The sequence below is a fragment of the Aythya fuligula genome, chromosome 1, assembly GCF_009819795.1.
Source record: "Aythya fuligula isolate bAytFul2 chromosome 1, bAytFul2.pri, whole genome shotgun sequence".
Lineage (NCBI taxonomy): Eukaryota > Metazoa > Chordata > Aves > Anseriformes > Anatidae > Aythya > Aythya fuligula.
In genome coordinates this window covers 61,444,259-61,732,616 of record NC_045559.1, presented here as the reverse complement: position 1 = coordinate 61,732,616, position 288,358 = coordinate 61,444,259, and the positions used below count along the sequence as shown (strand labels likewise).

The 288,358-nt window shown below is 37.7% G+C and overlaps 1 protein-coding gene across 3 annotated transcripts; it reads left to right on the top strand.

Moving 5' to 3' along the window:
- The first annotated feature begins 168,306 nt into the window (after positions 1–168,306).
- On the top strand, positions 168,307–274,931 carry CHRM2 (cholinergic receptor muscarinic 2). Of its 3 annotated transcripts, XM_032207373.1 has the most exons (3): positions 168,307–168,400; positions 168,699–168,904; positions 269,993–274,931. In XM_032207373.1, the coding sequence occupies exon 3, from the start codon at positions 270,032–270,034 to the stop codon at positions 271,430–271,432; it is 1,401 nt and encodes a 466-aa protein (XP_032063264.1). In that variant the 5' UTR covers positions 168,307–168,400; positions 168,699–168,904; positions 269,993–270,031; the 3' UTR covers positions 271,433–274,931. The 3 variants fall into 3 exon arrangements, with proteins under 3 accessions (XP_032063264.1, XP_032063262.1, XP_032063265.1); XM_032207371.1 differs by lacking the exon at positions 168,307–168,400 and having other exon boundaries at positions 168,600–168,904; XM_032207374.1 differs by lacking the exons at positions 168,307–168,400; positions 168,699–168,904 and adding an exon at positions 267,334–267,403.
- The last annotated feature ends 13,427 nt before the right edge of the window (positions 274,932–288,358 follow it).

Sequence of the window (288,358 nt, the reverse complement as noted above, 5' to 3'; positions counted from 1 at the left end):
GATTATTGAGCAGAATGCTTGAAGTTCAGTAGACAAATATTCTGTTTTACTCTATGAAACAAGCAAAACAAACACTAATCTCAAGGCTTTCAATAATCCACACCTTCAGTCAAAGGTATTTTGTCTAGAAACAAAAGGCAAGAATCACGTGAAATGCAGCAATTCAATGAACAAATTCTGGCTGTCATCTACCTTTGAAATGCATCTTTTTGGCCTCTGGACATGGGTCTCTTTTCACTCTCATTTATTATATATATGTGTGTGTATACATGTACATCCATATATTCATTATCTAGATGATAAGTCACTGTTTAATGGCTCTTAGTCTGCAGTAAATATTACAGCTGTGTGGAGAGAGAAAGAATGTAAAGAGGTGTATGGTCAAGGTACAGCAAAAAAGGTAGCAGAAACAGATCTGATGTCTCTGTCCAAGAATCTTGTTAGGCCACCCTGACCTATGAGGCATCATACTCTGAGCAGGGAAATATCAGAAAGAAACATGTAGGGAAAGTATCCCTGTGATGACCAAAGAAAAATGGATTAGAAAGAGGATTGCAAACATTTTCAAGGTCTGGAGGACCTGAGCTGGGGACAGTGTTAGGGACCCAGCTAGATATAGTATGAACACCTGGGGTGCATGAAGTGTAAAGAGAGAAACAAGAAGTGAACACTGAATTTTGGAGAAATTTAAGTTTCACTGATGGTGGTGAACTCTGGCACCAGCACAAGCAATTATCACACAGAAGAATATTTGTCAGCCAGTGAAAAGAGGAGCAAATTTCTACTAATGGATGACTGACTGCAGTTGCTAACTGGTGGACAGGTTGGATAATGTGGCTTCCAAGCCATGATTCAATGCAGGCTGCTGCTGCAGAGTGCTGTGTGTTAGTTCTGCTCTCAGCTCTCAGTTAACTTTCAGTTGCTGTCGTAGTTAGATTAATTTTGACGCTATTCTTCCATATATGATTTTCTGTTCATTTTAGAGTGAACAGCTCCCAAAATAGAGCTTTTGTGAAGAGCTTAAGATATTTTGTATACTAAAATATTTCTCCAATTTTCACTGTTCATAAATTACTTAATCCTTATAAATGAATTACTGTTAGTGTAATAACAGTTTAGATATTTTTAGAGAAAAAACATTTGTAAAATATTTATGCACTAGAAATGACCAGAATCAGGAAAACATGTCATGAATAGTTTTGTTTGTTTGTTTGTTTGTTTGTTTTTTCCTTCCATAATAAAGAAAACATTTTTATTTGCTCATTTGAACTTTCCATGGAACACTGAAATATGTTGTAAATTTCACAATATTTGCATTATACTTGGAAACAATTTCTCCTTTTTTTTTTTTTTTTTTTTTTATGAAAAGCATATGAACATCAATTTTCATCCTTGAAATTGATTTATTAACTCTAAGAAATTTTCTATATATATAAAGCTATGAGCTAAATTTTAAAGGTAATTCAGAATTTTTATTTCTCTGCTGCATGTTTATTTAAGGACATTTATTATACTTAAATGCTTAAAGCTTATAATTAAAACAAAACAAAACAAATCAAAAACCACTACAAACTCAATTAAACAAAATAGAAAACAACATACAGTCTTCTGAAGAAATGTTGAACACCTCTACGGATAAGACATTTTGCTACACAAGCTCAAAGGTTGGTGAAAGAATAGCAACCGTATGGAACAAGGATTCAATTATGGCAACAGCTGCAAATTATCTGTTGTAGAAACAGTAAATCCACCCCATTTTCAAAAGTTTTTGTTGCAATTTAAACAAAGCTTTCACAGGAGACAGTGAAAATATGAAATATGGTCTCATTTTATGAGAAACTGATGATCTCTGCACACAAGTCAAGATATATCTTCAAACTGCATTTTGACTGTTTTGTTGGGTTTTGTTTTATCACCATTTTTTATGCTTTACTTTAAATTAAAATTTACTAAATAAAATTTACTAAAAGTTCATCTCTAAGGGTACAGATTAATTTATTTAAGTGGTTTACACTTAAATAGCAGCTCTCAAGCTGCAAGTTTGCTTTTTGCTAAGAACAGGATGGATGCAAACAAGGTCTGAAGTGAAATGGAAAGAAGTGGATACAAGGAGTGTGTACATGTATCCAGGGGCCCATGGGATCCCAGGGGAATACACAGGTGAATGAGAACAAGGCTGTCAGGCCTAAGGTCAACTCAGAACCACACCTGGTGGGAAGAGGTGGAGAATTAATCTAGCAGGATGGAGAAGTGATGGAAGGAAACATAAATTGTTTGCCTTATTGTGTAATTTAATTAAGGGGCTGATAAGATAGCAAAATCATGTTTTCTAGACTCCATATACATCATGGTGGAATTCTGATGGAAAAAGTTATGTAGAAATAAAGGTTACTGATTGCATCTAGGGAAATGGTGCGTTCACACTAACTGGTAGCTGAGTTTTTCTTTCTGGCTAGCAAAAAGCTTATTTAGAAAATCTCTGCAAAAACTACCTATAATTCTGTTGAGCCATTTCCATGCATTGATCATGCACTTCCGTCTGGGAGGGGTGAAACCATAGCTCAAAGCACTCACACCATCACCAAGATGCTGGCCAGGACTTTGATGTCTGGTGTGTCCTCCCTGCTGGGGCTGTTGGTCTAGAAAGGCAGTCAAACATCCCGAACAATTATTTTCTTTATCAATGATTCAAAATATTTTTCTTTATCCCCACTTACATTACTGCCAAACAAAATATTCATTCAGTATGTTCAGCAACTTAACACTGTGAAGGAGTCAGGAGTGTTTTCAGGTGCCTCTAATTCTGAGGCATAGTTTGAACTCACTTAAAAAATATATTGCAGTTTTTCAAAAAGGGATAACAATCATCCTGCTTTAAAATTTCTCATGCTAAGCATTCAGAATCATACTGTATCTTTTCAGGAAAGCAAAGGTAAAACTAATATATTTTGCTTTGTATATAGGTACTTTGCACATTATTCTGAGCTCATAGACTGCATCACCATGAATGGAAAATCCTCCAACATTTGTTTGTGCAAAAATAGATCTGCAAAAATCTTTCAAGGAAAGAGGAAACAATGCTCGAATTCTTTTTGTGCTAATAACAATTTTGTTGCACAGCCTGCTGTAATAATGAACATGCTTTTTTCAGTCTTGACACAAATCATTCCCATTATCTTTAATATCTTCTGTTTCAGCATGATTGATATCCACATTTCAGCTGCTGAAAAGCTCATGTATGATAAACAACTTTTCTTCTGGATAGTTACAGATTATTAGACTTTAGCTGTAGCTCCTGTGCAGCTGGGATCTTGCTTTTACAATACTTCTACATTTCAGTAAACTGTATGTGCAGAAGTGTCTTTTAAGAAAATACTAGTAACATTTCCAAAACACCACCCTTCATGTGGAGTATAAAATCAAACCTTGCTTTCTTAGAAGTGCCAAATGAAACAATGGGAGATTCAGTAGGACAGGGGTGGACATAGTTGAGAGTGGAATTTTTGCAACAGCTCAAGGTGGACATAAATGCTACATCCCCTGAAAGAGATAGGTAAATACATCTGCAGAGGTGAGCCACAATGTGAAAGACTTTCACCTCCCACAGCCACTTTAGTTTCTGCAGTGTGGGAAGTAACACAAATGGACCTGTCTGATGAGCTGTCAGGAATGGCTGTGGTAAAAGCCATTCTTACAACGAGCAGTAAGCATTCACATTTCATTGATTTCCTTATTTTTATCTTCAGTCTCCATCTCCTTCTAACAGTAAACTACTCAAGGCAGTGAGTCAGGATGATTTCTCAGTGGTTAAAACCATTTGTATTTTAGCCTTGTGTCCTACAGCTTTTCCAGGTGTCCATAATTTGTTGTCAATGCCCAGGCTGTCATCCTGTGTTAATTAAATGGGATTATGAACACAATATTTCAAATAGCAAAGGAATGATGAGGGATAACTGGCTGTGATTATGTCATTGGGTCTAGTAACAGAGATCAGGGTATTGTCACTCAGTGCACAACATTGCTATACTGTGGGAGCTGCAGGCTTTGGACAATGTTGTCTAGTTGAAATGACTGATGCCTCCAGACAGAGGGATGCAGAGGGTCTGTTATAAATGTCTGTCTGAATGTCACACACAATTCTCATTCTGTCAAGTTGCCTAGCGGGAACCAAGCAAATCTATGCTAAGCCATAGGATTCTGCTGTTAAATAGCACCTTGCCCAGGCAGGTCCAGAGAAGGGCCATGAAAATAATCAGAGTGCTGGAACACCCACTGAGAGAGATGGACTTTTATAGCCAGGAGGAGAGGAGGCTCCAGGGAGGTCATATTGCAACCATTCAGCTTACAAAGTGTGGGTTATAAGATGAAGACTGTTTACCAGGGCCTGCCATGACAGAACAAGGGGCAATGATTTAGATATGAAAGGGAGGAAAATTATTTCAGGAAAATTTATTTATTTATTTACTTATCTATCTGTCTATCTATCTAGCTATTTATTTATTACAATGAGGGTAGTGAGACACTGGAATGGGTTGCCCACAGATGTTGTGGGTGTTCTGCCACTGGAAGTCATTGGAACTTGTTTTGGACCAGGCTTTGAACAACATGATCTAGTGAAAGAAGTCCCTGCCCATAACAGGAGAGTTTGACTAAATGACTTTTAATGCCTTCCAACAAAAATTATTCTATTCCATGATGGCTTGATTCTATCATAATCGTAATCTCATATGGTCTGACATGCCTTTGAATTGCCTCTGTGGCATGAGCTACAAATTAACAGAGAAAGAGAAATTGAGCAGCTGTGCTTAAATGTATATTTCCCAGGTATGGACTGCATAAAAGGAGGTGATTTTCCATTCAGAAGAATCAGTTTCTCAGTTGTAAAGTCAACAGCTTCACACTATGCCCATGCAGTTGTCCGTAAGTCCTTTAAGAGATGATTTTATTTCCCTATTCACTAACCAGATCAACAAGATAGAACATGTATATAGGTAAAGGAAGTTTGTCTTCAAGGTTAACATTAAGCTTTGGGGCACTGACATGGGATGGACCTCTAAATGTCGGGTCTTACACATGCAGTGTAACCTGCCATCCTAAATCCAGGCAGTAACTGCAGTGAAAGAGAAGCACAATTGAAGAAGTAGAAGATAATAAGGCATATACATAGTGGTATACATGGAAGAGCTGATGGAGTTTAAAATGGAAAACATTAATAATCTTTTTGGCTTTTGGATGCTGCTCAGAGAAAAAGCACCAAGATAGTGTGTATTAACTTTCCTATAATGTGAATGGCAGATTGCAACCAAAAGAAGTAAAGACATAAGTTAGTCGCTAGACAGGAAAAAGCTGTGGCTCCAGCAGGGACAGCAATGCAGGAGGTTTGAAATAAGTGCAACTGTACAAGAAACATTTTACTGTTCACTTCTCAAACTCAACCTGTTTCCCCATAGTGAAGAGGTGCTATTGCTCTTCTTCATGTTTTCCCACAGTCTTCATCTGTCACATCCACAAAGGTAGCCTGGTTTTCAGCTGAAAAAAAAAAAAAGCATCTTAGAAACATCATTTTGGCCAGTTGAGACATTATCTTCAGCAATTGCAGATGTTAGGAGAGGCATACCATCCAGGTCTGAGAATGATTTACTCCTTTTCTTATGAGTGTGAAGATTCACTTCACAGAGAAGACTTTCAGTTCTAAGTGGCAAATTTCTGAGGCAGGATGTCACCTGAGTAGGTGGGATATTAAAATATCCCCAGTTGAAAAGGGCCCACAAGAATCATTAAGTCCAACTCTTGGCTTCACACAGGACCACCCGAAAATAAAACTATATGACTGAGAGCACAGTGCAAATACTTGAACATGCAAGCTCGGTGCCATGACCTCTATCCTGGGGAGCTTGTTCCAGTGCCCTACCAGCTGCTTGGTGAAGAACTTTTCCTTATATACAATCTGAAATATATTGTTCATATTAAGGAAGTAAGATTGTAGATGCAGGAATTGTACCACTGTAACTTGTTACATGCCTTCACCACTCTCTTGGAGATGTATTTTGCCTTGCTGATAGGAATACTTGAGCTAGTATGTGTCCTGGTGCATGGTACATGGTGGTATCCCCTATGAACCAAAGCTAGTGCTGAACTCCAGATTTCATCACCCCCATACTCTCCCCTCCAAAAACAAATTCCAGTGTTAGAAAGCTACACAGGTCCTGGACTGTTTGCATAGCACACCCAATACAACCCTCCTTCCCTCCTACGCATACAGCCCCTTATATTTGTGATGTGTGTAAAATGTTGCTGGGTCAGAACAGTAGAAGCGCACTACCTATGCTGCATTATTGTTTCTAGAGAGTGAAAAATCACATTAGATGTGATGTGCATTCAACATTGTTTCTGTTATCCGATCAGATCAGATTCCATAAATGTTCATATAGTCAAGGAACAGGAGGATCATGTCTATCTTTCTCCTATAGAAAATGTGGTAGTTTCCTTAGCTATAAATTAGAACAGCAAATAAGAAAGGCAAGCTTCCACCCTCAAAATAGACAGGAGGGTCTCACTCTATACAAGAGAACAGATTTACAAGCATGTAATCATTTTATTAATTGATATATAAAGTGAGTGATAAAATATTTTAAATTAAAAATGAGAGCATTATTTATTTCCAAGCTACATACTAAAATATTAATGCAATATAATCTTGCTTTTTAGCACTTTTTAGCATCAGAAAGAAAAAGCTGGAAATTCTTTTTAACCTAAAAGCTATTCTGATTCACCCTTGTCTTTCTCTTTTCCCCTCCTTTGTGTTCCAGACCATATGGAAACGTTCAGCTAGACAAGGAAAGAAGAGCAATTGCAAGTGCTTTCATCCATGTGAGCAATCTCAATGAACTGAGCACTGAACCTCATAATGCATTGAGCTTTTTTGATGATGATCAATCAGAGCAACAGCAACTTGTGTACAAGTTTTACAGTGTTTTCTCTGATGAAAAGAACTTTGACATGGGTAGTATCAAGACATTGAGGACATCCTACTGCTAAAAGTGTAAATGTCAATTTCTCTCCTTCCACAGATATTCTTTATGGCTTTGCAGTACATAGGCACTTGTCCAGGAATCTGCAACACTATTTTTTTTTTTTATTTCACCAGATATTTCTTGACGTCTCCTAATTCATTCTTTGTCTTCTGTGAGAGATGTTCCCCATAGTGACTCCTGACAGCTGATATAGAAGGACAAGATGGTCACTGACTATGTGACTAGTAAAACTTCCCACTGTACCTGAGTGGATGACAAGGAGAAAACTATATTCAAAATTTGCAGATTTTGCTACAGCCAGAACTTGCAATCATAGATGCAATCAGAAACTGTTGTGGAAATTATTTTAAGTGAGAAGGAAGAAATCATAAGACTTTTGATCATTTGGAATCTTTTTTTTTTTTTTTTTTTTTTTTTTGCCTTTGTGTTTATCTAGCTGTCAAAGCATTTCCTAAGGCAAATACAGCAAGGCTACTTAATAATTTTTTTGGTAATATTATAAATAAGAAAACCACATGTTTCCTAAAAAAGATGAAACAGAGAATAAATTGTGTACCTCTAGAAAAGGGGAAAAAAAAAAAAAAAAAAAAAAAAAAAAAAAAAAAAAAGCAAGCTAGAGAAACTTGGGAAAATAGTGATGAATCACAGAAATTGCTCCAGAAATTGTGAAAAAAATAGGAGAAAAGAATTGTTTTGAATTAATCTCCAAAGTGTTATTTACCTGGAGCCCCATCTCCCCCCAAAAAATAAAATAAAAAATAAAAATAAAAAGAAATACAAAAGCCTTGTATTCATCCTGAAGCTAAAGGGTTCATTCTGATTTTTTACCCTAGTGTTTTCTATATATATATTTATGTTTTTAAATGAAATAATTCTTTTACATAAATACTTATTTATTACTGAATTTGTATTTTATATACCAGTGGGTACATATCTATTTTCTCTGGTCTGTCAGATGTAATTTCAAATAAATGAATGAGGTTATGTTCTGACATTTTTTGTTTATTTAAAACAAACAAACAAAACAAAAGCATAATCAAAACCAAAAATACCAAACAAACTAAAACAAACAAACAGACAGGAGATTTTTTAAACCTCCACAGGACGGTAGCCATAAAGACCTGTATAGTTGTTCTTTTATAGATATGTAGACAGGCATTCAACTGGCCAGCATTTAATTCCATAATTTCATAATTTCCTGGTATTTTGAGATGACCACAAAGGCTATTGCATCTAGAAAAACGGCCTTATCTCTTTATAGGATTGCTATTTGAAAGTGAGAATTTAACCTTCTAAAGAAAAGCTGTACTAATTAGGCTCCATTCCCTCTGGACCAGTCACTAAACTAAGAAATGGTTCAGTAACTTTCCTAGAAGACAACAAAATAAAATCTGGCCTGTGTCACCTCTCAGTCTATAAAGCATTACTTCTCTAGGCAGCTAGGCCATGACCCAATCAGTGTTTGCTGTATTAAGTGTATTCACGCAGACATCAATGGTCTGTGGGCCCTATTCTGAAGGAGTGTCACGGCTGCCCTCTCAAATAAACCTGCAAATGGAGGCAGAAAGTCCTGATCCAGGAGCTCAGCAATATCCTTAACACATTTGTTTTTCTAAATATTAGATATATGTGAAAAGAAAGCAGAATATATGCCTATTAGTTTCATATTACATAGAATAATCTATCTATTAAACATTTCTGAACTACAGACTCATTTGAAGATTGTTTTGTTCGCAATAGATCTTTGCAAGAATTTCTGGCATTAAGGCATGTAACTGTAAAGAAATAAAGGAAGAGAAAGTGTTTGCACTTCAAAGTAAAATCAAAATTTTCCTCCTGTCAAAGTAATGAATATCGTGGAAAGGCTGTCAAAGCAATAATATAAAAAGCATTAACTCGTTAAAAAAAAAAAAAAAAAAAAAAAAAAGAAAGAAAGAAAAGGCAAATGAAAGATGTTGAAAAAGCTGTCTACCAGTGTTAGACATCCAATCAATGCCTTTTCAAGTAGAATATATGAAGTCTGAGGTTACTTATTAAAGACAGTAATTAACTGGACTATCTAAGACATACTTTTAAATGGACTCTTTCCCGTTTGTCTCCCTCAAATAAATTCTTGACTTGACTTGATGCTAAATTGTACTTTCTGATTAGCATAGAGCTCACTAACTGTATACCTGATTGGGGTGCTGTTTGAACTCACCCTCTGAGATATCAATACTTCACTTATCTAGAAACAACATCCAGAAACTGGAGGAGGATCTTGAGGTCAAATGCCTCACAGAGGCTTCTTCCATTGAACAGTGTGACAAGTTAGCATTGTGGCAATCTGTAATACAATGGAAAGCTCTACCTGACATTGTATCTGAAAAAAGCCCTGTGAGACATTAGGTCAGGAATTCTCTCACTGAAGGAGTCTAATTAACTGCCCTTAGGAAGTGACTTAACATTTGAAACTGAAAAGTTTCTGTATTATTTTTATTTATTTATATATTGTTTATGTATGTTTACGGTATTTTGGTCTTTAGATAAAGGACTGTCACCAAAATAGTCTTGTCCCTTACTTCTGTAATTCCACACAGCAGAGGTAATTAAAAATGTTTGAACCCCTATGTATTTGATAGAATGAAATGACATAATAGTTTTTGTAGTTTTATAGTTGTTGTAAGTATACTATTTTTTAATTTAATTTTATTTTATTTTACTTTAAAAAATATTTTATTTTTGCTAAAATAAATGTGTTTTTTCCAAGTTCTGCATGCCATGTATAGTTTTTCATCAGTTTGTCTCAAGGATATTAATTGAAATCAACCTCTTCCTAAGACCATCCTTTCATTCTTGGGTGCTTTTTGGCTCTACCATGCTTTTCCCAGAGCTAAGGAAACAAAGTAAGAATGGTAGTCAAATTCTTTATCCTTTTTTTTTTTTTTTTTTTTTCCCCTCTTACAAGTGCACAGCAGAGATACAGTCACTAAGGACTAAATAACGTATCCATTTGAGATATGCTTTACTATTTCTTCTGAGCTGAAACTTGGTGTATATGCTGAAGGATGAGGGTTATATGTCTTTATTTTTCTAGCCTGCATATATCAATATAAAGATCAATTGCCCTTTATAAACACTGTTAAGTTTATTCTGAGAATTATTTTGTGTCAATAGGTTTCGTGCTTCATTCCTAAACTATGTATTTCCATTGATCAGCTTCAGCTTGTATCTTGTTTTATTGAATGCCTTCTCTTTCATGAATTATCAGTAGGCTGGGTAGCTGATTGATTTACATTTTCTGTATGTTCAGCAGAAGCTTTTTTCTAAGTACCTGAAATGACCACTTTCAGTCATGTCTGCACTAAACTGAACTGACACAATCTTTTACATCTCTACAGTGGAAATCATTGTGTTTCTATTATGTACTATGCATAATATTTTATCAATTCTCTCTCCACCCTTCAGCTTTAGCTACATCTTTTCTGAGATAAGAAAATAAAGTTGAATGAAAAATGTGAAGTGAGACCTCATAAGCAATTTACACAATGATGTTATGCAGTTCCCAGTATTCATTTCCTATTCACCCTTTATGCATCCTAACACTTTCATTTATGTAGTTATTTGCTACTTATGCTGTAGCAGCAGTTGCACTAAGCCATATGAAGTGGTAGTATATTTTATTTTTTTTTTCAGGATTATTACAGATAATTTAGAATCCAATAGTGTGTGAGTTGTTGAAACTGTTTCAATGTGCATTATCAAGTATTTGTCAACAATAAATTTAATGGCTGAAGTATTTACTGAGAATAATTTATCTGATGAATTTAGTGCTTCCTATGACTTATCCATTGTACTATTTTTGATTTTGACAAAGAATTTGTCAGCAGTATTTTTTCAGCCAACAGTTTATGTAAACGCATTTCAGTTTTGATTGTTCACCTTTTGTTTACTTTGACTAGTCATTATTCATGACTTATTATAAGCACTTTCTGATTGACTATATAAGTCAAAAAGTATTGTTTCTTTTTCCTACTGTACTTACGAAATTTTTAAGCAGAAACACAATGCATAATGATCACAGTGAATCAGAGAAGAATGTGAAGAAAATTAAGTTCTTGTTCTTCCTTAGAAACAAGTATCTACATAATGACAAGGAGACTCATATGAAAACCTACCATCTCACATACATTTATAGAGATTAAAAAATATTTTTACAGTACTCATTAACTGTAAAGGGTGAAGTCAAAGCTGTGATCTGAAAACAAATAGTTGAGACAGTGGTAATGTGCCAGGTGCTCTTTTTTCTTTTGGGCAGATCAATTACCTTTTTTTTTTTTTTTTTCTACAGAAAGTCTAGAACTACATTTCCATGAATAGAAGAGACGGTATGCTGTTTGTAGTTGGAAGTATTTGTACAGTATTTGTATAATGAGAGAAGACATAGAAGCTGCTGAAGAGCTGACAGGTGTGTCAGCAGTTGTTTGTGGCTGCAATACTAGAGAAATCTAATACTGGAGAAGGAAAAAATGTCACCAGTAAATTAACAGCAAATCTCAACATGAGTATGGAAGTAAGTAATCTAGATTGACAAAGCTAGAGAACTGAACACAGATCAAAGAACCATATAATCAGGGGTAACGGTGAAAAATAAATAAATAAATAAATAAATAAATATTGCTTTGAAGAACTGGTTTTACTGGAAAATTTCCTGATTAAAATGTTTTTCTCACTAGACATTAAACAGGGGACAGGATTTGATGGAAAGATTGCTGTTCAGTCAGAGCAGTGAGAAAAAAAAATAATGAAATGAACTGGAAAATTTGGAAGTGATTTGGAAGTAGAAAGAGGAACACTTCCATAAGTTTAAGCTTTAGTGTCTGTTCTAAATTCATTTAAAAATCGTTCTCCATGTGAAGCAACTTCCAAGTGAAATGGGTTGATATAGACAGGAGGACAGTCACTATTTAAAGGGCAAGTAGGTAAAGACACTAATGCCAGGACAGACAGCAAAATAACTTCCTTAGAAACCTCTTTTTTGATATTTCATAAAGATTCAAAGGCAAATCTCACTTATGAGGCATAGCAAGGACAAATCATGCTCTCATTTCCTTCCCAGCCCTGAGGTAAATGTGTGATTTTTATTCTGCAATATCCTGGTTGACTAGACATCTGCATTGGGCTTCTCTATAGCCATGTAAGTCTTGAAGTCACTAACAGCCTAGGCATTGAAAAGTAAACATGCAGTGCAGTTATTTGTTCTGAATTGCATTCTTCATTTCTACTCGTGCTTCAGGAGTTAAAATGCATCTATAGACAGTCATCATCTAAATATGTTAGTCAGCTCTCCTGTCTGGATCTATCTTCCCAGAAATTAATCAGCAGCGCCAAGGATTTCACTAGAATTCTTGAGAAAGTCATGTTGCAGTAGGCAGTGGTTCTTTAGAAATGCCTCTCCTTTTGGGTACCTGCCAATTGCTAACTTGCTGCTCTAGGAACAACAGCTGTTCTGACAAAAGCACACAACAAATACGAAATATCTGAATATGAGCTGATACATTTTAAGAGGGGGTAAAAAAAAAAAATCATGGAATCCTGGTATTAAAAACAAAAACAACAACAACAACAACAACAACAAAAAAAGACAAACATAACTTCTTGAATATTTCTTAAAAACAAAAACAAACAAACAAACAAACAAACAACAACAAACAGTTATTTCCTGAAGTTCCACATTAGTCCAGCACTTCTCTGTCTTCAGAAATGAATTGCTTTTCAAGGGTGCCTTGCTCTATAGCTATTCTTGGCAAAGTTTTACAGCAAGATAAGGTCATATTGTGTTACTTGCCCAACTTCCCCTTTGCAGATAGTTCAACTATACTGTCTGACAATTGGATATTAAAGTTAGGGTAAATTTAAGGTCTTCAGAAGAGGGCAAAGATCAATAAACATCACCAAAAACCCATCTGACAGGAAAGTCCAGCTCTGGAGTAGGTAAAAAGTCTCTAAAGTGTACCAGGTACCTTATTATTATTAGCAATAATAATATTAAAAGGTCTTGTGGGAACATCTGAAATGCCTGACCAAGATATTTTCTTTTGTACACCAACACTGACAAATCTTCTAAGTTGTGTTGTCCTGGTTTCAGTTAGAACAGAATTAATTTTCTTCCTAGTAGCTGGTGGAATGCGGTGTTTTGGCTTAGGATGAGAAGAGTGCTGATAACACCCCGATGGTTTAATTGTTGCAGAGCAGTGCTTATACCAAGCCAAGGATGTCTCAGCCTTTTGCTCTGTCCTGCCAACGGGCAGGCTGGGGGTGCAGCAAGAGCTGGGAGGGGACAGACCCAGGACAGCTGACCCAAACTAGCCAAAGGGGTATTCCATACCATCTGACGTCATGCTAAACAATATATAGGGGTGGCTAGCCGGGGGGAGGGGGCCGGACTGCTCGGGGTTAGGCTGGGCATCGGTCAGCGGGTGGTGAGCAATTGCATTGTGCATCACTTGTTTGTACATATTATTATTACTTTCCTATTATCACCATTGTATTATTATTATTATTATTGTTATTATTATTTTTGTTATTATTATTTTCCTGCCTTATTAAACTGTCTTTATCTCAACTCACGGGCTTCACTTTCCATTTCTCTCCCCCGTCCCAGAGAGGGAGGGGGTAGGGTGAGCGAACGGCTGCGTGGTGTTTAGCTGCCAGCCGGGTTAAACCACAACATGTGTTTATGGGGTGCCGGTTTGCAAATGATCAGTGAGGATTCAAGGGTCTCAAAAGTGATTTTTTCATTATCACTGAAGCACAGCAAAAGTAAGATGAACAATAGGAAATGGTATTAATTCACCATAGTAGTCAGATTTCTTCAACAGAAATAATTCCACCAAAACTGATAAATCAAAGACTGAGAATACAGATTTTAGCTACTTAATCAATAGCAGGGGTCAAAGAGGCAAAAGGAGAAAACAAACAAACAAACAAACAAACAAACAAAAACATGATAAATGAGAAAAAGAGAATCAGAGTTATGGTTTGTACAGGTAGGAAAAAAAAATAGCATCTTAAAAGCAGGAGACAAAAGGATTTTGTGATAAAGAAAAATGAAGCACAAAGTAACTACGTGTAATGTTCCTGTAATATGATGAAAAGAGACAGGCTTTGAATGAAGAAGGAACTTACATCACAAACATGGACAGAGAGATGAAAGTGTATCTCTTAGTAGATTTTCTAGAGAACAGTTTCAAGAAATGGAGTTTAAAATTATATTTATTTTTTCTTTAAAAGAGTTTCTGGGATAAGGATATGCTTAAATACACTGTTCTGGTTTACTATTTGAATATACAATTTAAAACATGCAAAAGAAAGAACAACAAAAAGAAACACAGTGTTCTTCTGTACTTCAGGTCCTTTGTAGGAATGACATTGAACTACAACTCTGAACCATAATTTTTACATCAGTTAAAGCAGTAAGAGGATTGCCATTCACATTGTCATGGGTTAAAAATACTCCTGAGCATGGTTTGGTAGTAAAAAACTGACCTTTTTCTTTTAGTATTATCATGTGACTTAATTTTCTCAAAGTACCATGAAAGATCTGGGAGATGCCTCTTTAACCTTCTGTCAGTGCACCACTATGTTTTGATACCTCCAGAAAACCTTCTGCTAGAAATACTCTACCGAAGAAATGTAATTTTACTCATTTAGCGCTAGGAGTGAGGAAAAGTTTGGTAAATCTGTATTTGATGTGGTGGTGCAGAGGCAAAGAAAAACTGCAGAAAATGTCTTAAACCTTCATTATAAAAAGTTTGAATTATATTTTCTGTGGGGCATTTATGTGGCATTATTGTATGATCTAAAATGTATATTCTTGGGATATTCACTTTTGATAATATAGAGATATATTTATATTCCTTGCAGACATTGATTTGGATGGTCAGTTGTGCAGGAAAAAAAGATATTGACATATACAGTGATAAAAAGTGTGTAGAGTCCTTCAAAAACCATGAGACATATAAGTCTGTGAAAAGAGTAATGGAAATAAACAAGCATAAAGCAAGTATTTACATTTTAATTGAAGAAATACTGAAGCTAATTATTTCACAGGGTTTTAAAACTAATATTTCCATTTTGGTAATTTGAATCTTGAAGGCTGAAAAAAAGCAGCATGTCCTTTCTGGCACGTTTTCTTGCCAAGCAATATGAGTAATGAATCTACTTCTAAAAAATACAAGTGAGATTAACATTACATGTTAACAAACAAACAAAAAAGATCATTTATGGTTTGTTTGTTTGTTTGTTTGTTTTTAAAGAAGATATACAACTCTACAAATATTAGAATGCTCCAGAAATGAACACTGTTTACTAAATATTATTCTTCATGTGATTTACAGAATTCTTTGCCATCACTTCTTACTTGAAGTAACTTTGAAAAAACTTTTAATTCTGATTAGATCTGAGTTAAGTAACACTTCAATCTGACACGTACAAATAACTTGAAAAATTCTCAGTAACAAAAATAAATGGTTAAATACCCATCTCCTGCTCCTTTGCTTTAGTTGTATATTTTTAATTTGATTTTACAGATGCTTCAGGATCTCTGACATCCTCACTAAGACTTCTCCACTGTTAAGAGTTACCTGAGAAACAAGCACATGAAAGTGTGAGAGCTTGTTCCATGCACATTAAACACAACTTTAGCGCCCTTGGTTAAAATCAAGTAGAATACAATCCTTAGAAGTGGCAGAAACCCAGAGGAGGAATCTTGACAGAGCACAGACATTTTGAGAAAGAGAAAGGTGGTGATCCTCAGGTGGTGATGAGCATCAGTTCTACTTAGCAGTCTTTGTACTTTCTCTATCCACATTCTGTTAAGAAGAGTAAATCATTTGATACAAAGAAGATGATAGCATGAGACATTCTGGGCAATATAAAAAGATGGATCTGGATACATGGTTTCTGTAGCTCCTAGAGATGTTATTTTTCTGGATTGTTACAGGTTTATTCTCTAACAAATTCTAGTGTAGGCATGAATACTGCTATCAATGCCATTGAGAGCCATGAAACAGTGAACAATCACTACTAGTTGCAGCCAACCCTTTACAGAGTTGAGATTAAGAATTAGAGTTGAAATGGAGCAATGTTTTTCTCCATAACTTTTGAAGCCATGTATTCAGTATTTTATGCTTCTGTGGCCATTCTAGTCACTGGACTAAATAATAGCTTCTCTGATTGTCCTCTGTTACTGACTTTACGTCTTTAAGAAGCTGTAAATATTTAATTTATAGAAAAAGGAAACACCTTATTAAAACAAACAAACAAACAAACAAAACATACTCCAGATAAAAGAGTATGCTAGTTTTCTGGTGTGGCTGACAGGATCACTTATTGTTATATCCTATTGTTTTACTGCAGTATACTGAAGAAAAAAAAAGCATGAATGATGTTTGTTTGTTTGTTTGTTTGTTTTTCCTAAATGAAAGGAGATTTCTTGTGTGGTTTGGCATTTAGGATTTTTTTTTCCTTAATATTTCCTACAGTATGTAAAACGTGAATAGCTTCTGAATATAATCAACATCTCTTGTAGCTAACCTGCTGTGAAAACTCTGTCTTTCTTGTATCTATATTTCTTTTGCTTTTTCAATATTCATCAATGTAGTTCACTCTGGAGTATTACTCTGTGTTCCTTTTTAATCAAGTACAGTGTTGCTGTTAGGAGAAAATTCCTTTCCCTTTGTACTGATAAACACGGATGTGCTTATTTTAAAATCTGAATCAAAGCACTTGAATTCTTTGTCTCTTGAGAGTTTGTGAAGTTACTGAAGTAAAATATTATCCACAGAGAACTTCAAGGAAGTTCAAATAAATGAAAGGTTGAAGAATGCTTTTTTTTTTTTTAATCTTTATATTTCAATGACCCCAGGAAAGATAAGCTAAGGGATTTATTTTATTTTATTTTATTTTATTTTATTTTATTTTATTTTATTTTATTTTATTTTATTTTATTTTATTTTATTTTATTTTATTTTATTTTATTTTATTTTATTTATTTTATTTTATTTTATTTTATTTTATTTTATTTTATTTTATTTTATTTTATTTTATTCTTTTTTTTTTTTGTGAGTTTTGCTACCATTGTTTGACATGAGAAACCTAGATTACACTCTCTTCAAACTAGCTAATATCTGACTTTCAAAGATATTTTGGAAACTTTTTTTTATATTATTATTCTCAAAGACTACTTAGGGGAATGGGTTCTTAATTCAAAGATTTAGACATCATAAGTACTTTCAAAGCCATGCAAACATATTTTTGGTCTGTTTCTGAAACCCTACATATGAACCTTTGCTTCATATCACTCTTTGCTGCTTGGGGTTGTTGTGCCCCAAGTGCAGGACCTGGCACTTGGCCTTGTTGAACCTAGAAACTCCCACAGAATGGGGTGTAAAATCTCCTACAGTATTGTATGTATAATCTCCCGTAGTATCTCCCATAGAATGGGGTGTAGAATATCCCATAGAATTTCCCATAGAGTGGGGTGTAGAATCTCCTGTAGAATCTCTCATAGAATGGTGCATAAAATCTCCCATAGAATGGGTCATGGAGTATCCCATAGAATGGGGCATAGAATCTCTGTTCTGAGAGACAGTGACTATTGCTCATATTCATTTCCATCTAATAGACTGGGGGGCCGTATCCAGATCTGGGCAGATCAACTCACCCACCTTAAAAACAGAGTTCACCATTGCTGAACTCATTGAGATATTTGTCTGCTAGCAACATTTTTTATAAAAGGTTGATGATGTGTTATCTATTTATATGCTTTTAATACGTTAAAAGCCAATATTTAATTCTGACTCTGTGGTTCTGTGTTGCTGTGAAAGTAATAATATATATAATTTCCTTGTATTCTTTAAAGTGATAATTAACAAGGTTCTTATAGGAGAAGAAGAAAACACCTCTCTTTTGGGTTGCCCTGACACCACTGCTGAAAAGAGTTTAACCTGTTTACTCCCTTAGTCTGCTTGACCACTGGGGCAAAGAAAAGGAGAAAGACATCAGCAGAAACCATCCATCATTTCCAGATTCCATGTCCAGATAACTCACATGGGGCTTAATGGCTCTTATTCTTTTCTGTGGATAAATAGTCCAAGCTAACAGATATTCATTATTATTTTTGTTTTATGGTACCATAAAAAAGTAATAAAAAAGTACCAATGTTATGATTTATAAATATATTTCTTGGCACAGCACAGAAGCATATGAGGAGCCACATCTCTTCTCATGCCCACAACCATGGCAAAAGATGAATATGACCAATAGTCATTGTCTCTCACTACCCCGGACACCCATGAGAATAGAAGAGATTTGCCACTTGCTCTGAAAGTCAACAGTTCTGGTTGTTTTCAGATCGTGTTGGCAAGAATTCAAAAGTTGAGAGGCTCTCAGAGAGAATACATTTAGCGAAATAAAGCTCAGCAAAGTGCAAGGTGAAATTTAACTTCAGCTTTTTAATTGTCATAATCAAATAAGTTACGCTCTTGGGCTTTCTTGTAACTGTATGTGAATACAGTAGCAGCCATTTTTTTTTTTTGCAGCTTCTGAATTTTCAAATATATACTAATTGCTTGATTTTTACAGAGGATCTGTGCACTCTGTTCAGATGCATTTGTGGGTACTTTGCTTTTGCAAATCCAGCCAAGAATTTCAAAGGACAGGCTGGCCATGCCTAATGGGGAGTACTGCCAAACAGGTACTTACCATCAAGTTGTTATACATCATCCACTCAACCAAAAGAGCCACTCAACTGAAAGCCTCTTAAATCAAGGGAATATTCATATCTAAGAGTGAACACTACATATTACCCAAAAGATAATAGATATCATTGAGACACTGAAATATTTAAACTGATATTACCTACTCATTTTTTGTAACTTTAGCTTGAAAGACACTTCTAGAAAAATAGTGTAATCCAGTTTGAAATGAAACATGCATTGCATTTATCATCAGTAAGAAATATAATAATAATAAAAAAAAAAAGTTTAGATATTGATTTAGGAAGCTCTAGTGACAAAACACTGAGGCTAGGGGGATACTGTTTTAATTTACACATTGGTCCATTTTCATCACTCTGGCAATGTCAGGTGAATTATATATACATACTCTTTCAAGTTGACCTGTAAAACCAGAGTTCTGCACAAGGGATATAGAAGAGGCCTCAGAGGTACACAGGAACTAAACTTTAAAGAGAAAAAAGTCCTTTTGAATATTTAGAAGAATGTAGGCTCAGATTTGGATGGTTAAGGAGAGTCTGAATTTAGCAGCTTAGTTCATCTGTCATTATCTTAATCATTTTGACCTTCCCAGTGAAGGGGAGTAAGAGTCTGTTTACATATTTTCCATATGACATAGAAAGAGGCAAGGCTACAATAAGCTCTCAAATATGGAGGGCCAATATGAACAAAAAAAAAGTAACCTTTTTCTGCAGCTCTTTGAAACCATTAAGAGGTTTCAAGTGCTAGAGAGTAAATGTGGTTCAGTGAAGAGAACTGAGAGAAGGTGCAAGATCACTGGATTCCATCATGTGGTTCTAAAATTAATGATATTAATAATGTCATCACATTACAACTGCCAGCTACAATGTAACTGAAGATATTAAAAAATAAAAAAATAAAAAAAATACGTGTGTCATCCTAGAGTAGTGTAGAGAAGGAATTTAGGCAAGGGCAACAAGACAAAACTTATTGCAGAAAATTTCAGATGTTCATCAGACAGAGCAATTGGACTTCAGTTATTGAAGGCTTGCTTAAGGGTGTATAAAATCTACTCTTATATTCTGTTTATTTAATCTGGGAGATCTGGGAGAAAAAGTGCCTGAGACAAGCCTGCAATCACAAAAAACTGTGGAGAATTAGCATGCTTTGGCAAAACTGCATGTGTACTTCCAGACTGTGCTTTTGTATATTGGTCTGATTTTTAGCTTTGGGAATAATATCCTAACAAGGATTACTTCATAGTCTGTGTTAAACTGCAGCTTTGCAAGTTTGATACTTTTATTTATTTATTTATTTATTTATTTATTTATTTATTTATTTTCTCCAAATGAAGCATTTTGGGAATGTTTGAGAATGGGATTTCATAGCTGGTTAGTCTGGTGGTTGAAGGTTGGTCTAATGCCCCGTGTGCTCAGTGGAAGTGAAGGAAGTCATGGGCTCCCAAATGCTTAGGAATCTCTGCCTGTTAGATTGGGGTTGTATACCTTATAAGCCACTAGAACATTTTCACTGGCGTATTTCCATTTACATATATTCTTATTGTTCTTCCATGTGAGATTGAACTTGTATATGCTATCATTCTACAACAAAAAGTTTCTAGCTTCTGAAAAGAATATTATTTCCCTTGAAGTAGTGATAGCTAGAATACTGTCATTTGTGCTATTAAGCTATTATATATACATATATATATGTATATGCATATATATACGTGTCATGTTGTGGCAGTTGTTGCAATGTCCAAGATATTAAGACAATCCAAAAGATTGTCTTGCTTTTCATCTTGGCAGGAGGTCATGTGATGAAAGTGTAATAAACTTTTAAGTCACATTAAATATTACTAGACTGTCAACAGTGACAATGAAGTACTGTAAGCTAATTTATATGTAAATTATATCTTTTATACTTAAGTGAGCCTCTCTGGTCAACAGTATGATGGTTACAGAGTAGATGAGAGCAATGATGTAGTTTAAGATTTCCAGGAGAATGGATTAATTGAGGCAGCAGTGAAGTAAGTGAAGGACTAGGTAAAGCAGAAGGCACAGATACAGAAGGAAAATAATTCTTCATTAACGTTTAAAGAAAGCTAAGAAAGCCAGTCAGAAAAGGAGTTTCTCTTAAGGAAAGAGTCATCATGAGGCCAGCTAGACAAATTTATTCATAGAAGAGTGAGCAGATTCAGAGATGCTATCTAATTTTCTTTTTATGACTCATGAGATCATGAGGACAGGTAGTTTTGTTGCACTAGAAATTCATTCTGAATAGTTATCTACTTAATACTGAAACAAGAGAAGTGATTTTTCTTCTTTACTCACAATGTGAACAAAACAATATATTTTAATTATTAAAATTTTAAAATAGTTTTCAATAGTCCTAATAGTTCCTAATGCTTAAATGAAGTTGTAGTGTTGTTTTGTTGTAACTCATATGTGAGGGATATTTCTAACAAAATAATGTAATACAGATTAATTTAATAATAATAATAATAATAATAATAATAATAATAATAATAATAATAATAATAATAATAATAATAATAATAATAATAATAATAATAAATTTGAAAATTTAGCATTGGTTCCTTATAATGTTTAGAGTAAATCTGAAGCTGAAGAGTCTTATCCTTTCTCACTGAGAGTGAGAAAAATGCAAAATTAACCATGTGAAAATAAAAAGGAAACATTTCTGCCAACTGGAATAGAAAGCCTTTAAAAATTGAAAACATCAATAACATTCAGCTGTTATATGCATGAAGCTCACCTTAGGGAAGTTAATAATACACTTAGTGTAGGTGGTGTGTTGAAAATGACTTGTGAAGCTACAGAGTAATACACTACATACTTTACCACATCTCCATTTAAAAAAAAAGAAAAGGAAAAATATTTCAAATGTGTTCATTTTCATGTCACTTTGAAATACATACAAGCTTTCTCTCTTTTTTAACCTCTTGTTTTGCAAGAATCCACATTAATCAATGACTGTGCTATCATTTCCCAATGAAGAAATAAAGCATATCAGAAGATGAGTTTGTACCACACAAAGGGATCATATGAAGAAGTTTATTTTTCATATCTGTCATAAATGTAAAAGGAAACAAAGAATATAAATTCACACTTTCATTGTTGATAGATTTTAGTGAGGTCTGTTTATGCCTGACAAGTAGTTTCTCTGTTGCTGCTGTGTATAAGTTTAAATCATAAAACTGTTTCTGTTGTTGACGATTGTTTTTTTTTTTTTTTTTTTTTTTTTTTTTTTTCCCTCCCTATTATTTCCTGTTTCCTTAAAAAATATAAAAATAAATGAAATTAAATGATGTGGTAAAATGGAAGTAGTAGGAGACCAAATGAGATTGTTTGTTCAGAGAATGGGTCCTTGTTAGAATTAGTACAATTTTCTCCATCTATTTTCCTGGGCACCACCTTGGACAGATTTCCTGGAGGATTAAAGGCTAGAGGCAAAGCCTATTAAGAAAAAGAAGTGTTTTCTGTGTTTGCAGTGTGCTTCATTAAGCCTTCATAAAATAACTTCTGCAGGGTCTGAGCACGTTTCTTCTTTGACTTTATTCTGAAGCCATTCCATGGTGCAGCTGCCAATGTTGGTGACATGGACACATCTGCCTGATGTTTGGAGACTGGTCTGAAAGTGCAGCCTGATTGATCTGGACCACATGCAGCATCACATACTTATGCCAGATACCAAGAGCTTTTGATCTATCTTTCAACAATTAATAGGAAATTAAATGGCCAAATTTATGACAGAGCTACAGCAACTGGAGGGCTCTGCTCTTGACCAAGAGCATCTTCTACAATTACTGAGTCCTGAACCCTACAGACATAGACCAACAAAGCAACATGCAAGGTCCTATATAAGGCATTAAGGTCTGAATTGCAGAAGAACTTCAAAAGTTTGAAGGATGTGTGACAGTTGGTTTACCTTGAACAATATTTGCCTCAGCTACCTGGCCAGCCCCCCCACCCAAATGATACTTAACTGTTCCTATGAAAGTTAAAGAAACATATTTGCCTTTTTGTTTCTTTAGGATAAATGTATATGGTCAATGAAAATTGATTTTTTAAGGAAATGTTTCAAAAGACCAACCACTCTGTAACAAGCCTTTATCATCTCCTGAACATGCAGCTTACTCAGAGACAAGTTCCTAGATGTATCTTATTAATTAACAGGAACACATCCTTGCCAGAATCTTTGAATAATTCATCCATTCTATTTCAACTGTTTTGATCCTACAATTTTTGTAGATATTCATCCTCTCTGAATGATTGGAGGATGAATGTTGATGCTTTAATAGTGGTATTGATCACATTTATGGCATTTGGCTGTGATTCTTAACACAAACTCATAAAACTCCTGGAACAGAGTGATGAATAAGGACCTTGCATATTCAAAGAGCTGCACAGATAATCACTGCAATATCATGGTGGATCACTGAGCTAATATGTTATTATGCTGATGGGAATGTTAATACAGAGTGACTTTCCATATCTGGAAAATCAAAGCTCACAACTTCCCACTTTGTTCTCATTCTTTTCTATAAAATGCTGTCTCTGATTGACATGGTCTAATATTCAATGATAACAACCTAAATCTGCTGAGTACATGCACTATTTTGGGGGGGGGGGGGGGGGGGGCGGGGTGTCCATTTTCTCTGAACTTCCCATGGACTGTGCAGAGTGTTTAAGTTCTCAGGTACCAGTAACTGTGCCCAAGTTGATAAGCTGAAGCAATTGGTAACAGGTTGTATTAACACTCTCAGACACACTCACACGTATGTGCATCACTCCGGTGGTCTCTTCTGTACATGACTCACCTCACTCTCGCTACAGAGAAAGACGATTAGCACTGCACTGTGGCAGCCAAAGCTGGAAATGTGGACATTGAGAGGCAGTAGTGCATCTCCTCATGAAGATGTAGGAAAATCTCTCCCTCTCATGTAGCTGCCTTCACCATGTGTGAAAGATTGGTAGGGTGCTGAGGGTTTCACCACCAACCTGCTGAGGGATCTTGGTGCTGTAGAGCAATGACCTCCAGCCTTGACACAGACTGCTTTTATTTAAAAGAGAGTGCTTTGCTATTTCATTCCTAGAAAGACAACACACAGAAATGAGACTAAAAATATCATTTGGATAATACTCTCACTCATAAAGATGCCTTCTTCATCACTGCTTATATTTTTATTTTTTACCTTTACTTTATGTTTTCATCTCTTTCATGTACCCCTCATATTCAATGTTGAGAAAGATTCTTCATACTGATTCTCCCCAGATGGGACTGGATGTAGCAACATAGAACTTATCATGTATACCACTCTGCAATCTGAAGTAAACAGAGATGTCCCGGAAGGAACTGGCCTTTATAGCAGGGCTGGTAGAAATTTATTTTCAAACAAAAAGATTATAAAAATATATCTTTTTTTTTTTTTTTTTTTTTTTCCTATCAATGTAATTAAAAAAGAATCCACAAGAGAGAGAGGTTGTATTATTAGAGATTAAAAGTCTCAACATTTCCTGAAAAATGATGTAAGGTCCTTTGATACTCCATCTCTGGATTATTTTCACAACAATGCCTTGGACATTGTTCTCTTTACCATAAGTGATATTGCAAATTATCTTGAGTAGACTGAAATCAGAGCTCTAACTGTATGTGATAGTTTGGCATAGAAATGCATCTAGCTGTGGTAAAGACTAACATACAAATTAAAGGTCTGATCCATTGCCTACTTAGGTGACTGGAGACCTTTACACTGGTTTTAGAAGACATTAAATCAAGTCTTATAGGACCAGGCTGTATTGGTAAATCTGAACTGCCCTGGGCTGTGATAGCTCTTGATTTCACAGTCTTTCTTTGAAGGAGATTCAATAATTCAAGGTGTTGTAGCTCTAATGCTAAAAGATTATGAGAGTGGATAGTTTAATTAGCCACTAGACAATGTCATTGTTGATGTGAGATGATAGATGTGAAATGAATTCACAAAGGAACTCACATTTGTAAAGATGTTACTTATAACTCTCTTCTGAAAGTAGATATTTCTGTCCTATGAAAGTTTTCTACTTGAATGGGGACCTAGATTATATGCAATCAGTAGCCATTATAGTGGTGGTCCAGTTCCCCAAAACATACTTTAATGTTAGTTTGTCAGAGGAGGGGAATAGAACTTTATATATATATATATATATTTATTTATGAGAGTTTTTTTCAATGGCTTTCTGCATTATACTTTATTTTAGCTAAGGAGGTCTCTTCATCTAAAGCTATTTTTTAAGAGTTCATACCTGTCCATCTTTAGATGGGAGAACAGCTACTACTGTTCTCTGGGGCGCAATAACCCCAAGCAGAGCTACAGACTGGGAGAGGAATGGTTGGAAAGCTGCCAGGCAGAGAAGGACCTGGGAGTGATGGTTGATAGTCGGCTGAATATGAGCCAGAAGTGTGCTCAGGTGGCCAAGAAGGCCAACGGCATCCTGGCTTGTATTAGGAACAGCGTGACCAGCAGGGCTAGGGAGGTGATCATCCCCCTGTACTCAGCTCTGGTGAGGCCGCACCTCGAGTACTGTGTTCAGTTTTGGGCCCCTCGCTACAAGAAGGACATCGAGGTGCTTGAGCGGGTGCAGAGAAGGGCGACGAAGCTGGTGAGGGGCCTGGAGAACAAGTCCTACGAGGAGCGGCTGAGGGAGCTGGGCTTGTTCAGCCTGGAGAAGAGGAGGCTCAGGGGTGACCTTATCGCTCTTTTTAGGTACCTCAAGGGAGGCTGTAGCGAGGTGGGGGTTGGCCTGTTCTCCCACGTGCCTGGTGACAGGACAAGGGGGAATGGGTTTAAGTTGAGCCAGGGGAGTTTTAGGTTAGATGTTAGGAAGAACTTCTTCACTGAAAGGGTTGTGAGGCACTGGAACAGGCTGCCCAGGGAAGTGGTGGAGTCACCATCCCTGGAAGTCTTCAAAAGACGTTTAGATGTAGAGCTTAGGGATATGGTTTAGTGGAGGGCTGTTAGCGTTAGGTTGGAGGTTGGACTCGATGACCTTGAGGTCTCTTCCAACCTAGGAAATTCTGTGATTCTGTGATTCTGTGATACTCAACAGGTCTGAGCCCTCAAAACCCTATAGACAAAGAACTTGTGTGCAAAAAACAAACAAACAAACAAACAAAAAACAGTCCTGTGGTACACAATGCAGATTTTAATAGTATGAGGTTTAAAATTAATAGAAAATTGGTTAAGGGACGTCACCTAATCTATCTCTTGACCCACACTCAAGCTAGCTTCATTGTTATTAACTGAGGACATTATGCATGAGTAACACAAACCACAGCATCTTTATGCCACTCATGTACTTTCTATGTGATTCTCACTTTTTTGCAGCTACAGTAGCATTTGGGGAACTGCAAAGACAAAATCAAGTTTTATACACTCTTTTAAACAGATAGGAAGCATCTTTCTCCGATGACAATATTTCCTTTATTGTAGTTACAAAAAAAGGATGTAAATTTAAATATGTCCATCCCACATATTTTATCATCCACATATACAAATACAATACATAAAAAGAGGCTTAAAAGGTGCCACTGAAGTAGCAAATTCATTATTCAAAATGTAATTTACATTGTCTTAGCTTGGTCCATTTGTCCCTATGTATTATGCAATAAATTCACTGCCTGCTAACATCCAATTTGTTTCTACATAATGCTTGACTCATTAGCACACAAAACAGAATTTTGTTTTCATTCAACAGTTAGGTTTTGACTAAGGAAGTGTAATAATAAGAACTGTTAAACAACTTTTACTGTAATGAGCACTATCAGTCTGGGCTACCGGAAAAGGTGGCAGTCTGAACAACTTTGGAGGCTGACATGGTAAAAATAAGTGCTATGAAGAAAAATCAATAAGTAGATTGCAGGAGATGTAGGTTAAGAAGCAAGAAAGATATGTTGTTACACCAGGCTTTCTGATTCTCCTGTATCACTATTGTCACTCCACGTATCTATGATTCTTTCAATTGCCATAGCAGTTGCATTAAGCACTGGATACATGAAAAAAGGACTTCTTACAGCATAAAGAACACACTTACACTGCTCCTTTACTTAATATTTTCTTACATCTTTTATATAATATATATATATATAATCTATTTATTAATTTATTTATTTTTTTGTCTCAGTACATCTATTTACTTATTTTATCAGAGTGGAAATGGAAGCTTAATACCTGTCATGCCTCCCAGGGTTCTCATACACAACAAAATATGTCTGCTGATCTTGTTCATTTTTTTTTGTCCTTCAAATAACTTTGCTCTTTGCAGATGATGAGTGGAACACAAAAAATGGGATTACATTGTTCAGCATTCCTTTACATCTCAGAATAATATTCATGACAGAAATGTTACCTTGTCAGCTGCCAGCTTGGTCCATATGCTAAACATATGCAAGTAACCTGAGTTGTTTTCATATCCTCAGGGAGGATCAGGGAAACAAACAAACAAAGAAACAAAAACAAACAAAGAAATAACAACAATAAAAACAACAAAAGAAAGATGCAAAGAAAAGATAATAAAATAAATAATAAAATACATCTTTCAATAGATAGTAATGTAATTTACTGTGAAATTGTTTGTCAGTTCCTATTTTCATGGTCCATCAAATAACACAATTCTAATAATCTGTCAGATCTAATCAGAAAGAGAGTCAGCCTACCAAAATGTTTTGTGCAGCTGGGAGAATTGTGTCAGGACCAATCAGGCACTACTGTCTCTGCCACTGTATTATATATGTATTAAATAAAATGAAATAAAAGACCTAACCCCTTTGGCACAGATTTTATTTATTTATTTATTATAATTATTTAAATGTGTTAGCAGAAAGTTTTGCTTTTCTTCAACAGCTGGAGCAGCTTTATTGAAGTGGAAAAGCAAATTGAGAGAATGAAAGGTATGCTGAGACTATGACCATGTTTCTTAAAGAATAGTGCTTTTTTGTTTATTTATTTTTCCCCAGGGTGACACAACTCATTTACACAGATCTCTTTACACTGTAAACACCTCTACACAGTAAAAATAGATTGAACAGTAAAGTAGTTGCATTGTAGGACACAGCCATTTTCCTGCTGTAGATCTGTCAGACCCAGAGATCAGTTTGTGAAAACAGTGGGTACATTCAACAACATTCAAAAGTGACATTGAATGGGGTAGTTTGACCTAGCCTACAACATTTTTATTTATATTTCTCTAACGGTATCATAAAGTTGGTGGTCTTAGGCTACAGTCAGGTAGAGAAAGCACATAATAATGTTCTTATGACATAAAAGCAAAATTATAAATGAGCACTTGGACCATTATACAAATTGTTTGTTTGTGTGTGTGTGAGTGTCTTTTTAAGGAGAAATTGGCAAACTGTCATGTTTCATGGAAGTCACATTTTAAGTGTATGGTCTAAAAAATTTGTACTTCAGATAAGACTATGAAATATACCCTGATTTATGCTGAAGATAAACTTGAAATGGTAGCTATTTTTAACAAAAGCAAGTATAAGAGTGAAGCATAGAGTTTGGGCCAGGATGATAACATTTTCCCCTCAGTATAAGCGTGTTAAGGCCAGGCTACATGTAGACTTTCTAAGAGGGCATATTGAAGAGCATTAACTTATGCAAGCATTGCATTATTTGTATCCTACACTGCATTGGAGCCTCCTGGATCTGTAACAAACTAGCCAAAGATCAAGTTCATCTCAACTTTCTCCAAAAAGAACAGTTGAGGTATCTCCTTAAAAGTATTATGCAGGTGACCTTTTTTTTTTTTTTTTTTTTTTTGCCACACTCCCCACTGGTAACCAGTATGAGTTCATCTAGACGTCTTTTATAGAAATAAAATTCACTATGTAGCCAAAGAGGCCTCCTTTGGCCCTCCAGGGAACAGGAGCTTCCTAGTGTGCCTAAACAAAACAAAACAAGATCCTAGCCTGGACCAAGGGCTGTGAAAATATATGGAAGCATGATGGTACTAAATTCAGACTGATTTATTTATTTATTATTAATAATAATAATTCTTTTCCTGTGAGTGGATCTGCTTTGCCTTTATCAATTTCTATGCCAGTTCTTCCTGCTCTAACTCAAGACTAATGAAGAGATGACTGACACAAATGTACATTTCTTTAGAGGAACTGCAGGAGACTGTATTCTAAGTAAGAGTAAGAGTAAGAGTAAAAGACTAAGACTAAGACTAAGACTAAGAGTGAACAGAGATGCCATAGGTTGTCATACTACAAAAACTGTTCTTGAGAAGAGGTAAGGTAAGTCTGCAAGCAAGAAGAGAGTGAAGTTCATTTTTCTACTACTTATGGTTTCTATTGCCCCTGTTTTATGCCCTGTTTTATCCAGCCTTTATTTCAAATTATACTTTCTTAGCAGATTATCAGTGTAGTTTCTAATATTTACAGTCCTTTGGGTATCTATAAAAGTCCCTATACGCATTTCACTATCACCCACCATATTTTTCTAGCACAACTCGATTCAGCAAAGACTTTACATATGCACTTCTCTTCAAGCATGTACTTCTGTTATATTTTTAATTGCTGTGCCAAATTGAGATTTGCAAGAGTAGCAACTTTTTTTTTTTTATAGTAAATTGATATCTTTTCTGTATTTGTCTTTTTCAGTATGAAAAACCTATAAATAGATTTCAATTCTTCCTAAAAATAAAAATAAAAACACACAACAAAACAAACAAACCTTGCCCTAAATATCCAAACAATAGATTCTTGAAAACAGAGGACCAGTAACTGTACTGATGTCAGTCTCAAAAGAATATCTGGTAATTAAAGAGATGAAGTTAAAACTGTAGTGGATTTCTGACAATAATAAAACTTGATTGTACCATTGGAGGACATAACCGACCACTTGACAATCTCCCTAGCCCCAGAGCTTTTAAATTTCAGTGGGAATGCTGCCTTGGTATTCACCTCCACTAACCTGTGACATAAAACGGCAGAATAGGGATAAAATAATGAAATTCAAATATAAGCATGGGAGGGTCAAGACTAAAACTAAAAGAATTGTTTTTATTGAGCAACTGTTTTTATTGGCATATGCTCACAACAGCAAACTTGTGCAGATAAAGCTGGACATAACCTCATGTCCTGAAGACCTCAGTTTCAGATCATCATTTTTGTCTGCCAGGGAAAAAAATGTGATTCATTAACATCTCCGGGTCATCCCTCAAAGCTAATGTAAATTTTGTTTGTGTTAAAGAGTAGAACAATAAACCATAAATTTGCATTCAAAAAGCAGTATGTAATAAGTGCTTACACTTATCTTTGATGTGAGCTATGTGCACTTATTGCTTCTCAAGCTCAGGCCACATTTCAGTCCCTTGCTGGCAGACCATAAAATCTAAGAGAATACTTACCTCAACTGTTCTTTTTCCACCTCCCTTAACCAACCTTTCGGAAACTCAGTGTCTTTTCTCTTGGAGTAATGTTAAGAAATTAGTTATTGTCCTCTTACCTTCAACAGCTGAAAAGGTATTTCTCCATGTTCTCTTCTCATCCCTCAGTCTTCCACTAACCCTCCTTCAGGTGCCAGTGAACATTGTTCTTATAGCTAAGAAGTGTATTGCAGTAATTCTTGTCTTCAGAAACTTCTGGACCTGCTACACAGGTAAGCTGAGGCACACACAAATTCAGTCAAATAGCTCATTCTGAGCAGTTATGTCACCAAGTGTTTCTCATACCTCTTAAGAGGACCTTTGCTCAGCTACAGAGTGAAAATGTAAATATTTTATCATTTACAAATATGGCAAATTTTCCTGTTCTTTGCAAAAAAAAATTTGACCTACTCTTCTGTAGGAATAACCTACTTCCAGACTGGAACTGTATATTCCTCTTGACTCCACAAGAAATCCCTTAATATTTTATCAGAGGGACCTTTAACTTCTCCTCTTTGAATTAATATTACAGGTGTTTCTGTTTATCACCTTTCTGCCTTTGTGCAAGGTAAAGATCTTTTGAATGTTTTCTCTGATCACTTGGGGGAGGTAAGATTTTATCTTTCAAATCTTACTTAGAGCCTTTTCTCTTATATTTCTCATATATTTCTAGTATCTTTCTTTAAATCAACACAGAAATTCTTGCCAACTTAAAGCCTACAAAGGCTACAATTCCCCATCTCTCCCTGAAGCTCATCTGAATTCTCTGTTGTAGGATTCCCTCTAACATGACAGCACACAGCAACTGTTCACTGTCCTCAGAAACATAGATGCTCTGTTTCCATGACAGCCTAGTAAAGAGAAAACATCAATCACAGATGGGAAAATAATAATAATAATAATAATAATAATAATAATAATAATAATAATAAGTAAATTAGCATTTAGCATTATAATAGCATTTCCATTCAGAAAATACTGATATGCTTACAAAGCATCAGCTTAATGCAATCAGATAAATTTTCAAAATTCTTATACAGCTTATGATCTTTACCCTCAATTACTTTATTTTCTTTTATATTTAAGTGTTTTTTGATTTTTTTTCTGATTCTTGGAAGAAAATGAGTATTATTGCTTTTATTGCATCTGTGAAAAAAACTCAGATAAGGCAAGGTGATAGTTGGTTCTTTTTTATTTGTTTGTTTGTTTGTTTTTTCCCTTTAATTCAGGCAGATGTAGGATTTCAATGTTCAAAGAACTTTCATAGATGACTGTTAGTTCCAAACTGTTTCAAAAAAGATACTAATCCTCAAAATGGTTTGAAACAGTTGATAGTATCGTGAGGTGCAAGCAGTCTGATGGTAGAGAACACACAGATCTTCTATTCTTCCTCAGTTCCTTCCTTACAAGAATATGTTAATTATATCGAGGATGCCCAAAAATCCTCTTGGTGAGGATTCTTAGTGTGTCAAGACAGTGAACACTAAGATGCTTGTGACTTTAGCTCTGCTAAAATATTGGCCTGGAGAAAATGTTTTAAAATCTTTTCTTCAAAGGCTGGCCTATGCAAGTGCTCAAAAATTAGTTATACCAGACCAGGGTAACAGACAGAGCAGGTGGTGGTGCTCCCATCCCAGCTTGGTTTTGTGTGCTCTGTAGCTATTCTTCAAGACTGTTACATATGCTGTCAGATGATTGCACTTTATGGTGATCTTGCCTGTCAGGTTCATGTAGTTAACTTGCCATCTTTAATAGTTCCAGTGTGGGGATTCCTGAAATAATTACACCAGGCTAACTATCTGAAGTATGAATCACTGCAGATGACACTTGACTGGATGAATTGTAGCACAAACTCTTCTCTCCAGCATCCCATTTATCTGAGATGAGTCAGGAAAGCAGTGATTTCATTTCTATTACAAGCACTATTCTGGGATATGCTTGATATGATTTAGTCATAGGGTTTTTTTTATTATTATTATTATTTTATTTTTTTCCAGAAGGGTTAATATGAACAACAAAGTCATCAGAGAAATAAATGTGGTTTAATTCAGGTCTACACTGTCTGAGGAAAAGTCTCCAGGCAAACTTGGCAAAAAGTGGTGGATAAAAATAAACTTCTGAGTCATGCCAGTGGTTTTAGATTCAGGAGTTTATCTCCACCACATTCCTGAAGACATTACTTTTGGACTTCTTTCTAGATCTGATTAAGAACATGTGAACTATTGATTTTTTAGTTATGTGAATGAACCACACACAAACAAAAAAGCCCTAAAAACATTGAAAACACTGACAGGCAGAGCACTCTTCTAAAAAGTGGAAAAAGAGGGTGTATCCACCAGGAGGCATCCATGTGGAAAAGCATGAAGTAATGTGTCACTTAGCAGACATCTGTGGCATGGCATAAATTCTGCATTACACTAACACAACTCTAGTGGAGCAAGTTGTAGAGAGGGCAGAAAAAAAAACCAACACGTTATTTCTTATTCACATGTGCAGTTGTTACATACAGGTGGTGGAAAGCCTACCTAACTCTTAGAAGTTAAGTCCATGTTGGAAAGGAGGTAAGAGGGAGCAATGTCTAAAGCTAAGGCAGAGTAAGTAGTAGAGAAAGCTATAGTAACAGATTGCTCTTTTCTTTGGCAGCAGTAGCCAGAGACATATTAATGGAGATAACTGGGACAGAGCCCATTCTCTGGTGTGGTTGAAGGTGCTGGTTCTGGAGTTTCTGGCAGTACTGTGGCTCTTCTTATCCCAGTGTTTGAATTTCTGAAAGTTTTCATTCAAGCTAGAGAGGGGTCAAAAGAAGAATGCCTACTCTGTGTGTGTGTGCATGTATTTGTAGGTGTTTGTGAATGTGTGTGGAAGGAGGCCACCCTTTATAAATATGATTTGTGACCACCCTGTTAATGGAATAACCACCAAGTTTTGTGAAAAACATTCATGTCTCTAAACTGTTGCTACCAAGTATACCTCATGTAAACCTCACAGCTAATACTATTGGACTTACTGAAGCTCCAGGTACTGGATAGATTAATTTCTCCTTCCTGAATACTTATCCATATTCTGCAGAATCCTGATATTTTTGCATTCCTTACAAGTTATACAGATTTCCCTTGTTCTCCACCCTCACTTCCTTTGGATCCCAACTCCATATTACCATGTAGAATCAAACAAGCAATCAAACTGTAAAAATGTGAGAGAAGGAATCAGATAAGAAACCCCACTTGGAAACCAGTTGAATTTCTGTATCTAATGAATGGGCTTCTGATAAAGACACTAGTTACATCAGTAGCTGTTCTGACACCGGAAGCCGTGTAGTATTTAAAAAAAAAAAAAAGTGTATGTTGTACACTGTCACAGACATCACACTGGGTAACCTTGGAATAACATAATTTAACTAATAGATTATCTAGGTCAGGATAAACTACAATATAGGTGTACATCATTGTGATTCCTCAACTGCTTTCTCTCTCTTTAAAAATGTTTGGTCCACTACAACTCACTTTCAAAAGTTCTTAGGCTAGCTTAAGAGACATTCCTCCAATTACTTGGTCTTCAGCACTAGCAGAGATTCCCTCTGTGAGATTCCACTGTGGGAAGCCAAAGTGGACATCAGCCACTTCCGGAGTTATGCAGTTCTGCTGCCCCTCAAAATACAAAGATGCAATGTAGCCGTTGGTTTCAGATTCAAATTTAGATAGCAAATATCACTATCTTAAAGATTCTGTTTTGTTTTCAACTAGCTCTGCTTCTGATATATGCTTTGAATTTGTCAGGGTAGACTAAAAATGAGAGACATGGAGAGATTTGAGATTTGAGATTTGAAGGCTCTAGCAAGCAATATCTTAAAGAGGCTAATCTCTGCTTGCTAACCAGTTTTATTAGCTCTCCTGATAACACACCAAGGGCAGCTGTAAACATAAGATTTGCAAAACATCACATCCTTTGAATGGATAACTAAGTAACCATGACACTTGATTTTGAGACAGGGAAAAAAAAAAAAAAAAAAAAAAAGTTGTTGGGTTCTCAAATTTAAGTTTCAAAACAACTGCTATTTTTGGTTTTAATGCTTGGTCTCTATTCTTGCAGACACCAAAACTATCCTTTGTGCTTTTATACAGAGGACATTCAAAGTATATATAAAGGACTGAGATCCTGGTCTCTGTCCTGCAGTTGCACTTCTGTCCCATGCAAATGGCCTTTCAGGCTGTTGTCTGCTCACAGTATCTTTCTACAGAATATTTTCAGTGTGTTTCAAAGTGTCTCATTAATTCACAGCATTCAGTTGGCCATGGAGAGACTTCCTCTGTAGTCTTTTGTTTAGCCATTCATCTGTGATGCAGAAGCATGAAGGCCACATTCCTCCACCCAGGGAATGTTACTGGGCAAGGATGGTAGCTGGAAGGGAAACATATGAGTAAATCCAGGGAGCTGGGGATGTGGATGGCACTTAGTCACTCAGTGGCTCTTTTACATTTGAGTCAAAGTAAACGAATAGTGTGTAAGGGCTCTGTGAGCCCACAGTAAGAAAGAAAAAGACTATCAGATTTCCTCAAATGGGAAGCAAACCTACATCTAAAAGATTATACTGGGGCCATTCCAAAACAACCATTTCACCAACTGATTTTATCCATTCTGCAGGGGCTAACCAGGCTACTGGGGTATCTAATTACAAATGTCTGTTGTAATTCTTACCAGATCATTTCCCATGGCAAGATTTTAAGCGCAAGCAGCTATTCAATGCCTTGAAAGCTCTTCATCATACACCAGCCTTATCTCACATTTCAGTAGCTAAATAGTGTGCATAGACTGATTTATTTTCATCCACCTTGCTGTCAAGCAGATCAGAGCTGCAACTAAGAGTTCTCACCCTTTTTGCACAGACCTTATTCTATGTTGGCTTTGCAGTAGGAAGACGCAGCTCTTTTGCCAATTTCTATTTTTGTCCATGTGTGAGTTCTCTTTGATGGAGTAATGCTTTGCTCTGTGACCTTTCAGTGTTTTCTGAATTTCTGGTAGGTCTTTCCTTTCATAGGAAAGGGGTCTGAAGACAAATGTTAATTTATAGCATCACATTATATGTTTGAAGAACATGTTAAATATTTAAAGAGAGCTGTCCCTGCTCCAAGAATGTCATAATTTAAAGAAGAAATGAGTGTTTTGTTTTGTTTTTATATAATTTATTATTTTGTTTAAAAGATATCAATTCAGATCATGTTTTCTTTATATAGTATATCACATTCTCACTGATGTACAGGAGAGTGCGGTGATACACCATATATTGAGGAGCAAATATTGTTTATTTTCTGTATGAAAGCCATTGTAGGGATTATTTTGAAAATCACTGAATTCCATTAAAAAGACAGTCAGGAACTTGGTAGTTCAAATCATAACTTGTTTCGGGCCATAATGGAGAGAGGGGTCCCTAAAAACAGAGTTGTGGTGATCTGGCTGCTGCAATTCTATTTGTTCACACAACCATTTCTCTCTCTCTCTTGTGTACATGTGGTGGACTGGGATAGCAGCCACGAGAGTATTTGTCTGCATCTCACCTGTATTCAACAGGGCTGTGAAAGGTAAAAATCTGTTGAAATGGCTCTCCTATATAATCTCAGTGACATCAAAAGTAGATGCTGTTCAACAATCAGATTGTCTAAATCTTGTTTACAGTTTACAGGGAGAGACACAGCTTCAGAGAGTGATTTATCCTATTTATCTAAACATCTACCGAACTCAAACTGGGAGTCTCCTGCACATTAGAGATTGCTGTCTCTCCAGGTGTCCCAAACTTCCATTTACACTAGATATTTAGCTTTAAATGACTGAAAAGACTGTGGCAAACCACCTCCTTCCCCTCTTCCCAAAAATCCTGCTGATCACTCTCTCCTGTAGTCTACAGCTGAAATCTCATTCTTAAGAATTTTAAAGCAAATTGGCATTTTATCTGATTTCCATCTTGAGACTTAAAAATCCATCTTGTTTCATAGTTCAACTTACTCTACAGCAAAAAGACATCAATGTGATCAAAGGTGTGACCCAGAGCCAGTAGGCCTCAGGGCTGCAATAACTCACTCTCTTGTTCTATAAATAAGACCAGAAGCAAGACAAGGTAATTTGTCTTTGCATTTGACAAGCAGCGGTATTTTATAACTGTCAGAAGCTAAGGAAAACACCATTTGATTTACATGATGAGAGACAGTGTTACTGGGGCTAGGAAATGCAATTCAATAGAAGTACTCTGAGCTGAACAATACATTCATTAAAAGAGCAGTTTCCTGATTAGACAGTGGAGCAAATAGAGTTTCTTTCCCATTTTGCTATCAGGGCTGCTTTACATAAGCAATAAAACAGAGCAGAGCATACATTTATTTGGCTGCCCCTTATTCTGTGGGTGTATGATGACAGTATTACAGCTTTCCAATGCCACAGGGTGGTTGGAAGAGTTGATGACACTAGATCTGTGCATCCACAAACATACAGTATGAAGGCAGGGTAATATTCCAAGAATCATTAGTGCTTCAGATCCTGCTTCTGGGTTGGAATTTTCACTGTCCAAAATTACTTGACAGAGCAGTTATTTGCAACAAGAACATCACTAGCATCCAAGTGAATACGAGCAAGGTCTGGAAATTTCACCGGTTCATACCCAATATTTGCCATTGCCCTTAAAGCCATGACCTCAGCATTAGGTGATCTGCTCACAGTGCCTGTTGTGAAGAATCATCTGCAAAGAGACTTCTGTGACTTGCAGATTCCTTGCTCCAGATTATATGAATCCTCACTTGATCTGGAGGTTACTTACACAAGATTACATGAGCTCACAGAGTTCCTGAATCTTTCTTCAACTGGATTTGACAAATGTGATCAGTCTATCTTTTAATGTACTCTACTATAAAGAGTGAGCAATCAAATATAGACTTAATCCTCCATATTAATTTCTGCATAACACTAAGCTAATTAAAAGTGAAGTAATATAATAACCACATTAATATATATATATAAAATCATTAAATCAATATGATTCCATTGATTAAATCTCCAAATTCATGCAAGATGTAATGAAACAGAACTGTGATGCTGACATTGCTAAGAGAATTGTTTAAGTTTGACTTGTTTGGGAAAAAAAAAAAAAAAAAAACAGACAGAAGGTTTCTTGTTATCTGAAAAATGAATATCCTTGTGGACACAATTTATTGACTTAATTGATGGAGGATGAAAATATTTATTCAATTTATTCCTTGCAAGACAGAAATATCCATTTTAGTATGTGAACAAAAAAAAAAAATGACCCCAAAAGAACTGTAAAAGAACTACTGTTTCTTTCAAAATTGCCACAGATCACCAGCAGTAGGAGGTGAAACATAATCTCAGTTGCTAACATCTGTTGATTTTTCATTCAATGAACATATATTTTTTTCAAATCAGTCTCTCAGAGAAAGATGCTGTTTAAAAATTTTTGAAAAGGGGTAAATAAAAATAAATAAATAAATAAATAAATAAATCAGAATTCTTGATTAAAAACTTCTTGATAAAACTCTTTGATTAATCAATTGAAATAGTATAAAACCAACATGCTAAACTGTAAATGAATCAAAAACTGCTTAAATAATTTTTTCAAAATATTTTTAGAAAGAGAAATTGTTTCCCAGCTGCTGTGTTTGTACTCCAATCCTGTAGGATTTGGCTCTTTGCTTAGTGTATTTAACATTTTTTTCTTGTATTTAAGTCTTCTGACATAATCTTGAAAGATATCCTTAACTCATATTAATAAAATTTTCAGGTGAGAGAAGATGAATGATAAATAAAACAATGACTAAATATAGTTGACTATAGAAAATATTAAGATGAGATGTTCACTATGAGGTGGCAAAAAAATGAGAAGAAGCAAAATCTGTTAGAATATTTTGAAGTAATTTCAAGCTGTGCAGAAGAAAAGGATCTGGGGTGTTTGTCGATGCTTGCCTGAACATGAGCTGGCAGTGTGCCCAGGTGGCCAAGAAGGCCAATGGAATCCTGTTTTGTATCAGGAAGTGTAGCCAGGAGTTCCCTTGTACTCTGCTCTGGTGAGGCTGCACCTCAAGAACTGTGTTCAGTTTGAGGCCTCTCAGTAAAAGAAGGGCATCGAGGCTCTGCAGTGTGTCCAGAGAAGGGGTACAAAGCTAGTGAAAGGCCTGGAACAAAAGTCCTATGAGGAGCAGTGATGGAAATTTGGGTGGTTTAGTCTGGAGAAGACTAAAGGTTCAGGGGAGACCTTATTGATCTCTACAACTACCCGAAAGGGGGATAGTTGAAAAGAAAAAAGGGGGCCAGCCTCTTCTCACAGATAACTAGCAATAGGACTAGACGAAATGGCCTCAAGTTGTGCTAGGGGAGGTTTAGGTTAGAAATTACGAGACATTTCTTCTCAGAAATGTCATCTGGAGTTAGAATAGGCTGCCCAGGAAGGTGGTGGAGTCACCACCCCAGGGGTGTTTAAGGAAAGGTTGGATGTGGTGCTTAAGGACATGGTTTAGTGGGTGATACTAGTGGGTAGAGGTATGTCTGGACCAGATGATTTTGGAGGTCTTTTCCTACCTCAACAATTTTATTATATGATTCTATGATATCTTTCATAACAGGAAGCTTCAATTCATCATTGCTAAATAGATCTTATCATATGAAACATTCATAAGGAATTGAGTTTTATTATGAAGAATTTTCTGTTCATCTGTTTCCAGTATAACAATAGTGGTCAAAATGGTTGCCATCATTTTGAGATGTGCAATTGGGGAAGTCCTGAACAGGTGAATTTACGTTCTTTCTTGTAATTGGCACCGATGTGTCTGCTATTGGTGTATGATATCTGTTTATGTCCCACAGTTTAAAAAGGGAATTTCAGAAGCTGTGGAGGGTTTAGAGAATATTAATGAGAAGATGAATCAGTTAGAAGCATTAGAAGCATGTCTTCAGAACTTAATCTATTTAGCTCACCAAAAACAAGCTACAAGTAAGTTGGTTATATTAGCAATTTGGGATTCTTATTCTTTTTTTTTTTATTTTTCTTATGTTGTGTAAGATATTTTTATCTTATGCTGCATTGTTTGCAAAAGCAGGACTTTTTTTTTTTTTTTTTTTTTTTTTTTTTTGATGCAGGCAATACATTTGGCATCATTGAAAATGTGTATTAGATTATTTGTTTTCTTGTTTGTTTTCCTCAAAGAGGTATTCTAGTTCAAGGAGAATTCGTGGACATGAAAAGGGAATTAATAAAGGGCAATCCAATAGCTTGTGTTAGGAGGAGGTCAGACTTGCAGATTGTGATGTGCTTTCCTGGACCTGACATCTATTAAACCCGCATAAGCACATACTCTGGTAAAACTTGACATTGCCATTAATGCCTCTCTGCTAAAAAAAGTGAAATAATATAGGTTTGTAACTGTGTAATACATGCATAATTCTATAGATTAAGGAAATTATGTAAACTTTTAATAAAAAAGTAAAAAATCAAAAAGAAGGTACAGTCTTCTTGTCCTTGGAGTAAACACATCATTTTAAAACAAACAAACAAACAAAAAACACAAACAAAGAAACAAATAAAAAGTTTAAAGTAAAAGACATTAATCAGTACTGGAGAGGAAAAGCACTGACAATCAGGACCAGCCCTGGGATGCAGCACAGATCTCATGCCAGACTGGCTCCAAAGGTCCAGAGTATCTTAAAGGTTGTATCTGATTTTGTTAGAGCTTCCACATCCACTCAAAACTCAGAGTAATACCAAAATACGTTTTACATTTGAATTAGTAAATAACTGTTAAAGTCAATGTTCAATGTCAATACTTATGCTACACAGAGAAAAATAGTAGGAAACATATTTATGTATCATAAATAATGATACTCTGAATCACAGGTTCCAAAGCTTTTTCTTTGAGATGTGGGGGTAACATTCAAAACTCTTGCTGATTTTGTTACTAGGGCAAGAGTGAGGTTTCCATATGACTGGTACTCTGTGAGCTTCCTAGATTCTGTCTGTGAGAAGCAAGAACAAAGTATCCCCTGTGTTTATACCTCCAGGTGCCAGTGGTTCTGGGCTATCACTAGATTTGGGTACATGGGAATGAACAGCAACTTTTGTACTTTGATTCATGTTCTCCTTGTTTGTGCATGTATATCTTTCCTCCACTACCACACCTGGGCAACTCCAGTGTTACTGCATTACTATATTGATGGTTGACTTTTCTTTTCAGAGATTATTACAATGAATTTGGACTTTTCACTGAACTACTAGCAGGTTCTCCTGCTTTTCCTGTCTCCTACATCCAGCAAAGGAGGCAATAACAATCTCATCACTGTGCATCTTAGACACCAAATTAGTGTATTTATGAAGGGTAAAGGTTGTTCCAGAGTGACACTCCATCAGAAAAGAGAGGTCTGGCTTCCACTCTTAGATGACCCCTCTTGCACATGGCTTCCCATATTTTCTCCCTTCACAGTTAAGACATGACTATAGACTGCACCAATCATGCTGACTGGCAAGGCAGTCAGATAGCAAGCTTATATTGCACTAATGCATCTTGCAGAGACAAAGTTTTCAGGCAGTGACTGGTGTTACATCAAGTACTGAATGTACTGAACAAAGAAACAAAAACTTTTTTGCAATGCCTTTTTGCAATTCTGCTTTCTGATAATATGGTATAGCAAGACATCTTTTAAATGACTGCAGGAAGAAGAGAGAATGCTATGCAGACATTTCATAGTGGATGTAAAACACTTCATGTCATTATTTAGGCACAGCCATTAGAGCTTATTCACTTGCTCTTATTAACTTCAAGGAAGCCTTAACATGGCATAAAGTTCCTGTAGTCAGCAAAACTGATATCCATATATACTTTACCTTTTGAACTCATAACTGACAGCTGCTGCTATGATTTTGTGGCACTTCTTATTCCCTTTGGATGTCAGACCTTAGCATTTGATACTAGAAATGGTGAAAGTTACCTAATTGAAGAAGAAAATGCAGGAATGTTCTTTATCTCCTAGAAGTCCAGAGATGATCCAAAAAATAAAAATATCCAGCTCTGCTCAGGAACTAAATTAAATTGTGCAGTCATGAAGGAGCAACTCTCTGTCTGTTTTTCTTATATGGGGGACACTCGACTAACACTGTTATGTCATTACTAGGGCTTCATTAACAGTTCCCACCTTTAGTATTCATTAAGCTGCATGGACGCCATTCCTCAGTGATGTCCAGTCAGTGGTGTGTTCACAGACAGAAGGCTAGCAAGGCTTTTCAGCATGAGAAGATCAAAGAAAGCTGGAATTCAAAAAGAAGCCACCACCATCTGCTGCAAGGTACATCAGGGTAGGTAGCCACACACCGCCCCTTGAGTGCAGCTCCCAGAGCTGGTGCTGCAGGGGCAATACAAACACACACAAAGGATGAAGAGACCACTTGACTTGCAGCAACACGTAGAATATTTGACTTCCTTCCTTCCTTCCTTCCTTCCTTCCTTCCTTCCTTCCTTCCTTCCTTCCTTCCTTCCTTCCTTCCTCCCTTTCTCTCCCTATTTCTCTTTCTTTCTCTTTCCCCTTTTCCCTCTTTTTCTCTTTTTTTCTCTTTCTTTTTTTTTTTCCCCTGCATTGAATAAATTTTGTGAAATAAAAAAGAAAAAACTTCTATTCACTGCTGTGAATCAGACAGACCAAGTTCATTAAAACAGATCTCCAGTAGCTCAGTTGAGTGAGTGCCCCCTTCACTCTGATAAAAAATCAGTCTTTCTCCAAACAAATGAATGTTTAATCGTTCATTAAAATGTATCTGCTTTAACAAGAAAGAAAGAAATGGACACTCTGTAGCCTTGTGATTTATCAGTTCCTTGGAGGTAGGAGAATTGCAGATCTTGAAACAGAATCATCAAAACTCAAGTGAACAGTCTATGTAGTACACTGTTGGCAATTATATCTTGAGTCTCTCTGATTTTTTCTAGAAATATTATCTTCCACCAAAACAATTCTTTCCTGAGGACACTTTCATTGAAATAGGTACATTCCTACATAGAATTTTAATTGAATCAAATCAGTGTTTTCTGTCCAAAAACAAAAATAAACAAACAAACAAACAAAAAAATAAATCACTAAACCACACCATCAGGAAATGCCAGCATATCTTTGCTAAAACTATTTATTTCAGGGTTAAGATTAAAGCCTTTTCTGCTAGAGGTAACCTTCTAGAAAACAAACATCTACAAGAAATCAGGTGACTCCAGTATCCAATTAGCTTCAGAGAAACCTGTAAAGGAAGTTTTTTTAAAAGGACCCCACACTTCTGTGACACTGCACTGACTATTTTCTACTCAAGAGTTGACTACTAAGCAAAGCAAATAAATACAGTTTCACTAAACGTTTTTTAAAACTCAATATGGTTGGAAATAATAGTACATACTCTTTTTTAGATGTATTCATTTAAATGTTTCTCTTTAGGACTCCACTGGCTCCTCCTCTGGTACCTGAGGAGCCTGAAGCCAACAGGTTCTTGTATTTATTCTCTTCAGAAATCTTCCCAAGAAGCTGTTGTGAAGCTACTTGCTTTCCATATTTGGTTCTGGTTGTGGGAATAGAAATGTTGTTTTTGCAGAGTTACATTGTTTAGGAGGAGGGAATGTGGTACTGAGATATGCTTACAGTGATAAGAAAGTTTAGCAGGCGACCTTGTAAAATGCAGACAATCAGACTCCTTAGGACAATTAGGTGAAAATCCTGGTGTCAAGTCAAGTCAGATAAGTGAAGAAACATTACCACTTCAAGCAGTAAAAATGTCAAAAGAAATTTGAAATTTAACAGGACGGCGACTGAAGGCCATGCATTGTTTGTGAAGCATCAGATAGATTGTGAATCTGGACTACCCACTCAGTGGGGAAACAGGGGAGGGTCCTGCCATCAAAAGGTATATAAACTGTGTTTTGGAACTAGTAGATGTGCTCTCTCCTGCTTGTGGGGCGCTCACCATTGCAATCGCGAATAAATTACTACTTCACTGAGATCCTCGCCTGAGCCTAAGTTATTGGCTACGGAGTGTTTCTCACATGGTCCTGACAGGATAATTGTCTAGGATTGTTAGCTGAAAAAAGTCACTTTTCAGAATTTGTAGCTGAACAGAAATGGCATTTTTAATAAAACCTTTGAAAAAAATACCAAGTTCTTCACAGTACTGGTGATTTTGTGTAAAGCATCAGGAAAGATTCTATTTAGTGTCTCCTTGCTCTCAAGCACACAACAACGTTACTCCAAGTGAACACAAAAGGGAAATTTTTGATCACCATCTTTCTCTATATTTGCAGGTGCTTATGCAAACCGGAAGATGTTGTGCAAGGGGTATTTCTTGTATGCACTCACTGATCCCTGCTTATTTGTTCTCACACTGTAGTTCAGGGGCTGTCAGAGATAATTTTTCTTAACCATCAAGACAGAACTGGAATTCAGCCCAGATGCTGGAGAAAGCTCTGGGTGTATCTTGCAGTCTATAAATAATTTGTTCAAATACTGCCACATCATCTGTGCACAATAGGATGTGGGAGAGCTTCTCTTTGCCACCTATGTAACAATGATTTCTCACACAATGTGCCAATTGTAAGCTTTTGGAAAGCACTCCCAGGAAATGTCACTTGCTTTGCTTAAATCCAGAAGACAAAGTGCTGGAGTTCCCCATGCTTTTTCTCTCCCCATGCTCTTTCTCTCCTCTAGGATCTCCACTCTTATATCCTGCTTTTCTATGCAGAGGGGATTATAATTTTCAGTGATGCCAGCATTAGTACTCCAGTTATAGATTTTCTATAGCAGAATACTGTACTGAATACTGAGTTTAAATGCTTTCACTAGTGTCACACATGCTGTCTTACTTTGAAGGAGCCCTGCTGCCTAGTGAATTACTCAAAAGACAGTGAAATCTTCAGATGTAATGTTGATTCTTCCACATATTCTCTATGTAGATTTCAACAAGGAACTTATTTCATGTTTTTACTGTCTCTTAAATAGAGCTGACAGTACTTGCTGATCTTCAAGATACATGCTGTGGCTAATTAGCTAATGTTTATAGGGTATTTTTTATTTTATTTTTTTTTTTTTTAAAAAAAAGCTATTTTCATTGGAAAATACAATTTGCTTGATTTTTTATTTTTCCCCTGAGAAGCTATTCTCTTTCTTCTAGAGGATGTAACAAAACAGAAGAATATGGTCCCTTCCATCTAACAGGAAAAAAAAAAAAAAAAAGTGGAGTTCTATAGTTTGAAGTTTAAAACAAGTTTCCTTTCTGCAGATCCTGCCCAGTCTACTGCTGGTAGGAGGATGCAATCCTGCACCACACCCACACCACCCTCATTTGTAGTTACACAAACAAGCCTTTGTATTGTTTAGTGTGGGGAAGGTAGCAGAGCAAAGGCTCCATTACTTGCCTAAATGGGATGGAAGATTAAAGTTCACCTTCCCCAAACCTGCGTGTGACTTGAGATATTTGAAGAATGAGCCAGAAAAATAGATTTCTCTTTCTTATATAACCATATTTGAAAGTCTGAAAAGCCTGATGCTTGTGGTAAGGCCCAACTGGAAAAAAATGGCATATCTCCTAATATGTGGTAATTCATCACAGGTACTCCCACAAATATTTGATTTGATGATGCAGCTGTAGTTCATTGTTTTTTTGTCCTCATGTGGAAATGGAACAGAAATCAAAGTAAGTTGTAAATGGATTTTCCACTGATAAAAAGTTCATTTGAAGTTTGTCTTTGGCTACTTAGAGTAGATAATAATAGAAATGAACTGTTTAACTCATTTATTTTTTAAAACCTAGGGGCAAAGGTTGGATTTCCTTATGATCCCACTACCCTAACAATTTAAATTTTTATCTTCTTCAATGAGGCATAAGGGGAATTATAATTTTTAGTGTGACCACTACATCTGGACAACACTGTAAAGTCTTTTAACTGATGAAAAGTTTGACTTCTGATTATTATTTCTAAATTTTCAGGCAATAAAATGTTGTCTGATTTTACTGTGACATAGCCGTAATATAGATAGTTTGGGTGGTGATGGTGAATTTTTATTTCTTATTTCGATTTTTTAGTGAAAATCATCACTGGAATAAGAGAAAAAATAAAGGTGAAAGTAAATTGAAAACTTTAAGAATGTTTCCCTGATTCCCAAACAGCTCTAACTCAGCTTTTCAGAGCCATAAGCATTCAAGTGAAAAAATAAATTTTCAGCAAGGGTTTGCTTCCAGGTTTTCTTCTCCATAACAAATATGTTTTCAAGTGAAAACAGGGAACAAATCAATCATAGCCAACTTTAGAGTAAGCTTTATGGATTTAATGAATTTTTTCATTACCTCCAGCTGCAGAATTCTGTTTCCTGAGTCAAACACACCTGATCTTCTCTGCCCTCCCCCCTCGCCCCCAGGCTATGGCTCCTGAACTGCTCATGAGATTTGTTGACGGCCTCAGGAGTCTCTCTAGTTTGCCTACAGTTTTCCTGAAATGCTGTCCTAGAACAGGACGTCATATTTTACCTGAAGTCTCTTTACTACTGGTACGGGTCCAACATATTTTTTTACTTATGCATTTCAAAACGATGTTTATTTTCTCTATCATGACATAATTTTTTATTTATTTATTTTTTTGGACTCTGTTTGGGATTATTATAAGCCATGATTTTGCTGTTATTATTGTTTTGTTTGATTGTTTTCTGTGTGGTCAGGCATTTCTCATTTCTACTTGTGCTTTAGTGATTTTTGAATATTTAAAACTTGTGTTGTTCTTTCTTTGTTTCTTAAACTGTACTAAGTTTAAACTAATATCTCAAGATAATTTTGAATTTGAATTCTATCCTTTCAGGGGTTGGGAACCTCTCACAGCTTGCCATTCACCCTCATGTTCATATGCGCCTTGTCCATTCTGTTATGCAATTTACAAAAGTGGAATTTATCCTTTCAGTTCCCAAGTAGTAAGTCTTCCTAGTTTGGCTGTAATTCAGTTCTGATAGTTCTGACATTAATAACAATTTTTGAACTGTTTTGGATCCATCTAAGATATATTACAGCCACACCATTAGGAACATTCTCTAGAATATTTCTGTGAAGAGAGAGAGGTTGATGACTTCATGACTTAATATGTCTTCTTCTGTGAAGTTCTTTTCATAATCTAAAACATCTATTTGAGTTTTCCTTGAGGCTTAATTTCCAGGGAGAGTCTATAATTCAACATAAACAAACATTTTTTTAATATATATATTCTTTTTTATAACTGAAATTATCAATAGTACTCCTATTGCTCTGAGAGTGGGGGGTTAAAAAATGAGGTTTGGAAGAGATTTTGAGTTAAATCCTGTTGTTGGTCAGATTCCAAAAGTCTGTGCTTTCTGTGGGCTTTAAAATTTGGTTTTGAGCTATGTTTAAAACAAGTAAAAACATGACTACAGTAAAATTATTTTGCACTCTGTTTAATCTGTAAGTATGGACAGATAAGCCATATTTAAGCAGTACTTCCAAACATCCTTTTAACTAAGGGTTTATTCTTCACTACTCCTCACCTTGTGCAGTCATCTGCATCTCTGTAAAGACATTGTATGTGCCTATTCTAACCCAGAAACATTTCACTTTCAGCTTGCATATAGTGAGACAAATCCTTAGCTGGGGAATGTAGGTAATGCTTTATAAACTTCACCAAAAATAAGTAAAAGAACAACAGCAACAAAACAACAAACCTCTGATTTAAATCATCCGAGGATGCTTTGGCCCATTTCCTTTAAGTTTTGAAAATAGCACCTATATACATCTCTCCTTGCCAGGTCCAGCACCCACCTATCCCAGAAGGTTATTTCATTTGTAGACTGATTAATAGTGAAAAGGAAGGACTGAGTCATTTCTGAACACTGCTTTGCATAAAAAAAAAAAAAAAAAAAAAAAAAAAAGAGTAAAGGAGAACACTACCTTTTTCAGTCCTAATTGCAGTGCAGATCACCTGGTTTATTGCCTCTAGCTAAATCTCCTAATTACTGAAAATGTTTTAATCATTATGTTCTCTTGAAGTGAATGTAATATTATGACATCTGTTTCCAATACAATGATCAGCAGCTGAACTGCCTAACCACTGCATGGAGCAAATCCCTTCAATGACTTTGTTCCTTTCATCACTCAGCTATGTCCTTTAGACCGTGACTAGCTCAGGAGATTTTCCCCTCTGCCAGCTGCTGTTATTCGGTTCCAAGAGGTGATTACTGGTGGGATTTGCAGACAGGTACGGTCACCTTCCTACACTTTCCTGGCTCATTAATGCTGTTTGCTTGGGCTGCTGGTGGGGGCTGCAGGGAGCTGAGAAAAGCTGAGACTTTCTGTGCTGGAGGGCAAAGTGTTGCTGCTGTTACCCAAAGTGGATCTTGTATATCTTGGAGAACCATGATAAAAGCCACTGGCAAATAAGTGAAAGATATCACTCATGAGAGAGAGAGTACTTGTGAGCACTGTTTTAGCTATTGCTGCTATTCAGAGCAATAGTTGTGCACATATTAAGTGGTTTCTAACTGTTAAAAAAAAAAAAAAAAAATATGAGGGACTGATGCATGTGCCCTTGTGCCAAGATCTACATTTATTCTTGCAGCTCCACTCTTTTGGTTGTTGAACTTATTGGTACCTTTGTGCATTTTTCTCAATCTCACTAAATGCAACTGGGGCATCTCTCCTGACCAGAAAGGTACTGAAGTGTGGCTGTTATTACAGAGCTGTTCATGGTGTGCAACCTGCATGGCTGAGGTAAAAAAAAAAAAAAAAAAAAAAAATTGATTCTTCCCTTAATTAGAAACTGAAACAACCTAGATAAAAAGCAAAACTGTGTCTCTGACAGAAATCTAGTCATTTAATAAATTGGGTAGAGAAAATGGTAAAGCTGGATATAGCATAAAGGACTGAACAAGCTGTATAGGTGCTTGACTTTATACTTGTAAATAGAACTATTGAAATCAATCCCGACATTGACCTGCCTACAGGTAGTCAAAACTGAACGCAGTACTTGAGGTGCAGCCTCACCAGAGCCAAGTACAGGGAGACAATCACTTCCCTAGACCTTCTGGCCACACTGCTTCTTATGCAAACCAGGATGCCGTTGGCCTTCTTGGCCACTTGAGCACACTGCTGGCTCATATTCAGCTGACTATCCACCATCACTCCCAGGTCCTTCTCCGCCAGGCAGCTTTCTAACCGCTCATCTCCTAGCCTATAGCTCTGCTTGGGGTTGTTGCACCCCAGGTGCAGGACCCAGTACTTGGCCTTGTTGAACTTCATACAGTTGGCCTCAGCCCATTGGTCCAGCCTATCCAGATCCTCCTGCAGAGCCTTTCTACCCTGGAGCAGATCAACACACACACCTTACTTGGTGTTGTCTGTGAACTTACTGAGGGTGCACTCTATCCCTTCATCCAGGTCATCGATAAAGATATTAAAGAGGACTGGCCCCAGTACCAAGCCCCGGGGAACACCACTAGTGACTGACCTCCAGCCGGATTTGACTCCATTCACCACGACTCTTTGGGCCCGGCTTTCCAGCTAGTTTCTAACCCAACAAAGCATACGCCAGTCCAAGCCAAGAGCAGCCAGTTTCTCAAGGAGAATGCTATGGGAAATGGTGTCAAAAGCCATACTGAAGTCAAGGTAGACCACATCCACAGCCTTTTCCTCATCCACCAAGCACATCACTTTGTCATAGAAGGAGATCAGGTTTGTCAAGCAGGACCTGCCTTTCATAAACCCATGCTGACTGGGCCTGATCACCTGGTTGCCCTGCAAGTGCCGCGTGATGACACTGAAGATAATTTGCTCCATGAGTTTCCCTGGCACTGAGGTCAAACTGACAGGCCTATAGTTCCCCGGGTCTGCCCTCCGGCCCTTCTCGTAGATGGGCATCACATTTACTAGCCACCAGTTGACTGGGACCTCCCCCGATAGCCAGGACTGTTGATAAATGATGGTAAGTGGCTTGGCCAACTCCTCTGCCAGTTCTCTCAGTACCCTTGGGTGGATCCCATCTGGCCCCATCGACTTGCGTACTTCCCAGTGCCGTAGCAGAACGCCAACCATTTCCTCATGGATAGTAAGGGCCACATTCTGCTCCCCATCCCCTTCCACCAGTTCAGGGTACTGGGTATCCAGAGAGCAACTGGTTTTGCCGCTAAAGACTGAGGCAAAGAAAGCATTAAGCACCTCCACCTTTTCCTCATCTTTCCTAACTAAGTTCCCCCCTGCATCCAGTAAAGGCTGGAGATTCTCCTTAGTCCTCTGTTTTGCATTAATGTATTTGTAAAAACATTTTTTGTTGTCTTTGATGGTAGTGGCCAGATTGAGCTCCAGATGAGCTTTGGCCTTTCTAATTTTGTCCCGGCACTGCCTCGCAACATCCTTATAGTCCTCCCAAGTGGCCCACCCTCTTTTCCAAAGATTGTAAACCCTCTTTTTCCTGCTAAGCTCAAGCCACAATTCTCTGTTCATCCAGGCCAGTCCTCTTCCCCGCTGGCTCGTCTTTGAGCACATGAGGACAGACCGTTCCTGCGTCATTACGATTTCCTTCTGGAAGAGCACCCAGCCTTCCTGGACTCCTCTGCCCTTCAGAACCGCCTCCCAAGGGACTCTATCAACCAGTGTCCTGAACAGTTCAAAGTCGGCCCTCCAGAAGTCCAATACAGCAGTTTTACTGGTCCCTTTCCTGGCTTCTCCAAGAATGGAGAACTCTACCATTTCATGATCACTCTGCCCAAGACAGTTTCCAACCACCACATCTCCCACCAGTCCTTCTCTGTTTGTGCAGAGAAAGTCTAGCAGGGCACCTCCCCTGCAAGGCTCACTAACCAGCTGTGTCAGGAAGCTATCTTCCACACTCTCCAGAAACCTCCTAGACTGCTTTCTCTGGGCTGTGTTGTGCTTCCAGGATATATCTGGGAAGTTGAAGTCCCCACAAGAACAAGCGCTGACGATTTTGCAACTTCTGCCAGCTGCCTGTAGAATTCCTCATCAGTCTCCTCATCCTCGTTTGGCGGTCTATAACAGACCCCCACCAGGATGCTTCCCTTGTTGCCCTTCCCACTGATCCTAACCCATAGGGACTCAACCTTATCATTCCCAGCCTCAAGTTCCGCGACATCAAAACTCTCTGTGATGAGCCACACCACCACCACTTCCATGCTGCCTGTCCCTTCTGAAGAGCCTATAGCCAGACATTGCAGCACTCCAGTCATGAGAGTGGTCCTACCACGTTTCTGTAATGGCAACCAAGTCGTAGCCTGCCTGCTGCATGATGGCTTCCAGCTCCTCCTGTTTGTTACCCATGCTGCGTGCGTTAGTGTAGATGCACTTCAGTTGGCCCATTGCCTTCTCTCCCAGCCTTGAAATTGTTCCCCCAGGCACAGCTCTAACAAGCCTTGTTTCAGCCCCATTCCCCTTCTCACCTAGTTTAAAGCCCTCCCAATGAGCCCCGCCAGCTCCTGGCCCAGGATCCGTTTTCCTCTTAGAGATAGGGACCCGTCAGCAGCCATCAGGTCAGGTGCCAAGTAAAGCGCCCCATGGTCAAAAAAAAAAAATCTGTGTTGGCAAAAGCCACTGAGCCATGTGTTTATCAGGTGGGCTTTCCATGTCCTCTCTGTACCCCTCCCTGCTACTACAGGAATGGACAAAAACACCACCTGTACTCCCACTCCATCCACTAACCATCCCAGTCCCCTAAAGTCCCGTTTGATGGTCTTCAGGCTTCTCTCTTCAATGTCATCACTGCCAGCCTGGACTATTAAAAGAGGATAATAGTCAGAGGGGTGAACCAGGTTGGGAAGCATCCTGGCAACATCCCAGACCTTGGCCCCAGGGAGTCAGTTGACTTCCCTACGGGTAGGGTCAGGCCGACAAATAGGTCCCTCTGTTCCCCTGAGAAGGGAGTCACCCGCAACAATCACCCTTCTTTCTGTCCTGGTGGAGGCAGTCCTGGGCGTGGAGTCGACTTCCTCGCCTTAGGCATCCTCCTGGGTAGACTTTCTACCTCATCCTCACCTACCCGTCTCTCAAGCTCCAGAGCCTCAAACCTGTTGCGTAAGGGCACCTGCGAAGGTGGGGCCGGTGGGGGAGGGCATTGCCTGTGATGTCGAGCAGGGACCTGTTTCCATTCCTCCTCAACTCCTAGGTCCCCTGCCTCTGCCCGACAGCAACAGGGCAGGGGGTCCACCCCCATTTGGGGTGTCTCATCCCAGAGCCTGTTTTTCAGGCCGCACAGGGAGTCACTCCACAAGTCTATCTCGCGCTCACACTCTCTGATATCCCTCAACCTCTCGACCTCCTCCTTGAGTTCTGCCACGAGGCGGGCCAGGTCATCCACCTGCTTGCACCTCACACACACAGTTTCTTTGCCCCCCGCAGGTGGTAGCAACAGGCTCAGGCACTCCCTGCACCCAGAGACCTGAACTGCTGCAGTTTTGAGCAGGCAGTCGGTCTGGGTGTGTACAGACTTCCTGGAGAGCACACTGTGCCTGGTGTACACCATTGCAGATGAGCTAACAGTAGACCGCCATCAGTGGAGGTGTTTGTATGGGCGGCGGGGAACGCTCTGCCCTTCCTGTGCGAACTGCCATGCTAACTGCCACGCCTCTCCCTTCTGACGTGCCACACCCTGTTTGCCCATCCTGGTCACAGCGCTCCTGGTCACTCGCGCTCCCTAGGGGCAGCTTATGAACGGCTGGGGAGGGGGCGCTGCTGGTTCCGCCTACACCTCCTTCTTGCTTCGTTCACCTCCCTCACGAGGGCTGCCGGGTCCTGGTGGCTCCCTCGAGTGGGCTTGGTGCTGGAAAAATTAGCCCTGCCTGTCCGATCCCCTGCTCTATTGCAGAACGCATCTGCCCTGGAGCCAATCGCTTCAGCAAGTCAAATTTGTGTGGCCAAAGCCCAACTAGAGTTGAAACTGGCCAAGCCTGTGGGAGACAATAAAAAAAAGTTTTTTTATATATGTGAACAGAAAAAAGAGAACCAGAGAAAACATAGGCCTGCTACTTGATGGGGAAGGTCTCCTCACAGACAATGACATAGGCAAAGCAGAGACGTTTAATGCCTTCTTCACCTCTGTCTTCAACACTGATGATCGTCTTTGGGACCCAGGGTGCCCTGAGCTGGAGGACCATGATGGTGGGAATGACAAACTCCCAGCAGTCCCTGAATGTGTGCAGGATTTTCTGCTCCACCTGGATCCTTACAAGTCCATGGGTCCAGATGGGATTCATCCCAGGGTGCATAAAGAGCTGGCTGATGTCATCGTGGGAAGTCTCTCAATTATTTTTCAATGATCTTGGGAATCTGGAGAGGTCCCAGTAGACTGGAAGCTGGCAAATATTGTACCAATTTTCAAGAAGGTTAAGAAAGAAGGCCCTAGCAATTACAGGCCTGTCAGTCTCATGTCAGTGCCTGGTAAAATTATGGAGAAGATGATCCTCGAAGTTACTGAAGCACACCTGGGGGACAATGGAGTCATTGGCTAACATGGGTTTATGAGGGATAGGTCCTGCCTAACAAATTTGATTTCCTTTTATGGAAAAAGATCACCCATCTAGTCAATGAAGGGAAACCAGCTGATGTGATCTTTTTGTACTTCAGCAAAGCTTTTGACACGGTTTCCCATAGGATCCTACTGGACAAAATGTCCAACATACAACTAAACAAAAACATCATACGATGGGTGTTACAATTACAATTGGCTGACGGGCAGGGCTCAAAGGGTTGTGGTAAATGGGACAACATCCAGCTTGCGGATGGTCACTAGTGGGGTTCCTCAAGGCTCCGTTTTAGGGCAAGTCCTCTTCAATGTCTTTATAAATGATTTGGATGTAGGACTAGAAGGTGTTTTGAGCAAATTTGCCAACAACACCAAACTTGGAGGAGTTGTGGACTCAGCTGAGAGTAGAAGGGTCTTGCAGAGACATCTGGACAGATTGGAGAGCTGGGTGATCACCAGCCACATGCAGTTTAACAAAAGCAAATGCCAGGTCCTGCACCTGGGATGGGGCAACCCTGGCTATACGTACAGACTGGGTGACAAGAGGGAAGGGAGCAAGAAGCATTAAGATAAATAAAAAGGTTGTACACAGGCTGAGCTGAAATGTGATGTTAGTGAGAATAATTATAAAAATCCCAGACACATATGCAGCTAGGACTTCCTTCTGGGCATTCACAATTAGTAACCCATGATCAAGGGGGATGGACTTCATGTTCATATTTTTATGATGTTTATCTTTTGAAAGTATGGCACTGACTGGATGTGTTGTCATACTGGCTTCCTCCATTGGGCTGATACCTAGACCTGGGTTTAGAGAGGATCTCCTGCAACATGCAAGATCTTTTTTTACACTATTCTAGCATGTCCAGCATTTTGCTGATGTTCACTAAGCCCCACAAGGCATCTCTGAGAGCACTGAGGCTTTGGATTTTCCCTTTAGAATCTGAATAAGTTGAGAAACAGAAGTGTGCCAAGTCAGACAGAAAATAAATCGTCTGCAGAGCCTGGGATAGAAATCAGATCTGTTAATTCTAGCATACCCCCTTCCCCCCATAAATAAATAAATAAATAAATAAATAAATAAATAAATAAAAATCCCAGTCTTGCTAGATTTTCACATACTAAAAAAAATGCATAATTAATCTGCCAGTGTAATTTGGCTCATTTGCACAATCTTCATCATCTGGAAAACTAAAAAGATTTTCCATGGAAGGATAGTAGGGCTATTAGGGGACAGTTAAGTGAAGAAATTTTGTCTAGGAATATGTGTAGGGACCTTATTTATTTATTATTTCTGAAACAGTTTCTTGAAAATTCCCAGATGCTGTGTCTTCCTCCCTCTACCAGATATTCAATAGCTGTTAACCCGGATACAGCACTGCAAGCCCCCAAGGGTAGAGAAGGAAAGTTGTTTCTGTAGCACTTCATTCTGTGACTGCTTAAAATATGTATAATAACTATTCAAGAAAATCAGTGCTTGTTGTCTACTGTTGGCTGAATGAAGCACAAATATAGACTTAAACCCCATGACATATCAACACAGCATCTCGACATCAAGATGTAGTGGTTTTCCTGCTGATCCAGGCCTGTATTTTTGCAGAACTGTTTTGATGGGCACTTTTTAGAAAAAATGACTCTCTTAAAACCAGTCCTAGGAAAGCCAATGTGGTATCACAGTATCACATTTTCAAAATAGCACTTACATGTGAACCTGAGAAAAAAATATAATTAAATATGAGCATTTGATAAGTTCTCACCATTCTTTACAAGAACACAATAATTACATTCTGTGAATTATTCTCTTGCTACAGTGAAATCTGCTTTTATTTTTTGTTTTGTTTTTGTTTTTGTTTTCCACAAATAATATTGTTCTTATACAAAATAATTCCAGTACATCCTCTTCACATTTTTGGGGTGTTGTTTTCTTGGAATAAACCATTAGATTTGAATGAATGAATGACAGGAAAACCCTCCAAACAAGCAAACAAACAGTGAACCCCAGAAGGCAGAGAATGGTGGGGTTGTGTTTACAGGCAGCAGAGAGCTGTAAGGAAATTAAGACCCGATTTTCCCACAGGCATTCCTGCTTTTCAGTTCCTTTTGACTTCAGCTGGGGTCGTAGGTGTTCAGCATTTCTGAAAGCTATCCTCACACATGCACAGGTTGGCGTCTGCAGGACTAGCTCAGCTCAGAATAGATCTCAGGAGGTTTGAGTCATGGTCTCTTGCTCTAATTGCTACACATTGCAGAGTTTGCAGTGAAATTACTATTGTTATTCAGGAAGGGTGTATTTAATTGTATATATAGATCCACACACTAAGCTAGTGTAAATTGCAGTAATCCCATTGACTTCCATCAGCTGAGAACAATGTCTTTACATTTTAGTAACTACCCCCATAAATGACTGAGCATTTTAACAGAAAGTGAACTAGTTCTGATATTGTATAATACTTGGTGGGTTTTTTTTTGTTTGTTTCACAGAATCACAGAATCACAGAATTTCTAGGTTGGAAGAGACCTCAAGATCATCGAGTCTAACCTCTGACCTAACGCTAACAGTCCCCACTAAACCATATCCCTAAGCTCTACATCTAAACGTCTTTTAAAGACTTCCAGGGATGGTGACTCCACCACTTCCCTGGGCAGCCTGTTCCAATGTCTAACAACCCTTTTGGTAAAGAACTTCTTCCTAAGATCCAACCTAAAACTCCCCTGGTGCAACTTAAGTCCATTCCCCCTCGTCCTGTCACCAGGCACATGGGTTATTTGTTTATGATTCTTTCTACCATCATTTCTAACTGTCCAGCCACAATAACCTTGTGAAAATAGACACATCGTCCTGCTTTCTAATTGTTAACCTTCTAAAATGAATTTGCAGTTACTATCACAATCCTATCTTGATACCACAGCTAATAATTACCACCGGGAAGTAATGTGTGTATCAGAAAGCATGTGTTTATTTGTTTTTTCTCCTCATATATGGGTTTGCTGTTTAAAATATAAATCCACAATAAGTAAAAGATTCTAGCTTATAGAAACACATATTATTAGCAGTAGCTCTTCGAGTGTATGAATAACTGTATGATGTATTGATATGCCAATTAAAAAAATGAGAACTAATGCACTGAAAGGCTTTTGTTTGGTCATAATCACTTATATTTCCTGTTGCACTACAGAAATATACACAGTTACTAATGGTTGGGAATAAAACATGTCTTTCCTCCTTTTTCTTGAATGTTTTTTGATGTGGTTCTCCTTTCAAAGTAAAAATGCAACTGCACATTTTCTCTAAGACAGTAACTAGGTTATTTCATGCAATGTGAAAGCAAATGCTTGCTAATGGCATAATGCAGATCAGTGTTCCCTGAAACACTCTCTTTTTGCCCACGTTAGTCCAGGGAACTTGGAATAAAAGACAAATTTTAAAACCAGCTCTCCGCAGCAAATACAAGCATAAGAAATTGCTTTTCAAAGAAATTCTGATTAACAAATTACTGACACTTCTTTCCTTTTCCTAATGCATAGTCCCATACATACATATCTTCAGTATTTAGAGCTTCAGCAATAAGAACAGATAAAGCAGCTGCAGAAGAAATGTCACATTTGCTCCAAAGCTGCCAAATGTTGAACTGAGGCCACTTTCATCCTGGGAGAAAATATGTCTCAACTGAAATGAAACTAGCATTCTTTCCACAGTGCATGGGTTACTGCTGTTGACTTTTCCCTTTTCACCTCAGCCTCAAGTCATTCCTTTTTTCTCCTCTATTTTACAACAAAAAAAATGTGTGCTGTACTGGCAGTTACTCTGAGAACTGCACTTCAGTTTGTTGTAGTCACAGCAAATTTAAACATCTGGAGTGAAAAGATCTGCTTTTTTACTGCAAATGAGAGAACTGGCTTGGGAAAAAAAAAAAAAAAAAAAAAAAAGAGAGAGAGAGAGAAAGAGAAGAAGAATCTGATTTCTATGCCTAAACTCCAACCAAACCTAAATTCTTATGTTGAAGAAAACTAAAATGTATAAGCTTTAAATCTTATTAGACCTGACCAAAATTAAATTCCTGATAATTATATTTTTTTGACAAACAAAACCCATTTCACTGTGTTTGTATGTTTGTTAAGACTAGTCTTTCTCTGACGTTCTGTTAATTATTGTTTTTCTTCATGTTGTTCATGATTCCTGATCATGGAAAGCAAAATTTTGACATTTATCTAGAAAGTCAATAAATTAAAACATTAATTTTAAATCTGGATCCTGGGCTCTCCTACCAATTCATGGGTTGCAAACTTTCCAGCTACTCCAGATTAAAGTTTGCTAGCAGATACCCATGCACACCAGGTTGGGAAATACACTCGGCCTCCCCTAGGAGTCAACACCAAGCACATGGGCTGTGACCTGTGGCCCTACTCTAGCTGCCGGTGCAGAGCCCTACACTCACCTCACTCACGTGGGTACCCCCAGGAGCTGGCTTGGGAACGCACACCAGTTCCACAGCATGGCTGGGAGTAAAAGACCCCACTTCCTCCAGTATATGATGTTAGTGCCCAACTCGCTCTAGTAGCTGGCACCACAGTCCATGGGCCTATGCTCCCATTCTGATTCCAGTAGCTGGCACCAAGTCCTCTCACACACACCCATCCCATCAGTGCCTGGCACCAAGACACACACACTCCTGTAGCTGGCACCATAGACCAGGGTGCCCCTCCCCAACCTGACTCCAAGCCTGGGCCCCAACCTTAATTCACACACTCACTGGTCTTGCCAGTAGCTAGCACATAGTCCTTGCAGCACTCATACACGGGAGAGAGTGCGACTATGCAGAGAGATACCTAAGAAAAGATTTAGTGAGGTTAGGGCAGTCTTTTGTGATCAAGCACAGGGCTCAGATAGACAAATGTACCTACCAGCCTCCTTTTATACAACAAGCCCTTTTATACTTTTATTTTTATTATTATTATTTTTATTTATGTATTTATTTTACCTATCCCCCTCGTTGTTCTTCCCACTCCCCCTTCCCCTGCACACCCTCCAACGAGTATACAGAGATCTGTAGTTTCTGCACCCTCCCTGTCAAGGCCCCTCCCCACTTCCCTGTTTCACAATTGATTCAGCTGCAAAGTCCATGTTGTTTTTCCTGGAACATTCTCATATGATGTTGCTTTACTTATCAATGAGTACAACTGACCAGGTTTAGTTTCCAGCACTTCCTCCCTTTCTTATTAACTCTTTGCTGTCCTTGAAAAGGTCCTTGACCAGATACTATTAAAAAAGCAGATACTCTCCTTTGAGGAGAGTCTGAGGATACTTGGTTTGTCTAGGTTGGAGAAAAGGAGGCTGAGAGGGGACCTCATTGCTTTCTACAACGTTGTGAGGAGGGGAAGTGGAGGGTGAGGTGTCAGTCTCTTCTCCCTGATAACTGATGACAGAATGCAAGGGAGCAGTACAAAGCTGTGTCAGGAGAGGTTCAGACAGGACATCAGGAAAAGATTCTTCACTGAGGGTGGTCAAACACTGAAACAGGCTATCTAGTGAGGTCTTTGATGCTTTATGTTCAAGAGGCATTTTTTCAATGCTCTCAATAACATGCTTTAACTTTTAGTTACCCCTGAAGTGGTCAGGCTGCTGGATTTGTTGATCTTTGTAGGTTTCTTCCAACTGAGCCACTCTGTTCCATTACACTCTATTCTACTCTATTCTACTGTATTCTCTTATATGCACCCTGAAACAGGCAAGGTCTGTGATTAACAAGATTAACATCTGGACTTCCCTAAATTTAATCTTTGTGGTAATAATTGACTCACTCTTTGACCTCGGAGAAGTCACTTGGTTCAACATTTCTGAGAGTTGTGATTGGATTCATAAGCATTTAAGTTATAAGAGACAAGGCTAATGGCCCACATGTGTTTGTAAAGAACAAGTTAAGGAGAGAAATCAAGTTATAACTGACTATGACAAGATACAGATTTTTGTTTAAAGGAGAATTAAATAGATAACTGAGTCTTATATGAAATTCAGGCAGTCAGGCTTGCATGTCTTCTAAGGTAAGTTAGAAAGTTCATGAAGACCTGTACTTGGAGAGTAATTACCAAATAGATTTCTGCAGAAATCTGTCTTGAACCTGATTCTGATCCCTATTTTTATTTGCATACAGAGTGATGGCATAGATCATATAAATTGGAGGACATCAAATTAGGGAGATCTACGGGCACATCAGAAGTCAGGGACAAAATTCATAATGCTTTTGACAAATTAGAGGAAAATTATAGTCCATTCATTAAGGACTGATACAATTATCTATACTTAGGAGTAATTATCTGCCAAAATGTGGAGTGGGGAATGAGATTCTGGAAAGAGCATTTCATTAACTTAAATTCCACTTAATGTTGTAAAAAGGGAGAACTGCAAGAAAATTTTAAGAAAGAGTATCTATTGCAAGCCATCTGAGATAAGCCTTCTTTTGGTATTGGTAAAGTATTATTTTGATTACTGTATACAGTTTGGGGCAAAGGATGTGGAAAAAAAAAAAAAAAAAAAGATATATGGAAATGGTCAGAGTCTAAGTAGCATTGAGTAGTATGATTCATTAAAGTGACCAAAAAATAAAAATAAAAATGTAAGGGATAAATATCTTGAAGCATTTAAGTTTCAACGGGCAGCTAACTCAAATACTTTCAAAAATTAGCACGTCTTGGAAAAAATGACTGGAATTGTCCTCTGAATCTTCCCACACTCTGTAATGGGCCCCCTGGAGTTTACCAAGTTTTCAAAATATATAATTGATACAGTTGTGGAAAAAGGGACACAAATCTATCTTCAATCAAGTTTGGCTCTTTTATTTCTTTTTGGCACATTATTACTGCTATCACTACAACAGCAGTCATAGTGATTATTGTGATTTTTCCATCATGCTTATTTCTTAGTTGCACTGAAAGTTATTCAGTGTTTTGCAAGAAATCCTTTTCTTTGTTCATATTTCATCATGTACAGCTATCTTGACCTCTGTGAGATGTACTGTAGATGACATTAAGATGTACCATTAGGAAAACTTTATGCCAATGCAATATTAAGAGATATCCTGCTGAAGTGAAAAATTCACCTTTTTTGACCAAACATAAATAAATAAACAAATAAATAAATAGTAGGAACAATGTCCCCAGGAGGAATATGTAGAGACGCCCTGGAGAAAGGTAACATTGGACACCTCTGTTACTTTTGCATGAAGATTATACTTGTATCAAAACCCAGAATCCCTAACAATCACAAGGTCTTTTTGTGACTTATGTACAAAGAACAACTACTGGACAAAGAAGAGAAGGGCTGATCTCAGCCATCAGTCTCTTGTGTCATTCAGCATGACACTTCGCTGGCGAGAGCCCTAAGACAGAACAGTAGGAAAACACAGGTTAGGTAAATCTGTGGTCTGGTCTTGCCAAGTGCTAGATACTTTCCATATGTCACTGCCAAACTCAATGTTTTTTGAGGTTACAGAGCTAAAAAAAACAATAGTGCAAAGGAACAGATTTTTTTTTTTTTTTCTTCATCAGTATATGAGGCAAGTTTTAAGGATATTTAGTTGCTTACTTTCCAGTTGCTTAATTACCTCTGAAAGTTTGCTCCAAATCCCTACTGTGCAGCTCCTGAGCAAAATCCCCTGGAACTGAGAAATCGTTCAATTTCTCATGGACTCCCTGAACTCTATACTTAAGAAGCTTACTCTAGACCTGATTCAAAGTAGTATACGACAAAATATCTTGATTCTCTGAAAGGGTATGCAAGGATAAAGTACAAATGCATTTCCAGTTCTCCTGGGCAAATCAGAATCCCTTTCATTCCCATTAGTAGGATTATAAATTTCCTCTTTTATTCAATGAATTCAAATAACTGCTGAATACATATAACCAAAAGTATTAGTAGGTCTCAGATAAAGTGGATCCAGGAATCTCTAGATGAAAGAAATCAAAATGTTGTGTTGAATATTGAGGAAGAGCTCAAAACCATCAGCTCCCAGACAGTGGCTACAAAGTTCTTTTGAGCTGTCATAAGCAACAAATGTTTTGATCTGAAATTCTTTTTTATCTGAAAGTTTGGAAGAGACAGAATTTGTGTTAGCACTAACATAGTGGAGGTGCAGCCAGTAAACTTTGTTATTTCTAGAGCTACCATAGCTTAGTCACTTTTACTCCTGGATGAGACCACATTGGATTCAGTTGATGGTTCTTATCACCAGTGCAGATAGTGCAGTGCAGTGTTGGGGGTGGTGTTGGGGGTGGTAGGGGTAGCTGCTGCACTATAAGATGTCAAGTTCTTCAGAGGAAATATTAAATTAATGATTTGTTTGGTTGCCCATGCAGAAATTAAAGATCCCATGGCAAGTTTTAAAAAGAGTGGAAGATAAGTCAAGCAATGATTTGGCTTCAGAGCCAGTGGACTATTCAAGCATCAAATTCATTACTTTATAAAGCACATGGCAATACTTGCACAAGGTATCAAATGCACTAATCCAGCCTTTTTATTATTATTATTTTATTTTATTACCTGGAAAAATGCAGGTTACACAATCTCTCAGCTGAGTCATGCTGTTTAGTTTAACTTCTTTCTGAGCAGGAAAGAACCCTGCTAGCACAGTCAATTCAGAGTCTCTTTGGAGCATGGAAGAATATTCAGTCTGAGCCAGTAGCTTTGTAGACGTACTGCTCTCATTTATCTTCCTGTGTCTGTGATTTGAGAAGGGTGACATCCTCCATAATCCCAGCCACCCTCTCAAGGCTTTGTTGTACCACATGTTCTGCGGTAGCTGAAATGGTGGCAGGTATTCTAGAGTCACTTGTCACTAGTCTTAATTGTGAGAGCTGTGTGAACTAGGCTGCTGCTCCTTGGCTTAATTTTCTATGGATTTTACTTCAGAACACATACCCAAAGAGAAGTTAAAGTCTCATTACCAAAATAAGAATATCTTGACCCTCCTCTTCCCAAATCCTATTTTTGATCCTTAATTTCTTACTCTAATCCAATTTTCTGGAGCAGTAAAGCTAGTCAATTTTCATGATTTTTTTTCTATCCCTTTTACACTCATCATTTTTCTTTTCTTTTAAAGTGATATTGTTATCAGAGTATTTTTTTCTGGACTGCCAGCATATTTCACTTTTGGAGTCTAATATTTTCTATTGGATGCAGATATTGTGTATGAAAGATACATAAAAAAGTAATTCACAAACAACACTTGTGGTCATAAAGGAAATGGGGATAGCAATTGGTTACAGCTGGGAAATAGGGGCAGGTTGTACCTTGTGGCCCTTTTAAAGCTCTGCTAAGATGAAACAATCCTGCAGGTCCAGAGATAAAATGTGGCAGCCTGCTTGCACTTTCTGATTCATTCATGAAAGCCTAAAAGCAGGACGTGACTGTCTCAGGACATGGATTGAAAGCCAGGCTTGTTTGAGTTTGTGAAGGATCCTGATTTCTGATCCTCATAAAACCCACTCTAGTTGTCTTCATGGATTACTTTTAAGTAGGAATCTTCTGTGTATTCAGAACTTTTTTTTTTTTTTCTTTATCTCCTGAATTATGGAAATAGATCTTGAATATGTACTTTTGGACAAGTTTACATCTTACCATGAACTCCTTGATTTTTTTTACCTACAGAAGGAACTGTTGCCATTCTAAGTCACACAACATTCAAGTACATGACAATTTTCATATTAGAAAAGCATAGAATGGGAATACGTAAAAAGTTAATTAAACCAAGAAAAATATTAAAATGAGAAAAGTTAATGAATAAAATCATCAGGATCAAGGAAGCAGGTTACTCACTATGATGAGGGAAGATTCTTTAGAAGATATAAAAAAAATATTTCATGAGATATGGGGAAAGAGTTTCCTCCTTAGAAAAGATGGGGAAATAACTACTATACACTTTTCTGGGTCAGATCATTTTGAACATAAGAAAGAAAAATTTATTTGGCTACAGCTGAACTATAATGATTTACTACAACTGATAATCTGTTCCTAATACTTTTGAAGTGATCAAAGTATAACTTACAAAACATGGGGAAATGACAGGTTGTGCCTATTTACAGTTTTATGAGTTTGACATTTTTTGGAAGTTTCTTGTCTGAAAGTTACAGCTAAAGGGTCCCCAGCACAAATGTCCTTGGGGTTTTTAGTAGTCCCCATCAAGTAAGAAATGACATGAAACTTTGTTGGACTAACCCAGAAGGGCACATTTGGGTACTTTAGGCTTGAAAACATCAGTCCTAACCACAGTCTTAATGGAATTACATGTGATTTATGTTGCTGGATGGAGACCTGGAGTCACTGTTGGTGTCTGAAGAAATGAAGAGAATAAAACAGCAGTGCCCTTTACACAGAACACAAAATATATTGCAGAGAACTGAAGCCATTGTAGCTCCATGTAAACACTTAGTGGAACGGTTGAAGGGATATGGCAGAAGTGACCTGAATTGCTATAGAAATTTCAAGGGAATCTCCCACTTATATGTCTTCTATGCCCAAAGAAGTTTGAAAGGGCTTGGATCCCACTGTACTTTGTATTAGAAGAATGCCCACAGAGTAACTGTAGGAAAGCAGTTGCTGTTATACTCATTAAAATTACTCATGTTGTAGCATAGTCATAGAAATAATAAGATTTCTTGATGTGTGTTTATTTCCCACTGGAACGGTATGTTGCATTATGATAGCTCTGCAGTCACTGTGTGCTTGTTCTGGTTGAAGAGGCACATTCATTATAAACCTTCTTTTCAGATGCTTATAACTTTCTGGAAAAGACTAATCCTTTGGCCTGACATTTCCTTTGTTCCTATCAAACAAAAGGTACTGATTGTCTTCACTCTTTTTGTTCTGTATTTGTTAAAACAGATTGGTTGCTTTGGAGTTAAAAAGCCAATAAAAAAGTCCTGTTTGCCATTGCATATTCAGATAATATTTTTAAACATAGATATCCTGTACTATTAAAATGTACTGCATTTTAATATGATTTTTTTTTCGGATGTTTCAGTTGGACATAAAATCAAGACAAGCTGTCTGGGAAACTGAAGAAAAAATGAAAATAATTAAAGCAACAACAACAATAAATATAGTGATCAGAAAACTCTCATGCTTTATCAAAGTTTTTTAACTTTTTATATAAACTTGATTCAGGATTCAACCTGTTTCAGTCTTTTCTTCGAGTCATAAGTTTGAAGTGTCTGTTTTTACAGAGGAAAAATTTTGTTGACTTAAAAGAGATGAGCATTTACCTTGAAATCCCTACTAGATGGTTTTCCTGAATAACTGAAGCACAATTTCTGAGACTGAGCATGGCTTTTATGGCTTGGTTCTGTCCAATATTTGTTTGTCTTCACTTGCTACAGTGATGAATTCCTGATATCCAATATATGCTTTTTGTGCCTGCCATCACTGACATGTCTCTGAAACACAATGGCAGTTGTCTAAGAGGTGTCATTTAGTCTGTCCTAATATTAGCCACTCTTGACCTTCTGCACACAGCCATCCAGCCACACAGCCATCCTGCAAAGCCCCACTAGGATGTTTAGATGAAAGCGTGATTATCATAGCTTTCATTTCAATCAACTTTTTTCATGCTTCAAGGCTCTGCATCCTGCAGCACATCACAGCCTACGCTGTACGTATGTGCCTGCCACAGACTTGAGCTGGGCATTCAGCAGTGGAAGAGAAGGAGTAAAAAGCCTGAGATCTATTTGGTCTACCATATCAATTCAAGGTTCATCTGCCAATTTTCCCATGCTGCTTCTACAAATAAAACAACATTTATTAAAGCTGGTTGAAGAAGTGAAAAGACCAAAGAACAGACCTAACAAATCTGGACCCCAGTTTTAAAATGCTCTGTTTCCTCCCTGGAAAAGTGAGGATGTATACAAATCAGGTCCCTGCCCTTGAACTTCTGAATAGAAAATTTATAATGTTTTGTACGTTGTATCTGATCATGAGATGTTAGGGAAAAGGGATGTATTCAAAGACATACAGACTCGTCGGTTTAAAAACATTGTATATTTCTCTTTTAATATGGGTTTCTGAACTACACTTAAATATATATATATATATTTTCATTTTAATAGCATTTTAAAAAATTAAATAACATTTAAACTGCTAGCTCTCTTGTTTCTTGAAATGTGCTGAAGAATAAAGGTTACATTTTCCTCATAAATTCAGGGGTATTTCCTCATTTGACATGAACCATCATAGCAATTTTAAAGTGAAATTGACTATGATATTTTATAGCAACTATTCTACAAATGTCAGTAGTACCTTTCAAAACTATGTTCCCTGGCCCAGATTTACAGTTACCTTGGGAACAATTATTCTGTATTGGGTATGTAGATTCTTTTTGTCACATCTTTTCTGGTACTGAATCCCCACAGTCACTCCCACTGTAAGATCCCCAGTTTGTAACACAACAGCAGACTTGTTCGACAGCATGGTTAATGAGCAGCAGAATAAGGGAAAATTGCACAGTCATTTAGAAAAGGCAGCCAGAATGTTCTGAACCTACACAACTGTAGTAAGCATGTTCTGCTATTAGCTGTAGTGAGAAAAGGAGCATACTACTTACTGTGAAAGATCTGAGTTTAATGACACAACCAACATAAAAGTAAAAAAGGAGGCAGAGACCAGTCAGAATAAAAACAGAGAATGATATGCTGTAGGGAAATAATATCATGGATGCAACACTAAACTTTTCAAGGAAGGAATAAAGGGGTGTTGCCTCAGGAAGATCTCTGATGTCAAAAGGAGGATTTTCAAACCTGGTCTGACCATGGTATATGAAATGATAGTGAGGTAGAATAATCATTTATTTCAAAAAGTATCTCAGAAATCCTCCCAAGTCTGTGAAGTACAGAAATCTGAAAAAAGTGTGTATTTATTTGCAGTGTACACAGAGACTCACGTGGGATTTTGTCAGTTAAAGAGAAAGACTGACCATACAACAAATGCAATGTACAATAGTCCTCTGGTACAGATCCATAATGAAATAAGTACTGTCCCAGGGTGAATGATTGGGAGCTGTGACTTCTGAGCCTATTGAGCTCTTCAAGTGACTAAACCACTGTTTATGCTTTATAGGCATCTAACAGCATTCTGAATTTAACCAATCCACCTGCTCTGTATCACAATGTCCCACTAAGAGATAGATATGCATTAAAATGATGGGGATTGTTGATCTTGAGTCTTCTTTTACTGGAAAATATTCTCACAAAATTGCACCCATGTTTCCTATGTGGAACCTAAATGTTTATGGAGGTCTTTTAACATGTAAATCCTTGTTTCATTACTCTGCATCTTTGCAACTGCACCCTCACAGCCTTCTTACCTGAGTTAGTTTGGTCAAGGATACCTCATGCATATTACTTATACTGCAGATATATTTAATTATTCCACAACAGAAAGAGTCTAAAAACTTGAAGGAATATATTACATTGCCACAGGTATAATATGTTTTTAATGAGGTTAACTATTAGAGTGTATTATTACCATTGCCCAGAGAAGTAGGGGACTTAGAAGATGAACACAGTAAGTCCAGTTAGGAAAATCATGATAAGTTCTGGAAATCATGATGAAGTTCTCTGTATTCCTGGCATATAAACTATGACTGTAGCAGGTATGCCCCAGTATTATCAGATAGAATTTCTATTGTTTGTTTTCCTTTTCTTTTTCTTTTTCTTTTTCTTTTTCTTTTTCTTTTTCTTTTTCTTTTTCTTTTTCTTTTTCTTTTTCTTTTTCTTTTTCTTTTTCTTTTTCTTTTTCTTTTTCTTTTCCTTTTCCTTTTCCTTTTCCTTTTTTTGTTCTTTCTCTTTCTCTTTCTCTTTCTCTTTCTCTTTCTCTTTCTCTTTCTCTTTCTCTTTCTCTTTCTCTCTCTCTCTCTCTCTCTTTCCTTTTCCCAAAATCCAAAAAATCAGACCAAATCATGTCTGGAGAGGTAGCTTATCTATCTACTTACTTTGTAAGTAAATCAGATATCTGTGTTGTTTCAGTTTTGACTCAGGTGTTCAGAGCAGACCTCAATATCATCACTAAACCTGCAGCATCAGTTTTCTTTGTGGGTAGCATAGAAGTGATTATAGTTCCTTGCCAGCTTCTCATTAGGGTGAGTTATGCTTGTAAAGCTTTTTATAGATCAAATGAGCTATACAAGCTTCACAAGGGCTAAGGTAATGTTCCTTGACTGTGGATCCCCTCAGGAACTGAAAGAGCATGACAAAAGCATCTCCTCTTTGTGACTGTAGTAATTTACTGTGCTGAAGAAGAATGAAGCAAAATGAACTTTGCCCTCTCTCCAGATCCTGTTAGACTCTAGAGCTCTGGGACTAAAACTCCAGTCTAGAACTGGCATTTTTCATAAATATTTCCTCTCAGACTCTGTGGTTTTGATTCAATTTACTGTTGTCACCCTCCTCACTCCCCCAGGGAGAGTGACAGGTGTTTTTCTGTACTCAAAAGTGTAGAGTGGTGTTGTTTTTATCATTAAGGAAAACAACCCAAAATCTTTTCAACCATCTTTTTTTGAAGTGACACTGAACAGATCCTCTACAGCTATGATGACCATGGCAAGCAAAGGAGAGACTGGCAGCACCACGCAGTGATTTTTCTGTAATGCAAGAGCTGAGTTACAGTTCCAAACATTGTATTCTACAATATTTCTGCACAAACTTCAGTTGCATGATTGAACAATAAAGCATTCCCTCTCCTTTTTCAATCTCTGAAATTATCTGTGTTACACCATTTCCTGAACAGTTCTTTGGAGCTGCAATATCAGGAATACCAGTCTTTGTTTCCTTACTTTCCATTCTTTGCCCATCAGTAATTTTTTATCTTTATAAGCTTCTTTTCCATCCTTGCTTTTTCAACACCCCTTGAACAAAAAAGCCTTAGCATCCTTCCCATGCAAGCAAAAATCTTGCTTGGTTAATCATTAATCTGCAGACTTCCTCTGCCACAACACTTTTTTGGTTGTTTATACCCTCATAGCACTTTTATGAGATTTTATGTATCTTTCCAAGCATGAAATAAGTACATGCATTTCTAGGAAATATATTTTACAGACCAGTGGGATAGATATTCTCACTGGGAATAAGTGATCTATTCCAGTTTTGACTCACTATTCACATGACATCAGAGACAGATGTTTTTCATTGCCACATTTTGATCTCTTTTGTTGTTATTATTTTTTAATAGCAATAACACATTAATTTTTAAATTCATTTAAAATAGCCTGAGAATAGTAATTTTAATTTAAAATCCTAGCCCTTTTGAATATATCACTCCATGTCCTTGTTTTGAGGGAATGATGCTTGAAGAATTTAGTGAAGCTAAGCACTTTTTAGGAATGTTTTTGTGATAAATGGGTCATATACTCTTATCTCTTCCTTGTAAGAAGGTACTTCTGGGAATTCTTCTTCAAACTGCACTCAAAACTTCTTAAGATTATTTTAATAAACTGTATGTCAGGATTTTCTAATCACTTGCCTTAAAAAAAAAAAAAAAAAAAAAAAAAAGCAAAATACATCATAGATGTCTCCTGCAGTAAAACCAAAGCCATAGGTTGGATCCTTCTCTTTAATATACTGACTTTAATTTTGTCTGTTGAAAATTGCAAATTGTCCTTCTGTAAAACATGGACCTATTCTTCAAAATGTAAAACAGTATGAAAGAGGCACCCCATCACAAAAGAATTTGAAGCTTAGTCTAAAACAATTTTTACCTCCCAGAAAAAAAGTTCAATGCTCCTGAGTGCAAAATCAAATGACCGAGTTACCAAAGAGCAGATGACTTAACAAGTCTATATTCATTTCATCTATTCAAAACAAAAAGCTCTGCAACTTTAGCCTCTATTGTTTGTACCTAAGAAACTGATAGTCTGATAGCTGTTAGACTGTTGGACTGATATCTGTTTGAAGAAGTACTAACTAATGCTTTTGTGACTAACAAAGACAAATATGTAGTTTGAAATCTCTTTGCTTTCTTTTGTCTGTTTTTGCTGTTCTACTGAATGCTTAAATAAATTTGGGCAATTAAATTTATGTAGCATCTGGAAAAGAATGTAAGATATTTCAACCATGTAACTTGGCCAAGAAAGGTGCCTATTAACCTCATGCTACCGAAACAAGTAGTCAGTCAGACATCAAAGTCTATAATGCTTTTTATTTTTAATTATTATTTTTCCAATGCTTAAGTATATATTTAACTTTCAATGGCAGATTAAGCTCTACTGCTATCAATAGGATAACAGCATGTCATCATACAGTTTTCTGAATTCTGAGGTTCGTATCTCAGCTAACTTCATTGTCATAAACACATTTTCAAAAATGGAATGAAATTTTTGATGTAGGATTTCCTTGGTCTTTACTGAAATTAAACTACTGAGCTACACCAGGAAACTCACTCAAGATAAAATAAAATAAAATAAAATAAAATAAAATAAAATAAAATAAAATAAAATAAAATAAAATAAAATAAAATAAAATAAAATAAAATAAAATAAAATAAAATAAAATAAAATAAAAACCCAGTGTTATGTTACATTCATATGTACACAATATTCTATTAAATCAGGGATTATGTCCCACCAGAAGACCAGCTAATGGTCTTTTAATTTTCAATGACCCTTAGAGATACTGAGACAGACCTCAATGGTGTATAAACAAGAATCAATAGAGTTATGCCAGCTGATACCTCTTAGTTTTCCAACCCATGCCAGCAACAGTGTAATTCTTCAAATAAAATAACTTTCAAGTACAACAAAATTTCTTTATTTGCTCATTCAGAATTATTTGCTTGGTCAGTGCCAGACACCTTGGTGTGACCTCATTTGATTCCTTCAGCAGCACACTTGTTCTCTGGGGACATTACAGAACTCAGAGGCAAAAAGGTGCAGCTCTGCACAAAGCAAAATCACATGCATCACATGGTTTGTTCTCTATTGACTTAAATTTCTCTCAGGGCTTGCTGTGATGGCCAGAGCTCATGCTGAACCAGGGCTGGCTGGGCAGTTCTGTTAAGGCTATTGTCAATTATTGTGCAAGTGTTTCTAGATTCCCCATGTTCCTGGCTCCTGTTGACACTGTGAGGCATGTCCAAATATAGATAAATTGATTTCAGCCTTAACCTACATGATACGGGTTTCTGAGAGCTTTGTATAAATAACACCAAATTGTTATTTTGCTTATCTGTTCTTCATTCTTTAATTTTGTTCTGTTTCCCTTCATTTCACTGTGCTTAACACCTTGTTCTCTTTAATTCACTTCTGGGGCCTTCTGATTATTAAGGTCGAGTTAATTTAATACAGTAGTTTGCATTTGATTATCCAAGAGGATATTATCTATGAATGTTTCTGTGGTAAAAAGCAGAAAAATTCAAGTTTTAAATGGGTTTGAATGAAACACTACTGAACTGTTTTGGATGAACTTGGACTTCTTCCTAAAACTTTTACTCATTACTAGTAACACATTCAGCTAAGCTTATTTAAAAAAGATCAGAATTTATATATGTACGCATATGCATATTTGCATATACACAAATTCAAACTTGTAGGTTTATCATGAGAAAAGTGATATTTCCAAGTGTTATTTCTCATGATATTTCCATCTGGAATCAAAAGGCCACAAAGCTCCCAACAGTTTGGTAAAGGTTTAGACCAGGCTTTAGAGACTGGAAATTTTTACATTTGAGATGTAAAAATTGTACCTTTTACCTTACATTAACACCACAAGCAAAGTAGTAAAGGGTTACAAACATTTCCAATCTATTGCCATTCAGGATTTCACAACTGGATAGGAAAGTGTACATGAAGTGCAATTTTTCTTCTGAAGACATCATATCTTTTATAGATGATTGAGTCTTGGTTATATTTAATGTCTGGAGGCATTTGAGCAGGACCATACTCAAGAAACAGATGAAAATGATGCATTTGGAAAGACAGAAGAACTTAGTGAGCAAGAGTTGCATTGTGCATATTTCTGCAAGAAGGAGGAAAAAAGAAAAAAAAATAAATCTCAAAGTTCAGAAATGTAGACATCTACATAAAGTCTGACTCTAAAAGCTTTATCACTTCGTGAGTGTTTGATTAAGTCTTCACCCATATGACATTCAATTCAGGTAAAATTAAATATTCCATTAATTACTTTTCCAAGTTCACTACCAGGTAGCGCTGCCAAGGTAACCCAGTCCTGTTTGGCAATATGTTCTAACCTCTCATTTCATTCTTCTTCAGCAAACATTATCAAAGAATTACAGAATCACAGAATGGTTGAAGTTGGAAGGGACCTCTGAAGATCATCTAGTCCAACCCCTCTGATGAGCAGGATCACCTAGAGCACGTTGTGCAGGATGGCATCCAGGTGGGTTTTGAATATCTCCAGAGAAGGAGACCACAACCACTCTGGGCAACCTGTTTCAGTGCTCTGTCACCCACACAGTAAAGAAGTTCCCTCTCATATTCAGATGGATTATGAATCACATTGCACTTAGGTAGCAGCTCAATGAAATAGAGATGCCGAACAGCGAATTGAGTTTGCTGGCCAAACCCAGCATTCTGTGTTTTCTGTTATAGACCTGTAACAGTATCAAGCCTGAGGGGTAAGTAGTGAAATATACACAGCACAGCTGATGGGACCTCTTCCCATTTGTGCCCTCAGGCAGTGGCAGGGACTGTCCAGGCCCCAGGGCTGTGGATATGTCTGACATCAGCAGCCAGTATTACAGTGTTTGGACCACTGAACAGACCATCAGAATTGACCTTGTACCACAAGCATTTAGAATCACTGTGTCAGATTCATGGTCTCTTCAAGGAGACTGATTGGTCCTCTTTGTTCCACTGCCATCCTCCATACAGAAGTCATTGTTAATGGCATAAGAAGCTTCTTCACAGTTCTGTCTGCATAAGCCCTTTGGAACTCTTTGGCTCAGCCAATTTCTGTCTCTTCTCAGACCCTACATACTGCTTCAACTTTCTTTCTGACATACCTAAACTTCGTAGCATTTAATTCCTGCTTCTATTATTTGGGTAATTGTTTTTATACATTTTTTATTAAAGTTATTTTATTAATTGCTAATATGCATTGATTGCTTAATGCTTGTGCACAACACTTATGTGTTGCTGATTCCCCAGGAAATGTCTTTCACTTTTACAAATATTTGTATTTTTGATACAGTTACTCATCGCCATCTCATAAATGTTCAGACCTTTTCTTGATTTCAATGAAACTTTAGCTGGACTAAGTGGGGATAAAGCTATTTACCTTTTTGGAAATTACTTTCTCTGAGAATTAAAAAGTATTTTAAAAACTCTGCATTTATTATTATTTATTCTATTCTATTCTATTCTATTCTATTCTATTCTATTCTATTCTATTCTATTCTATTCTAATTTGTGTTTTGTTTTGTTTATTGCTGTAAATTAAACTTTTCAGATCCTTTGTGGTAACATTAACAATAAAATGATTCTGTTAAATAAAATCCCACCAAGAGTTATTTCAAAATGTGAGGTTATGTGAAGAAGTGCAAAGGGGCTACAAAGCTTGTATACACCTACACAACCCTAGAGATAACTAATCACAGCATAGAATGAGAAATGAACCTTAAAGGGGAAAAAAAAAAAAAAAAAAAAAGCCACAAACATTACCTTTCCTAATGAAAATATTTTCGTGTGTGTGTCTGTGTGTGTCAGTGTGTTGTTATCTTATTTATTTATTTATTTATTTTTGCCTTTGGTACTATCCAATAAAGCACTAAGCTAAACTATAGTTCAGCTACAATTCAGTGGTTGACTAGTTTTTCCAGTTCATGATTTTTATTTATTTTTTTTTTTTTGGCTGTAATTTTTGCCCTCTGGAATGATTTCTATTTTTCTAAAATTTCTAAACTTTATTTTTTTAATAATGAAGCCATTCAGAAACAGTAGTTACATGCATATAACTCTGATATGCATACATAGACATATATGTACGCATATTGGTATACACATGTAGGTATAAGTAGGTACACTCAAATTCATGTACTCATAAGGAATAGTATATGCAAATGCTTTATGAAGATAAAGCAATTTAGTAACACTCAAATTTCTACAGGAAAATTTGAAATTACTTCCATTTCATTGTGTTAACATGTATCTCAAAAACACAGAAAATTATTAAGAACTAGGGTATGAACTTTTAACGATGTTCTTAAATATGTTTTGCTGTTATTTATTCATAAAAATAGATCTGAGAATTCCATCTTTGCAGCAGAAGTGAGAGATGAGTATTACATCACTGTTCAATAACTGACAGCCTGCCTGCCTAAGGAAGACTACAGAATAATAATTTTCTGCAAATGGACTCTATTCCTAATAAATTACTCTTATGATTTATTAATTTACATTAAGCCATTCAACACGAGTTCCTTAGAATTCATCACTCTGCAGCTGAAAAAATTAACTCTTTGACAAAATAAAGGTTTCAAAAAACAAACAAACAAACAAACAAACAACAACAACAACAACAACAACAAAAAAGCTGAATTTGAGATCATTGATTTAAAAACAATAGCAACAAAACATATTTTAAGAAAGTGGATGCATTCTGCAAATATTGTTTTGACTCACATGTCCTATTTTTGCAGCAATTTCCTTCAACTGAGATTAACAAAAAGTCTAAAACAAAGGATTGGTGAAGGGTTCTCAGTATGGCAAGATCTGTACATACAAAGGATGAGAAAAATACCTTTGCAAAGATATTTTCAGTCCAAGCTGGAGTTTCCAAGGGGAGTTGGCTTCCATATCCTGCAGCCTTTCAGTAGCTTCTGTCATCTTTTTTAGACCTCTTGGGAAATTTCAGGCAAGATTTCTCTCACAAAGAGAGATAAAGAAGCAAAGTACAACAGGTTGGAAATTAAGTCAAAGAGGTTTCTGATTAGAAAATTCTCTCTGATTCTCTCTCTGACATTTAAGTGCATGCCAGAGTGATTTCATTGTAGACCAGGGAGGTTCAAGGTGTTGTTTCCAAATGCAGTTCCCTCTTCTTCTTTTTATCCCTCTATCACAGTTTCATCTACTTGAACTGCCTGATCTATATGAACTGCATCCGGAAGCTTTGCTTCAACATTTCATAAAATGAAGCTTGCTCCTACAAGGCAGGACAGTCCAAAATAGGACCTGATCCTTTGGACTGTTTTAAACCACTTCTTCAATGGTGACTTTCAGTCTAGGGGTTCAGACTAAATCTAGTCTAAATCATAAGTTTGCAGACAGTGGACATGTGAGGAGCTCAGTATGGGCTACATCTACCTACTACTTTGTTACTGTCACACAGAATTACTTGGTGAAATAGACAAAGACATCAAGTGGGCACATGCTTGACAACAGTCTTTGGCAAAGTCACATTGATGTCCTGATTGAGGTCTGCCTTGACCAGCCAAGTCCTTCCTGAAAAAACATCTATGAAGATAATAATCCAATGTGGCGATTCAGCAGATGTCCAGCATTAAGTAAACAAATAGAATCATTGACAAAAGTATTTAGAAGTATTTAAGTGCTTTGCTGATCTGATGCCAAGAGAAAATGCTAAGGCCTCTTAGCTTCTGGTTGTTTCTTTTGGCTGAGGAGTTGAACTTTTGGAACATCCTCCTGTTGTTAACTTGATTGTTCTAATCAGGACAGTGTCTTTCAAGTCCAGAATCTGCTGCTTAATGACAAAACCATTGCTTTTGTCACTGCACAGGTACCTCATCTTCCCCTCTCCCATTGCACATAATTATGGTGAAGTCATTCCCTAAGTACAGTATTCTCTTGAAAGGACCATGACAGTTGGACTTCATGTGAATTGTTTAAAATTACATGGAAAATTAAATAAATCATATTTCTGCTCTGCATGGTAAAACGTTAAGCAGCATAAAGGAAACAAAGCCAATGTATCTATTATATTTTGGGGGTGAAATTCCCTTAAATGGTACTTTGTGTTAAGTCAATATTGATAACAATTAGAAAAAAGTGTTTATGAAACAGTCAGACCCTCTTGCCAGCTGTACATTTTGGGGACTATTTTTCCAAAGTATATATATATATATACAAAAGTATATATATATATATACATAAATATATATATATATATTTATATATACATAAATATATATATATATTTATATATGCATAAATATATATATATATAATGTATATATATATATACATATGTATATGTATATATATAAATTTATATATTATATATATATAAATCTTTTACAAAGAAATTTATGATTTTTTTATGATTTATTTTGTATTTTGTGAGACTGACCATTGTGTTTTTGTGGCATTTATAATATTAAGCAAAGATGGAATTTTCTGAAATGAAATTACCATGCTTGACTTTTCATAGATATATTAGTAATATTGTGGGTTTTTTTTTGTTTTTTTTTTTTTTTTTTGGTCTTAGCAATTGTCACCTGAAATGGCTAGAAGTGGCTTTGGTTAGTAAAAGAACAATGAAATATGTTATATCAATGGCTATTTCATCCTTTGAATCTCAAGTATTTTATGTTCAGGGATCGTTTCACCACTGAATTAGACAGAGACAGGTATACAGCACTGGGGAACTGGGGACAAGGGCTGGGGATACAGAGCAGCTGCCACATGCTTGTCAGAGAAGTCTTAATTAGGAGACTCCTGAATGTCTAGTTGAGAAAATCTTAGACTCTACCCCGTACTTCAAAACTCTGTAAAAAGATGTGCATGTATATGAGTTACATACAGGGAATCAGAAAATTCTGACTATATTCAATGTGAAAATTTATTTTCATCTATGTAACTTCACAGCTACACTCTCTGTTTTTTATTATAAAAATGGAGAATTCAAAGCCCAAGGGTGGTAGTTGATTAGAAATTCTTTGTATGTATGATTCTTGCAAATTTCAACAGATAATTAATTTTGGCCTCCACATTTAGCAAAAATGTTTAATCTTTCTTTTGTTTAAGCACACACTCATCAGAATTCTAAGTTCAAGAAAACTGAAGAAAAAGAAAATTGTTTTGTTATATCACATATGTGACCATGCATGAAAAGTGATCACAGAGGTCAACCAAAAGAGGTGGTTGGGCATATGCATACACTTATTACGTATTTTATATTGCTAAGAAGGGAATAAAACCATTTCAACCTGAGCAGAAAAAAACACACACACACAAAAATAACCTCCTTCCCCTAAATGTTATTTTTGCTTTATTCCCATCAGGGAACCAATCCAAAGCCTGGTGACAATGATGGAAAACTTTAAATGAGTTTCAAAGAGTTTTCAATTAGTCCTTAAGTCTCTTCAGTATGAGACATTGACAGTCTCCTATCAATCAGTTTGTGACTGTGAACTCATTTGTCTTTTTCTGTTACATTTTAGTCTACCAGCTTTAAAACTACTGAGGAAACTAATTAGAGGATTTTATTTTCTTCACCCAACAAGAATGGAAACCAAAAGTGAATATCTCTGTTGCTAGAAGAGGTAGGCAGAGTTTTCTTGGAGATGTTGCCTTCAGTTTTGTTTCTCCTGCAAAAGAGTAAGGTGCTTTCTATTTTTTTCCCCCTCACCCTGCTACAATCCATCTCTTGCAGGCAAAAGAGTCAGAGGAGAAAAAAGTGTTACACTTCAGCATACCTGATTCTTGAGCAAATGCACTCTAAAACTGCCAGGGTGATGTGGAAAGTGCATGCTGTCCTCATCTGAAGTCAACACATTTTCCTGAGTGGAGGAAAAAGACCCAAATAAATATCCCTCACTGATAGGAAGACTGGAAAGTAATCTCAGCATAAATTAGACATTAATAAATATGCATCAGATTATGAATATGCTAGTCTTAAGAAAAACTTGGAGCAGAGAAACCTAGCACAAACATCTGAAGGAAATCAGGTTTAGTTCTATTGCTCACAAAACTGTTTTTTACCCATGTATGCCTAACAACAGACACATTGCTAAGACAGTACATTTCCATCTCTGATACAGGTGGACATCAAAGAGAGGCAGCAATATTACTTTATCCTCCCCAGAACATCCCATCTTCTCTTATAGCTCAGAGACAGCATCTCAGATGACAGTCTTCTTGTTCATGATGGAGGTGACCTTGGGTGAACCACTTAACTTCTTTTTTTCCATTAAAAAAGTATATATAACAATAATCTAATACACACTTCATGGGGGTAGAAGTCTTAATTAATGTCTATGAAGTGCTTTGAGATGAAATCCAAGGATGAAAGTACTATGCAAGTGAAAAGTATTATTATTTTTTATTATAGCTTAAAGCTATATAAGTAATGAAATATTCCAAACCAAAATCCGCACAGGCTCACTTCTGTACTGTAAACCCTGATTATCTCCAAACAGATGATACTTACCTGATGATATAATCTCCATCAGTGATATCTTTGTTACTGTTTCCTGGCCCAATTGCTGACCTTCTTTACTATCTCGTTTGGCTTTGAGTTCAGATGGTTTGCTTCAGTCACCAATGAATATCAGCAAAAGTTGTGGGATTTTATCATTGTTATTGTTATTGTTGTTATTTGTAATAGTAGTAGTGGTAGCAGCAGCATTTCTAAGTGACAGTTAACAAAGTGGCTTTTTTTAATCATTAGAATTATTTGGGTCCATATAACTTATTTAAACTTTTCTGAAATCTATAGGGCTATGTCTGCCCATATCAGTGGAGGGCCTAGGCACCTTCACTTTCACCATGTTGTCTGCATGGGAGAGATTGGCAGAAGCTCCACCTTAGCTGGAGAAGAAAAAATAAATGTAAGGCACAGGGCAAATAAGTCCCTGCAAAGTTCCTGAGACCTAAGCAATAGAGAAATGTGATTCTAGGGTTAGGACCATTAATCTCAGGATGCAAAACAGTGCAGCAACCCCTGGAGTTAAATTAAGTCCCTACCTGGAGTGGGGAAATTTAGGAAGGGCTTCTTTGGAGAAAATAAAGACATGGAGAAAGGAGTAGAAAAACACAGACTAATCAAGGGGGTGTTAGGGAACACAATTTGAAGGGGGATAGAATACAAGACCCTCTAGACCTTTTATTCACTTTGTTTTGACACAGAAGTTTTTTTCACTCAGATTTATCTTAAGACAGTAGTGAACATAAGACTGTGAGGAAACTCTATTGGCAAGTTGAGTTTCAGACCTGTGCCTGGTAGTCTTGTTGGCTTCCAGGATCCAGTTATTCTGAGTGAGCCTAGTATTGTACAGATATATCTTAAAAATTTCAGAGCAGGGCATTTTACTGGAAGATACTGCCAACAATACTAACATTAAGTCCTTCCAGTAGGAAGAAAGAGGAGAGGCACAAACCCTCCTGGGTGTCCTGTTTATTTGGAAATCCTGAAATTGAGTCCAAGTGCTGACTGTACCCTTATTATGAATGAGGGAAAGTTTCTTTAGAGGTAACAAGAATTTATACATCATCTTACCCCTACAATTTCTGTGTTTGAGGAGAATTTGTTTCCTTGTTGACAATATACAAACCAACCATGTTTTGCAATCTTTATAATGAAAACATTACAGATTTTTGCACCCAAACATAAGTCATCACAAGGTTTGGATGGCTTTTGTTGTTGCTGTTGGTTGTTTTAAACCTTCCTATCTGTTTAAGTAGCGTCAGATTGTACTTTGGGTCTTGTCTCACAGCTTTAAAACTTTTATAGTGTCCTTTGCTCTCTGTTGTTTTTTGTTTGTTTGTTTGTTTGTTTGGTGGCTCCCAGGCATTCAACTGCCCAAATGTTGTCTGAAAGGAAGGAAAATGTGGTTCTTCTTAATCTCCAATAGCAAGAAATCCTTGCACAGTAACAGACCGCCAAATTTAACTGAAGGAAACAACATCTTGAGTCTATACACATTCTCATCCTTAGCACTAACAATGTAAAAAGGGGACAAGGGGTTGCTAGGGGGGCTTAATGAGGAACTTGTTTCCATGGCATCCAGTTTGAAAATCTGTATTTTGCTGCAACCCTTGTTAAAAAGAACCTATTAATAAAATCTGCCCTGAGATCAGGGAAGGTACCAAAAGGTGGTATCTCACAAAGCAATCCTAGGAGCAAAGACATTTTTCCTAGTCACTTCATCCTCTTGCCTTTTTCATAGCACTGATCTCTTGTCAGTCTCATAGATACTCAATTATTTCAAAGTTAACAAGATGCAGAAAAGTCTACAAATGGTTGCTACATATCTTCTAAGAAGAAAACTGAGAAGTTAAATAACCTATGGTAAATCTTTCTCCATTTGTCTAGATGTCTCAGAAAATAATGTTTAGACATCCCTTAGACAGATACTGGGAAATGAAATATAGTCTTCAGTTTATAATCATGTCTGTATATGTACCCCCTCCTTCCTTTTTTATTTTCTTGTCTCGATATTCCTTAGAAAAGCTGATGATGATTGCATTCCTATATCATCTGCTGCTTTTCAAAATCAATTCCACTACATTATGCCCAAATTAAACTGTCACAAAGAAATTTCCTATAAATGATTGGCTTCTATTACTTTACCACAAAATTAAAAGTTCAAGTTAGAATAAGAATTCAGCAATGGATACAATTCAGCTATGTACCTTTCTCTTCGTGTGAGCTATCCCACATATATTGTGTGCTGTGGTTGATGGAGAGCTAAAATCCTCTGTCAGGTTACCTCATTTCATTCTCAGCGTGAATCTTTGCTTTCTTCTTTATTTATATGGGGAACTCCTCTTGGCATCAAAAGTGCTACTATGCCAGCAGCTCCTATGAGAGCAATCCACATAGCGGGTGTGGGAACAGAAGCTGGGCCTGGATGAGTATTAATCATTAATTGTAGTCTTATAATGAACATGGGAGCTGTTATGCTTCTGCAGAATTCTATGCCAAGCCTTGTGCTGCCTGGCAATACAGCTGTAGAGCTTTTGCCTTCACAATTTAGTCTGTTGGCTGATATTTCACCCTTATGAAGATAACCAGGTGATCTTGATTTATTCTTCCTTCCTTCCTTCCTTCCCTCCCTCCTTCCTTCCTTCCTTCCTTCCTTCCTTCCTTCCTTCCTTCCTTCCTTCCTTCCTTCCTTCCTTCCTTTCATTTGTTCTACAATATGTAAATAGTTCCTGTTATTCCTGCAGAGAAGTACTTTGCAGTTGTGATTCATGATCTCACAGTATCCATGTGAGTTATAAGACAAAAGGTTGCAGAATTCGTCTGAGAAGACAACATAGTGATGGTAGCATGTAAAGGGGCAGGACTACCCACATTAAAAATCTTGCCATGCCAATGGACCTCTTGATGGTTCCTATTCTATCTTCTGACCCTTTTCTCTTGACTACTGCTGTGGCCAGGTCACATGAGATAGTAGGGCCATGTCCCTAATCCACAGACAAAGAGAAACACCCATTCTGTCTTACTTCAAGAGCCTGCCTACCAGGGGTCAGCAGGTCTGTTAGCTGGATGTCACATGTAGGAGGAATAAGCCAGAGAGACAGACAGTCTACAATATCTGGGGCTTGCAAACAAGATCGGGGAGCTAAGATCAACACAGGGGCTTCCCAGTGCCAGTAAATACCTGCTTGCTAAAGTCACAGGAGTCATAGAAGTAATCTATGGCAAAGCAGAGATTTGAAACCTCAGAGTTACTGCCAATTGCAAGAGGGGAAATATTGAAAATGCTCATGGAACTTGCTATTCACTTTTTTTTCCAGATGGGGTCCTTGCATGTCCCATAGTGTCAATAAATGTAAACTCTCTGCGGTGTTTGGTTTGCACCCAAGACGGCAGCTCTGCAGAGCTCTGCAAGGAAAGCTCTGAAGCCTTTTCAGTCCTTTCTCTGCAAGTTTCCTGCATGGGAGAAGATATGTGCCAGAATTAGGAAATTTAAACTATTTATTATTTTTCTCTAGGCCCACCAGACAAAGCACACCATTCTGCACACCTGGTATGTCTGCTGTAGACCCTGCAGTGGGACTGTCCTGCTCCATGGCTCAACTAGGGTTGGGCTGAGCTCAGTACCACGTTGGACCAGTGGTTTCTGACTTATTGACAGGGTTAGCTATGACTTGAACATATGCATTTTCCCTGGGCCATTGAAATGTCTAGTTCAGGTCTTGCTTTGCAACAATATTTAACTGACAAACTTGTTTTCCGGAAACAGGTTGACTTCATAGGCCAGACTGATACCCAAATGAAGATGAAAACCATCAGTGCCAAGCAGAATTAACAGTAGCTGGAAAAAGAAAAGCAGTCACAACTTTCAAGCATCTAAAATGAAATTACAAGACATTGTGTTTAAAAAACTATTGGAGCAACTGAGTAAATCAGAGAATTGACAATGCAGCATCATCATTTCATTTTGCTTAATGTATAGAGATTTACTTTATTAGGCACAAAGGTCTCTCTGTAATGCTGGTTGCCTTCATTACCCTCCTCAGAAAATGGAAACTTTTTGAAAAATATTGCCTGATGATGTCTTTATTAAGGATTTGCAGTGAGCAGGCTGATGGTCCTCTTTGCAGAACAAAGAGGCGGACAAAACACAAAGAATACTCTGAATGGCTGAAGCCCAAGGTATTTTGGACTTGGAGACAGGAATAAGCTTTTAATTGGTGTTGAAAAATGAATTGGGCAGAGGAGAAGAATAAATAATAAATATGCCTCCTGGCAACACAGCAAGAAACTGCTTGTTTGTCTGCTCACCTTCAAAGAGGGCCTGTACATAGTGTTCTCCCCTCACAAGTTCTTAAAGACTTTGTTGGGACTGAGAAATTTAAACCCATGTTTCTAAAACAAATCTAAATATTTTTTATATTAATGCCAGCACAATGAAACCTAACCTGTCTGCACTTCCTATGCAGCAGCAATGGAAGTAACTGATATTGTTACTATTAATTACTGCTGCTTTTATTTCTAGTGATGGCAGAAGGCTGCAAAACACAGCCTGAGAGCACTGCACGCCCCCAGTGACAGACAGTCCCTACAGTAAGCTGCCTATAACTTATCAGTTAGATAAAAAATGTTATCCTCAATTTACAGATGAGATATTAAAGGTACAATTAGTCCCAAAATGATTTAAAAACCTGCAGACTTTTTTCAAAAATCTTGACAGGGTCCTCTCACTGGAAGCTCAAGAGGCTCACCTCTTAGGGTCATAATGCAATAGGCATACAGTGGTATTTTTAAACATGTCTACACTGTGGCTTCAGAAAGATTGAGTTTAGATGCAAAAATACTTTGTAAAGTATTTAAATTACTTATAGAAATATTATTATTTCTAAAAAAGGTTATTTATTCTTTATACACAAGAAAAAGTACACCTTTTCTAATCTAAATCTAATTCTACAACATCTCCAGAGTCCCTATAGAATTCAAACTGTTCAGAAGAAAAGCCGTATGATGATCATTTACCAATTTGAATGGCTGCAGAAGCAACTCTGAGGTAATCCAATTGGTATGGTGAAGAGGGGAGTGATGGATAAAAGTATCATTACATTTTCAGGGGTGTATTTATCTCTTAGTTTTCCTGAAAGCCCATTTTTGGCTCCAGTTACAGAAATTCATCTGCTTCTTAATAAAGTCTGTAAATGAACCAGAATAATTCCATCTTCTTTATTAAAAAAGCAGTAAGATAAGTCATTTATTCTAAGTGTCACTGGCATAAAATTTAGGAAAAAATAATTTATTAGAGACAGTTGAATTTTTAGAACTAAAAGACTTTATCTTTAAACGCATGCAGTATTTTCCCAATTAAATGTTTAGCAAAAAGTTGTTTCCATTATTTTTCATGCCTTTTTAAAATTCTTAAATAGATTATTGAAATTGATTAACAGGAGTAAAAAATAAATAAATACATAAATAAATAAAATACATAATCATTTGATTTAATTTCTTAATAATGTTCACAAAGAATGTCTGCAGGAAAAGGTTATGAAAAAAAAGCCTAATGAAATTAAAAATGGCCCCAAACTGTTCAAGAGAGCAGACTTTTAGTTCCTAATAGCTATTTATTTGTTTATTTATTTGGGGGTGGGGGTAAGGAAGCAGGTTAATGAACCTAATGAAAGGTTTTATTGAGCTTTCTCTAGAACCATCATCTTGTCTTTTGAGCTAAGGGTGATTCCATTCCATTTGGAATTGAATGGTCATTTTATAAGAAAAATTATTTTTCAGTGTAACAGAATTAGGAAAAAAAAAATCCAATGTGCATACCAGGTAGCATCTGGTTATAAGAAACAGACTAGTGGATCAAAGGCATATCTGGGAAGGTGTTTCATCTCACTTGCTTTCAGTTATCTGAAGGGTTGCTGAGGTGACTAAATTCTGTCTGTGACCAACAGAGGCAGACAAGAGTTGCAGGCTGACAGTTCGCTCTCTCCTCACATGCTCTGTGATAGATGGGATGTGCTTTCTTCAGAAGATTCATGTGCTCCTAGTGTAATAAATGACTCAGTCTTCAAAATAGGACTACAATCAAAGTTTACAATTTATTAAAGGAATAGAGGTAAGCAAACAGCACTGGGTGCAGCGGGAGTCTCTACTCCACCAAGACGCACACCAGTTACATCAAGCAGCTGATTTTTATGCTCCTAGGCTGATACATATTCATTACTACTTCTAAAAAAAAACAGGGTTATTATAATTAGTTTCCGGAATCCAAACCCTCCTACTGGATCATGCGTATCAGTCTCTGGTGGTCCCTCTGGGGGTCTCTCGTGCTGAAGGCTCATAGTCTTCCTCCCTCTTGTCCTTCTCCTTTGTCCAACTTGGCTGTATGTCAGAGACTTGTGCAACATCCCCTGCAAGCTTTGTCTTTTAGTTGTTTTTCACTTCTCCCCATCTCCTTAATCTCCTGGCCAGATAGCAGAGACTTGCATAGTGTCCCATGCAATAGTCATAATAGTTAGCAGTTATTCTGAAACCCCCCAGATATCAGAGACTTCAAGGAATAGTCTACAAATACATTTCCCTTCAAGCTCTCTATTGACACAAATTGCTAAAACATTCCTTTGCAAGATACAAGAATTATAAACATTAACCACTCTGTTTTTCTTAGACTTGTGGTTATACAAGGGTATGTAAGACAGAAGGTCACATTCATCATACCATGCGGTCCTAGCACTGTTCCATACTGACACGAATCAAATGAACATATCTCACACTAGCTTGGCTATAGATGGAGCCTGGACACATGTAACTTTCGGATGGCAAAAAGTGAGCCAAGATGAATCCTGTTCTGTCTGATTCCGTCTTGTCATTCCTATCAGAAACAGGAACCTCTCCCTATTTCTAACATGGAAAAGATGTTATTAAAGTTGACTGACCAAAAGGAACAAAAAGATTTTGCTCTGATAGGTGCACCAATAAAACCTGGATAAGCCTTTCTGGTTGTGGAAAGGAGTTAATGTATAGGCTTTATATAGCTAAATTTATGACACCCTAAATTTATGACAAGTAGATATACAGTCTAGTTTTCTCAGTAACTTTTCCAGCACATGCATTAAATGAATTCTAAAGACTTTACATCCTTGACGTGTTGATCACTGCTGAGGAAAACAGAGGAAGAAACAAAATGACTTCATGTTATAAAAGGGAAGACTATATGCACTCTTAAATTGCACTCTTTAAATAGTGAAAAATTTTTACACTTGGAAAGATAAACTATTTTTCACAGTACAATTCCAAATCATTTAGATTTTCCCTTCTGACAATACTATGCATACAACGTACATTCAGATGATCTTCTCTGAGCAGTTTGCAAAGACAACTTGATAAAATTGAACCTCACTTTAAAAATACACTGTAATTGTGAAAGAGATCTGACATTAGCATAATTATTAATATTAATGTTAATAATAATAATAATAAATAATTATGCTATTTGCTTTAATTTGTGCACATCTTGTCCTTTTAAAGGTTTTGTGCAAGCAGATATGGACAGAAACAAGCTTCTTTTTAAGTTTACAGCTCCTGGTGCCATACAACAGTGACAAAATCTCAGTTTGAAAACAAAACCAGAACTGTATCCTTTACCAAGAGTTCATGTTCACTAACCCATATGTAAATCTCCCCATGTTCATAAGTTACATGTAAGTCTGTATAAAACTACTGTTCCCTTACATGCAAAACGACAGCAAGGTGTGGTGGTGGAGTTATTGCAGCAAGAATCCTGTCTGATGGGGTGTGAAGTCAGCAGATTTTCACTCTGTGGACCTCTAGCTGTGCTTTCCTCTATAAATGTGATGAAAGAGCAGCAGTTCTGCTTTTGTAAACCTCAGACAGGTTTGTGTTTTGCAAAGAGAAAGAAATGTTGAACAGCCTTTCAATAAGATGAACAAGAAGACTCAGGCAAGGCCATCAGTCTATAGCTTGTAGTGAGTCTATGCTCCTAGAGTAATAGTTATATTTACAGGGATAATCTAATATTGGATTTAAGGAAGAGAAAGGGATGAAACTTCACATATACTTTCTTACTTCACTTCAAATTAGAAAATCTGTACTGATTGTGAGTGGTTCTAGAATTTGTAGTCCTAAATTCTAAGCAAAGCTAAGCATGAGGATGTGTGTGCCAACTTTTAAAACACTATCCACCAAGTCTCACCTGCTTACCCCTGCCCTGAGCTGAAAAACCTGTCAAAGGATCTGAGAACCGAGAGAAACTTGGTCGTGGGAGAGTGTGATGGGGGCCATTCCTTCACTGTCCACTGAGAAGTGACTTCTAAGCAGGTTGGGTGGAGGACTGAGGTGGGCTTTTGACAGCAGCTGCAAACTACTGAAAAATTCTGAAAATCAAATGTGTGGCATTCCTTGTTGGAGAAACCCTGTTCAGTGGATGCCTCTGAGAAATGGAATGACATTTCTAAACAATTTAGAGCCTTAGATCTTGTCCATCTTATTCTCTAGCTCTGACAATGGCCAAGTTGCCTTTTAATCATGACTCCAATTGTCACATCTGTGTATCAGAGAATATTGCATCTGTCTGAGAGAAGGGTTGGTTGCTTTTCTCTTTTTACCTATACCTTCTGCCCTTTGCCTCTGAAGTTCACAGGAAACTACAAGAGTGCTTGTATGTGTACATGTGCGTTTCTGCCAATGGATAACCTTGTTGATAATCTGGTAGCCCTCATCAAATTTTAATGTCCTTATAAAATAACAGCTTCTGTTCCTTGCCTGTCACTGAGATTAGGTGTTTTTGTTTATTTGTTTTGTTCTTAGTTATACTTCATAGTTAAAAGATCAGCGTTAGCTTAATGTACCTCCGCTCCTCCCAGAACAGCATAAAATAAAACAAACAAACAAACAAACAAACAAAACCACTATAAACTAATTAACCAGCTGCAGAGAAAAAAGCAATAAACAATGACCATGACTTTTTCAAACCTCTCTTTCTTCATATTACTCTAAAAGCAATAAGGATAAGCAATTCAATGCAAATGGTATTAAGGTAGGCTAGAAACAGCTGCTCACAGGGGCTGAACCAGATTTTCATCTCATATAAATCATGGTAAATCTACTGACTTCAGTAGAGGGATGCTGATAGCCTCTGAAGATTTGGGCTGCTGCATTTCAGGTCTGGTGCGTTTTCCTTACAATTTCCTTTTTAAATGGCTTGTAAATGACTTGTGTTGTAGAGAGAGAAGGGAGTGATAGTCAGCTGGTTCTGCTGAATACAGCTTGTGCCAAGGCTATTACTTAGAATGGTCTGCATCAGTAAACTTGGGAGGAGTTAATCTTAAGCAGTTACTAGTGATGTCAAACTTTTTTTTTTTTACTGCTTCTGAAGAAGCACAACACTTCTCCAGTAAACATCTAGCAAAGTTTCAAGGTACCATTTTAATTAAACAAAAACATTTTTTGTGGTTATAATATATATGAGAAAGATATAATGTAAGAGAATAAGGCCGACTGTACGTGTTCCATATCATTCACAAAACTGACAGGCTAACTAAGTGGCATGTCACTAAAAAGTGGAAGTGGGGTCTAGTTTTACAGAAAACATCTGCTTAAAATAAGTAACAATCCCTACTCTCGTATACGATTGATTGGATTTGAAACATTTTTAACATCAATATATAAAAAAAAAAAAAAAGCAATAAACATTTCCAACAGCAGTAATTGTTACCTGTTTATTTCTGTACACCTACTATCTGTTACAGTCCTTGTGACATTCTTTAAAAAAAAAAAAAAAAAAAAAAAAAAAAACTTAATGTAAGGCTACTACTTGTAGTCTTACATTAAGATAAATAACTCAATATATTACATTAAAATAAATATTTGAAAATGGTATTGAGGACCCTAAATTTCTGAATGTAGTATTTCAGTGTCTCTTTGTTTGTTTGAGATTTTGTCAGGGTTGGATTTTTGTTTGCTTTTTATATTTTAAGAACCTGACTCTTTAGAGATTATTCTGTTCTGCATGATTAATATTTTTGTAAGTCTTGGGTATGAGAACTTAAGTCACATTGCAGATCTGTGCAGCTGTGACTTCTAAAGCTCTCATTGGCTTTTGACAAGATAATTCAGATGGGAAAGGACTGGGGGTGGTCTCTAGTCTAATGTACTGCTTAGAGCAGCTTGTTCAGGGCTTGATCAAGTTGGGTTTCAAAATTCCAAGGATAGATATACTGCAAATTCTGTGTTCAGCCTTTTTTTTTTTTTTTTTTTTTTTTTTTACAATTATTATGCTCATAATGAAAAACCTGTATAATATCGAGGGTTGGTCTCTCCTGTATTGACTTAGGAGATCTGTCTTTCACTCTCCTCCCTAGTGTAGGACCTGGTTCCATCTTTCTGGTAAACTTCTCATAGCTAGAATACTAATTCTAAGGCTTCCTTAATGCTTCTACAATGATTATCTTTTCCAAGATAGCGTTCATTCTCTTGCATGGCTCGTCCTTGAATCAAGCTGTCTTGTTTGTTTTGTAGTTTGCCTTTTTTTATTCTGGAGAGAGATGGAGAGAGAAGAGGCATGAATGGGGAGTGAGGGTTGTAGAATGAATGGCAAGAAATTTAAAATAAAAAATAATAATAATAATAATAATAAAATATTCAGACAACAAAACCTCACACTGTAATTTAAGTAAATTACTGTATATGTCTGTTTGTGTTGTGGTTTAACCCCGGCAGGCAGCTGAGTACCACGCAGCTGCTTGCTCACTCTCTCCAGACAGGATGGGGAAGAGAATTGGAAAGTTAAAAGTGCAAGAACTCATGGGCTGAGATAAAGACAGTTTAGGTAAAGCAAAAGCCACATGCACAAGCAAAACAAACCAAGGAATTTGGTCGCTGCTTCCCATCAGCAGGCAGGAGTTCAGCCAGTGCCAGGAAAGTAGGGCTCAAGATGCAGAACAGTTCATTGGGAAGACAAACTCTATCACCTCAAAATTTGTCGTGTCCCCCTCCCCCCCTCCTTCTTTACCCCAGCTTTTTTTGCTGATCATAAAGCCACATGTCATGGGACATACCTTGGGCCAATCTGGGCCCTCTGTCCTGGCTCCCAGCTCCTGGTGCACCCCCAGCCTCCTCACTGGTGGGGCAGCACAAGAAGCTGGCAAGTCCTTGGCTATGTGTAAGCACTGCTCTGACCCAACTGAAATATCAGTGTTATCAACACTATTTTCATGTGTGAGCCTCTATGAAGAAAATTAACTCTACCACAGACAAAACCATGACAGTGTGTAATATGAAGCGTCACTGAGGTGTACAAACACAGCGTATATTGCTAATCTTTTAATTTCACTCTCTTTCTCCTCTGTGGTTTTTTTTTTAAGGTTTATTTTGACTGTAAATTATTTAGAGACTGAGTTTTCTCATTCAGCTCTATTGAATTTAAGCCTATCGTCAAGAATCTGAGTTATTTAAGTGTTAATACCATAAAGATGATTGTTAGAAGTAATAACATTGTTTTAGGCAGGATTTAGCTCACACATACACACAAAGACTAAAAGTCAGATTAGTTCCTTCTCTGCAGATATCTCTGTTCTGTGCCATTGCATATGGCAAGAAAAATGAGTTCTGATTTAGGCTGAAAAAGAATATTTAATCCAATTGTAACTGAAGAGAGGATTTGAGGTAGGTGGAATAACTGCATTTGTCATACAATTGTGTTTTGTAGTCTTTACAGCAGTGTGGAGAGAAGCCCAGAATATGTTTACATATCTGTGCTTTCATTATCAAGTCAATATTTCATATGATGCAAGAGAAACAAAGATTCCTCAAAGGAATCGTCAAGATAAGACATGAAAACAGTTAATCAATGGACAAGTCCTTTATGGATTTCTTCATACAAATTTGAACAATTCAGTCACTTTATGTGAATATGAAAACTAAAAAATTAGTGTATATTCAGACTCTTCTGAAAGTGGTGACCTGTCAAGGTCTGGTGACCCAAAGAAGGAAAAGATTCAAAATATTTGAAATAACCCATATTATTTTTATTTTTTTTTTTCCTGATATATAGCTTATATAGCTACATGTCTTTCATGGGAGAGCTGATAGAGACAGGAAGTTTCATAAGTTGGATGAAAATTAATTCTTTCAAAAATTAATGACATCTGGGTTTATTGTGAGCTGGCACTTCTAAGAAATTTTAACTTTAGAAACATTTACCAACAGTATTTTCTAGATTGGAAACTGGTTACCATCTGTGGTGCCACTGTCCTGAACTTACAAATGACTTTGCTGTGGTCTGAGGCCAGTCCTTGGATGCAATGAGGCATCTGACTAATGCTAACATCCAGCAAGCCCTCTTTTGCATGCAGCCTGCATGATAAGAGCTTAAAGAAAACAAAAAATACAGACGTGACCAGTACTTGGAAAGCCAACCTCAGCTAACCAGCAGATAAGTAGTCAAATGTTGAGCATGACATAATTAAAGTTTATGCCCAATACTTAAAGTGTTTTCAGTACTAGAACACTAGACTTAGCGATTACCTGCAAGGAATGTTTATGGGGTGTTGACGTATGGTAAAAGGGCAAATTCCCTGCAGAAATTATTGCTGATAATACTTCAGTCCCCTCTGATCATTACAGCATGTAACACTGGTAGCACAATGGAGCAACTTTCAAATAAGAAGGAAAGAAAAGTGCTGTGCTGATGCTGTGATGCATCAGCGTCATCTGGAAGAAATTTTACAGATTCATTAGGCAGCAAATTAGCACTGTTTAAAAAATTATTGTGCAAATATGAAACAATCAGCTACAGCTAGTGAGCTTGAATGTTCAGTTTATCTAATTGAGGAGATCTTTAGAGTAGGCATGTATATCCCATCCTTCTGCAGAGAAAAAACCTCACGTTTCAGATGTGCAGTCCTTTACAACTCAAGGTCTTTTTTTAAAAAACAAACAAACAAACAAACAAACAAAAAAAAAAACCTGTGACCAAAACTTCTTCACTGAGGTCTGTGATACCAGTGAGAACAAAGTTTCTTCAGTGATGTGTGCTTATAAATTGTTCTAGCTTTCTGCAGGGAACAGGCATGTGAAGGAAAGAGTGGCTTCCTTTTAAAGGAAATCTAAGTTTGCAGACCTTTGTAGGAGAAGATCCAATTCAGCAAAACACTTGCCTTTTTATACAATAATGGGAACAAATCAACCTGATTTTCATTGCAGGCAGATATGGTTCACAAATCAATGAGATGTTTCCACAATGTGCTGCAGACAAATATGATTTGCTTGATATTGTTCAATGGGTTTTGTCAAACATCTCCTTCTCAGAAAGCTAATGGAGAGAATAAATTGTCGAGGGAAAAGGGGGGAAGTCCTCCCAATGATTTAATAACTGCTTTCAGGCTAGGAAAGAAAGGGAGGACTGAAATACTTTCTGAGGTTTCAGAGAACATGGGCATCATCTGTGGAACCTCAGAGGGACCTGTTTTGAAGCCCATGCTGTATCTTGTTCTTGTGGTTATCTGGCAAAACAAATATAGAATGAGTTGGCAAAAATCTGATGGCACTAAGTTAAGTGAGGTGATAAAGTGACTGTGTAGAGTAGCAGAACCAGCTTACAATACTGAAAGATTGGGCACATAAATGGCAGAGGAAATTGGATGCTGAGTATTTCAGAGAAAGGCTGCCCTAAGTGCATACTGGTGGACTTCAAACAATCTATTGAAAAGCATCTCAGAGTTGTAGAAGATAATATTATGAAAATATCAGTTCATCATTCAGTAATGAGTTAAAAAAAATACTAGAGAAGAAATAAAAAAAAAAACAAAACAGAAGCTGTGTCATAATATAGAACCACACTGTGCTCAAATCATGAAAAAATACATGCACTTCTGGTTACAAGGTCTTGAGGAAAAAAAGATGCAACAGAACTAGTAAAGGTGCAGAAAGAGGTGATAAGAATCATCAAAATTACGCTGGCTTCCATTTCATGGAGATTAAACAAGCAAGGACTCATCTACATAAAAAAGAAAAGAGATAATTAAACAGGGTAGGATATGTGTCTGAAGTTATCAGTGACAAGGAGATGATAAATGAGGAACCGTTATTCACTGTTTTAGATAATACACAATTAAGAGGCCATCAATTGAAATAATCACAAGGAAAATGCAACCTAAGTTATATAATTTTGTTTCCCACCCTATTTTCACAAAGGTTTATTAAACCTAGATGTAGCTCCTCTGGTTTAGGAGCTTTCTGATAACATGTATGATTGTTTCTGGGCCAATAAATAAAAAAGAAATGTATGCCTCGCTTGTTCTTAAGATTTTCCTTTATGATTTTCCTTTAGTATCCATGGCTAGGTAAAGCTACAGACATTTTGAGGGGCTAAACAGACCTTCAGTCTGACTCTCTACAGCTGTCTATTGTTCTTACAGAGTGGGTACAAAAATAATATGAAATTAGGCACATTTTCTGACTTTCCAAACCAGATCTGTTGTCCTTACTACTTGGGCTCAAACTGAAATTTTCCATTCTAAAATTGTGGGAGAGGTTATCTGGTGTTTTTCTTCAAGAACCTATGAATTTCCAGATAACAGTTATAAGAGCTAAAATTCACATGTGTACTAAACACTTACTCCTGGATTCCTTTCTAAAAAGTACTTAGTCTGGAGTTAAGATAGACCTTCTGTGCTGAAAGGAAGACAGTAACAGATGCACTGAGATTGTTTGACTAGTCTATGTTTTTACCTATTTCAATGAAAATTTTCTTTAACATCTGTATGCAACCCCAGTACTGCTCCTGAATGCACCCTAGTCCACTTTTCGGGGGCAATCTTCATCACATAGCACTGCAGAGAGACAAATCTCTTCCATGAACTATGCCTATCTTGTGGGGGTTCTATGTTACATGCAACAGAGAAACATTTTTTACCCCACTGTCTGATTTCCTTTTGAATTAGGAGTTATCTTACTTCCATGAACCCTGAAAACTGGAGTCATCTCTGAGCCATATAATTTAGTATCAAAAGCACAATAGGTGATCATGAGTAACTTGACAGTAACCCACATGCAGGTGCATGGCAAGAAAAAATAAACATAGTTAATGAACCAAGCTTCTATTTCTAGTGTCTGTCATTATTTATAAATGGAATAATAATTGATTTGTGTTGGAAAACAGCTTGACAGTAAATGTTACTTTGTCTTCAAGCCTGCTGTTTACATAGACATTAAAACTGCTACTAGATAAAAACTACTAAAAAATTCAGCAAAAGCAGTATAATGCTGTTACAGAACAGATCATCTGACTACAAGATAACTTCACACTTAGGCTTAAGGCTTACATGGCTTACGGCCATGGTTCAGCTTTGTGAAAAGATTAAGTTACAATGATTTAAAAATCTATTTTTTTGTGTATTCAAAACAGCATTTATTTTTATGGACAAAAGTTATCGTTTCTTTTAACACAGGAGACATAGCATAGAGATGAGGAAACAAAGGCTGGATTTTTCATCTGACAAACCTTCTTCAAGAGAATTGTTAATTAATTTCAAGTGATGAAGATAGAGTCTGCTTTCAGTCACAAATGGACAGTTCAGGATTACACGAATTTTATGGCACATAGAATCTTTATTACTGGAGATGATGAACAAGGTAGACAAAACGCAGCTGGACATTTAAAACCCAGGTTGTTTGCAGAGCTGACAGCCAGGAAAATCATTCCCCTACCCCCAGCTAGACAAGTTGCTAAGGGAGTTAGCAAGAGATAACAAACACAGAACTCAGGTTGACTTTTTTTTTTTTTTTTAAGAGCAAAGCAACATTTGAAGACCAAACAAAACTAAAATATATATATACAAGAAATATCTCCCAGGCTACATCCAATTATCCAAATAATCCTAGTATCAAAATCTTATATCTGAGCTGACATTACTTTTCATCACTACATGGCCAATCCCTAGAGACTGCTTTACTGATCAGCTTAATGTGGGTAACTGTAGAAATTTCCTGACGTTTGAGAATTCAAGGTGTCCTAAAAGTACAGCAGCTGAACCAAAGGGAAGTAAGACAAATCCTTAATGTGTGAAAGTAAATTTAGAATTCAGCAGATCTCTTTTATTATACTTTACTTTTCCATTTCACTTTCCTATCTGAAGTGAAAACAACAAAATACTTCAAAGTCTCTCTCCCATTCATGCTTTGGTATTGAAATACAGACTCCATGTTGATTGATACCCTAATAGGCACCTTTCCCATTGTATATTGCTAGGAGAATATTTTCCCCTTAACATATGGTTCTTGTTATGCTGTAATTTATTTGTAAACAACTATTTGGTTATTTCTAAAAGTTATTTTTATTACCCTCCAGAAAGGTCATGTATAATTGTTCTTGTCACTCTTCTTAATGAATACAGGTGGCCAGAAACTTATTCTACATCTAAAAAGCAGCACTGACATTTTAATGTTCTCAAGCTTAGAAGGAAGGAAGAGTGCATTTCTCAAGGCACAGAACTGATCTGAGACAGCTACTGTGTCGTCAGCTAGGCTACCCTATCTACTGCTGAACAATTTGCTCTGATGTGCTGTACTTCATGACACCAACAGTCAAAAGCTTTCTACTGTTATGGCATGTCTTGACTCATCAGGGTTATTTCAATGACATATTTTCCTCTGTAATTTAACTCTTTTAGATGAACAGAGGTTCACTTTTATGCAGATGGCTTTTACACTATTAAGTTCCATTTAATCCCTTCGTGCAATAGTTTATAAGCATCTGAACTCAAATCTGTTTAGACTCTTAAATTCCATTAAAATCCAGCCCCTCTGGCTTGAAATTTATAGGAAAATATGGATGTTTATAGTAAAAACTCTTGAATTCCCCAGCTTGTTTCAGAATATTTGCTCTTAACAAAATGACTATTCAAGAAGTGTATTACATGAAAGCCTGGACTGAAAAGCCAATTATAACATCTTGGTGCATAGATTGTCTGAAAATGAAAATGTCCATTTCAGATAGTTTTGTGTGTTGGATTTCATTTGGAACATTTTTAATTATTATTATTCACTTAAAATATTAGATATTTTACAAGATGTGGCTTGATAGCCCATCTTAGGTTATATGAAACAAAATGGGAAAATGTCCATGAAACATCTTCAAAAGAATGGAAGAACCATCAGTATACTACAGTTTTAGAAAGAGACACTGTCATTCTCCCTGTAACAACTTGAGCAGGCAAGACAGTCCAAGTGCATTCCTTATGGCAATTGCAAGCTAATGGCATTTCTCTAACCAAATTGTTTTAAATGATGTTATGCAGATAACTTTGCATTCCATCTTTTCCTGCAGACAAGAGACCAAATATAAGACCAATGTGCGGTACATACATGTATATGGTTCTATTCTGAATTTATGAATCTTTTATTGAGCCATGAAACCAGGCAACGTAATATTCAGTCAGTGTATGTAGCTGATAATTAGCATGCCTAAAACATGTTTAGTTGGACCTTGTATCTATGTCCATTTCTGTACTTGTACTCTCATATCACTGGGGCTTCCTCAAGAAGTCTAAGCACCTAGAGAATAAGGCATGCTGCGCGTGACTTCACTTTAGACTTCTGATAACAGTAGCCAATATAAGGAGAGTTGCAACTTCTTCAGTTATGCATTTATTTATATATATGAGCACCCTTACTGGTGAATTTAGCATAAATTACTGGAGGCTTTTACAACAAGTTTCTACCCTCATCTTGTTTGTAGGGCCTTGTAACAGGAAAGAGAAGGTGATGAAACAGAGACACTTTCTGCATTCTGCATGACTGTATAGGAATGATCTTTCTGCATTAGTTGTTCACTACGGAAAGCTGGAAAGGAAACATGGTCCTTTGGAACAAGCTCTTCCCAGATCTTGAAATTTGGCAGAGAAGCTTGTGACTGCTATTATTATTTGTTGTTCCTGTTATATACCAGCAAAATGTTCTCCATGGGTCATAAGCATGATGGAGTCACTACACAACAGAAGTTGAAATTACATTTCAAGTCTAGTCTGGTTTCTTTTTCCTCCAAATAAGACTCACTCACTCACCTAAAATGGGGAACACAGGTTTAAGCTGGAACTGAGGGAGGTGCTTTTTCATTTCAGTTTTTGAAATTTACTTAATACAAGGTTCCTAAATGTTTTTATGTTTTTGTGTGCTAATTGATAGTTTACTTTGGTAGAAAGACCTCAGAAATACAAATTAAGAAAAAGAAAAAAACAAAACAAAACAAAACACTACTCATCTGATTCAAAAAAAAAAAAAAAAAAAAAAAAAAAAAAAAAGAAATCAAGCAAGAACTGTACTTTCTTTCATTGCTGCAACATCTCTTCCTGCATTAGCCTATTCTGATCCTTTTCCCACCATGTTATACTTGCTCCCTTTCAAGTTCTTAGTCTGTGGAGTTTCTCAAGACTAAAATCATAGGAACAGGATCCGTAATTACAATGAGGAGTTTCCTCACTGAAGAGAGGGGAAATGTAGATTGCTGAATTTGTCCAAGCAGTTCTCTTCACCTTCAAACAAGTTGCATGTAGGATGTTTGTCATTAGATATGCCAAGTGTTTTCTTTTGACATTTATGGTGTAAAATATGTCTTACACTTTTTGAATCTGCTTTGTTTAAAAATTAATTTATTTCATGAAAATAGCTGAAAATCCCCAACCTCTAAACAGAACACTATTTCATCTGAAAGTAATACTTTCTGATTTTTTGGTTAACAAAAGGAATCTGAAAACTTTAGGTACTATAGACAGTAAATATCAGAATAAAATTCTCCCCTCCTACTTCTTTCCTAACATTTTGTTTCTTTTCTTCCATTTTTTGTTGTATTGAAATTTAAGTGTAGGACTGCACTCAGATTGACTGTGTTAATCAGTGGCACTTTGACTGGTTACTTCATGAGTAAAAATCAGAAAATTCAGAAAAAATTCAGAATTCAGAATTGGGGCCAGTGTGCTGTGGTTTTGCTTGTTGGTTGGCTATTCTTTATTGTTTGTCCTGAGTCTCATTTTAAAATTAAAAGGTAATGTTAAAATGAAAGCTAATGATCTAAAGGGTCAAAATTCTTTAAAAAGTAAGTACATTCCAAGATAATTTGGTAACAGATATACAAAGTAAGTGACATTTTGTTCTGTATTATGTAATCAACTTCAAGTCCTTGTAGTATCAGACAAAATCTTTAGTTGTATTCTCTGTGCATAATTCACTTTATTCTAGTCTGTGGTGTTTAGCTTAGATATTTAGTTACATTCATGCAACCTGATCCTGTGATGATGTTTATGATTACAACAGCACAGAAATACTATTTTAAAATCACAGCAGAGATCACTGGCAAACAAAAAGTCAACTTGAGGGAAACCATAGAGAAATCTTGGAGTTTTCATATAGTGTTTTACCTTTGATCACAGAGATCAGAACATTCTACTAGAACAGAGAACTGGGAATCGTTTAAAATATTTATTTTAAATGGAATGGGGTGGGAGTGGGGAACTTTTCATAATATGTACTTGAAAGCATATTTGGGGGAAACACACCATAAATACTAGTTGATGACAAATCATTTCATTAACATGCTATGTCTGCTTAGATACACAGGAGCAGAAAATTAGATAGCTCTTGCATATTTAAGAGGTTGGAATATTAATCAACAAAGAGCTTATTATTATCAGACCAAAAAGGATGAAAACAGAATAGTTAAACAGAGATTAGCCAGAATACATTCCCCTGTACAAATCAGGTTGTAAATATCAGTTTTGCAGCTAATCAGTATTTATGGAATTGGATCCCCTTCCTGGTCAGTTTGGCAAATGGCACTGAAAAGTATATCTTTTAGATGTTAAGGTAAGATCTATTTGTTCAAAGCCTGACTGGCCCTGGAGTTTCATCAGAAATTTCTGCTTCAATACATCTCTATAGACCACCTCAAGGACCATATTAAACATATTCTGGGGTGTCTCTAGCTTGTCTTCCCAGGAAATATTGAGCATAATTAAAACCTTTAGTCAAGGCACTCCTTAGAGGTCATTCTGGACCTAAAAGGTTGTCTGAAATTCTGGGTTAGGAATCACAGTAAGACATGAAGCTTTAACATTCTTCCCTTATTCCAGAAGATAAGAGATGTAACAAACTTCCTATGAGGTAAACCCAGGTGGAGTTGCACTACTTTCTGCAGAAAGGGACAAGTACCATCTTGGCTATTGAGCACTAATGAAAGCAAAACATTGAAAAAGTAGCTTTCTTTCTATTTGCTCTGTAGAGAGTGAAAACCCCACATGATGGATGGTACTTGTGTTTCTGAACCTAGTATTGGATAGATGCAAAACTCAAAAATAAAGACAAGTCAAGAGCAGAGCTGTTTCAGACAGATTGCAAAGTACCACAAACTGCTGGCTGGTGACTGCCTCAGGACCACACCTACTTTTGGGAACACAGTGTGTGTTGGTCATGAGCTGCCCTTTACTTTCTCAGGATGGTTATCAGTATTACATAGCAGTGCATGAGACATGGTTTGTGCACTACTCTTTTAGGCCACCAGCTAATGACTTCTGTATGTTGGAGATCATCCAGTTACTGTAGAGTATTAGTGTAAAGGGAATGAGATGGACTGTAAACAGTCTCACCACCCACTCCTGGGAATAATTAGTACAGGAGGAAATGGGGCCATGCATTTAATCATAAAAAGTTGATTGCTCTGGCTGTCTGAAGGCAGAACAATATATAATTTAAACTGTTTCTTTTTCTCCACTTTCAACAAGTTTCTCATCCATTGCTTTTGAGAAGCACAGCCCTCTTCAAATTTGTGAGGATTTTTTTTTCTTCCTCCTGGAAAGTCATTAATGTTTCTGCTAAGCATTTAGGAAGCATCCAGCTGTTAAAAGCCTTTAATTGGTGAGTTCAATTCTTTAGCTCCTAGTGGCTGGTGAAAAATAAATAATCTCATATTTTAGAAATACCAATAATAACTGCAGATGTTACTGAAGTCAAGGTGAAAAAGATAATTACTAAAACAAACAATTCTGGTACAAGGCAGACCATGTTCTGTGAAATGACAGTTAGATATCCAGAATTTTCCATGCTGCAATCCAGTGATTTGCTGCTAACATTTTAACACTTTGACATTAAGACTCAAGCTACTGGGAACCACATCACCAGTAACCCTTAGAATTGACCTGCAATATTGTGATTTATCTCCCTTGTTGCACTAGAACTTGAAATACACCTGTTTCCATCAGCACACTCCAAACTGTTTGGCATAATAATTGGGATTTCTGTGAGTTTCAGGATACTGAAAACTGATATCCAACAAGCAGTGGTTGAATTCAGGTTTGTTTTCAGTTTACCAAATATTTTAGCTAAGTCATTTAATGAATTCAGGCTTTTTCTGGCAAGCAATCAGTTCCCCACCTGGAATCTGGATTCTTTGTCTTTATATTCGTACAACTTATAAATTCTGCAGTGACTTCATCTGAAGATTTAAGTAGAAGTTTGTACTGCTGTCTTTTGTGCAGACATACAATGGTACTGTGACCTTACATACAAGGTACAATAACCTCACAGCTGTCTGGCTTGAAATTAAGCTCAATGAATTTTATTTACATTGTCCTCAAGTTTTCACTGTGCTGTGGTTGCTTCAGCTTGTTAGCATCTAACAACATTGTCATGACTGCTTCCAGAAGGTGATTGATAGGAAGAAATGGAGTCTTGGGGGCATAAAAGAAGGAATAGGAAACACTTTAGAATTACGGGGAAAATCAGTTAGTGAGGTGGCTCTGAAAGATGGATGGTAATTACTCCAGGAATGTGTCTCCTATAATCTCTTTGCCAGCTGTTTATCATAACAAGGATTTTTTACCCAATGCCATCAGCTATTTTCAGGTTCCCTGTACTGCTTACCAAATGCAGACTGACTGTAACCACCCATGGAGGTGGTGTGCAGTATGACCTATAACACTGCCATGTCTTCCCTGGCCAGTCCAAGTTAAAGCTCAGGAAATCCCATGTGAAGACCAAGTCCCAAGGACATCAGCTTGGCCTGGGAAAGACATGACATCCACAGAGAAAGACCGTGATTTGCCAGTGTCTGACCCTCATATGACTCAATTTGATTACCCAACCAGGTATAAATGAGATCACTAGATCATATGGAAGTTAAGCACCTATTTACAGCATTTACTGGGTTCTAAAGAGACAAAAACAATACACTAATAATTTCACTACACTCTTAATTGAGAGGTGAAAATTTTCCCTCAAGTAATGAAAAATTCAGCTCTTTGACTAGAGGTATATTCAAGCAAGCCTCACTTCTGCCAGGTCAGAGTTTCCTCAATCAATCCTTTCATTTAAATCCAGCTTTGTTTGGACACTTGTGTTATTAAATCTACCAAGGAACGTGAATGGTGTCTCACTGAGGGTTATCTGTGGAGAGTGTTTGTTGCTTTGTAGATTCAAACCATGGCTCAATAACTTCTTTTCCTTGTAATATGCAGGACCTCTGTTTGTAATGGCTCTTACATCATGTGATGCTCTTTACCATCAGGAAGCTGCTATGGGAATGCTTTTCCACTTTTATGAGAAGCCATGATAAATGAAGTGCCACTTCCTCCATGCCTCTTTGTTTCTTCTCCTTAGATACCAGCTACATTATAATCATGAATCTACATTTCTGAACATCCTTCGTCATTCTGATGTCTTTCTGTTTTGTTTGTGTGTGTGTGTGTTTTTTTGTTTGTTTGTTTGTTTTTGTTTTGGTTTGGTTTTTCTCCCCTCAGCTACATTCTTGTCCCTTAGCTGGAGCAAGTAGCAACATAAACTTTCTCGCTTGCTTGTTTCACAACAACTTTCTATGTACTTATTAATAAAAGTACATTATACTAACATATAACTAACGTTAGGCAGTGTACTTGACAGAACCAGGGGTGTTTTGTGATGCCAAGTTGTGTGCTTCCCGTGGACCTTCCACAAAAAGCCAGAAATAAGTAAATAACTGGACTGCTGGGGTCTTCTTCTCCCTCTTTGACAAATCTAATTGCTTCTGTCATACGTCTTATCTGCAAGCTAGTGATCCAACCTAAATAAAAGTGTCATTATAAAGGTTTTTAAATTAACTAAGAATGACACAAGGCAGTTAAAAATGTTGGTTTTCACAAGCACTGTGTTTCATAAAGGCTTCCACCTCAGCAATGCTAATTTTTCAAATCAAAATGTAATATCAGTGCAGCAAACCCAAAACAGAGTGGGAAATTGAACTTCTATCTTTCTCCATCATCAGAAATAGGTGTCCTGTAGTCGGAACTGAGCTGACAGGTTTATCAATAGCGTGTGAATCAAAACTGAATCCAGCTCAACCTTCTAGACTGTGTTGGTTCCATAATGTTAAAAGTAGTAAAATAGTCACTGCATTTATAACTTACAAACAAAGTAATAATAGCAATAAAAAGACAAACAAAAAACATCAAATGCAATTGAAAGAAATTCAGTGAAACACAGGAAGATGATATGCTTGGTATGATGGCACTGTCTTCTACAATCCCCATGCTTTCTATACTTACATTTGAAGTAACAGTTTGTTACTTCAGTTATGTCCTTTTTAATTGTTTATATTACATATAAATAATTGTTTCTATTACATATAAAATGTAATATGATGACACTGCCTTCCTTAGGGAGTCAAGCTGCATTTGTAATAGCCTTGGAAGAAAGCAAGAAGGTTCTCTGAAATAACTGAACAATAACTACTTAGAATCAGAGACTGGAACAAGAATTTAACATGATGAGAATCTGGAGAAAACACTCAAATGGATTATATTAATCTTCAGGAAGCAGGAAGCCACACAGAAGCTATAAAGTTGAATGTGAAAAGAGAAAATTCTATTAACAGTCTGAAAAAGTCTGCATTTGCTGGTAAAGGTCTATGGCATACAGGTATGAGATTTTGCAATCAGTAACAGAAAGGAAAGAGCTGCACTCCCTGAAAAATGCCAAACAGAAAATATTATACAGCACAGCGTGTTTTCTCATCTACTCTTTCGATGTGTTTAGGACTGACTTTAGAATGAAAACCTTATGGAATAATTCTTCTCTTTTCCTCTCTTCTCAGGTTTATCTGTAAAACATGACTGTGCGAATGTCAACGGCTGTTTACTTGTCATTGAGGAAATAGTAGCAGACCATTCAAATTCACATTTTTGCATTACAAAGCACAGTATTTAAAGGATTAGAATGTAATTTCCAGATTATTTTTGCAAAGTGAAATTTACAGTACAAGAAAGATATGCTAGATAGTGCTAATTTTTGTTAAATTCTGTCCCTAAATAATTGCCATACTGCGAATAAAAAATTTGGATGCCATCCAAGTCTGAAAAATCAATAATAGTGATTGTGCTTTCTAAGCAGAAATCCTGCTACTGATTTAAATAGGACAAATATGTTATACATGATCAGAAGTAAGAGTTTAGGAAGGAACTTCTTTATATTTGCATTATTCTGTATAGTGATTTTGTTTCAAATAGAAATACTTCATGCATTACTATGTCTCCTTAATAAGGAAAGGGTACTACTTTGGAGTCAAGCTACCATAGAAATTGAGTCTTCGAGCTAGGTGAATTTTCAGCTATTTGCTATTTAATCTTTTCTCACTTACTTTGACAAATACTTTTGTTTTGTTACATTACCCATAATATCAGATTGTTAATAGAAACATCTAGAGAATATAAGATCCTACATGCTCTTATTGTTCTTTATTTACACCAAATGTTATTTCTGAGTAAATGCTTTCCAGGCTAATGTGTCTCCTGTTACTCTTCTGAGTTAGGATCCAGGATTTTTTTTTTTTTTGATTACAGCAGTGACTGTGTTGCTTCCAGACTGAAAGTCTGGAAAAGTCACACACCTTATAATGTAGTAAATGCTGGTTTATGACCCCTTGTGGTACTGAATGAAAGATAATAGTGGCACATAATACTCTCCCACTGTAAATTAGCCATTCTAGTTGAAATGTGTTCATAGAACTTGTATCTGTTGTTATGAGGCTAGACCAGTTACAATGTAATGGTACTATTAAAATCATAGAATCATTCAGGTTGGAAAAGACAACTTAGATCATCTAGTCCAACCTTTAACCTGGTACTAAAGTCCACCACTAAACCATGCTACTACATTCTACATGTACGTCTACACATTTCTCTAAGACCTTCAGGGGTGGTGACTCAACCACTTCCCTGGGCACTCTATTTCAATGTCGCACAACCCTTTCAGTAAAGAAATTTATCCTAATACTCAACCTAAACCTCCTCTGGTGTAACCTGAAGCCATTTCCCATCATCACTTGGTGCTTGGGTGAAAAGCCTGATCCCCACCTTGCTACAGCCTCCTTTAAGGTAACTGTAAAGTGCAGTAAGGTCTCCCTTGAGCTTTCTTTTCTTCAAGCTAAACAACCCTAGTTCCCTTAGCTGCTCTTTGTAAGACTTGTTTTCGAGACGTTTCCCCAGCTTCATTGTCCTTATTTGGACATGCTCCAGCACCTCAATGTCCTTCTTGTAGTAAAGACATCTTATCTTATATGCAGATAAGTAAGAATGAGGACTCTTAAACAAGTACTGCTGCTACCACAGCTAACATCAGAGCAAAAAGTCAGCGTTAAGATTGCATTAAGCACTCCTGCAAAAAACAAATTTAGTCACTCATGATTATTTGGATTAAGTTAATATTGTTAGGAAGTTCCTACAGTGGCTGATCAGATGTTTGTCTGTGAATCCACATCCACCACCACTGTCACAGAAAATGTTTAGAATCTGCTGTGGGAGACAGAGTATGAATGAAAACACTTAGCTATTTGCTGCAAAGTCATGTTGAATGCTGCAGAAGCACAGAATACTACCACTAAACAGGTTACCATTAATATGCTGCCATCCCCTAAAGACAGATGTATATCTCCCATCCCATCTTAATGAAGTTTTTATTGCGTATTGACCTCCATGAATAAGACCAAAGATAGCTGATTTTGGAGGAGTCTAGAAGTTCACTTCTTCCTTTCTGAGGCAGTTGGAGCCACAGTAATTCTCTTGACTTTTGAAAGAATAAGATGTTTACCTGCCCTGCTCCTCTAGGAAAAGTTTTCTTGAATCTCTCTTCTTTTGCTTAACAACACTTTAAAAGTAACCTGGATCTACTCACTGGTAATTTATCTTCACCTGCTCTTGTACTACTATAACATTTAAGCTCAAATAGCAAGCCCATTTTAACTTTTTTGAACACACTACACTTAAAAATAGTTATATCTTCTATCAACAACCAGTATGGTAAGCTGAAAATCCCAGCTCACCCATTTTCTTATGATAGAATAAATTCTATCGGAATTCTATTTTTTTTTTTACGCTTACACAACAAACCCCATTCATTTGAACTCATACTGAAACTTCCTGTGCAGGTGACACTCATTGGGCACAATTCCACCATTGTTTTCCCAGTGGTATGCATCTTTGCTAACTATCCCCCAGCACTTACAAACAAATGTCCATTTCAGAGCTACATCATATTGCTGGCTTAGTGCCAGACCTTAATCAACCAGTGTGCCCATTTTTTTCCTTCTTGTGGTTCCAGTTGAAAAGACACAGCTTGTAGCCAAAATTCATAGTATAAGCTCTTCTGCATATGCTTATATACTTTGCAGTGTTAGCATTTCAATCCATTTCTATTATTCCAGTTAACAAGGGCAACCATTGCTTTTTAAAATATGCCAAACCTTATCAATATTGGTAGTTTCCAATGTGATGCCACCAGAGAAATCCATAAGTGTGCTCCCACTTCCATTCAGACTTCCTGAATCACTAATGAAAAATAATAGGTAAAAGAAGTAGTTAAAATCCAAGTAATCGTGTTTACTAGCTCTATAAGATCCTGTAGTCTCTGGGTAAGCTTTATATTAATTACAAAGAATAGCAGTGATTATTTCCTTGTTTCTTCAGTACACATTCTCTAAGAGCATACTAGGAAGTAAACAGTGCACTTCTGCATGGATCACAAGGCAGTGAAGCGAGAGTTGACTTACATGATGACTAATAGGTGCTGGAGAGGTACTATGAATTTTCACAGCATTATGAATGAAATAAAAGAAAGTTTATCTACTGTTACTGCTTTCTACTTAGAGCCAACTCATACCTAGCATTAACTCCTCAGTCTTCTCTTTTATTTTATTTTTTTTTTTGTAATATTTACCTGTAGACAAATGTTCATATAATATGGTGATCAGAAGAACCAGCTCTTCTGCATGTGTCTCAGGACTTAGTGTGTAGGTGGTAACTTTAGTATAAACTTCTCTGCTCCTCTCTGGCAGCTTGGAGAAACAGGGTGTTGCTGATTGTCCAGCAGTATCAACCATCTTTTTTGTGTTCATGACACCTGAGACCCGTCTTTTCTCATTCAAAGTGGACATGACAAGATTGACTGATCCTTTCATCCTTCATTCCCTCTACAGCTAAAGCAACAGAGCTCTGAAATGAAGCAGTGCTTAGAAGAATCTCAGAGGTGCATGATGTAGAGACATTGGTGTGATTAGCCTTTCTGTTCACTGGTCACCTGTGATGCTCCTCACAAATTCAGTAAAATGAGCAGAAACTCATAAACAGGCCTCCTGGAGAATGGAAGAAAAACCAGTGACAGTTCTGATAAGTAAACAAGTGATGTAGCACTGTAGGACTAAGCTGTCTTCCAAAGACAAAGTTTATGTCTGTTTACTTCTAGTGTACGAAGAAAGTAAAGGGGTACCTCATTTAGAGTGTCACTGCTTCAATCTTTACAGATCCTTTGAAAAGATACGTATATAAATGTCCACAGAAATACTGTCTTTGGGAGGACATACATTTTGACGCAATCTGGGAAGAAAATATTCATAGCCAGGAACACATACAAATAAGAAAGAAAATTCTAATATATCATCACTGATTTTTTTTATTATTATTTAAGTCACGGCAAGTCTAAAATCGATGTGAACATTCAAAACATCAGAGATTTTGCATTTACTTGGAGATTGACATTAATGCAGCTGAAAAGCTGCAGCCCTTCAGCACAGTTTGTTTCAGGATGCCTGTGCCCCTTTTCTGCCCTCTTGTTCCTTCATGCACTGAAGTTTACTCATGATGCAACCCCATCAGGAACTGGAAACAAATGTTTTCATTGTCTAGTGAAAATTCAACTAAATATCTTGGGTTTTTTTAGAGAGTGATGTTTTCAAACTGACAAAGCTGTGGTGTAACATTAAAAATATGGTTTCAGTATAACATTTCATGCAGTCCTAATTTTAGCCCAGTCACATGGATTTATCTAGATGGCAAAGAATCAGACCACAGTGTTGGTGCTGTATGTATAAAACATATGCCTTCTTTGGAAAGCACAGTGCCCTTTTCACAGTGCAATTAAAGCATTAACGTGATGCCAGAGACAAGCTAGAGCTAGATATATTTTTCCAGTGTAAGAGAAGGGGTATTAGTTTTGTTCCTGAAAATAGTCACAGGCATGATGTGTAAACTATGTCTCACAGAGGACATCCACAGCCCCATTACTGTCTCATTCTAGCAGTATTTAATACTTGTTCTTTGCCTGCTCATAAAATAAATTGGTGAATTTCAGCCTCATAAGTGTATGTGGCATATGACTCCATGGGCAAAGGTTTATTGAAGACCTGTTCTTATTCCAGATCCTCTGTGTTATAGAGGTATTTGGGATCTGTTTGAAGCTTGCTGCTTGGATGGTGCCTTTAACCATAGGTCAGCAACAAGCATGAGAAAGTTGGAACACTAACTAAGTCTTACTATCAAAAAAACCACAAAACATATGATGTGTACTAACTAAATCTTAGGGGAAAAAAAGGATTTTATCTTTCAATTTTCAATTTCACAAATAAATGTGTCTGAGCAGTTCCTGTAAAAACAACAGATTTGCCTGTGGGATTAGTCCACACATCTTGCAGGACTGCTGAACTCATAAAACTGTCTTATGTTACACTATGAGTAAACTGTAGGTTTTAGAATGTCATCCCTGTGATATAAAATAAAATAAAATTGACTATTTTTAAAATTCTTGTTAAAAAATATAAATTACAGAGGGGTGATGAAGCATGCTGTCATCATGAGTAGCTGGATAGATGGTTTCTCAATTTATTAATGTTTCTTCTATTTCATCATTGAGGAAATGCAAAGAGGCTGTCACTCTTGACATGAATTTTCATTCTGAAAGACAGTAAATGTGTACAAAAAGCTGTACTGCCCCTTGGTCTTCCCAATTCCTTTCCCAAAAGAAAATATCTAACTGCAAAGAACAAATCATCAACCTGGCACAATGGTTAAAACACTAACTTTTAAACCTGAAAGTAGGCCAGTATCTGTCTTACCCTTCTGAAAGTCTCCTCAGTACTGAGAGGGAGCCCCATCTGAAACGTTTCCTGAGTATCAGGTGCGACCACATTTTCTGAGAGATAAAATTGACATAATCTGTAAGCAAAATTCAATCTGTTTTAAGACATTCTTTAGTCCCAACAATTTCTATTCCAGTATGATAATTCATTGGTAACCCAAACAAATGGCAGCATGAATATCTTAATAATCAGATTTGTCATAGTCAAGTGTCAGTGCTACATTTTCTCACAGATGTCATGAAATGAATGTAATTTTGAGACATAAAAGAATAAAAAATGTGTATATCTCCCTCCTTTAAGTGTCAAAGTTTGCTCCCTCTTCAGTGCTTTTAGCTGAGTCTATCTGATCATTCAGGAAAAGCTGGGAGTCAGTCACATGTTTAGACGATACAACAAAAATGTAATCTGTAATCAGTCAATTATGGGTGCCAGAATGCATGAAGAATGCAGAATTCTTCCAAAACTACCACTACAGTAAAAAGTTGAATGCAATTATTTCATTCTCAGTGAAATCCTCTTTTCTCTAAGGTATCTGCAGTAAAATACAAAAACAGTATGTTCCAGCAAAATGGTTCAGAATTTCTTTTTTTAATTTTTTTTTTCCCCATTCTGCAGATGAAGGGTACCAAGTATCTGGATTATCACCTTCCAGTAATAATCATAAAACCTTGCTGACTCTATGATATTGCCATTCAATGACAGCTGAGTGGCAGATCTTGAACGATGACAGCTTACCAGCAATTTATGCCAGTATACCAAGCTCCAACAAAGTGAAATGTAGTCAGCATCAGGTATGCCCTCAGTCCTCACTGTCTTCAATCTTGGCAAAAATAAAAAAAAAATAAAATAAAAAATGTTGTTTTTCCAAAAGGTTTCATGCCTGTTTAAAATTCTTCTGACAATTAGTGATATGCCACTTACTGACCGAAGACTATGAAAGTGAAGATGTGGAAGTCTTGCTGGCTTTGGCAAAATGATCATCTCCAAAGTGAAATGGATCATGAACAACAGATGGAGATACAAAATCATAGTGAATTTCAGAATTAAAAGAAAATATTTTTAGAATGCTTCCTAGGCTCCACCTCTGCAGATCTGCAACAGTGGAGAGCGGTCTGTCACAGCAAGGAACATCACACACCCTCAAAAGCAATCTGCAGATCCAAATGAAAAAATTCAGTTTATTTTAATGAGAAAGAAAATATGTTATATAAGGGGAATAACAGATTTAGCATGATCATCATTTTGTACTAGTAAAAAAATCATTGCTTTTGTTAGTTATTTTGTTTGGGAGAGGCATTTTGAAACCCAAATATTTAAGCTAGTATTGAAATACAACTGCAAACTCATTTGCTATGAAGTAATTTTACTGGGACACAACCATGGTTGGATGTTTTTCTGCTTCCTGTTAAACTATCTGCCAATTCACCAGTAGTGATGAAATCACCTAGGGTATGCTAAGAGCAGAACCTTTATGCTTGTCCTGTCCCACATAGAACTAATTATTCTCCTCTCTTCTCATGAGTATGTCTTCATAAGTGCAGGCATTAATTTTGGCATCTTCCTGATGACCAAATAAATGTAAATGAAAATGAGCCATCAGTGTCATTCTACTATAAGAAGATTACTATAAGAAGAACATTCAGTCTGGGCCTGGAAGCTGTGTAAACACTTCGTACTAGGAACAGTCTTTTTCTTGTATTTATTCTGAAGAAGTACTATGTATCCAAGTTGTCTGTTGTACTGTGATGAGCTGAACTAAAAAAAAAATACATCAGGCTTCAGCTTGACCTGATGTGAAGGTTCATTTTGGTCATTTATAACCTCCTACCATATTTAAGATGGAATTCTCTGTATTTGAAACTTATCTTGTATCTCCCTCAGGCTAATTAAACAATATCTCATCAAATAAACAAACAAACAAACAAACAAACAAGTAAATGGCAAGGCAAGTCTTCCTTTGTAATTGATATTGTCATTAATTTTAAGTAAATGGGAGAGGTTGTCAGAACTTGCAAAAAGTATTCTTTAGCTTTAGGTTGCCTCAGCTTTTAGCACCACTGATGTACTTTATTCTGGACAGATTATTAAGAATCTGTTCTGAAACTCTGCCTGAAGAGAAGGAAAGGAATGGTTTGGACACATTTGTTTGGATATACATTTGTTTAACATTTGGCCTATATTCTGCTTAGCAACAGTTCTTCACATAAACTATCAAGGTTTTTGGAGGAGAACCTAGGCAACTCAGCATAACTCTATTAGTATCAGTGGTGCCATAACAGCTTAAATCAGCTGGGGTTCCTGAGAGATGATTTTGCTTAATTGGTTCTGTTCCCTGGAAAATGGATGGAATAATCAATGACTCATGTTAACATGGCTTAATATTAACAACTCTTCAGGAGACAAATGTCCCCAGAGCTGACACTGGCTTTGTTCAAAGAGGATGGAATTTTGTAGACTCTGGACTGTGTCTGACTGTGACTTTCAATCACAGTCAATCTCCAGTCTTCTCATTCATTTATCATCTCAAAATAAGGGGAAATATGTCTGTGTTCAATGTCAGCTTAATAGACTTTATTATTATTATTATTATTATTATTATTATTATTATTATTATTATTATTATTACTATTACTATTACTATTATTATTATTATTATTATATATATCTACCTATCTATTTATACAAAACTGTCTTTTACCTTTTCTTTAAAGCATTGATTCTTCTCCCCATGGTTAAAAGCAGCAGCTCAGTATCCACCAGTAATCCTAAATAAAGAAATTAAAATAAATAAAATAAATAAAGTAAACAGATAAATGAAAATAAAAAAGACAGTGACAAAATTTATTTCACTCACCTTATCCCACAGGTCCTGTAGCCAGTATGGGAGCATTATTTTACTATCAGAAATAATATCACTGATCATCTTGGCAAAAGTCATTGTAATTTTGTAATTCAAAGTGTTCTATGTAACTTTTTAATTTCTATTACCATTTGACAGGCTGAGCTGTTCACCTGACTTGCTCTTATTTTCCTTGTTCATTTTTCTCCACTGTTCAGTCTCCTATAAGTTATCAGTCCGTAAAGAACCGTTGTTTTTCTGTTGTTCTTTCAGGGCAGTACTTCTTACTAGATTTTCCCTCAAAGCACTTTTTTATTGTTTAGCTTATGCAATGCATGCAAAACACAGTATCAAAGACAATTGTATCACGGAACTAATAATAATATTCTAGTGTTGGAGAAGGCGATGATTTCTTTTTTTTTTTTTTTTTTTTGTTCTCTTGGACACAAAGTATTTGGTATTGTCAACTTTTCTATTTAAAAGTTGGATAAGTATCCATAAGGGAGTGCCCTTGGGCCCTTCTCATTTAATTATAGCTCACAGCCTCTGAAAGACATTTTACTTCTGCAGTCATGACTGCCACCTCTTACTACTTTTTCTTGCATAGATCTCAAAGCACTTTACGTGGGAATGTAGTGGGTTTACGTGGCAAGGTTTTGGTAGCAGGGGGCCATAGGGGTGGTTTCTGTGAGAAAGATCTAGAAGCTGCCCCATGTTTGGGAAGGGCCCCATTGTTTTCCAGATCCGAGCCAATAAGCGATGTTGTTTTGCGCCTCTGTGAGAGCATATTTAAGACAGGGAAAAAACGCTGCGCCACATAGCAGCCGGGAGAGTCAAGGGAGTGAGAGAACAGCCTTGCACCAAGGTCAGTGTAGAAGGAGGGGGAGAGGTGCTCCAGGCGCCAGAGCAGAAGTCCCCTGCGGCCTGTGGTGAGGACCATGGTGAAGCAGGATGTCCCCCTGCAGCCCATGGAGTACCACGGTGGAGCAGGGCTCCACGCTGCAGCCCGTGGAGGAGACCACGGTGGAGCAGGTGGCCCTGCACCGACGGAGGCTGCCGCCTGTGGAAGACCCCTGCCAGAGCAGATTCCGGACCAGACCTGTAGCCCGTGGAGAGGAGCCCACGCAGGAGCAGGTGACCTGGCAGGAGCTGCTGCCCGTAGGGGAGCCAGGTTGGAGCAGTTTTCTCCTGAGGGATGGGCCCCGTGGTATGGACCCATATCTGGAGCAGTTCTGGAAGAGCTGCTGCCTGTGGGAAGCCCACGCCGGATCAGTTCATCAAGGACTGCATCCCGTGGGTGGGACCCCACAGCACAGGGGACGAGAGTGACCGAGAAGGAGCGGCAGAGAAGAAGTGCTGTAGACTGCCCATAACCCCCATTCCCCCGTTCCCCTGCGCCGCTCGGGGGGAGGAGGTGGAAGAGGGTGGATGGCGGGGGAAGGTGCTTTTGTTTTTTTTTCCTTTGTTTTCTCACTTCTCTCGCTTGTTAGTTGTAGGCAATAAATCTTACTATCTCCTTATGCCGAGTCTGTTTTGCCTGTTACAATAATTATTGCGTGATTTTCTCATCCTTATCTCAATCCTTGAGCCCTTTTCACATATTTTCTCCCAATTCCTCTTTGAGGAGGGGGAGTGAGAGAGCGGCTGTGGTGGAGCTCGGCTGCCCACTCGAGCAGAACCACGACAGGGAAGTATTTGGCCATTCTGCAAATGTGAAACCTGAGAAATGAGGAGAATTTGTGTAGAAGGAAAAAAAAAAAAAAAAAAAAAAAACATTATAATTTAATAAACTAGGTATAACACCATAGCAATCTTGCAGGGAGGAAAAAACAAAATACAAAACAAACAAAAAAAAAGAGTTTCAAGTCTAGGCTATAAGTCAAAAATACTAAATACATAGGAATTAAAATCATCCATTAGGTTTTTTTTTTTTTCAAGGTTTAAAATGTGTCATCTCTTAAAAAAAAAAAAAAAAAAAAAAAAAAAAAAAGTTCTAGTACATTCTTCATCCAGACTCTCCTAACCCTACACTTTTTTATAATCTCTCACCATTTCAACATGAACCTGTAATTCAGGAACATGCCAGGTTTCATTCAGTGTTTAGGTGGCCTGCTCATACAAACACTACCAATAAAAGGAGAAATTCCAGGGAGAAAGGGAAGCAGGTTTGGTCACTAGAAAAGCCAAACCTGAATATTTGAATGACTACCTTCAAAACAATGAAATCTGACCATTAGAAATAAGGTCTCCAAATTCCATATCTCATCAAAAGTTATGTGAGTTTTTCAGTCTCATTTCAGTTTACTTGGTTGAAGTTGCTTGCTTGATTTCTGGATGTGTTACATATAAGTGTTTAACACAACCTGTTTAATTCTGAAGGATTCTTACAGGGATAATACTTACCTTAGCATTTTCAAACTACCTTATCACTTTATGATTTGGATTAAAATCTCACAGCTTGCAAGTTTTCAATTCACTGGCATTTATTCTAGTCTTCGAACAACTGGCATTTTCTATACAGATATCCAGATTCATTACACAATTAGGGTTTAGATTCAGAGACTCTCCAAAACATTACAAGGTAGTATAAATGATGCATCAAAAACTGAGGAATCAAAAGTCTTCCATCTTTGTTTTAGTGGTCAGTCGACAATGAAAGTTGTTATCTTAAAATGTATTTACAGTAGTCTGTGAACTTCATGGCATACTTCAGTAAGAAGTCAGTAAGTAGGTCAGTATTAACATTAAAATCATGACCGGTCGTAACACATTCAGAATCTTACTAGAAAGTTTAAAAAACACATTAGCTGAAAAATGGATGTCTTCTCATCCTAAACTGAAGGTAACCAACTTAACAGCCCCTCTGTGAATTGGGATTTCACATGGAAAAAATAATTAAAAAAAAAATAATAAAACAAAACACCACACTCGTTATGTCCATAATGCCAACACAGCAGTCCATTTTGTAAGAAGGAAACAAGGAAGACACACGATGTCCTCAAGTTTCAGGCATGGATCAAGGTGTGGGAAAGATAGCTTCTGCATCCAAGTCATAAAAAAGCATCAAAGGGCATGCGTACATGCCATTAGTTCCCTTTAAAAACTGCAGCTGAGTCTCTCCCTGACTTCCTTTCCCATTTTCTTTTAGAAAGGATTATCACCTCTCTCTCTGCTTGTCTGCTCAGATGACACATGCAATGGGGACGGGGGTCATCTTTTGCTGTCAAGGACTTGGTGCACTCAAGTTACATTCTTAAGTAGGAATCTTTTATTGCAACCACAATGAAAATCTGTCTGATAACAGCAGAAATTTGCTCTTCTGGGACAGACAGTCTTTCTACACTCCTTTATTGCATCTTCCCGATTTTAGCATAAAATTCTTCTGTTTCATCTCCTCTTTCAGTTCTCTGAGCACAACTTCTGAATGAATCCATGTTCTATTTTATCATCAAACTTAACATCCTTGCCCTATTACTTTTCTGCTTCATTACGCCATTAGTTGTTTGTTTTTTTTTCTTCTATGTGTTTTTGCCTTGCCCTGAATATCTCCATTTACCCCATTAGTATTATTAGTATGATTACTCCATTTACCCCTATCCTTATAACATCTTAGTGGTATATAAAAGTTAATTCATGGCAGTTGATTAGGCAAGGAAAAGAAAGTCCATCATATATTTGTAAATGAGCATTTCAGCATGTATATTTTTCCACTGAAGACAAATGACATTAGAATTGAACTGCTTCTGAAGTTTCTTCTTTTCCTCTGCTGGATTATTAAGAACAGGAGACTGGCATCTAACCAAGAATAATCTAAAATTAGGTAAGGATGAACTTGGACATCAAAATTAGCTCAGGAGTGCTGGAGTGCTGCATCTTATTCTTCATGGCTGTATTTGTTAAACAGAACCTGAGAGAAAATACCTAAATCCAAAAGCACTATTTATTTTTAAATACTTGGTATTGAATATAAGGATGAAGAATTCAGAATAACCACAAAGGATAATATTATAGTATGTATTCACCAGATTACTAAAATAATACATTGTATTGATATCTTTAATAAGCCTTCACAGAAGAAAACTGATGTTTTTATTTTGTGTGTGAGCTACCAGATCTGATATTTTGCAGAGGCAAGTCCCTGGACATCAGTGTTGGTAAGGTTGCTGAAGTGCAAAATATAAGTGTCCTAGCCATACTTGGAAGTCAGAAAACCGTTCCTTTTCTGCAATACAGCTATTTGTAATTGTGGCTCTGCAGAGTGATGTAAGTGATTCACATTTACCCTTTCTTTTCATAAGCTGATGCACTAAAAGGTTTGTTGCTTTATTTATTTATTTTTTTTTTTCTACAGAAGCCATCCAGAATAATAGCTAGGTAGTACCAGATAGTGATTAAGCACCCCATGTAATGTGAGTAACTAACATGTAATGTTAGTTAGAAGCTAATAATTTATCTTCCAGCAAATAAGACAAAATGCTCTCTATTTTGAAGCTTTTTTGTTATCTAATAGGCACAGAAACTTTCTTCAGAACAGTAATAAAAATGAAAACTACTTCTTAGTGACTTATGTCTCCTCTTCCTCAACATATATATTTCTTTTCCAGTATGGGCTGCATACTAAATGTCTACATCTTCTAGTGCATGCTTAACCATGGCATTCCATACAACAATATTCTGAGAATGAATACTGAGTCTTACAGTATGGATAACATGGCTGTCTTAACTAAAGTCTCAAACATGCAGGCAATTCTTTATCTCATTCTGTTTCCAGCTCCCTGGGTTTTTAATAAGAGAGAATTTCTTTTGCATAATTTACACTGTATTCTTCTCTTTCGGTCTCCTCCCTGTGGAGTCAGGTCACCATTATCATTTCAACCTCCCTAAAGTTTGTTACGACCTCTGGTATCACTAAATGAAATATTTGCTCTCTTTGAATTCTTGTCACGCCTTGCAATGAAGCAGTAAGACTAGCATTTAGCAGCTCTGTAGACGGAGTGTAATTCTCATACAATGTTCTACAAATTGACAAATTCCCTATGCTTTTATAATGTGTAACTCAATAGAGTTTTTTGTTTTGTTTTGTTTTGTTTTGTTTTGTTTTATTTTCCACAACTGTACTTTGTTTCTTATCTCAGTGCACACAGGGTTGTCAGTGTGCGTTGCCTGGGGCAGGTGAGTTTACAAGATGAGAACACCATCATACACTTGAAGTTTCCATCAGTTTTGCCCAGCAGACACTGAGAGATTTGAACAGATTACATTTTTGTTTTCTGAGAACAATCAAGGTCATGCCATGTTGATTGATCCTTTGTTTTCTACAGAGGTTGCAGTCTCCTGCCTATGTTTTAGAGATGAACTATACAAGCCACAGAAGGTCACAGGCTATGAATGAGGCTTACATAGAAAAGTATGAAACAAATGAGAAAGGTGATGATTTTCATTAAATATATGTAGATTACAGTGAGTGTTAAGACTGCAAAATCTTACCTTCAAAAGGTTATTCTCTGTATGAAGTATGAGTTCATTATATTTAAAATCCTGAAAATTAAATAATGAAAGGAAAAGACACACATTTAGAAAATAAAATGAAATGATCAAATCCTAGATTGAAGTGCTGTAAAACAATTTACTGTCTGAAGACTTGAGCTGTAATACTAACTTTTTCTCCATACATAGATTGCAGTTTCATGTTAGAGTCATGATAACAGCTCTCCTAGTGCCTTCATTTCTAGCAACAGTAAGCAGGGACAAGCAATAAAAAGCTATGTTTTGTTTTTGCTTTTGTTTTTTTTCTTTTTCTTGGGATGCTACTATAGTTATTTTGAATTATTAAAAAATAAATAAATAAATAAATAAATAAATAGTGAAAAAAATCTATCTCCAGTAACAGATTGACAATGATGTGCTTTCTGATCTATAAACATCTTGATGTCTACAAGGGAGGCAAATAACCATATGCTGAAGTTCCAGGAGTCCAATGTTGTGGAAAGAAACAAGTATAATTGAATGAGATTCTGCATTAATTGAAACTGATTAGTTTATGGTTATCCTCTTGCCAGCTCCTACAACTGGTATCCACATCAAATACTGAGGTTTGTTTGTTTGTTTGTTTCCCTGCTCTTGTAATTAAAGCTAAAATCTTCATGTGAATTAGCAAAGAGGGAGTATGTTCTACTTCTCACTACACTGAGAGAGCAACATGTTATCTTTCCAGCTCTGTCTGTTGGTCAAGAATTACTAAGGAAGTTATAGCAGTGGCTGTTTGAAGGCCTATCAGATGTACAAACAGTAATAATGTAAAATAAAATATGATGAGTTTATCCTGAACCAGCAGCACCTTTCTTGCTGAAAAACTTCAACATGCTTTCCAAGACTACCCTCAGAGATTTACTCTGCCAATGTGCAGCCCTGAGAACAGCAAAGACAGATGGGATGCTAGACAGACCAGATGGTCTGTAGAGATGAGCTTAACAATAATGATGGTTTTGTCTATCCTTGATGCCAAAAAGTAAGTCAGGTTTCAAAATAATCATAGAGTGGGGCCCACACACTGTAAACTGCGAGTATTTCTGAATATTTTTTTAAATATGAGTTCTTTAAATGTAATTTGGGAGACACAAACATGGATGCCTGAGTGCATCATAAAAATCTGAGGTCTGAACATGTAAAAACACAGATTCACAGATTTCTCCATCTGCTTGCTCCATTTATTCTCTTACCTGCCAGAGATAAGGTCTTGGTTTGTTTCTATCACTTCCCACTTTTTCTACTTTCTCATTTTTTCATGGTCGATTTCCCAACTCATGCTCTTTTCCTACCTTCTCTCTTATTTTGCCTTTTTGCCTTAAGTGTACATTTCACCCAATTTTCCTCCGACAAGTTTTTATTCATAGTTTCAAGGATCTCTGTGGTATAGTAGACCATCAACACCATCAAAAGTAATGCCTTCATTATTTAAAAGTGAAGCATCTATGAAGCCTATGAAAGGAGCTAGTGAAGCATCTTTGTTGACAATGTGGACAATGGGATTGAGTGCAACCTGAACAAGTTTGAGGACAACACCAAGCTGAGTGGTGCAGTTGAGATGCTGAAGAGGAGGGTTGCTAGAGAGAAGGACCCAGACAGGCTTGATAGCTGGGCCTATGTGAACAGTATGAGGTTCAACAAGGCCACGCACAAGATCTTGCATCTGGGCCAGGGCAATCTCAAGCACAGATACAGTTTGGGCAGAAAATTGATTGAAAGCAGCCCCAGTGAGAAGGACTTGAGGGTGTTGGTTGACAAGAAGCTCAACATGAAGTAGGAATGTGAACTTGCAGCCCTGAAAGTTATTCATATCCTGGGCTGCATCAAAAGTAGTGTCACTAGCAGGTCAAGGGAGGTGATTCTTTCTTCTACTCCACTCTCATGAGACCTCATCTGGAGTACTATGCTCATCTCTGGGGCCCCCAATGCAAGAAGGGTATGGACCTGTTAGAGCAGGTTGAGAGGAAAGCCACAAGGATGATCAGAGGGCTGGAGTACCCCTCCTATGAAGAAAGGCTGAAAGAGATGGACAGAAGAGAAAGCTCCAGGGAGACCTTACAGTTGCCTTTCAGTACTTAAAGGGGTTTAGAGGAAAGAAGGGGAGAGTGTCTTTCTCAGGGAGTGTAGTGACAGAACAAGGGGTAAGGGCTTTAAACTAAAAAAAAAGGGTAGGTTTAGATTGGATATAAGTTAGATATTCTTTACTATGAAAGTTGCGAGGCACTGTGGATGCCCCATCCCTTGTAAGTCTTTAAGGCCAGGTTGGATGGGGCTTAGAGCAATCTGGTCTAGTGAAAGGTGTCCCTGCTCATGACAGGGGGGTTGGAACTAGATGATCTTTGAGGTCCTTTCCAACTCAAACCATTCTATGATTCTATAAATGTGACCAGTATTATTCTTCCTATTTAGATATTCCATGATATAGATAGATTATATTATAGATTTAGATATTGCACTTAGTCTAATAGCTGACTAGAGTGGAAAAGTCTTGTTGTATTCCTGCGTGAGAGTAAAGAACAAATAATTGTTTTCTTGCATAATGAAATACTTGAAACACAATTAAGAAAAGAACAGAGAGCAATTACACAGAAAGAGAAGTATCCTGATGATGATCTTTCCTACTTCCTTAGGGAAAATGTTATTTAAGTACCTATAGTTTTTGTTTCTGTTACAAACTACACAGGACTGGCTTCATGGTTAGTATTTATAACACCAATCACTTCTGTTGTTTTACACATGCAGCATTCAAGGATGAAGTGTGGCTCATATCATTGTCAGAAGTAAAAACAACTAAACTACAGACTCGAATAGAATTAATGGGTTTATTTGTTCTAATTTCATACTGTAATAGTCGTTTTCACAAATTAATTGCTGATCAAAAGTTATTAATGCCAAGAATTTCAAAAATACTTGCACAAGATATTATGGAATATTTTTGAACCAATGAATGGTAATGTTCATTAAATGCAGTCAACATAAACTATATTCATTTAAATTTACTCACTTAATGCTATTCCAGAAACTTAATGGATGGCCTCAAACAACTCTGTTCTTCCTTCTCTACATTTCTTGATACTTATTTTGCAATGGAAATTCCTTTGAAATAGAGGACTAATACTTCTGTCAATTCTCAGCTTTTGTATTTGTTTTCCCCATAATGTCAGCCACATTACTTTCTACCCCCTTCACTTCATGCCTCTGTCTTTAGATGGTGATGAGTTCTTTTATTAATCTTTTTTCCTAGCTTGTCTATGTTGATTGTAAGTATTTCAAAGCCAGAACTCTCTTGTTTTCCAAATATAGCTGAGTCTAAAGTTGCCTGATGCAAAGATGCTGATATCACTAAAAATATTATAATACAAATAACTCATAATCATACATATTTGCCATAAATTTGATATAATTTACCATATACTCTTGTTTTGTTTGTTTTTTGTTTGTTTTCTTAAGCAATTTAGAGCAGTACAATGTGCAGTCATTTCTTCAGAGAAGAAAATAAATAATAAAAAAAGGAAGGCTACATAGGGAAAGGCTGTGTTAATTTCCTTTATCTTAGCTCAGTTTTCTGCATTTAGGAGTCAGCATATGCAAAAACACCTATTGAATCCTCTATAGTGGATATCTACTAATCAATAGGCAATTGTGCTCTTGCTGAGTCCAAAATGAAAATGATGCAGCAGAAAACATTCTGTCCTAGGCTAAAACTTGAAGTCCTTAGTTGTTCTCACATTCTAGTCACGTCTCTAAATAAAGTAGAGGGACTGAAGTATTTAGCTTTCTGCATTTCTTTTGTTGAGTTTATTGGGGAACTTATTTCACCTTTTTACCTAGTGAAGGTGAAAAGGCTGGTACCAAACTAATGTGACTGGTACTAGCCAGCTTTTGTAAATTGTGAAAATGTTAACAATTAAGTTACACCTGCATTCTGGATGGGGCCTGATGACATGCACCCCAGGGTCCTGAAGAAATTGGCTGATGTAGTTGCCAACCCTCTCTCCAGCATATCTGAAAAATCCTGAAAGTCAGGTGAAGTCCATGGTGACTGGAAAAAAATGAAAACATTACTCCCATTTTCAAAAAGAGTGAAAAGGAAGACCCAGGGAACTATAGACTGGTGAGCCACAACTCTGTGCCTGGTAAGATCATGGAAAAGATCCTCCTGGAAGCAATGTCAAGGCACATGAAAGACAAAGAGATGATCCAAGATAGCTAGCATGGCTTCACCAAGGGCAAATCATGCCTCACCAATCTGGTGGTCTTCTATGATGGACTGACTGCATCAGTTGACAAGGAAAGAACAACCAATGTCATCTACCTGTACTTCTGTAAGGCCTTTGACATGGTCCCACATGACATCCTGATCTCCAAAATATAGAGATATGGATTTGATGGGTGGATCATTCAGTGAATAAAGAGTTGGCTTGAAGGTCACAGCCAGAGAGTGGTGGTCAATGTCTCTTTGTCCAGGTGGAGGCTGGTGACAAGTGGTAATCCCTCAGGGATCTGTCCTGGGACCAATAATGTTTAATATCTTTATCAATGACAAAGACAGGGAGATCAAGTGCATCCTCAGCAAGTCTGTAGATGACACTAAACTGAGTGGTGCAATTGATACAACAGAAGGAAAGGATGCCATCTAAAGGGATCTGGACAAGCTTGAGAAGTAGACTCATGTGCACCTAATGAGGTTCAACAAGGCCAAGTGCAAGGTGCTGCTCTTGGGTCAGGACAATCCCAGACATGAGTACAGACTGAGAGCAGCCCTGCAGAGAAAGACTTGGGAGTTCTAGTGGGTGAAAAGTTTGACATGAGCCAGCAGTACAAGCTTGCAGCACAGAAGGCCAACTGCATCCTGGGCTGCATCAAAACCTGAGTGGCCAGCAGGACAAGGAAGGTGATTGTTGCCCTCTACTCTGCCCTTGTGAGCCCCTACTTGAAGTACTGAGCCCAAATGTGGGAGACCCCAGCAGACAAAGGATATGGATCTTTTAGAATGGGTCCAGATGAGGGCCACAAAGATGATCAGAGGGCTGGAGAACCTATCCTATGAAGAAAGGCTGAGAAAGTTGGGGCTGATCAGCCTAAAGAAGAGAAGGTGCTGGTGTGAACAGATTGCAGCTTTTCAATACTTAAAGGGGACTTATAAAAAAGATGTAGAGCAAGTTTTTGATCAGTTAGATAATGTCTGGACAAGGGCGATTGGTTTTAAATTAAAAGAGGGGAGATTTAGATGATAGGTTACGAGGAAATTCTTTACTCGGAGGGTGGTAAGGCACTGGAACAGGTTGCCTAGACTGGTTTGCCATCCTAGAAATGCATGCCCCATCTCTTTGAGATGTTCAAGGCCAGGCTGGATGAGGTCCTGGGCAATGTGGTCTAGTGGGTGGCATCCATCCCCATTGCAGGGGGATTGGAATGAGATGATCTTTAAGGTCCCTTCCAACCTCAGCCATTCTATGATTCTATGATTCTATGATCTGGATAATTGGCCTTTCGTAACAGACTTCAACAGACATTAAAAAAAAAAAAAAAAAAAGTTGGAGAAGGATGAGGTAGGTCTCCTCTGATCAGACAGAGGTTTAGAAGAAAGGATCAAGCATTGTAGTCCATCTCTACCCACTTTATAAAATCTCAGACCAAAAAGGTTGCAATCCCTTGCTTTTTATAAGCTTTAGAAAATAAGTAAATAAATAAATAATAAAAAGTAAGATTAGAAAACTAAAAAAAAAAAAACCATAACTTAAAACTAACTTTTTTCAGCTAAAATGCTGAAAATTGAGTTGAAAATATGAGATTTTTTTCATGTTTCCTTTCAAAGAAACTCTATGAGGAAAGCAATTCTTCAGAGCATGGAAGTTTTATCACACTATTTCTTCAGGTATTTCTGAAAAGTTCAGTTCTCCTTCAATTAGTGCAGTCCTGAGCTTCCTTCAAAGATGGAAAAAAAAAATAAAAAAAAATCAAATATATACATGTATATGTATATATATCTATACGTATATATATATTTTTTTCACCAATATCTGCTAATTCATACAATTGTGGGACATACAGGATTGCTGAAGCTTAATTGTAGCAGCAAAAATATACAGGGTAAGCAGAACGAAAGTTCAAGTAGGACATGAAGATGATAGACCTGAGTTTCAGAAGAAACTGAGACACCTTTGACTTTCATGTCAGACCTTTACCTGGATGCTTTGAGACCGTTAAAATAAGTGGAATATATATAAAAAATAAAACATAATCTGACTTGAAAATGCTCATCTCTGCATATGTGAATTGATCCTGCATAAGCCCTAAGGTATATGCATCAGGCAGAGAACAGAGAAACTGTCAAGTTTCTGTTTGCTATTTATAAAATTAAAAGATTTTGAAGATGATAGGGGCAAGTCTTTTGGGTAGGTATATGCCAGTTTTTAGGAGAATGCAAGAGCTGCTGCTGTGCCTACTTACAGTGAACAATCACAGGGCAAAATGTAGTTCTGTCATAGACACAGGCCCTGCTTTAGGTTCTTGTTAGTTGTTCAGTTCCATAATATGTGACCTTATAAAAAGTGCTTTTCAAACATGGGGACATAATTAAAACTTCTGAATTTTGCATTTGTACAGTTGAACCTGGCACCAAAGGAGATAGCATTTTCACAAACAAATAAAAAGAGCAGTTGTGCATTTTAGTAAAACACCTGTCTTTGACAAAGGTATCTTTGCTATATCAAGGAGAAGTATTGCAAATAAGCAGAGAGTATATTTGTGTTTTAGAGCCTGTATTTCTCTTCCCACCTGTTTCTAATATAAACAAACACATGTCCCCTAGAATTTCTGAGTGTGGAAGTTTTTTGCTGCTCTTTGCTGGCTAACAGTCATGATGAGCCTTGCAAATACATCCAGAAACTCAGCTCGTTGGGTTGAATTTAATATATTTTTCTCTGTTTGAAATTCATTAGCTTGAAACACCTGCTTAAAGGAAAAGCTGTTAACACTGAAAAGCTCTATGCAGCCTACTGTCAGCAGTTGCTTTCCTGTGTGATAAATCCCACACTGACCAAAGTACCTGAGTGTAAGAGCTTTTTTGGGGAAGATAAAGAGGTCTTAACGAATCTAAATGATCTTCCACTCAAGCACACCTTGTTTGTTGCTAACAAATGCAGTCTTATTCTTGTAATCAGTGGGATGTTCAGAAGTGAAACCTCTTCATCTCCTCCAACAACCCTTCTCACTCAAGTTTTTCTCCATTACAAGGCTCCAAGCTTAAGTGACATTTCCAGTCATAACATTGGATCATAATGTGGCATGAATTTAGCCTAGATTAGGGAATACAGTCATGTTTCTGCTAAATTACTAAAGCACAGATAAGGAGTGGAAGCTGGCTTTCTTCTTTTATGTCAGCTGTGGGAAGAAAAACAGCACTTAAATGGATATAAAGCTTGTTGGTGTAAGATGAAACTATATGACAGAATAGCAATCTCTGTGAAATGACTATATATACATATACATATATAATTTTTAAAGGAGGATATTTTTAATACAAATCCAGTGATCAAGGAGGTCCAAAAGGTCTTTGCTGCTGAATTCTGTATGCCTTAACTTGGGGCTGCAGTCACTTGTTTTTATAAGTAGCAGAGAAAAAAGAAGAAATGTAGGAAAGGAAGTGATTTGGCTAACGATGATGTGGCCTTTACATAAAATCCATATATTTTAAGTCATCTATGCACCTGGATGATGCATTGTCTTTATATCAATTACCATTTTCTCATTTCTGCTTATTCCTTTGTGCTCTGCATACCAAGATCCAGACTGTCACATATCCCTGCAGCTCCCTAAGAAGGTGAGACCTGAGTGTGCAGCAGCTATGCTTTCCCATCTCCAAAGGATTTGAGTAAAACATGATATAGGCAGAACGACATATTGAAGGTTTACTGACTACTGTCCAGGTCTGTTTGGAACTCAATTAATCTATAAACCATTAAGTAAATGAAATTGAAAACTGTTTCCCTGTTTCTCTGAAGTATCAATACAGTTGATACTTCAGCCTACATAGACTCCAAGATATTAAAAAAAAAAAAAAAAAAGGTAGTACTACCTACACATTCATCATTTTCAGGAAATTCAGATTCATGCCCTGCTTTTCTCATTAGGCAGAAGACAGATTGTATTTCCCTTTTTCCTCCCTCCCTCCCTCCCTCCCTCCGTCCTTCCCTTCCTTCCTTCCTTCCTTCCTTCCTTCCTTCCTTCCTTCCTTCCTTCCTTCCTTCCTTCCTTCCTTCCTTCCTTCCTTCCTTCCTTCCTTCCTTCCTTCCCTTCTTTCTTTATTGACAACAAACACACCTGTGTCTTTCTGATCATGGAATGTACCATTTAGCCAGTGCAAACACTTTGCTAGTAAAGTCCAGAATATTAATGTTGGCAGTTAAGACACTAATTAATAGAGAAGCTAATACAGTTGGTACTTATATGTCGTCTGTGGCTGTTATTACTCTGGCAACAAAAAAAATTTCATTGCTTATCCTCAAGTGATGCCTCAAAATGCACTGAAAAAAGCCTCCAATTTTTTTGTCGTTTTTTTTATTTGCTTAACTAAATGAAACAGTGATAATTTGTAATTACTTAGATTATTATTTTTTGGCTATTGAAATGAAAAAGATGAAATTGTGGGAAGAATTTATATATTTTGATAGTCTTACCAACCTGTCTTAATTAGGAAAGCAACATTTGGCTTTTTCCTCTTCTTTCCAGTATGTTAAATATTTCCTTTCTTTTCACTGCATTGCCTCTGGGGTGATAAGCAATTACTTTCCTTGTTCAGGCTTCACTTAGAACTTGTCTCATGCTCAGATTATGCATATCTTCTGGAGACCTCTGCCTGGATGAAAAAAGATACACAAACAGGTACAAATGGCTGTCTGTGAGTTTACAAAAGCAGTACAGCCCTAAAGAAGGAAAACCTCTTCTCTTCTCTTGCTGGGTTAAGTTACCTGGCTTCTCTGTGTCTCATTCATTCCTTCTATAAAATGGGAGGTGCCTACCATCTTTGTGTGGAACAAATGAATGACACAATCCTGAATCTTTTGAAGTTTTCCTGGATCATTTTTCCATATTGTTTGTAAAAGCACGTATCTGTACTCTGCATTTATGCATGAAACCCCATTGTAAATTGCATTTCCATTGCTTCTTAACCTGTACTCAGGCTGCCTCTTATTTTCATTGCTGAAAGCCCTAAACTCAAACTTGAGGAAACTGTCGAGATTCCTGCCAGTCCCTATGGCAAGTGCTGTTCAATACTTCATGCAAACTAATGGCTTTGAATGGGCTGCCCTAAGCCTATTTATTTCAAGTCAAGTTCAAGAATTCTCATCTTTTGGCCATTGCAGGCATCTTTGGTTTGGTGTTCTAATTCCCTGAGGCAGACACAAAATTTCTCAGCCTCCTCAAGACTCAGGTCCAGGTTTATATGCTGTCAACTGTCTGTTCAAGCAGCAAAGAAACTGAAGTTTTAGATTATTTTCTAAATAATACCTCATAAAAGGTAGCTGAAAAACAGCCTACCTGTAGGTATACAAAAATTGAGAAGAATTAATACTTTTAAAAACAAGCATTATTTGCTTTAAAAAAAAAAAAAAAAAAAAAAAAAAAAAAAAAAGCCTTAGCATCACTAAGCAGGAGTCATCATCAGTAATAATTAAAAGCGAGTCATGTTAAAGAAGTCTCTAATTCTAGTTCCCTTCACTGTATCCTCAGGGTACTTGCAATAATAAGGTTTGTTCCTTGTCTATATCCCCAGTGGTAGGCTTCCCCTCAATGACCATTTGAAATCAAGTCAGATACCTCAACCAGTGACTGTGGCAAGTAGAAATAGCTTTTCACAAAACAAACAAACAAAAAAAAAACAACCAAACAAACAAAAAACTATTTCTTAGATTACTGAAAATGACTTAGTAAACACAACAGGTTTGCTGTTTTTTTGTTTTTGTTTTTGTTTTTGTTTTATTGGTTCTGTTTTGTTTCTTTTTTTTGAATGCAGAGAACCAGAGTTCATGAGGTTATCTTGAACAGAAAATGTCTGTGGCCAACTGGGTGTATCAAAGGCACAGATGGACTTACATGCTGGTCACAGTGAGAGTGTTCCTGGCTGTTTCCATAGACTGGATCTTTTTAAGAGGTCATTATAGTTCTATTATGTCTAGGGATGGTGCAATTAGTACTTTCCTTCATAAATAGCCCCTTTGATGCAAATTCTGTGCTCACACCAGCATAATTACTAAGTACATTCTGAAAGCAATGAGAATGTAGCATGATGAATGAGGAGTGAGTAGAAGTGGATCTGGTTCAAGCAAGACAGCTCGTAGCCTACTCAGTAGTAGACGAATCTGGTGCTAACCATTGAAATCCCACTAATGACTAGTTGTTTGCTTTCAAATACATTTTTCTAGAGGTAATACTGGTCCTCAGAAGTATCTGCATAGCACTTTCCAGATAACGTTAACTTTAAAATACTTCCCATCCCTGGTTCAGAAACTTCAACAACCGAATACAAAATTGAAATTATTATTATTTTCTTTTTAATTATTATTATTATTTTTAATTGTTTTAGTGTAATTTCACGCAGCTCATTGTTACTTTTCATTAGAGAACTTTGAAGCATGTGTATTGGGTTTACATGGCAAGGTTTTGGTAGCAGGGGTTGTAAGGGTGGCCTCTGTGAGGAGTCCAGGAGCTGCCCCATGTTAGATAAGAGCCACTTCCAGCAGGCTCCAATAAAGACCTGCCAATACCCTGAGATGAGCCATTAATAGAGGTTGTTTGTGCCTCTGTGAGAGCATATTTAGGAAAGGGAAAAACCCTGCTGTGCCACAGCAGCTGGAAGAGCAAAGAGTGAGAACCAGCCCTGCAAACCCCAAGGTCAGTGCAGCAGGAGGGCAGGAGGTGCTCCAGGCAGGCAGCAGCAGTTCCCCTGCAGCCTGTGGAGAGGCCCCTGGTGGAGCAGGCTGTCCCCCTGCAGCCCATGGGTCCCACATGGAGCAGATCTCCACGCTGCAGCCCGTGGAGGAGCCCCCGGTGGAGCAGGTGGATGTGGCCTGGAGGAGGCTGCAGCCCATGGAGAGCCCCCGCAGAAGCAGGTCCCGGGCTGGAGCTGCAGCCCGTGGAGAGGAGCCCACACAGGAGCAGGGCCTCTGGGGGTAGCTGCTGCCCTTCTGGGACCCATGCTGGGGCAACTTGCTCCTGGGTGATGGACCCCATGGTACGGAGCCACGTTGGAGCAGTTCTCAAAGAGCTGCTGCCTGTGGGAAGCCCCTGCAGGCTCAATTCAGGAAGAATGGCATCCTGTGGGAGGGCCATCACGTTGGGGCAGGGGCAGAGAGTGACTGTGAAGGAGCGACAAAGTGTTAGGGATTCACAACAGACACCATTCCCTGTTCCTCTGCAAAACCTGGGGAGAGGATGTAGGAGAGGGCAGATGGGGAGTGGAGGGGGGGGGGGGGGAAGTGTTTTTAGTTTGTTTTTAGTTTCTCCCTGCTCTTTCGTGTTAGTAGTAGGTGATAAATTACCTTAATCTTCCTATGCTGAGTCTGTTTTGCTTGTGATGATAATTGTAGAGTGATCTCACAGTCCTTAACCCTTGAGCTGTTTCCATTCTATTTTCTCCCCCTTTCCCCTTAAGGAGGTGGAGTGAGAGAGTGACTATGGTGGAGTTTAGCTGCCCAGCTGAGTAAAACCACCACAGCATGTTATAACCATTTTGAGATTTCAAGGGTGGTGTTTTTTTTTGTTTAGTTGTTGTTGTTATTGTTTTCAGTTGACATGTGAATCAGAAATTTAGTCTTTAATTTAGTGTTAAAATTACTTTGAATTACAAAATTACAAGTTAGAGATTATAAAGGAGGAGTTTACCTTCTAGAGTCGTTATTTAACTTCCGCAGAAGAGATTATCCAAAGACAGTTTTACACTTTCTTAATAAAAATACTTCCTCTCTCTGCAAACTGAACACATCACTGGTAGAAATGGCGTCCAATTACACTGTATACTTAGAGGTGCTGTTTATCTATAAAGTACCATGAAACGTTCTTGGCAGCCAGTCTGTAAGCCTTTAATCTATGTCTAACATTACATTCATCCAATTGGGAAGACCAGACCACAGCTGTGGAATTTTGCTTCTCTAAATGTACAGTTTACATGAATAGCTTTATTAGAAGTCACTGGCTGTGGCTATTTCAGGTGCCATTCTCACTCAGCTTATCTGGTTGTTCAAATGATTAGCTTTCTGGAAGACACACATTGTTAGATTCTAGCATGGCTCTGTTTAGAAGGACTGTGTCTAAGAATGGACACAACAATCCACACAAAAGGCAACAGAAAGCCCCCATTGATTTCAGTGGGCTTTCAGTTAAAACAAGTTGAAACAAATAACACCTTGAGGACTTGGAGTGGGTTAACTTCGTGTTTTGCTCTTATCTCCCCATGACCAGTATATATATATATATATATATATATATACATATATAATATGTATATATATGTATATATATATAATATTTATATAATATTTATATAATATATATAATATTAATGTTATATTTTAATTTATAATATTAACACATAAATTATATATATATACATATAGTTTTTTTCCTTAAGTCATAAGCTGTCTTCTGTTGACAGGTTATACTCGCACAAGGAAAATATGGTATGATGCCAACATTTTATAGAGATATTTTATTTGAAGTGGACACCTGCACACTAGGATCTGGCTTGCAACCAATGATTCATTCCTCAATTCAGTTCAATTCAATAAGATATAATTGGTATGATTATCTGTACAAGTATAGTCAAAGGATTAAAGTGGCAGATCTCTCCAATTCTTTTTAGAGGTTAGATCTGATATACTCATATTGCAACAAAGTATTTGGAAGAGTTTGGTCTCCTACACGCATTTTGTTATTACAGTCCACTCCTAATCTGATATGAAATTAATATATGCTGTTTCCCTAGCACTAAGCAATTTTCTCTTTGTTTTGTTTATATATACGTGGATGTGGATATGTGAGGCTTGTTACGAACTACTTCAGTAAAATATTTGTCCCTCATGGTTTCGACATTACAATAGAATTCACATCTTTGTCTTCCCAGTGTCATTTTGTTTGCAAGGTCAGCAATAACCATGTTGATCCGGTGGATTTCCCAAATTGTTTGGAGGAGTCATGGCCCAACTACATGTATTCAGAAAAATGGACTTGAAAAAAAATGATTCTATTTCTTATAAAGATTTTTTTGAGATAGGTAGTCCTTTTCTAAATATTATCTAACTTCTACAAAGTTCTTTCCAAAGTAGATCACTCTCTGACAGGTGAATTTAAAAATTACATAATTTGATTTTGTTCTTAAGTATTATTTGTGAAGTGAATGTCATTTGTGATGGTAGGCCAGAATCTCTTGTACCATGTTAAAAATAAAACATAAAAAATATACTGACACACTGTTTGAAATCTATGTTTTATGTATGGCATAAAACAGGTGAAAAGTCATTATATTTTCTTATCTGTACCAACTGTAGTCTTGGAAGACTGTCCCAAAAACAAAGAATGATCATACCAGGAAAGAGAATTTACATCTGGATGTGCCTAATGTTTGCCTATCTATCCATTTTGTCCCTGTTTTCCACCTTTATTACATCCCTGATGACTTCAGTCATTTCTAAAAAAAAAACAAAAACAAAAACAAAAAAAAACACTAAACCACTATTTAGTGTGTTTCTTAGGCTTTCCACATGATAAAAAAATTTACACGTAGAGTTAGATGTCTCCATCTTCTAAGAAACAGATAATCTATCTAACTAAATTGAAAACTAGAAGGCTTAAGTAGTGCTAGACAGAGAGCAACTGTTGGAAATGAATGCACGCATATAAATGTCACATCAAACAAAGCAAAACGCACATGTACAATCATAGTAGGGTCCAATGATAATAATTGGGAAACACTGAGACTTGAAAGAGACATCATAGGCTTTGAAAGTTCCCTCTCAGACTGCGGGATATGGCAGTTCTCTGCTTTATTAGCATTCTGATAACAAGTCTTGCATCTGCCTTGGTAAATACTGCAGAGGGCAGCTGTAAGATCCTATTGTATGCTGCCAAAGTGAATGCTAATGAGGTTCTTGAAGCAGCCTTCCTAATTCTGACTGGTGATATTAAAAACATGAAGCCTGTCCAGTAAAAAAAAAAAAAATAATAATAATTAATTAATTAAAAAGGAAAAAAAAAAAAAAAGGAAAAGAAAGGAAAAACCGTAGAAATAAAAATCAAACAAAGGTCTCATTTAACAATCCTCTGTTATGAATTGTTAAAACTGTTTCCCAGGGGGCTTACTCCATGTGATGTTTAGTTCAGCTTCCTAAGTACTGATTCTCTTGGAAGAATGTGGGTGTGGAAGAAAACAAACAAACCAGTTATCCCCCAGTATGTCAACAATAAAATGTTGGAAATTTCCTGCTTGCAGTAAGCTGTCCTTAGTTTTCCTTAGAAATAAACTAAGATTTAGATGATACAGAGCCACACTTAGTGCCTCAGGTCCTAGACGCATGTCATTATTTCACAGACGCAAGTATAATTTTATTTAAAGAAAAGCTTGACCCTCACCCTCATATAAATATTGCAGCAACATATGTCTACCTGCAGAGATCCTAAACAATGGTTCTTAGAGGGGTGGCTTGATCCTGTCACCTCAAAGGCTGTTTGACCCTGCTGCTATTCCACCTCTCCCACTAACAGCTCAGTGTGGGACAAGACTGAAAAAGTACAGCTAACTTTATCAGCCAGATCTTCTTCCAATCTTAACTACTGGGGTTTCCCTTTACTGCCAGCATGCTTCTCCAGGTCAAAAGGGAAAGTGGCGTTAATACTGAAGTGATTAAGTCCCCCAGACATGTTCATTGGTCTGCTAATGTGTATCTTTTCCCACTTTCTCTTGTAGCTGTTGCAGCTGGGAATCATTAAAAATGCCACCATTAAAACCTTTTACTTATCTACATTGATCCCACTTGTAGTATCCTTAGTAGCCTGTGGATTAATTAATCAGTTTCTGTGGTTCAAAAACCCAGTTGAAAAGTTGAAGTCATTTGACCATTTTTATCTGTCCATTACAGACATTCACCTTTTCAGCTATGCTTCCAGAATGCCAAGATCCTTTCTAAACATATGCAGTGTTTTACTCTACTCTTAGAAACAAGTATTTAATTAGAAGATCATACTCCTTCAACAGTAGGTTAGATGTCCAGCATTCTTACCCTAGAAATCCCAGATCACATTCTTTTTCATTTATATTATTGTAATCTCATTAACCAGTTGATTTACACTGCTGTTAATCTCAATGAAGGAGAATAAAGATGTGAGAGATATGTAAATAATAATTATTTACCTATAAATTGTTCTATGAATTGACAGATATATCACTGTGGTAATGATTGCCAATGGCCCAGAAACCTTCTCACTAAGAAGCTTTCTTCATGTAAAGTGCATTAGTGCACTTTAGAAGTGCATTCAAGAATTCTTTTTTGCCTTTGACGTGTCTTTGTTTTTTGTTTATTTGTCTGGTTGGTCGGTTGGATGGTTTTGATTTTGGTTTATTTTTCTTTCTGCATCATCTTGTATAATGTCCTACTACATAAATTCCTCAACACATGTAGGATGTGCAGTTTTGTCATTTATAGTAACATGACACTTAATCCACTCTTCAGCAGTTGGTAACATGGTGGACTTTGAATCTCAGAAGAGGACTAATTCACAGCACTATATCTGTGAGGTAAAAACATCAAATCTTTCCAAAAGAGTCACGTGAATTAGGAAACTGTTGCTCAGTTGTCACCACATTAACACTAATGTAGGTTACAAATTAAAAACAACATCAAAAATTGAAGAAGGCCTACAACATGATGACCACTCCAATTTGGGGGGCAGGAAGCCATTGCTGCCCTGGCCACAGAGCACTTAAAGAGATCACTAAGAGAATTGCACTCCTGAGATACTGTGAGCCCCATGTCAGACAGAAGGCTGTCTTTGGAGAGTAGGAAAGTGAGGCATCTACACACCCATGTGAATGGGTATCTTCTTATCACAGCACAGCAACAGTAAGACTTACACAATCAGTAGAGATGGAATGAGCCTATGGCTACATGAGACCTCTAGTTGCACCACAACAGAAATTTATATTCAGCATTCGAACCCTGCTATCCTACAAAGAGTTTTTTAGAACAAAGCTTTGGATTTGGTTTTACAAAAACAATCCTTCTTCTCCTCCTCCCCTGACCAACATCAGCAAGTTTGTAAGGAAACAAGGCCAATGTTTCTCCTGCAATCACCCTGTACAAACCTTCCATGACCCTTTAGTCTGTCATGGCATGCTAAGCACCAAACTACCTTGAGGATTTCTTGAAGGATCCTCAGGAGTTCCTAGTCTTGTTGTGCGCACATGTGTTGGCAGAACTTTCTGCTGCTCTTGCACAGGTTGTATAGTGCCCAAATGTTCTCTAGCAATAGAGAAGGAGTTATCTATCCTTGAAAATGAAGATCAAAAATTCAGTGTTTTCCCAACTTCATCTCAGTGTTGAAAGCCAACACTGATGGTTATAAGCACAGTTGCCTTCAGCCTAGAGGAATGTGCTTATTTATGTGCCACTGGTTTCCAAACTACCCCTAGTACACGACCTCCTCAATTTGCCCCAGTACTTGATCCTAATATGGCCAAATTCCACCCACTGCCAACAGTGTAGAACTATATAATCTTGTGACGAGACACCACAGATTCAAGACTAAACAGCCTGCTGAGAATCACAGAATCATCTAGGTTGAAAGACACCTCCAAGATCACCAAGTCCAACCTATGACCTAACACTAACAAGTCCTCCTCTAAACCACATCCCTAAGCTCTACATCTAAATGTCTTTTAAAGACCTCCAGGGATGGTGACTCAACCACTTCCTGGTTGAGTCACCATCCAATGGTGAATGCCTAACAACCCCTTTCCAATGCCTAACAACCCCTTCAGTAAAGAAGTTCTTCCTAATATCCAACCTAAACCTCCCCTGGTGCAACTTTAGCCCATTCCCCCTTGTCCTGTCACCAGGCATGTAGGAGAATAGACCAAACCCCACCTCGCTACAGGCTCCTTAAGGTAGAGTGCAAAAAGGTTGCCCCTGAGCCTCCTCTTTTCCAGACTGAACAATCCAAGCTCCCTCAGCTACTCCTCATAAGACTTATTCTCCAGACCCCTCACCAGATTTGTTGCCTTTCTCTGGACTCGCTCGAGCATCTTGTAGTGAGGAGCCCAAAACTGAACACAGTATTCGAGGTGCAGCCTCACCAGAGCCAAGTACAGGGGAACAATCACTTCCTGAGCCCTGCTAGACACACTGCTTCTTATGCAAGCCAGGATGCTGTTGGCCTTCTTGGCCACCTGAGAACACTGCTGGCTCATATTCAGCCAACTATCAACCAATACTCCCAGGTCCTTCTCTGCTAAGCAGCTTTCTAACCACTCATCTCCTAGCCTTTAGTGCTGCTTGGGGTTGTTGCACCCCAGGTGCAGGACCCAGTACTTGGCCTTGTTGAACTTCATACAGTTGGCCTCAACCCATCAGTCCAGCCTATCCAGATCCTCCTGAAGAACCTTCCTACCCTCAAGCAGAACAACACATGCACCTAACTTGGTGTCGTCTGCAAACTTACTGAGGGTGCACTCGATCCCCTCCTCCAGATCATCGATAAAGATATTAAAGAGAACTGGCCCCAGTACTGAGCTCTGGGAGACTCCATTAGTGACCAACTTCCAACTGGGTTTAACTCCATTCGCCATGACTCTTTGGGCCTGGCTATCCAGCCAGTTTCTAACCCAACAAAGCGTACGCCAGTCCAAGCCAAAAGCAGCCAGTTTCTCAAGGAGAATGCTATGAGAAACAGTGTCAAAAGCCTTGCTGAAGTCAAGGTAGACCACATCCACGGCCTTTCCCTCATCCACCCAGTGTGTCACTTTGTCTTAGAAGGAGATCAGGTTCGTGAAGCAGGACCTGCCTTTCATAAACCCATGCTGACTGGGCCTGATCACCTGCTTGCCCTGCAAGTGTCACGTGATGACTCTCAAGATAATCTGCTCCATGAGCTTCCCTGGCACCGAGGTCGAACTAACAGGCATATAGTTTCCCGGGTCAGCCTTTCGGCCTTTCTTGTAGATGGGTGTCACATCTTCTAGCCGCCAGTCTACTGGGGCATCCCCTGATAACCAGAACTGTTGATAAATGATGGAAAGCGGCTTGGCCAGCTCTTCCGCCAGTTCTCTCAGTACCCTTGGGTAGATCTCATCCAACCCCATCAACTTACGTACATCTAAGTGCTGTAGCAGGTCGCCAACCATTTCCTTGTGGATTTTGAGTGCCACATCCTGCTTTCCATCCCCTTCCACCAGCTAAGGGTAATGGGTATCTAGAGAATAACTGGTCTTGCCGCTAAAGACTGAGGTAAAGAAGGCATTAAGCACTTCAGCCTTTTCTTCATCTCTTAAATATAGCTGCTGAACAAGGAATGAAGAAGCCAAGAGAGGAAAAATAAAAGCCTGCAGGTGCATTTATTACCCTGTTTGTCTCTCTCCAGATCTCCATCTGAACACATGTGTTCATGCACTCAGGCAGACTAATTTTGCATTGGTCATAGATATCGTGCACTAATAAAAGATTATATTCATTATATGATTGTTATTAACTTGGAGAATGCTTCATTTTATATTCACCTTCAAAACTGCTGGCAATAAGCCTCTCTCAAGTGGCTCTAAGCCAGACCCAGCAGGTTGCTGGATTTATTGCCCACAACCACCACTTTTGTCCAGATTTATCACACCTCACTGTGACCATTAGCATCCTTGATTACCTCTTCATCTTTAGTGGCTTGAAACATGAATTTGATGTATAAGATCTCCTCAAGCAAGGACATCTTGTCTCCAAAGGCAATGCTGAACAGTACACAAACAACTGGCAACATTCCCTCAGTTTTTTCAAATGCACAAAGGTTATGGCAAAACTTCCATTCAGGTATCTTAATTTCATTTAAGAATATTGATTTATTATTTTTTTTTTCTGATGACTATTCTATTCCATTTAGTAGCCATCATTGTATTCCTGTGTTGTACCCTTGACTTGGGTTCTGCATCCGCCATGAGTGTTACTGGTTTTTAAATTCCAGATTAAAAAAAAATAATAATAAATCAGATTTTTGCCCTCCTCAGTTCAACGAGTGAACCAGTTTTGATGAATTTTTGATGTGTGGACTTTTTCTTCAGTCTAGAATAATCCAGATTAAGGACGGGAATCTTAAATAATGAACAATAAAGGGAGAAGAAACTTAGCTAGAAAATTATTAATGCTTCAGACAAATGAATGTCTCCTCCCATATAATCTCCTAAACTTTGAAATGGCTATCCAGAAATCCTCTGTTAGATCCCAAGTGAACAACAGAACAATCAAGCCAAAACAAAAATAAAACAAGCTGACTTTTATATTGAAGCTACTGTTTATGACATTGTCACAGTGCTGTCTCAGGGCTTCCTTCTGCTTCCTTGTCTTTCTGAATTCACCTCTTATCTCCTGTAGCAGACTACAAACTGCTTGGATTAGGTAACAGGTATTTTTTGTCCTGTACTTAGACAATACCTGGTAAAAACTCATCCTGAGCCTTAGTTACATTTTCTGAATCCATTAGTAACAGTAACAATTATTTTTTTTTAAGCATATTGTGGAATAAAAGGAAGTCTTTTAATGAAATTGTTTTCTCTTCTAGTGGGCTGCATTTCTATTCCAGTAGTCAGCAAACTTTGTTGGAAAGACCTGGAGGGAATGAATTCTCCTGCTTTTCTGCCTGGTATTGATGGCAAATAAGATCTTTCATAAGACTCCTACATGATTTTCATTTGGATATTTCTATTCTTGGGGAATGTGATTCATTGCATTACTATCCAGGGAAAAGCAGGTGGAGGGCTGGAGGGCTAGCAACACTCAGAACTTCTTGGATCTGGAGAAATCAGGAGAATCAGATCATCTCAGTGACCTTGCCTTCCTGTCTGTCATACAAAACAAAACAAAACAAAACACACACACAATGGCAGGTGGGTCCAATGGCAGGTGAGCACAGCTCTATAGAGCCACAGTGCTCATAGAAGAGGCACTATTGAAACACGATACTGCTTTGCATGAAACAGGGCAAGAGGCAGTGCTAACACAGTGGAAACCACCCTGGTAAATCCATGTCTGGTAGTGTCAGGACCATGTAAGAAACAAAACTGCAGGAAATATTATGATATGATTTTGAAGAACTTTGTTTCCTTCACACTACCAACTGTAACTGCCTAGTATTTTCTTTTGAGAAAAAGCTATTCCCTACCTCTCTCCAAATACAGCGAGGATCAAGGGTTAAATAACTGTTGTTTGATAGTATTTATCCATTAGATAGATATATTACGTATTTATCCATATATATGGATATTTGTATATGCTATATATTTCTATATACATAAAAATATCCGTTGCATTTACCCATTTTGAATTGGCATTCCTTTTGACTTTATCACTCAATCTCTTGCTTTGCATGAAAAGGCAAAGCACCCCAAAAACATGTTCCTATATTATTCGTTAGCTATCTGTTCAAACCCTTTTCATCATTTCCTGAAACCTTTTGAAGATTTGAAACCTACACAAACAAGTCTCATGCTTTCAGTCATGCTTTGTATAGGTTTCTAGCAATCCCCACATCCTCACCCCCCCACCATCTATTTACTATTGAAACTACTGATTAATTTCAACCAAACTTGATGAAGAAAGAGAGGAAACAGAACAATCCAGTTCTTACCAACATCAGTTTCTATAGAAGGTAAAATTATAAAAAGGGCACTTTAATGAATGAAATCGTGGCAGCATAGGCTCCACCCTCAATGGCCATCAGAAAATAGTCACAAAGCATAATGAAGTAGAAATTGAAACTTATTTAGCTGCAGTGACCCTTGGAGTGCTTTCTTCACTATCTGTTTACAGGGAAATCTTTGTACATCTGTTCTCTGTATGTTTTACCTCCAGTTTCACAAATCATTTTACCGTCATTCTAGACACCTATTCTAGTTTTGCTCCATTCCTTCTTTCCTAGCCTGGTAATTCCTTAAGTATGTGCCTTCTCCGTAACTATAAATAGTCACACAGGGGAGGGCTATAATGATTATTGCTCTGTAGACAAAATAAAGATTACAGCTGATGGATAAGGAAAAGGTTCAAACAGCAGAGTTGTAGTAATGAGTCTACCCAGTAGCCTGCATTGTTTTGGTTTGCTTGCCACTTGGATCCTAACAGCCACCAGACCACCTGCTTTCTGTCACTGCAGCTCAGCTGTTGTTCATAAATTTCAGATGTTTGTGCCAGTAATTAAATTGTGCCAGCAAAGCACTATTAAATTTAGTTATTGCAGAAAGGAGCTAAAATAATTGATCAGATCTGAGTGGATCATCAATGTATTTTTGAATATAATGAAAATGAGAATAGGGTCAGCAGGAGGAAGAGGAGACATCAATTAAAAAACATATCTATACTGGAGTCTAAAAAGCCATTAACATTGATTTCAATCCAGGACATGGGGCCTGGCTGGCAAAAAGCATGGAAGGATAATTAAGGAGTTTTTGTTGCTGTTGTTGTTGTTTTTCCTCCCTGTGGCAGAATATAATAACAGAGCTGCAAGAAGTGGAAGTAAATAGGATGTAATCACTCCAGGGAGCTATAAAGGGTTATGGGAAGCTGTTGATGCTACTGCTTTTGTTTGGTCTCCTTTTTGATCTTCATTTGTATTTTAAGGTTGAATATTTGCTTTTAATGGACACGAATTCAGGATTGGAGTTGGAATTCTTTCTGCCACGTCAAGCCACTCTTTTTCCAGGCTTAACATTGCCCTGAAGCATTGTGAGATCCCGTTGCTAATGATGATTCAGTCAGCTAGGTTCCTCACAGCTGGATCCTGTTCAGGTAGGAGTGTTAACATGGACTGACTTGGTCTGCCTTTAGTTTGATGTTTATAATATCCTTGAAACACATAATGTAAATATTCTATTCTTGAGTCAAAAATGTGTCACTTCTGAGTCAGCCTACTCCTGTGGAGACTATAGAAGACACAGATGTACTTCTTCCATCTTCCTGCAAGTTAGCTTTTCTCCCTGCTGTTTATTTTCAGGTCTGTATGGTCTACTTCAAATGCCTCAAACAGGATAGATATATCAGGAAAAAAATAGGAAAAAAATCAGGAAAAAACAGAGCTGATAGACTGAATTCAACAAGATTGTTGGTCTCCTAGCAGCACTAACAGAATCATAGAATATCCTGAGCTGGAAAGGACACACAAGGATCATCAAGCCCAGCGCCTAGCTCTACACAGGACTACCTAAAAATTAAGCCATAAATCTGAGACCATTGTCCAAACACTTCTTGAATTCTGGCAGGTTTGGTGCTGTGACCACTTCCCTAGGGAGCCTATCCCAGTGCCCAACCACCCTCTCTGTGAAGAAACTTCCTAATATCCATCTGGACCTCACTGTCACAGCTTTTCCACTGGTGTAGCCTTACCTCAAGCAGTGTGTGCAGTTTTGGGTACCACAACAGAAGGTAACGTAAAAGTATTAGTGAGTGTCCAAAGGAGAATAACACAGATGGTGAAGGGTCCATAGGAGAAGATGTACGAGGATCAGCTGAAGTAGTCTGTTCAACCTAGAGAAGAGGAGACTGAGGGGAGGCCTCATGGCAGCCTACAGTTTCCTCATGAGGGGAGCATGATCTCAGCAGGCACTGATCTCTGCTCTCTGGTGACCAGTGATAAGACCCTTCTTGTGTCTGTGAACAAGTTTCAAAATTACAGCTTCACCATGTACAAGGCTAGCATTTTTCAGTGTGATGTGAATAAGAATGAAGTCATGTGATGAAAGCTAAACTGAAACTCTACCTCCATAAAAAAGAAAAACAATTAGCCTCTCCCCTCCCTATACTAATGAGAACATACTTATAGTTCTATTTTTAGATCTTTGCTGGACCTTATCTGATCTCAATAAACACACTAATCCTGCAGAAAACACTCCAGGCTCAAGAGTTTTTCTCGTGTGTTAGTTTGCAATATTTTTTATTTTATTTTATTTTATTTTATTTTATTTTATTTTATTTTATTTTATTTTATTTTATTTTATTTTATTTTATTTTATTTTATTTTATTTATTTTATTTTATGAATTGAGGCAGCTCACAAGTGTTAGTTGCCACAATAAAATGTGTGATGGGGGAGAGAAGCAATTAAATGCAGGGCATGGAGTAGAACCTTCTCATTTTGGCAGCAGCAAACGGTTACTTTGTCCCAGAGATATTGTATAATGTCTCCCTGAGTATTCGTGACACTTATTTCTGACAACCTCATTGAAAATAAACCAATTCCTTGCATAAATACACTTGAAGACCTTGATGGAAAATTCTGCAAATACTTGCCTAGTAATTTATGGGTCTATATTTAAAGTCTGAAACATTTTTTTTCTTCCCAAAATGCAACTTTCAACATTTGTGATCACATTCGCTTTTTGTTATGGAGTTTTTGGATAATGCTTTCCAAAGTGCTTTAGATATCAGATCAGTTTAATTATCCCTGTAGAATATAGACATTCAGATGGGAAGGAAAAGAGGTCAATACTGTGATTTGCTCGATATTGTGTAGATCCTCTGAATTCTTCTCCAGTGTACCAACCTGTTCTGCTTAGCAGTAGGTTCCTTACATTTTCATCACTGTAATGCTCCTGTGTGGAAATAGTTCTGAAAAGAATGATATCAGAATATTTAATTCATACCTCGACAAAATTAGTAGTCCTTCATGAAATAGTGTAGATATTAAGTCTTGTTTATATCTTACTTTAAGAATCTAAGTGCACTTCGAGCCATGCATTGATATTTACTGGGTTGTCTGTGTAAGGTAAAATTCACAAGTAAGGAGAATTTGTATTCTTCCTAAACTTACTGTGATCATGCTAGAAAAATCAGGACAAAGTAATCCTCTATATCCTCTGAGTAGCAGGCTATGGCCTTGGTTTGCACATCATTATCTTTAATTCCACTAATAAGTGGAAAACAGCTGTCCAAAGGCTCAGATTAATATGCTCTCCATACACAACAACACTAGAAGACTTTTTAGAGCTATACCAGGCTTTTGGTTTAGATAGTTTGTTTATGCCAAATCAATTAAACATCAGAACCATACTAGCCTTCTTTTTCAAAAAATGATTTATTTAATTTATGTAACTTCAGACATTGCTTCTACTTTTTAGAATTGATTATTAGAAGACCTCCACATCTTGATCAGGGATTCTGAAACCTCAGAGCTGGTGGCCAAACATCTAAGGTTCATTTAATTTCTTCCATTTGTCTTTCCCATTGCCTGACAGAAGCCAAGTTAAACGCTATTTAAGAAATACTACAAGGCTCATGGCTCTTGCCAGAGTGCTGCTTGTAGATATGGGAGTTCAAGCTAATTGTTATTTTAGATTCACATTCAAGGCATTTTAAAGAAAAGCAAACACAAATATAGTTTTGCAAGGTGGACATTCCCTGACATGTCCCTGATAGATATTTACATCTCTATATTACCTGAAATATTTCCCTGCACATGCATGAAACCTGCATCAGATACCTCCTCTATCTTTATCAGTTTGGCTTTAAAACATATGGGAAAAATGACATAGACTATTGCACGTTTATTCTTTTTCTCTTTGTTAGATAAAAATCAATGCTAGTATTACTACTTTCTTCATTAAGAGTCAGTCATTAACACTTTGCAAGTAATTATTACACATGGTTTTGAAACAAAACTAATTGTCCATAAAATGGACAACTGCTGTATGAGGAGTGGAGTGAAGAAGACAGGGAGACAGACTTTCAAAAGATTACCACATTTTGGCTGTTTCTTTGGAAATTAATTTTGCCAGAGAATTACTATATTTTTTAGGAAAATCACTTGAAAAGTATCTGGCCCAGCAATAGCAGTTTTACCTGTATAGCTAAAGTCTCATTAAAGCTCAAGTGTCTGACAAAACAAAGAATTATTTTGGTGCAGATTACGTGCACCTAATGTCATGGTGGGGTCCTGAAGTTCAGTTGGAATCTTGTTCCTTTTCTTCACTTTAATCTTCTTGCAGTACATTTTGACATGATTCCTTGCCTTACTTTTACATTTACAACAGTCTGAGAATAGCAGATAAGTAGTCTGTGAACCTACTGTAGAAAAACAAATAAATTGATCAGTTAGTCTAGGTTTGGTTTGTTGTCTGAATATTTGGGGAGTATTTTGTTAACAATTTCTTAAATGTTAGAAGATTTCTTTTCTATTTTAATTCAAAACCAAAGGCTTAATTTAAAGCCTTTTGGCTTCATAATAGTAACATCTTTGATCTTAGTGAACACCAGATTGGCACCCAGACCAGCTGTCAGAGAGCTATTCTATTTCTCTAAGTATTTGCTTAGGTAAACTATTTCACTTTTAAACTCTTCTCAAGTTCTTCTCTTGAACAGAAATGACCTCCTGTTGAGCTTGGGTGTAAGGATGAATTGAAGGAAGTGGCACAGGAATGTTTGCACCTCACTACTTCTGGAAAAAAAAAATCTTAACATCTCAGCCTCAGACTCTGTGATACGCCATACCATTACCCTTTGATCACAGGGCTGAAATATTCTTTAGTGTTCAGATATAATCCCATCAGGACAGAGTGAAGATCAAATCAAATGTACAACAGTTAGTATTATAAGCCAAAAAATAAATAAAAGGGGGGGGGGGGGGGGGGGGGGGGGAGTTGGGAGTCATAGTGAGGTCAGGGTTCACAGGTTAGAAAAAAAAAAAAAAAACTACCCAATTTTTAACATCCTTTAGCTTTACACCTGCAGAAACAGTCAATGAAAAACATAAGCCTGAAGATGTTAGTCATATTTGTGAATGCAAGTCCCTTGTGCACACCTAGATTCATATATTCAACATGTGTTGCCCTATAAAATGCTGATGATAATTATCAAGTTGTTTATATAATACTAAATGTCCAGAATACATTTACTATCCAGTAGGCAACACACTATCATAGGGAAACCACTAACAAGAGTAGCCCAGAGGCACAACAGAGATAACAAGGGAATTTGAAGAACCACACCAGATGAACAGCCTTTAAAATTTGAGGGGAATTAGTTGTTGTTTGTATCTACCTCTTTTGGATCTGCACCTGGAGCTAGTAAATAAATTATATCTCAAGACAGACTATTGCTTTTTCTTACCAATCAAATTCCACATTTATTTTATTTAAATATAGATCTTCTCTCAGGTTTTTGCATTTTTTGGCAGTAATGCTGCCAAGAAAATGCTGTCCGCTCTCTTGTACTTCTTGTGCCAAATCTACTGGTTCATATCTCTTCCATTTCCAGAGGAATCCCCGAGCCTCCCATCCATCTCAGGCACAGGCTGTGAAGTGCTTGCCTTATTAATGCATTCCAGACCTTGTGTTCCTCTCATTTGCCTCTTCCCCCTGCTTGCTTAACACAAGCCTCCTCTCTGTCGCTGATTACAATCTCTTACCATCTGGAACAACCTTCCAGTATCTCTGCCTCATCAACTCTCTGTCTCTTTTTGTATCTCATCCGCAAACATCTCTCCATTCCCCTGCCTGCACCTCTTAATTTCTTTCACTCTCTTCTCTCTGTTATTGGCCTTTATCTGTCTTTAATGTATTCTACAGACATCAACATTGTGCCGTGTTTGTCTGTAATTTATACAATGTAATATCTGTGGTCTTGTATTATTTAAACTTGTAACACATTTTGGGATACAGTTCATAAGAAGGAAGCTCCAAAAAAAAAATAAAGTTGTCTTGCATTATTGATACACTGTTAAGCTAAGCGTGTGCTAGAGCTATCTATGTTCTTTTTTATTTTATTTTATTTTATTTTATTTTATTTTATTTTATTTTATTTTATTTTATTTTATTTTATTTTATTTTATTTTATTTTATTTTATTTTATTTTATTTTATTTTATTTTATTCCCTTTGGTAGCCCCCTTGGAGAAATTACTTCTCAAAATATAGAAAAATATACATACACCCACATATTCATACACTTTCTGATTTCAACTCACTTGTGAAGAATGCAAATTTTAACAACTCAATTTCTAGTTAAGACAATTTGGTTGTTTCATGCTCCCTATATTGCTCTCTTTGGATTGCTAAAGCCCACCAATTGTCCTAGAAATGTTTTTTTATCAGAGTTTACAGCATGTACCTCTTATTAGTTGAGCAGTGATGACTTCATGCTACTAAATCTGTGTGTTTGGTAGAGTCTGAAATCAAGCCTGTCCTGGCTGCCTTAGAGAAAAGATGAAGCCTTGAAATGGAGGTCACACAAAGAAAATAGGAAAAAGAATGTTAAGTAATTCTAAGGGGTTTATGGCCTGGCAGAATCAAAGTGCATAGTCACAATGCAGGGCACAAGAAAGAAGAAAGTAGCAGGAGGCTCTGGCAGTGAGATTTGTTAACTTGCAGATATAGCAGTACCACAGGCTTCATTTGAATGACCTAGAAGGTTGGACTCTGTAAATAAGCACCAAGGAACAGATGAGAAGGAAAAGTCCTTTCCCTCTTCCTGAAAGTCATATTTAGGAGATGTGGTGGAGGCTCCAGTGTCTCCAAAGCATAACAGTCACCTGGAAGACTTTATGCCTAGAATGCTGGCCACAGCACAGTTATCTGCAGCAGGAAATGGTCCCAGGCCTTTAATAAATTTTCAAAAGGTCTTATATAAAAAAAAAAAAAATTCCAGGTGAGAATGAAACTTGAGAATGAATCTTGTCCTTCTGGTCAACTGCAAAAACCCAGATGAGTAATTACAAAGCTACAGCAAAGGTAGGCAGGAAGACTAATTTAAAAATATATCTTAAAAAATATTATTTTCATTTCCATTCCAATTCTTTTTTTTTTCCACTAATTACATAACTATGAATATAAGTCATCAATTAAGGTAGAAAATCTTCAAAACCTTTCATCAAACTCTAATTTTCATTTTGCCTTTCTGTTTCTCTCTTGTGTTCTCTCTCTTTTTTTTCTCATTTTGCCTGCAATTACCTGCATGAAACATTTATATGTTTAATTCACTTTGTGATTACAGGTACATTCTCATACTGTATGGTAATTATCACTTGGGCAGGATGTGATTGGCATATGTGAGGATAACTTGTCTCAACAAAAGTCTGCAGTTCTCTCCCTTCCTTGAGAAATCATATACAGTTTTTGTCTAAGCTTCACAATAAAAAAGAAGTAAGGTCACCTTAGCCCAGAGGCCCACTGTTACTGTTTATTGTAAGTCAGGTCCTCAGTTGGGGCAAGTCATTGTAACTTTGGGTTACTGTAACTTAGTCACAATGTCTGAAGTTCTGCTCCCTTAATTTTATCTACTGCCTTTCCTGCACTGTTAATATTACAGAATGTGTTATGGCCACTTTCATATTCTGCAATGAGATGTTCTAAGGTGCTCAGGGAATTTTAAAATATATATATATTAAAAAAAAAATAAAATAACATCAAGGTAACATTTATAGAGAGGAAAGTGTAGGAGTAAAGGCCAAAGTAAAAAGGAGTAAAAGGCCAAATTACAACCAAAGAGGATATCTCAGCAAAACATGCTCTGAGATTTATTGTTTTAATGTAGAGAGGGTAAGAGTTGTAAGAGTTATCCAGCTATGAAAGGTGACTCCTCAGCTAAGGGCTGGTGAAAAGATCCAGCTAGTTGTACTAAGTGGTGCTGGAGAGCAACATGAGAGGAGACAGCAACAGGGAAGCAGTGGGGAAAGAGAGTCTGCTATTAACAAAGGAGTTTAGGATTTGTAGCTCAAATCCAAACAAAGCCAAGATAAATGAGAAACATCCCTATGAGTTGGTCGTTACTGGGTCCTGATGTGGTTGAGTGGTTCTGTTTCCTACAGACAGCATGTCTCACTCACTCATGTCTGTGCTGGAGAGGGGCCCAGCCCAACAGAACTTCAAGTTAGAACTGTTTTCAATAAAAATCAGGTGGGCTTTCTTTCCCAGGGTAATTTTCATTTAACAAATGAAAGAGCCTTAAGAGCAAGTGATCTGATATTCACATTCAGTGTTCCTTGAGCAGCAGTGGAACAGATCAAGAAAAGACTCCAGACAAAGCACAGCCTAATCAGCACTACACCTTCTGAATTTGCATTCAAGTACAAAGGTGATGTTTTGTTTTGTTTCAAGAATAATGTAACAGAAATAATGATGCAACAAATAAGAAATAAAGCTACAATATTGCTCGTTATGGATGAACTGCCATGAGGACAAATTATTAGATGACATTTAACCTATGCTGACATTTTTGTTTGCCCTTAGAACATCATATAATTAAATGTGAATTTATTCTGACAAGCCAGATGGTTCTGTGGTTACCGTACAGGAGTCATGACATACCAGATCTATTCCTGGCTTGGCCACTTATTTGGTTTATGACCTTTACAAATCACTTAACCTCTTCACACCTCCAAATTCCTTTTGTAATACCAGAAAAAAAAAAAAAAATAATGCATTTTTCACTATGCAAAGGTTTTGTACAGTTCAGTGCATTAAGATCTCTAGCTTTTATATAGTTAATGAGAGGACAGAAGACTTAATTTTGTAGAAGTACATAATCATCTGACATTAACTGCTCCACCTCTCCTGACTTAAATGGACTCTGATTAATTCTTACTATCTGAGGATTTCTTTTATTTTGTGTTTTTATTTTGTTTTTATTTTTCATTTAATTTGTAGTCTGAATATTTCACTGGTTGCATTTTTCCATTAAGGTCCAATTCTGTTATGGTTTTGTTAATAAACTATTTCTAAATAGTTTATTAAAGGATAATAAATTGTTATGAAGTCATACAAGTCAATGACTTGTGTATTATCAATGCTAATAAAGCCCTCACAATTCAGTAGTGTGCTTCCAAGTTATTTTATTAAAAATAGTTATTGCTCTGCAGTATTCATTGGTAGCTTTTAAAATGCTTTAGAAAACAATATACATATTTTTATTAAAATGTCAGGACCTAAACCCTAATATGGCTCTTTAATGATGAAATTGTGTCTATCTCCACTCCTTCTTTCATCTTGTTCTCTTATATTTCTATATATTTTACATATTTTAGAATTATGGTACATATTTATATGTAATTCATTTGATCAACAATCTTCATCAAATGACCTAGCATCATCCCAGAAATGGATGAGTCCTTTTGAAAAATTCTGTGTTTATTTATTTGCAGCCCTTACAGTAGAGAAGTGTAGACTGAAAAGCAGAGGCAACTATTGTTTTTTCCGTGTCTTTCTGATGTTGGCATCTTTATTTGTACATTTTAAAAATAATAGCTTTCAGATTTAATTATTTGCTTCTGTAAATTCAGCTTTAAATGCCATTATACCCACATCTGGAACCTGAGCTCTGAGGCATGCAATTAATTGTTAACAATTTTCTCTTAAATAGTTTTTCTGTTGAGTTATTTTTCTGCTGGAAGATTTTGGTCTTATGGATATGTTTTTTGCATAACAAACAGAAACAGCAAAGTTGATGCACTTTCTGCAAATACCTCCTGCCTTCCTGATGCCATGGGTTGCTGCTTCAACCTCTTTTATTAAGGAGGTAGGTTTTAGTGTGTCCTTTTAAATAAATAAATACAAAGCATGAGTAAATGGCATTACAATATCACTGATCTGTTTGAGATATCTCCAAGAACATAGCTCAGTTTCCAGCATATTTCACTGTAAGTAGCTACTGGAATTTAAGCTACATACAAATATCAGATTAGATATTTCTATCAGAAACCTCTGTGCTTCATCAAGTAGACAGAAGGCTACATTTCTGTAGGGCCCAAGGCATATAATGGGGTATTAGTAATATCCCCAGGAATCCAGTTTGAACAGTCTCATTTAAAACTCTTGGGAGCGAGTCATTCCATTGGCAGTACTGGACCTGTACTGCCATGGAAGTACTGGATCAATATTCTCACACCTCTGTAAAGTCTTCATTTACCCTGGGCATATTAATAATGAGTCACTACCCTAGATGACTGGCACTGAGACCTGGCAACAATATTTGGCTCTAAAACCATATTTATCTCAGACCGAAGGATGTGCAGATCTGGCATTTTGACACAGACTCCTACTTGAAATATTGAAATATTAAAATAACCCAACATCCACAGAAACTTTTGCATCCTTTTCAACATTATGAGCATTATTTAACTTCATGCTTTTCTACAGCATTCTCCCAGCCTCTCAAAAGTCATTCTCAAGAGCTTATTTCCTTAAAGGAACTAAGAGTTTCAGCTCTACACCAACAATGACAGCAATCCCACTTCCTCAGGGAAAGTTGTGATATTTGGGAAGAGGTGTGGATATTGTGACACCAGATATGTTAACAGCAACTATAAGAAGAGATCTTTCTAGTGTTCTTAACTCTGTTTTCTTGGTCTAGGCAGCTCTGTGTTAGATCTGTTCACGGGCTATATAAACAGCATCCAAATAATTCAATCTATTTATTAAAAGCTTCTGAGTTCTGTAACATTTGCTTCTCTTGTCCTTCATGCATTTCACATGGATGCTTGAGTTCTAGCAGTGCATTGCTTAAATATCTATTCAAACATGAAAAAAAGGATCTTTTTATACAAACAAAAGTGTTCACTCTCCTATTTCCTATTTCTTGTGCATCATTTGCCAACCCTAACATGTTCATTAATTTAATCAAGGAAAAGAAACTTTACCACATGACTTAAAAAAATATTCACATACACTATGAACAAATGATATGCAAATAAAGCCAGCTATGTGTAGAGCTGCCATATACTGAAATTTACTGCTAGAAACTACTTGATGAGAACTGTGATTAGTAAGGACTTGCAGTTTCTTTCCCAGACAAACTCAAGAGTAATGTCTGTAATATGAATACTTTTGACCAGCTTTTATCATCTTATACCTGGATTTACAAGATTAATTAGTAATCTAAAGTGGAGAGGGTTTTTTTTGTTTGTTTGTTTCTTTTTTTTTCCCCACAAAATAAAAGAATTATAAAAATGTGGCATTTATATATATATATATTTATTATTATTATTATTTCACAGTAAAGTGAACAGCTTTCCTTGGTGGCTTTACTGCTCTGAAAATGTGAGTCAAATTCCATGAAAAGTTTGTAACAATATTCTGAGTAAAAGAGAGTAAACATGGTGACGCTGCTAAAAAGATATAAATGTTAAGCCCTCCTGGTATGAATGATGCACTGTGGGATTAGAAATAGAAAAGTTGTTTTTTCTATGTACCAAAATATGTCTATGCAAAACAAATGAAAAAATGATGCTACTAAAGAAAACTATTTGTCTCTTGTATTTGGAAACAGAGCCAAAAGTAATCTTTTGTTGCAAAACTAAAAAATAATAATAATAATTAAAAAAAAAAAAAAGTGGATTTTCCATGACTATGGATGAAAAGCTGGCCCTGTATAAATCAATGACACCTTTACAATTCACATTAACTGAGACAGGATTTGACCATTTGACCACAAATTCACCAAAAGTTGATACAGGTCTGTCACATTATTGCTGTATGATAAATATTGCTCTGTATCTGCAAAATAAAACAAACAAACAAACAAATATTGTTTGCTATTATTATTATTTTTTCAGATCAACTGTGGGTTTTTTTGTTTTGTTTTGTTTTGTTTTGTTTTGTTTTGTTTTGTTTTTCTCTCTCTCTGAACACAATACCCCTTCCTTCAGTTTCATTTCCAGGAATGCTTTGAATTTGTGCAGGAATCATCTCTCTTGCAAATGACTTTCCGCACTGTAGACCCTGTTTAGCTGTCCATGTAAGTAATGATATGACAGCAAGTACAAGAAACACACATCTCTCAACACACAGAACTATCCCTACTATATACCTATATATTTGAAGAATTTATCCAAACACATTAGACTTTCAGCAGTACATCGGTTTTTATTTTTATTTAATCATTGATTATTTGTCTTTCTTATGATTTATATTCAATAAAAACATGATCACTGTATACAGTGATTTTTTTCCTGTGTATTTGAAGGAATTGAGTTTTTATGAAGAGCCAAAGTGAAAGAATTTTCAAAAGGGTAAAAGTCTAAAAGGGTAAATTCCCATTGTACAGTCCAGCATGTTAGAATTATTTTCATGAACCTGCATAAGATGTTTGCAATTTGCAATTTGCAAAAATGTTCTTGCAAATCAAAGTAACAGTGGATACAATTAAGAATCTAAAATGGAGGAACCAAGTGTGTCTTAAGAATTTGTTTGAACCTGCATCAAATATTTTGTATGGCAAGTATTAAGCACTTCTTATTACAATCTTCTCAGACAAAAGCTCATGATTCTTCTTGCACTAATACTAGCAATAACTGAAAATAATTTATTTAAAATTATTATGGAGCTGCCCTGGAGCAAAACCAGTGCAACTAGCAGAGAAATTATGCTTGGTATGTTTGCTTTCATTCTTTGATAATAAAATTACTTTATTTTCTTTCAATTTCTGATTCTGTTTTAAAAACTAGAATGAAATTGGCCCAACACATTTCCTCAGACACACAGCTAAGAGCCTCTTAAATTGATCTGCCCTTTAGTACAAACTTTAGAAGTTTTACACTCATTCATCAGAGAATTCTCAGCAAGACGTTGGGAACATTCAGTAGCTGCTTCAAACAAATTAATCCATTGGGAGATAAATATCTAACATACCAGAAATAATTAAAACCTAAAAGAGAAAGGGAAAAAAAAAAAAAAAAGGCCACTTTGACCCTTTGCATTTGGGGTGAGGTGTTGATGCCCTTTCTGGAATTCCCAGGAAACTGTTATAAATGTATCAAACAGCTGATTCCAGTGTTCCAGTGCACCTTAATCATGGCCATGTATGCTCAAACCATGTGTAATTAAGCATGCACAGTAGGCATGGACAACATCTTTACTTCTTTTAATGAACAGTCAATTTTCAAATTCCTTCCCATTGCTTCCTTAGGAGGTGTCATGGAAGTTTCTGTTAGCACATCTAATTCAGTGAAGCAAATATTAGTTAAGATGCCTGTAGACCCCTGAAATTAAAGCACATTCCTCCTAGGAAAAGGCCACAAATCATGCAATGATTTTCCTGATCATGCAATTGCTGAGTTCTAGAAACCCCCCAGTCTCTGGTCTGTGTATGCAAAGTCAAAATTTTCTGAACTGTTGTGAGATTTACCATGAGGGTAAATAACTGAAATGGTGTCTGTTGATACTGTTTCCTCAAGCACAGATTTTAAGTGTATCCTAGCTGGAGCCATTAGTTTCCAAATAGAAGCTATTATACCTCTATGACATAGAGTTGCTGTGAGGGTATGAGCAGTAGTGTGCTTCCCTGAGGGGCTTTGTACCCATTCACCATTGCCAGCAACAGTTCATCCATCAAGGCTATGCTCCTGGGAACAGCATTCCTCCAGCAGAACTTGCAGCTGGTTGAAATATTTTTCTTTTCTGAGGGCTGACATCTGGTCCTAGTAAATCACTGGACACTTTAGCATTTTAAAATCACCTGCTAAGACGGAGGGAGAAGGCAGTAGATCATGAAGCTCTGTTAGTGTGCTTTCATTTCTACCACACAGAAAGAAATGAAAGTAAAGATGACATCTCTGATATGGAAACCACTTTCCTCTTCAGCAACCCAATGATATTTTTCACTCACTGTGGGAGGCTATACCTTTTGTATTTTAGCAAGATTCAAGAAAAGGACTAGTCCTTATTAGATATAATTTAGCACTATTTTAGTTGGAACACTCCTGAATGTGTGCTCTGCAGATTTCCTTTTAATTTATTTTCTTATTTTATTTCTGTGCAACCCATGAGAGGTGCACAATATTTAAACTACTTTAATCCAAAACTGTAGTTGTTCCAAAGAATGGGAGCATCCTACTAGTTAATCATGGGCTACTTTAGGATTTTATGGGTTGACTGGTAAGTTCAGTAGGAAAGATCTTTCTGGCAGATGAAGAAACATTTTTGTTAAGAATAAATCTTCAATAAGTCTTTCCCCTTCACTCACTTGAGCTGTTACAATATCTGAATTGGATATGGCACATAGAAAATTACTCTAGAAGTATCCAGCATGCCAAATGGCATTTTTGAGCAGTGCCATAAGAGCTGGAGATCTTCTGAAAACGTGCCAGTCACTGCATGTCCTCACTACTGTTTCCTTTTACCTTAAGTTCATACTGTTTGCACTGCTTTCCCATGGACACTTTAAATTTCCTATGAAATTCACAAGGGATCTTCAGACAAGTTCTAACCTCAGAAATGTGTTCTGAAAAGTCAAGAGCAATTCAGAACTAGGAAAAGTGTAGAAGACCTTAAGACACAAAATATACTTACTGTTAGATGAAAACAAATAGATAAATGATAGGTAGGTAGGTAGGTAGATAGATAGATAGGTAGATAGATAGATAGGTAGATAGATAGATAGATAGATGTCTCTTTCTTCATGCAGACACCTAGTTGTATATGTATGGATACCCATAGACAGATCCCACAATGATTTTGTCCAAGGACCCATCAATGCTTTAATTTGCTCCTCTGAAGCCATTATTAAATAAGACTAGAATTATTTATATAAATTTGATTTCAAATATAAACAATGATTGAGTACCTCAATCTCATCTTTAATTTCCATTGAGCTGTAGTCATATTTAATCTTGTAGTGTGGCCTCTTTCTGAAAAACAAATGCAAGTAATGTCTTTTTATATTCAGACATATGCCAAAATAGGAACAATACATATTGTCTTTTTCATAAATCTATTTCACCATGGCAAAGAGCCATATTCTGAGGGCAAGACAGTCACTGAGTTGTTTCTAAGCTGCTGTTGTTACTAATATCCTCCTGAGATCTGTAAATATTAAAAAAAAAAAAAAAAAAGAGTGAATACTCGCTACATTAATCAAGTGTTAGTCATGCAACCTGTTAAAACACTATGCATGCATACATTCAACTTCCCTATATTTTTCTGAAGGGAGAGTCACAATGGAGAGTGTACTTTTTCTTTCAGCTGAGTCTTAGGCTCTACTCTTCAAAATAAAGAGAAGAAACTTTGTATATTATGTTATTGCCCATTGTCTGCATTGAGACATTGAGACCTGCTACTGCCAACTTAAAAAAAAAACAAACAAACAAACAAAAAAAACTTATTACACTCCTAAGTATAAAAATAGTGTTTTTCTCTCTTTCCATTATGTGTCAGACTGCATCTACTCTCGTCTACAAAATATATCTTGCTACCACAGTCTTACATTCACACTACCAGAACAGCTTTCTCAAATCCAAAATCTCTACTGATAAGATAACAACCAAAATTTTTCTTGGCTGTAGCCTCAAGGTACAGAAAACTCAACTTTTATGACTCTGTTTTTAAGGTTCAGGTCCACAGCCCCCCTGGAGATACTTTGGCTATTTCTATGGAATGCAAGAAATATAGCTTCAAAACCGAATCTGTTCTCACTAGTATTGTATTTGCAGTTCCATTAGAATTTTATTATTATTATTATTTTTAGGATACATAAAATACAAAAGTTTGAAAACTTCTGCCTTATAATCTTATAGTCTAGACATCTAGACATCAGACGTTCAGCAATACATGGAAGAGGGACAGATAAAAGGGGAACTGGGGAAGGATACAGATGGAGGCAGGAAGATCCAGTAATTTCTCACATTAGAGATGGACATCTCTCAGTCATTCTGTCAAATGAATTTATACATAAGTTTATTATGTCCTTATTACAACAATAACAATTTAATAAGTTTAGAATGTACTGTGACTAAGTAGACTGTTGATTTTCATACAGTTTTTTTCTTTCTTAGAAAGAGTTGTGTTCTTGAATCAATGCCATTTACCCATTTAATTAGTAGATTTACCGTCCCCTAGGATAAAAAATAAAAATAATAAATAAATAAATAAATAAATAAATAAATAAATTCCTAAGAGTTTCAGAGTGGAGGGTGTTGTTTTCTTCATCTGTAGGGGATGTTATTGAAATTGCAGATGGTGACATGGATGTTAGCATTATTACTGTTATTAGTGTTATTTTTATTAGTAACCTAAAAAGCAGACCATAATAGTTAAACAGAAAAATATCAATGCAGAAAAAATGTTCAATATGACAGTTTGACTAGATCTGGCAGAGAACATAATACCTCCTCTGCTACTCTCTCAGAGCTGAGCTGATCTTAATAAAAACAACAGGTGATTGTTTCTTGCTGTCTTTCACTGTATATGAGAGTGGGCCACTGTAATGATACTGCATATTAGAAAGGATGTAACTCAGTGAGGTAAACAGTAACTATACAACAGGAGGAACAGACTGGATAGGTCTGAACATGTTCATAAATAGGTTCTCTCTGTTGGAAATCAGTGGTGAGTTCTGCCTCTACTCCCAAATACTCACATGGAAGCACAGAATGCTTTATCACTTCAAGTGATTGCTGCCCTGTGCTGTGTTGTAGTTTCCAGAATTACCATTTTCTCTCGGAAATGTTTGTGGGAATGATATCCTTTCTCAGTGCACTAGTAGTGGATGTTTTGATGCTGAATTGCTTTGTAGCTCCCGCCTAAGTGTTGTGTAGCCTGCCTAACAGTTGTAAACTTTAGTAAACAGCAGTACACACTGCACTAGCAAGGTCAGGGATATAATACAGTCACTAACTGTGGAACCAGTCAGCTTGTTGACAATGGTTCTCAGAGCAAATGTCATTCTGTGGTTGCTATTTTGAGAAGTTGTATGGCCTAATGGGTTAAAATTAGGAGCAAATATTACTTAAATGGTTTCTATGCCCAGTATAGCGGAGATGCAAACACAAGCTGCCTAATATTTAATTCAGGCAGGGTCAATTAGTTCATTCTAGCATAGTTCTTTGAAACCATGCTTGAACCTGATTGTTTTTGAGAATCTTTATCCCAGAGAAAAGAGGAGGCTGGTCATTCAGAGATCCAGAGAGGCACAAGGATCTTGAGACTCTGACAATGCCACCAGCAAATTCTTTTGGCTAACTTGGTTAATTGGACAGGACTTTAAATCCTGGATGGTGGCTTCTTAAATAAAGGATGTCCACATAAAAATGCTACTCAGCAAAGAGGTCATGAAAATTCATTGTGTTGAGGGAAGAGGTGGAAAAAATCTTGTAAAAGACAAAACGGGAATAAGTGTTCAGACCACAAAAAAATATGTCAGACATAAAATATCCCACATCCATGTTCATCATGCAGCATGAGAGGAACTGGACAGATAAGAAGATTATTTAACTTCTTTTGTGAACAAAAGTAGCTGAAAAGATGCCAGTTAGCTGATCACCATAAAATTAAGGAGATGGTTTTGAGAACCTAAATCTTTCTGGTCTCTATTGATTAGGGAGAAAAGCCTTCCTCCCTCTTCCTCCTGAATGGCTGACTTCTTAGAATCACAAGTTGATGTTTTGACACAAGGCTCTCAGAATAAGAAACTTTTTTTCATTGTTTTCATCTTTCCAGTGCAGAACAGAAATAAGTCATGGAACACTGATAGGTGTTAAATGAAATTACCATTCTCTGAACAGCTCTAATTTCTACAACAGACTCACACATGAATGTTGCCTAGTCCTTTCTGAATTCATCTGACTGTGACTCCCTATGTAGCCATTCTTCCATGAGCTGCCACAGACTGTTAACATGTCCTCAGATGGCTTCAGTGTCATTTACCTATTTTGTCCAAAAGAAAAATAATCTGTATTACTCTTTATTTTTTTCAATGACAGCAATCTTCGATGAACAACACTGTCATATAACAACTTAATTTTTGCTAGATTTTAAAATATCAACAATGAATTTCTATTTAACACAAACAAACAAACAAAAAGGTAGAGAAAACAAACAAACAAACAAACAAACAAACAAACAAAAAAAAAAAACAGGAATTATTGATCTAACTCATAGTTGTTTCTACTGAAAAAGCTCAGGTCTCCTACTCAAAGTCTGGATGACCTGAGCCCAGGGTATAAAATACATCAGCAGGTATCTAGAGTTCAGCAGTCCCTCATCCCAGTGTGGACATTACAGCTGGTCTAGCTACCAACTGTTTAGACAGAAACTGAAGTGATCAGCCAAAAGTCCCAAATCCATACCCACAGACATACACGGATGCCAAAGCCTAACCTATTGATATGTAAATTGCCAGAAAGAATGAGCTCAATGTGTCATTCTTCCTATGGTTTCTTATTAAAATTACTACAGCTGCCTGATGACTGAAATATCTTCTGTGAATCTTAGGTCTTAAACTTCTACAGAAAAGCCCAAGTATCAGGTTTAAGGCCATGCAGTCTACAAATTAATATGGTACAAACCAGTCTATTTTGCAGGATTGCACCTGCCAGTTTATCCTTCAGAGGCCCAGAAGCTGGTTTAAGATTACAATTTCTGCTCCATCTATTCTGTATATGTTTACCTGTCTCAAAAGAAAGAGATTTTAGTCTTGGTTCTCCAACATATTTTGTTTAGGCTTAGTGCAAATAATAGGTGTATAAAATCCTGAGTTTGATATAAAGATCATTTAGAATACAATAGTTCCATTGCAAGTGATCTTCAGAGATCATGCAGTCCAACGGCCTGACCCCTTCAGGGCTAATGGATCAAAAGTCAAAGCATATTAATGACTGAATTGTCCAAGTGCCTCTTGAGCACTGACAGGCATGAGGCATCAAACACCTCTCTAGGAAGCCTGTTCCAGTGTTTGACCACCCTTACAGTAAAGAAATTTTTCCTAATGTCCAGTATGAACTTCTCCTGTCACAGCTTTGTGACATTCCTTCACGTCCTATTGGTTACTGAGACCCGTAGCTCATTCTTCACTTCCCCTCCTCAGGAAGTTGTAGAGAGCAATGAGGATACCTCTAGCCTTCTCTTCTCCAGGCTAAAAAACCCTAGTGTCCTTGGCCTCTTCTCACAGGACATGCTATCCAGCCCTTTTACCAGCTCTGTTGCCCCCTCTGGATCTTTTTGAGTATCTTATCTTTCAGGTATATTGTGGAAACCAGAACTGAACACAATATTCAAGATGAGGCTGCACCAATGCTAAGTATAACAGGAATACCACCTCTTTTGACAGGATGGCTATGCTATGTTTAATACACCTCACAATTAATCTTGTCCTTTTGACTGCCAGGATACACTGCTGGCTCACATTGAGCCTGCTGTTGACTAGAAACCCCAGATTCTTGTCTGCTGAGCTGCTCTCCAGCCACTCATTTCCCAGTAAGTACCTGTGTCTGGCAATACTCCATCCTAGGTGCAGCAAACAACATTTTCCATTGTTGATCTTCATGACATTGATGATTGGCCAATATTCCAATATGTTTAGATCCTACTGCAAGGTCTCAAATCCCTCTAGGGAATCAACAACACCTCCCAATTTAGTATCAGCAAACTTGCTGATGGGGCATTCCACTCCTGCATCAAAATCATTGATGAAAATGCTGAACAGAACTGGCCCTAGTATTGAGCTCTGGGGAACATCACTAGTGACCGAAAGAAGTAGCCCCATTCACTACAATGCTTTGAGCTCTACCTCTGAGCTAGTTCATTACCCAGTGTAATGTCAACCTGTTTATCTCACAGCTGGATAATTTGTCCATAAGATCACCATGAAGGACAATATCAAAAGCCTTACTAAAATCCATAAAATCCAGAAAGATTGCAACCACTGTTTTCCGTTCATCCACCAAGCAGATGACATTATCACAGAAGGAGATTGTGATCAACATAGACCAGAATTAGAAAACAGTCAGAAAAAAAAAAAAAAGAAAAAAAAAAAAAGTATATAAAACATGTTGATATTCACAAATACATTAATATAGAGAAATATTTGGGAAAAAAAAAAAAAAAAAAGTAGTTCACAGAGAATAAACTATAGATATTTTCTGTTTTTGTTGTTGTTTTGTTTTGTTTTGTTTTTGTTTCATTTTCTTTTGTTTTGTTTCATAGATTTTAAAGAACAGTCCAAACAACATTATTGATTTTTCTAGTTACTGGTACAGTACATGGACCCTCATTCAATGAGATACCAGCACAGAGGTGTTCTGTTAATTGTGCTTGAATCTAACTTGGATCTTTCATGAATATTCAAGTATATAAAGTTTAACTGTTGAATCAGTGGCATAAGTAGGAGGAACAAATAGCTCATGCATCAAATTAAATAGATATTTACCTGGTTTCTGCTTTCTTAATAATTTGTGCTGCAGCACCTTTTCCACTTGTACCTTTTGATGTGTTACTTGACAGACTTTAATTAATAATGTCTCATAACGGTTCTCTGAGGGAGGTAAGTACAGTAGTGATTTTATAGATTAGAAAGCAAAGCCAAGACAGGTTGTAGTCTATATTTTGTAAGTGCTTCAGCTTTTTAACAATTAACTTGAAATCTAAAAGCCCTGATTCTCTACTGCATGACAGTCACACTCATTTTAAACATTCAACAGTTCAACAGAGCAGTCTTACCTTTGGAGCCTAGATACTGTATACCTATTCTAGAAGGCAGTGTTTTGAAGACTGGAGTTTAAGTGATTCATTAAAGCAATAACCCTGACTCCTGAACTTGTTCTTTAGTCCCTGAGGTCCAGTTCAGAATTAAACATGCCTTCCAGGAGAACAACTGAAGAACTCTTAACCTTTAAATTGACAATTTTGTGCTGAACATTGAGTAGTCACTTAAGTGTTTTCTTGTACTGGTATCCTGATTCAACCGTTGGGAATCATCACAGAACTTCCCTGGGTGTTACAAAAGTGATCAGTATGCACAGACCTAGGATTGTCTTTCATATAGAAATAGGAGAGAAAAAACTCTCCCCCAAAACTTATAAAAGTATCCTTTTTTCTTGGGTCAGTTGCTGTGCACAGGTTTAACTTTAATGGTAGCTATAATGTTTCAGAAGCAGTCATGCAAAATTAAATAGATACAATCACTTGGAATAACACACTGAGCTAGGCAGTTCAAGGGGCTAAGTTTCATTGTTCCCTGAAGAGACAAATCAGGAGTATAATATTAGTAGTTTGCATACTTTCTTAAGTTTACATCAGGTAGTGACTTTTTTTTTAAAAAGTGCTGAAAAACACTGACACAAATATTCAGAGTCAGTCATGATTAAATACCATTACATTTACTTCAACATAAAATTGTCATTAGTGTCAAAAAGGTTCTTTCTATCAGCTGTGGAGGAAGCAAACAAACAAACAAACAAACCCATATACTTTCTACTCCCCATAGGGCTTATAGAAAGATCTGCTACATTATTTTTTGTGTCTACAAGTGGTGCAAGAAGGAATTGCTCCTAGCAAAGGTATTCAGTCATTAAAAAGTGTGTGGTACAGTGAGGAAGTGTGAAAATTATGGTAATTTGATATTGCTTGTAGACAAGTTGATTTGAAGAAAAAACACTGTTTTGACCTAGCAGAAACCCACACTGATAACTTAGAAGGTGAAAGAATGTATGAAAATAAGTAGATTTTAGTTATTACTCATTCTAAAGGTTCATACAGTAATGGGACATTGTCAGATCCAGGTCTCCATTTCTGTGTAAGATTACCATATATTGTGATGTAGAGTCTTCTGAGGTCACCAAACAATATCAAAAGTGTGCCATTTATGACGCATTTCTGGAGTGCTCCAGAGCTCATTTGGTTTGCTGGTTGAACTTGGCCACACATGATTCATTGCTCTTAATAATCATTGCAGCAATATAGAACTTCAGCCAAGACCTTACTACTAATTTAAAAGGCATATTAGAGAGGCTGCTTATGCTTGATTTAATACCAGACTGAGCTACAAAGCTATTGTCATATCTACTCAAGAGTCTGTTCCTTTCCTTGCAAAGCAATTCAGCCAATGTGTTGCTGCGCAGATATGTAAAAATAAGTAATTTTAGGAAGTGCAAATAGTTCCAGAAGGTCCATACATTCTATGTCTGCTGATTCAAACTGTACTTGGAATTGTTGTTATTTTTACTAATTTTGCCATTTTTACTAATTTTTACATTATTAAACATATCTTATTGTCAGGAAATAACCTAAAAAAATATAAGAAAACAAATAATGTCTTATTATCCTGTCTCTTAGGCATAATTCACCCCTGATAGATGGGAATAGTGTGCAGTTTTCAATAAAGTACAAAATTAAATTCTGCAGCATTCTTAGGACAATATTTAAGTTCTTTCTGTGTCAATAATGAAGATGGAGGGGAAAAAAAAATTAATTAATTAATTTTATGGGGATTTGTTATTGACTACAATTTAAAACTGCACAGAAGTAGAAGAGCATTTAAGAGCAAAGAAGTGAGTTGTGGAATATGTGATGGTAACTTATCTATATTTTCTTGATTCTCAATTAAAGATTGAGAATCTGTAGCTATACAGCAGGTAAGTTAGTACAGTAAGTTAGTTGTACTTCTTGCAGGTGCTAGAAGAAAGAAAAATGGAAAGACTAAATAACTGCATTTGGTGGAGTTTTATTTTTCTTTCAAAGAATAAGCAGATAAGAGAGGAATAATATACTACAATAAAGGAAATGAGAGTTAGAATATAGCACTTAACCATTAGTAATAAAAGTGTTTACATATTAGTTCTGACAAAGGAGACTCAAAAAGTAGTTCAGTGAATTGAGAAGGTGTTTTGTGTTGGACTGGAAGTAACAGTAAAAGTGAAGAAAGAAGTATACATTTAATAAACTCGATGACTGAACAACAGCACAATGAATGAAGCTCATTGATGATAAATACAAAGTAGATGCTTGGGAAGAGAAAAAATATATGTTGATATAATTTGCTGAAGTTTTTCAGTTAAACATACCAATGACATAGATATAATTCCAGGCAGGTTAGCAAAGATGTACTCATTGTTCAATAAAACAAATAAGGCAGAAGGATCTTAAACAAAAAGGTTTACAATGGTTTATGAAATAATATAAGGTAACCATATTAGAACGTTATATAGACCATCTATCTGACTGGTGTAGTTTCATCTGGAATTATGCAAGCTATAAAATAACTTTGCCTCAAGAAAGATAACAGAGGAGGATCAGAGAGGGAAAAATAATCACAATGAAGTATGGAGATAACAACAAAAACACAACAGAGACCATCAGTGGAACAGAGAGGGAGAAAAAAAGGGGAAGGGGAAGGGGAAGGGGAAGGGGAAGGGGAAGGGGAAGGGGAAGGGGAAGGGGAAGGGGAAGGGGAAGGGGAAGGGGAAGGGGAAGGGGAAGGGGAAGGGGGAGGGGAAGGGGAAGGGGGGGGGAGGAAAGCTAAAAGGAGGGGTGAGAAGGGAAGAGGGAGGGGAGGGGAGGGGAGGGGAGGGGAGGGGAGGGGAGGGGAGGGGAGGGCAGGGCAGGGAAGGGCAGGGCAGGGCAGGGCAGGGAAGGGCAGGGAAGGGCAGGGAAGGGCAGGGCAGGGAAGGGCAGGGAAGGGAAGGGCAGGGAAGGGCAGGGAAGGGAAGGGCAGGGAAGGGCAGGGCAGGGCAGGGCAGGGCAGGGCAGGGCAGGGCAGGGCAGGGCAGGGCAGGGAAGGGCAGGGAAGGGAAGGGAAGGGAAGGGAAGGGAAGGGAAGGGAAGGGAAGGGAAGGGAAGGGAAGGGAAGGGAAGGGAAGGGAAGGGAAGGGAAGGGAAGGGAAGGGAAGGGAAGGGAAGGGAAGGGAAGGGCAGGGAAGGGAAGGGAAGGGAAGGGAAGGGAAGGGAAGGGAAGGGAAGGGAAGGGAAGGGAAGGGAAGGGAAGGGAAGGGAAGGGAAGGGAAGGGAAGGGCAGGGAAGGGCAGGGAAGGGCAGGGAAGGGAAGGGAAGGGAAGGGAAGGGAAGGGCAGGGCAGGGAAGGGCAGGGAAGGGCAGGGAAGGGCAGGGAAGGGAAGGGCAGGGAAGGGCAGGGAAGGGCAGGGAAGGGCAGGGAAGGGAAGGGAAGGGAAGGGAAGGGAAGGGAAGGGAAGGGAAGGGAAGGGAAGGAAGGGAAGGGAAGGGAAGGGAAGGGAAGGGAAGGGAAGGGAAGGGAAGGGAAGGGAAGGGAAGGGAAGGGAAGGGAAGGGAAGGGAAGGGAAGGGAAGGGAAGGGAAGGGAAGGGAAGGGAAGGGAAGGGAAGGGAAGGGAAGGGAAGGAAGGGAAGGGAAGGGAAGGGAAGGGAAGGGAAGGGAAGGAAGGGAAGGGAAGGGAAGGGAAGGGAAGGGAAGGGAAGGGAAGGGAAGGGAAGGGAAGGGAAGGGAAGGGAAGGGAAGGGAAGGGAAGGGAAGGGAAGGGAAGGGAAGGGAAGGGAAGGGAAGGGAAGGGAAGGGAAGGGAAGGGAAGGGAAGGGAAGGGAAGGGAAGGGAAGGGAAGGGAAGGGAAGGGAAGGGAAGGGAAGGGAAGGGAAGGGAAGGGAAGGGAAGGGAAGGGAAGGGAAGGGAAGGGAAGGGAAGGGAAGGGAAGGGAAGGAAGGGAAGAGAAGAGAAGAGAAGAGAAGAGAAGAGAAGAGAAGAGAAGAGAAGAGAAGAGAAGAGAAGAGAAGAGAGAGAAGAGAAGAGAAGAGAAGAGAAGAGAAGAGAAGAGAAGAGAAGAGAAAGAAGAGAAGAGAAGAGAAGAGAAGAGAAGAGAAGAGAAGAGAAGAGAAGAGAAGAGAAGAGAAGAGAAGAAAAGAAAAGAAAGAAAAGAAAAGAAAAGAAAAGAAAAGAAAAGAAAAGAAAAGAAAAGAAAAAGAAAAGAAAAGAAAGAAAAGAAAAGAAAAGAAAAGAAAAGAAAAGAAAAGAAAAGAAAAGAAAAGAAAAGGAGTCCTTATCCTAAGAAAGACCATGTATAGGAAAGAATACGAATAAAGAAAAGATCCAATTAATAATCCCAATATGTAGATGGGAAATTGTTTTTCTTGCCACTTGAGATACAAAAACATAGTGGGAGCCATCAGTTGAATTAAAGGGTATCAACTTCAAAACTGATAACAGAAAATACATTTTTCACAAAGTTAATTGAACTGTAGAACATATAATTACACAGTAGTTCTCAAGTCAAGGATGACCTTGAGATTGAAAACTTCACAAAGTGCAGAGAAGAACAGGGCATTTCTAGACATATCTGCAATATTCTAAGCTATAGTAGCTAATGCTAAGATAAACAGTAGAAAATACAACAAAAAAACTTGCAGGAGAATTTATGCATCTCTAAACCCCTGTGATTAGGAGACTTCATAGAGGAAGCAGATTACCTCTCATTTATGGTAGATAATACTTTACTCTTTCTATAGAAACACCTGATTCTTGTCGTTGTTGGAGAAAGACTGCTATATTGCCAGTCTACAGATTGGGATTTTTTTTTCACTTCCTTAGCTCTGTGAGTCTGAATAGCACCAAAGATTTTTAAAGAAATTCCAGCTGTAAAGGAAAAGAAGTGAAAATTGTAGAGACAACAAATGTGGAACTCAGTCTGAAGAGCAAAGATAAAAAAAAAAAAAATAGATCTGTTTCTAAGGTCACATCTACAGAGGGTGGTGGACTGTGATACTGAAATTTCCAGGCTGACTCAGATCTGGCACACCACACAATGCTCTCCAGTGACTGGGGAGATACCATTTTGGGTACTGAAAGAAGAGCATCCACAACAACATAGAGCTTCATCTGAGCCAGTAAGCCCTTCTCCATAGGAGAACAAATTAGACAATTTTGAGCTTCATTACAGAAACACTTCCATCTCTCAAGGCTTTGGTGAGTGTGTCACTTGTGTCACTACCATTGGTTGAAAGAAGTATAAGACAGTGTGGTATTGTTCCTGACCATGACATTTGCCCCAGCACATATGACAAATGGGATTTCTTTCACTCTGATTCAAATCAACAGCTCATCAGGCACTAAGAAGAAGGTGTTATCTGACATAACTAATAGAAGGTTATAGTTATGTCTGCTTTTAAAATAAGCTTTATTATTATTATTATTTGAATTCTGATCCCAGCTGAGTATATGAGATCACTAAGCAGTTAAGCCATTTAAACAGGCAATGAAGTTTCAAGTTTCCTATAAGTGTCACTGCTTCAATAAGTGACAAAATAGGCAAAAAATAGAACAGTTTCAAGAGGAAAAATACAAAGAAAATGAATATCTCAAGGCAAAATGCTCATTGTGAACCTAGGATATGTGAGTTACAATTCCCACTACCCCAGAAGAATTTCATTCACTTTCCTGTTTGTATTTTCCAGCAGGATGGGTTTGAGCTACCTGCAGAAGTAGTGGGATAATATATTTGGAAACTCAAATTTCAGCAATTCTGTTTCAGGATTCCTAGGTTTTGGATGGACTTCAAACAGCCGTTCACTCTTCATGTGTTTGGGTAAGTACTATCAGCACTAGAGCTACTTTGCACAAGCTCTGTGACAGGCAATCTTGAGTTTCTTCATTAAATAATATTTTTGTGTAAATATTTCCCACAGAACTGTGACCCTCTTTAAACCTGTACACAGGTCCAGCAGTCCTCAGCACTTCCTGGGAGTCCCCAGAGTTCTACACATAACTTTGGCAGGATCTAGCTTATCTGATAAAAGCTTACATTTGAAATACCCTTTGGTCTTTTCCTAGCTAATTAAAACAAAAATTGCAAGGCCTGCCTGACACCTGCCTTCCTGCGAGCATACTCTATCCCTGTGCATAACGTGGGTGAAGTGGACAGGTTTCTAGTGACTCAGATTGTGCAGAAAAGTTCCACTGATATTTTTTGAAATTACATAGCTACTGACTTGAAGCCTGGACTGAAAGGAACTATTAGTCCCAAGTTTCAGATTACTGTGTTCATTGGTGTATTTTCAGTCTTCCCTAACACTTGTAAAGAACACAGTGAAATCCTCCTCAGTTCAAGCCACTGGTTACAACTAATGAGTATATGCAATGCATGGACGCAGCCCTCTCCAGCTTGCTGCAAGCAGTCATCTTCCAAGGGATACAGCATTAAAAACAGCAGATGGGACCTCAAATAACAACACTCCAGATGTGCAGTTGATAGCTGGTTTGCATTTACTTAAACAGCTGCAAACGTACACAAGTAACAGCCATATGTACATAGGGGTGTGTGTGTGTGCACTGACACACAGGCACACAGACACACGGACACACAGACACACAGACAGACACCTCTCGCGGCGTGCCGGACACTCTCCAAGGTGCTGCAGGAGGCGGCTCCGTGCTCCTCGGGCGACTCCCGCAGTTCTGCCTGGTGCAGGATTTTTTTTATTTTAATTTTTTCCCAATCAGAGACAATTCAAGCTAAAAAGCCCCGAGGTTCCATTCAAGTGCATCCTGTTCTTTTATGTTTAAGGTCAAGGAAAACTTTTATGCTGTTGATGCTCCCCTATCCACCTCCCCACACACATGCACACACTTTGGAGAGTATTTCATTTAACTCTTGACCTTTTAAGAGTCTTGTGTCACAGCTATAAAGCATATCTTGTTATAAACATAATTGTATGACTGATTGCCTCCTTTTTAATATTATTTAGCTCCCATATCATAAATTGAGTTCATATACTTTTATGTACTTTGTTGTCTTCTTTCTCCTTCGACACATCTGTCAGTACTCAGAAGTATTTCCAACAGCTGTGAACATACTCTCTTCATTTTCAGTAGCTGTCTTTCCAGGACTGAACTAAAATGAGAAAAATTACCAGCAAACACATTTTGCAGATTGTTTTGAAACAGCTTTCAGATCTAAGCTATAAGCTTACTCACTCACGTGGAATTCTGAAACATTTGCAAATAGCATTTATTCCTACACACAAAAGTGCAGATCTGCAATTTCTATGGCCTTATTGGTAGACAAATTACTTGCATGTTTACATTAAAATATGCCCCCTCAGCTGTATTATGCCTAACGGGATGTTCTTCCAGATATTGTGTTTAACCTTAATAAAGCAGTAGATTTGATTTTCCAGTTTGCCACCTACCAGCCCTGCATGGGAGGGAATCAGTTTGGCTTTGAAAATTAGACTCTGACCCTCATCTCAACCTGCAGGGAATTTCAATTTCATCAGAGTGGTCTGTTCTAAATAATTCCTGGTATGTCAGGCTTTCAGACTCAAAGGGGCTCAGAAAACACCATCATTGTGCAGAGAAAAGTGAAATAAGACCTTGATGTTTTTTTGTTAGTAAGTCAGTACTTGATGTTGTCAGTACTGGACTGTGAAAACAACACACTTCCTTCCTAGCTGTGTTGAAGGGAGCAGAGGTTTCTCCTGGGAAGGAGAAACAAGGATGCTCTTAGCTCCCTAGCACTAGTGATCTTGAAGCTGCGATATGTCAATGTTTCAGTGCCTTCCCCTGGCAGATCCTAACTGTGTTTTATAATACTCCTACAGATTCACTGCTTTGGACACAGTTAAGTGATTACATGCCCTTTTCTGTTAAAGCGTTGACTCTCAGTTTGTTTAACTCATTTAATTTCTGCTGGTAAGCATCTATTGGTGATTTATTTGCATCATGCAGCCTGGCTTGCTGTTGCCTCAGTTTGGGCTTTTTACTTCTTTACTTCTAGCTCTGTGGTCCACACCATCATAATTATTTGCTAGGCTGGTGTTTTTCTCCCCAGCATTTGTTCATCACCTGTCATATGCCTGCCTCGCCCATGTGCAAAACCATTCAAATCAGCTGTTTGTTACAACACTGGAAGCAAATTAGTGTGGAAGCCCCAAAGAGGGAGAAGAGCATGACAGGTCATGGTGAGTGCTGCTAACACTGGAGTCCTCAGGAGGGGTCACGGGCAGCAGCTGTGGTCCCTGCTGGGTGACTGCCATTCTCTCCTGCTCTCGCTTTGTGCCTTTAACCACCTTGGGTCAAGTCGCCACTTTCAGGTATCTCTTATTTCATGGAGAGATTAGAGCTTCTCCCTGCTCTTCCCAATCCCCTTGGCCTGAAACTGTTGGCAAAAACTCCAAGGAAATGGTGTCCCAAATAAATGTCACAGTGACTGCTTGCCTAGAGGAGCAGAAAAAAAAAAAAAAAAAAAAAAAAAAGGTTGTTCTGGCCTGTTGCTGTGCTCTTGGAGCTGCTTCTTTCCCTTGGGATTTGCCTCGGATGCTTTGTTCCCAGCCCCCCCAGGAGCATCCCTGGCTCTTAAGAGGACCTTGATGCTCTGAAGATGTCTTTTTGGTCTCCAGGCATACAGAAAATGTACCACACCCCTCAAGTAAAATAGAAAGGATCGCTGTGCCAGTGGTCCCCGGGGACACCCATCCTGTCTGCCCCTCACCCACCCAAACTGTGACACCCTTGGTGTTTGTTCTCCAGGAGTTTACAACTATGAGGCAGCTCTGCACCTGGCAAAGGGGCTCTCTGCGACAAGTGGAGCTAAAAGCAGGGACATGGCCTGCAGCGGAGTCTCACTAGAGATCCCTTGGCATCACTGGATATGGAAGCAATTTCTTTTGGAAATCTCCTTGCTGAAAGCTGCTATCTTTGCTTCCCCTCCAAGGCAGTGTCTCTCGGTCCCTCAGCAAAAGGGGATCATCATTAGCAAATACTGACTTCCTCATGCACTTTCCTTTTTCTCTGAGAGCGAAGGGCTAAGTGCTTTGTTCAGTGATTTTCCGATGGATTTATCTCTACAGCTGTTTAGCACACTGTAAAAGACTCGCATGAGCGGGGTGGGATATGCGTTTTAAACGCTTTAAGCTTAGGAGCAGCATTTTTTTTTTTCTCCCTTAGGAGGTGTGTCTAACGCTTAGTGCTCTAAAACGAAGAGCCGGTAACAGATGCTTTGTCAAACTTAAAGGCGCTGCCTACCACGGAGTCACCGGGTGCCATCAAGATGTAGCTGCTGAGATTATGAGCACGGCTCCGGGGGCGCAGGGAGGCAGCCCTGCGCACACCACGCTTCTCCGGGAGGGTGACTGAAATTTTCATTCTCCCCAGGAGGGCTGCAGACAAGGCAAGGGAGGGGGCGGCACATAGCAAGGTTTTCAGCACCGGCCTTTTATTTCCATGGGAGATTTTGGCGGACGGGCGTTGGGGGCATGCGTACGGGGAAGGGAGATGCTTCCCGGCGTAGGAGACGCTTGCAGCGGCGGAGGGTGCCCTCCAGCTCTGCAGCCGAGAGCCCGCACGACTCTGAGCAGCGTGGCACTGGGGGGCCCCCTGCAGCTGGGTAGAGCCGTGCTTGTCCCCATCCCCATCTCCTGCCCCATCCCCATCCCGGCGCTACCTTCCGCCTGCCCTACGACTGTGGGAAGCGGCGAGGTGCTGGAAGCGGGCAGTGCCGAAGCCTTGTGCCCCCTCTTTGCGACGAAAGGAGGGACAGTCCCAAAGGGCACCGTGTGCTGCCAGGGTGCTTGTGCTGCCACCGTGTGCTGCCGCCCCTCCCTTCTCCTCGCTCTGGGAGGGGCTGACCCGTGCAGGCTGTTATTGGGCTCTAATTAAATCTCAAGAATCAACCTGCTCAAACACCAGCAACTTCTCTGGGAGGGAAAAATAATAAGAAAAATAATAATAACAAGGGGATGAGGAGGCGGACATTGTCCCTTTTAAAGCTGATGATGATCCTGCTTAATGAATGTTAAAATATTCATTCAAGTGTCAAGGTCTCAGAGAGCCTGTGGGAGGCTTAAGGGAGGCTGAGCTGTGCGGGTGGCCATACTCTGCCCCGGAGGAGCAGTCCCACAGGGCCTCAGCCTGCCTGCAGCTTGCTTCAAACCTCCCAGTGCCAATTCCAGGTTCCCTTCCTGGCAGAAATCTCATCTAAGGTGACCCCACAGCAGTGAAGTCCAGGCAAAACATTCTGCAAAGATAAGAAAAATAGGTGCAGAGGTCAGGAGCCAGCTCTGCTGATGTTTCTGAAGAGCTATAAGTGATCCAACATCTATACCTTCTGAAAGTTCAGGCAGAGAAACACAGACTTCTGTAACACTGAAGCATGTGCTCCTCCAAAGCTCAGAGCTCCTTGCCTATGATTTAGCTCTGCCACCCAGGGCAGGAGAAATACTCATCCCAGGGCCCAGCAGACTACTACCTGAGTCCTGCTACCCTGAAAGCACACCACTCTCCCGTGGGTAAAACCACCCTTGATGTCCTTCCAGGAACAACAGCTGAATGTATGCAAATTGTATAGGCAGCTTTTCTCTCTGGGGGAAGCCCAGGCCAAGAAATAACTTCTGCAAAGTGAAGTGTCTTTTGAAGAGAAAGGGTGTGATTGGGCAATGGATCCGGTGACCCTTCATGAAGGAAGCTGGGCTGGGGAAAGCAGGGCACGCAGCACCCAGGCAGAAGCTGGGGTCACCTTCATAAAGTGTCTCCTTCTCTCCTCTTCTTTCTCCACTTCTCTTCTATTATTCTTCACACAATAGATCAGTTGAGACCCCTATTCTGTTTGCCACCCTGACAGCCCTGACTTCAAGGAACAAAGCACCACCCCGGACCACAAATCAATTCCAGTCCAGAAGAGCTGCAAACAAAGACTAAGCAAACCAAAAGATCTTTATATCTAGATTATTTCCATTAAAACTGGCAAGTTCCCTTAAGCAAAGTAAATACTTCTCGGCCTAATGACTATTAATTAAAAGGGAATGCTTTATACCCAAGGAGAATTAACTGTTGTTTGCAAAATGTATCTCTTTCCTCTAATTCGTTTGTCATTGTGCCGGGGGAGCAACATCCCATGAATATTTAAGCACGATAATCAGTTTAAAAAACTAAACTGGATTTAGTGTAGCAATGTGTTTTCCACAGTGAGGGGAGACTCCAGTAACTGCAATAATATAAAACCTGTATCTCTTTCTGCTGCCATATATCGCTTGAGACTTACAGCTATCATAGAATTGAGAAGGCGTTGCGGGGAAAGATGTGGAAGAGGTAACCGAAAAAAAAAAAAAAATCAGTTCTGATGTGCAAATTGTGGATAAAGACTTCTGATGAGGACGAGGGGAGTGTCTGATGAGGAAGAGGGGAGAGTGTGTTGAGAGATAACAAGAACCAGTAATTTCTATTCAGCAAAGCCACCAAATCAGAGAGCAGTGCCGATCTTATTGGAGGAGAGCCTTCAACAGCAACTAATCCTGTCATATTGAAAGAAAATTGTAAATGTTCTCTGCAGAAATTGCCTGCCCATTGCAGCTAATCGAGCCCACTTCGCGCTCACCCCCCCTCCCCGCACACACCACGCACCGGTGGGCAGCGAGCAGACCCACAGCCGCTGCCCCCGGCGAGGACATCCACTCGAGATGCTCCCCTAGGCGCCCCGTTCCCCTTCCTCGCCACCACCCCCATGAAGGTGGCAGCTTGTCCTCATTTCCTTAGGAGGACTGGGGGACGTATGAATTATTACCAACTCACTTACGAGTCCCAGCATCCGCTATTTTTAATTTTTCCAGGTTTGTCGAAGCCGTTAAGATAGGTTTAGTGTCGCTCTACGTATACATATGCATACTTACGTGTGCGTATATATATATATATATATATATATATATATATATGAAAGTTCAGCTTGGCTGAGCTGAAGCAGAGACTCCCAGGGGCCGGTGCCACAGAGGGTGTGAGTGTATATGTGTGTGCCTGGGCGTGTGGGAGGGAGAGAGCGAGCGAGGGAGCGACAAAAACTCCATCAACCCGGACAATGCCACCTCTCGTTTAAAGCTTTCCAACTGTTATTCTTTCCCCCCATTATCACAGCACCAAGTAATCCGTCTTTCCCCCACCCCAGTCCCCCTCCCTCCTCTTGGAAGATATGGAAGAGAAAGATAAAGCGGCTGCCTCCGGGCTCTGATGCGCGCAGCCCGCATGCCTCCGCCGCCAGAGCCGGGGCCACTCCGCAGTCGCCGCTCGCAACGAGCCGCTTGCAGCGGGATGGGATGCAACTTCTGGTGATTGGAGCACAGGTAGGAAAGCTTTGCTTTTTTATTGACGCTTTTTTTTTTTCCTTCATTTTCTTGTTCTTTCCATCTTTTTTTTTTTTTTTTAGTCTTCCCCCCCCCCCCCCTTTTATTTCTCGTCTTCTACCCTCCTCCCCTTCTTCGCCGCACCTACGATTTCATCTGCTGTTGTCAGAGGAAAGCTCCCGCCAAGAAAATAATGTCCAAGAAACGAGCTTACGTTTTGCTTCCTGATAGAAAGAACATAACAAAACGCGGGGAAACTTTTGCTGAAAGGGTCCATCGCGGTGCGGGTCACCTGGGGATGGCAGCGAGAAGAGAGAAGGCAAAAAGCCTTCCTCTGTTGAGTTACAGTTGCGATGCATATCCCGGAATCGAGGCAGGCATGGTATAGAGCATAGTATAGCGGGGAAGGAGAGACTCAGTAACCTGATTTGGAGAGATCTTCACATTTCCCAAGCTCTGTTCAAGGGCTTTATATGTAAACGCTGCATTCCGACACAGGGACGTCTCCCGGGCTCCCCTTCCCAAATCCCGATGTGACATATTTGTTGGCGACTCCTGCAAAACGTCCCCGGGCGCCCGGAGCGGAGCCGTGCTCAGGGAGCCGAGCCTGCCCTCGGAGAGGGCTGGAGGGCGGGTGGGAGGGCAGAGCCGGAGCAGGGGGCATCCCTGCCCTGCCGGAATCCATACGGGGTAAGGGCTGTAAGGGAAGGGGGCTTTGGCAGTGTCAGTGCGGTCCCTCGCCCCCAGCATCCCTCCGGGGGAGCGTGCGCCTGCCCGGGCTCAGCGCCCATCTCCGCGGCCTCAGGTCTCTGTTCCTGCTTTGGGGAGGGGGAGCACGGGCTCGGACGGCCCCGGAGGCGGGGAAGGTAGGGGGTTTCCCCGGTTCCGACCCTGCTTCTCTGATTCGGTGCCCCTGGGCTCCAGTGGCAGGTGGCGCCGGGGGAGGCGGGGAGGATGCCAGGGTCGGATTCTTCTCGCCCCGCTCCCCCGGCCTGGTTGAGCAGCTGGTAGGGCTCAGCCGGTCCCGGCCGTGCCTCCCGTCTCCTTCTCCGTGCCTCCGGCTCCGGGTGGGTGCTTTTGGCCAGAAGGAGCGAGTTCAGCTCAGGCAGCGGGAGAAAAAAAAAAAAAAAAAACAAACAAACAAACAAAAAAAACTGCCTTCTAGAATCGGCTCCGGGGCGCCGACGTCCTGGTCTCGCCATCCAAATCAAGTCATTTCGGAGGCTCTGAGGGGGAAAAGTTCTTTCCGGGCTGCTGCAAAGGCCCGTGCCCCGCCGGCGAGGTGCTCCCAGCGGGCGCCTTCTCTCCCCGTAGCACGGCCCCGCTGCCAGCTGCACGGAGATGCTGTCAGGGACCCGGGGAGCCCGCGGGAGCCGCCGGGCTTGTAACTCCTTCCCACGGGCCGACGGGTGAGTCCTCCATCCCTTCGGTGGGGAAAGGAGGAAGGACTCTCCCCTCACCCTGTAAGATCTATTTTTTATCCTACTTTTTTCATGTGTTAAAGTTCCTTTAGAGAAAGGAGAATTTAGCCAAAATAGGTTGTGTCCCCACTTATGTGTCAGCCAGTGTGCTTTCACATGTCGGTTGCTCCTTCACTTGAAAAAGATCTTCCCTTTGCATAAGGGAATAAAGGAGAAGGGCCAACCTCTGTTTGACAGCATGTTTTTGCGGTTAAAAAAAAAAAAAAAAAAAAAAAAAAAAAGACCAGCAATGAGGAAGGTTAGTAGGGGTGATCAGAAGTAGGCACACTGTCTGCTTTTATGGTATTGCATCGCCTGCAATCTCAGCTCCTGTCTAAATACGTGCCAGCCTCAATTATACAGTTTATGACACCAGACGCTTTCGATGACTCGTCTATAAACCGTGTTATGCTGTGCAGAGTATGCTCTCTCTCCTTTAGGCTCTTTTTGATTATAACTTTGGTTGAGTTTCCCCTTTGCAGGACCTCTGGATTGCAAAAGCAGCCTTGTTTACTTTTGCATCAGGAGAGCAAAAAGATGTGCTGTGGGCTTACTAATTTGGCAAGCACATGCCCTGCTGAGGCACTCTCTCTGCCCTGGTCTGTCACCCCATGATTTCTGCATTGCAGTCCACCTGGGAAAGAGGCTTAGTACGTGGCAAGTGGGTCTGGGCTTGGCCCACTTCAGTTGTTTTGGAGCGAGGGCAAAATAATAAAAATGAGAGGTCATGGTTTTCTACCTAAAACTTAGGTGATAACTCATACCCAAACAGTTGTAACTCTGCACCTGGCCAGAACCTGGGGAGATCTGGACCACCCGTTGTCAGCAGTCTCCTGGTGAGGTGGTAGGAAGCAGTGTTGTGCCATGCCACTGCCTGGGAGGGAGATCAAGATGGAAGAAGGGAGAAACCATGGCCATCACTGAATAAATATATCTATGAAAAAAAAAAAAAAGAATTATTTTGCCTGCATGTTCAGTCCCATCTCCTTCTGTCGTTTTGTTTTCCACCTCTGGACTGAGTCCCTGTGTGTGTTTTCTGTCTCTCAGTTGCTCGGCATGCTTGGATCTTTCACCCGTTATGTGTCTAATTCAGTAGTCTTCTCGGGACATCTACTATGAACTCCACTACTGTTGTTGATATAGTCCCAGATGTTTACTCTGCCCCATATTGCTCCTGTAACCCACTCACCCATTCACCCAGGATTCCTCTTCTCCAGTAATATCATGACCTACATGCAAAAAACTTATATTCTGGTCCCATTTCCATAGCAATGCAGCATGGGAAAGGCAGACAAACTAGTAATAATGAAGCAGATTCCCCTTCTGTGAAACCAAAACCTCTTTGAAAGTTGAGTTCAATTTTAGGGAAAGTAGTGATCCGTGGAGAGTTGGATTTCTGGCCCAAAGCCCAGATCTCCACGCCCTCTAGTGCCAGAGGCAGGCAAGGGAGACCACCCGCGGGCACAGGGGATGCAAGGCTTGATAGAAAATTAGACGGGACAGAAAGAAACGAGTGGTATGAGGTAGGAACATTCCACCTAGTGTCTGTTTCCAGCCTTCTCTTCCCTATTCTAAATCCCAAGCTGCAAAAGAAGGTATGTTGGGATTCAGCTGATCCTGGTTCAGTCACCCACAGCCTAACACTGAAAGTTCCATGACACGAGTTAAACTATAGAGGAACTGGTAGGAAGAAATTAGAGCCTATATCTAGTCATTAATTCACAGTTTTTGGACTTTTCTGACTGAGCTTCACAACTTGCAGCAATTTGCAGTTAATTTTCAGAGATTTGAAGGCACGGAAAAGGATTACCCACTTGTGAAAATGCTGCCCTGACCTTCTATGGGATCTTTGGATGGGTGGGTAATAGTAATCAGGATAAGAAAAGCTGAAGGGGCCCATGCTTGTTAAATCTAAAAGTGGATTCCCTTCTCTAAGAAACAGGCTACACGGAGGACTGAGCACAGAGAACTGGGAAAAAAAAAAAAAAAAAAAAAAAAAAAAAAAAAAAAAAAAGTTGTATCTAAATAAGACAGTTAACACGTCTTTACCAGTTACTATATTTTGACAGACAGCTTTTGCCAAGTTTTGCCAAGATCTCCAAAGCATTTCTTGGGCTTGAGCTGTCGCTGCCCAAGAAACACCAAGAATTAACTACTCTCCTGTCCTCATCCCACCAGCTGAACACCAACTTCCTGTACTTAGTAGATTGCATTACCTAGCCCTCCCTACCACACTGAGTGAGGGATGCTTAGTGAATTATCTCACTGCCCTCCTACATTTCCCTAAACAAGTGGACAGAATTAAAAGATGAGGACACCCCTTGAATTGTCTTAAAAGGCTTTGCCCATTTCCCATGACCCCTGAGCTTGTTTCCTAGTAAAATGCTTTAGCCTGTGGAGCTGCTATTTATTTTGGACTGTTTATCCTACCTTTAAAGCTGTACCATTACCTATATCTGACACTGTCTATTCCCTATACAGAAAGATACATATCAGCAGATGTTTCAAAGAGACATTTCTCATATAACATGATTTTAAGTCCCAAGAGAATATTGCAGAGTGAAGTGAGTTTTATCTCATTTCTATCAAGTAATTCCTACAGAATGCTTGCCAGTGAAACTTAAATGCACAGTGGGATTTCAGTAGTCCATGTGCTTTATGTATTCATTTTTTACAAATATGATAATGAAAAAAATGAAGCGTACCATCATTTAGGGCCAGCTGTTTTGCTGAAAGCTTTCTGCCTGTTTCCTTTTGATGAGATGGTCCTCTGATCCCAGCATCTCTTTCGACTCCATGGCCTAGACTCTGATTTATTTATATCCCTGTAAATCAAGGGTGACTCCCTTGGCTTTAATTACTTCTGTTTTATTCTAGTGCAATGGAGCTCAGAATCTGACTTTCATAGAAACATAGTAAGTGTTGTAATTAGAATATTCCAGTGTTTTGACAGCTGTTCATTGAACAGAGCTGAGTCTGACTGCCAAAAGGGATATGCAATGTGATAATGGACATTGGGAATAAGATGGAACACTTCTGAAAATGATGGCAATTAAGATCTGTAAGAGAAGCCACAACACAGAGAGGTGAGAATTTCTGTAAACCAGAGACTCCAAGGGTTTTCCTCACCCTCTTAAAAAAAAAACACTGAGTAAACTATGGGCAGGTGTGGGTAAAAAGAGGTGGAACAACACAAAAGTATCTTCATAGATCTTTCTTCTGAATCACTGTGACAATTAGTGCTGGCAACCAAGGAGATAAAATAAACCTAATTATTTAAAAGAATTATCTTGCTTAGTAATTTCTCTGGGTCAGGATTCTCAGGTAGTCTGAACATGTAAAACTCTTTTGCTTTCATGGGGACAGTCTGATCTTCAAACTATGAAGATCAGACCCTTCATTTCTTAAATTCTTTCCAGTATGGAAGAAATAAATTTAGCAAAACTTATCAGTAGGAAACAATGTTTCTGTTGCAGCCAGCAGTAGTTTCTGTTACAGCCAGCAGTTGCATTTTCAAATAGTGAAGTCTATTTTATACTCATCTATCTCATATTTAGTCAATTAGAAAGTAAAATGGTCATATATTAAAAATGATTCACAAATTTGTTCATGAATAGTGGCAGCAAGCTCATTCTACTATGGAGGTCATTTCGTGCAAGCAAGTAACCAATGATTTATTCATGAAAATGTTCATACATCTCTAAAGTTTCATGAATGTTAGCATGAATAATTAATGGAAATGGTGTTATTTGTTATCATTACTCATTATTTTCCTATTCAAAAAGGCATCAGTCATCTAGTTAAAGAATATTAGAACATAATGACTGCAGCATTGGATCAGGCTGGTGTTTTATCTTGTCTGGTATTATGCCTGTATCTGTGCCTATTATGACATACCTCAGAAGAAGGTGCAGGAAATGCTTCCCTAGATAAATTTACTGTCTTTAATTAAAATGCTATCTTAATACCTACCAGTTTGTGGTTGCTCACAGCCCAGAGACCACTTCCACATGAAAACAGATATCCACCTTCCTCATCAAATGGAAACCTCTAGCAGTTCTGAATGAACTGCAGATATTCTCACTGGCCAGATAAACAGCTAATCTGGTTTTGCCTCCCAACAATCTTGCTACCTTAGTAATAGCATGTAGGAGAGAGTTCAGCAGGTTAATTACACATTTTCTTGGGAAAACCACACTTCAGATAACCTTTGATCTATTTAAATTAGTCATATTTCAATATTATCCTTATCTTTCTGTTATATGATGTGGAAATGCCAATAGAAGAACCCAGTTCATTGTATAGGTGCCATTCATTTCCTCAGTCACGAACCCTCTTGTTCTTTTCTTCTCTTACCTAGACAATTTCAAGCTTTTCTGTCATTTTGCATGTCTTAAATACTGCCAATTTTTCCATCTCCATTTCTGATGGTGTATTGGCCAAAGTGGACATTATTTTCTAGGTGAGGACTATTATTTTTTACTCCACCTGTAAAGTACATATTATTTTTTTTTTAATTTTTTGTTTTGTTTTGTTGACTACTATTGTGACTGAGAAAAATTTATAACTGGGTTGTCTGTAGTTATACCAAGATTCTTCCATGAATTGTCAGAGATGGTTTAGGATCTAGGAAAGTTTCTTATTTTTTACTCCACTTGTGTTTGTTCTATATCAGCCGACACTTATTTCCATTTGCTATCAGAATGCTCAAGTTCACCCAACTTAATTAACATATTCTGAAATGCTTCCATCTTTACTCTCTTTTTCTAACAGCAGCAATTTCAGTAAAGAAATATACCTGATATAGAATCATAGACAACCCAGTTGTTAATCTTTTACAGTGAAAAATGATTGTTCATGTGTAGTTCCTGCTTTGTATCTCTTAGACAATTTCCAACAAGTAGTAATAAACTACTTCTACAATGATGTAATTTCTTCAAAAGAAATTTCTCATATACATACATACATACATATATACATATATATTTATCAGGTTATATTTCCTGGTCTATTAGCTTGATACTTCACAGAATGTGTAGAAGGCACAACATTTTATTGAAATAAACTGATTTTTTTTCCTCTGCTGTAGGTAATTCCAGTTTTCATTAGTTTCAATAAATGCATCTGGAATTGAAATAAGACTTTTGCATATATAATACCTATGACCACTTCAGTGCTTGTCCTAAAGATAGGTATGCTAGCTCTCACCCTCTAATCCTTCTGTAGTATATCTGACTTCAATAACAGCTTGCACATTTTTGCTATCAGCTCATCCACTTCATTTCCAAATGCCTTCCAAACCCTTGCATATATAACCATGAGGTCTTTATGACACGTTGCTGTTTAGTTTATCAGTTTGTTCCCCTTTCAGCGTTTCACATTCTGGCAGCTCTCGTCCTTTCTTGTCTTGAAAAAATAAAAAATAAAAAAATAGGTCCAGTGTGGACATTGGCACAGTATCTGTTTTGGGGATACTTTACCCAAACAGATCGTTCAGAACTTCTGCAACATCCTTTCGGCCGTTAATTGTTCCCGTTACAAGTATGTCTAACAGGTCTCATTGTTTCCATCCCAAACTGTGTGAATTTAAAACCCTTCAAAAATATCCTCTAGCTGCTCCTATACATATGCCAACCTCCATGCATCCTTTGCCATCTTCATTTACAACTGGCTTTATTTATTTATTTATTTATTTATTTATTTATTTATTTATTTATTTAGATTTCCCTCCCTTAGCCAGGGACTTCAGCAGAGCTGAAGTGTAATTTCCTGAAAGCTCGTTGTTTGGTTCAAACAATGTATTGGATCTTAACATTTCAAAACAGTTTTGTTTATTTTCTCTCTTGACTTTCAGTCTGTTTTCTGCATGATTTCCTTGAATCAGAAACACTCTGTTAATATCTCTGTTGATTTGAATTTTATGCATTTTACTTTTTCTTCCACTGTTCCTTTTTTTTTTTTCCTATTCTGTTTCTACCTCCAGTACTGTCTAAAATGATTCTCTAATTAATCTCAGTTTTAACATCACTCTTTTAATATAGTAATAAGTTCATTACTATTTAGTGGCTTGACTGCATCATTTCTTCAGCTACTTAAGCCTATGTTAAGAACATGTACTGTTATGTGTTACAGTTATTCTAGAAATCACCTAGATTATTTTTTTCCTAATCCATTTGTACCAGTTGACCTACCACTGTACAAGTGGGTGAAGTTAACCAGAATTACTATTTTTTTTTTTGACTTAGTTGTCTTTTTGATCTCTTTCCATTCAATTAATTAAATATCCCACATGTTTCCTGGACAAAGTATGCTAATGCAGGATTTAATTAAAAAATGTGTATTCTTTTTAAATTAAACTTTATGTTCAGCACATTGGATTGAGACCAAGTAGACAAGCTCCTGACCATGCCACGGACCTCCTGTCTGACCTTTCTCAAGTTCCAGTGGTCTGACACAAAGCCTGCTGGGTTCAGAGAGCAGCTCTTGTTATCTTTAGGTAGGCTTTGGCTCAGCTTCCTGCAGTAGGGAGAATAAGTCTTCCTGATCTCATGACAATGTGAGGATTTACTTGCTGCAGTCAGATACTGAGCTTAGGCAATGGTACTGCCACATGAAAACAGAAGCAGACAGACTCCATCCGCGGGGGCTTTCTTTGCATTGGGGTGTTGGAAATCTGAGCTTTTAGTAGCTGATTATCCAAAAAGTTTCTCTTTAGAACAGAGGACAAATTAAAATGTTCAGAATCCCTACAATAAAAGATTACCAAAGCTCCTAATTGCCTCAGATCTTGTTGAGGAGTAAAAGGATAAAGTTACTTACAAGTTCAGTTTTACAGGGGAAAAAAATAGTTCTCATTGTATTGAGGTGAGGGTGGGAAGAGAGAAAAATAAATTGAAGGTAACTTTTAATGGCTGGATGTGGTCCTGGGGCTTTTCTCAGTTTTGTGTTTTCAGCATAGTCAGTGTTAAGTGTAAAATTGCCAAAGTGGGGTTTACAATGCCATGAACTCATTCAGATCATACATTGCATCAGAGTTGTTCACAAAAAATAGTATGGACCTGTTGGTTCTCTTTATATCCCTTAGCTCAGCACACATTTCTGACATAAAACAGAGTTAGAGGACTTTGAGAGCAGGGCACGTGAACTGAGCAACATATGTACGTGGACAGGAATGTTACTCTTTTCTCCTCCACCATTATCCAAGGTCCTTGAGTATTTCCATCATCATCACTGTGGTAGATTCACACTTCAATTTATACATAGGCCATATAATGTATAAAAAATAGTTGCCTCACCCTCTCACTTTCCTATGTTTCTAGCAGCATTCTGCCATGGTGGGAAATTCAGTCTACTCCATTTCATACATAATATTGCATGAAAGTGGATTAATATATGTGTGGGAAATGAAAGCAGATGAGGGCTGGTGCTAGTAACCTCGGGGAAGGGCTTGCAAGCAAGCATATGGACAATTTTACTGTCACTGAACTTTGGAACTGTTGTTCAACATGGATGTTGGAGGAATATGAGGAGGGGTCTAGTCAGGAAGATGTCTTCTCTGCTATCTGCTTTTTCATGTTGAGATTAATCTGAAAACTGATTTCCTGATCTGTTACTGGTATGTTTCACCCACACTAATTTCACTTTTCTAACAGTGAATTCTCAGCTGACAAAATCTGTCAGAACATGTGTGACATAAAGAGGGAGACCATCACCAAAGTGCTATATTTAACCTGGCAATACCATGTCTTATCATGCTTGACCTTGAGCCCTAGTAGTGAGAATATGATCATGGCATCTTAGCTTTAAAGTTCATTCCTTTAACCAAATATAAAAAGCTCTCAAATATAAGGAAAAGCAGGGAAGAAGGAAGGTAACATAAGTTACCCTTCTGCTTTTGACCTCTGTGATAGCCAGCACACTTAGCTGTCACTAGAAGGAAAGAATATATGAAGGGTTCATTGTTAAATTCTCATTTAAAATGTCTGATGTCTGCAAGTCATTTTCACAATCTTAGCCACTGGGAATAAATGTAAGGATCTTTACTGAAAGGTTTGACATCAGAAACAGTACCCTACAAGGAATCTCTTACTGTTATTATTCATTGTTTACATTTTGCAATGCAATTCAGTAAAGGGGTAAAAAAAAAAAAAAAAAAAAAAAAAAAAAAAAAAAAGTATATGATTGGAAAGTAGCAATGAAGGCAACAGAACAAAGATGAGGAAAACCATTTGGTCTGCTTTGACTGAAGAAAGACTGTAGCTATCTTTGTTTAGCACAGAGTGAGACTGTATATCATCTACACTTTGGAGCACAAGGAAATGCAAAATATCCAGTTTAGAAAAACCCTGACAAATCAAGTGTTGTCATTCTTTTGAGTGGTAAATTTGACAATTGCTAGTCCACATTATTTCCTTTAAACTTTCTTAGAAATCCAAGAGGGGAGTGGGAATGACACATAACGAAAGAGATGAACAATATTGTTATTTTCTCTTTTGGACAATCATGAGAAGTCTGAACTCCTAGTTTCACTGCAGATTGATTATGTGGCTTTGGACAAACTCAGCTTCTCACCTAGAAATTGTATAAAGTAATGTTTGCATTCTCATATGCTTTGTCTGCCCATGTTTAGTTTTGTTTAGTACGGCAGCACCTATGTAACAGTCTGCACTGAGAAACTTTACCCAAATTTGAGAATCCATAGAAAGAATTGAATGATTGATGTAACATATTTCAAACATTTGGTTTCTTTTTATTACTTATGTTACAAATTTAAATATATTTTTATTACTTATATTACATATATAATTTTTTACTTATATTACTTATATTACAAACGTTTCAAACATTTGGTTTATTTTTATTACTTATAAAAATTATCTTAACACAGTTCTTTCTCAAACTTGACAGAGTGCTGAAAAAAACATATTGTTAACAGCTCTGTGATGCAAATAAAGAGAGCCCCTCATACCTCTAATTGCTTTAACCCAAGGAAAATATGCTGAGGTGATAACATGGCATGCCTGTTCTTTTATCTTGCTCTTTGCTGCAGGCCACCTTTGAGAGAGGACAATGGGCAAGCTGGTTGGGGACAGCTGCTCTCGAACTCAAAGAATCACTTCAAGTTTTCAGCGTAGCTGTCTTCATTGGATAATGTTCAAACTGTTTTACTTTTGCTGCTCACCAGAAATTTGTTGCCTTCTTGGCTAGGTGCTTATCTAAACAGCCATAAGACACTTTGGAGATTAGTTTAATTAACCTGACTCCCCAGAAATACCTTCTACAAATACATTCAAAAATACTGTTTTATTTGTTCATTGTAACAGTAGGAGAATTTTAATATACATGTGGTTTCCAGGCAGATCTCAATGCTAGCCACAGAGTGCACATTCCTACTCCACTGTCTGTAACTGATAAAACAGCCTGAGATAACCTCCTTGCAGACTCACTTCTTTCAGCCTAATGTCCTTGCTTTCCCTTTGTAGGGGAACAGAGGGTCTGTAAAGGGAAAACGTGATTGCTGCTCAGGTTTTAATCTCTCTTCTCATTCAGTTTGTTCTTTATAACAACAACAACAACAAAATAAATGGATCAAACAGCCTTTATAGACAAAAAATTATAAGGAATGTGACAGGCACTGAGGCCTTTGCATCCCTGTAAATATAACAGAGAAGTTCTCCTTCGGCAGTTGCATGTATATAAATTTTCATCTCTTTAGAGAAGAAATTGTGCCTCCCAAATGCCAAAAGAGAGAGATGATTTCTTCTTCTTCCTTTTCACTTGAAAGCTCTAAAATCATAGCCTTCTCAAAACTGTATAATTTTTTGTGCTATATGAGGATTTAGACCATTGTCTTTTAACAAGTGAGTCCTAAAAAAAAAAAAAAAAAAAAAAAAAAACCCCAAAAAAAAAAAAAAAACCATAGAGAACTAAGACTGAACATGTGCTAAGGGAGGCACTTCCTGAAGATGATCTCTGCTTTGTCAATGTCTTTTATGTCTGCAAGCAATGGGACAGGGGATTACTGCAAAGCATTCTAGGTCAGAGTTTTATCATCATGGTCACGGTCCCATCCAAATCACAACATTGCTCTTCCACCTATGCAGAATTGCTTTGTACTGCAAATAAGGGCCAAGCTAAAGGCATGAACTTAAATGCAAGCTGAACAACCTTTAAAAGAGTAGGTCAAGCTTTCCATTTATTAAGAAACCCACACAACAGCAGAGTTAAAATAAGATTTCCACTCATTATAGCAGAATCTCCTACATTTCTTACTAAATAATTGTAAAAAAAAAAATATATTTCTAGGTGCTTTATTTACTTGAAAAATAAAGCTGTTACTGTGTGGTTTTGGCTATAGCTTTAGCAATCCAAGTTTAAGTGCAATATTTTTAACTTTAAGCCAAAATCTTTAACAAGCAAAACAAAATAAATCTCAAGGAAAATGTGGGCTTGGTTCCATTCTATCTGGAACCTAATTTCTTCCCTTGTTACCCACAAGGCTGTAAAATACTGTAGCTCTGCTTGGGCTACACTTCAAAGCTATTTTATATACATATAGATGACTGAAAAACAGTGAAGGCAAAGGAGAGCCAGGCCCACACCACACAAATTAGCAATGCATTTTGTTCTGGAGGCAGTTTTTGTGGGTTTTAGAAACTAGTGGGCAACTTTACAGATAGGTGATATACTGTTATGGCAGGCCCCAGTGAGTTGGGATTTTTCTCTTGATGAATATTTCAGTGGCACTCTCCAAGCCATCCTGGAAAAAAAAAAAAAAAAAAGAGAAAGAGAAGGGAAAGAAGCTAAGTTTGGGGACAAGCATCCTTGTTTTGCCAGGAAAACACTGCTTCTAGCAGTTTAACACTGTTTAACATTCTTTTTTGCCTGTAAGTTATCAATTCCCATAAACTGTCACATATTTGTTGAAAAGTACGTAAACCAAATAAATAATGTAAAACAACAAATGATGCATGTTAAGATATTATAAATTCCTTCCCACTGTGACTGTTTTGTAAAACTGATATTGACATAGCTCATATGTGCAGATTTACTAGAGGAGTCCATTGCTGATGGCATTCATTGCCTCTAACTGTGGAAAAAAAAAAAAAAAAAAAAAAAAAAAAAAAAAAAAAAAAAGGGGAAAAATAAACCAGGGAACAATGAAAGAAGAGAGACAGAAGGGAAAAAGAAAGCTCTCCAAGCAGTGGCTAGCTGGGAAGATGAGTAACTGGGCTTTTCACACCTCTGCTGGGCATCCTCTGATGTGCAGCATCTGGTTCCCCCCACCACACTTTTCCCACACTAGCTGTCTGGTTTTCACCAGGTCCTACTCAAGCCCCTGGGAGGCTGTCACTGCTTACTGATGGTGTTGATTCGAGCGTGTATTGACTGGGGCAGGGACTCTACGGTCAGTTGTTCATGTTCACGTGCACATTATTCCGTCACTTGCCTAAACTAAAAACTTTAACTAAAACAGAATGAAAGTGTGGGAAAAGGGCTGATTCTCAGGTTGGTAACTATCGCTGCCCATGACAGTTGACCACAGGAAGGCCATCAGGGTGTGCAGGTGTAAGATGATGAGGATAGCAGCATGAGATTAACAGTGTAAGAGCAATGAGGGGAAAATACTGTCCCAGGGGCTCTGAAAACATTGTCCCAGCAACCTGGGTAGGACGGTACAGAGATATGAGGGAAAGGCAGGCTACAAAATTTCGAAGAAAGGTCTCTTATCTATGCAAACCAGCAACAGTGTTTTGTTATAATGGGAAAATGTGACAAGGTAACATACTGACATCCTAGAAGTCAGTGGGATTCTTCCTTGGACTGCTCTGGAGCTGAAGGACTGCTTCATTACTTGAGAAAGGAGAGATCTGAGGTTCTTTGTTCAAATGTACCTCTATTTGGGGAGAAGCATTGGCTCCATGTGCTCTGAACAAAGGGTGCAGTTTCTTAAGACTCATTCTCACTAGAGGCTGTTGCAAACATAGCTTCTTATGTGCTCTTATCACAGCCTCGCTGGCCACTTCCTCTCTCAAAAGGGATTTTCCTGCTAGTGACTTGGATGAGAACCAGAGAACCAGTCCCTAACCCTTACACACCTAGACCCCTACCACCACTATTCTTTTTTTTTTTTTTTTTTTGTGATTGCTTAAGTAGCATTTTAAACTTTTATCACTGCAGGTCAGTGGGCAAGACCAGCTGGGGATGTAGTGATTCCATGCTAAGAATAATAGCAAAATACATACAGCACAAAATCAAGAGAAATGCATTCCCTGCATTTAGATGCTGTGTTGAGTATGCCTGTAAGAGAGTAGTAGATATTTCTGATTGCATGTCTTAACAGGTTAAAAAGTGTAATTTAACTTTTATTCCAGCTGTTGGAGATAGAATAACAACAATAAAAATCTTCATCTCTTTCTTTCAAAGGATGTGGTAACAGTGGTAGCTTTTTTCCTAACCCTCTAAATGTTAACAAAACACAGAGATGACAACAAGGAGGAAAACAGAAATGGTCTCCTGTTTTTAGTTTTATTTTTTTGTTGTTGTTGTTTTAATTAATATTTATTTATTTATTTATTAACAAGAGCTCAGTACAAATGTTTCACTTATTGCATCTTACTCCTTCAGAAAACAAGTAAGACAAATAAAAACACAACAGACAGGAAGGAAGATATTTTTGCATTTGATTGCATAGACAGAAAAGAAATAATACGCAAAGATGAATCATTTATTCATTTTGAAGGTCCACTAAGACTTCCGTGATAGGGATCAAACCAATTTATTTTTGTTGAATTTGCGAGCACCTCATCTCTTCAGCCTGCTGTGCTTTGCTATGAAGCCCGTTTCTGCACTGCAGCATTAAGAAATAATTATTACCCTTTATTGTGTAATGATTAGTTATTGCACAGGCCACATAGAAGATTTCTGCAGTCGTCATGCCAACTCTCTCCTGCATCCTGATTTAACCCATTCTACTATGCTGCAACTATCAGCCATGGGTGTATGTAAGGGAGATATTCAGGCTACACACACCCCACTCTGATTTTGCTGCATTATGGACACTAAAAGAGCACATGTTCTCACCTAGTGTGTACAGGAACAGCCATTTTAAAGACTACTGTCTTTTGCTCAGTCCGAACCTCCCTGCCATGATGTGAGAAGATTAATATGTATCCTGAGTGCCAGACCTCTTGCTGCTCTACAGCAACCCCTCTGGGTGCTTAAAGTGCAGCCTCAGAAGCAGCCTAATCCAGTCCTTGTCAGTTGGCAGCTCTGATAGCAGGGCCTGGCAAGCTGGGTCTCGAAGGTTCTTTAAGAGAAATGCATGAAAGGAGTGGGAGATGTTTTAAAACAAGGCAGGATCTCACCAGAAACCCATCTGCACTCAGTTGCAGAGACCCAAGATGTCTCTCCAGTGCTGCTGCTGATAGGGTCCCAACCTGAATGCCTTTACTTTTTTTGTGAAGAATTGCTTAGCTAGAAGGTAAGAACATTACTGCTTTTGCTTTGCACTGAAAGGAAAAGGGAGAACAGCTGAGTTTAAACTCCAAGGTGAATTGCACAGCACAGAAAACCAGAGCTGGTCCTTACTTAAATAAGCACTCTCCAAGAAAATCTAAAAAATGATGACATAGTCATTTGCATTCTGATAGGAAATGATGTATATGCCATCCCAGCTTTGATTTCAGTCCTGCAGTCCTCCTTGCTGAAAGGTGTGGGCCCAGACCCTTTGTAGTGAGCTTAGCTCATGAATACCTGGCATTTGATATAATACTGTTGTGTCTTAACACTGACAGGCAGCTGAGCACCACACAGCTGCTCGCTCTCCCCAGGTGGGGTGGGGAAGAGAATCGTAAAGGTAAAAGTGCAAGAACTCATGGGCTGAGATAAGAACAGTTTATTAGGTAAAGCAAAAGCCACGTGCACAAGCAAAGCAAACCAAGGAGTTCAGCCACTGCCAGGAAAGTGGGGCTCAGCACACTGAACAGTTTCTTGGGAAGAAAAATGCCATCACCCCAAATGTTCCCCCCTTCCTCCTTCTTTATCCCAGCTTTTGTTGCTGAGCATGACACCACATGGTGTGGGACATTCTTCTGGCCAGCCAGGGCTAGCTGTCCTGGCTCTGCCCCCTCCCAGCTCCTGGTGCACCCCTAGCCTCCTCGCTGGTGGGGCAGCATGAGAAGCTGACGAGTCTTTGGCTCTGTGTAAGCACTGCTCTGCAACTGCTGAAACATCAGTGTTATCACCACTATTTTCATCAAAAATCCAAAACACCACATCATATGAGCTTCTGTGAAGAAAATTAACTTTATCCCAGCTAAAACTGTGACAAATACCTATATGTAATTTTTATTTTTTTTTTCTTTTGTTACTTGCTGCAATTACTACCTACAGCCCCTTAAGGAGAAAAGAGAAATAGTCCACATACAAAAATAAAAACACATTCTGCACAACACAGCAGATCATGTCATGTAATTGCTATCACTGTTATTTATACATAGTTCATTATGCCATCTGACACACAGGAATGAAGGGCTTAATTGAAGAAATAATCTGAAAATCAAATTATTCTTTTCTTAATGTTTCTTCAAAGAGTAGATTTTGTTAAAGTTGCTCCACATTTACTTTTTTTTTTTTCATAATACATCAATGCTGCAATTAAACATCTAACTGTAAGAAACAGTGTTGTTTGTTTGTTTGTTTGTTTTTCATTTTGTTTTGTTTAAAAAAAAATAAGTAAACGATTTATTAATTTAGGCAATGCAACACTTTGGTAACCAAAACCGATGAGTGAAAGTGAGTGAAGGATGGGAAGAAGAGAGAGGAAAGCTTCTCCAAATTTTTTTCTCGTGTTTCAGTCTTTCTTTAATCTCAGCTGCCATCCAAATGAAACCTGTAAACAGAGGATTCTTTTAGTCAGGTTCTTTCTTAGTTCTCCCTCTTCCATAAACCTCTTCCTTCCACCATGCACTTCTTATTCTTTGAAAAGAAACAGATCAGACAGTCATCAAATGACACGTTGTTTAAGTTAATGTGTTACATGATCACCTGAAAAACCCTAGTCACATTAACAGGTACTGTTTTGCTATACACATTCATTGTATAGTGTTACTGTTCTGAACATTTTTTCAGTCATCCTCTTTCATGGGGGTTGTCTCATTGTTACCTCTGACCTATAGGTCTAAGGAAATGCAGGATACAAAAAGTTGTCAGGGTATAGGTAAAGAATAGATTTGGGACAAAACCAAATATTTTCCTTATATTCCAGCTTGCTGCCCTCATTGCTCAGCCTTGCCGTGTGGTCATTTTGAGCTTGTGACATTCTCCAGGGTGATGCTGAAGAAATTTGTTTGCAAGCAAGTCATCTGATCAGGCTTGGTGTACTGGAATGCAATGCCAACACAAATGGTAATTATGGGGACATAATTAGTAGGCTTCTATGTGGGAAAATGGCAGTAAATTATTGATTCCTATTAACCTAAAAGATGGAGGATTTTTTTAAGCTTTCTAATAGCCTCAAAACAGTTGTGTGAAGACAGGTTTTTCTGAGAACAAGCGTTCCCTCAGTCCTGAGTGATAACTGGACACTGCTCCCATCAGAAAGCTCATGCTCTCTTCTGCTTTCAGATCCCTGAAAAAAAAAAATTAAAATAAAATCAGTGCTGAACAATTTGTTAATTGTCAACAATTAGTCCACTGGATATTTTTCCTTTGAATTTTGAATTGTCCATCTGCAAGTGTGCTGGCTAAGCTTAGCAGTCTAATTAATAGTTTCAATGTTCATGTCAAGGTCAAAAGATTCAGTCATTTTTTTGTGTTCAGCATTGAGAATTTGGTATTTTTGGCATGTGAGTGTTCACCTAACTCATGTGACAAAGCTTCTCACCTCTAATTTAATGACTCAGTGTTTATAAGCAAAAGCCAAAGGTGCTCTAGATGGTGGAACAGACAGTTAAGCTGTCCAGCAACTGTTCCTTTTTATGCTAGGAAGGGCACAAGCGTGGCATAGCTGAGGGGACAGATATAAAACCAGACAGATCTCGAAGAAAGGAGAAAAACAGAGGGATGGGCCAACCTCAACAGAGGTTGCATTTATTATTTATTGTATTTTTTGTATTTATTGTCCCTTTTTTCCACGTTAGATAATTATTGCAAATGTCTGACTCCATACCTCAGCTTCTTCCTGATGTTGGCTTGCAACAAGATCTTTTGGCTCAATACCTCTAGTGCTCACATTATACAAAAGTTTAAGGGTAGATAGGGCATTATTTTACATCATCCATTTGTCTTTTTAAATGTAAAGTTAACAGTACATGATTCTCATGAGTCATTAAGACCAACTGCAGGTCAATGTTGTGTAATGGGCAATGGTGGGCAGCAACAGAAACTGCCTTTGGAAATATTTTCTTTGCTTACACCAGGGCTACTGCCACACAGGATAGAAGTTGTGTGGCATCTCCTCCATACTGACAGAGGGTTTATCCCACTGCAAAAGTCCAATCCTGCTTACCTATGTGCATTTCTAAGACAATGTATGTGAACCCAACCTGAAACAGGCCTGGCTTCCCTGGCAAGTTACTTTCTGTCTTGTGGTTTCCTTCACTTCAGCATCTGGCTGCTCTGTCAGACCCTTGCTTGAATTCTTTGGACCTGCAATGTAAGCAAAGAGTTACCAGCCTCAGGACATTTCTGCTGATTTAACATCACTGTTTATATGCACCTGCTGTCTCTTCTGCTCATTGTGGGCCAGATGCTACTGCTCTTTTACTCATACTGAGTAGTATATTGTACTGAAGAGTTGCCCCAGAAATATTTGCCCAATCAACTGCTCCATCCTATGAGTGAAGGTCCCCAGATCTGGTATAAAACACTGACAGAATGAAACAGTATCCAGTTTGAGCAAAGACTGATAAATCTTTTGTGATGTCTTTTGCCTAGATTTCTTAATACCTCTTCTCTCAAACATAACATTTAATCACATATGCTGAAAACACAGAGCAGCACATTTGAAAATGTGTACAGGGGATATTTTACTCAGTGACTTTTATGTTCTTAGATGACAGGGTCTGGGCAGTTACTGAAGTAAGCAATGCAAAGCACTTTTAAGAAGTGTTGGTCAGTCAGATGAAAATAAACATCACCTCTAGATATTGCTATGCTATCTGTGACTAAAATTGCTGCTGATACCAGTCTCTGTGTGTCTGCCTTTACACCAGTTACCAAGTCAGAGTTCAGAGGAATCCTTCCATTTAAGAAAAGACAGATGATTAATGGGCAAAGTGCATGATTTTCTCTTGAAACGTGAAATATAAATAATTACTATATGTTGTATGTGTAATTATTGCAGTCATGGATAGGGGCATCAGTGATCTCTGCCTACATGGAGACTTTAAAAAATGCCTTGGCCTTACAAATTAATGACCAAAAGGAGTATGGGATACGCACAGGACACCAGCAACCTGTAAATTGATGGAATGGTGTCTCAGCCCAGTTAGAGAAATTTTAATTGAGATAACTTTTAATGAATCTGTTTATCTTTTGGTATACTTTGTTAACAAAGCAGAATAAACAAAAGTCATAAAGAAGAAACTGTCTGGTGTCATGTTGATGTCATATGGACCAGAACCCAGATGTCCCAACTCTACAAATTCAGCACCATGGTCTTTGTATTGGACCATATTTTTGCATGGAGTTTTTATAACAAAAACAACAAAAGTATCAATATTAACAATTATTTTTATAATTATGGTATAATTATAATATTATTATTTATTATTGTTTTTATTATAGAATAACATGTTATGTTTTATATTTTATAATAAAAATAATAACATATATAACACTAAAAATAACAACATGTTATTCTAAACATAAAATGTGTTATTCTAAAGTGCTATTATTCTTATTATAACTATTACTATTTTTTTTCCCTTGTTTTTTATATCAGACAGAACTGAAGGAGAAATATTATGTATAATTACAGAGTTACACAGGCTAAATGTGTACCCATCAGAATAATTTAATCACTGGTATTCTCTGCTAACTCACCCTCATGTCAGATCCTCCACCTCAAATCCTTGACTCCTCCTTCCTCTGGCAAGATGTACAATATCCAAAGCAGCATAAATCAAAGCCTAGAATAATGAAAATTAGAATAGATCAGAAGTGCCGGATCCTCAAAAAGGGAGAAAAAGAAACACAACTGTGGGAGATCAGAAGAGTGATTGCAGCTTCATTATAAGGACCATTGTGCCACCAGAACAGGTTATTGCCTGTCACAGGTTGTTTTTATTTCCCAGTGCCTGACTGATGCAGAGCTTGACCTGAAATAAATAAATACCATCTAACCACTTTCTTTATAAATCTCCTCATTGTACTTGCATTTAATGTTTACAGGTCTTCACATTTTTCACATAAAATATATTTTTATACTTGTGTATCTTTATTGTAAAATGACAAGAGAGAAGTTGAGGGTTGCACAGGAGCTCCTACTGATGTATGTGGAGGTGGGAACAAATTTACCTGTGCCAAAAGGCAGGATAAACTGTGGTGGGGACTTCCATGCATTGTGCTCTCAGTGGCAACTGCTTCTTTATTCTCTGTCAGATCTGGACATTAATAACAAATCATATGAGTGGTCAAAATACTCCAGTTCTGAATTTTTAAATATATCTTTCATCATTTGACAGTACTTAAAAAATAACTTTTTCTTATCGTGTCCACAATATTGTTTGTTGTTTTGTTTGTTTGTTTTGTTTTGTTTTGTTTTGATAACTGAAAGTTTTCAAGTTATCACTGTGAGATTCAGATTTCAAGAAGGTAATAACAAAATACCTAGAACATAAAGAGTTTTTTTTTAAAAAAGTAATAATCTGGTTGCCTCGTTGCCTGCCCTTTATTTGGTAAGAACTTTCACTGAGAGCCTCCACAGTGCCTTTTTTGTGCTAAAAATAAACAAACAAACAAATAAATAAAAATAAATATATATTAAAATTTATTTTAATACCTATGTGTAAAACAGTAATTGATCTTCATATTAACAACAGCTATAATTTTTAGGCCTACTGCTTCTACAGCCTGCACAGTATGCTTGTGCATGATATTTAGAAGCTTTAGATAATTCTATCAACATTTGCAGTATAGCTCACAAATTAGTGTGAAGACTTATTCTCCCTGTGATCTGCAAATAGTAAAATGCTTCTGGTTATACTTTTCAAGTAGCTGAAGTCTTTAAAGCAGTTTCAGCATTCTTAGCCTGAAGTACAGTGAATGTTTTTCTCCTGTTGACAGAATTTTGAGACTGTAACTCTCACAAGGTATCCCTCGGATGCCAGTAGGAGATTTTCAGGAGTTTGTTTAAGAGTTTTGTTTAAGTGAGGACTGCAGAGATTGTCTCCTTACCTGGCAATGAGGAGCTTCTTTGCATTAACAGTGCCTGTCTCCAAACAACAAGGGGGTGATCCAATTCTCATTTCCCGCCTATATATTTCATCTCTGTGAAGGAAGGTTTTTAATGATATAGCACAGGAATTATTATTTTTAGAAAACGCATAGTGTAAATGTACATGCACAAGCATGAGAAAATCAGCTAGCATTCAGTGTCAGCTTACTGTAAAGGCAGGTAATGAACAGACTGGGTAGGTTAGTTATGCATTTGTGTGGTGGCACTATAGTTAACAGAGCTCTGCTGGCTTGCACTGTTGCTGAAGTTTTGTCTCCTAGTCCTGTTAGTTATAGCACTTTTACTAAATAACCAGTATTGGAACACAAAATATTAATTCCATATTTTAAAAACAGAAAAAAATGGTCTAATCTTGATACTTTAAGGCAGTGACACAATGTTGCTTTAGGAGTACATGGCATTGACCAGGTAGTTGTCTTGAATAGACCCATCCACCCTCAGAGCTCATGGTAAAAATGACTGTCAAAAAAATTCATCAGGTTTGGTGTACATAATGCCTGAGATGTGTTCTCACTCTCCACATGGAATTAAAAAGTAGAATATCAGCTATGTTTATCACTGCTAAGTGTCCAGATCTTAATTTAAGGTTTTTTTTAGTCCATATTTTTTCCTTTTCTCTTTTTACTCACTGACTGAGCTAGAGCCACAGCTTCCCACATCGTTTTTGTTTTTGTTTTTGTTTTTTTTTTTACAGTATGCCTCTTTCTTTTTCAGTCATTTTAGTGTTTCATTACATATTATGCTTCCTTATTATTGTATTTATTATAGAATTACTGCTGTCTCTCATACAAGAAAGAATTTTAGAGCAGAGGGATTTTATTTCCTTTCAGATATACTAATTTATGATGTATAAGCACTAGATAACACCTAATAGGAGAGAAAGATCAAAGTTAAACTGCACAAGCTGTCAGTAACAGTTATTTGTATTAATAAGAAATCAATAAGGAAAACACAAACACAGGAAAGTTATTCCTAAATTTATTTTTAAAGACCTCTTCTCAATACAATATTTTATTTTCTATTAGTTAAGAAATTCTAGTAGAAAATAACTGCCTTAATTAAAGCAATTGCTTTAAAAATTCTTAATATTTTCCTTAAGAATTCAAAATTATTCATTTTCTCATTTTTTCCCTCTCGCTGCAGCTGCTTGATTTAAATTTCTTCAATTTCTTAATAACATCTTTAAATCTCACTTTTTTGGTTTAACACTGTTTTGAGAAATGTTGGTGCCAGCTCAAAAATGTACAAGGTGTATATGGAGACACCAAACACAGTGTGAGATCAAATTAGCGGAGGCAAAGTAGAAGATAATAAGAACATACATGTTTTATGAGATAGTGGCAATTTTACAAAAATGCATGTTAGTTCTGTGTTATAGCCTACTAAAAAACAAGAAAGTGAGCAAAAAAAATAGTATCATTTTTACTAAAATAAAGTACATATTTTATTTGCCTGGATTCTTTTACTTTTAGAATGCCATGTAATTTTCTATATAATAGGTAATTTAATTGTGTGTGTGTGTGAATAGGCTGCCATGGGATTTTTCTACAATAGACTGAATTGATTGGCTAAAACTACACTTCCTGAACCTGAAAACTGTATGTCTAAGTTTGGGCAGTCGTAATTTTTTGAGACTTCTGTGGGGCTGTCCATATGATTGGGCAAGGTGGGTATATAAATTTGAAAGCAACACTCGTTCAATTTTTTCCTGTTGAAAATTCTGCAGATTGACTGGCTTTCTGTTAATAGTGGTGTAAAAACGTAAGTACTTGTGAAGGATGAACCATTGTCACAGATGTTTGCAATGGCCTGTATTGGGGTTTTGAATACAAGGAAATTATTCTCTGGGATGATCTTCAAATAGTCTTTTGGTTCGGTTTCTCTCACCATATGGGGACTTCATGGGGTGGAGTGGCAGTGTTTTGAGGTTATTTTCTTACAGGAAGTTTTCCCTTTCCCCATGAGCATTAGAAAATACATCCTACCTGTTTATATCCTACTGAGCTTAAATAATGGGCTCAAATGACAGTCTGCAGCAGGGTTTCTGTGAGTGATATATTTCGGTCAGAGCAACTAGTGAATGCAGGAGAAAACAGAAGTCTGGCAAACCATCGCTTACACTAAACCTAGTGAGAGTGTGTGGGCAGGCAGGCAGTTGTCAGACTGGGTGTGGGACATGCCCACCTTGGTACAGGCATGAAAACACAAAGAGATGACAGTGTTGCTGTTCTGGAAAGTGGCATTTTGAATAATGGTCAGGGAGAAATGGGGCAAAGAAAAGGAATTACTGGCTTACAACAATACCAATAGGAACATGTCATTGCAAAAGATGAACAGAACAGACCACAGAACTGGAGACATTAGTCTGAGACTTTTTTTTTTTTTTGGGGGGGGGAGGGGGGAGTGGGGTGGTAGACAAAAACCAAAGAGATCCACATGGTGTGGGGACGATAAAATATTATTAATGAGGTCACTGGTCTACGGTTTCTACTAACTCACTAGCTCTTGAATAGCAGGAGTTAGGCAGGAGAAAGATGGGAGAGAGCCTGAAACAATCAACTCTGCTTTCTCAAGAAATAACTCAGTCTCAAAATCTAATTTCTAGTTGCAGCTGAAAGAAAATCATTATAGGATCTAGAGAAGGTCATCCATATATATATATATAAAATTATAGTCCCAGAAAAGTCATCTAGCCTACACTATTTTTTAAACCTGATTCCAAACCAATAAATTATGTCATTCTGTTCTGAGCTAAAACGAGAAACGGGCACCTTCCTTATTTTGATTTTATGCAAAAAAATCATGGGAAAATAAATAGAAACATCAAAATGTTTCCCACTATCATTTCATGGAGAATGTATTTTGAAAACAAAGGAATGTGTTAAGAAGACATAGTTTGAGATAGCCACTGTATTGCTCCAACAACACACAGGCAAACCAGGTGAGTGGAAAATTAACAGTGTTATGTTGTGGTTTAACCAGGCTCAGCACCACACAGCTGTTTGCACATCTCCTCCACCCCAGTGTAATGGCGGACAGAATCAGGAAAAAAAGTAAAAGCTCATGGGTTGAGATAAAGACAGTTTTATAGGACAGAAAAGGAAAGGAAATAATAACAATGATGATGATATTAATAATAATTATAGGATGTACAAAGTAAGTGAAACACAATGCAACTTCCCACCACCTGTTGACTGATGCCCAGCCTGTCCCCAAGCAGCAGTCCTCCACCATTCCAGCCTGTCACCCCATATTAATTGTCCAGAATGACATTATATGGCATGGAATATCCCTTGGGCCAGTCTGAGTCAGCTTTCCTGACTCTGTCCCCTCCCAGCTTCTTGTAGACCCCTAGCATCCTCTCTGGCAGAGCAGCACAAGAAGCTGAAAAGGCATTAGCTCTGTGTGAGCACTGCTCTGCAACAACTGAAACACCACTTACCCTAAATCCAGAACACATTACCATACCAGCTACTATGAGGGAAATTAACTCTATCCTGGATGAAACGAGGACATGTTAGCAAGCTATGCTTGTTTTCTTCAATAAATAGATTAGGGGTGGAAACATCCCAGTGCTTTGGGTCAACCTCTGATTTGCCTCTTAAACTCTGTTTTCTTAGATGTCAGTCATTTGCTCATCAGCTGCGTTCCTGTTTACCCCAGTTGTCTTTCTTTAAACTAGCCAACATTTTTGACTGGTTCATGAGTAGTTTGCGTGTGTTACATGAGTTACTAAAGACTGCCCTTTTTGTTTTTTATTTCATCTGTTACATCTCTGTTTTCTGTTTCTTTTCCAGACTTTTTAAGGAGCTTTGTTTTATACTCATATGATAGGGAGTTTTACACCTTTTTCCTCCCTCTACTTTCTCTTTACTTTCCTACCTCACATCTTCTCTATGGGTGTAGGTTCAGCTGCAACAATCTTGCAGAGTGAATGAGATAGAAGACAGTAGCATGATCCTGTCCCCTAATCTTTTGCAAGTTATGAATGTCACATGAGGCATCCTAAGGCAGAATGAAGTAGCTGGCATTTTTGACTTTTAATATGTACTTTGGAAAGTAAAATGAAAACTTTTCATTTTTTTTGTTTTCCTTTTTTTTCTACCACCACCAAACCTTTCAGTTTTCCAGGTCCTACCACATAAGTTGACTGAAACAGACTTATCCCAGTACTATGTTTTTTTTTGGTTCCCAGAAAACATGTACCACCTTTGTACTTTATTCCATGCCCTTCCATTATACCCACAGGTAGATGCTGGAAAAGACAGTCCAGTCTCCAATCCTCTAACGTTATTAACCTCCAGGGTGCAGGTTCACCATGTCATTTGTACAGCAGAGGTTGTGATGTTGTGGCAGTCTCTGTTATAGAACTTTCATTTGTATTCCTTTTAGAAACATCTCTACATGAAAAGAGTGTAAAAGCAATCTGTCTCCATCACATTATGTGCTAAAAGTAACATCAATTATTTCAAGGACATCAGATTCCAGATGAACAACCTTTTCCTGCCTGTTTCCATACCCTTACAACTCCAGAGAACAACTTACCAGTGGTGGCTGCAATTGCAGCAATACCGTGAATACTAAATAAAACAGAAGGACTTTAAAAGTTTCCTACATCAAGCACTTTATAATGAGCCCTGGAACAGAAATAGGAACATATATGTGTCTGCTCCATTCATGTCACATTGCCTTAGCAAAGCTTTTGAGTCCAGGGTATTTCCAGGCTCTCTGGACTGCCCTTTTATATTATACCCACCTCATGCTGCCTCTGTGAGTGTCTCTGTGTTAGCCTACTTAGATCAATGGCTTATCTGCTCAGACTTTACCACTGCAGAGCTGACAGAGTGTGATTCCTCCCTGGTCATGGTCTTCACCATCCTGGTGTGAGAAGAAGCATTTTTAAGCTGTTGAGATGGGGGTGTTCTTCTCAAATCCCAAGCTGCTTTGAAAATAAAGGAGAGCACAGTCATTTTTTTTTTTTTTTTTTTTTTTGTCTAATAAAGCCTTAATGTTCCATACAACAAAATATATTTTTGTGTGTATTTATAAGCAGATGCAAAGGGAGAGGGAGAGGGAAAGGGAGAAATAAAACTTATCTCCTTCTCCTCTCCTCTCCTCTCCTCTCCTCTCCTCTCCTCTCCTCTCCTCTCCTCTCCTCTCCTCTCCTCTCCTCTCCTCTCCTCTCCTCTCCTCTCCCCTCTTTCTTCCTCTGTATATGTGTGTGGATTTTCTTCAACTGTTGTTGAAGAAGGTCCTGGAAGTCATAGGGGAAGCAAAAAGATTAATTGTAAAGCCCTGCTTGCTGCACAATTAGTGTTTTTCAAGAGAGTTTTCCTTGTTGACAATGTTTGAATAAAAATATTTTTGCTTTCTGTGGCTACTTATAGCTAGCTTTATTTTATCCTAAAAGAGTGAGAACAACTCTGCCAGTTTATCCTAAAATTATTGAAGAAGTAGTTTGTTCTTTTGCCTGAAGAAGGAAAATAGTTCTCAGAATACCTGGAGTTTGTGGGCAATATAAACACCTACACAGATTTCCAGAGAGCCCTCTGCTGACCAGAATTGCTTTGTGGTATTTAGGGATATTATCTGACAGCCAGTACATGGAGCTTCTATGTGACATGTTATCCTGCTCCTTATTAAAGCAGAAAGTATGGGTCTGTCCAGAAAATAACTAAAGCCTGTGATATTAAAAAGCCCCACAAGAGCAAAGATAATCAAAATATCTTTGAAGAGTTTGCTGTTTCAGGTCATTACCTTGAAATATCTTGATGTCCTTTACCTGCTTTGTGATGAGATGCAAAATATTTTATGGTACTATTTAACTCTCTGCAACGCAGTTCTAGGAACTAACATTGTAGTTATAGAATCAGTGAACCAGTGGTCTGTTTCTTATGTTGTTGCACACTGAGCTGAGTTGTATTCTGAATTTCTGGATGTAATGTGCTACCAGGCGGTTCTACCCAGTTACTTCTGATATTCTCACAGCATATTCCAAAACCATTATATTCCTTGTGAGCTTCAGCAGTCAGAGAAGAAATCAAGTTTCCAGCTGTTTAACTGGGAAAATTAGTTCTGTTAAAATAATGTTTCATCTTCAAGGAAGAATGATTGAATTTTTCTCAAAGCAAAAAGTAATAAATGCCTTCTTCTTCCCGAGTTGTGTTTTGTTTTTCTTTTTGTCCTGCAACATATCACAGCACTTTAATGTAATTTAATTTTCTCTATTTTAATCAGTTTATCCTCTGCCTATCTACAGCATTTCTTTGCCTGCCTGTCTTTTCCCTTTATCTTTAGGCAAAATTTTTACAAAATAGGAAAACCAAAATAAAAATATGCCAAACCAAAGCTGAATTTTCAATTAAGTCTCCAAACAATACCACCACTAAATAATAACAACTTGCTGGAAATAATTCTGTTTGAAAGAACAAATTTCTCTTTAGATAACTATCTGTTTTTCTATTTTGCTTGGTCAGTACCATCAATAAGAAAAAAGATCACCATATTCTACCCATCCATTTTTTCATTCCATGCATTCTGTAGTAAGCAGCATATGATTTTTACTCAAAGGGCTACTGCCCCTTGTTTTGTTGACTTTGTTCTAGTAAGATGGTACCCTCTGTTTCTGAAATACTCTTTCTCTTTGCCACCTGTCAGGAATTATATATAGCAGACTTGGTGAAATTAGGAGCTTTCAGACACTGGTGAAGCAGCATGCCTCTCTGTAAATTAACTTAATTTCCTGAGCTTGGCTAAATGGGAGAATCACAAGTCTGACACAAGTGAGAGTAACCTGTTCTCTTGCTTTTCTGTCACTTCCACCAATTTCTTTCTGATAGCATATCTGTTTGGACAGTTTGATAACAACAACAACAATAACAATGACAATAATAATAATAAATAATAATAATAATATTTAAGAAAATCAAAAGTAACACAATAAACAGAAGTCTAAAGCCACCAATTAAAATCATATTGTTAAAGCCACTTGCTTTCTGGGCAAAATCATGACTTTCTATAAAAGAGGTCAGAACCCTCGTGGAAATGCTAGTTGTTCTGACAACATCATTTTTTTACTGTGAAAAATTGTCGTCTATGCATATGGATTGATGTCCTCTCTAAACAAAGTTATAAAATGTAGTATTCCTATAGAAGGTTTATAAAAAAGCACTCTTTCTGCCAGGTTAATTTTTTTGGTCATGTAATGGAGTGCATTTTGTTAAAATATCTTGTAGTTACCTTGAATCTGAAGTTCAGACTTTTGGTGCGCAAAATGGCCTGTGCTGTGCTAGAAATTTTTCCATACAAGAATCGCAGAGATGGATCATTTTCTTGAATTCAGTAAATGACAAGCAAGTTGAGGTTGGCAAAGTGTTACAAATCTTAATAGGAAAGATAATCTCTCTTGAAAAGGCCAGAGACACAGTGGTGTTCTTTGTCCCTCTTGATCAAGATTTAACATTCCATGTTTCTCACAGCAGAAACTAAACTCATCAAAGAGTTAGGCTTTTGAAACTGACCCCTACCAGGCAGGCTATTTGTTTTCAATACAAAATGATACAGCTAGTTGTTGTTGTTGTTGTTGTTTTGTGTTGTTGTTGTTGTTGTTGTTGTTGTTGTTGTTTTGTTTTGTTTCAAAAGGTTGTCTGATTTAAATCCCTAAAGGAAATGACCACCCATGGGCTGCAGCAATATTGTCTCGTAGATACAAATAAGTAGTCTCTTCTTTGCACCCAAATTCCTCTCGTGACTGAAGCCTCTTATTTTTCTGTGGATAACAATCACATTGGTAATATTTTAGAACACCTCTCTATCTCTCTTCAGGACCTAAATTCTCTTTTCTCTTTCTATGGATCTTTTTGATAAGCAGTTGTTTCACAATGCTGAGGTCTTTAATTACACATCCCAGGGTGCATGAAATTATTTCAGATCTCTCTTTTCTCTTGTTTTCTGACACAATGTTGCCAAATAGCTGCTTGGTTTTACAAGACAATTAAAACAATAGGACCAAACAATTCATCATTTCAGTATTGGTTATAACTGTTTAATGGAAGAGGTCACATGTCAGTATTTGGGGACAGGCGGTTTGCATGGTCAGTTGCTGTTATTGGAAAATGTCAAAATCATGTCTGAAATGATGGATTGTATGGTTTCTTAAAAAGATTTTAGCTGTGTGCTAGTCATTATTGGCCTTCAAAAAAAAAAAAATATTGGCCCTTAGTAAAATGACTTCATTTTTGACAAACTGCAAAAACTATATGACTCAGCAGAGGGAAATACCCTCTAGATACAATATCCATCAGCAACTATTCATTAGTTCAATAGTACAAAGTATGCAGTTCATATCAAATAAATCCTGGCTGGCTTTGCCCATTAGGCAGAAATCTCAGGTCACAAGCAGATTCCATGGGTGAAACGTTGTTTCCACAAAGTAGATCTCCTTTCAGTTCTGGTGGCCTCATCTAGCATTTATGTAGACAGGTAGTATTAGTCAACAGTTTACTCCAAAATAAAATGAACAAGCAGAGACATGCCTACAGAGCTCCTATGAAATGCAGGACCTTTTTCCTCTTGTGAAGAATCTGTATCTTTATAAAGTAAATATCTTCTTTGCAGCAAGTTCACCACAGATATTGATGGAAATTTTGTATTAGAGTTCAATAACAATGATAAAAAAATGATAACCAATTTATTTGACAAGTCCTTTGGACTACTTACTCTAAAGAGGTGGGAAATGTCCTGAATTGACAGGACATTCATGTTATATGTGTAACATCCACCCTGTAACTTTCACTTCTGCAATTATTATTAAAAAACAAACAAACAACCTAACCACTAATTTTATCTTGTCTGTGTTGCAATCCTTCATGATACTGGTAATAATTATAGAGGAATCTTCACAGCAGCATTTTAGGGAAACATATGGGGCTGATTTTATGAGATTTTGGAATCTCTTGTTTTCATAGACTTCAGTTGGAACTGTTAGAGCTCAACACTTTCAAAAATTGAATTAGATGCTCTGTTATGTTTAGTAGGATGCTGCTAGAAATGATTTATATTTTCATGTTATCTATCACCTTAAGGGAATAATAAAGTATATTACCAGATGATTGGACTGCAGTACACTGGGAACTCCCTACTGTACTGTATTCAGTACACTTTTAGATTGAAACATGCCAGCTGGTTCAGAGTATTTAGCAGAATTACATTTTGTCAAAGGATAGAAAATAGAGTATGGTATCCCATTGCAATGTCAGGTAGAATTTAAAAAATTGGAATTTAATTACCCAAGTTATATTAGGGTAACAGTTCTTTATCTCCTTTAATCCAGCTCATTATCATTAGAGAGAAGAGACTTCCAAGTCAAACACAATTGCTGGTAATTAACTGCTGGTGATACTAGTGGTCTCTGGGGGCAGTTTTATCCAGCCTGTGTAATGCTAAAAGAGAAAGACCCAAAACATAACCGTTTATAGGAATAAGAGAAAAATAAAAGAAAATCTTCTTTAGAGAAGGTCCTTCACATCACTTTAAATCAATTACTGAAACACTTTGCAATAATATATAGTTGAGCCCTAGTATTTTGCAGATGATACTTTACAGCAATACAAGAGAATTTAGTGCATCTGAACTCTCTACTCCAAAATAAAACCCACTAATAGAAAATATATTTCTGGAAGGAGCAAACTGTCTTAAAACTCTTGTTTGTCTTCTGAGGAGGAAAAAAACACTAAGACGAGTTTATCTTATGAGATCTACAGAAGACCTTTGTCTCCTCCATAGAAGCAAATTCTGCATAATATTTTAGATGGACAGTGATCAGTCAGCTAGCAGTTGTTATGTATAGTTAGGCATATTAAAGAAATCTTGGAATACATCCCCAGTCATGACATTTGACACAAGCAGAAACCAAAGATAAATATTTTCTTTATATTATTCCCAAGAAAGAACATTTTAAGTTTTATAATATAAGCCAAATGTTAAATCCTGGTTTCTTGTAATTATAACATAACACGCTTTTCTACAGATCTAGGAAAAAAAAAAAAAAAGAGGAGAGTAACTTTTACTATGTTATTGAACAAGAATCTAAATGGAAACAAGATTTCCTCTTAAGCTTTTCATAGAATCATAGAATATTCCAATTTGGAAGTGACCCACAAAGATCATTGAGTCCAACTCCTGGCTCAGTACAGAATCACACAAAAATCAGACCATATGCCTGAGAGCATTGTCCAAACACTTCTTGAACTCCAGAAGGTTTGGTGCTGTGACCACTTCCCTGGGGAGCCTGTCCCAGTGCCCAGTTACTCTCTCAGTAAAGAACCTTTTCCTAATATCCATCCTGAACCTCCCCTGATGCAGCTTCATGCTGTTCCCTTGGGTCCTGTTGCTGGTCACCAGAGAGAAGAGATCAGCATAATAATTTCCTGAGTTTTCTAGTATTTTACAGACTGAGCAGTCTGTGTGTGCTTCTTCCCTGTGACAGGTTGCTTGGTGGGGCAGGTGTGGGGAGTCTTGTCTCCATTTCTCTGCCTAACAGGAAGGGTTGTCACACTGTCTTTATATAGAAAGAGTGAATGGTGACTGCTTTTTTCTCACGAAAAAGGGGAAAAAAGGAAAAAAAATAAAAATATAATAATAATAATAATAAAAGATGTTTCAGGATGTTTCAGGTCAAAAAATAACAAATGGCTGACCCACTTGCCAACTTTTATATATCGGGGCTTTCTAGTGCCTGCTTTTCAATGTGTAGTCAACTTGTTTGTGTACATCTGTACAACTTATCCTAAGGTTACTTGTCAAGGTTTGCTTCTCCACTCATGTATCCATAACCAAAGAAGATATCTGTGAGGCATGATGTCTCCAGGAATTAAGCCTTAGGGTTATTATTTTTCTTTAATTTTCTTTCACCCATTAAGCAAACAAATAAACAAACAAAAACTAACAGACGAGCACAACTTAAACAGATTGCCTTTGCACACAGCCTGAAAAATTAACAAACTTAAGCTGCAAATCAGTAGGGGAGGATGAGTTCCAAAATAGATGTCTATTTGTTCAAAATGTCCTGCTGTCACTCCCTGGTGGAGCATGCTAAAGACTTGCCAGGAGTGTATCACCACACAATTTAATCAACACATCGGTCAGTTGTTTGCATAAAAGAGTAAAGTGGCATTTAGTTTCTCTGTGGACTTCAGCATACCCATCTGTAAAATGCATAGCATGTTGTAAAATTCATATAATGCCTTGCAGGGGTTTTGTAAAGCTAAGCTAATTAATGTCAAGCAGTCAGCTAAAATTTGCTCTTTAAGTGGAATTAATTTATCTAAACTTTTACAGGAAGAAGATTTAACTTTTTTATTATTATTATTTTTATTTTTTTATATATAAAGCTCCTATAGTCATCATGCTGGCCATTTATTATTTATACATCAAAACTAAGCTGTAGGAAAGAAATAGGCAAGCCAGAAAGTTTGAAAACAATAGCCCTAGCTTGGGAGAGAGGTCTCATTAGGGACACAAAAAAAGAAGTACAGAGTCAGTGGAACAAAAGAACAGTTTATGACATTGTGGTTGCATATTTGGCAATGGTAAGAAATGATACTGGATAGTCATCATCATTCTCTCACAGCATCTAATCCTCCTAGGAAATAAATACATGATTTGGGTTTGGAACGATTCTTGCTCAACCCATAGACAAGAATCTGACCATCTCTGAGACAAACTGTGAAATCTTCTTCCTTTATAAAGCTTTCCTGGTAAACCAAGAACACCTTTCATAATTTTTCTTACTTTCTTCAGCATCCCTGCAAAGCAGAGCAGACATCCATCAAATTTATTCAGAGACGTTTAGCGCATGAAAGAAATCAGAAATGTTGTAATTCCTGCTGGAGGTCTCTGCCTTGATTTTTCAATTTTCAGAAAAGCTACTGAGTAAGGAAAGTGTAAAGTGACTGCCACTTATCATATGCTGAAATGAAAGGCATATGACACTTCTTGCACATATGTATTAAGCTGTACAATCTTTGAAGAGGGTTAGTAAAAGAAAGAAGCTTGCCTGTCACAAAAGAAACGGTAAAGGATTCATCAAGTCCTGGACTCTTCAGCATGCTGAGGATGAAGAGGAGCTCCCCCACCCACTGGAGGCAGTGCTGTCTTCATAAGTTCATAGTTCGACACCATGGATCTCCAGGTGGGTCAAGATTATAGAGATACACCAACCTGGAGGACTCCATGCTGTTGAGCTGTTCACAAGCAGCGGAAGCCAGTAACATCTTCTCAGCTACCAGGTTACTTCCCTGTCTGCCTCTGGAGCACTTCTGACTGCATTGTTTGCATACATTTTGGAGGAAATTGCCCATGGAGAAAACCAAAAGCTTTCCACAAATGACATAAAGGATCAAGCCATCTCTCTGTTGAGGACTAATATACAATCAATATACATACACATACATGTATGTATATAGCTGATATACAGATAAGGAAATTTCCAGATTGTTAGCAAGCATATGTATGTGTATGCGTGCATGCTTGCTTCTGAAATAGACTTTGATTTTTTTCTGTGAATGTTGTAAATTTCCATTCACTGTTAAAGGGAGAGGCTGAGTGAGCAAATATTATATGGATATTTTTCTAAAGCAAATAAATCTGGCATGTTCTGAAAGGGTATGCCTACACTATCAAAAAGTAACAGGTATGAGCCTATTCTCAAGCCCATGCCTGCCTTCCATTCACAGCTACCTGTAGTGGTGTTAGGATCTCTATATTTAGATTAATCTATGATTTTAGACTAATTATAGATTTAGATTAATATGTGAATGAGCCCAAACTCATTCTCATCCCTTGGACATACTCAAACTCTTGTGTAAGTGATATAGACAGATCAGAATGTGATGAGGCTGAGCATGTTACATTTCCAGAACACCAGAAGATATATGAAATACATTTTTTTGCATATATAGAGTGGACATTTGAGTTATAAACACCAGTGTGGATGGAAAATTCTGAAGTCATAGGCATCCTTGTATCTATTTTTGAAGCCTCTTCTCAACTAGCTGTGTAGACATACCTATGGAGGAGCATGCCTTCTGCATGGTAGTAAATATTTATATGCATTAGTTTGGTTCGATACTGATTCCTCGGTTGTTGTTTTTCTGGAAAAATGGAATTAGCTCAGAGCAGAAGACAGATGTTCAAAGACATTGGTGTTGTTGAATCATTCACATGTTGTCCCTGGGAGCACTAAGGCACTTTAAGAAGGTTGACAATGAACTACAGCAAATCACTGTTGCACTCAGGAATCATCAATGGTAAAACTTAGCCCATGTTTACTGGATTTATATACATTCTGTATTCACTACACAGCAGTTCTATTTGAGAGGTTGAGTAGGAGGTTTGAAGAGAATAAACATGAGCAAGTACCCTATAAAGCAGGAAGTATCCGTATGCATACTGCACTGAACTGCAATTTAAATATATCTGGGCTGCTGCTGATGAGCAATTTAAAAGTGATAGATTTTGCACAGACCTCTTTAGACCCCTTTTGCTTTCCATAAGGCTTTCCTCTTTTCTTTAGAGGGAGTGAGAAAAAAAAAAAAAAAAAAAAAAACTTTCAGAGATGAACAATTCATCTGCATCATAGAGTATTGATTGTGACATGGCTGCGAGTTACCACGGAATTGCAAGCTACCTTGCTCTGTGTTTTGCTAAGGCTGTTCCTTGTGTTATGAATTGCTATGGGATACACAGCTAAGTATCCATTTGTTGTATTATTTCACCCAAGCCCTTAAAGCTCTTGGTAATGACTGGGAAGAGAGGGAAGCTGATAACCAGGGAGATAGAGACAGTGTATTCCTCACTGTCAAGTGCCCTATTAGCATACTGCTGAGCTGACAGAGGGGTAAGAGCCCTCTCCAAGCAATGTACAATAGTTCCACTTGCCAGCAACAGTTGGAGAGCAAAAAAGCACACGGGGTGTCACTTTTCTGTCGGTGACCTAATGTCATAAAGGAAACTTTCTAGACTAGCAGTCACCAGATCATTATTAAACAGTCATTTTAATCAAGAACAAATGAGTGCTCCCACTTATTCAAAAGAGCTTTGTCATGTATTGTGTTAAATTCTGGCTGTGTGAGTGGATTGAGCTCAAGCAGATTCCTGATGCTTTGAAAATAGTGTTCACCCAGTGATGTTTCTTTCATTGTCCTCAGACAAATTCTGGAGCAGAGTGGAATCTTACTGAGACAGAGGGGCTCAGGTCTGTCTGTATCCATCTGTCTAGACACGTGCAAGAGGGTGCAATGATTGCCTCTGTTTTTCTCTTGCCTTCTAAAGAAAATGTATTCCTACTCCCTCAGGTTTCTTTAAGAAACTCAGCTCTAACTTTTATGGGTTTGGGGCTTTTTTTCCCCACTTATTTATGGTTTTTATTTTTAGACTGTGCTGAATTACAATACACCATGACAGCTGATATTCACGTGTTATAGCTGTAGGTTTAACTCCAGTTGCTTTCTGTCTCATTGCAGTGGTCTGTTAATAATGTAACCATACTTAGAAAGTAAATTACATTTCTAACTAAAGGGGAAAAAAATGACCATTTTCATTGTTTATAAGATACCACATGGCATATGGATATTTGTTAGCAGGCTATGTATTTCCAGATGGCATGTTTAGTTTGCAAAGTGTAATGCATACTAAAAACTGACTAATCAAGTTGCCCTTTTCAACCCACTGATTTTATAAGGTTTATAAATCCATCCTTTCCTTTCTGGTACTGTTGAATAAATAGTACAGCATCTGTCTGAAACTGGTCCATATAAAGCTGGGTACACCAAACTGTAAAAGTGATCCATCAGACTAAGTCAATTTAATAGTGCAAGAAGTATGCTTCTAAATCTTTTCAACATAATAGCAGAAAAGCACTTTAATAGTGGTTAGAATTCCTTTTTTTTTTTTTCCCCTCTTCTCTCTTTTCCTTGTAGACAGATGGAAAGAAAAGGTAGAATCAGCTGAAGGAAATCTTGTCATCTTCTAGGTTATAGAGTAAAGGTTTTAAGTTATGCAACCAGCACCACAGTAAGGTTTAGTGTCTTTCTTCACCAGAAGCATGAGCCACTTCACACATGGGACAATAAACAACAACACAGGAACTTTTACACAATATTTATGTTTTATATTAACATTGGTAGGGTCTTTTCTGATTGATTTTTACAAACATCAGATTTGAAATCAGCCTAACTTCAGCCTGGGAAACCTCTCAAAATTAGTTTTGCTGAAGATTGTCCCTTACTAAGCATCTTTTAAAATAAAACATTTTGGTGGTTCTCAATTCCTTCCAGATGTTGGAATGCTTCGATACAGCAGAATGAAGAATGGAAACTTCCTTTCAAAATATTAGATACTATCATTACCTGATTCACAGATCTAGGACTTTTTTGGGGGGGGAGGAAAAGGAGGAGAGTGAATATATGACTCATGTTAAAATTGCAAGATCTGACAGTACTAGATTTTGAATCTGATTTATAAAGTTTTTTTTTTTTTTTTTTTTTTTTTTTTTTCATGCTGGATTATTATTATCATTTTCAGAAGGGAAAGAAAAACCATAAATAAAGATGAGTTCTCTGCAATGACTTCTTCCTCCAGCTGGAACTGCTGAGAAGATTAAAATTCTATTTGTTGCTCAATATTACTTTATTGGATAAGGAAATTAACACTTTTTTGAAGGACCTCAGTAAGATGAAAAGCCAGTTTTAAATAGGAAGAGAATGTATTCACAAGTTGGATTATTGCTCTGCCTTTCTTTCTATAGTTGCATTAGAAAAGTAGCCATCTTATTGCTGTGTTTTCTGTTCAGAAAATAGTTGTGACTATGCTCCTGCTCATGTATGTTCCTTTCTACTTCTTATTACAGAATCCATGACACAGATTGCTCTTTTAAAGGTTAGGTGACAGTAGAGGTCATGCACTAAATTCCCAGCCTTAGCTAATATATGTCTACTCATGCTTGCTGCCTTCCTGAAGATGTACAAGAGGAGGTTTGTTACTCCTCTGTTTCAAAGGTGTTCATTACAGGCATTCCTCAGCAAGTGCTTTTGATGGCTGTGATGGAGCAATACTATTACCCTAAAGGAACAACAAAACATAATGCTACACAGTAAATGTAGTCTGCACCTAAAGTGTGAAAAAAAAAACATTTCTTCATCCACATTATGTATGTGTCCTTGAAGATTTTTGCTTCATTTACTGACCAAACTAAGATTTGCTATTGTTAGCAATGCAGAGCTATTACAATCTGAAAGAATGAGCTGTGCTCTGTTCTGATGTATGCACCATCAGCAAAATTGTCAGCTACATCTTAGTCACTGTGCTCTTATTATAGGAGGTTTTAGACATGAGGCTGGGTTTGCAGGGCTTGCAAGCACTCAGACTGTCTTTTTATTTGCACTCTGAGCAAATAAGTTTATAGCAAATACTACACATAAAACAGCAAATATGGACTAGAACCCTACTCTTGTTATTTTTACAGTGTGGATATTGTGGTTACTACCAATCTTTTGAGTGAGGAGAAAAAGTCCTATTATAACTGTGCTTCGTTTCTAGAGCTGCCTCTCATCTCATTGCCACCAACTGTGAGTTCTGTCTTGCGTTTGTAATGTTGAGAAGGAAACAAAACCTTTTGCTTGAAAGCTTTCTAACCACAGGATAGAGGATTGACATTTTACCTGATAATAGCCAAAGAATTCTATGCACTTTAAGAGCCCTTGCTAATGTCAATGAAAATGAATAATAGCTTTACTATTTAGTAAATGCCAAGCCTTTCATAACAGAGTTGTGATGGTGTCTTTTGATTGTAGTGGGAAGTTTCACAACTGAAATATACTTGGTCCAGTGAGATACTCCAGTTTAGTTATGGAGATGAGACATCCATTAGGTGTTATAGACCACATAAAAGTTAAGCTTCTAGTCTATAAGATCTCACCAGGGTTTGTCTGCTTTGCAGTCTTCTGACTTTGCAGTCTTCAGACTGCTTCACATGTCTTCTCTTTCCAGCCCTAAGCCCCAGTGAATATTTGTTTCATCTGAAGAGCAGTACCTTCCCATAGCCCTTGATATAAGGTTTGTGATGAAGAATGAAGAACAAGGAGTGATAGGCATAATACCTTACTGACTGAGACATACTGATGGTTTTAGCCCACCAGGCAATGGGTAATAATGGCAGCTCAAAAACCAAAAAATCAGGCCAGAATATCCATCCATCATTGTATTTTACCCATCAATCTTTAGTGTGAGATAAAAGATTTGAAATCTATTGTGAATGTTTCTATTTGTTCTATGTACCTTCAAAAAGCCTCATATCAAGTCAATGTGTAAATGCTAGCATGATTACCTCGAGCTTTACAGAGTAAGGAAATAACAGGTCTTGCATCCCTGAAACTTTGTTAGGCTGTTGTTTCTAATGGCCTGTCCCTGCAGGCATCTGAAGGTCTCCTTACTTCAGAAAGGAATGGATTTTGATAGGAATGGAGAAGCCTGGTTTACTTCTAAAGAACTCTTCCACCTTAGAGGTCTCTGTGCTTCCTGACTGGGGACGTAGCAATCTGTTTTTTTTAGGACTGGAGTTTACATTATATTTTACATTTTATTCCCAAGTAGCTGTAAGGAATTTTTGTTGTTTGGATGTTGACACAGAAGGATACACTTTTAGGCAGCAAACATAGATTCCTGAGGAAGGTTTGCCCTGCCTAACTGCTTAAATTGTGAGAAGAACCTAAGCAGAAAATAATGATGGATAGCGGGAATTTGTGAGGCCAAGTGTTTACTACTTTATTATCGGGTAGGTTGGAGTGCTCCCAGAGGATACTGTCAAAGAAACAGGTGGTGTGCAGGATGTACATCTTTCCCTTGGTACTTGGAGAGAAGAGATCATGCTGGTTCTTCTCTTTTCCCATCACATTTCTTGAGGTTTTAAATTTTTCAGCGGAAGTGTTAAGTGGAAATTAGTTGATTTCTGCAGGAGTTTTATCAGCAAGTCTAGGTGTATCAATGAAGAACTTGCTATACATTTATACAGTGGCAAGCATTACAGTAACTTCCGCTTCTGAAAAAAAAAAAAAAATATATATATATATAATAATAATAAAATGTTTATAAACTGGAGCCTTAAACCTGGAACCTATCCAAATACCCTGCACAGTATTTGCTAAAGTACTGTCTCAGTTGTAAGATGTAGAGGAAACTGCATGTTTGGATTAGCTTTTATTCATTTATTTATTTATTTATTCCCCCTATCAGATAAAGATATGACCCAAAGTGCTGTACCTAATTCCTGTTTAATTCACATTGCTTGCTAGAGGAGCATTCAAAGTTCCAAAGAAAATTTCCCTTGTTCTGGATGTTGAACCAGCAGACACTTCCAGCTCTGCTCCAGACAGCTTAGTTCCCTGGACATTAAAGCTCCACAAGGAAATTATTTTCAGAAATAAGCAGATAACTGATGTCTAACTGAGATTGTGCTGTTGGTAATCTTAGACCCCCTTTCCAACTTAATGATCTCTGTGCCTCTGAGATGTTTAATTTGGAAACTGATCTTCTGGAGACGGAAGAAGATGTGGTGTTAGTGTTTTTTTGTTTGTTTGTTTGCTTGTTTTTTTTTTTTTTTTTTTTTTTGCCTTTTTCTTTTTTCTTTTTTCTTTTTTTTCACTTTGTTTCATAACTCATTATTGTATAAAATTGAGATATGCTGCATTTGAATTTTCATTGTTTATCAGATATAACTATATTTACCTATGCATAAAAGTGTCTGATATGTCTAAGGAGTTATTTATTCCAACTGAGAAGTGAGCTTTCAAATTATTAAATAATATATATAAATATATATATATATTAATCACATATTAATTTTAAAATAAATCCATCTAAGAACATGATTTCTGGCAATGAAGTTTAGATTTCTAACTTCTTTTTCTGATGGAAGGCCTTTTGGAATGACTTTTCAAAAGCTACAGATTTTTTTTAAATGCTATTGAATTGGGCCAGTAGTTCGTATAGCTCTATTTTTATCAATCTTTTCTCTTGAATACACTAAAGCTTGCCTCAGTGCTAAGACTTCAGACTGTATTTTCTCCATGTCATTTTAGTTTATCTTGAAAGAAAATTGCTATAATATAAAATACTGAAGAATTACAAAAACTTACAAAATGTCTTTTTCCTTTCCAAAATAAGTGAGTTCCATCTTACAAAGCCAGACAGATTTAACTTTTTAGTGTAGTTAAGCTTCAGGTACTGTCTTAATTGTACTAACAATTTCTGGAGTTCACAGTTCTCCTGTTGTGAATGATTGTTTTGAATTCCTTATATTCATGATAGCCTTTCCAAAATATTTGAGAGTAATGCCCAGATGAATATGATTTTAGAAGTTCTGTCAGAAAAAAAGAAAAAAAAAAAAAAAAAAAAGAGAGAGAGAAAGAGAGAACAAGAACAAAAAAGTCACAGGGCATAACTCACCTTTGTTATGCCCTGTGTCATTTTACAAGTATTGGAACTGGCAACTGGCTTTAGATTCCAAAGATCTATGCAAGAAGTTTTACATTATTTTCTTTTACTCTTTGACCCATTTAACTCTTTATTTGATATTGGCAAAAACATTAAGGCAGTGCAGTAAAAGTACAAAGTGACTTGATTTAAAAACATAAATAGATGAATGCTTGTATTTCTAGATTTTATCTAAAGATAAATGACTATAAGTAGAAATCACTTTAAGTCAAAAGGCTTTATATCCTTAGCCAGTCCTAATATCAGTCTCAGTAACTGTTACATGACACAGCTCCATTACAATCAATAGAATGACAATTTGCTGTTGCTAAGATGCTATCCCATAATATTTCCAGCAGCTCAGAAATTATGGGGAGCCCTGTGTAGAGTTTTTTGTTTCGTTTTGTTTTGTTTTTTTTCCGATGACTGCAAGTCATTTAAGTTAATTTTTAGAATATCAAAATGATGCAATGAATAACTTCCTCAGACTATGTCAACATGAATCACAAACTTGATCACAGCTACACCATATTTTGTTGCTGTTGTTATTCTCACTTTTACTGCTCCACTACCACCACATTCACAGACAGAATTAAATTCATTTCTTTATAGAAACATTGTATGTTGGTCTTACTAATATTCAGATCTTCTCCACAAGGCCATTATTCTCCATTTTCTATTTGTGAACCTGGTTTTCATTTCCTCTATATAACACTTCATCCTTGTCTTTATTAAATTTTATCTTATTGATTTCAAACTTTTTTTTTTTTCAGTGTATTGGATTGTTTTAAATTCTGATCCTTATTCTAGATGTTTATCATTCTTATACACTTGGTAACATTGTTGAAGACTGTGAATGTTCTTTCTCTTTTAATATATAAAACACTAAAAAAATAATTTGAAATATGTCCAATGTAGGAGAGGTCTATAAAAGGTTCCATTTCATGCACTCTTCCAAGTTTGGCACAAAGGTTACTTAGCAGACTCTAAGAATGCACATTTTCAGTTTTCTTGGTTTCATCTCATTCCCTTCTTTTAGTCATACTAGCCCCTTCCCTGACACATGCAGAACAAGATCCACTCCATCATATAGATATTCATCTTAGTCATCAAGGCCTATGAAGTAGGTAAAATTAATCCCTCATAATAGTAAGAGGAGATGAACACCACCACAAATAGTCATAAGTATATGACTATTGCCATTAACATTTCCCAGGGCTTTGGATAGATGGATTGTCATATTTGAGAAGCCCTCTGTAGTTTGACTTCATCTCACCCTCTGAAAGAAGTCCAACTGAAAGTCCAAGTGTTGGATTCTTCAGAGTAGTGTGGAAAAATTACTACTGCTTTTTCCTCTGTAATTGATCTTTCTAAGGAGAGTGTTAAATCACTGTTCTTTAGTATCTGTATTACAATTTAATATATTATCTCACTAATGTTCCCTAATGCTCAGGCCTCTCTTAATATATTCTTTTCTCATTTTATTTCTGCTTTTGTATCAAACGACAACAACAAAGTAGAAAAATATTTTTTTCTTCAAACTTGAAAATTGGTATTGCTTTTCTCCTGTTCTGGCTCCAGATGTCCTGAGAATAAAGCTCACAAAAAATATCCCCTTGAAGAAAGAGTTTAAATAGATGCTTAATAGTAATCCTGGCTTTTAAGTCAAATTTACAGTGTTAGATTTCATAGCTAAGGGGAAAATAAGTCCTCCTGTCCTCTCATTCCTTTGATGAAATGCACACACCAGAAAACATGACAAAAAATTGTCTCATTGTGCAATGCTGTCCATCAATATCCTGTTCACTGCCAGTTTGAGAGATATTTTCCTAAAATCTGACATGTAACTTTCAGTGTTTTCCTGAATAAGTAACTGCTTGAGTGTTTTCCCAAATCAAAGCTCAAGCCTACTTGCATTATTTTCCCATCTGCTCTGTTATTTCCAATTTTCACATTGTTTCATTCTAAGCTATTTGTGCTTTTGAATTAATAAATATGTTAAATAAAATTAAATCAAGCAGCACTCCTAGGAGCCACATTAGATGATGTCTCTCCACATATCAGACATCACAGAAATGTCATCTTTATTTTCAGTCCTTTGTCTCCCTTTAGTCCATTGACAACAGTCTTCATATTTAAATCATTTAAGTGGTGCTTCTGGGGAGAGCAACATTTTGTGGGAATCTATTTTAGATACTGCAACAATTTATGCCTCCATTTTGGAAAATTATTTGATATTGTTTCTCCAAGAGCATCACATGCAAAATTAATATGCAGATCAGGCATATAATGTGAATATAAATAGTATATAGTAGTAATACAAAATCTTTTCTGTTTCTTTTTACCCTCCCCACCTGTAGATGTTGAAACAAGGCTCTGGTACTCCTTAAATAAACTGTGTAACTACATGGTGGCAAAGTACATGGCTTCCCAGTTAAGACCAAAATTTGTTACTCTAGTACAGGGGCTAAGATGAAGTGGAGAAAAAATGTATGACTAGGAGAGGGAGAAAAAGGGTGAGAGCCTTGGGGAAGTGGGAGTAGCTACTGCTTCTGTCAAGAGCTGCCACTATGGGAGTAACTGGTTTTAGGTGTCTTTTATTTTTTCCCGCAGCATCAGCAACCTGGGATTTCCATATTTGTGGCATAGGCAAAGCAGGCAGAAAACCTGAGCTGTGTTGTTGCTCTAGTTATCTGACAGTACAGGCAGTGGGTGGTTCTGCCTGTCACTGAACCTGTCCTTAAGAGTTTGACCACTAAACACTTATTAGATGCATATCGAGCCGGTTAAAACAATATCACCATCTAGTAAAGGCAGGATCCAGCCAGATTCCAGAACATGAAACATGCAAATTCTAATACAGCTGGCAAAAGACAGGGCCCTGGTGGCAGTGCTGTGATACGCTTTAGCAGGTTGGGAATAAGCAATCAGTCTGATTCCAGTGTAAGTACCAGATGCTCAGGCTCAGCTCAGCCTGTAGAGATGATAAGGCAGAGTACCAGGTCTATTTATAACTGTAACCTTTAGAGCATTTATTTTCAGGACTAAACTAAACAACATGATAACACCATGGGACTGCATCTCAGTGTAGTGCAGGGATAGTAGTGTAACACAGTGTCACAGTGGCATGGTATGTCATATGCTGGTTCATATCAGTTATAGATAGAAAACAGTACTACTAAGTGCTCTGGGGGCAGGATGCAGTCTCCTGTTGGAGTTGTTAGCAGATGTTAAAATGATACTACACTCAATTGTACTTAAAAGCATTAGAATTAACAAGAACATCCTGAAGCAGAGCAAGAAAGTAAGTTTTTAATGGCATTTCATTGTTCCATCAATATCCTCTATCAACATCTACTGTATACCTTTCCTGAGGTAGAAATGATGTTGATCTGATGAAAGTAGAGATATATAACAGAGATCTGTTATTTAATTATGTGTTTATAACAGTTTTGTTTTGTTTTGTTTTGTTTAAAAAAATAATAAAAAAAAAAAGTTTTGTTAGTTTGAAAAACGGCAAAGGGAAAAAAAAATCATATTAGGCTTCCTTTATGAACAGGTGGAAGTCTTTCTTCCTTCACATTACAAGAACAAGGATTTCACTAATCTTAGACTGCTTCCAGATACTGTGTGGCCAGAAATGGACTGAGACTTCTGAAGCTTTAAACACCAACTACAATAATTGGACTAATCCTCCAAGGAAAGCTTGTGCTACATGTATGTCTGTAAAAGCTACAGAACATCTCATTTTCCTTTTTATTTTTTTTTTCCCTGGTTTTCACTTTTCATCTCCATTTTTCATGTATTTCATCCTCTCCTTTTTTCTTCTTTTTCTCCTTTACCTTTCTTCCTCTCTCTCCGTTTTCAGTTCTCTACCATCATATTCTTCCCATTGCCTTCACTCTTCTATCTGAAAGTTTCAGTCCTTAGATAAAGGGAAAGAACATATGTTCTCACAGAAGGTACTCAAAACAGCTTAGAGGCATCCAGCAAGTTACAAGGCAAAAGCACTCAGATGCCAGTATTCAGCCAGGATAGGAAAGCTACTCACTGCAATTCAGATCCTGTGCTCCCAGAGACCTGCAGTGATTTCAGTGTCTGTACCCCTGGTGGAGACCAATCAAGGCACAACCAGTGACCTCATCAGATTCCTGTTAGGTTTCATTAATCATAGAAACTTCCAGAAATGTAATTGCAGAATAAAGTACCACTTTTTGCAGGACAGCCTGAGTTTAACCCTTCCAGGAGCTACAGGGGGCTTTCAACAAAAAATATTTTTATACTGCAAGTGGATATATATTCATTATATAGCCTTTAACATTCTATTAGCCTCTAGTTCCACTCTATTGTTTTGATATAAAAAAAGATCAGGTCCCCATAGTTTGTCTGACTAGGACACATCATTTCTCCTGTAAAAGACGACTTCAGTAGGCAGACACTGACTGTCTTTTAACATTCTGAAGGTGACAATTATTTTATTTATTTATTTATTTATTTTAACTAAATAAAAGGCACTTCTTCGTCAAGGTAGTTTAGTGTTGATGAATGTTATTTGACTGCTGAATAAGAAACAAAATCCTCTGCCTCGTGGCATAAATAACTATCAGCATAACAAGATTTTGCATGCTTAGCAGCACTGCATGACTAGCATGGTATAAATGCTAGTCCAGGGACAATCCCTAAAGCCAAGCTATAGCTCTCAGGTCTTCTATTCCAGCTAATGCAAGGAACCACTGCCATGTCAGGAGTTGGACTCGATGATCCTTATGGGTCCCTCTCAACTCAGGATATTCTATGATTCTTGGAATATTCTACAGCACTTCTTATGCTTTCAGTCTGTAATCTTCATACACCCTTTCAGCTGATCTTCACAGCATTCTTTTCTGTCTCTTTCTTTTCTGAATCTCTTCACCAGAAAGGATGTAAGCATGTTCATTAGCTATGCTGAATGTCCCCACCAGTAAGCAGACAACCACAGTACAGGCTGAAGGACAACCTCTCTTAGGAGTCTTAATCACATAAACATTTATCAAGGAAAGAGGCTTTTAATTGAGTTGCCTGTCTAGATGAGAAACATCCTTTCAAGTTTGAGCGAGTAACATCAGTCAGTTAATGCAAAAGTCATATGGTTGATTCAGAGTGATAAACTTGGTATGTTCTTTCGTTCAGTCTCAGGCTAGGCAGATCAAAACAAGGTCCCTTTAAAAATATTGGCCTGATGTTGTCGATAAGAAAAAAGAGGTGGAAATAGAAGAAAACATTGTATACAAGAGACAGACTTCAAACAATGTTTGGAAAAGTGATCTCTTTCCCTAGGTTTGTAGATGATGTGTGGTAAATGTGTTTTGACTTTTGTTTAGACAAGAGTATAACAGTGATTTATTTATTTATTTATTTGTAAAAGATACTGAAGCAAAATAATCTGAGTGAATTACTCCAGAAAACATTACTGTAGCTCAAGCATTGTACAGAGGACATCCCTATTTAGACAGGGCATGACTATCACAGCATCTAACTCAGACTGTAACACAGTCCTAAAGAGTTCAGAAGTGTCATGGAGTGAGGTGTGATACAGTTATATCATTTTTTGGAGCCTATTCTTAGCTGTACTTTCTCCTTTTAGAAACCTCTTTAGATTAACACTACTGTTTAAAGGAAAACAGCTATACTCTAGTGCAAAACTTAGGTAACATTTCCATATGAGCCCAATTCCTTAGTCATGGAGTATTAGTCTTTGGAAAATCTGTGAGACCTGAGAACGTGCTTCTGTACTTCTAAGCTTGAAACTTCCTTAAACAGTCAGGCATGCTTTGATTTTTTTTTCTCTTTTTCTGTTGCTGACATGATTCAGAAAATCATCAGCTGGAGGTGAAATTATTATAACCATTCCAGGAACAGTCTTACACTGGTGCAAGGTGCTGTGCCTTTTAGTGACACTAACAGGGTCTTATTGTAGTCATGCAGTCAGAACTTCCAAAGTATCTTTGCACAGAACAAATCCAAATTTTCCTAAAAACAAACAAACAAACAAACAAAACACACTTGGTTCTACATCTGCAAACATAGCTACAATACATTGCTTATTTCCATTTATTTCTTTTCAGAGGACATTACATAATATAAGAATAGCAGAAAAAGTACTTGGAATATATTTTTATCCCCGTTATCTCCTTAGATTTACAGATACCCAACATTTTCTTTATTGAATTTTAATATTGAAAAATGCCATATAGCTAGATGAGACATTTTCTTCATGGTACAGCTGAAATAATTGCTGGCATTTCAGCTTAAGTTAAAACAGAATTCTTTTTTTTTTTTTTTTTCAGCATATATCAAAATTATGGAAGGACTTTTTTCTCATGCATACATTTCTGTTTTTAAGAGGGATATTTCCCAATTCTAAGTACAATAATTAACATTTCCCTCCCTCTCCCTCCAGAAAGGTCTCCTTGTCCTGTGCTAGTTTATGAAATTAAAAGGACAAACTTTTTTTTTTTTTCCTGACTTTCATATATTTATTTATTTATTCACCTCCACAAAGTTTTAATAGGCAAAAGATATGAAAACTCTTACCTAAAACGGCAACATTATTTCTTTGAACAACATGGCAACATTACTATGCTTTGATAACTTCCCTCACCCTAGGTAAACCTCAGAAACTGCAATTACATCTTTTTATGACTGAATATATCTGATTATGATCCAAGATTTCTGCTCATATAACCAGTGGATTTCTCCAACTGTGTAGTGGAGTTTTGCCAACAGAGGTTTTGGCAGACATTCAAGCTGCCACAATTAGAGAGAAGTCATGATGGAATTTAACAAACTTTCCTTGTATTTATTGTTAGTGAAGAAGGGAGGAGGAAAACAGCCAGCCATACAACCTGATTTCATATCACTCATAATCTCTCAAACAAAAACCTAAACTTCTTTTCTTTTCGAAAATCACTTTTTCAGGGAAGAGACATTCAAATTCCGCATTCAGCTCATCCTAATAACCTTTTACCTTGAATTTTATGTAGCCCTGAAATATTGACATTGGTGGTGCAGGGTTTGTGATATTTCTTACTGCTGTTTTGTCCCCTGTGCTTTCATGATGTCTTAGCCTCATCCACCTCATTCTTAACCCACAACCTACAATCAGGTTGTCACCCACATCACATTTACCTGCCTCTGGCAAGAGGAGAAAAGCAATGCTTTCTTCGAAAAAATTCTCCAGCACTGTTGCCAAATATAAATTAGCTGGGAGAGACATCTTTCATTTGCTTAAACAAATTAAACTTTTAATGTCAGGTCAGGGCATACTGCCGAGGTATAGGGAAAACAATGTAATTAGATCTTTAATCACACAGCTTTCCTGAGAAAGGTGTCTGTGACCACAAACATTGAGCTCAGTTATGATGCAGCATAACACCCTCTTAGGGCATGGCTAAAAGCTACTTTTTCCAGGTGTCATTATTCATTAAAAATGAAATTCTTTGCTATCCTTAAAGCTTGTGTTGATTACAGTCACGTTTTCTTTGATGACTTTTGAAGACGCCTAAAGGGAGAAAGGAACTGCACTTTGCTTATAATGAAATCTTTAGAGGGTTATTTCTTTAGCTTTATATAAAGTATATTTATTGTGGTACAAACACTCTTCTGTCACCTAGTGTGCAAAGCTTTGCATAAAGTTGGCCTTCAGCCTCCTGCATGCAGGCAGCGAAGTTTAACAGCTTAGATGAAGCCCCTCTGCATAATTCAGCTGGAATGAAGCACTGTTATTCCAGAAACCTCAGGCAGAAACTTGTTTTGAACTACACCAGCCTGGTCACCCTTAATGATTTCAGAGACAAGCCAGTAATGGAAAGGGTGACACAAACTAGTATGTTGGACCAAACCTCTGCTTCTAGAAGTCCATTAAATGAGGTTGAAATGTGGCATAATCCATATAAGGATCCTTGGCTGTCAAATTTCTCCACATTCATCTATCTTGTCACATTCTGTTGCACAAGACTTAAAGAACAAATTGTTCCTGACTTCTTCCTTGTTTTTATAGTTTATTGTTTATAACTTCTTCCTGTTCAACCACTGCATGTGTGTTTAAGACATGGCAGTTAAAAATTATTTGTGTAAAAAAGGAAAAACAGCCTCCACAGGGAACATTATGATACATCGTGTGTTCTTACAGTTCTCTGTTATTCATATATTGTTTGGAAGGGGACTTCAAATGCCCTGACCTAACAAGAAAAACAAATGTCATCATTCTGCATTACAAAAATTCCTAAATTTTGTGTCTTGGTGAAGAGTTTAAATGTAATAGAAACAGAAGGGTTTTCAATTTATATCAAATTCAGTGGTGGATTTTCCTCTGAAGTTTTGCTTTATATGTTTGTAATATTTTATTATTATTATTTTTTTCAAATATCTTTTAAAACAAAAAGTGTTTTGTTGTTGTTTTGTTTGGGGTTTCTTTTGATTTTAAGATAGGAATTTATAAAATAATTCTGTTTATTCCTACATACATATACTTAAACCATTAAATTAAACCCTTCAGTAACCCCTATATGAAAATTACTTCAAAATATTTTTTGAAAGTTTCAGATGATTATGCGTCATAGCAATACACAGGTTTCTCTTTGTTTCTTCTTACATTCCTGTGTTCTTTGATTCTTAATGTCTAATGAATATTTCAAAGACAGTGAGTATTTCAAATACAATAAATTAATATTTCAAAAGACAATAATATTTCAAATATTATTGCAAGATAGCTGTTCTTCTAAAAAGAATATTAATCATGCAGGAATATCAATAATTAAATTCATTTTTATGAAGACAAGAGAATCTGCAAAATATCTCTTAACTAGTTATAGACACTTAATTAATTCCAAATGCTTAAGCCTTTGTAAGATGGAAATGAATTTGAGGATTGTCATAAACAATGAGATTATTGTGGGCTGTGTGAAACTTCTCAATTTCTCTAACCCTGTCAAGAATCCAAATAATATATTTGTTCTTTTTGACCAGATACAGTGTCTGGCCTTGTACTGAATTTTATAATTTAAGTGATTTGTGCCAGTTCCTCTGATCATATTTTTCTTGAGTAATATGACACTAGCCATAAATGCCTGGCTTGTTGGTTTCAAAAAATCCAGAAGTCTGGAAGAGTAGCTCAGTATTTTGCATCAGTAATGACCAATGTAATACTGTAGAAACACTTTTGATTTATAAAATTCCTTTCAGTTAGGTATCACAAAGCTTCTTATGAGTAAAGATATGCCCTAGAGTAAAATGTAAGCTTTGTGTAGGAGATTACATCCTTACACGCTATCAGTTTCATAGTTTCATTAGTATCATGTGCCAATTTTAAAAATTATTTTTTTATTGAATATATAATGCAGAGTCTGAACTTTCATTCTTCTTCCTTGATTGTACTCTACAGTTTCTTAATTTTAAAGAACAGACATGTAAGTATCTATGCAAAAAAAAAATGTTTTCTATGGACAAGCACTGCGGATGATTAACCTTAATATTGTCTCATGCACATAAACATAAAATTTTCACTGAGTAGGTTACAGGTAAATCATCCAACCCAGTTTGCTTAATCAGACTCTCTAACATGCTCTGCTATTATATCATCTGTGCTGTTGAGCTTGGAAATGTTCCTTCTTATTACCGTCCTCTTTATTTCTCCTTAACTAAAGGCAGTTTAACAGATATTTGCAGTGATATAGGCAGTTAAATCAGGCAGTGAGATATCTCACTGACCCCAGGGTTTCTTTCTCAGGGAAACAACTGCAAACTGGTGGCATATTCTTCTTGGGAATATTTCATCTTCCATCATAGTCCACTGGAGAACAATGGTACAGCTCTTCCCTTCTCTGTAAATATGAATAAGAATATGAATCAAATATGGCCAGAGAGGTCCATGGTTTGAGTCTCATTCTGTGTTCCTCTAGTGGCCTTCAGAAAGTACGTCATTAAGACAAGTAGAAGGCACCTAAAGAATGTTTTAATTTATGCAGGCCTTAAGCCATCCAGGGCTTTGGTTTTGCAATTTCCAAATTTCTGCTAACATTTTTAGGGAATGTTGCAACTTGGAACATCCAATTTTCCATAGGGTTTCTGTACATTTTGGCTTGCACATTCCTCATTCTCTTTGTAATCACAGAATCACAGAATTGTCTAAGTTGGAAGAGACCTCAAGATCATCGAGTCCAATCTCTGACCTAACACTAACAAGTCCTCCACTAAACCATATCACTAAGCTCTACATCTAAACATCTTTTAAAGACCTCCAGGGATGGTGACCACCTCCCTGGGCAGCCCATTCCAATGCCTTACAACCCTCTCAGTAAAGAAGTTCTTCCTAATATCTAACCTAAAACACCCCTGGTGCAACTTTAGCCCATTCCCCCTCATCCTGTCACCAGACATGTGGGAGAATAGACCAACCCTCACTCCTCTACAGCCTTCTTTAAGGTACCTATAGAGAGCGATAAGGTCGCCCCTGAGCCTCCTTTTCTCCAGGCTGAACAAACCCAGCTCCCTCAGCCGCTCCTCGTAGGACTTGTTCTCCAGACCCCTCACCAGCTTCATCACCCTTCTCTGGACTCGCTCAAGCACCTCTATGTCCTTCTTGTAGCGAGGGGCCCAAAACTGAACACAGTACTCGAGGTGCAGCCTCACCAGAGCTGAGTACAGGGGGACAATCACCTCCCTAGACCTGCTGGTCACACTGTTTCTTATACAAGCCAGGATGCTGTTGGCCTTCTTGGCCACTTGAGCACACTTCTGGCTCATATTCAGCCAACTACCCACCAACACTCCCAGGTCCTTCTCCGCCAGGCAGCTTTCCAACCACTCATCTCCCAGCCTGTAGCTCTGCTTGGGGTTGTTGCGCCCCAGGTGCAGGACCCAGTACTTGGCCTTGTTGAACTTCATACAGTTGACCTCAGCCCATCAGTCCAGCCTATCCATATCCTCCTGCAGAGTCTTCCTACCCTCGAGCAGATTGACACACGCCCCTAACTTGGAGTCATCTGCAAACTTACTGCGGGTGCACTCGACCCCCTCATCCAGATCATCAATAAAGATATTAAAGAGGACTGGCCCCAGTACCAAACCCCGGGGAATGGCACTAGTGGCCGGCCTCCAGCTGTATTTTACTCCATTCACCGTGACTCTTTCGGCCCGGCTATCCAGCCAGTTTTTGACCCAACAAAGCGTACGCCAGTCCTAGCCACGAGCAGACAGTTTCTTGAGGAGAATGCTGTGGGAAACAGTGTCAAAAGCCTTGCTGAAGTCAAGGTAGACCACATCCACAGCCTTTTCCTCGTCCACCAAGCACATCACTATGTCATAGAAGGAGATCAGGTTCGTGAAGCAGGACCTGCCTTTCATAAACCCATGCTGACTGGGCCTGATCACCTGGTTGCCCTGCAAGTGCCACGTGGTGACACTCAAGATAATCCGCTCCATGAGCTTCCCTGGAACTGAGGTCAAACTGACAGGCCTATAGTTTCCCGGGTCTACCTTTCGGCCCTTCTTGTAGATGGGTGTCATGTTTGCTAGTCTCCAGTCGACTGGGACCACCCCCGATAGCCAGGACTGCTGATAAATAATGGAAAGTGGCTTGGGAAGCTTCTCCGCCAGTTCTCTCAGTATTATTGGGTGGATCCCATCTGGCCACATTGATTTGCATACATCCAAGTGCCATAGCAGGTCACCAACCATTTCCTCATGGATAGTGAGGGCCACATTCTGCTCCCCATCCCCTTCCACCAGTTCAGGGTACTGGGTATCCAGAGAGCAACTGGTTTTGCCACTAAAGACTGAGGCAAAGAAAGCATTAAGAACCTCCACCTTTTCCTCATCTTTCCTAACTAAGTTCCCCTTCCCCCCCCCCCTTCCCCCCCCCCCTTCCCCCCCCCCCCCCCCCCTGCATCTAATAAAAGCTGGAGATTATCCTTAGTCCTCCATTTTGCATTAATGTATTTGTAAAAACATTTTTTGTTGTCTTTGATGGCAGTAGTCAGATGGAGCTCCAGATAAGCTTTGGCCTTTCTAATTTTGTCCCGGCACTGCCTCGCAACATCCTTATAGTCCTCCCAAGTGGCCCGCCCTCTTTTCCAAAGATTGTAAACCCTCTTTTTCCTGCTAAGCTCAAGCCACAATTCTCTGTTCATCCAGGCCAGTCCTCTTCCCCTCTGGCTCGTCTTTGAGCACATGAGGACAGACCGTTCCTGCGTCATTACGATTTCCTTCTGGAAGAGCACGCAGCCTTCCTGGACTCCTCTGCCCTTCAGAACTGCCTCCCAAGGGACTCTATCAACCAGTGTCCTGAACAGTTCAAAGTCGGCCCTCCGGAAGTCCAATACAGCGGTTTTACTGGTCCCTTTCCTGGCTTCTCCAAGAATGGAGAACTCTACCATTTCATGATCACTCTGCCCAAGACAGTTTCCAACCACCACATCTCCCACCAGTCCTTCTCTGTTTGTGAACAGAAGGTCCAGCGGGGCACCTCCCCTGGTAGGTTCACTAATCTGTGTCAGGAAACTGTCTTCCACACTCTCCAGAAACCTCCTAGACTGCTTTCTCTGGGCTGTGTTGTGCTTCCAGGATATATCTGGGAAGTTGAAGTCCCCACAAGAACAAGCGCTGACGATTTTGCAACTTCTGCCAGCTGCCTGTAGAACTCTTCAGTCTCCTCATCCTGGTTCAGTGGTCTATAACAGACCCCCACCAGGATGCTTCCCTTGTTGCCCTTCCCGCTGATCCTAACCCATAGGGACTCAACCTTATCATTCCCAGCCTCAAGTTCCACGACATCAAAACTCTCTCTGATATAGAGAGCCACACCACCACCACTTCCATGCTGTCTGTCCCTTCTGAAGAGCCTATAGCCAGACATTGCAGCACTCCAGTCATGAGAGTGGTCCCACCACGTTTCTGTAATGGCAACCAAGTTGTAGCCTGCCTGCTACACGATGGCTTCCAGCTCCTCCTGTTTGTTACCCATGCTGCGTGCATTAGCGTAGATGCACTTCAGTTGGCCCATTGCCTTCTCTCCCAGCCTTGAAATTGTTCCCCCAGGCACAGCTCTAACAAGCCTTGTTTCAGCCCTGTCCCCCTTCTCACCTAGTTTAAAGCCCTCTCAACGAGCCCCACCAGCTCCTGGCCTAGGATCCATTTTCCCCTTAGAGATAGGGACCTGTCTGTGGCCATCAGGCTGGGTGCTGAATAAAACACCCCATGGTCAAAAAAAAAAATAATATTTCTATGTTGGCACCAGCCTCTGAGCCACTTGTTTATCAAGTGGGCTTTCCGTGTCCTCTCTGTACCCATCCCTGCCACCATAAGGATGGACAAAAACACCACCTGTACTCCCACTCCATCCACTAACTATTCTAGTCCCCTAAAGTCCCTTTTGACGGTCTTCAGGCTTCTCTCTTCAATGTCATCACTACCAGCCTGGACTATTAAAAGAGGATAATAGTCAGAGGGACAGACCAGGTTGGGAAGCTTTCTGGCAATGTCGCTGACCCTGGCCCCAGGGAGACACCTTCAGCATGAAACAGAACACAAAACTGTACTTACGTCACCCCATTTAAGCTCAGATCAAGCTTCTGGCAGTCTCAATCTACTGCCACTTGACTCTAGGTTACTTCTTAGCTGCCATGTCATTTTTGCAACATGAAGAACCAAAATCTTTTGAAACATACTAATAGGCAAAGACCTCCCCTGTTTATAGCAGGAAGACAATCTACCTTTCTGGACAAGAAAGAGTGCTCCCAGGGGTGTTGTTACTTTCATTTCCTATGCAAAATATGGTGAGTGGTTCTGATAGTCTGGTGAAATAACTTTGCAGTTCTCATACATATTCATACTTGAAAAGGAGTATACCTTGTGGCTCACAATGTTTCTTATCTGTGACTCCACAGAGTCACATAATAGCCCCATAATTTCATCAGCTAAGATTATAATGGAAAAAATAGTTAATATGCTTAGCAGGCTTCCTGAATCAAAGGCATCCTGGTCTGATAATAGCTATCTTGGCACTGTTTCACTTCTGTAGGAATGTTTGAAGAGTCCTAGTTCTGTTTCAGTGCACAATGAGACAGTATCGAGACCTTCAAAGCTTCCCTCAAACTGAATGGTTTCCTTATGACAGCTGGTAAATAACATGACTGACACAAAACCTTTTGTACAGTAAATAGATGCAGGTAAACTAAAATTCAGAAAGAGTCATCTACTTTACAATAAGTCCATATGTTTCAACACAAATAGTGTTGTAGGACCTACCTTATATGGAAGTGAAATACTAAAAACTTGGTTTTAGTGATGGTATTTCAGATAGCTGTAAAGAATGCATGAAGTAACTTTATCTGATAACAAGGTCAAAGAGTGGAATTAGAGGGGAAAGGAGAAACTAAGAAATTTAAGAATTTACATAGAGAAGAGTCTAAGCCTTTTAAATGCAAGCAGACATAAACAAGCCAAGAGATTGATAGGAAGAGTATGCAGTGGAAATTAAAATCTGTGTCCCTGTAAACTGAAAGGAAGCTGCAATGAAGAATATCTGTGCACAAACATAGTAGTGGCTAAGAAATCTCTAAATGTGTTGAAGATTTATTCCTACAACATCTGGTTCCTTTTGCTTTGGTTGATTTTTGACTGACAAAATGTTGTAAGTGTTCTTTGATTTTGCACAAAAAATGTTTTGGGAAATGAAAGGGTGCTCCCATAACCAGGAGCAAATAATAAAAAATACAATAAAGAGGAAGGCCAATTTCATGAGCAGGAATGTTAGATTCATCTTCAAAACTGGGCTCCATACCATATTCTGTTATCAACTTCCTCTGCTTTCCTTTGGAAAATTTAGTTCAGAGCTGAGTTTTCTTATTTTTCTCTTACTTTACACTGCCTGTGAAAAAGACTTGTGTCCTTGTTGCTCATACCCAAAGGGAATTCCTCAGTGCAAATTAACTGCAATGGGAGTTTGCATCTGTCACCTTCCTTCTCTACTTCAAGGAGAAAACACATACAACAAATGTCTTTTATGCCAGCCTTGCAGCCACAGAAAGTTCTTTAGGGGATGACAAGTGCAAGCTAAAATACAACTTGTCTGTGACTAACCATGTTAATTCATGTGCTGTAACCACGTCTCTGCTGTTTTCCCCAACAGAGATTGCATTGTGAAGAAGAAAATCTCTCTCTCTATGACTTTATCTCTTTCTTACTTGTAATAAGTAAATTCTATTAAGGATGGTAATATTTCCTTTGTTCCATCCCTGATAAACTCACTAGGAGAGGAAAACAATGGAAGCAATAGAACAAGTTGCACAGAGAAGTTGTGGAGTCTGCCTCCTTGGAGGTATTCATAAACTGTCTGGACATGGTCCTGGGCAACCTGGTCTAAGTGGCTGTGCAGGAGCAAGGAGTTGAACCAGGTGACCTGCAGAGGTCCCTTCCAACACATACCATTCTGTGTATCTGTGTGAAGATTCTTTTTTCAAATATTCGACGACAAGGTGTTCAGAAAGTGTAATATATGCATAACTGAATTAAAAACACAAAGTTATACTGCTTTGTATTAGCTGATGATTTTGCCTTGAAAATCTTAAAGGATGGATGTTTTGTCCCTTCAAATATCCTGCTCCTGCTAGATCTCTTATTCCAAAGAGAGGAAGGGGATACTTGTCCTGAAACAGATATGAGAAGTAACACCATTGGTTTAGACAAGCAACATGTTGAAAACTGTGCTTCCCAGACTCTTGATGTGTTTAATATCATCTGCAGTCATCCTGCACCTCCTTACCCTGTTGTCTTCCATTAGATTCTGAAAAGTTAATAACGCTGTCAAGACAATCATGCAGTTTCTAGACAGTGTCAGTTCCTATGCCTTTCCCCTACCTTACTTCACTTTTGGAGAAAGTGTACTGTCTATATATATTCAAGGCTTAGATTAAACTCTCTATTAGAATCATTGTTTGGCCATGAACTTGTTACCTGTAAGTAACCGAAACTTGTAGAAAGTTGTGGTTGTGAATACAAAACATTAATGAATTGCAGCTCCTTCTGAAACCATAGAAAATAATTGTGGAAAAGAAAGGCTCACAGAAAAGTTATTCTTACTGAGGAAAAATTAAAAAAAAAAAAAAAAATCACGTTCAGTTTAGGTTTTGTCTTAATAAAAAATTGACATTTGATCAGTGGAAATGAATAAATGTTTTATCCAAAAAGAGAAATAAAATTAATATTAGCCTGAAGCTCAAACTACATTGATCTTCAATTATTAAAGGATTTAGTTCACATGTGCATTTTTCCCTTGGTTATTTATCCATACATAAAAACACTCGCAGAGCAAAATAATGACTGTTCTCACCAGAATTTATTTTAAAAACAGAGGAAGTAAGAACTCTTAGAAATACCAAGAAGTGGTCAACATCAACATAAATTCAGTTAAGTACTCTGAGGTTAACCTGCAAATTCAACCCCAAACCCTCCAAACTCAAAAAAAAAAGGGGGGGTGGGGTGGGGTGCAATTGCATGTTCATGTTCAGCCTGTTCTACATGACCTTACTTGAGTAGGGTGGGTGTGCCAAGTGAACTCCAGAGGTCCTTTCCAACCTTAACTATTCTGTGATTCTACAAATATTTTTTTTAAAGCTCGTGTCCTAAGTTCACACCAGTCTTTAACATTTATATATATACAATGTATTTTTTGTTCAAATATAAGAACTATAAATTAAAGATATTTTAATCCACTTATCTGGTATCTTTACCGGTGATACATGAACATGTCATATATGAACAAAATGAGACTCATCCTAAACTAGAGGGAAAAAGAAAAGTATGATAAAATGATTATGGTCCCATCTCAAACAAATGGTCCCAACAGAAAAATAACAAATAATTATTTTGTATAAAGAGATTATCCCAACTTTAACTTCAGCATATTTTTGTCTGGATAAAGTATTCAAACTCATAAACTATGTATTTCCTCTCTAAAGTCAAAAACACGAACACACACAGTATATACAAGTGTAGATATATATACGTACAGACAAACATACTTGAAGGGCAGATGTGAGTGAATTGAGTTACAAAGTATGAAGCCTGGCTCACCACTCTTTTATTTCAGTGTTGTATTGCTATATTGTATTTTATTTTCATGTAGACAACACCAATATAAAATACATGTTGTATGCTATAGACACAAAGACAGACTACAGTTGTAGTGATGTTCACTTCTAGAGCCTGAATATCTTTATACCAGTTCTAGGTTTCCTCTATGAATTTAGCACCTTGTGCCCACTGGGGACACTCATGGTACCAACAGGTATTCACAGCACATACCAGAGCAGCAATTGGTGCTAGGAGGTAGGAGTCACTCCACCTAATGCTGTGATACTGTAGACTTACACTATAGAAAATGGGACCAGCAAAAATTTATTTCCAGTATGGTCTCTGACAAAAGAGAGTTCAGATGTTGAAGAGTGCTGGATAGAAAAATGAACATGCGTTGCTTTCTGTACAAGCAAGATGAGACAGAGGGTACTTATTTAGAGGCTGCGATAGCTTCTCATTCTTTCAGTATTCCCTCCACTTACACAGCTGAAAGCTCAGGAGCTTAACAGCAAAGAATTTTAATCAAACTGCTTAATCCAAATAACTGATGAAGAGAAACTGCAGTAATAGAGTCAGAGAGTAGAACTGCTGTCAGGAAAATGAAAACGGGTTTTAAAAAGAGCAATATCAGGATCAGAAAGACAGCTTTGGAAGGAAATGTGTTGTACTGACTAGCCTTCCCTTGCAGGATTTCAGCAATTCAATTAGAAGTCTTTACCGGTTTAGTAGCTCATTGTTAAAAATACACCTCCATCCTACCATACCTGTTGTTGACATATAATATCTGGTTCTGTATAATCAGGATTCCTCCGTGGCTCAGACCAAGTAAGCCTGAGGCTTTTACATCTGCGGAAGAGCACTTGAGGTTTTAAAAGTGGAGTGAGGATAACCTGTGGAGAGAAATCATGAATGCCAGCATCTACTCCCAGTAAACAAGTGTGCACTGGAAGTAGAATTGAAGGGACTTACCTCCAAAGAAGAATCTGTCTCCTCAGGGCATACTGTTGAGTATCTGTGTAGAAGTTGTTTCAGTGCTATATTTTTATCATTTGTAATGTTCTATGTGGAAATTTTCGAAAGTGGGAAAGAAAGAGGCAACAGGGGAAGCTGTGGTTTGGGAACAAAATAGTTGTGCAGCCCAATAGATGGTCAACTTACAATGTTTTCTCTCAAGCAAATTCCCATAAAGGAGAATTTAGCTTGAGTTTGAACCATAAAAATAATAATAATAATAAAACATTATGAATTCATTTCTTATTGGGGGAAGTGGGAGACATTAGTTTCTTAAGTATCTGGAGCATTTTTACCTATGCTGACAAAGCTGACATTTCTCTAGTGGCAAAATATTCAAAGATATGATTTTTTATCACAAAGATAAAGCTAAAAATGAGGCTTTGGGACTCAAATTGTAAAAGTCTACGATTTTTTCATTTGTAATTTACGGCAAACTTGTCTATTTGTATTAAATATTACTTTAGTTTCTGAGGTAATTGCTAAATGTCCCAGAGCATAAGAAAGGAACTAAATATTTCACCTAGTTTTCACTAGAAAGTATAGTTTGTTTAAAATAGGCTCCATATTTGGAAAAAAAATAAAAATAAAAAATAAAATAAAATAAAATAAAATAAAATAAAATAAAATAAAATAAAATAAAATAAAATAAAATGGATATGAGAGATGATGGGTAGGAAACAGGCTTTGAATATGTTATGAAACAGTCAGAGACATGTCATATGTGTATAGCTTTGCAGGGAAATGCTTACACTGTTCTTGTTAAAATTCCTCTAACCCATTCTGGATTTCTATAACCTTCACCAATCTCCCTTAACTTGGCTGCAAAATGTAAAAATTTAAACACATTTATCCCACACACTTACAGAAGAGCTTTTAGAATATATATTTGTGAAAAACTTTTGTATACAAGTGATTTTCTAAGCTGTAATATACAGCAATAATCTACCCAGTCAGCAGTAAGAACAACTAAGACCAAACCACAAAAAGCATAGTTGTACTTATTCCTTCCAATTACACAAACAATGAAAGGGGATGGAAGCAAGGCAGACAAACACATGTAATACTGGGTTTGGTAACCCAAGAGAATGGAAAGGTGTGAAAAGCCAATGTTAATTTTGAAAATTAAATGTCCCTTTGAAGTTATTTCACTGTGCAGTTTGGTAATATCTAAAAGTGCAATAACTGCAGCTGAAAGAAAGAAAAAAAATGTAATTATAACTTACTTTGTGGTCAAATTCTTCAGTTACATATGATTCTTTTTTCCTTTATCTGATATATTTTGTATTTCCATAATATTTATAATTCATCACTACAAAATGAAAACTCCCTTTCCTCTGTCTCAGAGGGCTCTGCTTGCTCACAAGTGTGGGGCAATCCCTGTGCCTCACCTGGGGACATTCACTCCCAATATTAGATATCAGAATAAATATGGAACACCTAAGATTTTTACAGGCTAGATTTAGAAAGACTGATTAATAAACAAACAAATAGATAGATATATAAGATTTTGAAGGAAGTACAATATTTAATTAAAATATTAAATTTCTAACATCTGCAATAGGTCAGTGTAATTAAACCAGAACCATTGAATATATAGATACATAGCTTCGGCTGGCACCAGACACCAAATTCTGGGGGAAAACTCAATTGCCTCTTGTTGGCAGAGAACATGTATATGGCAATGTCTTCCAAAGCCCCTTTGCATTTCATGTAGGCATGACATCAAAAGGAAGAATTCATGCCTGAATTGGTTGACTGTTCTTCCTTCTTCTTACATTTGGATTTGGTGATTTAGAGGTCTTTCTCAGCCTAAATAATTCTATGATTTTATGGCTTCTGTGATTAAAGTAGAAAGACCAAGAACAAGCGCCTAATTTATGTACTCAGAGCCACCTCCCAGAAGCTCCTCTTTCCTTGACTCTAAACAATACTGCATAGATGAGCCAGCTAATTCACACAACAGAAATTGGGAGAAATGAATCCCCCTCCTTCTGTTCATGTCCCTCTGTACATATATTATTGTGTTTTCTCAGGGAATATTGCTAGTGCAAGGTTAATTCAGGTTACCAAAGATGGAGACATGCAATTAAAAGCAATAAAATCTCTGTGGCTTATTGAGTTACAGCTCATCAACTGATTAGAGGTAACTTGTTAAGCTTCAGTAACTCAATTGCAGTCATGTGTATGTACCCTCAGAGGCAGCTTGACTCTTCTGAAGCTTGCATTCCCTGGGCAAACATGGTCACGCTGCAAACATTGAAGCTGTGGGGACAGATTGGCTACTGACATGTTCTGTGCAGGGATTAGCAGTGAGTGGGTGAATTCTCCCTTGCTGGTTTGCAAATAAGCATTACTCAACCTTTTGCCTAGGCCTGCGATAAACAAGCTAATTCAACTCTGTTGCAGTACAGCAGACTGCACACTAGCTATTAGCAAACTGTCACACCTAGATATGTAACACACCTGACACTACAGTTCATCCACCAGCACAAATGAAAAACACAGCAAAGGCATCTAAATCACTGCTTAATTCATGGTAGGATCTGCTCTGTGTGTGCAGAAGTTCAGCCAGGAACAATGTTGGAGTTGCACCTTATGTTAACACATCAGTGAGGACAAGCCCTCCTCAGAGAAAGATTAAACTGCAGTGACATACAGCATCTTGACACTTGAACGAGAACACCTCCAGGATTTTTAATACACTTTAATTCACAGCGTTAGCTCATTCAGTTTGCCTTACTGCATGTCTCCAGGTAGGCAAGCCTGCATTTAATAGTTAGTACTCCACAAACTGTGTGTCTGCAGTGAGATGAAGCTTGCTTGAAATCTAAAAGGCAGCACCTATTTTGCTGCAGAACTCTCATCCATGTAAACCAATATAATTGAAATGTTTAATTTAATCTCCTTTAAAAAAAAAATAATAAAATAAAATAAAATAAATAAAATAAAATAAAATAAAATAAAATAAAATAAAATAAAATAAAATAAAATAAAATAAAATAAAATAAAATAAAATAAAATAAAATAAAATAAAATGCTCCAGTTCTATAGACATTTACCTGAACTCAAAACCAGATTTTTAGTTCCTATTACTCAAAACCAGATTTTTAGTTCCTATTACCAGGGTAATAGATTCCATTTCCACATCTAAATATAATTTTATTCTCAGTTCTTTTCCCCAGCATTAAATTAACAACAACAGCAAATAAAGATGGTATTATCATAACTTATCAGAAGTATTTTAATGAAAATGAAAACTAGATAAAAATTAAGAAAAACTGTTGACCAAAGTGTCAGCATTAATCCCTAGCCCAAAATAATGCTTAAATAAAATCAAGTGAATTTCTGTGTTAGTGTATAAAAACATTTTGCTTTTCTGTAATGGAAATCTCCTCCAAATGTCCCTTCCATGGCATGCTGTAGGAAAAGCGCTTGCATGAATGTTCTCTATAGCTTTAACAAACCAAGTGAGAATCCTCTCAAAGATGTTCCTTCCACTTCTATTTTTATTTTTATTTTTGAAAAAAAAAGGTGTTTATCTGACAGCAACAGTTATAGGATTTTTCTAGTACAACATATCAAAAAAAAAAAAAAAATCTTATGTGTAATTAGAAATTTATATATATATTTACCTTTGTCAGAAATATTGTATGTATTTTGGAATATCAAACACATCAACATTTTGAGATTAATATTCTTCTCTTTGATCAAAAGAATAAACATTTTGCAGTGAAATATTTACAATTTGAGATTGTTTTCCACTTTCTTTTATGTGGAAATAGTTAGGATGTCAAAATTTCATTAGTGTGGGTTGAAAATAAATTATAAATATTCCTTACAGGAAGACAACTTAATTTTCCACATTTATCTGACTGAGAAGCTATTCAGACCACTGTGTGGTTTTACAGCATTCAGGCTTTGAAGTACCTAAATGTCCTTATGTTGCATTAAGACTAGGTTTACAAATGTCCTGAATAAGCAAAGGACTTCTCATACCTGTCCTTCAGCTCTGCCCAGAGCCCATCCCATTAAGGAAAAAACATCTCAAAAAGACAGGAAGCCAACAGAAATAAAAATATTATCAAACCTCTGCATAAGGTCAGACTACCTCCTGGATCAATTGCTCTTAATTAATTACAGATATTAGCAACCCCCCCAAAAATCAATAAGCTAAAGGGAAATGTTAAGTTGGCAAAATAAGCTGATGGCAATGATTAGGTTAATGAAGACAGTATACATAGGTTTGCAAAGTACTCCAAATTAATTGTCTTGCATACAAGGGTTTTAAATACAGACCCACCTGAGACTGTCCATGTATATTGGCAGATTTTGAAATCAAAGTAACCTTGCTAGGGAAAGAAATTTATGATTAAGGATGTCCATTTTATCAAGGAGTAGTCCAAAAAAAAAGAAACAACAAACTGAAGAGGGAGGAAATAAATAAAATATAATGTGAAGTGTTTCATCCACTGTGTTTTCAGCCCTCTCACTTTTGCTTTCAGTTTTCTTGCCCTTAGGAAATGAAAAAATAAAATAAAAACAGAAACGGGAGGCATTACTGCCTAGTGTCTACAAGCACTGAGGGAACACATCAGTATAAGAAAGAATTGAAGAGGCTGGGCGAGTTGACTCTAAAAAGGAGAGTTCTATCAGTCATGATAGAGTTATAAAAACAAATGAATTGCCTAAAGAACACCAAAGAGAGATGGCTGTTTACCTTGAGTTCAATAATACAGGATGCATTAATAGGCAGCAAATGTACAACGGGGGGAAAGAAATACAGTTTCATGCAACATTTAATTAAATTGGAGCTTCTCACTGCAGAGGGATTTTACTGATACTAAAAGCTTGGCAAGATTTAAAAAAGGATTGTGTTTGTATGAATTGCGTGGAATGTACATTCTTATGTTTTGGAAGTAGGCTGATTACAGAAGACATATCATTGTCAAACAAGGTACCAGGCTGGAAACCTAGGGCTTCATACTTGTCAGTAAAGTATGTGGAGAGCTTTTAACATGGGAAGAATTTCAAGACTGTCCTGCCACCACTGTGCTACTATAAATGACAAGAGTACTTTGTTATAGGCTTTACATGGCAACAGAATAAAGCAAATTCTAAGCACTTTTTGGAAATGCCTTATTTAATTCTCAGTCTGAGACATTCAATGGCAACCAAGGTGGCAAACAAACTATTGACCTTTTCCAGCATGCACCAAATGCCAGCTAAGTACTTCTCATCTTTATTCCTTCAATAGAATCCACTTCAACAGTACAGGGACTCTACAGTCTGTAACACAAACTGGCAAGGAAAAAAAAAAAAAAAAGAGAAAGAGAGAGACAGAGGGAAGGAAGGAAGGAAGGAAGGAAGGAAGGAAGGAAGGAAGGAAGGAAGGAAGGAAGGAAGGAAGGAAGGAAGGAAGGAAGGAAGGAAGGAAGGAAGGAGGGAAGGAAGGAAGGAAGGAAGGAAGGAAGGAAGGAAGGAAGGAAGGAAGGAAGGAAGGAAGATTAGAAAGATTGCTTATATTGTTTGCCCCAGTTTAATATTGGTGATTCTCTGTCACAGCACTTACCATGACACACTGTTAGAAGATAACCAGTAACAAATTCTCATACATAAAAACAATACTAAGTTTGCATTGGAGACAAAGAAGTTTTTACGAACCTTAACAAGTGCTATTTTGTACCACATAAAAAAAAATATATATATATATATAATATGTTCAGAAGCAAAAGTTAAGCATTCTAATGACCAGCAAACTCGTTTTGCAGTATGCTTTATTTTATCATACAAATGTTTATAAGATCCCAGTCCAAAACCTATTGCAGCACAGTGGACTTTAGAGAGCTCGCATTCAACTCAAATAAATTTTATTTATGACAAACCTTTTTCTTTGGTTAAATACATACATTGTGTGTGTGTTTCTGCACTCTTAATCAATATCAGATGCCATATATTTGCACCTCTGGTTGCTTGTCGTTTAGAAGTGTATTTTGGGAAATCTAGGGAGAAAAGTCTGGAGAAAATCTAGATGTCTGGATAATATCAATTAATGTAAAGTTTTGCTGTAATAAAGTGTTCCCTCTGATATTCATCCAGTGTTACTGCACACTCTTAGTCTATATTAATTTTGCACAAAACAGAGCTAATGAAATATAACATTTTCTTTCCAATAATACTTACTGTTTTCTAAGAGGTTTTTCTTTCTAAGCCTGATCTCAGACAATGAATTGCTGTCAGAAGTCTGTGGTGTTCTGTCAGTCTTCATTCTTATACTTGATCCTATCCTGCTTCTTTTTCTTAGCACCTAGAAGTCCTGCTCCTTAAACCCAAGTGCAATTTTTAATAATAAACAAATTTAGACTTGTATAAATTCCCCAAATTAAAGTAGTGAAGGAAAAGTGTTTCCATGTTCTGTGATATCCTTCTGACAAAATATAATTAAAATATTTTCATGCTGGTTTGCTTGCTCTGCCTTTCGTGAATGATGAAGTCTATCAAGCTATTATTTGTCTCCACATTGTGTGAGGAAGGATTAAGCCACTGAAGTGTTCGATATCAGTAAATGATCTGGAACTCCATAAAAGCATCAATTATTATGCAGTTAAAGATGTCTTAGTGCTCTCTTGAGAAGCTGGAGTTTTGCCTTCATTCCTCTGTTGACAAAGTGTGGGTTTGACTATCTCTGGAGAAAGAGAGATCACATACAACTAAAATGGAAACTATGAGACTATACAAAATAGAGGGAATTTTCTCAATTATTTATTTGGATATGCTGGAATAGAAATAGAAATTAAGTAAATGCAGAAAAAAGATACTCTGTTCAGACTTCTGAAATGATCAGCCCCTCTGCCTGAGCCCCTCTGTTCTGTGCTACAACAACACAATGAGAACATATTCTGGGGCCACATAATCTTTGGAATCTTTGATTGAGCAACCAGCAAGAACTGCAATTAATTTGAAGTTATCAGTGTCTGAAGGAGTGTTGACAGCCTGGAAATTTACTGACTGGGGAATAGAGACTTGATTAAAGCCAGATTGTCACCTTTTTTAAAGCCGGTAAGACTCTACTATCTTTAATACAGCATGCCAATTTACAGCCAAAGAGGGTATGAAACATCAAGCAGGCAGATGTATCAATAACTTTGCATCCTCTTTGCACTTTGCATCTTCTGATATCTTAGCTTTCAGTCTCTCAGATCTGTGAGCAAAGGAATGGTACTTCATATAAAACAGGGAAAACATCACAGGCTGCACCAGTAAGACTCCACCATTCCCACAGGCTCTTTTTCAAGTATAAAAACAGTTTGAACTAAAGCAAATAATGTATTTGTGTTTAGTGAGAACTGTATATAAATCTCAATGTAATTATAACATACATAGTCTGTTCTGAAAGTAGTAGGACTCATTTTTATTTTTTTTTTAAATATTCATAAGAATAGAACAAATGATTAGAATTTTTCAAAGTAGCACCCTTCCGCATCTACACACTGCTGCCAACAAGTTTTCCAGTTTTCGTACGCCTCCAGGAACGCCTGAACTGGAATGCTGTTTAGCTCCCTCATCACGGCCTCTTGAAGCACCTCTACCAATGCATGATGCTTCCCATTGAGCATCGATTTTATTCTTGGGAATAGAAAGAAGTCTGGCGGGGCCAAGTCGGGGCTGTGGGGGGGCTGAGACAGCGTTGCCACCTTGTGCTGGGCAAGATACTTCACTATGCGGAACGCTGTGTGGCTTGGCGCATTGTCATGGTGCAGTCGCCAATTGTTGGCGATGGCTGGGAGGACATGAGCAATACGTTTTTGCAGTCTTGTGAGGACTTCCATGTAAAAAACTGCATTAACTGTTTGTCCAGGTGGTACAAACTCTTTGTGGATGACTCCATGTCGATCAAAAAAGCAAATGAGCATGGACTTTTGCTTGGATTTGATCATTCATGCTTTCTTGGGGCATGGGGAAGCTGGGGTGTGCCATTCTGTGCTCTGCCACTTACTCTCCGGGTCGTATTCAAACACCCACGTCTCGTCACCGGTCACTACATTGTCCAAAAAGTCGGGCTCCTCATTCACATGATGAAGAAGATCCTGGCAGATTGCTTTCCGGTTGGCCTTTTGCTCCTCTGACAACACTCACGGCACAAACTTCGCACACACTTTCTTCATGGCTAAGTTTTCTTTCACCATCTCAAAAACATGGGTTTGAGGAATGTTCAAGTCATCAGCAATCATTCTGATACTCATCCTGCGATCACGGTTCAGTAACTTTTTCACTCATGACACATTTTCATTGGTCTTGTTGGTCGAAGGACGTCCGGAGCGGTCGTCGTCTTCCACTCATTCCCTACCTTCTCGGAACAGCTTGTGCCACTCAAAAACATCCGATCTACCCATGGCAGCATCACCGTAGGCCTCCTTAATCATGTTGTGAGTCTCTTTGCCTGTTTTACCAAGCTTTAGACAAAATTTGATCGCGTATCGCTGCTCCAGTAAACGCTCCATGATTCTCCGTGATGAGGCATTTCGACAGGTGTTCACAGTACAAGCAACCTGCTCTCTTCAACGGCTGACAGCCAACTGCCAATTTTTCCCAGCATTCCCAATATGCCCCTCCACTGATCCTGCGTGTGCAGACCACCTCTCGTCTGCCCGTTCGCCCAGGAAAAAGCCAGTCCTACTACTTTCAGAACAGACCATATACATAAAATAAAGCTGGTGACCTTAAATTACACAATAAAATAGCAGAGAACATCTTAAAATTAATGTTAACTAATAAAAAGCATTATTCAGTTAATGAATGATTCATGATTCATATTACTGAAATTGCCAAACATTACCTCAAATTATATATTGGACACATCCTTTCAGCACTCTTGATAATTGCAATTATGTCAGTGTAAATACTCTTAGCTACAAAGCCAGTACGTTACCTTCTTCAAGCCTTCTTGCCTCATCCTCATAGTAAGACCAATCTGAGGTCCCTAGAGCACTCAAGGATGCAGAGGGCAAGTACATTTTTTCCATAGAATTACATCTTTGGGAGATCCAATGGTGTAACAAAGGCTGAAAGATGTGCATGGTCATGGGTGATCCAGCACACATTGTGCTAGCCAAACAGTGTTGTTGGCCTAAGGGAACACAGGTGTTGCCCAATGACTTTGTAATCTTCTCTCTAGTCCTGTCCAATAGTGCTTCAAAGAATCTTATCAGAGATACCATAATCTCCTAAATAAATGCTGAGATGAACAGTTTCTATTACAAAATAAATAAATAAATAAATAAAACAAAGATGAAAAACAAACAAACAAACAAAATCTGTGTAAGTTAGAATGCTTAGAAATTATCCTAAAACTTGAAATCCACACACAGGTGAGTGAGTTAGAAGGCCAACATGACATCTCCTCCTTCACATTGCAACCTCGTATTATGATCATTTAGCATATACCTATTACGAGCACATATGTTCAACCTGTCTTGTGTCAGTGAGCTCTGCAGCTGTGTGTGCAGGATGTGAAAATCCATCTTCTTGTATCACTTTCTTATACATACAGTTTCAAATTTCTCTAAAGTCCGCCTGTTTGGGAGGGATGGGGCAAAATAAATGCTCAATTTGACCTCTGTCTGACACGGGGTGTCTTTCATGTGACCACTACACCACAGTGTATCTTTTTGTTTCTCCAAGGTAAACAGTGACAGTCTCTGATCTCTCAGTAGGTAAACTAAATAAATCTTGGTAAATGCAGAAGAGGTGAACAACATTTCAATCTGAAATGTTTAGAGAGAAGTATATTAACTTGGTGTAGCCACTATATAGATTGGAAACAATTGTTTAGCGTACTTTGTGGTAAATATTGTGGTGCAGTTTTTCTTTCCTTTCTAGTTAAATTACTTATTTTCTTATTTAATCACTTACTTGTTGTACAACAGGGAGCTTTTAAGCTAACTTTTGAGGTAGTGAAAACTATAATTCAATCAGGGTATGAAATGAGGGATGCTTGAGTCTTTTCTCACAGGGAACTTTTCATGATTCAAAAGACAGACAAGAAGAAGGAAAGCTTCTATAGTAAATAGGAAAAACCTTCTGCCTGCTGTAGTGCCAGGATTAAAAGATGTAAATATTGTGAAGTTTTAGAAGTATCTGTTTTAGAATTTGAGATTAAACAGATGGCCTGATTTGGGTTTCTGAAATACATTATCCAGAAAGGTTTATTGACCTTTCTAGAACTAGACACTTGTTTAAATGCTAAAAATCAAGGCATTTTTTCTTCATGTCAAAAGACTGAACAGGTCAAAGTCACTTCGCTTCTTATTGAAATAGACACTAAGCTGTCACCACAGCTGCCATCACTGTGTTCACTGACCTCTTGTTTCAGTTTGACTCAGAGTGAGAAATTGAGCAACTGCTTCCATAGAAATTTCTACTGTTATCCTCTACAGCATTGCCTTGAATTTTTCTCATTTGTTTGTTCTCCTGCCCCCCACACAACACACAAATATACCTTTCTCCCTCCCTGGTGTAAGTTACTACACTAATAGAATACCAGCAAATTTACACTGCTCTCTTAAGCAGCAGTTAAACCTCATTTTCCCATATCTACCTTCAACTATGGCACCACTGCACACTGTTTGGATTATATTATAGTTTTTATTCCCTACCCTTAGTCCCCCTGCTACTGCTCTAACATCTCAAACAAGTGATGCATGGCAGCCTGACATGCCAAGGCAATGTGTTTGAGGAACATCCAGTTGCAGTTGTCTCCTCCATAGAAACAAAACAAAAAGTTGGGTGAATAAATTACAGGGGAACCCTTGCAGTTTTATGACACAGTTTATTTGCCATGAGCTGGTCACTGCTGGGTCTCTCTATCCCCAAGAGACCATGAGTGCATGCAGATATGATTTGCAAGCCAGCACAAGACAAATAATCAGCATTAGAGAACTGACACTTGCAGCTGAACATAATAAAAAGCATTTCACAAGGGAGGCTGGCTGGTCAGTGTCATTGCCATATTGTTTACACCATTCATTTCAAAGTATTTATAACATACTTGATTGACTGTCAGTTTCTTCCAGATGATGTTGCACAATAAGTCGTAGAAGGAAGATGAGACAAAGATGAGAGCCTGAAATGCTCCCTAGGATACAACTGGATAGCAAAGACTAAATGACATAGTCTGGGGCCCCCAGAACAAGAAGGATGTAAACCAGGTCCAGAAGAGGGCCCCAGAGTTGATCAGAGGGCTGGAGCACCTTTTCTATGAAGAAAGGCTGAGAGATCTGGGGATGTTCAGTCTGAAGAAGTGGAGGTTTGGGGGAGACCTCATTGAAGCCTTTCAATACTTAAAGGGGGTTTATAAAAAAGATGAAGAGAAACTTTTTGCTCATGCAGAAAATGATAGGACAAGGGGAATTGGTTTTAAAGTAAAAGAAGGGAGATTTAGATTACATGTTAAGAGGAAATTCTTCACTCATATGTGCTTCACTCCAGTGAGGCACTGGAACAGGTTGCTAAGAGAAGCTGTGGCTGCCCCATCCCTGGAGGTGTTAAAGACCAGGTTGTATGAGGTCCTGGGCAACCTGGTCTAGTGGGTGGCATCTATCTCCATTGCAGGGTTGTTGGAACGAGATGATTTTTAAGGTCCTTCCAACCCAAGCCATTCTACCATTCTGTAATTATTTTTCTGGCATGGTGGGGATTCATGCTTCACATCTTCAGACACCTAGCTGAGGTCCTTGGGTTAGAACCCTAAGAGAGAGGAGATAAAGGCTTTAGGGTGTTAACTGAGAGCTCTGAAGTACAAATCTCTGTGAAAGGACCTCTTTATCTTTATACATTATAAAACTGAATATTAGGCTGCTAACTTAGCTACCACTACTGAACTCAGCCAGTCTAGTTATGAAACCTCTCTCTTCCATTCTTCTGCTGTTCTCCAGTAATTAACCAGTAACTGTTGCTAGCAAACAGATATTGAACTGTGTACTGACATATCTAGGCTTGTGTTCCTCTGTCATGATTACATTCCACATGCATAGCTTTTATTCCTATCTATGGGCAAGGACTTTTTCCGGATTTCTCTTCACTTTAACTTCCAAATTTCCTTACTCTTTATTTCTTTATTTCTTATAATTTATTTTCATTATACCAGAGTGGAGAACCGTGGGTTGGTTCATGAAACATCACAAAAGGAGACTGTTCATTTCTCACCCTTCACGAGTTTGAAAATATCCATAAGGCAGTTATCATCACTGTTACCTTCAATGCAGAAGTGATTTTAAATGATAAAGGTAGTAGGCTTAGTTATGCTTCCCAACAGAAAGGAAATCTCTAAGTTGACATACATCACACATCTCATTTGCAATGTCCTGCCATATATGTTCCCCTCTTTCAAAAAAAAAAAAAAAATTGAAAGTAATTTTATTTCCAATTTGTAAAGCTTTGTATGTAGTTCTGACAAACAAGAAATCAAGTCAACAGAACTAGGTGTGATGGCCAAATCCAGAGTTCAGAAGTCCTAGATAATTGTCAGCTGTTCCTAACATGTCAAAACCACTATCAGACATTATTCAAATATCAATGTGTCTCCATTTTTATACTGATTGCCTCATAAACTGATACATGGCACTGACAGTAATAATGAGCATGTATTATCAATGCCTGGATTTTTCTGAAGACAGGCAGTACCACATTGTTGAAAAATACGAAATAATGCTCAAAGGCACATGATGAATGCAGCAGACTACAATTTCTTGAGACCATCCAGAATGGATTCTTTTCTGTTGATTCCAAAATCCACCATACTGAGAAAAAGTTAGACTGGAATGAATAAAACCTCTCATATGTCCCATGGAAATGCACTAAAAAAAAAGTTAGCCTGCTTATTCTTGCGCATAGTATATCATCATCAGTGTTGCCATGAAATTAGAAACTGTGGTGGCTGGTGATCCAGTTTCTATCTTTTTCCCTTGCTTCATTGAGTTTCTGATGCATTTTATGTTCCTTCTGAAGGTGCACTTACACCAGATCCTTTTAACCAAAACAAAGTAGTCTCTGTCACACAGTCATGTGAGGCTACTAGATAAGTATCTGGATGAGGTAAAGGTGAAAGGTGTGAGTTTCTCCATTTAAGAAGTACGTTAACCTGATATTCTGCTATTTCCTGTATTTATAACAGTGTTAAGGAATGAAATAATCCAAGTGTTAAAAAAAAAAAAAAAAAAAAAAAAGATTTTAAAACAAAAGTGCAATAAGTTTTTTCCATGCAGAAATCAAATATTTTTTGAACATGTAACACAAAGTGAAAGAGCACTTTGATAAGGCAACCTGTTTAAAATCCTTCTGACATATTAAGTAGTAGATAACATGAGAAGTAGACAGTGGATTTGTTGAGGAATTTCAGCTGGTAGACTCCCAGCACAGTCTGGCAGACTGGCGAGCAATAACAGGAGAGCAAGGAATGGTAGAGCCCTGGCTCATACAATACCTGAAAGGCTTGCAGAGGTGGAAGGAGGAACTAGCCTAATGGTTTTCTACCAGGCATTTTTTATTTGATGCGACAAAGATCTAAGTGAGTGGGTCAGTGATCAGAGAACACTACTTGCACTGCTGAATGCTGCAGCCATGTACTTGCAGATAACGGAGGGTTACAGGTAATAGATTCCCTCAGATATCTGGTGCCTCAGTTTACTTGTTTCAGTAACAGGTAGAAAAAGTGAAAAGAACTGGTATGATGTGAAAGTTCAACAAATATAAGGCACAAGTATCATTTTGAAAATAAATAAATAAATAAATAAATAAGCTGCCTTAGTTCATTGGGATTAGTTCATTAGTTAATTATGGAGGACTGGAACTAGAGACACGACATCTATCAGTTACAAGAGACAGACGGGAGTTCTTGGTTTTAGGGTCTTTTTGCTGGACTCAGAGAGCTCTTCAGAATGTTTGTACAAATATTTGCAGAAATAGTAGATAAATGTAAGGAAAACTCTCTGAAACCAGAGAACACTAACTATGTGATAAGACAATTCTTAAACATCTTTTAACCACCATGGTAATTCAGGTCTCAGAACTGTCCTTTTAATTTCCTGAATGTCTACAAAATTGGAAGCAGAGACTGAGAGGAAAAGTGAATATCATGCAGAATGTGTTTCAAAAGTTTGCTCCAGAAGGAAAGATTTTTCTTGTGAGTAGAAAAAATGGCCATGAGAAAGAAAAAACAAAAACAAAAACAAAACAAAACAAAACAACAACAACAAAAAAAAAGCCTACTTTGAAAGCAGCCCAGTGGAGTCTTCAAATGCTAAATACGTTTTCTTTGCTAATCTCCAGGGAGGATAGCAAATGACAGAACAGAGAGTCAGTGCACAGCTTAGTGGGTACAAATGATGGAACATACTGCAGTTTGCATAAAACAATCTTTAGGGAAGCAAATGTGTTTAGAATATTTTCAGTAGTTCTTTCAAATGTCATCAGAGGACCAGTTATGAAAATGGATGAATTAATGAGTCAGAATGTATAGACATTCATGGGAGTTTTTCCATAACTGTGTTCCCTGCTAGATCTTTTGAAGCAAAAGAGAGGTGTTAATGATGACACAGTCTAGCTGGTATCTGTGTTAAAAACTACTAACCCAGTGTTGTCAAAACATATTATAATTGATCAAGAAAAGTAGAAATTCCTTATGATATTTTTGTTCTTCTTCTGTGTGGCTCATTATGCTTTGCAATATCTTTTCTAAAAGACAGCAAATGTTGTGAATGAGTAATGATGAGAAGTTAGGTCCTGATAGTCTCTACAATGCAAGCATCATACTGGATATAGACCTAGAGTTTTGTTACATAAATACCAGCTATTCTCCCAGTACTAGTTCCAGTATACCTAAATTTTGCTCCCTTGGGTTTGCTCTGTTCCTCAGTATTAACATATTGGAAACCTGCATAACACAATGTCACTGTGTCTGTCTACATACAGACTGATTTAAGGATGTGAAAGTAGCTTTGATTCCAGAAATTCTTAATTTATTTAATTGGCTGTACTATCTTGATAATAATAACATAATTTAGGGGGTTGGGATTAACTTTTTTATTATTTTTATTTTATTGTATTTTATTTAAGGGAAAGACTTAAGCATTTGTTTATCTGTGCAAGTATCATCCACTACCCTTTCTATAATCAAAAATAACAGCATACCCTGCTAGCTGTACAAACTAGCCATAAACCAATAACATAGTTTTAAAATCTAGTTTAAAGCTTTGTCTCATTCTTTATTTTCTTCCCGACCTGTTTCTTCTGCTATATGTAACATAACATCTCTAGCTTTCAGCTCTGCTTTACCGCACTATTTCTTGGTTTTGTTTTGGTTTGGTTTGTTTTGATTTCTTTGTCTTCTACTATTTTCCTACTTTGGTTCTTCTGTCGTCTAGCATATTCCTTACCATTTCTTCATTCTGTTCACCCCAAGATTACCACTCCTTACCTCTTTACCATAACTTTGCTCCTCTCCTCCAGAAAGTTCAGGCTCCTTACTGCATATCTGGCACTAAATCATCCCAAACTTCTCTCTGCCCTACGGAGACACAATCATTCTTCACACTCTTTCCATCAGGTTCCCATCTCCATCTTTTATGCTATTCTTTCATCACCAAAGGCTGCTTGGCACATACACTATGCATAGCAGCTGAAAACTTAACTTTTTCAGGAAGGCAGTGGAGGAATACCTCATAAAAATACTGGTTAAAAAAAAAAAAAAAAAAAAAAAAAAAAAAAAAAAAAAAGATTTCAGTATACACCAGACCATTCCAAACAAATATAATTTATGATCAAACATTTCAGTGATAAAAGTACAGAGGCAAGCCAGGTAAAATGATCACATGATGCTTTCCTATGAAATAAAGTCACCAGTGCAAGCTGTCATTCTAGATAACACTTAAGGTTACAGAAAGACATTTTTTCCCACAGCAGCTGCCCTGCAGAGACCACTTTCTCAAAATAAATGAGATCTGGTAAATCCAAGATCGTGATTTCAAGGTGTTAAATCTATAAGCCCCTTCTGGGGTGTGGAAGTGTATGACAAGATTCATTTACACTGTGGGTGGTGAAGGGTGGTGGTTACCCTTGCATGTTTCTGTCTACGTATAGGATAGGTGCAGCTCCTCTAGAGGCAATGATCTTTACCCTTCTTCAGGACTGGAATAGCAAAACATTATAGTTTCTTATCTGGAACATTCAAATCAAAATTTATATAATTGTTGTACCTTAGTGTTTGTTTGTTTGTTTTTATTCTTCATATGAATATCTCAGGCAATTTCAAAAGTGTTTAGTGAAATATAAGATTTATTTAAATACATATTAGCGATTTTGACAAAGGATGAAAGTGCAGTGGAAAAGATTTAAGAAGAAACTACATTTTAAAATACCTGTACAACATATAGAATTAGCTGTGAGTACACAATAAAATAAAAAAGATTTAAATCTTTGTTTTCACCATTGCTAAGTTATGGAGGATTCATTAAAAAAAAAAAAAATGTATTGAAAAGTCTTGCATAAAGTAATGAGGTAAATTGTCTTCTGGATGAGTCATGAGCTGACCTCTTAAAACACTGTCTGAGATGTGCTGTCATCGAGGAGAAAAATCTTCTCCGGGTTTGTGAGTGTCTGTTATTACAATTATATTCAAATGTCTCCTCAAAATTAAAACTTAATAATTAACTAGCCTTCTTCTGCAAATACACAAAATTAATCTTTTCTTGCTATTCAGAAAAAGCTGAAAGCAAATGTTTTTGCTAGTTCCACAGTTTAAAGATGAATTAAAATATTAAGAAGAGAATTAAACTAACAACACAGTTATGTGGTAAAAGCCTTCTTTTAGAATCTGATTAGAAAAACTAGGATAATTTTCCTGTCTGTTTTTTTTTTTTTACCCATATTGCCTTCCCTCTGATATTCCTCAATGCTTTTTTACTGGATGAAAATGTCCCAGAACACTTCCATTTTACACTTTTATAGATATTATATGTTACACGGGTCCTTTGGGGCAGTCTGAAATGTGATTCTGATCATATGCAGATCCACTGATGACATGAGGTTTATTTTCAAGCTTAGGACCAGATATTATTGAATTATACATGTATCTGAAAATGTATATAATCATTCAATGGTGCTTACAGAAATGCTTAAGCAGAATAGATATCTAACACATAGAAAAGCTGAGAGATACTAGAATCTAGCTCTGGTACAGGCTGGAAGTTCATTTTTAAAAACTAGACTTGTGAGGCTTTATCTTCCAGTAAATTGATCAAACACTGTGTGTGACTGGCCTAATTTTGCCCTGACAGGGAGAAAAGAGACAACTCTGCGGCAACCCTCTCTGCGGGGGACTGAATTCCCCTTGTGGTGATTCACTGGGAATTCAGTTGAGGCAGAAGTTACAAAGCTGCATATTGGATAAGAATACGAGGGTGTTTAAAGAAGCTACAGTGAAGAAAAACAACTTTACAATCCATTTATCAAAGTGCCTGTGTCCCTCATTTCACAGTAGGTGAGGCACTAGTATGTAAGGATTGAAGAGATTATGGAGATGGAAGTAGGGGGCTTCTTGGGTTTTGTTGCCATTTGTAGGGAAAACATTGCAAATCTGTCAGGCTCTTGCCAGTTCTTTATATTACAAGTGAAGCTCAACACTTCCTTATTTACTGTTTCACTGAACATAGCAGTATGGAATGAGGGCTCACTTACCTTTCACTCATAAAGATGAAGGAGAAGTAGAATGATAAGCATGAATCACTTCTTATTTAACAGTCTTACTTGAGCCAGTTCTGCCAGACTCACACCAACTTCATTGTATCATTTCATGGCTTTGATCCACGTTTTAGCTCAGCTCCACTGCATTAAATGAATCCTCTTACCTTCCCTCACTCCTTTCTCAAACCCTGCTTTTTCCTTTATCTTTGAGTATTTTTGTCCTCCCTTAGTAAAAGTTATGTATGCCTACATAAGCAGGCATGGAAATGCCTACCATCAGAGATGTGTCCCAAAATCTCACCAGATCTCAGCAAGCAGAGGCTTTGTGTATCAATAGGAAAGCCCATTTCACTAGATGTCCAGCCTGAAAAGAGACAAACAAAAAGTGAACATACCTCCCACTCCATCCAGTACCTTCAGCTGTGGCATGCCATGAAGTTCTAGTGTCTTGAAGACCTCTTCTGCTTGGCACTGTGCAGTTCTGAGTGAGAAACCACCCAGGCCCTGTAGATCTTTCAAGTCTGAATTGTAAGAGAAACTTAGAGTGGGGGATAAAGATAAAATGGACAGAAGGAGGAATGAAATGGAGAAGCTGCTTGCCGTAGACATTAGTATTCAGGTGCCTGAGGTGACTTTGGTTTTAGGGGTGATGTGTTGAACCAACAATTTTCAGGGACAGAAACTAATTCCAGACAAGTTTAACCTGTCTTTGCTTTTGTTTCAAAATCCTTGTTCCTTCAAAGCTTTATGTCATTGTAGTCAATGCCTTCTAATCATCATCCCTTCTAATATAGTGGTTCTGTCCTGACACCCTGCAAGTTCTTTCATTCTCGAGTATTTTGCAGGTTATATTTCTGTAAAAAAAAAAGTTCTAATCTGCCCTTGGTGTAATTAGAGCTGAACTAATTATGGAGGTATCTATTCCCTGAACATCAGTATCATTTTTGGACTATAATATAAATGGAGTGAATCTGTATACCCTCTTCCAATTTGTTGATGGATGAAAATCGGAAGAATCATGTTAACAGTTGACATGATAATACAAGAAGTCTGGCTACTTTCCTGCAAGCCTCTGTGGCTGAACTGTATGTGACCAACCTCAATGGTTCTGTGATGAGCCTTTGCACTGGAAAATGCATCTAAGCTAAATGATCTTTGCAGAGTGCATTCATGTCAAGGCCATTATACTTAGAGAGGAAACAGCTGGTCCTTCAAGGCTTGTATGTTTGGGGCCAGAGATGGACAGCTGTCATTGCTACTGATAAAAGTAATTTGGAAGGGAGGGAAAAGATACACATAATATAATAGAGATGGAGAGGGTTGGCTGTTTGATTCTATTCACCAGTATTCTGTAAGCCCATTAGGCCTGTTAAATTAGTCATTTCTGTAGTTTATACATAAGCTAGTGCTTGTTTGGAAGACAGTGCAGAGTTTAGAAACTTCCCATTTGCTTTATTACAACATGTATGTTAACTTGCAGTAGGGCAAGGAAAGAAAAAAAGGGCTAAGGGCAAGTGTAGGGTCTGTTGCACCTGTGCTTAAAGACAATTTACTTTAATGTGAGCTGTTGTGCCTGAAGAGTTACTCTTGTGGCTGAGGATCACCAGCATAAGGATTCATTGCCATTGTAGATATTCCACTCATATTGTGTCTTGCACCGGGAAAAATCTGGAAGTGAGGCAGATCTGTGAGTCTGATCTGTGCTCCTTAAAATCACCCTCCATGGGCCTTTATATCCATCCTGAGGGTCCCTTTCTTTCAGACTTGTTGCAGTAGGCAACTGGTAATCAACAACAGGTCAGAGATAAGGAAATCAGGACAAGTAGACACTGTTTCTGATTCTGTGATCTATCTGTTATCTTCAGCTCCTAGGAATTAGCATATATCCTGGAATGGAGGCTAAAGGCTGGTAAGTACCTCTGAGAAAACCCTAGAACAGTTAGAGTGCAGCTCCAATACTAAGGGAGCCTTGATTTTTGTGTCCCCTCTGAATATTAAGCCAAGGATCTGAATTATGCTGATTCATTTTTACTCTGTAGCATGTTTTTGTCAGACTCCTACACTGTTTTATGTACAATCATGTGGGTTGCATTTGTATTATCTGACTCCATATTAAATAAGACGAAATGTGTTCCTGCTTCCCTGACTCATTGTACCTGTGAACTTCATAGCATATCTTAGAATCACATAAATACAGAGGCACTAATTCAGGTGGAAGAAGCATCTAGAGATCTCCACTTCCTACTCAAAGCAAAGTCAGTGACATACTCAGACCAGGATGCTCAGGATTTTACCCATTTAAGCTTGAAAAACTCCAGAGATTAGGCTGTACATCTCAAGGCAACTTGGTACACTGCTTTACTGTCCTCATGATGAAAGAATTTCTCCTTAAATCCCATTAAAACCTTATCCCAATTTCTCATTATCCCACCTTGCACCACTATAAAATGTCTGGCTCCATCTTTTCAGTAACTTTCCTGTAGGTACTGGCAGGCTTCTATCAGGTTACCCTAAAGCCATCTCTCCTCTATGCTGAACAAGCCCCTTAACATTCCCTCATGTGCTGTGCTCTTCAGGATATCAAATGGTATATCCTCCATTCCTGATTTTGGACCTACCTATGGCTTGCTCTCAAATTACTTTCTAAGATGCATCTCCAACAGGACAAAAATATTTTTGGACTAGACATCTCTGCTAGATGCAGAGCAAAGCACAGCTGCCCCTGGGAATATTACATTACCTCTGCTGCTGTGTATGGGTTCAGTGACTGAAGTGTAAGACCCAATCTCCAATCCATCAAGTGTCTTAGAAATTTCCTGTAGTCTCCATTTATTTATTTATTTTGAGTAAAACATATATACCACTGCCTTGTGTCTTTCCTTTTACACAGAGAGGACTTTAATTAGTGCCCTTTGTGTTAAACTATTAGAAGTGGCCACCTGTGGTATCTTGAAGTTATTCATATTTTTAAGTGTTTTTTAAGCATTAGGTCTATGCCACCCAGAGATTTTCCAGCAGGGAAAGAATATTTAGTTGCCTGGCAGCTTTTCCATTACTTTACACCACAGGGGTAGCATAAAGGAACACAAGAAAAGTCAGAATCTAGTACTAATGTTTCTACTACAGGGAATATTATTTCTCCTTTTTTTTTTTTTTTTTTTGGGGGGGGGGTGGGGGGGAGGAGGAGGGAGGAAGGAGGTGAGGGAGTTCAGAATATTTTCCTGTTATTTATTTGTTCTTTTGTCCAATTCACTCAGTATTTATTTATTTATTTATTTTAATTCAGAGAAACACTTGCCCATGGTAGTTATGCAATTTTTCTCACTTCTGTTTGCAGTAAATGAGATATTTCCATTTCATTCCAGTAGCTCTGATCCTTGCAGCTAATTCCTCAGTTTTAATTCCCAATTTATAAAGGCATGTCTGTTCTCCCTATCTTCTCCGTAGAACAGGTGAATTACAAAGATGGAATTTTATTCCTTAGTTGTTCTGCTGCTTATCACGTCTGTTCTTGTTATTACTATGTCCTTTGTTATGGTGTTTTTGCTATCCTCTGTCATTCACAAAATGCTTTTATCAGCTAAGGATTCCACATTGCTTTATGACTTAAAATGATTATATACATAGAGATCCATTTGACCATAAACAAACTGCAATTGCCAGCCAGGTGATCTGCAACAGGTGCTTAAAAGTGGGCAAGCATTGTCCAGTAAATACTCTTGAAAAAAAGAAGCCTACAAAGTAGACTGCATCTACAGCTCTGGCATACCCATGAGCACATTGAGCCTCAACCCTCAACCCAGCCTTCTGCTTTGCAGTTTTGTTTTGCCTGAACTTATGTCTGACAACTTCTTGACAACAGTCACGGCCCTCAGTAGTTTTGTATGACCTTATGCTAAGGTGAGAAAGGGGAGTGCTATCTTTCGGAAGCAGGAAGCGCTTGGTTCAACACTATGAATGTTACAAAGGGTGTACCAAAGAAAGACTTTTCCCCTAGGTGATGAACAGAAAACATGATCCCAGGGTAGTTTACAGTAAAGAACACAGGAATATAATTCTGGATCCAATAAAACAATGAACCAGGACTTATCCACAGATACCGATTCTGCTTTGTCTGTTTGTTTGTTTTTTGGTAGAAAAATCCTGAACATACCAAGAGCAACAGAAGTTTTGCTATTGGCATGCACAGCGGTTTTGACCTATTGATTTTTTCAGGGCAATATACCATGGGACTTCAGACTCTGAAACTGGTGTTTGGATGAGTAATGTAGCCTATACAGTAGACCCCTACTCTCAGCACTCTCCAAGGCAGGCTTTCATTGCCAATGTTGATGTGCAGAAATTCACAACTCACTTCACAAAAATTCTGTAATATTCTCCTGTCAGCTGCTGTTTTCATAATCACCCTGATATTTAACTCATTCTTAAGAATACAAACTTGTACAAAAATAGCATGTTTGCAGATTAGATTAGGTGAATCTAATGCAAGCAAATACTGTGTATTTTTTTTTATGAACAGAGAGCGTTGTTAGGTACAGACAGAACTCAGATTAATTCTCTGAATCTCAAAAATAAACAATACAGAGAAACAGACATCAGAGATGCTTCACACTCAACAAGTGTGCACTTTCTGATGGAAACACTGGTTATTGTTAATTAGCCAGTATAATTTGGAATACATTGGATTTGCTATCCTTTGTCTAATATTCACAGTTCTGTCCAAATCCCCTTCTGTTCATTATGACAAGAAGACATATAAACAGTAAAACGATGCATCACAGATAAACTATATCAATAAATATATCAGTAGAGGACAAAAAGGAATTATAAAATTATAAAACTACAGTAGAATATAAATTTGCATTCCATACAAACACATGCACGGATAGACAGATCATACTTTTCAGGAATTGTGGGGTTTTGATTTTCTATCTTTGGCTGTAAAGGTTCTTCTTAAGAAACCAGGAAAAATATTTGTTTTAATAGCTGTTATCTGTAACCACCTTTTGTATTTTCTGGGGCAGCTATGGCCACTATTGGTGTTATAGCAGGTCTTTGAATAAAAAAATGGATGAGGAGATAGCCAAGAAAATAGAATAAGAAAAAAAATGGCAAGGCTGTAAGAGGAAGGAAGGAAGGAAGGAAGGAAGGAAGGAAGGAAGGAAGGAAGGAAGGAAGGAAGGAGGGAAGGAAAATAAAAGAATCTTACCACCACGTGGGGAAAAATAAATAAATAAATAAGTAAATAAATAAATAAATAAATAATAATAATAATAACAACAACAACACAAACAAACAAACAAAAAATATATGCCAGAGATCTCTAACATCAGGATGCATTTGCTCTTTGTTCACAGATTTTCTACATGTGTCCTATGAGAGGAACAGGCACATGGGTATCTTCTGAATAGACAAGTCATGGATGTTTTTAAGAACTATAATTATACTTGTAGTTTGAGACAAGTACATATGAAACTCTTTTGTAGGTTACGTCTCTTTGTATACCTTTGCTATGACTTACAAGTTATGAACACTATTATTCTCTAATTGTTACTTCGGTAATAGCAAGAGACTTCAGACAGTGTAAGGAACTTGCTGTGCAAGGCACTGCCCAGCTGTACAAGAGACAATCCCAGATGAAACCCACTCATAAATTCAGTGAAATTGCACAGTGGCTCATCATACCATGCTTGGTTCAAATTAAGGTATTAGAAGCTAGCAAGTACTAAAGAAAACCACAGGACAGAAGATGCCCATTGGCCCCAAAGATAATGACAAACCATGTTAATGTCAGGAGGGATGAGACCCAATCTTTGAAGTTCAATGAATAGAACACAGGAGCCTATCTGGTTAATGAGGTCCTTCCCCAAGGCTTCCTGTTGCAAAGTACAGAGGGGTAAATCCACATTTTGAGAGATGTACTTAACTGCAGTCTCAAGAACTGAGCTGTCAAGGAAAGGCTGTGCCTGGGTAGAGATGGATGTTCATTTTTGAGTGATTTTCATGGAAACCAAGAGAGCTTCTGGGTCACAGATATCCCTGCAGGGTGCCTGCCAGAAACAGACTTTGTTAGTGCTCCTATTGGCCCTGGTGAGGGAAACGGAAAGGGCTTCTATAAATAAGGAAATTTCACCTGCAAGCACTTGCCTTGTATCACCAATGTCTCACTCTGAAGGAAACAGACCTATCAGAGTCAGAACACTGTTACCCACTCAAAGTGGTGAGGCCAAATCGTGTGGGATGATTCTTTCATAGCTGACAAAAGCATTTAGAAATATACTCACAAACATTCAAAACACTTTTTAAACCTCAGTCCTGATTTTAAACTGCCTGGACAGGGGGAGACAAGCATAGCTTATTCACAACAATCTCTCATTCAAGTTTTCTTTTATGTTCTATATGAAAGAAAACTTTCATCTGTTTTTTCTCCCAGGAGACTTTCTACTTGCCTTTCTTGGGCCCCAAGGGGATGAAAGAGGTGAAGCCCCAAAACAGCATGTCTTGGCTGTTCAGGAACAAGAAATGACATATTGCCGTGAGCGCTCTTGAGTTCATAGGCTTAAGACAGTTCTTGAGTTCATCGGCTTAAGACAGTCATATGTGCATATCCTAAATATGAACGGTTTATCTAAAATTAAGTACTAAACTTCTTGTTGTTCCTTATCATCAATACCTTTGTGAGCTTGATTATAAGCCCCAAACATTGTTTTCTGAGCTTCATTTGCAGAAAGTAAAATCTGAAACACCTCATCACTTCCTGTAGATGTCCTTGTAAAATAAAAGCTTTTGGCTCACCCATCCACATTTACTTTATAAGCTTGACTTTTATACCAACAATAGCAAACACGGGCAGATTAAACCACTTTCTGACCACAGGAGACTGCAAAACATAACTATGAAAACCAAACATTAGTATGAAAGCCATGAACTTTTCCTCCTTTTACTATGTTGCCGTTATTCCTAGCCAAATACCAATACACTCTTTGTATCAGAATACGTTGGATTGTTATTTACTTGTTCTCAGAAATCATCCTCATTCCCACTATTGAAAGAACAGAAGGTATCTCAATCTGTGGGCAACAGGGACATAAAAAATTCAATGGAATGCCTCAAACTCAAACTGCTATTTGAGTTTGAAGTCCATGCGTATTTATACAGGAATTTAAAGCATATTGGTTCTGTTTAGTTCAGGTCAAATTGCATCAGTTTCTCACTGTCTGGAGCACTGAGCCATTCATGTAGAGCATAAAACCACCTTCACCTGTGAAGACTACAAGACAGCAAGGAGAGATTTTCCCAGGAAAAATGTAAGAGTTCTGTTCTCTTTGTCTTTTTGCCAAATCAGTAGTTGAAAATAATCATGAACTGTGTTGCCATGTTTCATTATAAACAGATTGTGTAAAAGTATGGGGCATAAATAAAGTAAATCACAAGACCCAACAGGAGTAGCTAGAAAAGACATTTATCTTGTTACCAGGAATAATAGTGTTATTTGGGAAAGCCATCTTTTGGGTGCTTGACTTTATTTGCACATGTAATATAATTCAACTATGCTATCTTTGATCTAAATGGATTACATATTTGTAATACCTACCATGAAGGTAATAAAAGAGAGAATTAATGCACTTCTTTGTAATGTGTAAGTAAGGAATTGTGCTGTATTTTTCCACATCCCTTACCTTTTTTGTCCTTTGCCTGTTTCCAACTTCTGTGAATAAATAAGACATCTCTTGTGTGAAGTCTTAGAAACATACGCAAGACCATTGGAGCAAATAAAGCAGCCATGGTACCAGTCTTTCTTTCCTTTCCATCTCAGCAGAGGGTTCCCAGGCCCCCAGGAAACATCTCATGCAGGAGTATGAGAATTAGGAAGATACGCATTTTTTTTACCTAGTTGTGCTGTCATTCTCCATTGATCACCTAGCTAATGATGACAGTCAGCATGGACTGTAAGCTGGTAACATGAGGCAGGAAGTTAGACACCATTTTGATAAATATTGGATACCGTGTTGATAAATATTTCCTTGCCATCTATTCCTGTAAGGACCAACCTTATCACACAGTCAAGCCAATGCCATTTTCATGTTTCTGTTGCACCTGTTTTCAGAAACAGCAGACCCTCATAAAATCCCCCATGGAATAATAATAACAACAACAAAAGTAATAATAATGATGATAATAATAATAATAATAATGTTAAATGTTCTTCCAAATATCTAAGAAACTGATATGACAATACAGAAAATGTACTGGCAGCAGGTTATTAAGCTGGTATTAAGATGAGGTATTCAGATAATATATTGTATCTTATGCAGAAGCCAAACTAAGTTACTTCCGGAGATTTATTTTCTATTTGTCAAAACATTAATAACTGCATAGAATCAACTTTTACTTTAGATCTTTTTCTGGAATAATTATTTTCTCAGGACAATATAAAATAGCTACCAAGAGTTTTACTACTTGGTTTATTAAAATGGTCATCATTTAGATGAAAAATCACAATCTGCTAAGATTTGAATTGTTTATAATGTTTAGAGAGGTAAAGAAGAAAGCATACCTTGAATTACATGGTCTGAATTATGCAAACCTCAGACAATTAAGAAGAGAATAAATGATGCTGTCAATGGCATGGTGGGCTGAGTGGCATTTACTTAGGATGACCAGCATCATTATGAGTGGATACAAAATTATTATAGATGTCTGTAAAGAGAGATGAGTGACATTTTAAAATGTTCATTTGTGAAATAGTAAATGTAAAGAAGCAGATAATTAAATTTAAAGGGCATTTTCTAACCATAACATTAGAAAGCCTAGGAGGTTAAACATTAACCTGACTGTAAACCTCTCTATTACCTCTCCCTACAAACAAAAGTGTCTGTGTTTTAACCATTCAGTGTCATTCTGTGTATCAACCATTCAATATCATTGTATTGTATTTCTCAGACTAAAACACAAAGATCCCAAACTCATTAAAAATATATAAAAAATCTAATCCTAATGTATGTATGTTTTTTACATTGTCTGTCTTCCCCTTCCTCTATCTCTCCCCCACTCCAAAAAAAAAAAAAAAAAAAAAAAAAAATAAAACAACTTGAATATTTTGAAATTGACTGAATTAGAACTGAACATCATTTGCACCTAGAAATAGGAGGAAACATCATCTCAAAGATGTTGCCTAAAGACTGGAAGGACACCAACAACTTTCAGAGACTTTCCTTATTTACTTTATGAGTCCTGATGTGAAAAAGCCTGAGAGTCACTACCTTGGACATCATTCCAGCTTGTCCCAAGGAGCCTGCTTATACTATGAAAGTCACCTGCCTGCACTTTGACAAGCCACTTTAAGATGACTGCCTGTGGATTAGGATCACACAGTTTTCTCCCTGACTGTGTGTTCTTTGTCAAGTAAGAAGGAAAAAATAACCTACTGAGAAGCAGCTATACCAAAGTATCCTAAGCCTGTTATATCATGAACTGGAAAAAATAAAATAAAATAAGGTGGGGGGTGACACAACACAATAGACATTCTTTCTCTTTTTTTTCTCCAAACATTTCCTTTAGATGTCCCTTTGAAGTCACAGTCTTATAATGTGAGTAACTGAGAACAAGAAGCTGTGAAATGTGCCTTTGAGCCATACACTTCTAAACGATTATCACAAAGCATACATGACTGGGGTACATGACATCTTCAAATCAGTGTGGTGTCACTGAGGCTTTGTTCAGTCTCAGACTCTTAGAGAAACTGAGAAACAAAAATTTCTGTAAAGAAAAATTAGGTAGATGTTCCTCTCATTCCTCCCATTCTGTTTCTACCTTCCCACCCAGTCATACCACTGCTAATGAGCACAGCAGCTGTGTTGGTGTAATTTGCTTATGAGAAAAAAATGAACATATATTACATACATTCTATATTTAATATAATTATTTACTATATATACATAAATTAGGTAAGGATACCACTTTATTTTCCCCTCAGCACTGTCATTTCTAATACTGAATATTGCCACTTCTCTGCTGTTCTATTACTATCCCTTCAATCTAACCTCACAATACACCATTCTTTTTACTTACTAAATAGAATTTCTTCTCAGATGGATCTGATTCACTTCAGAGTCAAACACAAGTTTTGGCAGAGCACCTCAGTCTTGACTGGCTACATGTGATGCTCTACTCACAGATCTGATGCATTTCTCATTCAAAACAATTTCCATTACTTCTCTTACATAACATATAGGGTAGTAATATATAGGGTACAGTGCTCTAGTATTAATTCTCATCAAACAAGGAGCAAAACTGGCTCTCATGATTTTGGAACCGTCAGTCCTGAAGTAACAGTTTCTTGCAAAATTCAGAAAAAAAAAAAAAAAAAAAAAAAAAAAAGATAAAGGTTAGGATAGTTTCTATAAGCTGTATGGAAGAACTTATTCTCATCATCACCCAATATTTATTTCAAGTGGGAGGATAGCACCATAGTGTGTCATCACAGCATCAATTCCTGCTAGACCCTCTAGGAGGTTTCTGTAAGACTGCATGAGCCCTTTCACCTTTCTGCATTTGGAATTATTCAGAGGAATGGGAGCTGGGCACTGCCAGCAAAAGGAAGAAGCTAAAGAAAAATGAGAAGATGAGGAAAACAATACAGTGTAACCTAAGAAAATGTGACAGTGTGACAGACTGATCTGAACTGCAGAATAGTGAAGAATATGATGAGAAAAGTGAGAGAGGCTGAAGGGGAACCAAGTGCTGCACTAGGCTGAAAGTTAAAAAAAAAAAAAAAAAATGAAGCTACAAGAGTGATGTGGGTCTGTCTCAGAACATAGACTACAGTCATATCTGAGGGAGAAGTGTCCATGTTAAGGAGAGGAGAGGAGATGTGGGTCAGCACTTAGTAATACAGCAAGCAGGGAAGGGATGGAGACACAAAGACAACTCAAATCCCCAGGACGTGACTCTGTGGAAAGCTGCAGCTGTTCCGTGGTGCTGAGCTGTGCCTCTGCCAACTCATCTGAGACAGCAGGGACATAGTGTTCTGGACACCAGGCTGCAGGGGTCCCAGGAGTTCAGTAACACATCTCCTTCACTGTTTACTTCATGTAATTTCTTTCAATTGTATGTTTGCATGACTTGTATTCACAAGGGATCACAAGCAAGAATACAGAAATCCTAAAAAAATGCAATTTGCAATGGTTTCAGCCCCTCTGAAATAAGCTTTACCTTGAGATAAATACCTAAATCCTGCTGGTATTATCTGAATCGCATACCGTTTGGAGGCAGACCCATCACAGAATTGATTGTCAGGGGTCCTGGATCTAAAATCATGGCTTTTTTGCAGAACTGAACAAGAAAAGAATGACAGGGAAAGAGGGAAGTAAGTTAATATCCACACCATAAATATCAGCATAGGAAACAGCAATAGCAATCTACAGAGTGAAAAATCATCTCTATAGAAAAACTGAATATATTACTATTCGTAATTAGGGAATGAAGTATAACTTTAAATAAATCATTTCAACCTCCTTCTCCAAAGAGATTATGGTGATCAAGTCTCAGTAAATGACAGCAGGATATAAGAAATGAAATGTTTGAATGACTTTTGGAGGTGAAATTTCAGATCCTCAAGTCACTCAGTGCTTTGAGACTTTTGCTCAATAAGCAAGAAACATAAGGGACTGCTCATCAATGTCTCCATGGGCTGGCATGGAATAACACAGGCAGCTACTGAAACTAAGCAGAAAACTTTTTTTTTTTTTAATCTGTGTGAAACTTTCTTAATATTTTTGTTATTGTTATTTTGTTTTTTTATTGGTATTTTGTATTGTTATTGAACCATAGAATCATTAGGGTTGGAAAAGACCTCCAAGATCATCTGGTCCAACCATCCCCATACCACCAATATCACCCACTAGACCATGTTCCTAAGCACCAGATTCAACTTTTCCTTCAACACCCCCAGGGACGGTGACTCCACCACCTCCCTGGGCTATGCCCAGCTCCCCACAACTTTCTTTCAGGTGGTTGTACAGAGCAATAAGGTCTCCCCTGAACCTCCTGTTCTCCAGACTGAACAAGCCCAGTTCTCTTAGCTACTCCTCATAAGACTTGTGTGGAAATGTTTCACTACTTCAAAGAAGCAGTTCAAAGCAAAATTTAAATTGGCCTGATTCAATACCTTGAATTGAGGGTATTTTATTTAGGAGGTTTACATCATGTGTTTGTTTGGTTTCTTTTCTTTTCTTTTCTCTGGAGAAAAGGAAGGTGAGGAGTTAGAATGGGCACTGGTGTTCAAAGAAATTTTTAGAAATATTCATTTGTGTTGTTATTCACTTCAGTTCTAACAGAAAAGATGAAAATTATTTCATTGAACAATAGGAAGTGTCAGGAGAACTGAAAACCATGTAAATTGTCATTACATCCAGAGGTTGTAGAAATACATTCATATTTTTCAAAGAGCCCAGGTGAACACTCTTGCAGAACTCTTCATTTCTCTTGCAGTGACTCTTGCTTTCTCTTCATTTACTTCCTTTCTTCTTCATTCACGGCTCAGTCTGGTCATCAGCTTTTTTTTTTTTTATGATTTCTTTCTTGTTTTCATTTCATTTATTTTCTCTTCCTCCACACTTCCCGGTAGGTCTTTCTTTAGGCCCATCAAATATGGTTGTGCTGCACAGAGGTATGTTGCAATGCAGCAGTTCTTACTGAGCAATTCTTCTGCTGTTGCATGGCACAATGGGAGGGATTTAATCTCAGACATGACACCCCAGGGAATCAGCAGTTTGATGGAGGACATTGTTCTCTAAGAATATTACTAGATGGTACTCCTATCTAGAGAGTATTTCATTTCCCATAAGCTTGTTTTACCATCAAGCAATGATTTAAAGAGTTTTGAAGAAAGATGATATTAGATTGAATGAACTGGGCCATGTGGTGACTTTGCAGAAGAGTAGTCTTTTCTTCCTCAGATAAGTTCACTGTAGAAAGCTGGTCTCAGGTAAGGAAGCAGAGATGGCAAACATGCAGAAAACAGCAGATAAGTCTGCTGAAGGAAAGGAGTGAGTAACCTACAGCACAATTATGAAATTTCAGGATATTAATAAAAACAGTTTGAGATCCTCAAAACCAGAAATGGGATAGCAATTGACTTCATACATGTCAAGTAAATCTAGCAACAGTCTTAGTGAAGCTGACGTAGTGTTTTTGCCATGAAAGTAAAGTATGCCCTATAGTAAAATATAACAGCACTATTCCTGAATTTCAAAATCAAAAAATTTGTCAGAAGTTTTTTTTTGGTTGGTTGGTTGGTTTGGTTTTTAACTCATCTTGGAATAAGAATGAGATGTGGAAGGAACATAATTTACATTTATCACCATGACCCAGTAGCAGCTCTGTATCTCTTTGTCTTCCTTTCTGAAGTGAAAAGAGCAATGTGCAAAATCCTCTGTGGAAAATCACTTTTTTCTACATACCTGTTTCCAAGCAGCTCCTGTGACAGGGGCTGGGTTATAGGGTATCAGGCTTAGTAGTCATAAGCTACTATCAAGCTTTACATGATAGAGAGGCTGAAGCCATAGTACTCGGGAATAGTTTTCTGTGCAACCTTTTCATGCCTCACAGTGCAGATCTGCAAATCTATTTACACAATAATTGCCTGTTTTTCTCTATACTGTGTTAGTTATTACCCCTCAGGCTTTGAATAGTTTGGGTTTCAAATAGTCACATTTAGCAATTTTGAAAGCTTGCATTTCAAATGTTCCTGTTTTATTTTTTTTTAGTTTTTAAAAGCATGCAAGAGGTCAAAGTTTGAAATGATCAAGCTTTGTAATGTCTCTCTAAAAAATCAAAATAAGTAGAGAGCTTGAGACTATTTTCTTATGCATTCCTACCTTCCTGGCCCAATGATGCTAAATATAATTTTAACAGAAGGTACATGGTCAGAGACGAGTCCCCCAGTTTCCTGTTATTAAGTTAACCTTGTTAAACATTACATTATTGTTTAACATAAGATAGGGGCTTCTGTTAATGCCATGGTGAATTATTAATAGGCAAAGCTAAGGTATTTTACCTTGTTAAGTGTAACTGCAGTGTGTTGAGACCAATATCTGGAGCCATGCATCAGAGCTAGAATTAGACATGGATTTCTTAAACCTGTAGTGGAGCAAAAATTCAATTAGTCTGCAACAGGCCAGTGTAATTAAAGTAGGTAGCAGTCATTTAGCGAAATGTGACACAGTCAGAGACTTAGAGGGCTTATAATAATGTAGTAACTGAACATAAAAACTACAAAAAAAAAAAAAATCTAAATAAACATTGCCTCTCTTGGCAAAGAATATTTAATCTTTGAGGTTCTCTGTCCACAAAAGGGGAGATGATCATGCAGTCTCACTGTAAACATGCATAGCTGTGATCAACTATGTTTATAATTAGCTATATCAAGCACTTCGTCTGAGATTTTAAAGCATTCTATGAGTGTAAGTACTGTTACCATATTTCCAGAAAGGAGAGGAACACAAACTTGTGTATGTATTGGATCTTATATCTCTTTCACAAAAACAAAACAAAACAAAACAAAAAATCTCAGACTGCAGAATGGACATGGAAATATGGATTCAGTTATGGAAATATTCAGTTATGACTTTTTTCTGGTAAGGTATAGAACTAATTATGTACTTTCACCATTTCAGTACCATTACCTTAAATTGGTCTGCAGAAATCCAGACCAAAAAAAATAAAATAAAAAAATTTAGTTGCCCTCTAAGAAACAAGTTTGAACTAGAATACAATATATGCTTAAATACTTGCAAAGATTTTGGGCCAAATCCTTTTATATTTGAGTCAGTTTTCTTCTCTATACTTCTAATCTATGTCTTAGGTAAGCTGTTAAGTAAGATGGAAGATGTGTAAAAATGCCCTAGGTTAATGGACACAGAAATTGAAGGGATTAGATTTTAAAGCTCTTCAGTACTTCATATAAGAGTGACCATAATGGACTGATAAGAACTCTAAAAGGCATTTGCTGAGCAAAGATACTTCCAAAGAAGGTTTTGGGATAAGCTAGAGACATCTCACAAGTGAGCCTGCTAGATCTAAGTGAGTGAATAAGGAAATCACTGATAAAAGCAGCATGCTAGCACCACTTCCAATCAAGGGAAAATGAAAGATTTATTTATTTTTTTTTTAACTTCAGTAAGAGTCTCTTTGAGCAATATATTAATATTCCTGACAGAGACACTGCTGAATGTTGCAAAATTTGCAGCAAACAGTAAGAGCCTCCACTGTCCACTCCCACTGTTAAGACTCATAAAATAAGTTTATTCAGGGTCCCACAAGGACCTCCAAACCTTGGAGGGATTTGCAGAGATTCACTGAAATCACAGTCACAGTATCTTTACTGAACACACTGGCAGGATGAGTGGTTTAATCAGCAGTTCTTTGAGAGACCCCATTTACTGTCTTATCATTCTTTACTATTTTTTCATTATCAATATTTTTGCAGGCTTTGGCAGAAAAAAACTCTTTCAAACTAGGAAAAAAAACAAACACCCACAAACATAAAGAACGTGTAACTTTTTCTTTTCTTTTCTTTTCTTTTCTTTTCTTTTCTTTTCTTTTCTTTTCTTTTCTTTTCTTTTCTTTTCTTTTCTTTTCTTTTCTTTTCCATATGTATAAATTTTAAATAAGGGATTAATTTCTGTTATGTATTCTGTTATATCTCCAGGTATTCAGAACAAATTATGAGCTTGTTTCTCTCAGCCTTCTGAACCCTCACCTCTTCCCTAGCTTTGCTGCTTGTCACCCAGAAACTTTGTGTAGCTCTCATAAGGTTTTTCTATTTAAAAGTACAGGCATGATAGCTGATATGAAGATAATGAACTGCTGTGCCTCCAGTTCAAACTGGGCTGCAGAGAGAAAGCTTACCTATAATGGCTCTGTTCCTTCAGAGAATAAATTCTGGAATCTAATGAACTCCAGTTCAATCTTAACAGAAAACAACTTTTTTACCAAGGGAACCTTTCCCAGGACTATGAATATTTATAATTTTAGGCTGAATTCTGGTATGGATATTTTAACAAAGTGCTTGAAGAAGATAGTAGTAGTCAGATAAAATTTTCCTTGCTTGGGTTGACTGGTGTAAGGAACTTCAGTCAAATTCCAACAACAGTAGTACAGTGCAGGAAGGGAAAGAGAAATAATTCTTCTGGACTCTTTATAGCCTACTCTGCAGTTGAATCATGCTCAAAGTGATGACTAAATAAAACTGGTTGTAGTGCATAAGTGCAGGCCTGAGCATGTATGTCTGTGCAGTGGGTACCACAGTCTAATTATACCTCAGTAGTCAGCCTGTTTGCTACTAACAATAAATCAAACTCTAATGGTTTCCCAATTTTATCAAAATATATCTCTGATCCTTATTTATAATAAAATGTATATTGTAATAGAATTTAAATTGTAATAGAATGTAAATTGTAATGAAATGTGGGGCTTCTCTACCTGAGATACTTCAGTTACATCTAATTTTTCAGCACATACCGAGTCCATACTACTGATGAAAATGACTGCTTTGCGTGGTAGCTGCCTTTGTGTGCCTCTAGGTGGAGATCCTATCCATTTAACTCAGCCCTCTGGAGAGAGCAGTGGGATGCTTCAAAAGGTAGATAGCAAATGTAGGCAGCTGCTTTGAAAAAACCTGCTTAAGTTACAAATTAAATGAGGAAGGTAGACAGACCACATTAAAAAAAAATAAAAATGTATTTTTTTTCCTGACATTTGTCAGATACTTGTTAATATCTTTTTTATTATTATTTTTTTTTCCTTATGAGCTCCCCATGCCAGGTATTTGTTTCATTGTCTGTGTGTAGTGCATATTCTAGTCTCTTACTCACATTTTGAGCTAGACCCTGCAGCACATGATGAACACAAATAGGCAGAACCTAGGAGAATGGGAGAGGAGGGGTTCACTATCATAAGATGCCAATTATCAGCAGAGTTATTGCACAGTTTCCACTGCAGGAGTTGGCCGATATGACATCTGGTACATCGACGTATTTCTTAGCTTTAGGCTTTTTGTTATGTTTCAATTTTTACTTCCTTACTCAGTGATTAGAGATGAGTGGTGACATCTTTGTACTAGGACACTGCAGGGGGCAGTCTTGCTGAATGTTTTTATATGGAGGATGAAGAAGTCACGACTTTCAGATGCTTTATTCATGTTATACCACCTTTCAAATGATGGATAACATTTTCTGAGATCTATACAATTCACAGTTTCAGCTTTACACTGCCTATATATAAATGTATGTTAAAGAGCTGTAGCTCTCTGCAGCTGCAGATACACTTTGAACACTCTCTTTAACTAGAGAACCCCAGTTCCCTAGTTAATTGGCAATGTGCACTGGGGGTGTGGACTAGGCTATGCATGGATATCATACAGAGAGGGCTTAAAAATAGCTTTTAGTTATGGATCATTGTTACACAACTGCATCTCTTCTTTTTGCACAGCCCAGCATTATGGGTTGTGAGATTCCTACAAGCCCTGCCCCATCCTCAGTTGACATGACATCTGGCTGTTCACTAGGGGCTTTTTCTTGCCTAACCAACCCCCTAAAGGAGTTCTGAAAATGATGTTAATAAAGCTCCCAATAAGTTTTCCCATTCCTTCTCTTCATTTCTTTTTTTACTACTTACTGCACCTTGGACATGTAGTGACACCCATTTGGAAGGCACTGAGGTGTCAGCCTCATGTTCCAGGATACTGTATTTTCAGCTGCTGTAAACATCAGGTGAAATGCCACAGAAACCAGACAATGTTGAGGACCTGAGGATAACAGCAGTAACCTCTTCCTTTCCCCTTAAAAACAGATTCATATTGTCTTTCTTACTCCAAAGACTTTGTGCTCGGATTTCTGTGTTATAAACTTCTATTGATCTCAACAACTAGATTTCCAGCTCCCCACACCCCAGCTACTGGGGAAAAAAAAAAAAAAAAAAAAAAAAAAAGGTCCGTTTTAGTTTTCTAAAGCTAAAGGGATCTGAACTATTTACTTGCCTGAAATGTAGCAAATACAAATTGAAGTCTTTTCAGTTGCTTTTCTGCAAATACCCTCCAGTGTGTAAATAGCTTTTCTAGGTTGAGGTGCAGAATACTGAAGGTGATACTCAAAGGGAATGAACTACTGTACTCTGTATGTCTTACTGTATGGGCAACCATATCATATACATGTATGTGTACTTTGGTACAGTTCCACAGGAGCAAAGAGAAAAGCCTTGCCATATCTTTGCCACAAGGCTTGGCTTTTTGCACACTTTGGGAGCAAGTGTTACTTATATCAAATCCTAGCAAGAAGAAGGTGACACATGAGTGACGGCACTTCTAGTCACAGAATCATAGAATATCCCAAGTTGTAAGGGACCCACAAGGACCATTGAGTCCAACTCCTGCCTCTACACAGGAACACCCCAAAATCAGACCAAGTGTCTGAGAGTGTTGTCCAAACACTTCTGGAACTCTGGCAGGCTCGGCAGGCTACTGCCCTGGAAGCCTGTTCCAGTCAGTGCCCAATTACCCTCTCAGTGAAGAACCTTTTGCTAACATCCAGCCTGAACCTTCCTTGTCACAGCTCTATGTCTTTAGTCCAGGAAGTAAAAATCCCTTTTTGTGAATCAGAAACTGTTAGATAAAAACATGACTGTGAAGCTTATTTTTCAGGTTTGCACAGTGCATTAAGTTGCAGGATTTAAAGTGGAATAATGTCAGCTGCCCAAAGACAGAACACAAATACTCTCTTGATTATCCAGGCCCTGAAAAATAAAGCCATACCTACAGCCAAAACTATACTTATAGGAAGATAATAGAGTAATTGTCTTAGTACCATTGGGTGACTATCAGCACAATAGTAATAGTAACAACAGCACAAATTTAGTAGAAATACATAATTATCCAGATCTTTGAGGAAATTGCTTCTTTTTAGTTGTTTCCTGAAACTAGAGCAATTGTATTTTTGTGTATGCTACCTATACTTTCCATTGTGTGATTCTGAATACAAACCAGTTGGGCCTATGACAATATATTCACCAGTTTTAGACTCTTGGAACAGCAGTGAGCAAGATGTGTTTAAGTGCTGTACAAATCTTCAGGCCCTGACAATAGCACTGAGGCAACAATGTTGATGCCAACACTGCCACCTACTCGAGTAAAATTTCCCACTGCTTTTGAGGGAGTATTTATGCTATTTTGTGTTACTGACACAATGTTAGTTTGCTTTTGTTAAAGCTCCATGACTCTGATTTCTTTATTGTTTAAAGATATGCACAGAAACTCTTTATTTCACCCTTAAGCACTCTTTAGGATGAGATGGGGAAAAGTAGATGCAGGCAGTCCCACAAAATATCTTTCTTTTTTTTTTTTTTTTTTTTTTTTTCTGCTAGGATGTGATTATTGTTGATTGAGAGGGAAAAAAAAAAGTGTATGAAAATAAGAAGAATGGACCACACAGAAGCAGTAGTATTTTCCAAAGCAGTTTCTAGTTTTAGATGGATTGCAGAAGGTAACCCATGCAGTGAAGATATTAGTCTTCTGATATTTGGGGATTTTCTGAAATGTATTTTTTACCAATAACCCAGACAAGATCTATCACTTCTCTTGAAGTCTGTAATAAATTCTGACAAATGTGCATAGTATATTTGTCATCGGCTTCGGGTTTTTGTTTCTCTCTTTTTTCACACTGTGGCTTTAAATGGAGCCAAGAATGAATTTAGAATCAAAACCAGTGCAGTTCAGAATCAAAATCAATTCAGGGAAATATACAAAACTTTCTTCTTGCTACAGAAAAAATAAAATCCGTTTTGCATATGTTTGGAATGGAGACAAACTGGATCAAAGGGGAATAACAGTTAGAAAATATTTTATTTTTGTTTAAGAGTTGAATGCTGAAAAATGCTTAAAGTAACAATGCACATAGATTGCTGGGTATTCCAATTTAAATCTTCAATATAATTTTCAGGTATAGATTATTTGCTTCCTCTTTTATGTCTTGACCTTTTTGCACTTTCAGAGGATTGAAAGAAGCCATTAAATCCTTATGATATTTAACTTTGCAACATAACATAACATAAAGGAAGGATTTATCTAACAAACCTTGACAGCCATAGCGTATCAGTCATTTTTTTTTCAGTGTAAACAACTCCATAGTCTGTTTTGTGACAGATGTTGATGATTTATTCTCAACAAAAAATTATAATGATTGCATCAAGATACATCTGCACTAAAGGGAATGGATCCTGTCAGGACAAGTGGAAAACAGTCAAGTCGGCAGGATGTAATTGATAAGTACCTTCTGTGTGCAGTTCACAATCTGAAGGGCAATATCTAGCCTTTACCACTTCCCTTTGCCTTCCCTTTTTTAGTCTGAATACCCCCAATGGCGTCATTTTGGTTCCTCACCCTTACCACAGTTCATATTTCCAATGAAATGGTTTACAGAAATAAATTTATGCACTAGCCCTTTGTTTTGCTGTTCCCAGTGACTGCTAGGGAGATAAATGAAGGACTGAGAAGCAGACCATGGCTGCCAGCATGCTCTGTGAAAGTATACTCCAGCCTGTGCCAGCCTATGCTGTGTTTTGAGTGAGGATGGGGATCCAGGTCAAACCATCTGTACCCTGCTTCTGCCTGTCCTGGCAGGCACTAACAGTAAAAAAGACCTGGCATCATACTACGCCAAAAGCGTACACTCTGTGAAACCCACTAAATCCCCCCATTCTGTCCCCAGCCCCAACCACAGAAAGGACAGGAATAATTTTCAGCAGTGCGAAAAAGCTCTTTAGAGAAGAGAAACTACTGTACTGAGAATGTTTCCCAACCACTTATCAAATATCAAACAATTAATTTTTTATATGTGGATTTCTCTGCCTTGGATATTTTCCATGCAATTATTATGGTGTTTACATTCCACAAACTCATATATTATAATATATATTTCAGAAAATGAACTTGGTTGTTTTCCAGGTCACAAGAGAAGCTTCTTGCCTTTTCTGGCTATTCTCTGTTTAGCAAGAATGCACTTAGTATACAAGAATAAATTATGGTAGCCCATGGGAGTCAGTGCCATATTGTGCAACTCATAGAAATACCCATGGGCTTGCAGAAGAGAGCTCTGTTTGTTCAAGAACAAGATCTGGTACTTCTCATAATGGGAGGTCATATTACCTTAAAATGCCTCTGCCTGTAGGTCTGCCTGATGAGTAACATCTGTTCCCATAACAACTGCCTCTCCAGCAGGAGAGACAGACTCTGTGGCATGACAAAAATAAAAATAGTCCACAGTACTGTTCTGAGGGAGCAAGCGGCCCAGCCCCAGTAAGGGAGAGAAACCTCCTTACAGGTGTGATTCAAACCCTACTGGGGCCAGCAGGAAACAGTCCAGCAGATTCAGGGCATCTTGCATTAGGAGGTAAGAATATTCCTGTCTCTGCTCATATGTGTAGAATGGTAGTTCTATACAGAGTGATGAGAGATGTCGGTTGAAATCAAATGTTCTGTAAGTTCTCATCAGCATACACAGGAAAATGTGATTCACTTTACAATCATATTGACACAAGAAAAGAAATATTTTACTGTCATATGTGATGGCAGAATTCACCTCTGTGTTTTTCCATACCTAGGAAAGCCATGGCAGTCAATTTAATTTGCAGTGTAGGACTATCAGTCTTCCTATGACAGGACAGCTTCATGCAAAAGGAAATAATTGAGAAAGGGATTCCTCTGTTTTACTTCCATTCAGAAGAATACAGTGAAATTCTATTCTTGACAAGTAAAACCAGGTTTTAGCTCTCATTCAGCTTCTTGCACCCCAGATAATAAAATCAGGGGAATTACCAATATTTCCATTGAAACTGGGTAAAAAATTCAGCTGAGAAAATTTAGGAATAAAGTTAACTGGGAGGTAGTAATTTGATTTCACAAGTTTCAAGGTTTTAAAATGAATTTTAGTGCTCCAGTGGAATAAAAACAAAATTCTTAACATTTTGTCACAATGAAATTGTAGAGAAACATCTGTCTTCTTATCGTAAAGCTTTTTTTTTTTTTCCTACTCAGATTCTCTCTCACCCTCTTCCCTTCTTTTTCCAGCTTCTCTTGCTCTCTCTCTCACTCTGTCACCAGAGGTAGCTGCCGAACCCTGGATCACAAACTCTTTTCAGGTGAAATATTTTTGAAATCAATACATTTTTGTGGGTTATTTCATCTTTTCATCAAAAATGCTTTTGGTCAAAAATGTTCATAAACAACCCTGCTTGGAAGAAGTCCCCAAAAATTGATAGCTTACACATCTGGCTGGATAGCCAGCTGCTCAACTGTGAGGCTGGGGCTGAAAAATATATGCTGAATTGCTGAACTGAGAGTCCTATAGATTAAAGATGTCTGGGGTATTCTCATGTCTATTTTTTGAACCAAGAATAAATTCTGCTGCATTCCCCTTGGAATGTCTTACCTTGCAAAACACGTATTTAAATAAGCATTTCTCCTCACAGCTTTTTGTTTCTTTGAAACTCATCCCAAGGATTTTAGGGATGTACCTGTGATTAACTAGTAGGAAAAAGTGTCTGTCTAGCCTTATGTTCCTATATTTATCATGTGCCCACCTCACCATGGAACTGGCTAAAAAATCTCATCTGTTTTAAAAGTAAAGACAAATGCATAAGCCTTATCTACTGCCAGTCATATCTCTTTAAGTAAAAATTGTGAGATTATGAAGTCCACTCAACCAGAGAACCTTCACCCTGGTGTAGCATCTTGACTTTTCCACAGAAACGGACTTGCTTATTTTTCTTAGAGTTCACAAGGGTTTTTGCTGTTGTGCTGACATTTCACATCATCTTTTTCCTTTTGCATCTGAAAGAAAGTATGCAGTTCTAAAATGACAATGAAAATGCTTCGCTCCAAGTGACATGGAGCATCAACAGGCTTGTCACAGAGAACAGAGAAGTATTTCCCTGAAGTATAAAGGAGCCAAACATAATATAATATTGTTTTTTTCAGTCTTCATTAGATTGTACCCCCACTTTTAGAATCTCAGTCTTAAAGAAGTGATAACCTATGGGTGGGAAAAAAAAAAAAAAAAAAAAAAAAAGGAAAAAAAAAAAAGGAAAATATTCCAATTAGAAACAATCTAACTTCTCTGTCACATCTGGCCTTCATGCCTCAATAATCCCTTGAGCAGAGCTCATAAATAATGAGAGCTAGGAGACTGGCTGTACAATTCCAGTGCATTCTATTGATTTCCAAGGGATGCACAAAAGGATAGTACATATCCTTAAGGCAAAAGCATTTGCTGTTTTGTTGTTCTTCTATCAAATATATATTGCTAGTATTTTAATTAAAATTTATTGAGTACTGCCGATAGGTATACAGGGCACAAAAAGAGTTGTTCTGTATGAACAGAACTGATTTTATCTGTTTCTTTCTTTACCCTTTCCCTGCTATCCATTTTATACCTTTTGTCATAGCTTTGTGTGATATAAATTAAAAATATTATGATTTAAAATAAATAAATAAATGAGGCAAGTACAAGTGAGCAAGCATCAAGAATTTGTGCCTCGTGACAGGACGAGGGGGAATGGGCTAAAATTGCGCCAGGGGTTTTTTAGGTTGGATATTGGGAAAAACTTCTTTACTGAGAGGGTTGGAATGGGCTTCCCATGGAAGTGGTTGAGTCACAATCCCTGGAGTTCTTTAAAAGACATTTAGATGTAGAACTTAGTGATATGGTTTAGTGGAGGACTTGTTAGTGTTAGGTCAGAGGTTGGACTCGATGATCTTGAGGTCTCTTCCAACCTAGACAATTCTGTGATTCTGTGAGATTCTGTGAATTTTATCATGTTTAAAAAAAAAACAAAAAAAAAAAAAAAAAAAAAAAAAAAAAAAAAAAAAAAACTTTTGCTAGGCACAAATGCCAAGGGGATGTACAAAACCATTTTGATTTCACTGAAAAAAAAAAAAAAAGAAAAGAGAGAGAAAGAAAAATAAAAAATGATTTGTAAACATCTATCTAGACGGCCAGATCCACAGCTGAGGTGAGTCTACCAATTCTGTTGACTTTAATAGATCTGCCCCTTTTTTGTTTATCAGAAGACTAATAACTTCAGTTTGGCATAATGGTAAAATCTTTGCAATTTATGGGAGAAAAATAAAATTAAAAAAAAAAAAAAGAGGTAACAACAGTGCAAGAAAATTAGGGAGAGAGATTACACAAACTTGCTCCATGAACCTTAAAAAAGCATACCCAGCAGGAACATGAAGGAAAGATGGAACCATAAGTCACTTTCTCATGATTCAACTCATGGTAAATCACATCTTCACCTTGGGTTATAAGAATAAGGACTTCAGGGCTGTATTTTTTTTTTTTTTCTTGGAGGTGGCTTGAAATGAGCAAACTGAATATTTATATTAGTAGGGAAGGAATCAATACACAGATCTTGTTACAAAATTTTCAAGTCATTCCTAGTTTTATAACTAGGCAAAGAGAAAAATTGATGGGACAACTTAAAAATCTAGACATGGATTCAAATATAGTGCTTTTGTCACACTTCTACAGAAATCCTTTTTTCTATGTTATTCCAAAGGGGATATTATATGTTGCAATGTGTTTTCATTAGCACAAGAAGAATGATCCTTCTGCACTCGATCTCCTACCTTTAAATTCTTTCCAAATAGTTTTCCTGGAATCCATTTCCTAAAGGTAAAGGGACTGATTTCATAATGGTATATGTTTTCTTTTCTTTCCTCTGCAGGCTTAAGTGATAATTGAGTATCTTGTTAGCAGCACAGAAATGAATAACTCAACGTACATAAACTCTTCCACTGAAAATGTGATGGCTCTGGAGAGCCCCTATAAAACTGTTGAGGTGGTCTTCATTGTCCTGGTAGCAGGATCTCTCAGTTTAGTCACCATAATTGGGAACATCCTGGTCATGGTGTCAATCAAAGTCAACAGGCACCTGCAGACTGTCAACAACTATTTCCTGTTCAGCTTGGCCTGTGCAGACTTGATCATTGGCATCTTTTCCATGAACCTGTATACACTCTACACTGTGATAGGCTACTGGCCCTTAGGGCCTGTGGTGTGTGACCTCTGGCTGGCTCTTGACTATGTGGTCAGCAATGCCTCTGTAATGAACCTCCTTATTATCAGTTTTGACAGATACTTTTGTGTCACCAAGCCTCTGACATATCCTGTAAAGCGGACCACTAAGATGGCAGGCATGATGATTGCAGCTGCGTGGGTGCTGTCCTTCATCCTGTGGGCCCCTGCAATTCTCTTCTGGCAGTTCATAGTAGGAGGAAGGACTGTCCCTGACAAGGATTGCTATATCCAGTTTTTTTCCAACCCTGCTGTCACTTTTGGCACTGCCATTGCAGCTTTCTATTTACCTGTTATCATCATGACTGTTCTTTATTGGCAAATCTCTCGAGCCAGCAAGAGTCGGATAAAGAAAGGGAAAAAAGAAGCTGCTCAAAACCAGGATCCAGTTTCCCCCAGCCTTGTTCAAGGTAAAATAGTGAAACCAAACAATAACAACATCCCAACCAGTGGGGATGGATTGGAGCACAACAAAATTCAGAACGGAAAAACCACTGGAGAAACTGCGATGGAGAACTGTGTTCAGGGGGAGGAGAAGGACAGCTCCAATGACTCCACCTCAGTCAGTGTGGTTGCTTCCAACATGAAAGAGGATGAATCTGCCAAAGATGCCAGCCAGACTTCTGCTTCCCAAGACCATCTCAAAGTGGAGAACTCCAAGCTGACATGCATCAGGATAGTCACGAAGTCTCAAAAGGGTGACAGTTGTGCTCCCACAAACACCACCGTAGAGATAGTAGGCACCAATGGAGAGGAAAAACAGAATAGTGTAGCCCGGAAAATTGTCAAGATGACGAAGCAGCCTGCCAAAAAGAAACCACCTCCTTCTAGAGAGAAAAAAGTAACAAGGACCATCCTGGCTATCCTGCTGGCCTTCATCATCACCTGGACCCCATACAACGTGATGGTGCTCATCAACAGTTTCTGCACATCCTGCATCCCTGGTACTGTATGGACCATAGGTTACTGGCTCTGTTATATCAACAGCACCATCAACCCTGCTTGTTATGCGCTCTGCAATGCTACTTTCAAGAAGACGTTTAAGCACCTTCTTATGTGCCATTACAAGAATATAGGAGCTACAAGGTAAAAATAATAAAATAATAAAAAGAATAAAAATAATAACAGAAAAGGTGAAGAATTTTGAAATTAAATAATAAAGCAAACAAATAACAATGCCATAGCACTTTATGCTCTACTATGGAATGTGCAATCCAGGATGTTAGTGGAAATATTGAGATGGGGCATCTGCTCCACTCCTGAGAACTACACTTAAAACTGTTTTGTGTTTTGTTTTTTTGTTTTGTTTTGTTTTGTTTTAATTATTGACAATAAATCTTGAGGACATGGGGATGTTTTGAGGAGTTATTCAAGTATATGGTCTGGAGGCACAGTTACTTTCTGAGAGTATTTTGCAGAAGGGCTTTAGAATCTATGCGTTTTTTTGTTTTGTTTTGTTTTTTGTCATTGTGTATAAAATATCTATTTTTTTTTCTGTGTGTTTAAGAGGTATTCATATACGGAAAAGAAATGAGGTAACTTTTAAAATAACTATGTGGAAGAAGTATATAGGCTTGGAAGAACTTTACATAATCCAAATCATAACAAAAAGTTTCCAAAGCTCAAGGTTGTCTAAAGTTTTTGTCTATGTAATCTGAAAACCTTAATGTTATGTAAATCATGCTGAAAGATATTTTATGTTGTTTATGATGCTCCCATTTCCAAAACTGCATCATTTATGAAAGCATAATTCTGCTCAACATGTAACCATTGCCTAACATCTGTATCAAAGTCTGCTACTTGTCCCCTTCTAGGGGATTTTGTCCCATGATCTCTCCACCAAGTAAAAATAAAAGTGAAAAAAGACATCCTTTCCAGATTGCTAAATCCCAGGATTGTTTCAGCATCCATGTAAACCCAAGCTTCTGAGACTATTTTGTTCACTTTGTTTGTCATATGAAATCTGCCCATGGATTTGTCTTTCACCTCCATCAACCTTCCCCTCCCTTTTGTACTTTCTTTAAGATGCAAAGACTGTATATCAAAAGAAGTTGTAAATTCCAAGGTCTCATCAGATCAGCCACGATGGTGGCCAAATGAAGGGCCTCAGCTGAAGCATAGAAACAAGCTTATTACTAGGAAAATAGAGATTACATCCTTTACAGTTGGATGTACAGATGAGGATGTATGTTTAGGGGCTACAGAATGAATAGTCGATATTAGATGACTATGCTCTTGACCACCCAAAAGGTGATTCTCATTCACTTACTGATGAAAAAAATGAGATTTACTGATATGCCCACATAGATCTTGCTCTGCCTAAGACCTTAGTGTGAAACCAGGGTCCTACCTAGGTGTATCCTGTACAAGATGTTTACTTTGTGGAAAAGATATTAGCTATTTTGCCTTTTGTACCACCTAGGAGCAATATTTTCACCATATGCCAAGGGATAATACTAATAAAAAGGCAGAGAAGAAATCAGAAATTACTAAAAAACAGATACTGAAATAGTCTGGAAGAGGGGCTGGTAAGAGCCATGTTCAAATATTTTCCGTTACTCTGTACCAGCTCAAATCCAGATTCTTTCTACCTGACAAAGAATTTTTTATTTCAATATTTGACATTTATTGTAGCACAACTGAGCACTGTGTAGAGAGGTCAAAGTATATCAGATTACTGAAAACAGATATTGTCTGTGAGTGTTACATATTCCAGTTACCTCCTTCTTTGTAACTCTCACTTCCAGGCACTAGTGAAGTTACACCTACACATTCTGTTATCCAAAAAGTAGCTTGCTGCATAGACAGTCTTCTGAGAGATTGTATTATGGAGTGAAAGCCACCAACCAACTGAGACACTAAAGCATTTTGTTATTTCATGTTAACACATAAGAGTCTTCCAAAATACACTTTAGAATAGAAGCATTCAAGATTGTGGGAAAATTAATCTTGCAGGCTGAAGTTTTACATTTGACAAGCTTATTGGAAGAGAGTGTTGAAGCACTTTGGCAATCTGACAATTTTAATATTTCAAAGTACAGGTTCCTAGAAGAAATGGAAAATGAAGAAGATTAAACTGCAGTAAATTAAGGCCACATTAAATTTAGGATTAATACGTCTTACTATGCATTCATTGATTTTATACATCTAGTGACTTCATCCTAATGCATCTAAGTGTCTCCATGCAGCCAAGGATCTAATTTTGCAACCCTCACTCACATCAAGCCACATTTGCTATCATAAACTTCAACTTACTGCTTGTAAGGAAAAATTACTCAGTGGTAAGGTTTGCAAAATCGAGTGCAACTTGTCTTTCAAAACCCAATCCACTAGGCTTACATTGACAGGTCAAGAGAAAGAGTTACATGATCATTTCTACATCATTCATTCTCTTAGAGAGTTAAAAATCCAGGTGAGGGGGGGAGTTAATTTTCTAAATCTTATTTCTTTAGAAATTTTCACAAAAGAAACTCACCTGTTCCTTTCAGAATGTAATGAAGATATTAATAGCACATACACATAAAATGGGAAAAATGTTTTGATTATTATTTCACCTTATAGCTTCCATTTCCCAGCAGGTGTGTAAATGATTTATTCTCTCCATTGAAGCTTTCACTTTTTCATAAATGATGAATTTTTCCAACAGCTGAGGACTCTTCTACAGGTTAAGTGTAAAATTAATGTGATATTATGACACTCAACACACCATGCAGAAACAGATTTATTTTGGGGCCAACATTCATGAAACAAAGAGTGACAGACTAGTGTGAAATTTTCTGGAATTTTTCCTTAGAATCACCCCCACTTTTGATACTTTTGATCCTTTTGAAAAGGCAAAATTCTTTTTTTGTGTCTGTATTATTGCATATTTAAATGTTTGCAAGAGACATAATCCTGTGTGTTTCCACCTTGTTCTATGGTACATCAACATTTTCATCTGATTGAAAATGTAAAAATACATGAAATAATGTACTTACACATGTACAGACAGGCATGCAAAGACACACCAACATGTTTTATATACGTGGAAAATAATCATCTAACTCTCAAGATGTTGTATGTGATTATTGTGTCTACGTTGTGCTCGATGGCAGCTGGTGGGATTTGCAGAGCCAGCTCATACTAATGACATTCTGTATCCTGTCCTGAAGGTAGAGAGGATGGCAGAGCCTGGGAACTTCTCAGGTCTGTGGCTGGTCATGGCTCAGTAAGATAAAACAGAGAATAATCTTTCAGGACCACAGAAGAAATTGTCCTTTTGAACATCTCTCGAGCTCTCATCTCTTTGCTTTCTGTCCCAAACAACATTCAATAGGTTTCACTTCCCTTCTGAAAGATAGTTCTGCAAGATGTAGATGTCGGTTTCGAAGAGCAGCGCTCCCTGGGTACCTCTTCTGGCTTCCCTGGATGTTACCTGCGCCCCATCCACCCTATGGCCCCTAGTGGCTCCGCTGCTGGTGCTGCCACATCTTCATCCTGGGCTTGGCCAGAGGATGCACTGGTCACTTTGGTTTCACATAGAAATTGAGAAAACTGTGAGGATGAATCATGAAAGAAAAAAAAAAAAAAAAAAAACCTGCAGCGCACACTTCTCACCCTCTCCTTATCATCCTCTTAATCTTTTCCAGAAGCAGCTAAAACCAAAAAGGCCCAATCCTTCACAGTATCTGTGCTGCAGCAGGGTTTGTCCCATTGGCAGCCCATTGGGGGTGAACCATTCTGTCATGGGCCATCCCTTCTTTCTCTGTCCAAGGAGAGGACAACAGCCTGGAGATGTGTCAGTCCAACTGGCACCTTCTCTGAGTTTTAAAGACAACTGTGGTTAAAAAGAAAAAGGAAAAAAAAAAAAAAAAAAAAAAAAAAAAAAAAAAAAAGAGAGAGAAGAAAAAGAAGAACAAAAAGGGAGAGAGATAAAGAAGAAGCTGAAGCAATATTGAGAAATTTGTTTTCCAGTGTGTACAAAACCTGAGGAAAATTTGTCAGCTGTTTTGTTTGGATTTTTCATTTGATTTATTAGAAATCATGGGGATTCATTTGGAGACAGCAGTGTTTGAACATTGCCTGATGAAAAATAGTCCAAAGCCAACAAACGCATTTATATAGGTCACATTTCTTTCTTATAGGTCTTTCTTTCTTTCTGGTTTGCCTCTCAAATTCTCATGGGGGCAGAAGTTTTCAAATGGACCCCAGAGATCAGTTGTTTGTTATCCACAATGCAATGGGAACAAAAGCAACAGTTAAATCTATCATCCCTCTGTTTTATATCCTTCTGGTGGAAGAAAACATGTTGACAAGAGGAGGCCTCTTGTGGTTGGAGTGAGAACAGCCCACCCACTATTAAGAAGACTTCTGCTTGTCACAGTTGCTCCTGACCATCACAAATCGGAAAGAGGCAGAAGAGTATGGACCCTTTTTTGCTTTGATTTGTTTCATCTCCTGATGGATTTGAACACGTCCCTTGCCTGTGCTGCAGTAAGGCTTGCTATTAAACTCACTTCCACAGATTTTTTTTTATTTATTTTTTTTTTAATGTTGATCCCTGCTCTCCATTCCTATTGATGTGGCAGCTGCATGGGTAGAGAGCACCTGGTTTCTCCAATGTCACTGAGGTGGCACACTTTGAGTTTTTCTTCTCAGAAAACAACACCTCACCTGGCCACTCCTGTTACCAAAATCATTTCTGGTACTGGCCTTGCAGGACCAAGTTTCTAAAGCGTCCCCACAGCCACATTATGATGCAAGGTTGGCATTATGCAGTTGGTGGGAGGCAGAAAACATGCTGCTAAGAATTGTTTTCCTTCCCTAACCTTACAAAAATTCCTAAACATCTTTATTTTTTTTTTTTGACAAATCAGGATGCTTCCTGTGCAAAGCCAAACTATTGTGAAAGAAACAGCAGGAAAATCATCTCTGGGTTGGGGAGTGGGAGAGAGGTTGTCGACAGGTCTAGAGTCTAGTAGCCTTAGATATTTTTAATCTCTCCTCCTGGATGGCTCTGTACTCACAGTTGACAGCAAGGTAAAGAGTAGAAACTGATCAGCTAAAAAGATTTTTCCCTTTTTTCCCCTCTGGATCTACAGATCTTTTATACAACTTGTCTAGAAACACTTGTTAATGAAATTATATATTTCTATGCAATATTCCATTTATCTTTCCTGTATATCATTAAAGACTTCTAAGATTTTTTTTTTTTTAATTTATAGAAAATCTTTCCCTGAGAGAAGCTGATAGATGGTCCTCAATCTGCAGTAGCTTCTTTTTTGATTGCCCTGCCTCTTTCCTCTTTTGACACAGTTTTGAAAAAAAAAAAAAAAAATGCTTTAATTCTCCCTCTCTTTACTATTTGTCATCTGTGTTTTAGCTACAGGTGTGCAGTTTCTCTTACTTTTAAGACACTGTGAATGCTGGTATTCAAATTATTTAATCCCACCAAAAATACTGCCTTCTCCAGCATGCAAATCTCTCTCCATTGAAGTCAAGCATACTCTGTGGAGTGAGAAGTTTCATAAATTCTTTCTGCATGGGATTTGATTTGGAAAGAAGAAAATTCCTCACATGAAACAAAGCCAATTCAGTTCTCTTCCTCCCCAGTTTTATTATGTCCATATGAGAAATAACTGGATGATAGCAAAGACTGAATATTCTCATAGTGGAATATCAAGAAGCAACATGCATGGATTTATTTTATGCCTTGTGCAACGGTAAGGCAATCTTCCCTTCCACTGAATCCCTTTTTATTCCCAAGCTTTCTAGCAGAGTGTTCACTCAGAAACCATGCCTGAGAAAGTAATTATAGCAAGACTGAGTTAGACATCAATCATTTACCACAGCCGATGTAATTATTTCTCCTTTACTTTTGCTTCCTTCCTTTGCTATGGCCCCTTTTCCTACATCACGGAAACTAGTGGCTTACACATGCATATCAGTCCTCCTGGGTTTCATATTTCAGGATACTGGGTAGATTTGTTAGACATATTTAATTCCAGTATCAACTGAATAAAGAAAAGAAAAAAAAAGAAAGTGTCTTTTCCCCATCCAAAGTTTTTTTTTAACCTCAAAAATGCAATTGGGTGGGATGAAATTGGGTGGGATGCAATTACATCTTTTTCCTATTTTTACAGAGAGTTATTGTATAGGTTTTTTTGTTTTGTTGTTTTTTGTTGTTTTGGGGGATAGTCAGAGGGGTGGTTTGATTTGGTTTCTTTGGACAGTACTTGCAAAGAAGCACATAGCAACTTTCTTCTTTTAGATGCCCCAAAGTGCTCTTACTCTCTGAGAGAACCAGCTGTGGATGGTGTATGAGACAGTAAGGTCATGATTACAGTGGACTCGGGAAGGAAGGATTTCACTGAGTTTTTAGCTTTTGGACAGGTTCACCTGTCAGCTCAAAAGAAAGTGCATGCCCTAATTTTGTAAAAGAATGGTTGTAAAAGAACGGGTCATGGTTGGATTGCTTTTTTTTCCACCCCTCCTGGCTCATGTAGGCTGCAGGAGAAGGGAAGGTATTTCTCCACCATAGGCTCTGTCGTTACACCTCTACCCTAAACACAGCCCTTCTCTGAAGCACAGCATTGTAGTAGTGGTAGTAATAATAAAAACAATACTGGAGAGAGTGCCATGGTTCTTCTTATACATTGTCCCTTAATTTTGGTGGCACTTTGCAGAGGTGGTTGGTAAGTTAGAGACTAGCAGTTTGTAAATACCTTTAGAAAGTGTGTTTTAACATGACCAACAGCATATCTTGTCTATGTACAGAAATAATACAGTATGTGTACTACTATTCAGATTAGGTTATAATGTAAATATATCTTCAATGAATGTCCAATTATTCTTCAAGCTCTATGTATGAGGAAGAACCTCATCTCTTCTTGAGATTTTTTTTTTTAACTTAAGGGTATGGCAAACCTGTCATTCATTTATATATATATTAAAAATAAAAATAAAAAGTTTAAATAACTGCATTCTTTTCTTCAAAAGTGAAAAATACTGCAAAGAAGAAGGGAATGCATTGCATGTATATGATACCCAAAGTCATATGGTTAGACTGGGAACTGATGTTCTTACAAGTCGGGGACTGGTCAAATTCTTGATGCTGTACATTTGATCTCATATAAATAAGATAAGCACAAGTTTATGGTTAGCTGTGTAAAGCTGACCAATTTGACTATATATATACATTATATATTTATATGCTGTATAGATATATACATATTATATACAACATTCACACAATGAAAGCAAAGTTTGATAGTCATATTAACTGGGAAATTGGATGTTATGTTGTACTCCATTTGGAGGAAAAATATATGTTTTATTCAGCAACATTCAAATGTTATGCAGGATGAAGGAAGAAGGTGCTTCACCAAAACAACTCATGAAGGACAGAGGTTTGAAATATCTTGAAGACACAACTAAAATTACATGCAATATATATGTATGTACTTCTGCTGAGTTGTATTCCTAGTTAAATATTAAATTAAACAGCAAGTTATAACAATAATAAAAATGTTTTTGTATGTGGAATCCCTGTTTTGTTTTCTTTTATTTTATTTTTACTGAGTGAAATACTCTGTGAAATGCAAAATGGCATAACAAATGAAGAAAAATAGTTTCCCTACAGTAGCCACAGCAGTGAATGACTGTAGTAATTAAAAGAATAATTCTAACTTTCTTTTCCATTGGTCTTCTTGACAAATGTGAAGTTCATGAGATGTCTAGAGAAGTACTTAACTTGTCCTTGTTTTGTCCACATCTCTCTTTCCCATACAGTTCACCTCTTTTGGTGACTCTGCTTCCCATAGAAGATTTTTACCTTTAACTGCAAGATCTCCTCAGTAATCCGATGAGGATCTCTAAGATGACATTCCTCCATATATTTCTGCCATCTAACAGTATTGAAAGGGAATAGGTATGACTCTTTTGTACCCATCCTGTGAAATGAAAATGAAAGAAGTTTGTAGTGAATTTTGGGGGAAGATGGCACCACTAGCACCCAGATATATTTTGATCTACCATTACTTTATGAATACATACCTATCTGCATGGCAATCCTAGCAAGTATCTGGGAATAGGATAAAGCACATAGGCTGCATATATTTAGCTCCTCAGGGTCTCAGAACACTCTCTCACCCCCAACATGGGACAAAACAGGGTTCAGATGTAGAAGAAAAAAACAGTGGTAATGACTGGAAACCATTCCAGCCCAGCTAAATTGGGCTTTTGGTGGACAGTCAGTCTGGTAATTTGACAAGTGATTTGACTGTCATCAAGAGAGGGTCTCTTGGGCATAGTGGGTACATCAGCTCTGTAAGGATACTTCAGACTTTGGTAACTGCTACAGGTGGGATATTAATTCATCAACTCCAGAGTAGAAAGAATTAATTTTAATAAGATGTTCAATTCTCCTTTTAAATATATCCTTTTTAAATATTTTAATATTCTTACTGTTTCTTACTGTTTCTATCTTATGAAGACCTTAAACCCATTTTTGCCCTCTGTCTGAGACTTCCCACCACTGCTCTTCCCTCTGTTGTTCCTTTAGTCCAAGCTCAAGTTCAGCCATTTCACCACCGTCTTGCTGTCCATAATCTTTCTACAATGAAAGACAGAAAAGCCACTTTTTCATCTGTGTTTTTCTTAAAATAATCAGATAAATTTATGTTTGAATATATTCATTCACTTTTCTTGTATTTAAATCTCTTGCACTCTGCAAACCATATACTTTACTGATAGTGCTGCAAGGTGGGAAAACACTATTACTGGTCTTTCACACATAGATCCCAGTGGTCAGAAAACACTTGTCAAGATCAAACTAGAGACACAAATAATTATTTGGACTCTTTTTACAAGCCACCATTTATTTAATTCTGAATCATCTCTTCTGTTCAATTCCAGTTCTTCTATTCAATTCCATCTCCTACCCAGCAGATTACCAGTTTCAGTTCCTGCTTTGCTAACCAGCATGTCACAGAACCGTATGCATAACTTGATCTGTCAGTATACCACTCTGGTCCAAATAATTTTCTCACACACACATTATACCATCTATAATTGCCAACATATGGCTTCAGGGGGGCCTCAAGATGCTGATGGTGAGAGCTGTAACAGATGGAAGAGGTTTCTGCAAATATGAGGGTTAACTTCCAAATGGGTAGAGTTGCCAATCCTATTTGAAATGCAGCATGACAGGCCAAGACTTAAATCCCTTCTTTATATGTTTTGGAGGGCAGTATCCAACCCCACCTTTTTTCCAAAATGTACTTTTTTGTTATTTTTTATTTGTATTTGTATGTAGGCTTTAAATTCATTTAAAATTACAAAAAGTCTACAATAAGAGTACATGCAAATCCAGAGCACTGAAGCTGTTGTTTGTCTTCCCAGAGAAGGTTCGGATGCATTGACCACACATATTTTGAAAACTCATCACACACAAGGAAAAGGGGATACAGTTGGTGCCAAACTACTCACCTCCCTGACTAAGTCACTCAGGTTAATTGTTTCACTGCTGGGATGTGAAAGAGGTTACCTTTTTCTTTAAAAATGTAGACTCACAGTCAGTCACAGTAAACATCACCATCTGAACCTCCCTATATAGCCAGTAATTATGGTTAATGTAATATCTAGTGGCTTCATCCTCCCCCCTCTGGAGAGAGAACTTCAGACGACGTTCCCCAGACCAGTAGTGTTTTTATTCAGTGTTTTTCTCTGAGGCCTTTTATTAGCAGAAAAGATTGTGAAGTATAACTGTTTTCTGTTCACTGTGTTCTGGAAACACCCCGAGAAAATCAATGCAGAGAAATGCTACTATTTTGTAAATCCATTAACTGTTTCTGGCCTTTTGCCAGCCTTTGTATGCACTGTCTAGACATGGGAACCTACTTGGCTGCGCTAGGATATGGACTTTGCCGCCTTCTCCTCGATGGAGCTTGCCAACTTCATTTCTACCAACACATAGAACCAGGGGGAATAATAAAAGCAGCAAGAAAGATATCAAAGAAACAGAGCAAAAAGAGTAGTCCTTTCCTTATGTCCTTAATCATAGCTCTCTTCCTTCTTTCCTCTTCCCTCCTTTGTTTCTTCCTTCTTTCTTTCCCCACCTCCCCCCTCACCCCCCTCCTTTTTTTCTTTTCTCTGAAGTGTCTCAGCTAACTCTGTGGGTTTCACACTCTCATTAACAGGTTGCTAAAGGTGCTGAATAAATCACTATGAAAGGAAAGCCTTTGGCTTAAAAATGTGAAGCAATGTGGGAGGGAAGGAGGCAAAGAAGAATGCCTTGAAAAGCTCTTGAGTTAATTCATTGCAGTTTAGAGACCAAAGGAGTTCCTTGCCTCCCACCATAATCACTACTATGATTTCACCTGCTGTTGAAAAATGCTCAGGATCAGGACTGAGCAGGGGTGATTGAATGCATACAGTGCAGCAGTGATATTCATAAATGGAAATGTTATTGGTGGTAGCTGCACCAAATCATTTTCTGTGAGTATGGAAATAATAGATCTGTAGCCTCATAAAATTATTCCTGATAAAACTCCAACCTAAAAAAAAAAAAAAAAAAAAACCAACAGGGAGCAAGGTCAAATAAGTTAAATCCTTCCAACACAGAAGGTACAGCTCACCACCCTTTGCAAAAGTGAATACTGATAGGTCCAGAGGAATGCCAGCAGCACCATGGTGCAAGATCTTTCTGTGAAAGCCACGTTCTGGGGCACAAATTACAAAAAACTCCTTGGTCTTTCAGCCAACCTGTCTTTTGGGGTAACATGGGCTAAACTACTAGACTTCACCGCTCCTGCCAGGAGCCAATGGTAAGGATGAGAACAAAATTCAGTGGATGCAGGTTTAGTTATTAAAATAGTAGATGTGATATTTCATATATGGATATCAAATCACAGATTTTGTTATGTTAAACAGGAAAAAATAAAGAAGCCAAAAGTTTCCAATGGTTTTAGTTGGTATATTTTCTGTGACACATTTGGAAAAAAAAAAATATTCAATTGTACACAACGGTGGGCAAATGTCTTCTGTGTTGGATCCCATATCATGCTGAGAAGCCTGGATTTAGACAAGTCCAAAATAAAGGGTTTGGTTTTAGTGAAACTTTTTCCACTATAAAATTCTGATTTTTTAAATTATTTTTTTGTTTGTTTGTTTGTTTTGGGGGTCAATTTCAAAGTATTGCCTGATTTTGAAAAGTTTTAGGAAAGGTCCAAGTTGTCTTAAGAGACTACCATAAGACTTTCTTTAAAAAGTCCATCAAAATTCTCCAAAGACAATCAGCACAATTATGTATTTATGAACATTATGAACATAGTACTACACTAAAACATTGGACCCTGTAAATAGAAACTATGTATAAAAGGGAGGAATATATATTTTAAAAGATAAAGGTTAAGATGTGTGTTAATCCCTAAGCAGATACAGTTCAGAGTGGAAGAGGTCAGAAAATCAATGGTGTTTGCAAAGAACTATGAAGCCAGCATAGAACAGTTACAAAAGGCAAGAAATGACGATGAGGTAAGTCACACTTCAGATGTCGATAATAAAGCACACTCCTACAGGCAGTTTAGAGACATAACTTTCTCTAGGACAGGATCCTTATTAAAATGGTTTTAGTCTTCTTTGGATAGAGTAGTCTCTGCCTGTATTAAAGATAGGGAGAGGCAAGGGGACTAGCTCAGAAAACCTTCTTTCAAACGGCTTCCATTAAACAAGAGTAATCCTGACACAGGTATGCATTGGTCCCAGTGTTTCAGTCTTTGTGTGATTCTATAGACACAGCTGTAACAATAGTTACAATAACTGTTATTATGGTGGGGAAAATTGCTGCTGAATGATTAATTCATTACTTGTGCTCACACTTATAGTCACAATCTCAGATGTACTGCTTCGGATTTGGGCTGTGCAAGACATGGGATAAAATTTAGAGGTTGGAGGAAAGGGGAGAAATCCGTTATGTTGCAAAGGTTGTATGAAGGAAAATTAATTAAATTACATAACAATTAATTACTTATGCTTTTACTCTGCATTCAGAAGTGTCTGCATCCCTCTAGGAGGGCATTTGGTTTTTGTAATGGCTACTGCTGATGCTGCAATGTTCAGCCTTGCATGTCCTTGAGCACAGCAGAGCCACCTTTGAGATAAGTTTCTTGAGGATATATGAAAACAGTCTTCTTTCCCTGCTCTGGTTGTATCACTCATGGCTGACATGGTTGCCATTCTCACCCCACACACAGGCTCTTCAGGTAAAGTGCCAAAATAAGTATGTTCCAGTCTTTGCCACTCCTGGTTGGTGCAATGCAAACTGGAAAGGGCAGAGCAGCACCTCTCTGCTAACACCATTTGACATCCACAACACATTAGCTTCTCTCCATCACTCCTTATTAACATGCATTTTACTGACTGTGCTAGGAATGTCACTTTGCAATAACATTACTACATATGAATACTAACCTGAAATGAGACAAGCCTTACAAAGGAAACTGCTAATCTGATTGCAAGTGACTAATGTGACAAAACCCCAAAGGGCAAGGAAGTTTCTGTACACATTTTCCATTCATATCCTTCCCTTCCTTCTTCCCCTCCTTTACAAATTGTGCAGAAGGGACAAAAAATCTAACAGATTTGGATTCAATTCCATACAAGATGATGTTCTTCCTATTACACTGGACACTTAGGTTGTGACTGTGATGGCTATAAGCAATGAATATAATGATAAAAAGAAAAAATCCACCCTTGGTTGTTCATTTGTCAGAAGAAACTCTGAGACTTTAGTTTAAAATAATTTCAGTTGCAAAAGCTGTATCATGCTGTATTAGCTTTTGCCTATTGTTCAGAGTTACCTCTTCTAAGGGGTTTATATTCCATTAACTTATTGGCCTAATCATAAAACAGTAATTCCTAAGGGGCTCAGAAAGTGCTGATTATCTTCTAACGAGATAAAGTACCTCTCATGTCTAGGTCACTGCCTTGAAATCATTGCTAGATCCTAGTGGCTAAACATGTTCACAATCTGTTGATTACAAAATATGTTAATAGTGGTGACTACTGCTGCCCCCGAGCAAAGTACTTAAATGAAGAACCTAGATGAAAATGTAGAACTTTGGTAGGGAAGACTATAGTTTTTATCTTTCATTTCTGTTATTTTTCATCAGGTCAGCAGTTCATGTGAAACAAATTCAAAACTAACCTTCAGCTCAGACCAAATATGAGCCCAGTAATGGTTTCTGAATACATCTCACCCATGCATTTGTCAGGAAATTGTATTACTGTGAATTTTTATTTCAATGTCATACCTCTAGTGACATGAGTCAGAAAAGCAATACAAACCCAGAAATGAAAAAAAAATCAGTAAAAATTAAAATTTCATTTAACACAATTTCATCATATATCCAATGATTTTTTTGTATATATTTCCATATGGTGTTATGACAAGTCAGTGGGAGTCAGACTTCATATAACACACAATTTTAAACACATATTTTTTTGCAGGATATCCCATTTCATGGGAAGTTATAGATTTTTTTTTTTCTAAGCCTAAACAAAACAAAACAGAAAAGTAATTTCTGAGTTCTCCATAAATTGGAAACTCCATATTTCAGTGTCTGATATTTACATAACTTCTTCGTATACTTACACACATATATGTACACAACTGAAAATACTTTTCAGTCTCACTTAAAAAGCTGAAGACCAGGATTTTGACATGCTGGACACTGTACACAAGCAAGCACAGAAGCTAAAGTATAAATAACTACCTTTCCCTTAGTATAAATATTTTTGCAATATTTATATTAAAACCTGTATTAAACATAATTGTGCAGTGAGTATGGTTTAAACAGAACAAAAATGAAATCTGTTATTCTAAACTTCAGGAAAACACTGGAAAGCAATCTTTCTTTCCCAGTCTAGAGCACAGATGTTTTCTGTCTCACTTTTGTGTTGTTCCTCAAGTGGGGGGAGGTGGCTGAGCCTTTCCTTAGTGCCTGGTACACCCATGCCGCTCCAGACTCCAAGCAGCAATTGTCCCTTGCAAGGCTTTATGCCACCTGAGCAAGGTCAAGGACCTTTGGAAGGCAAGAAGGGTGCTTTCCTCTCTGCACAGCCTGGGTGCCAGATTCTTTGCACTCCTCTCAGGAGAACAGCTCTGTGTATTGATCAGCACAATACAGCTGTCCACCCACGTGGTTATTAATGGATAATAAACAGCTCAAGACCCAACAAACAGTATTTTTCTTAGCAAGTACCAGTCTGGAATCAATTAAATAACAACAAGAAGGGCTCTAAGAAGTGCTATCAATTGTAAAAGTTATTATGCTCTCAGGATGTCTCACTGAAAACTCCTACGCAAAGCAATCAGATGTTGACTGTTGCTGTGTCTTAATCAGGAGTTTTCTGTAGGGTCACAGAGCCCCTCCAGCTTACCTCCAGGAAGGAGTGAGACCTGTTTGCTGGCTGGAAATCCCAAAATGTTGTGTACCTTTGAAGAAAGGTATGAGGAAACAGGTGTTTTCCCATTTTCACTGCTTCATTTAACATCCTACTGTTGGGTGCTTGTTAAAGTAATTGTAGCAAAGCACAGAGCAAATTTATTTGATTTTAAGGCCAGGTAGAAAAGAGTTGGATAGACGTAATATTGTCATGTCAGAAAAACTAAGATGAGATTTTTTTCCCCTTCTTGTTTGTATTAGTAATAAACAAGTTATTTTAAACAATCTAAGCTATGTTCTGTAAAGTAACTTCCAACCTGGTGTTATCACATTTCTCATGCTGTGTCTGTGATAACAAAGGAAAAAGGGAAGGGTGACTGACTTCAGGTCACTAGCCCACAGCAAGGGGAAAAAGTGAGCAGGCATATGTAGCAGAAGTCAGTAATGCCAAACAGGTCTAGTTTCCCCTGTGCCCACACTTCTGACATAATAAACAAATGGAGCAGAAGTTTCAGTAAGAATTATAATACAGTAAAGTAACAAACCTTACCTGGCATGCCCATACTTTCTGCCATGAGGGCAGAGAAACAGTCATACCAAATGATAGAGAAAAAAGAAACTACTTAAAGGAGCTAAGGACTTAGGCAGCAACTGAGCAAGGACTTTGAGTATGCAAGTGCTGGGCACTGGCTCCCAGTATGTGGAAGACTAAACAGAGTGCTGGTAAAACACCCCTAGTTCCTAAATACTTGCAGTTGCATTGCTAGACTGCCTCAGCCTGCCGAGTGCAGAATGAGAAGGCTCAGTTCATCCCCAGGCTGTGCTGGGATTAACTCATAAGCAAGTATCACTGTCTGTCTGCAGACCTACCAGCTGGTCTCTGCTGCCCACACCACAGCAAAGCAGCAAGACCCACCTTGACCCATTCTCCCTATCTTGGGCAGAGCATGCCAGCCCAGCTCCTGTGTCCTGGAGAGATGCAGGGCTCTGATTCCCAGCTATTCTCTACACTGGCCAAGTGACCAGGCCATCAGCAGTGTCTCCTTGTATGTCATAGCTGAAACACTCCTACTTTTCAGTAGGAGTCCCTTTGGATTCCAGTGATCCCTTCGTATACAGCTATTAGGATACTCAAATGGGGCAGCAGATAGCAGTGGACGCCTCAATATTATCTGGGACATCAACCAGCACTTACTTTCCCCTTTGCTTGTCAGTGCCCCAACCACAAGGCTATGTAGTTAGACTAACTTTGTTTAGTCCAATAAGCGGAAGTGTTTTATCTGGATCAATCATTCTTATAGAACAAAATGGAAGATGTATGCTTGAATCTTTTGTCATTACAGTTAGGGATGTGAATCAGGGTCTTCTAGAGGTAGGCAAGCATTCCTGTGCCATTAAAGTATTGTTTTATATCTAAGAAACAGAGAGCAAGCTGGGGCAAAATTGCATCTGTGAACACAACATAGAAGAAAATATTCAATATTATTAAGCTTTCTCTTTTTCCACACTGCCTCACTGCCAGCTAGTGAGAAAAACAGGTCCTCTGCAGCAAGCAAACTTTCAGGACTCCCTCTCTAAGGCCCTCATCTCTTTACAAAGGGAGATGGGTTCTTTCTTCTTCAGGGCTCTTTCATTGAAGGGAAGCATACAAAAATGTCTGGCATTGCAGTGCCCAGCTACTTTTGTGTCTCTAACCCAAGAACTTTATTAATGAGGTAAATGGATGTTTAAGAGGTTTGCATCTGACCAAAACCCAGAAGATCCATTCCTATCTATGACATATAACGGGAGCAATTAAAACCCAACAGAATAATTATAGCAGTAGGAAAAAGAAGGGGGGGAATACACCTGCTTTCGATGCTCACCATTACTAATGCGTCTATGTCTGCAGATGATTGTTGCCTGCTGTTTAATTAGAGGGAAATGCAATGCAATGCATTCCTGTGGAGGAGTTTCACAGGTGGCTCTCCCAGCTGGGGACCCCAGGCTGCCACCCAGGCTGCTCCACCACCTGTCCACTGCATCAGGCTCTTCAGATCAGAATCCAAGAAGAGTTCTGCTCTCCAGCCCTAGAAGAGAGATATTTTATATGCAGCTTTATAACCTCATTTCCCAGCTGACCATGAGCACAAAGCAAGCTATTAAGGACTACAAGCAGAAACAGGCCTGGTAGTTGAGATAACAAATCATCACTCAGCCCCATTTGTTGAACAATAATTAAGCTATTGATCTCACCTGAACATCCCCAGCCCTGCCACCCTTCCTTTTACCTCTCTTCCCATCCTTCAGCTTTTACCTTGGAGAAAAACTTAGTTACAACCCATCACTTTCAGCCGAAGGATACAGGCTTCTGGAGTCACAGAGATGCCGGTGGTGATGCTCTCAATGTATAAGAGGCTGTGTATGAACATGAACTCATGTCTTTGTAGGCAACAACCTTACTCAAACTATGTTTTGGGTCATAATAAGCCTGTTGACCTTTAGTATTATTCGAAGTGAAATAACAAAACCAGAGAAGGTGGTTTCTGAACCTTTTTTCTTTTCTAGAGTCAAACTATGCAAAATTTTGAAAATATTGAGATTAGTTGATT

What these genes read in the sequence shown, in the direction of transcription:
- CHRM2 (XM_032207373.1), top strand. Translation starts at nt 270,032, where the DNA reads ATGAATAACTCAACGTACATAAACTCTTCCACTGAAAATGTGATGGCT.